Source organism: Pinus tabuliformis, chromosome 5_2, assembly GCF_031772625.1.
Source record: "Pinus tabuliformis cultivar Carrire ecotype Pingquan chromosome 5_2, CPIR1, whole genome shotgun sequence".
In the NCBI taxonomy this organism is placed as follows: domain Eukaryota; kingdom Viridiplantae; phylum Streptophyta; class Pinopsida; order Pinales; family Pinaceae; genus Pinus; species Pinus tabuliformis.
The window spans coordinates 982095634-982383991 of NC_142306.1; the positions used below are offsets into that span (position 1 = coordinate 982095634).

The 288358-nt window shown below is 40.5% G+C and overlaps 1 protein-coding gene across 1 annotated transcript; it reads right to left on the bottom strand.

Moving 5' to 3' along the window:
• Positions 1-246623: 246623 nt before the first annotated feature.
• Positions 246624-261618, bottom strand: ATERDJ3A (DNAJ heat shock N-terminal domain-containing protein). Its single transcript, XM_089437329.1, has 7 exons — positions 261218-261618; positions 249911-249966; positions 249626-249699; positions 248585-249147; positions 248106-248447; positions 247660-248016; positions 246624-247425 (listed from the first exon to the last, which is right to left on the bottom strand). Exons 1-7 carry the CDS (start codon positions 261302-261304, stop codon positions 247138-247140), a joined length of 1767 nt encoding a protein of 588 aa, XP_089293455.1. The 5' UTR covers positions 261305-261618; the 3' UTR covers positions 246624-247137.
• Positions 261619-288358: the final 26740 nt, after the last annotated feature.

Sequence of the window (288358 nt, forward strand, 5' to 3'; positions counted from 1 at the left end):
CGGCGACCAGCCGCTCTCCGGCCCTATGAGAGGAGACACCTAGTTGTAGCAGTATCGGCCCCACGGGACGAATCTACAAAGACCTTGACCAAATTGGAAAATCATCTAGAGCGTTTGACAGCAGATATTCCAGATACTAGCATAGATGATATTCCACTTAGGTTACAGCGCTATGTGATTGTGGTCCCAGGACCTTTTAGGAGGTTCCTTTGTAGGGTGGCCCGAGCAGTGGTTTCTTATCGTGATCATCACCAGTGATAGGATGATCGCCTTTGTAGACTCATACGAAATTTTTGCTTTTTGTACCATCATTTTTGCCAATCATAAGGTGTTTTTCAACCTATGATCGAAGACGATGTATATTTGACAGACTTCTATGCTATGCTATATCACTATCACTGGCTATCTTGTATAACATTTTATGGAATGCTTTTAAATTTACTGTTTGATTATTGCAAATGTCTATTTAACATTCGAGAAGAAATTTCATCTGCTAATGTATTTAAATATATTGGAATATGCTGATATTCAATGTAGTCAAATTCAAGTTCCAAGAGACGAACTCTCAAAAATAATCTTAATAACATTGGATTTCTAATGGCATAAACTCTTTTAAGCTACAATACAATGAGTTCATAATCTAACCTAACAATCAAACTCCGAATCCCAAATGAAATGGATTCATATAATAACTCAATTACAACACTATACTCTACAATGTTGTTTGTTGTTTGATCGAGGCTTACCCCATGCATAGATACCAACTCATCAGAGGGTGAATAGATAACCCAAGCTGCGGAAGAAATGTTTCGTGTACTACGATAAGCACCATCAGTGAAACCAATGTATGTTTGAAGAGACGTCGACATCTGCAATATCAAAAGTAAAATCAAGATAAGCAAGAATAATGATAAAAACACTCTCTAAACTAGGCACACTTTTTTAATCTAAAACACACTAGCTAGAAAGAAACTAATCTAACAAAAATCTCCACACCCAGATTTAAGCATAATATCTCTTCAGATAAAGAACATTTCTGGGTTTACCCAAAGAGGCACCGTCAAAATCTACCAATTCATAGGCCCCTTTTGCCAGCTTTCGCTTAACAACATAAGGACCATGCCACATAGGTACAAATTTTCCAGCCCCTAGCTTATTGTTTTCTTGATCGTATAGTAAGGCTAGGTCTCCTTCCGAAAAATTACGAGGTGTACCATTTCGATCATACTGAGATTTTATTCATTTGGCATGAGTTTCGATTGCTAATGCAGCGTCACGTCGATTCTCATCTAGCTGAGCTAAGTACAACAAACGTTTCTCCTCTTTGTAAGTGGCTGGGAGTAATTCTATGGCTATTTGTAATGACAGAATTTCGCATTCAATGGGTAACACTACTTCCAAACCGTAAACCAGTTGAAAAGGAGTGAAACCAATTGATGTTTTTACTGAGGTTCGATACACCCAAAGTGCTGAAAGTAACATGTTATGCCAATTCGACCTATGAATACCAATGATTCGTCGGATCATAGTGACTAGAACTTTATTGATGGCTTCAACCAGACCATTAGCCTGTGGGTAATATGGAGTAGAACTATCGTGACGCAGGCCAAGTTGATTTGTTAGTTCAGTCATCATGATGTTTCGAAAATGACTCCCATGATCAGTAATAATCACTTGAGGAACACCGAATCTAGCAATTATATGATTGAAAACGAAAATTGCAGCAGTTTTTTCGTCTGCCGAAAATGTAGGCATCGCCTCGGCCCACTTAGTAAAATAATCTACCGCAAGGATGATATACGCATGCCCCCTGGCCGAGTGAGGGTTACATGTAATAAAGTCGATACCCCACTTTGCAAAAGGACCGACGACAATTATAGGGTGGAGAGGAGCAGGTGGAGCACGCATCTTACGATCAAAAATTTGACAATTGTGGCATTTTCAGACCGCATAGATACAATCTTTAAATAAAGATGGCTAGAAATAACCAGCGCGCAATATCTTTTGGGTTGTGGCATACCCAGACATATGACTACCACATGCTCCAGAGTGACAATCATTTAGAACCTTTTCAGCTTCTTCATGAGTTAAACAATGTCGGAAAATAGAATCTGCCCCACGATGATAGAGTGTATCTCCAATAATATTGTATTGTTGGGATTGGAAACGTATTTTCCGTCGCTGAGATCGTGAAATTCAGGCTGAAAAGATTGGTTTTGGATATAAACAATGATATCTCCATACCATGGATCAAGAGTACTAATAAGAAACAAGGATTTGCCCGCAATGGGCTCTTCCACCACAGTTTCGATATCAGCACGTGAGAAATCACACATCAGTTCTGCAAATACCAAAGATTTCTTTGCCTTGGATTTTTCAAATTCCAAGTCAAATTCCTGCAGGATAACTATCCATTTGGAATACTTGCCCCTAGAAATTGTTTGGTCAAAATATAGATCATAGGGTTACAGTCAGAAATTACTGTAGTTTTGCGTAGTAAGATGTAATGACGAAATATTTGGACAGCTTGAACATCTGCTAAGGCCAATTTCTCCACATGCGAATATTTAAGCTCAGTCAGATTCAGAGTTCGACTAAGATAGTAAATCACATGTTCACTGTTGAATTCATCTTTTTGAACTAAAACTATCTCAATGGTGGAATGAGAAGCGGCGACGTACAAGAAGTAATCCTGGTTGTAGTTGGGAGGATGCAATAACAGTGCATGGGTCAACACGTGTTTAAGTGCATCAAAAGATTTGTTAGCTATCTCATCCCAAAACAATGGAGTATTTTGTTTCAACAACCTGGTAAAACCCTTTGTTATCTCGGTGTAGTTAGGAATGAAATTCCATAAGAAGTTTGCTTTCCCTTGCAAACTTTGGAGTTGGCGAAGAGTCAAAGAAGGAGGCAATTTGACAATAGCTTCAACCTTCGAGGGATCGACACGAATGTCGGCTTTTGAAACAACAAATCCCAGTAAGCAACCCGTTTCTATACAAAAAACACATTTGTGTGGATTCAGCCTAATTCGATAATGCCTACATCTCATAAAGATTGCTCGTAAATGAGTGAGATGATCAGCTCTACGTAATGAATGGGTAGGTAAATCATCGAGATATGGCTGCACAATGTGCCTGATGTCATGAAATGCGTAAGACATAGCCCTTTGAAAAATTGCTTCAACGTTCTTCAATCCAAAAGGCAATTTGCAGTAAGCAAACGTCCCCCATGGACAAATGAAAGCCGTTTTTGGTTGATCAATAGGGAGTATGTTGATTTGATTATAACCGGAAAAACCATCCATAAAGGAGAATATTTCAATGCCGGCACAATCATCAATGATTTGATCGATATAGGGGGTTGGATAATTGTCTTTAGGACAAGCTCGATTAATATCCCTATAATCGATACATATTCTTATCGTTCCTTGATTTTTGTTAACAGGAACAATATTTGATACCCAATCTGTTAAAGGAATTGTATAAATGAAACCTGCTCGAAGTAATTTCTCAACTTCAGCTTTAATCGTAGTAGCTTTTCATAGATGTATCTAACGCAAACGTTGTCGGACAATTTTAACATTCGGGTAAGTTTTAATTTCATGGACAACAATTGATGGATCGATTCCTAGCATTTCTTCATATGACCAGGCAAACATGTCGCAGAATTCTTGAAATAGGGCTTTATAAGTTTGGAGTTCATCGTCCGTACAGGAAGCACCTATATGAATGTTTTCAATAATTCTTGGTTTAACTGAAATGTCAATAGGAACTGTTCGAGAGATATTTCCTAAATTTAACTCAGAATCAGGGTGTTGCAATGGACTCTGTGGTTCTTTGACATAATCAGTAGTAAAAATAGATGAAAAATCATTTTCAAAATGATCAAGCTTAGGTAAAAATGAAGATCGATGATGAAGATCTTCCCATGGTAAATCATCAACAGACAAAAGTTCACGAATCTGCTCATCAGTATGAACAGGCTCAGAAAATGTTGTTGAATCTGAGGTTGATATTGAAAGTGATTCTCCATGGACCACATTCATTGGATCAATTTCAGTTGAACAAGGGTTAGAAAACGATTGTATAGCCTGATATGAAATTTCATAGGGACTCAAAGGCATCACATCACCAAATGAATCCACCTCAGACTCAGAGGGTACGATTCAAGGATCATCAAAAGCAATAGTTTTCGATGAAACCATATGAATAGTTGCAGTAGGAGGCGATACGTTAGGAGGAGTAAAGGAAAAAGTTCCTAGTAAACCAGAATCTTTAATCAATCCTACCCCAACATCCTTGTAAGGGATAGTTGTTTTACCGACATGTTGGATACTTTCAGAAGAGGCTGGGTTGGATGAAAAATAACCCAGCTGGTTTATTGTAACGATCTTTCCATTATGAGGAAACTTGATAAGCCGAAAGACCGATGAAACAACAGCAGTCAGAGCATAAGACCAACTGCGACCCAAGAGAAGGTTGTAATCTAAAGGGGCATCAACCACTTCCACATCTAGATTAACAGTTTTGCCTTCAACCTCTATAGGTAAATCTTGTAGAATGCCAAAAGGATGGAACCCATAGCCATCAAAAAGCCTTTAGAATCGTGGGGATTGATTGAGTGTAGGAGAACCAAGCGATCTCCAACACTGGATCGACATAATACACGTAGAAGCTCCCTCATCAATTATAGTCCTAAAGCAAGGTCTGTTTTTTACTAACACTGGAATCTAGAAAGCCATTTGATGAGGTAGGCGAGGTGTACTATTCTCTAAATCGAAGATTATAAGGTTCGAATCCTGAATATCAACAGCTCCTATAGCCGAAAAAAGTAATTTACGTTATGCTGGACATGATTGCAGCACCTCCAAAGGTGACATTGCTGAAGGGGAAATAACTAAGTCTTCAACAATGTTATAATTTTGAGCAGCTCTCGCATGTGGATTGAAAGCTGACTTCCGAAGTATACCTTTAGCAAGCAGTTTGATTACTAAGTCTGGGTTAGGTTTCTCGATCTGTAGCAGATCAAAACCAGAAGGAGTTGACGTTGATGGGTTTGAATTAGAAGATTTTGCTTCCTTACCAACAACAGGACTTTTACTACCATAATCTTGCAATTGCGTCACAATCCTGACATGAGACATCATCATTATGGGTTCTTCTAAGGCATTTTAGGAAGAACCAATCATCTTACTATCTTGACTAGGAAAAGGATCCTTCAAAACAGCATGCGTTTGAGAACCTTTGACGATTTTCGCAACCTCAGCTCGATGTGGGCAGTCTCTTGTAAAATTCTCCTTGTCACAAATGAGCTAAGGATAGCGGGGTATACGTTTCTCGTCAGTAGATTCAGTTTTATCTGATTTCTTCTTCCCCTTCTTCTTACCACCGGATTTTGATTTGGCCGTAGATGATTCTACGACATGAATATCGGCAAGAACTTTAGCGGAAGAGTCTCCTGTCAGGGAATCTGGTAAAGTTATAATAGGAGAAGAATTCTTTGAAGATTTCTTCTTACTTTTGGTACTAACTAAACCAATCATACCATCAACGGCATGAGACCCTGAAGGAGCTGCAGTTATTTGATTTTGTTTCGGAAGGTCGGGGATTTTTTCGTGTAAAGTACCCGACTGCGTATAAACGAGGTCAAGGTATTGAGCCTGAGCAATTACTTTCTCTTCAGTAACAACTCCTGCCTTAGCTACATCCTCAGTGATTTTAGGTAATAATGATTTAACGAACCATTCTGCTAAAATTTGATCCAGAATAAAAACTTTCACTAAATGTCATCTATGTCACCATTCATGAATATGATCTGAAATATATGTGGACATTGACTGTTTTAATGAAGTTAATAATTCCATGCCATTATCATATCTGTCAGGCAACTGAAAATGGGTTAAGAAAGAAGTGGCTAACTCACTAAAATTATAAAAAGATGCTCGCGGTGACTCAATGTACCACTTGGCTGCAAGACCAATCAGAGTGCGTTGAAAAAGACGTAAGCGAATTGAATCATCGATAATGGAATTAGACGCACACTAGAGGTGATAAGTCATCACATGGTTTTACGGATCCTCTCTTGATTTACCTTCAAACTTTGGGATATCACTAGGAAACTTATTCGACATTGATGGCCAAAACAGAAGATAATTAATCAGATCATTCGTAAGGCGCGACAAATCAGGCAAGTCCAAAGTTGTAATAAGCAGTAACTGATGGTTAGGGTCGCGAAAACCTTAGGTCATAAGACCAGCCCCAGGAGGAGGATATCCAGGATAACTTGGAATTGGTATTGCATTTGGAATATTATATCCTCCCGGAAAAATAGGATTAACTGGACCAAACTGGGGTTGTTGAGGTTGCTGATAAGTATATCCAGGTACGGTTGATACTGGTAAACTGGGCTTTGCACAGCATGACTGAATTGGTACTATACTTGGTACGATTGATAAGTGAATTGCGGTTGACTTGTGACAATCGTACTTGGACCAGGTTGTCCTACAGTCATCTGGACCGAAGTCTGAATTGTATGTCCGGACTGAGGTAAAGAGGCTTGAGGAGTTGATACAGGAACAATAGAAACTGGAGCCACTGATACTCCAGAAGTAGGTGGGGTAGATTGAACAGAAGTAGTCACAGCAGTCGTTTGAGGTGGAGTTCGAGGCGAACTAGGCCCAGACTGATGAGCTACACCAGGTGTAGAAGTTTGAATAATAGGTTGGACGGGTTGCTGGGTTGAACCAGAAACCAAAGGTTGTCCAGATTGAGATGACAACTGCACATTAGGTTGCAAGATCTATTGAGATTGAGATGGATCCCACACCATATTCCTTCCGGGGTATGGACCCATAAAAGGTTAAGCATATTAAGGACCATAACCGGGTTGAGCATAGGACTGATAATTAAATGGTACATTTCCAGCTCCTTGTACAAATGATTGACCAGAAGGTGGTTGGAAACCTTGAGTTGGGTACTGACCTTGAGGTTGATAACCTTGAGGCATGTACTGAAACTGGGGTTGACCTTGAGGTATATATTGATACTAGGGTCGACCTTGAGGCATGTATTGTGTCTGGGGTTGACCTTGAGGTATGTACTGTCCTTGAGGTTGCCCCCCAGGCGGTAATTGAGTACCTTGAGGTTTCTCCCTAGGCGGTAACTGACTACCTTGAGGTTGCCCTCCAGGTGGTAATTGAGTACCTTGAGGTTGCCCCCCAGGCAGTAATTGACTACCTTGAGGTTGCGGATTTGGAATAGTACCAAACATCATAATAATTTCTTCTACGCTCAACGGTTGAGTTTTGTTATTACCAGTTGATATCCCATGTTCAATGGGTTGACGAGATGCTCCTGAAAATGTACCAATAAGTGACTGATACCCCGAAGGAATAGAAGGACCGCCATATAAAAATGTTTCCGGTGATTGGGAAAACATGGATGACTGTCTCGACATATTCAATGGAGGATAATAACCTCTAGGTGTTGGATGAAAAGGAATTCGAGGTGGTGAAAAACTAAGACCCGAATTTTCTAAAAAGTTGGTCAATGAGACGTACCAAGCGTCACTTCTAAATGGACTGTAGAAAATTGATTCACGCTCCCTAAGTTCTAAAGTTGGTTGATTTTCAGGGAGAGTTATATCTTCTTCCAGACTAACAAGTTCTTCAATAGAAATGAGTCCAGAAGGAATATTTTGGGTAATGATCCTTCCTACCCTGGGTGAACCAGGACCACTAGAAGTTGGAGAAGCAAATCCTGAAGATGGAGTAGCAGCAGGTTCAGTTTCAGGCTCAGAAATTTCAGGTTCTTCAGCTAATTCACTAGTAGAAGAAAAACTACCAGTAACTTCGAAAAATGAAATTGGTTCAGAAATATACTCTGTTGCTTGAACTTGATAATCAAGATGAACAATTAAAGAAGACTCTCCGGCTTCCGGTGACCCAACTCTACTGTCACTAGGTGATACAAGAGCTCGTAGCCCTTCAAGCTGGCTTGGTGTATACTCAGGAGGTTGCCCCCGAAGTCTACGGGATTGTCTCGGTAATTCAGCCACGATTAAATATTTTAATTACTTCACACGCAAACAAAGAAAATCTCAATAAAACCACCTAAAGTCTCTAAAGAACCAAACAATTGAATCACACGCCTAAAAAATCTAAGAGTTCAAACCACACACAAACAGTAACTTTCCGTACCAAAAACACTAGTTGGTGATGAAATCCAACGTCGCAGAATTCAATACAGAAAGGGCAATTGGAACAGTTACCCCGACAACCTGCTTAATGAAACAGACTGGCACAAGTTTCTTCACAAAACCATCTCGAGTGAAGAGAACCCCCCAGAGAGTCCAAGTGAGTCTAGTCGACATCTGCTCCAGGTACAGTGAGACCCGTCCTTCACCGTCACCTTAGGAAAGAATCTTAAGATTATGGTCACTAAGGATTCCAACAGTAACAAATACAACAGGGGGAACAGTCTATGATCCGATCTACGCGCAAGGGCAAAGTAACAAAGCTCAATCCCCTTGAAGTCTAATCAACATGATCAATCCAAGGTTTACCAACAAGTGACCCCAAGCTCCTCGACAATGGTTAATCCGAGGTTTACCGTTTTAATACGCGCAAATCTTCTATCTTTCCCAATGACAGACTTGATTGTCTCAAAGGTTCGGACATGATCTCGTGATTGACTCCTTTAAGAGCAGCTTCCCAGATTATATCGATTACAATTGGATTTATTTCCTACTGCAAGATATAGCTACTTGTTTGTTTTAACTATCTTGGAGAGTTAATTACTCCCTACTCCAAGATACTAACCTAAACTATATTGGTGATAAGAGCCCTAGAAATAAAAAGATTGCTAGATCAATTTTAATTAAGCGTTATTTTTATGGGTTGTTCCTTAAGTCAATAGGTATGGAGATGAAACTTTGATGGTGTGAAGACTCGACTCCAAAAACACTAAAAAACGCACCTAAGATGATAAACAATTCTTTTTCTTCAATGAATTTCTAGCTAAAAGAAAGAGTTGAGAATGCAATTCTTTGAAAAATAGATCTTTCTTTCAACATGTAAATGAAAAGAAAATATTTTTTTCTTTTTCAATAAGCTCAAAACGAGACTACTAATTATGCTCACGAAAAATCCCTTTCATTTTCAACACTCAAAAACTATAGAAAACAATTTCTTTCAAAAGAGATTCTACAATTTCTAGAAAACACTCAAAACTATAAAAATTAATCTTGAGATCTAAAAACTTCTAAAAACCTAATTGAAATAAAAGCTTTAAATCATTTTGAGGACGTTTTACTTAGTTATTCAGTAAACTAAGGATTAATTCGTTTAGAATAACAAATCAATCAAAAAACACCTAGCTATGTTTTCTTTTATAAAAATGAAATTCAAAACTTACAAGCAAGTTCATTCAAAGCTTTGCAAAGAGAAAACGAAATCTATTTCTCACCAAGGGAAGATTTCACAAATCAGTCAGACTCATCAAGAAGACCAAAATGAGCAGGGTAATCTAAGGTTTCTTAGGCTTCTAATCGCTGAATCACTACAAAGACCAAGTGAAAATCAATCTAGGAACACAAAACTTCTAGAAAATCACCTAAAACAAAAATGCCAATGGAACTCACTCACAAGAGATTCTTGACAGAACACATACAAATCTGGTAGACACTAAAAGTCGTAAATAAAAACTAAACTTAACTAGAAGAAAAACAATTTAGGTTTTTCAAAATTTTAACAGGGTCCGTAGGCTTCCAGTAGAACCAGATGCGGTACCGCTCTGTGTACTAAACGAAAGATGTGGAGAGGTCTGCACTGTCTGTAAAAAGAAAGTGCGGTTCCCTGTAAACTTCAGAAAAAACAAAAAGAATCCAGATCCTAAAAACTACCCAATCCCACACACATTAAAAAAAACCAAAAACAGGGATAAGTTTCTCAAGTCAAAGAAAAAGGAAAAGCAAAAAACCAAATTCAAGTCCCTAATGGAGTCGCCAATTTGTTGGCCAGATAAATCGTTCTTGCAGACAAGACCGATCTCCCTAGTATCAACAGATATCTAGCAACAAGCAGGACAAGCAAATCTACCTTTTTCTAAATATAGTGCGATTCATTAATAAAAACTAAGAGGTGTTTTAGACCCTACCTTAAGTCCAACGCTAGTTTGTGGCAGCCATACTTCGATCGTCCAAAAGAGTTTCCTTTTAAGAACCTGCAATCACAAACAAGCACACATCAAATAACACTTGCATAGCTAATATAATAATCATATTCATCATGGTGATCAAGGAATCCATGAAATAAACCATAAAACACAGCTTATTGAGAAAAATGAACTTGATTGTATTAACTTTGAAAAAAGAAGAACGTTACAATCTTTGGTGCCTTGATGTTGTACAAGCTCCTCTCAGGGTTCGAAACAGGAATCTCCTCTACTTTGACAAGCCTCACACTCTTCCAAATGCGATCAACAAGGTATGTAATCTTTCCTCACAAAAGCTCAATTAGGAAGACTAAGTTCCAATAGCATTTCACCTCAAAAATCTTCAGCTTTCAACCTCCCTAGTAACCAGCCCAATGCTTCATTTTATAGTGCAAAGGAAGGAGGTTACAAGTCCACCTATGAAGGGATAGAGTCCTCCTTCAAAGGGATAAGCTCCTCACATCAAGGGGTTAGCTCCTTAAGTTATGGGATGCATGAACCTTAAAGGAGCGAACTTTCCACCTCAATATTCCTTCTAGAAGCTTCCAGAAATGACTCAAAGTGAGTTTTTAAGAATGTACTTGTGCCTTTTTGACTTTTACAGGGGTTCGCACCCATTACATAGAGACAGAGAGGTCAGGTACGCAGGGGACATGACAAGTAGGTGCGGGACCGCAGGTAATGCTAAGAGAAAGTGCGGAACCAGAGTTTTAGAGACTTTTAAGGGCTTTCTCTTATTTTCAAGGCTTGACATGAAGAACTGAGGTTTAACACTTGCAACGGAGGAAATTATGAGTGATGATAGACTCACACCGATTGCAGAATGTCATGGTGACAATATTTTGTGCAACAATCCTCTTCCTAGCATTCGCATGTATAGGATGTCAGTGATGGAAAGTGCAGAAATTAAAAACAAAATTCAAGAGTTGTTGGATAAAGGGATCATCAGGTGAAGTTCTTCGCCATGTGGTTCACCTATTGTTTTGGTGCCAAAGAAGGATGGAACATGGTGCATGTGTGTGGACTTTTGTACATTGAACAAGATTATGGTAAAGAAACTTTTCCCACTACCTAGAATAGATTATTTACTTGATCAATTGAAACATACAAAGTATTTTACTAAGTTGGACTTAAGGAGTGGCTACCATCAAATTAGAATTTATGAGGGAGATATTTGGAAGACAACATTCATAACAAAACAAGGTTTGTTTGAATGGCTAGTTATGCCTTTTGGTTTATGTAATGCTCCTGCTACCTTCATGTGAGTGATGAATGATGCGTTGAGGAAATTTCTTGACGATTTTGTTATAGTTTTCTTAGATGACATCTTAATTTTTAGTAAATATCGTGATGAACATGTCATGCATGTGAGAAAAGTACTTGATGTATTAAAGAAAGAACAGTTGTATTTAAAGATGTCAAAGTGTGAGTTTGGAAAAACTTATTTAGTTTACTTGGGTCATATTGTTGGAGGAGGTGAGTTGAAAATAGATCCCTCCAAGGTTGATGTCATTTTGAATTGGCCAAGGCCCAAGACAATTACTGAGGTAAGAAGTTTTTTGGGAGCAGCCTAATATTGGAGGAAATTCATTGTTGACTTTTCTTCTATAGCATCTCCTTTGCATGCATAGGTTTTTCAGCGGGGAGGCAAACAACAAAATGCCTTTGATGCATTGAAGGAAAATATTAGTTGAGCTCTAGTACTTGCACTTCAAGACTTGAGATAGTCATTTGAGATCTAGACTAATGCTAGTGACTATGCCATGGGTGCAGTCCTCATGCAACATGGTAAGCCTATCTATTTTCATTTGGAAACTTTTGATGGTGCAATGATTGATTATCCTACATATGACAAGGAATTGTATGCATTGGTGCAAAGTATGAAAAAGTGGAAACACTACTTGATGAGTAAGGAAGCAATCATTTGCATTGATCATTAGCCATGGAAATACTTGTAATCTCAATCTAAGTTGCAGCAATCAAGGCAATTCCAATGAATGGGTTTTCTTCAATAATTCCACTTGGTAATAAGGTACAAGAAAGGTATCTACAATAAAGTTGTTGATATGCTTTCTAGGCCTATTATTAGTGCAGCTACTTTACTTAATCATAATTCAGTTTGCATGAAAGTTATATTGAGCAATATGCATTAGACAATGACTTTCAGGATGTTTATGCAAGATTGAGTCAAGGTAACCAACTAGAGGAATTGGATTATCATTTTCATGATAACTTGTTGTACCATCTTGGAAAGATTTGTATTTGATAGGGAGAAAGAGTCAACATCATCAGAGAGCCACATACTTCTCTTATTTCTGGTCATTTCCATATAAGTAAGATGGTGGCACGTCTATATTGGTATTTTTATTGGCCTCGTATGCTTGAATGTGTGTCACATTTTATTAAAGGATGTTCATTATGTGCAGTCAGTAAGCCTAACAATAGGAAGTTAGGATTGTACACACCACTTATGGTTCCTTCATGACTGTGGGAGAGTGTTTCTATGGATTTTGTAGGAGGTGTTCCATTGTCAAAAAGAGGTCATGATTATTTGTATGTAGTTGTGGATAGGTTCAACAAAATGTGTATTTTGATGCCATGTAAAAAGAAAATTACAACTAAAAAAACTGCTCAGTTATTCTTTCAGAATGTATGGGTGCATTTTGGATTGCCCACATCCATTGTTAGTGATCAAGATTCTCGCTTTGTTGGGAATTTTTGGTCAATCTTGTGGGGATTCATGGACACCAAATTGAAAAAGAGTACAACATCATATCCGCAAACAGATGGTCAAACAGAGGTGGTGAACAAGTGAGTGATATATCTTCTTTGTGGGTATTGCAACAAGCATCCTAAGTTGTGGGATGAACATTTTCACTACATTCAACATGCTTACAACCAGCCAAGCACTCTTCAACTCAAACATTACCATTTGAAGCATGTTTGGGATACTTGCCTAAGTCTCCTTTGGATTTCATTTTTGGAAAGGATGTTGCTATTGATGGTCATAGTGACATAGACAAAGCAATAAGGTTCATTGAAAAAATCCAATTGGTACACCAAAGAGTTCAAGAGCAGTTGGAAAAGAGCCAAGGAAAGTACAAAGCAAGGCACGACAAGCATCATGTAGATCACAAGTTTCAAGTCGGTGATGAAGTTTGGCTTCACATTAGTAAAGAGAGGCTCCAAGGAGAAAGTAAAAAACTGAAACCAATTAGATATGGTCCATTCATAATTTTGGAAAAGATTGGTAACAATGCCTTCAAGTTGGATTTGCCTTCATATATGCAAATTTATGTTGTTGTTAATGTTGAGAACTTAAGGTTTTATGAGCCTCCTTTGATAGAAGATCAAGGAGAAAATGTCCAAATTCCTTCCATTGAGGATTTTTCTCCTGAATACCTTGATGAACTACGACAAGACACCATTCTTGACAGAAGAACAAGGTTTCCAATTGGTCAATATTTTCCATGAATAGTGAAGTTTGGAGCCTCTTTCCTGGACCACAGAAGCTATCAGAGCTTGATCAGACCCTCTCCATTGTGTAGTTCTCGAAAAGGGATTTCCAACGGTATATGGAAGTCCAAAAATGGACTCCTGGGGCAGAAGTTAAAGAAAATTGAATATTGCCTTGGAGAAGCCCAGCTGATTGAGGGAAATGGCTAAGTATGGAGAAAAAATTACAATCGGGACCTAGAAAGGCTTATCACAATTGCAAATTAGGCTTTTTGGAGGGCAAGGAGCATTAACAAGTGCAAAAAAATAGTGATCCACTGATTGCTGATGTTGGCTTGTGGGGGCTTGACCCAGGTTCAACGTTAGTTGGCCAAACAAATCCCTACACTACTGGCCCTTTCGGCATCAACCCACGGAGCGCGGACTGAAGTCTCACCCGAAGCAGTATGGGGGGATGCTGGAACCAAGTTTCTGCACCCTTGAGATGGATGTGATGTCGATTTATTCCAACTATATCTGCCTTCACGCAGGTTGCTTATCCCTCTGCTCTATCCTTCAGTGCCTTCGCGAAATGTTACAATCAGCTTCTGCACAGCCCTAACCAGGGGTTGATATGCTTTCGTGCTGCTAGGGCAGTGAACTGTGATATTTCCCAAACTACGCTAAGTATCTTACTTGACTTATTAACAGATCTTAGTTAGCTTCGCATAAATGGATGTTCTTACTTGTGTTCACTTAACCAATACATTTACATACATTCGCGCATCATGTAAGCATTATAAGTGAAATTTATACCCAATATAACAAATGCATAAATAGGAAATAAAAACGCAGAAATTATAGAATACTTCTCTTTATTGATAATTCTAGATGATTACAGACTCGACTCGCCCTGCGCACTTAGCTGCAGGGGTTTGCGCACTCATCTATGGACTTCTAAGCCTCTGCGCACTCAGCTACAAAGCCTCTACCTATGTTATGACCCAAAATTTAGACTTCTACTCAAATCTCTCTCTCATACATCATTCCATTATTGATTTCTTTTTCCATATTGATTGCCTTAACTACTTAGAGCTTAGCTCTATTTATACAATCCCATGACCATGGGTAGATCTTTTACAACCGAATATGGAATTACAGCGGATCTCCTGTAATTTGTATCACTTCAGTTTGTTGGATAATATAAAAGGAAGGACTGGTTGTTTCTTCGTGGACGTAGCCCAAACTAGGTGAACCATGTATATCTCTGTCTCTCTTGTTTTATGTGTTTTATGTGTTTATGTTTCTGCAATATTTTATGTGTTCCATTGCTCTGAATATATAATTTTCTAACAACTAGTATCAGAGCTGAAGGTCTATTTGGCTGATAAACTCGCAGAAGAAAAGGGTTCTTGGTTTGAATGGGAGCAATGGCAGAAGATGGTAGGTTTAGGGTCGAAAAATTTAATTGCCAAAACTACAAGCTGTGGAAGATGCAGATGGAATATTATCTGTATCAGAGAGATATGTACCAACCCTTGAGTGGAAAGGCAAAGAAGCTGATGAGTATGACAGACACAGAATGGGATATTCTCGACAGAAAGGCACTTAGAACAATACGGTTGTGCCTAGCGGTGTCGATAGCATTCAATATTTCAAAGGAAATGACAATAGAGGGTGTTATGTCGACATTGGCCAAACTATATGAAAAACCCTCTGCCTCAAATAAGGTATTTCTTAGGAAGCATTTATTTAATATGAAAATGTTAGAAGGTGGATCTGTTGCTGATCATTTAAATGAATTTAATATAGTTACCAGCCAGTTAATTTCTGTAGGGGTAACTTTTGATGATGAAGTTAGGGCTCTGTTATTTCTGTGCTCATTTCCAGAAAGTTGGAATGGTTTAGCTATGGCCATTAGTAACTCTGTCTCTGGATCTAGTACTTTAAAGTTTGATTATGTTGTCGGTGCAATCCTTAGTGAGGAAATGCGAAGGAAAAGCTCCGGTGAGACATCAGGTAATGCTTTGACTACAGAGACTAGGGGAAGAAAAATGGAAAGAGAAAAGAGCCCTGGATATCGCAATACGTGAAGAAAAGGCAAATCCAAGTCTAGATCGGGGATAGTGTGCTGGAAATGCGGGAAGAAATGACACCTGAAGAAAGACTACAATTCTCAGAAGGGAAAAGAAGGAGACGCGCAGCAAGAAAATAATCATGAAGCAAATGTAACAGGTGATGTGTTGCAAGATGCTTTGATTCTTTCTTTAGAAAATATTATTGATGTCTGGGTGGTAGATTCAGAGGCCTCATTCCATGCCACACCTGGTAGGAAACATTTTCATGATTATGTTCAAGGAGATTTTTGACAGGTTCATTTGGGTGATGATAAACCCTATATAATCATTGGAATGGGTACAGTTTTCATAAAATAACAGAATGGAAATCAATGGCTATTGAAGGAGGTAAGACATTTTCTAGATTTGAAGAAAAATATGATTTCAACAGGGAAGTTGGGAGGTGAAGGCTATGTGACTACTTTTACAGATAAAACCTGGAAGGTCACTAAAGGATCCCTAGTAATAGCAAAAGGAAAAAAGGTTGGTACATTATATTTATGCAATGGTATTTCTAATTTTGTTAATGCTTTAACCTCTACATGAGAAGATATGGCATTGTGGCATCATAGGCTCGGGCACATGAGTGAGAAGGGGATGCATATTCTTCACTCAAGAAATTTGTTTCCAAGTTTGAAGCATGTTGATTTAAAATTATGTGAGAATTGTGTTTATGGAAAACATAAGAGAGTCAGATTCCTCAGACTTGGGAAAGAAAAGAAGAGCAAAAAATTAGAGCTTGTGCATACAGATGTATGCGGACCTGCTCAGGTATCATATCTTGGTGGCTCTCATTATTATGTTACTTTTATTGATGATGCAACCAGAAAAACCTGGATTTATTGTATTTGAACTAAATCTGATGTATTTGATACTTTCAAGAAATGGAAAGCTCTGGTTGAAAATGAGACAGGAAAAAGGTTGAAGTGTCTTAGATCACATAATGGAGGTGAATATTGCAGCAAAGAGTTTGATAGGTATTGTTCAGAGAATGGAATTTGCAGAGAGAAGACAGTTCCAAGAACACCCCAAGAAAATGGTGCCTCAGAAAGGATGAATAGGGCAATCATGGAGCGTGCAAGGTGCATGAGATTGCATGCAGGATTGCTTTTACAATTTTGGGTAGATGTTGTAGATACTGTTGTTTATCTAATAATCAGAGGGCCTTCAAGTTCCTTGGATAGTGGTATTTGAGAGGAGGCATGGACAGGTAAAAAGGTAAACTACTCTTTTTTAAAGACTTTTGGTTGTGAAGCCTTTGTCCACATTAATAAAGAAAACAGAACAAAGCTTGAGGCAAAATCAAAGAAATGTACCTTTATTGGATATGGTGTTAATGATTTTAGTTATCACCTTTATGATTATAAAAAACACAAAATCATTAGGAGAAGAGAAGTCATATTCAAAGAAAAGGTTTTATATAAGGATTAGTTGCAGGAAAAGAAACAGGAAAAAAAACAGAGAATACACAATGCTTGACGAGATCACAGAAAAAGTGATGGTGTCTGAAAATCATAATGATCAATATCTAGAACAACAACCACAACAACAACAAGCACCTCAAACACCTAAAATTGGTGGTACAAGATCTACCTGGATAAGTAGACCCCCTGAATGATACTCTCCTTCATTATATTATGTATTGTTGACTGATTCTAGTGAACCAGAATGTTATGAAGAAGCGGTACAGGTAGAAACCAGGAAGAAGTGGGAGCGATCCATGAAAGAAGAGATGGACTCCTTAGCACATAACCAAACTTGGAACTTATCAGGCTGCCTGCAAGTAAAAGAACATTGCATAATAAATGGGTTTACAAGTTGAAGGAAGAATATGGAGGTAGAAAAAGGTATAAAGCTAGACTTGTGGTGAAAGGGTTTGCACAGAAAAAGGGTATAGACTTTGATGAGATATTTTCTCCTGTTTTGAAAATGACTTCAATTGGAACCATTTTAAGTCTAGTAGCAGTTGAAGATTTGCATTTTGAGTGGTTAGATGTAAAGACAGCCTTTCTCCATGGGAATTTGGAGGAAGAGATATATATGCATTAGCCACAAGGATATGAGGTAAAGGGGAAGGAGAAACTAGTGTGCAGGTTGAAGAAGAGCTTGTATGGTTTAAAATAGGCTCCAAGGCAGTGGTATCTAAAATTTGACAGGTTTATGTCTAAACAAGGTTATACTAGATGTCACTCTGATCATTATGTTTATCTCAAAAGGAAAAATGATGGCAACTATATTATATTTTTATTGTATGTAAATGACATGCTTGTTGTAGGTTCTAACATGCAAAAAATAAATGTGCTCAAAAGAAAATTGGCGAACTCATTTGCAATGAAGGATTTGGGTAATGTATAATAAATCCTTGGTATGAGAAGAACTAGAGACAGGAAGAATCGCAAATTAATGTTGTCTCAAAGTGAGTACATAGAAAAGGTGTTGAAAAGGTTTAATATGCAGAATGCAAAACTAGTTAGTATACCTTTGGCTAGCCATTTCAAATTAAGTAAGGAGGAGTGCCCCAAGACTTAGGAAGAAATGGTTCATATGTCTAAAGTTCCATATGCATTAGCAATTGGAAGCTTAATGTATGCAATGGTCTACACAAGGCCTAATATTGCACATGCAGTGGGAGTTGTAAGCAGGTACATGAACAATCCAGGAAAAGAACATTGGATGGCAGTGAAGTGGATTCTTAGGTATTTGAGAGGTACCACAAATAAATCATTATGCTTTGGTGGTTCAAACATTTCTCTACAAGGATATGTTGATGTAAATATGTTGGGTGATAGAGATAACAAGAGGAGCACAACAGGGTATGTGTTTACTGTAGGTGGAACAACTGTCAATTGGGTCTCAAAACTGCAAAGTGTTGTTGCACTCTCAACAACAGAAGCAGAGTATGTTGCTGCTACATAGGCTAGTAAAGAAATGATTTGGTTACAAAGGTTTTTGGATGAATTGGGTAAGAAGCTGGAGTTGGGCAGGGTATACAGTGACAGCCAGAGTGCCATACATCTTGCAAAGAACTCTACATTTCATTCCAAGACTAAACATATACAACTCAAGTACCATTTCATACAGTGAGCGTTGGAAGATGGATAGTTGAAGCTGGAAAAGATACACACTAGCCAGAATCCTGCAGATATGTTAACAAAAGTTGTAACCAGGGAGAAACTGGGAATCTGCTTAGTTTCAATTGGCCTTCAAGTATGATGAAGAATATTATAAATTGATGAATTTAGACTTCTGTGATCCATAATATTGTAAGATAATCTTCGGCAAAATCACATAACCAATCTTTTGTCGACGCGTTTTGAACCAACCAGTGTCGTCAGGACAAGTTGAAGAACCAATCCAGCTTAGCGTGATTAAATAGAGCGTGCAGAGACTCCAACAGTTAAAATGCTAACGGCTAATTTGACCTAATGACCTTGGTCAAACTACTAAAAAAGTCCATTAATATTTCTCGAAAAAGCTAAAATTAGGTAATTAAAGGAATCCATTTGGTAAATTAAAATGATTAGGTGTATTATTCTTATTATCCCAAATATTAAGAGACGTACATATTTTAATTAAGATGGTCATTATATCCCATAATATATATTAATTAATCCATATTTAATTATTATTCCAATGTAAAGGTAATCAAACCCTATTATTCTAAGAATTTAGTTATACTAGATAGTTGTGTGATAATTATTTAATGGTCTTTGGTAAGTTAGATCTATATCATATTTATTATTTTAAATAGATTGGTCCATTAAATTAATAAGTTATATAAATTAATAAAAGTATAATAAATAATCTAAATCTTCTTGATAATTAATAGATCTAAACAAATTGTTAAACTATTATTATTCCTAGAGTTTAGTTATATTAGGTAAATATTATGACTAATCTTATGGTAAATCATAATTACCTTTAAACCTAACGGTCAATAATCCATATTATTTATTCCAAGGTAAATCTATTATTACTTATAATTTAAGGTTGATATGTTTATTACTAAAACTAATATTATTGGTATCTCATAATTTATCCTTTAAACCTAAAGGTTAAATCAATATTTATTAAAAAGATTTTTATTCCAAATTTATTAAGGTTAACAATGTCATTATTATTTATTATTATTATTTATAAGTTAGATCTATATCATATTTATTATTTAAATAGATTGGTCCATTAAATTAATAAGCTATATAAATTAATAAAAGTTTATTATTGCCGAAGATTATCTTACAATATTATAAATTGTCAGGTCCAAAGTGGAGTCATTGTCCAGCAAATGAAGCAATGGTGGAGTTGCTATAATGAGTCTCCAAGTGGGATATTGTTGGGTGTGGAGCCTGATTATCTCCTGTATTCAAAGGTATCACCGCATTGGACCGCAGTTTGTAATGGGGCAGCAACGTCGTCCGTAAAAGATTCACTATAGGGGGGATCCGGGGGGTGGGCGAATGCGACCTTTGGGAACCCCCCCAGCAGGGTGATCGGGGGCAGCGCCCCTGAAGCTAAAAATAGATGTAAAATTTCCTTGTTAAATGTTGTAATTTCGAGTCAATCTGGGTCGTTCATTAGGTGGAGATCTGACGATAGAAGTTATGTTTAATTTAGGGTTTTTTGCCCTAGAAGGCAACCCCTCGCTATATATGAGGGAATTGTATTGCGTCTATGTATTCTGAGTGAGGAAGAGAGAGGAGATTGAGAGCGAAGAGGGAATTACAACATATCTATTGTTGGTTGTATCTCTTCAGTTTGTTGGATAATATAAAAGGATGGACTAGGTGTTTCTCCATGGACGTAGCCCAAACTTGGTGAACCACGTATATTTGTGTCTCTCTTGTTTTATGTGTTTATATTTCTGCAATATTTTATGTGTTCCATTGCTCTATAATATATAATTTTCTAACAACTGGTATCAAAGCCGAAGTTCTATTTGGCTAATAAACTTGTAGGAGAGAAGGTTTCCTGGTTCGAGTGGGAGCAATGGTCGAAGATGGTAGGTTTAGGGTCGAAAAATTTAATGACCAAAACTACCAGCTGTGGAAGATGCAGATGGAATAGTATCTGTATCAGAGAGATCTGTACCAACCAATGAGAGGAAAGGAAAATAAGACGAAGAGTATGACAAATGCAGAATGGGATATTCTCGAAAGGAAGGCACTTGGAACAATATAATTGTGCTTAGCGGTGTTGATAGCATTTAATATTTCAAAGGAAACGACAATAGAGGGTTTAATTTCGGCATTGGCCAAACTATATGAAAAACCCTTGGCCTCAAATAAGGTATTTCTTATGAAGCGTTTATTTAATATGAAAATGTTATAAGGTGGATTTGTTGCTGATCATTTAAATGAATTTAATACAGTTACCAGCCAGTTAAGTTCTATAGGGGTAACTTTTTATGGCGAAGTTAGGGCTCTGTTATTTCTGTGCTCATTGCCAGAAAGTTGGAATGGTTTAGTTAGGGCCATTAGTAACTCTGTCTCTGGATATAGTACTTTAAAGTTTGATGATATTGTCAGTGAAATCCTTAGCGAGGAAATGCGACGAAAAAGCTCCGCTGAGACATCAGGTAATGCTTTCATTGCAGAGACTAGGGGAATAAAAATGGAAAGAGGAAAGAGCCCTGGATATCGTAGTAATTCAAGAAAAGGCAGATCGAAGCCTAGATCGGGGATAGTGTGCTGGAAATGCGGGAAGAAAGGACACCTGAAGAAAGACTACAAGTCTCGAAAGGGAAAAGAAGGAGACGCGCAACAAGAAAATGATCATGAAGAAAATGTAATAGGTGATGTGTTGCAAGATGCTTTGATTCTTTCTTTAGAAAATATTATTGATGCCTAGGTGGTAGATTCAAGGGCCTCATTCCATGCCACACATTATAGGAATCATTTTCATGATTATGTTCAAGGATATTTTTGATAGGTTCGATTGGGTGATGATAAACCCTATAAAATCATTGGAATGGATACAATTTTCATAAAACAACAGAATGAAAATCAATGTCTATTGAAGGAGGTAAGGCATGTTCCAGATATGAAGAAAAATATTATTTCAACAGGGCAGTTGGGAGGTGAAGGTTGTGTGACTACTTTTACAGATAAAACCTGGAAGGTCACTAAAGGATCCCTAGTAAGAGAAAAAGGAGAAAAGGTTGTTACATTGTATTTATGCAATGACATTTCTAATTCTGTTAATTCTTTAACCTCTATAGGAGAAGATATGGAATTGTGGCACCATAGGCTCGGGCACATGAGTGAGAAGGGGATGCAGATTCTTAACTCAAGAAATATTTTGCCAAGTTTGAAGCATGTTGATTTAAAGTTCTGTGAGAATTGTGTTTATGGAAAACAGAAGAGAGTGAGATTACTTAGAGTTGGGAAAGAAAAGAAGAGCGAAAAAAATATATCTTGTGCATACAGATGTATGGGGACCTGCTCAGGTAAGAACTCTTGGTGGCTCTCATTATTATGTTACTTTTATTGATGATGCAACCAGAAAAATTTGGATTTATTGTATTTGAAATAAATCTGATGTATTTGATACTTTCGAGAAATGGAAAGCTTTGGTTGAGAATGAGACAGGAAAAAGGTTGAAGTGTCTCAGATTAGACAATGGAGGTGAATATTACAACAAAGAGTTTGATAGGTACTATTCAGAGAATGGAATTCACAGAGAGAAGATAGTTCCAGGAACACCACAAGAAAATGGTGTGTCAAAAAGGATGGACAGGACAATCATGGAGCGTGCAAGGTGCATGATATTGCATGCAGGACTGCCTTTACATTTTTGGGCAGATGTTGTAGACACTGTTGTTTATCTAATACACAGAGGGCCTTCAAGTTCCTTGGATAGTGGTGTTCCAGAGGAGGCATGGACAGGTAAAAAGGTAAACTACTCATTTTTAAAAACTTTTGGTTGCAAAGCCTTTGTCCACATTAATAAAGAAAATAGAACAAAGCTTGAGGCAAAATCAAATAAATGTACCTTTATTGGATATGGTGTTAATGATTCTGGTTATCGCTTTTATGATTATGAAAAACACAAAATGATTAGGAGCAAAGATGTCATATTCAATGAAAAGGTTTTGTATAAGGATCAAATGTAGGAAAAGAAACAAGAAAAAGAAAACAGAGAATACACAGTGTTTGATGAGATAATAGAAAAAGTGATGGTGCCTGAAAATCATAATGATCAATGGCCAAAAAAACAACCAAAACAACAACAAGCACCTCAAACACCTGAAAATGGTGTTAGAATATCTACCCAGATAAGTAGACCCCCTAAACGATACTCTCCTTCATTATATTATGTATTGTTGACTAATTCTGGTGAACCATAATGTTATGAAGAAGTAGTGCAGGTAGAAACCAGGAAGAAGTGGGAGCAAGCCATGAAAAAAGAGATGGACTCCTTAGCACGTAACCAGACATGGGACTTAGTTAGGTTGCCTGCAGGTGTTATAGACATTTTTGTGCCTTACAGCTCTAAGCATGAAATGTCCATAAACCAAGGGATCCTAAGTCCCTAAAAGTGTTGTTCCTACCCTAGAGGAACAAGGTCAACCAATTACAGCTTCTCCCAGAAGTTCTCCACCAGAAACTGCTCAGAATCAGTCAAATCAGGATCATTTCAGCTGCTCCACTAGCTAGCTGCGTTGCATAGCACCCCAGTACACTAGCTAGGTGCGTTGAAACGCACCTAAATGCACTACCAGGGTGCGCTGAGTGGGAAATGACAAATGGCAGTGTCATTCCGCGAGGTGGACAGACAATGGAAGCTTCCAGAATCTTCTCCAGTGACACTTGCCTCACTGAGTTCGACCAAGGATGAGTAAGAGGCTCTCAGTCTCCAAGTGGAAGCAAGAACTGACAGAGAGAGGCCACTAGTCAAATCATAAGCTGACTCATCCTCTTTGCATACATCTATATATGGATCCCTCATCCCAGAGATCCAGAGGCTGGAATTTTGTACATTGCAGAGAATTGCTGTTGGTTTTGAGATAGAGATCAGTGTATTGGGTGATTTATGCTTTGTTGGAGGTGAAGAGGGGATTCCTTTGCTGGGGGGTTGATGCTGGATCAGGAATCATCGGTTGTAACTCCTCTTGGACCTTCTTGTTATATCAATAAAACTATTTGAGTTTCTCCTACATGCTTGTGTATCAATGATGTTTTGTTATATTTGCATGTTTAGCTTATATTTGATCCTAAGCTATTTATGAATGTAAATCCATGTCTTTGTGTAGTTTTCCTCTTCTGTGATCTTGCAGGAACTTGGTGAAGCTGGGCAAGTAAGGGAGTAGGTAGCTGGAAGCTGTCAAAGAGGAGAGAGATTGGATCAAAGGACTAGCGCAAGACATAGGTTGGTTCATCCTATTCCTCTTCGTTTATAGTTCATAAAGAAGAATACGAAAATAGTTTTCCTTGTTTGTTTCTAAGGTACTGTCACACCTTAGTGGGATAGGGGCGTTCTGAGTAGACACTTTTCCCGTTAACAAAATGGCGACTCCGCTGGGGAACGTGTCTAGTTAGTTTGTTTGTGTTTCTCTTGTTGTTTGTTTCATAAAAATAGAAGGAGCAATCGAACTGCATTTGCCATTATCAAATGCAAAGTAGACACCTGCTACTTCAATCCATTCACTGGATTTGTTTATGATTTGAACAGCTGATTCACAAATGATCTGATTACCCTTTGTGATAGCTCTTAGACCTCCTTTAAATCCACCCTCTGATTGTGCATTACTGATTGCTTTTACTCGGCCAAAATCCATAGATTAAACTGCAAACCGTGACCCAGAACCCGGATAGAAGTCTCGTTTCTGCCCCAGCGCAGGCTCTGTGAAGAGATTCTGCATTTCAACGCAGTTCCCGAGAGGGCTACCTACGCTGCAATTCAGTTTCTCTGTGTAACAGGTGCGCTGATCAGCCTAGCCCTGTGCAGCTGAGGTTCTTTGCTTCATTTTTTCAGTTTTGTCTCTGATTTTGCAGCCTGTGATCAATGTGTGTCTGTTTTAAAACTCCTTTTCTTTGCCTTAATTCTGCCTCCTTTGTACAAAAAGACTGTAGATGTTCTTTGTGTGTTTGTTACATCATTTACAGTTTTCCATTGAAAGAGTAGAATAGTCATACTGTCGTCCTTGGATTTAGATCTGTCGTAAGTGTCGATTTTGATCTTAGGAGAAAGTTTATTTGCTGTTGACAGTCGATTATGCTTTTACTTTTGCCTTTGGTTTGAATTTGTCACTTTCTAGTGTCGAAACGAGTGTTTATTTCAAAATCATAAAGTGTCGTAATCTTCTCTACCTTTTGATTTCGAAAAGAAGCTTGTTTGTGTTTTTCACTTGAAAGCAAATTCAGATTTGTACATCAACTTTCTTTTTAGGCATCAATATTAAGAAAGTGAAAACAAATACATGCATATGTGCATTTGCATATTGATAGTCTGTTTGGCTTGATTTAGGAAAAGTGCATTTACAGTGTGCTCTTTGCTCTTTGAGAAAATATTGTGTCTTTCTTTTCCCCTTGTAGCTAGGATTTTCATTGCTGAAAAGAGATAAAAGCTTGCTTATCATATTTAGATTGCATTTTAGGAATTACATTTACATCTCGTGGTGATCCCAAAAGGCAAACTTCTAAGAAAGATCAACTTAAAATAAATTGAATGAATCTAACAACGCTTTGGAACTTAACGCAAAACATTTAGAGGTCTAGGCTAGAGACATATTCCGGCGTCGTAAAGCCTGGTAACTGTTGTCCTCACTGATGGTTGGGTGATTCCTTCACTTTGAGACGATAAGTGCCAGTATGGACTTGTGCTCCCACGTACTGTCGAGTATATATTGGGAGACCCCTATATGCTTAAAACCTTTTATCCATAGGAAGCCGTGTCGGCCGCCCTACTGATCGCAGTGCACCGAACACAACATTCGGTAAGATTGACTGCCATACCGTAAAAAGTATTCTGCAGTTTTGTGATTGGTTTGGTACTCCCTCTACCTAGATCTCCAGAGCAGTCCCTTTCGTTCCTTTTCAGACTCCTTAACAGAAAAGGTCCATCTGAGCACTTGTCACTTCAGGCTCATTAAAAATCGAAGGAGACTAGAGTCATCTTTTGTTTTTTCTCGACTCTTTAAAACTGAAAAAACAAGTTGTGTCAAAAGCGTCTAAAATTCATTTAATTCAGAAACATAATTCCCCCTTTTATTTTAGTTGATCGAGTAATCTGCAATCGTGGAAGAAAGTCAATTGAAACCCCATCGTTCGCGGAGGCTTACGAGTCAACCGTCTTTGTCTCCGGAATCGAAACCAGTACGAACAAAGTGAACTCGTTTAACCGGTTCGAAATCTCCTATTAAAGTTAGAACAAGTGTTCCAACAACATCCGAGATTCCAGTTACTCCAAACATTTCTGGAAACCCTACCTCTACAAAAGAAGTTCAACAGCCACAGAGGGACAGTGATACTGATCCTAGTCTGAGAGTAAACACTTGTGTTACCGAACCAGTTCCATCTACAACCGGTTCGGAGAGTCTTGCTCTTCAAACATCTGTCGCTGTCGATTCCACCCCTTCTTCGGCACCAGAAATATTTTACGGACTTGACGGTCTTCCCCTTCCACCTAGTTTGATTGTCATTGAAGAAATTGTAGAAGATCCTCAAACAAGTACTCCAACGCACTTTGGAGTCGGGGTCACTCTATATCCTTCTTCATCAGAAGTTAGTCTACCGCCAGTGGAAGTTCCTGTAGAATCGCTAGGTAATCTTTTGGATAGAATCCAAATGTCTGAACAACCGTCAACATCTAGGACTGTGTTGTCTGACACAGCGACAGCAGAACTCCCTGCAGTCGCTCCGACAATGTTCGTCGGCATACCATCTGTCCCAACTAGCTCTCAACTGCTAGAAGGAGCCCACTCAGGGGCCATTTCGACAGTCTGGTCCATTCCTGTTTGTTCATCCAGAAACTCTTGTGTTGATTCTCAACAAATTGATCCATTTGGAGGCCAATTTGGGCAGTCTGGTCCCCAAGGGCAAACAATACCCTTGAGTTCTGGATTACCACCGTATGGGGGGCAGTATGCCCTTTCATTATCCCCTCTGGGAGGATATCCATACGGGAGTTCACAACAATATTCAGGTTATACTGGAATTAACTCATGTGGTTGGGTACCTATACTACCTCAACAACCAAGGGTTGTGTATTCGATGCAACAATGTGTACCTATGTCGAATATCCCGACTACACCAGCTATTTTGACGGTGTCACAAGTTCAAACGCTGCCTGTTGTATGTCAACCTCAGATTTCTCAGGTTGTAATGCAACAGCCCCTTGACCCTGTGACTCAACCACAATCACCAACTAGTGGGGCGACACAGGTCCAGACGGGTACAATTACCCCACACCTTGGTCCAATGGTTAGTATAGCGCAACAGCACATGGCTTCTCAACCATGGCTGGTGCAATACCAACAACCACAATTCCAACAAGTATACCAAGGTTCTGAGTAGCAAATCTTTGCGAACAGTGGATAGCCGTACATTCAAAACGGTCAAAATCAACCATGTTACAATGGTCATGTCCACCAACCGTATCAGTCATACCAGCATCAAATGCATTATGCTGGCATGCAAAGACCAACTGCTCAGGCAATCCCATCTTACCCTGGGTATGCTTCACCTAATTTGAATCAGCAGTTACCATTCGTGGCAACTTTAGAGTTAGCTGATTTAAACCGGTTAACAAACGATCCAATTACTTACGCCCCTTGGTGGTCAGCAATTCCACATAAACTTCCATCAGATATTCCTAAATTTAATGGAAATCCGGGTGAAGATCCATCGAATCACGTGATGACATTTCATCTATGGTGTTCATCAAACACCCTAAATGATGATTCGATAAGACTTCGCCTCTTTCAGAGGACGTTAACGAGTCCAGCGGCCAAATGGTACATTGAATTGCCTAGAGCTTCGTTCGACAACTTCAGTACCTTAGCCACAACCTTTTTAACCCATTTTCAATTACCGATAAGGTATGAAACGAGAACAGAACTCCTTACCAACTTCAAACAGACAACAGCCACTCACATATCTGATCATATACATGAGTGGCGACGTCGTCGTAGGATGGTAAAAACGTACGTTCCTGATCAGCTCTTAGCTGAATGGTTTATCAAGTCATTACTACCTTCCATTACAGAATATGTGGCAAAGGGGGGAGTCGTAACGGAAGAGCAAGTTATCGCTCGTGCGCAATATCTGGACTTGATCTATACTCAGTCTGGCACGCTCTACGACAAATTACCTGACGCCCCTAGACCAGAATTCTCAATTCCTCCTCCTCCTAAATCAAACAATGACTCTCACGCCAGCGATGGCGTGATTGGCACAACAGACACGAAATCGACAAAGGCTACATCTAAGAAGGCCCGTAAGATTTCAGATCAAAATGCAAAAGACGAACTTCTTGCTTCGGAAGTAAATGTCGTGTCGACAGATAAGGGCAAAGAAACCAAACAACCAGGAAGCAAGAAGAAAGGCAAAGGGAAGAAAAAGAAACAGGATGAATCATCACCTAAAAAATCTTCTTCAAACCCTCCTGGAAATAGGAACCCAAAAAATCCATGCTATATATGTGATGGGGATCATTGGACCACAAATTGTCCAGACAGAGCTGAGCTTAAGAAATTCTTTAAAAGTTCGAAAACCTCAGCTGTGTTAACTGATCCGTTCCCAAATCCAGGAGAAAATCTGGTTGAAAGTGGAAATGCTTCCCCGTCTCAAGTGCTAATGTTGTCGATTTCGAAACAACAGAATGATGCTTTGATTTTGATAAGGAACAAAGATTACGGGAATCCGCAGCTGTCGAATGACAAGGATAAAGATCAACCAAGTAGTTCGACAGCAACTTCGACAGAAGTTGTACCACCCATCATTCCTGAATTAACAATAAAACCGCCAAAGGGAGTAGTACACAAGTCGACATTTAATCCCCGCGCTAGAGCGGCACAACATTATAACATAGTGGAAGATTTGGCCCAATCGCCATCCACTATGTCGACTCTTGAAGTACTAAAAAATTGCCCATCCCAAAGGCAAGCCTTGTTATCAGCCATTGGTGGGATCGATCCTAAGGATTCCAATATTGTATCCTTCGACCACAAAGGATATGATCCTCAGTTACCAGCTCAACTAGCTTTCCTTGTTCAAGTGAAATCCCTCAACAAAACTGTTCATCGAACAATTATTGGTGAGGGGGCATCTACATGCATTATGTCGATGAGTTGCTGGAAAACTTTAGGATCCCCAACCTTGTCGCGATCTGCGACGACGTTAAAAGCATTCGACGGAAGGACATATACCCCATATGGTATCCTAAATAACTTGAAAGTTGAACTAGGGGGAAAAACGGTAGAAATAGATGTTGAAGTCATCGATGGGAATCTTGATTACAACATCCTACTAGGAAGACCATGGATATATGCCATGGCAGCTGTTGTGTCGACCTATTTTAGAAAGATTGCATTTCCCTTTCAAGGAGGGATTACAATCGTCGATCAACAAAACTTCCTCCCCAATGGTTCTCAAGTTACAGGAAGCATTCCCATGTTCCATGGAAGCCCCCATTCGCTTTGGAATATCGGAGTAGGCCTACTAAAAGATCCTATACTAATGGGAACTTTCGCTCTTCCACCTCCAATCAATCTGGCGGAAGTAGCGTCGATAGGAACCTGCAATATGATATCTTCCACAAAGATCTCAGAAAACGATATCAACATGGATCATGCAATGGTTTTGCCCCCAAGCCCAATAGAAATATTATAGCAATCAATGTTTCTAACATGGGAGGCAAACCCAAATCAACGCTCATCAAGCGTTTGGATAGATAGGTCTAGAGAATATGGTACTCTTTCAGATCCTTGGTCGCAAGTGCATGTCACCGACGAAGGAATTCTCCAAGCTATGGTAGGTTAAGGAGCACCATGGAATGATTCCCACCATCGTTCCCTTCTTCCGGATTGTGAAGAAGAGACTCAACATGACCTTTATCATCCATCAATATTTGATTTCCTTTCAAATACTGTAAATATGGTGGATTCCGAGCGAAACTTATCCAACATTGAAGAGACTATAGCCATAAATATCTCGACTAAAACAGATGTTGTAGAGAATATTTATGTTGGCAAATATTGTTCTCCTTCAGAACTGGAAATATATAACACTCTTTTTCGCGAATTCAGAGATGTCTTTGCTTGGTAATACAGTGAAATGCCAGGCATCGACTCGAGTATCGTTGAACATGAAATTAAGATGTATCCAGATGTCAAACCGGTACGACAACGACTAAGGCAGGTGCACCCCAAGAAAGCCGCTGCCATTAAGGCAGAAGTTGAAAAACTTCTCCATGCTGGTTTCATCTACCCGGTTCCTCTAACCGATTAGGTATCGAATATTGTCCCTGTTATGAAGAAACAAGGGACAGTTAGAGTGTGTGTCGATTATAGGGATGTAAATCAAGCTTGTCCAAAAGACAACTACCCTACACCCTTCATCGACCAGATAATTGATGAATGCGCCAGATGCGAAATCTTTTCATTCATGGATGGATTTTCCGGGTATAATCAAATAAATATCCGCCCGTAGGACCAGTCAAAGACTGCATTCATTTGTCCGTGGGGCACATTCGCGTATCGAAAATTACCCTTTGGTTTAAAGAACACAGGGGCGACGTTTCAGAGGGCAATGAATTATGCCTTCCATGACATCAAAAACATCGTTCAACCTTACCTCGACGACCTTCCGGCTCATTCGCGAAAGCGGACTGATCATCCGCAGCATTTAAGAGCGATATTTCTACGTTGCCGACACTACAAGATACGACTCAATCCACACAAATGTGTATTTTGCGTCAGTTCTGGTCATTTACTTGGCTTTGTAGTCTCCAAGGATGGGATTCGTCTCGACCCGTGCAAGGTCCAGGCAATCATAAATTTGCCTCCACCTTCAAATTTGCTTCAGATTCAGAAACTCCAAGGGAAAGCAAACTTTCTGAGGAGGTTCATTCCAAATTACGCCGAACTTGCTAAAGGTTATACACGTCTTTTGAAAAAGGAGGTACCCTTTGTCTGGGATCAGGTCGCGCAAGCTTCCTTTGATGCTTTAAAAGATTCCCTAATGAAAGCATCTTTAATGTACGCCCCCGATTATCAAAGAGATTTTAACTTGTATCTGGCTGCAGCGGATACAACCATCGCAATGGTTTTAGTTCAAGAAGTCGATGGAATTGAACATCCTATTTATTATTTAAGTAAGAACTTAAATGATACAGAAAGCAAATATTCTTATGTTGAAAAACTAGCGCTTGCAGCTGTTCAAGCGATACAAAGATTTCGACACTATGTCCTCTTTCAGAAAACTACCATTGTGTCTGATTGCAACCCCATGACTTATATATTGTCGCGACAGTTGCTGGGGGGAAAATATTCAAAATGAATAGCGATCCTTCAAGAGTTTGATCTGGAATTCGTAAAATCCAAATCAAAGAAAGCTCTAGTTTTTGCAGAACTATTATGCGATCTCCCATTGTCGTCCAAGGATGAAACATCCGAAGAATCAATCGTGGATGAAAATTTGTTTCTGATATCAACAAGCAATGAGTGGTATGGAGATATAATAATTTATCTCCAAACCCAAAAGTTTAGGCCTAACACCTCACACTCTGAACAAAAACGTATTCGATACCAAGCAAAAGGCTACATGATCGTCGGTGATACACTTTACCGTCGTGGTATCGATACAGTTCTGAGAAGGTGCCTCACCCATGAGGAGGCTGAAAAATCCCTGAATGAGTTTCATTCAGGGGCTTGTGGGGGGCATCAATCTGGATATGCTACAGCACAAAAAATCTTACGAGCAGGATACTTCTGGCCAACAATGTTCAAAGATTGCATAACCGCAGTCAGAAGTTGCCATGCTTGTCAAATTTTTGATAGCAAAACCAGAAGACCACCCGCGCCTCTATAGCCAATAGTTGTTGTTGGGCCATTCGCCAAATGGGGCATCGATTTCATGACATGTAACCCCACCTCGACCGGGGGGCATGGGTATATCATAGTCGCAGTTGACTATTTTACCAAATGGGCCGAGGCGATGCCTACATTAGATAATACTGGTGAAACAGCTGCCCTTTTCTTTTTCAATCATGTAGTCGCCAGATTCGGCGTACCGCAGGCTATAGTCACAGATCATGGATCGCATTTTCGCAATCACATGATGCTCGAATTAGCTGCCAAACTAGGATTGTCTCACGACAGCTCTACTCCATATTATCCGCAAGCCAACGGACAAGTTGAAGCGATCAACAAGGTCCTGAAGCGTATGTTGCAAAGGATGATCGGAGTTCACAAAAGAAGGTGACACCTAATCATGTACTCAGCCTTGTGGGCTTACCGAACATCGGTAAGGAATGCAACCGGGTTCACACCCTTCCAACTGCTATATGGCCTGGAAGCAGTCTTACCAGTCCAGTGCGAAATCTCGTCTCTTAAACTCGCAATAGATCTCCTCCCCGAAACTTCAGAAGAAGAGGCTCTTTTCTTGGAATTAATCCAATTGGATGAAACCCGTCGTGATGCCGCTTTGGCTAACGAAGCCCATAAGAAACGAGTCAAGGCGGAGTTCGACAAAAATGTCAAACCCCGTGTCTTCTCAGAAGGTGACTTGGTCTTGCTTTACGACCAAGAATCCGATAAATTGGGAGCAGGTAAATTTAAGTCTTTATGGATGGGCCCCTATATTGTTAAACGAGTGTTGGCAAAAGGAGCCTACGAGTTAATGGATTATGACGGAGTTCCACTGGCGCAACCTCGTAATGGGTTGTACCTCAAGCGTTACTATGCTTAAATAGTAACCAATATGCTTTTGTTATATTTTGTTTTCGCTAAAGTGTTTGTTTTGGTCGAGTAATCCACCTTTTTACATTTATTGCAGATGTCAAACCTTTTGGAGACATGTGTTGGATATGCCGACGGGGCGAGTCATAGTTCGCGGAACCTGTCCTCCGCAGCCTGGGCCATTTTTGATCCAAGCAGCGAGTTAGTAAGTTTCAGAGGTGCATGTATTGGTCAATCAACGAATAACATCGCTGAATATAGCGCGTTGATAGAACTTCTCTCTGATGCCATCACCCATGGTATACGCCGACTAATTGTCAGGCTAGACTCACAACTCGTAATACTACAACTCATTGGTATATATTCCGTCCAAAACCCAACTATTTATCGCATGTTCCTAAGGGTTAAGATTTTGGAAAGACAATTTGATCTTATTCAATACCAACATATTTCCAGAAACTTAAACACATTAACCGATTCATTAGCAAACTATGTGTTAGATAGACATTTGCAACATTTATAAAAAGAAACACATCATCAGTGTTTTACATATGGATCATATAGCTCAACCAAAATAAAACCCCGAAAATCAAAATATATATAGCTGTTTATGGTTTACATATAATGTTCTGTAACCAAGACAAAATCAGTCACATGACCCAAAAACTCAAAATGCTAGGGGGCACCCTAGTCTAATGATGCTCGTGATAGCAAGTCACAGCCTGTGCGATCATGCGTAAGAGACGAGTCCATCATCTGGGCACACCAGTAGTATGCTGCTGTAACTGCAAAGGTAGCTCGTCGATCCTCACATCTAGAATACCGAGAGTAAGGCTCTCAACCTGCTCCTGCACAACTGTGAGAGTCTCGGCCACATCGAGGTCACGAAGAATAACCCTCCCGGCGGCCTCTCCTGCTGGGGCAACGGCTGGCACTCTCAGGCGAACTACTGGACGAACAGGACCAACATCTGCATGTACACATGAGTTTGATTAAAGTATTGATAGAATAAAGCACAAGGACATTATAAATAAAAACATTAAACAACGATATGGTCAAAGATTTTACCAATAGCACCCCACTGCTCGCCATCTGGTAGTACTAAATCTGGACCACCCGGAAGTCCATACTAGTATATGGATACTCGGCATAAACCATCTCCTGACGATCAAACCACCTAAAGAAGGTATCAGAAAACGAAATCTGAGACTGGCTAGCATGCCTAGACATATGGTCAACCCATCTCTACATACATGGTTCAGTAAGAGAAGGTAAGTCGAGTGCAATATACTGCGGCTGCATCAGTGGTATCTTCTCCAAGGCAAAGGCGGTCAAAATAGAACCGAACCCAAAGTTCTTCAACCTCCCGTCCTTTATCTTGGTCAACTGATCTTTCATCACAAGAAGTACTGCGTCGCACCAGTTGAATATTTTCGGTTGGAGGCATTCCAAGGCATGCTGCATATAGGATCTGTTGGCTACATGAAGAGACGCACTACCGGCCATCCTACCAAAAGTAAACAGGATAGACCTAAGGGACCTGTCAGTGACATCACGGATGATGATCTTACCGTCTTTACTCGGTTGAGATCCTTCCCTGTAATACTGGCGGACATAATCTCTCACAGAGTCACCTCATCGGGCCGAATCTGACAAAGAGATGGGGGCACCCCACCTCGACAAGCTAGTCAAGAAGTAAATGTCTACTGCAGTCAAGGGGATAGATTTGCCCCTAATCTGGAAAACTTGATTGATAGGATCCCAAGCATCAAGCAAATACTGCAGTAGATTGATCTGCTGTGTCATGCTAGAGATGCGGAAGAACTTCAGCAAGCCACAGTTCCGCAGCGCGTTCACTGTAACTGGATCATGTAGGGCAATCATGTCCTCTTCTTCATGTTCTCGTTCTCGCCATGTAAGGGTCATCTTACTCCGATATCTCTAAAAAACAAACAATAGAGGAGTTAGATCCTGATTTTGATGAGAAACAGGCAAAAATTTTCATCAAAAACTGTGCAACAAATTCCCCTTCTGCGCCCAACGCACCTGCAGCAGTGTTCCACCTGCGTTGAATGTCAAACTGCCTTCATACTGGCCAACATTCAGCGCAGGTTTCGATGTACTCAGGGTGCGTTGATGGCAGAACGAACCCATCAAACCCCAGGGGCTCAGAAAAGTAGGGAATGAAGCACAGAATGCAAAAAGGAAACCATGAAATGAAAGAGCTCGGGTTTAGCTCCTACCTGGTCCAGACGGCGCCGAGAATCGTCCACAGAATCTCCCGAAATCAGCTGATGAAAATCAAGGGGGAAAAGGCACCTCCAAAGCTCCAACAAACCAAGTTCAAATGAAATGGTAAAATGAGAGGTAAAAAACACTTTTTGATTTCTTTTACGTAGTTCAAAGTAAAATATTAGCGTTTTAATCTCATTTTCAAGCAAATATTGTTCATTTCTAACTAGTTTGATGAAGCAGTTGAAGATACAGCACTATCTTTGGAAAGACAAAGCTATTTTCGAAACAAGACCATCTAATCGAGCAGTTTTAGCACATAGTTCAAGCTCGTTAAAAAATAAACATAAGACATGAGCAAGTGTTTCCACCCGCGTTTAAGCTCATTAAAAAATGAACTATTCCCCGGTAAATAACCACCGTGAATGAAGATTTCAGCCATTAAAGCCTTGGTCGTGTTTGCATCGTCACCTCCACTTTTCCATTGGCCGATCATTCACCTCCACTTGATTGTTTACACATTTTGAGGAACAGCTGCGAAGAGTGATTTCACTAGCCATCCCTGTGACACTACCGTGATTGGAAAATTCCAACCTTACCTGGAATCAGCTGCTACCCATTTTATCACTCGTTCCTCAAAAGACGAGTCTTCTTTAAGCTCTTTTCAACTGACTCGTAAAATATGAAAAGATTGCCAAGTTTTGGCCTTCCAGCTCGTTAAAGCGACCGGAAGTGCTATCCCTCCTCTAGATTTTAATCTTTTTGGACCTGAGGGATTATTGCACAAAAAGATCGAGCGCTTGTTTTGTTCGGCTCGTTAAAACTATCGAAAATTCATCCCTTCTGTATTGTTTTATACTTTTTCGGACTTAAGGGATTAGATGACGAAAAAGGAATTTCGGAGTTACCTTTACGTACCTTTTTAGACTCTCTAAAAATGAAAAGGACCGAGTTATCTTTGTCGTTAAACTCGTTAAAAAGATTAATAGCGACAAACTTGTCTTTAGACAAGAACGAGTTTCACTATCGCTAGGCTCGTTAAAACATAGCGATGGGTTTGCCCGAAGGGAAAATTATAGAACAAGCATATGTTATCCTCCTCAAGCTTGAAAAAAATAAAGAGGTACTGGTCAGCAATGACTGGGGAAAAATTGGGAAGAAACTCAAAGAATCTTTATTGGTAGCAAGTCGCTCTTGAACATGACACTTCCACTCCGTGCCTGAGTCGGGTTGGGTTGTTTCATTAACCGGTCACATCACCATGGTCACGCCATACCATCCACATTTGGGGTAAATTCTACCAATCCATCACATAAGTGTCGCCGACATGTTCAAGAGAAGTCATCCAGAGAAGTCACCCGTGTCCCATCCACTACCATACATTATAATTCATTCCTTCATGACCGCCATCCTGAACCATATACCATCAGATCATTTTCACCTCCATCAAAATCATTTGCTCTGTTCCGTGTCATTGATGTGGGATACATCAAGTCCCTCCTTTGAAGGATCGCTTCTTGTCGACATCAGCTCATTATCCAAGAAGTTGATCTAGGAACACCCCATTCAGTACTTTGAAGCTTGCATGCCTCAATGGCAAGTTTCTCACTTCCGGCGACAGGTATACATCAATGACCTTCGACCGAAAGATTTTGCGTGGTGTTCGACGCCAAGTCCTTTATTCACACCACGTGAATTGTACTGCAGTACCTTGAGGGTCATCATCATTATCGGTGATTCCTCTCGCGCTTGTTAACAATTTACATCATTGACTGGTAATCAAGCGATGTCTTTCCATGTTCGACTTCAAAACATTTCTCACATGGATCGACTTGTACTTCGAGTGAAGATCGGACGAGATTGAAGACCCTGGATCTAGTTTCATCCATCCGGGCTGCAATATATATTCAGGAAAAATAAAAACATTGACATGTACAGCATTGCAGCACAGATAACCATCCTACCAAAAGGATGATGACTCCATCAGAATCATCAGTCTACCATCAGACGATTGTCTGTCGTATGTACATAAAAATGAATTTATAAAGCTGAGCATGGGGATGCCCGCCTCAGCTGGATCATGAAAACAGTATGAAGATAATGTATTGTATTGTATCTTATTACAGGTCTCCTCCCAGCATTGAAAGAACTTCGGATGCTCCTAATAAAACATTTCACCCGATAAACGACCTCATACTTTAGGGGGCAACTGTTATAGACATTTTTGTGCCTTACAGCTCTAAGCATGAAATTTCCATAAACCAAGGGATCCTAAGTCCCTAAAAGTGTTGTTCCTACCCCTAGAGGAACAAGGTCAACCAATTACAGCTTCTCCCAGAAGTTCTCCACCAGAAACTGCTCAGAATCAGTCAAATCAGGATCATTTCAGCTGCTCCACTAGCTAGCTGTGTTGCATAGCACCCCAGTACACTAGCTAGGTGCGTTGCAATGCACCTAAATGCACTACCAGGGTGCCCTGAGCGGGAAATGACAAATGGCAGTGTCATTCCGCGAGGTGGATAGACAATGGAAGCTTCCAGAATCTTCCCTAGTGACACTTGCCTCACTGAGTTCGACCAAGGATGAGTAAGAGGCTCTCAGTCTCCAAGTGGAAGCAAGAACTGACAGAGAGAGGCCACTAGTCAAATCATAAGCTGACTCATCCTCTTTGCATACATCTATATATGGATCCCTCATCCCAGAGATCCAGAGGCTGGAATTTTGTACATTGCAGAGAATTGCTGTTGGTTTTGAGATAGAGATCAGTGTATTGGGTGATTTATGCTTTGTTGGAGGTGAAGAGGGGATTCCTTTGCTAGGGGGTTGATGCTAGATCAGGAATCATCGGTTGTAACTCCTCCTGGACCTTCTTGTTATATCAATAAAACTATTTGAGTTTCTCAAACATGCTTGTGTATCAATGATGTTTTGTTATATTTGCATGTTTAGCTTATATCTGATCCTAAGCTATTTATGAATGTAAATCCATGTCTTTTTGTAGTTTTCCTCTTCTGTGATCTTGCAGGAACTTGGTGAAGCTGGGCAAGTAAGGGAGTAGGTAGCTGGAAGCTGTCAAAGAGGAGAGAGATTGGATCAAAGGACTAGCGCAAGACACAGGTTGGTTCATCCTATTCCTCTTCGTTTATAGTTCATAAAGAAGAATACGAAAATAGTTTTCCTTGTTTGTTTCTAAGGTACTGTCACACCTTAGTGGGATAGGGGCGTTCTGAGTAGACACTTTTCCCATTAACAGCAGGTAAAACAGAATTGCAGAATAAATGGGTTTACAAGTTGAAGGAAGAAGGTGGAGGTAGAAAAAGTTATAAAGCTAGACTTGTGGTGAAAGGGTTTGCACAGAAAAATGGTATATACTTTGATGAGATATTTTCTCTTGTTGCTAAAATGACTTCAATTAGAACTATTTTAATTCTAGTAGTAGCTGAAGATTTTCATCTTGAGCAGTTAGATGTAAAGATAGCCTTTCTCCATGGGGATTTGGAGGAAGAGATATATATGCAGCAGCCACAAGGATATGAGCTACAAGGGAACGAGAAACTAATGTGTAGGTTGAAGAAGAGCTTGCATGGATTTAAACAGGCTCCAAGATAGAGGTATCTAAAATTTGATAGGTTTATGTCTGAACAAGGTGATACTAGATGTCACTCTAATCATTTTGCTTATCTCAGAAGGAAAAATTATGGCAGCTATATTATATTGTTATTGTATGTAGATGACATGCTTGTTGCAGGTTCTAACATGCAAGAAATAAATGTTCTCAAAAGAAAATTGGCGAACTCATTTGCAATGAAGGATTTGGGTGCTGCGAAACAAATCCTTGGTATGAGAATAACTAGAGATAGGAAGAATCACAAATTAACATTGTCTCAAAGTGAGTACATAGAAAAGGTATTGAAAAGGTTTAATATGCAAAATGAAAAACCAGTTAGTATATCTTTGGCTAGCCATTTCAAATTAAGTAAGGAGGAGTGTCCAAAGACTCAGGAAGAAATGGATGATATCTCTAAAGTTCCATATGCATTAGCAGTTGGAAGCTTAATGTATGCAATGGTCTGCAAAAGGCCTGATATTGCACATGTAGTGGGAGTTATAAGCATGTACATGAAAAATACAGGAAAATAACATTGGATGGTGGTGAAGTGGATTCTCAGGTATTTGAGAGGTACCACAAATCAAAAATTATGCTTTGGTGGTTCAAACATTGCTCTATAGGGATATATTTATGTAGATATGGCGGGTGATAGAGATAACAAGAGGAGCACAACAGGGTATGTGTTTACTGTAGGTGGAACGGCTGTCAGTTGGGTCTCAAAACTGCAAAGTGTTGTTGCACTCTCAACAATAGAAGAAGAGTATGTTGCTGCTATAGAGGCTAGTAAAGAAATGATTTGGTTACAAAGGTTTCTGGATGAATTGGGTAAGAAGCAGGAGTTGGGCAAGTTATACAGTGATAGCCAGAGTGCCATACATCTTGCAAAGAACTTTGCATTTCATTCCAAGACTAAACATATATAGCTCAAGTACCATTTCATACGGTCAACATTGGAAGATGGACAGTTGAAGTTGGAAAAGATACACACTAGCTAAAATCCTGCAGATATGTTAACAAAAGTTGTAACCAGGGAGAAACTGAGAATCTTCTCAGTTTCAATTGGTCTTCAAGTATGATGAAGAATATGAGAAACAACCAAGTCCAAAGTGGAGTCATTGTCCAGCAAATGAAGCAGCGGTGGAGTTACTATAATTAGTCTCCAAGTGGGAGATTGTTGGGTGTGGAGCCTGATTATCTTCTGTATTCAAATATATCGCCATATTGGACCCCAGTTCGTAATGGGGCGGAAACGCCACTCGTAACATATTCGCTGCAGGGGGGTCTAGGGGGGTGGTTGCGACCTTTGGGAGCCCGCCCTTGGAGGGGGGATCGGGGGAAGCACCCTCGAAGATAAAAATAGATGTAAAATTGCCTTGTAAAATGTTCTAATTTCGTAGTCAATCTGGGTTGTTCATTAGGCAGAGATCTGACGGTAGAAGTTATGTTTAATTTAGGGTTTTTTGCCCTAGAAGGAAACCCCTCACTATATATGAGGGAATTGTATTGTGTATATGTAGATCTGTATTATGAGTGAGGAAGAGATAGGAGATTGAGAGCGAAGAGGGAATTACAGCAGATGTGTTGTAGGTTATATCTCTTTAGTTTACTGGATAATATAAAAGGAAGGATTGGTTGTTTCTCCATGGACGTAGCCCAAATTGGGTGAACCATGTATATCAGTGTCTCTCTTGTTTTATGCGTTTTCTATGTTTATATTTCTGCAATATTTTATGTGGTCCATTTCTCTATAATATATAACTTTCTAACACCTAGTGCACTTAGCTGCGGACTATACTCTAGGCCTCTATGCATACAACTACAGAGCTTCTCTTCTACACTAAGACTTCTTCACTTTTCTGCCTACTGACTCATTACATTCATCTTCATCATCACTTTCTTATGCCTTAGACTCTCTAAAATTGTCCTACTTATACAATCCCATGGTCCGTGGACCATGGGTAGATCTATAAAAGTCGACACAACTTACCTAAAAGAAGGGTAAAACCATTTATGACACTTTACTATCTACATACTCTATGACCACAACTTGTAGAGACTTTACATTTTATACAACAAAACTTGGGCTTTTGTCCCAAAATTGATCCTAGGGGGCCCTATCGCAACAAGCTCCAAACACAAATATTGTTACTTGCCCTCGAGTCACTCTGTTGGTGTGGAGATCTTACTGAGAAGTCCTCCCAACTCCACTTGTGCCACTGCTACCTTAGCCATGCTCTGCATGGTTCCCTGTTTGATCTGCTCCACCAACTGCTTTGTTGCTGGTCCTTCACTGATCCGAACTGGATCCTAAAAATTCTCAAATTTTTCATCACTGTTTCAAATTATGCTAAAAGATTCAAGTCCTAGAAAAGATCGAAGATATCAGAAGGAATCCTCATAACAATTGCAGTTGTGGCCAGAGCGGAGCAACGAGGACCCTCGGTCAAGCGCACAGACCGTTGGCCCATGGTAAAGCGCAATGCCACAAAACTGGCAAAACCGAAGGCCAGATCAAGAAACAGAGGTGGATTCTGATACGTGATTAGGGCCAACGTTTGCACGCTCGACCGAGGGTCCTTGCTTCTCTGCTCTGGCCACAACTGCAATTGTTATGATGATTCCTTCTGATAGCTCGATCTTTTCTAGGACTTGAATCTTTTAGCATAATTTGAAACAGTCATGAAAACTTAGAGAGTTTTTAGGATCCACTTTGGATCACGGCCTTCCCACTGAAAAAGCTTTTGGACCACCAAAATTTGGTTTTCTTTCAAGCATCAATCAAGTGAGGGTATTGCTTCCTTTCTTGCTCAATTTATATCCATTTCGCACTGCTTGGCTTTGAACCTTTGAGTCTGATCCTAAGGTATTCAACATCCCCTCTACGTGTAGTTCTTACCTTCCTGTCCAGAACTATATCTTCCTGCAACTCATTAAGATATTCAGGTAATAGATCATCAATAGAAGGCAATTGACTCTGGTTTTCGGGTCTTCAATTAATGAAGGTTCAAATAGTCTCAAGCTGTCTGCGTTAACAACTGAGTAGATGTGCATGTAAGCTAGTAGATCAAGGCGAAAAGAATTCTCACCAATTTTCTCAAGTATCTTGAAAGGTCCATACCTTATTGGCTTCAGCTTCTTACCTTCACCTTGCATTCTGTCTTTGCTGATATACAGCCAAACTTGGTCACCAACTTGGAAACTATGCTCCATCTGATGCTTGTCATGCCTTGCCTTATACTTGGCTTGGCTCTTTTCCAGTTGTTCCTGTACTTCTTGGTGAATCTCTTGGATTTGTTCAATGAACTTGGTTGCCTTGTCCACATCACTGTTTCCATCAACTGTGATGTCTTTACCAAAGACAAAATCTAAGGGAGACCTTGGTGTGAAACCAAAACAGGTCTCGAAAGGAGATCTCTGTGTAGAAGAATGTTTAGCTTACTTGTAAGCATGCTGCACATAACATAAATGTTCATCCCAAAGTTTGGAATGCTTGCTGCAATAGCCTCTGAGCAACTGGATCATTGTCCTGTTGACCACTTCTATTTGGCCATCTGTTTGAGGATGAAAAATTGTGCTTTTATTTAGCCTGGTGTCCATCAATTCCCATAAACTTGACCAAAATTTCCCAACAAATCAGATATCTCGATCAGATATTATGGAAGTGGGTAATCCAAAATGAACCCATACATGCTGAGAGAACAACTTTTCCATATGTTCAACTATAATCTGTTTGTTACAAGGTATTAAAATACACATTTTTCTGAACCTATCCACAACAACATATAAATAGTCATGACCTTTCCTAGATTTAGGCAGTCCTCTAACAAATTCCATGGAAAGACTTTCCCAAGGATGAGAAGGAACTGGTAGTGGAGTGTACAAGCCTAGTTTTCTATTGTTGGGTTTGCTTTTAGCACACATGGTACACCCTCTTACATATCTAGAAACTGTCTCATTCATTTTTGGCCAATAACAAAATCTTTGCAACTGTGCAACCGTTTTACTTACACCAAAGTGACCTGATATTAGAGAAGTGTGTGCTTCTCGAATTATCTTTACTCTTTTAGTTTGTGGAATGCATATCTTCCCACAATGATACAAGAGTTGGTCCTTAATATGATAATCCAATTCTTCTACTCGTGTGCCTTTACTTAAAGTTGCATATACATCTTTAAAATCTATATCTTGAGCATATTGTTTAATGTAGCTCTCATGCAATACTGAATTATGCTTAAGTATAGTAGATGCATTTATAATTGATCTAGATAACATATCTGCAACTTTATTGTGTATGCCCTTTTTATATCTGATGACTAAACGAAACTGTTGTAGAAAACCCATCCATTTATAGTGTCTTGATTGCTACAACTTAGTCTGGGAGTGTAGATATTGAAGTGGTTGATGATCAGTATGTATAACTGTCTCTTTGCCCATTAAGTAATGTTTCCACTTTTTCACACTTTGTACTAATGCATACAATTCTTTATCATATGTGGGATAGTTAACTACTGCAAAATTAAATGACTCAGAATGATAACATATGGGTTTACCGTGCTGCATCAACACTGCTCCCATGGCATAGTCACTGGCATCTGTTTCAATTTCAAATAGTCTTTGAAGATCAGGTAGTGCTAGTACTGGTGCTGTACTAATATTTTCTTTCAAGGTGTCGAAGGCTTTCTGCTATTTGCCTCCCCACTGAAACACCTTGTTCAATCCTGTTAAAGCATGTAAGGGAGCTACAATTAAGGAAAAGTCAGAAATAAACTTTCTCTAATATTTTGCTTCTCCTACGAAGCTTCTGACTTCTGTAGTAGATTTGGGTTTAAGCCAGTTTACAATGACTGCAACCTTAGAGGGATCTATATTCAATTCACCACCCCCTACTATATGTCCCAAATAATTCAAAGATGTTTTTCCAAATTCACATTTTGAGAGTTTAACATAAAGTTTTTCTCTTTTCAAAACACCTAGTGTCTGCTTAACATGCTTTAAATGTTCTTCCCATGTTTTGCTAAATATAAGAATGTCATCCAGATATACAATAACAAAATCATCAAGAAAAGGTTTGAGTACATCATTCATTACTCTCATGAAAGTAGCAGGAGCATTAGTTAAGCCAAAAGGCATAACCAGCTACTCATACAATCCTTGCTTTGTTTTGAAAGTAGTCTTCCATGAATCTTTCTCTGTGACTCTGACCTAATGATAGCCACTATGCAAGTCTAACTTGGAAAAATAAACAGCTTCTTTCAACTGATCTAATAGATCATCTATGCGAGGAAGGGGATAACGATTTTTTATCGTTATCTTATTCAATGTTCAGTAATCAATGCACATTCTCCACCAGCCATCTTTCTTTTTCACCAAAACAATGGGAGACCCACATGGTGATGTGCTAGGTCTGATGAACCGCTTCTCGAGCAACTCCTATACCTACTTCTTGATTTCTACATTCTCTAAAGCGGGCAACCTGTACATTCCGATGTTAGGCAATGGAGCATCTTGCTACAAATTAATATCATGCACTATTTCCTTTTTAGGTGACAGACCTTTAGGTTCTTGAAACAATACATCATATTCTGAAACAAATTTTTCTAAATCAGCTTGTTGTTTAGCATCACAACCCTCAAATACATTGGTTTTATCAGGTTTCTTTTCCTTTACAACCATCAGTAAAAATTGTTTGCATGAATTTACAATTTGTTTCATCTGCCCTGAGTTTATGAGAGTATAATTATTCTTGAGCTTATGAGCTCTTACAATATATTTGATTCCATCTTTAATGAGTAGATACTTGTTCTCAGCTCTATAGAAAATAGCTTTTCTATCATACAAGTAAGGACTTCCTAAAACAATTCCACATATATCCAAAGGAACTATATCTAACTCAACCTCATCTACAAATGCTAACCCAAAAGAAAACTTAATTTTACATTGTCTAGTCACTTGTAGCTTTGCTTTATCACATAGCCAACCTAATGGATATGGTTTCTTGTGAGGTGTGGTTAGTAATCCCAACTTCTTTACAATTGCTTCAGAAATTAAATTTACTTCTGAGCCACTATTAAACAAAGTATCAATCTTTTGATGATTGGAGATAACTCGAATATGAAAAAGCTCACGTCTTTTTCTCTCATTTGCTTCATTATCAGTAGATTGTGTAGAATTACTACTAGAAGATGCTTTAGAATTTTTACCTTTTATACATGTGGCTCCGATTGTTTCTTCATCTCCTGAGTCTGACCCCAAATCCTTTTGAATAGCTGCAAAAAACTTCTTCTTCTTTCCCTCGAACTTCTTAGGTTTCAGCTCCGGATGCAGAATCTAGCAGTGTTCATCATCATGCCCATCCTTCTTACAATGAGTGCATGAGGACTTGCTCTTCTATACAGTGTTTGTCTTCCTCTGATGCAGGGATAGCATGAAAACCCCAGAATCTTAGTCTACCATGCATTTAAATATGCATTTCAACTTTTCTTAAATTAAAACCCCAATATACGGCAAATTTCTACCATTTGTAATCTCAATTAATATGCGAAAGCTTACCTTTCATTTCCTGGAAAATTCACACAATCATTTCCAAATACAAACCATACTCTCATAACCCAAAGACTTGGATTTTATCCTCACTTCAATGCACTCAATTCAGTACTTGGAAAGTATAAAACCCAATTTTGATGTGCTCATAAATTCCAATATTATGCGCCCTTGCCCTTTCAAAACCACATCATATTCAATGTATGCACATTTGCCCTCTTAAAAATTCAACTTACCAATTACTGATGTAGATTGATTTCATGCATTTTGATATGAAATCTCATACTGCTACCATCATTTCAGGTAACATTGAAACTCACCTTACATATTCAACAACCAGCATACTATTCAACGCATTCTACCCATCACTTCACATATGGGTTTTAATACCGGGTTTAAAATAAACTTTCCATAAAACAAATGCGCCCATGTATTAAACCTCAATCTGGCAATTACAAAACTCCATTTCATTGCGTTTAACTTCGTTCACCCATTTCTTCAAACAGATTTCTGCTATGGCAACTATAAACTCAGATTTAAGCCACAACATACCTTTCCAGAATTCAGCAGTGCTCTTCAACTCCTTACTATGCACTTTTCATCACTGTAGATTGATTCGGCATTTACTGTATGTTACGTACGCCATTTCCAAACTCTGTCTACCCACTACTATTCAGCTCTCTGTAATAACCTGCGTCCTTTATTAAAACATTCAATCAATTTCATTGCAGTGCTATCCAATCGATTCCCCCCTGCAACTATGAAACATTCAAACATATATAAATGCAGTCTTGGATTTAATAATGCTGGCTATTCTACAAAATAATTCTTAAGTGACAACCATCCTTCCGGAAACTAGATGAATTCTGCGTTAATTAACATTCCAGCAACAAGATTAGTTCAGGGTTAACGCATTCATTAATTTCTAGTTCCATTCACTCAACAAAAATAAGTTCTCACATGGATTTAACAATTTTCATATTAACATCAATCCTTCCAGCTATTGAGTATAAATCGATCTTACAAATTCAGTTGATCTCTCTAATGATTAATACCTCAATTTATACACATACAACTTTCACAATCAACCAGTGTATATATATATAATTTGAAACAAAACAAATTACTTACAAACTTTTGTTGGCCAGATATTCAGAATTGATGGCCCTTTACAAACTGCCCGAAGGCGTCCAAGCATAAAACCTCTCACTCTCTACTCACAATCACTCACAATCTCCCTTCCCATGCCTTGGAGGCTTGATGAATTTATACAATTTTAAAAATGATCTAATTTAATCTCAATCCCCTTAATGTCTCAATATCACTAAAATATCTCAACAAACCCTATTATCTAGAATCTTATCCCTTTATCTCCTTAACTAACCAAATTCTCTTATATCCTTTTATTTAATAAAAGGATATTTACAAAATCCTCACTTCCTCCTATTTTATTTAAAATAACAAATTAATTAATAAAATATTAAAAATTGTCACACCCTCTTTTCTAACATATTTACAAATAAAAATGCCCTTGATGCTCCTGCATCATCCTCTCTTTCCATTTCTGTTTTCTTTTCTCCTTATTTTTGCTTGCAGTCGGTTGGGATGATCCCCCAACTTCTGGGTTCCCATTCTTACCTCTAGCTTCTAGATGCGTAGCCTGAATGGATAGCTCATCTATGCTAGTAGGATTGAACATGAGGATAGTGTGCCTCATGTGAAGGAAATCCCCAAAGCACCCGGACCCGAAAACGCTATAAAATTTGGAAAAGTAACTGTTTCGGTTCCGTAGCGCAGGATTCCCCAAAACCGGCACGATATTGGAAAGCTTCGAGGTGGTAATCAGTTTTGACTGAATCTCACCCGATGCCGCACATCGAGTGACACACGTCTGGCGGAAGAGAGAGAAAACCATCCGCATTGGATGGGTAAACACTGTGCGACTTGTCCGCCCGATATGAAGGACGACCGTAGGATCTGGGAGGCCTAGATCAACGGCGGAGATGCGTCCCGATGACTGACCAGATTTGACAGGTCAAAAAGCAAGTGTAGGTTTTAACCCCATACAGAAATTACCTGAATACGAATTCTATAACACGGAAAATAAATAATTCGAGAGCAGAACACATAAAACACATATACACAGAGATTTTCCCCTGGATCCCAAAACCGTGACTACCAGCTTGATTTTTCATTATGTACCTGTTGAAGACCCAAAAATCGGGTCTACAACAAGGGGGATACCCGCCCAGTCCGGACCTTGGTTGGCAGCTCCTTTTCCGATTGGTATAGCGGGTCTGGCTCGGGATATGGGACCAGTTTCCCAATATGTGTGTGTGTGTGAAAGATGGATATTTCTGTTTCTAACAGTTTCTAAATGGAATACTTCTACTCTAATTCTAATCTAATAATAAGGAAATTATATTCTAATAAACAGAAATATGTAAATCTACACTAACTCGGGGTGTAATCTTTCCTTTATGCGATCTAAAATGATTTCAAACAAAAACTGGTAATAAAGATCATTCAGCTGTTATAAGAAAGGAATTCAATAAAGATGAACCACTTCGTATAAAAAGTTAGACAAAACAGTTGTGAAACACATATCGCATAATGAGCTATTCATACACTAAGCATAAATAAATAGCTATCACCATACAAAAGTGCCAAATGATAACTCAGGCATTCATACATCAATATATAAATAACTGAACTGAACATCACTCTAACACAAGGCAGAAATAGTTAAGAGATAGAAATACCATTTATAACTAGTCCTACTCATGAGCTTCAAGTGATAACGATTTATCTCTTCTTGATCAAATATCCACTAAGAGTACAAAAGTGCAACATCAGTAGCAGATATCAAATGCAAACATCAATAAATCTTGTTCCATTCATTCATCAAAACCTCCTCAGAGGGTATAGAAGTGCATGTTCTGGGGATAAGTTTTTGATAAATTTCAGGACCCTTCTATAAATTCATGAGAAGGGTTTAAATACTACTAACTAAATCTAAAAATAAATTATTACAAAAATATAGGATACGGTTTAAATGACCATCCTCTTTTCAGGAAAATAAAACAAAATTAAACTAAAATTAAATCTAAAATTAACTACTTCTGTATTTGGTCCTTAAAATCACACGCATGCAGCATCTATTTGAGAAGAGTCGGCTGGCTGACTTCCGCTTTTAGCTGAGCTGATAAAATAGAATCAACAAGAGCCGGCGCCATATTTTCGGCCGAATTGATGATACACTTAACGATCATCCATTGGCTATGTGGCTTTACTAAGTAAGCCCAGTAATAATCCCAGTTCAACCTGGTTAACCCTTGGATTCCTTGTGCCTTTCCTTGGGCCTTATGTTTCCAATCTGCCTGTAGTTGATGTGCGTTAGGTAAATATCGTGGAGTGGTCTCTACGATTAAATTTTCCCTGTGCAAATTTTCATTTACACAATCAATAATACAGCTTTCTGTCGTGGCTGCTCCTTCCGCTGCTTGCTCTACCTCCCTGATTTGCTCGTCCCATTTGTTGAAGAGCATTTCTTTGTGATTTTCATTAATCCTTGGTGCACCTGCTCTTTTTCCTTTGCCTGCTTCTTGCCAAGCCAAATATTCAGTGACTCGTTTATCAATTAGATCATAGTCACTTCGTAAATCTACCACTTGATTAGTGGTTTTATCACTTATTTCACAATAACATCCCCACTGCGATATCTTTTGGCCCAACGTTTCTTGCTGTTGTAGTAATTGTTCATTCAAGGAAATGGACTCTGTGATAAATTCTGTGAGTTTAGGATTGTCCTTGTACATCTCCTGTAGATCCTGTAACTGCTTTCCTTTTTCATCCAAACTTTTCTGATATCCTATCTGCATCTGCTGGAAGTCCTGTTGTAACCTCTCAAGCTATTTCTGTGCTTCATTGTTGGCATTAGCTTGTTGCAACTGTTGTTGCAATACTTGTATCTGGTCTTCCCTTTCTTTTAGCAATTGTTGTACCTCAGATGCTTTATCAATAGTCGCAGAAGCATATGCTCCTGCGATCTGAGATAGTTTGGTGAGATTCTCAGTAGGATTGCTAGTGGGATCTTGCCATAGGACATCTAATTGTTTTGCGTCTTGACGGAGCACGTTTTCCAATTTCCTTTTCTTCCTCTATCTTCTTACAACTGCTTTGTGCTGTGGGCTATAAAATACATCAAGGGGAGGAATTTCTTCTATTTTTAGCATAAGCTCAGAGGATGGGGCAATAGGGATATGCTCCATATCTGAGACATCACTAACTGCTCTTGTGACTACTTCTTTTGTTACCTGTTCATTTCTCACAGGTGTTTTTATGGTTTGCCCTTCAATATTGATCAGGTCATTGAAGGTTTCACATTCTTTATCTAGTTCAGTTATGACTGGCGGTGTTTGAATGACGAGAGGGGGAGGATCTCTTTGCGGGGAGGCAAAAACCTGTTGTTGTAGAAGTTCCGTTGACTGGGCAGTATCCTTTACTGACCCTTCGCTTTTATCCTGTTCATTTCCGGATCTTTTAGAATGTTTAGATGTTTCTTTTCCAGACTTGGATTTAGATCCGTTTGTGCTTGAACTCCCACTAAGACTAACACTTGGAGTTGGTTCCCTTGCGGGTTTTAGGCGTAGTTTCTCTAAAGGAATACTGGCTAACCTTCTTTCCCTGTATATTTTGAACTTTTGAAATTCTTCTGGAGAGAATTGTAATTGGGTTGCATGCAGAATTTCTTCAAGTGTGTTTTTCTGTTGGAATATATCATCGAATAAATCCTTTTCTCTAGAGAACACCTTTATCTTGACTGCAGTGGTGAAATTTTGGGCAACCTCGTTAGGGTCAAATGGTCTTTTTGAAAATTTGAATAACTGTAAACACGTCATATTATTTACTTTTGTGAATGCGTGGCCTACATCAAATAGCGAAAAGGCCCCACAGGCTACAGGAAACTGTGGCCATATAGCCTTCTTTTTGTCCTTCAAATCTTTAGTTAGACCGCCTTCCCCACAGGTTTGATAGGCAATCTCTCGAGCTAACAGTTTATCAGGGATATACAAAGGTAGGACATGAGGAGAAGCAGAACTTTCAAATACCCTCACATAAGTAAACAATTCGTCCCCAAACCATCTTACGATAGGGAGGATGTCTACCTTTGCTTCAGGAGAGCATCTCGAAGCATCTTTATCGTACAATATTCTCTACAAGGGCAGCATAATTCCATGACAAATCTGGTAAAAGTATGGAGTGAACTTAGAGTCCCATAATTCTTTATGATAGACATGAATAGGTAAGGGGTCTTGAGTTTTCCACTTCCAACCCATTACAGGAAACTTAGAAACATAACATATCGCATCCATTACATATGCTGATAGGTAAAAAGGAGGATAGATTCTCTGAGAGACAGTTCTTTTAGATCGGTAACTTACAATGTTCGTGATTAGATTTTCAGATAAGATTTTGGCCCAATCTACAATAGTGGAATTTGTGGAAACATCCAATAACGGTAGCCATTCAGATGAAAATTTATTGATATTTGGCATTCCAAACAATCTACAAAGCATGGCAGCAGTAAAGCAATATGGGGAGGTGAGAGAGCCAGTACTGTACATACCATGTTTATCTTTCTTCAGCGGTTCATCTCTCCTAGACCAATCTTTGGTGGTTTCTGCCAGGTCCTTATTTTCTTTTGCAAATTTCTCCATAAACTGCTTGTTATAAGTTGCCTGTGGCTCCAATAAATGATACATGAGCCTTAAATCCTGTGTAGCGAATGAGCCGATAAGTCCCTGACCTTGGGTTTTAAACTGTCTGTTCCTGATATCTGCGCTGTCTAGTATCCATTTCACCATGTCCGTATATGGGAGAATTTTGGGCCTTACTACTATCCGATGCAAGAATGAGCAAGCTAGCTCTGTAAGGGATGCTTCAGAAGAATCATTTGAGCCCGCAGTAGCAACAACTTCCATTACTCTAGGATTCTCCTCTTCGAGCAGATTATACATGCCTTCCCATGTAGCAATTCTCACGTCTCTCTTACATGCCATGTCTGTATACAAGGGCGCCATTTCCTTTTCTTCTGAGCTTGGGGCTTTGCTTTTCTTTCCCATTTTAACCTGCGTATTGCTTTGTATTGTCTTCTATTCTCCGTTCCTGCAATTCACAAGTGAAGTGAAAATGAATGACAAGGAAGGGTGATGGGAAAGTTTTAAATGCCGCAGACATACCAAGTATACCACCTTACTTGAAATGATTCTTTCGATAAGCACGAACCCATATTCCATTAATAACTGAAAACTACCTTATTTATTAGCATTAAAGCACATAACCAGGTGTCAGCTTAAGGAAAATACTTTTCTTGAATAACGTGCCCGAAAGATCTACGATGAAGCGATTTTGCGATTTGCTTCGCAATATCGCAGATCGCAACATCGCAAAATCGCAAAATCATAACATCGCAAAATTGATTGCTCGTGACATTGCATTATCGCAATATCGCTATATCACTATATCGCAAATTGTAGAAACGTTACATATGACAATCTTTGTTAACTCATTTTCTGCGAAATGCGATTTTGAGATCGGCATCATCGCATATCGGCAAATTAAAGTTTGTTGATGTAAATTGCACTATATGCGATGCGATATTATCGCGTATCGCGATCTCGCAAATGTTGGAGTTCGGCTTGTAAGGTGTATCCCGTTATCTGCTTGCGATGCGATATTCCTAAGGAAATATTTGTGTCTTACCTTATCATAAAACTTAGATTTTTTGGAATTTTTAAGGGGGGCTTCCTAAGCTTATGATGGTAAGTTTATTAGAAAAGGAAATTTAAACACCACTTTGATTTTTTTTTTTTTTTGCTAAGGGTCCCCACTTATTTAGTATTAGGAATAACACTAAATAAAAAGGTGGGGGGGTTGTTGCTGGCCACAACAATTGGTGATTCACTTGGAAGAACCAGTTATCTCTGCTGCTTTTTGAATTTTCAAAACTTCCAAAACAGAAATTTTTTTAGAAAGTTAAACTTTATTATAGAAAGATAAAGTACATTATATTCTAACCTGTCAATGACATTTTGTTTCAACTCTTTTCAACTTTGATTATTTGCTGCCTCAAGCTAGTCCTTGTATTTACATTAGTCATTACTTGGCTTGTAAAGATAAAAACAAAGTCTTCTCTGTAAACCAGTTTTAAATATGCTCATTTGTCGTAGGTAGAGCCTCTGCTGCCAGCAGGCGTTTATAGCCTCGACAGGGTTACCTGTTACCCAGCAATGATCCTATATCCTACTTAAAGAAACCCACAATTCCCAAAGAAGAATCCACATCCACACTTTCTGCTTTCATTTTCTTTTTATTCTTAAAGAGCAATGTCTTGGTTTGGTAGCCAATTCATGACACAGTCATTCACTGATTCATAACTTTGTTGAACAAGCTGGCTCGTGATGAGACCCCTTGCCTTTTGATTGTAACAATCTCGAGTCATTGCCCTGTTGTGGTATGCAGTATTGGCAAAGTCAGCAAGTTATAATATCTGTGATTATGATAAGCCGGCTCGTGATGAGACCTCTTACTCTTTTAAGATAAAGCGTATCCTTGGATTGTTCCTCTGAAAGTTGTGATTTCCTTAGTAGGGAGGAAGTCATTGTCTCCTTAAGATAGCTCTGGACGACAATAATAGAGTTTTTGGAAATAGTTGTTCTACAGAGAATCTTTATTTTGTTATTGATACCTTTCATTGTACTGATATAAAACAATTTCTGGCTAAAAGTTGTTTTCATCAAATTATATGAAGTTGAAACTAGTATCATATCTAGGCTAGAGTTTTTTAACTGTATCTTCAATAATAAAGATCAATTTTCGAAAAGATTTGCTATTTATACAAGAGAAAGATCAAAATTTGAAAGAGAATTGGTGTCTTTTTCATAAATGCCTATTGTAACCATTCACAACTGGTTTTATTATGAAAAGAAAAACAACTACTCTACAAAAATAGAAGAATGTTCTTCTATGGAAAATATTTTTTAAGAATCTGACCATTAACAGGTAGAGAATCTCTTTTCCCTGTTAGATCTTGTAACATGAAGGTAGATGGACCTATGACTTCTATGATCTGGAAAGGACCAAGCCACATCCTTTGAAATTTTGTATGTTTTCCCTTTTCCTCATGAGCCTTGTCCCATTTTAAAACTAGATCTCCCATCTGAAAATCTTTTTTGGATATCATATTAGAATCAAAAGAGGATTTCACTAATGCTTGATGATGAGCGTGAGTAATCTTAGCCCGTTCTCATTGTTCTTCTAATTTAATTAATTCCAGCTGCCTAAGTTGTAAAGAGGAAGTTGGTACCTCATCAATATATTGAACCAAGGCTAAAGAGGGAATTGCTAGATGTGTTGGAAGAACCATTTCTTTCGCATAAACTAAATTAAAGGGAGAAGTACCGATAGAGGCTTTCTGCATTATTCGATCTGCCCATAAAGCATATATTAAAGACTTATGCCAATTTTTATGATTTTGGTCAATGGTTCGCTTAATGATTCTAATTAAATTCTTATTTGTAGATTCAGCTAACCCATTCCCTTGTGGATAATAATTGGCCGAGTATTTAAGCTTGAAACCCCTTTTGAGTGTGAATTCAGTCATTGCATTACTAGAAAATTATGATGCATTATCAAACATTAAAGCGGAAGGCAATCCAAACCTGGTGATTATAAACTGATCTATGAATTCAATGATATTTTCAGCATTAGCCGTCTTGAGTGGAACTGCCTCTACCCATTTAGTAAAGTAATCTGTCGCTGTGAGGATGTATCTATGCTGTTTAGAAGAGTGAGGAACGATCTCACCTATTATGTCCAATCCCCACTGATCGAAAGGTTGTTTGATGGTAACTGGTTGCAGTGGCAAGGATGGTTTCTTTTGTCTTCCAGCAGCGGTTTGACAGATTTGGCATTTCCTTACGTAGTTGTGTGCGTCTTTGAATAATGTGGGCCAGTAATAGCCTGCACGTAAGATCTTATGAGCAGTGGTGTCTCCAGTGTAATGTCCACCTACTAGCCCATCGTGGAGTTCCTGCAAGACTTTTTCAGCGTTATATTTCTCAAGACATATAAGAAGAACAGAATCATAATTTATTCTAAAAAGAATGTCATTCACAGGTTGATATTGTTTGGCTTTTAATCTTAGGGCTCTTTTCTTGGTATGATCGAGGTTTGAAGGGGCATATCCATTCTTCAGATAATAGATAATATCAATATATAATGACTTAACATCATTTAGGCTTACCTCGTACACTTGTACCTCTTCAGATGAATTTTTGGGCATTAGCAATGCTCCTGCCAGCAGTTTGCAAAAGCCTTGACCTTTTACAATATTTGCTGGTCTGATTTCTACGTCGTATTGTTGAAAGGAAATAACCCAATTTTCCCTTTTCTCACCCACATCCTTCTGTACTAGAAGATTTCTTACTACTGGAAATGGTACTATGATCTTGGTATGTGTCTTGAGTAAGAAAGGTCTGAAATATTTAATTGCTTTAAAAACAGCATAAGCTTGTTTTTCCACATCTGAATAATTCAGTTCAGCACCTTGTAAATTAGAACTGAAAAAAGCAATTGGGGCTTCCGCCTTCTCTTGATTTGCTTGAGTGAGTATCGCAGCATATGATTTATCTGAGGCAAATGTGTACAAAATAAAAGGATCGGAAAAATTTGGAGTTGCTAACGATGGAGCATTAATAATAGCTTGTTTGATCAGATTGAATGCCTCATGTTCATCTTGGCCCCATTTAAAATTTGTGTTCTTTTTAATCATGGCTTGTAAAGGAGACACGATTCTAGAAAAATCTAGAACGAATCTCTTTACAAAGTTAATCTGGCCAAGGAAAGATTGCATGGCTTTCTTGTTGTGAGGTAGGGGAACTGCGGAAATTTCCTTGATTCTATCAGGATCTATGTGAATTCCAGATTTTGACACTATGAATCCTAGAAGATTTCCTTCACTTAATGCGAAAAAAGATTTTTTCGAGTTAAGCAAAATTCCATACCTTAAAGAACGTTGGAAGATTTGTTTTAAATCCCTGAGATGGTTTTTTCGTTTCTTGGAATAAACAGTAATATCATCCAAATAGATTACCACTGACTTATTAACTAACCCTTTGAATGCGATGTCCATGGCTCTTTGAAAAGTGGCACCCGCATTAATCAAACCAAATGGCATCTTTTGATATGCGTATGTGCCCCACTTAGTTTTGAATGTCGTTTTTAACTGATCGTCGGGATGTACCAGAACTTGGCTATATCCTGAGAATCCATCCAAGAATGACATTATTTCTGAGCCCACAACTGCCTGCAGTATTTGTTCCATAGGAGGTAAAGGAAAATTATCCTTTTGGCAGGCCTTGTTAAGGTTTCGAAAGTCAATGCAGATTCTAATATCTCTGTTTTTCTTTCTAACAGGTACCATATTGGAAACCCATTTAGAATGTCTAATGGGAAATATTATTTTGGCTTTCAATAACTTGTTGAGTTCATTTTTGATCTGATTTTCTAAATTTGGATGGATTTTTCTCAACTTTTGTTGGATAGGTTTTTCATTATCAATCATTGGGATAGTATTTTGGATGATAGAGGTGTCGTATGTTTTGAGTTCATCGCAATTCTAGGCAAAGACACTTCTGTATTGTTTCAAGAGACGGATATATGCTAATTTCTCTTTAGGGGCTAGGCCAAGGCCTAGATTGATATTCTGCGGTTTGGCATCAGTTCCTAGATTTACTAATTCATAATTCAAAGTTGAACTTTGGAGTTTTGAATTGGTAGATCTTTTAAATCTGTCTTTCAAATCATAAAGGTCTTCTAATTTGACTACTGATTTAGGTATAGCATTGTTAGTACTATCCTGTTGCAATTGTTGGTCATGTTGGTCTTCGTCAATTATTTGATTGGTGTAGGACCCTTCAGATGTGAGAAAACTCACGATATCAGGATTGTCATTGAAAATCCTCCAATTGGTAATGTTATCAGGGATAGATGGTCTAAAAATTAACTCAATTTAAAATCGGTCAGGGCTAAAATCTTCTGAAGGAATGAGCTTGGAAGCTACGTTGGCTAAGAGGTATGCGATAGCATTCTGGAGTCTGGGAATTGATGAAATATTGAATGCTATAAAATGTTCAGTCAGATCTTGAACTAAAGATTGATAATGCTTTAAATGACTTGATAAATAGTGTATAGTATTATGTACATGTCTTATTATAATTTCAGAATCTCTGAAAACTTGCAGGTATTTGACGTCTAATCTGATTGCCTTGTACAAGCCTTAAACTAGATCTTCGTATTCTGCGGTATTGTTGGTGCACTCAAATTCGAGTTTGCAAGTTAGCATGATTTTATCTCCCTCTGGGCTTACTAACACACATCCTGCTCCTGCTCCTTCGTTAGATTTAGAACCATCAAAAAATAGTTTCCAAAACAAAGATTTATTTACATGACTATCTATAAAATTAATGCATTTAGAACTATCTGTTTGACAAAAAATTTCTACTTGAGATAAAACAGAATGTTCGAAGTAAGGAGAAGTATGAGCATTAAAATTTACTAAGAAAGAATCTACTGAATAGTTGCCTATGATGTTAGAATTGTATGCTACTGGTTCATTTTCTCCCTCAAGTTCCGTTACGATGTATTTCTGATGTCGCTCGCGTTCAACTTTTATTTGGTTTGGTTTACCATTATAAGGCAGCCACATATGTGACCAATCAGTTGCAAAGTATCCATGAAGTTTTTCTGACCAGTCTCTGCTAAGAATCAAGCCATAAAATTCAGGAATATCAGCAACTAAAATGTCGATAACTTGACATACCTTTGGGTTGGATGACAGCCTTATGGTAACCTGATTTAACTCGCCAATCACTTCGACTTGCGATTGATCTAATTGGACTATGTGTACAGTAGATTTCTGTGGTTGAACATTCAATTTTTCGCAAATTGATCTTGGAAAAATATTTGATGAAGCTCCAGAATCAACCAAGCAATTATGCACATTTTTATTGAAAATTTCGTAAGTAAGGAGAAATGGGGGAGTATGCGATCTCGATCTTCCTCCAATTAATGCGATATCATTTGGATCAACTTCATTCATCATATTAATTGGAGGTCTTCCCATACCGTGGGAAGCTTGAGAGATTACAGCAGCTGGTAAAGGTGTAACTGGCACAGCATGTAATTCTTTCAAAAGTACTTTCTGTTGGTGTTTTAACTTGCTCAATTCAAAAAGGGTAATATTGGCCCTAGTCTTTTTCATGTCTTCTACGATGTTATAATCCATTTCATATGAAATAATTAGTGTTTTAGATGGAGTAGATGTGTCTGTTTGGACTGGGCTAGTTTGAGTCGCTTTAGATGATGTTTTCTTGGCTGCGACTTTATCCTTTGTCACCGAGCTTGCGCTCTTTGGCTTAGGTGTAGGCTGAGGAGGATCAAGTTGAATTATGCTAGGAGTAATAACCGGGAATACCTCTTGATCTTCTTAATTTGGGAGGATGAAATCCCACATACCTTGTAACTCTACAACTTCTTCTTCATCGGTATGTTCTTCGATAATGTTTTCCTCTTCTTCTTCTTTTGATTCAGCATTTGATATAGCAATAGGGGGTTTGGAATCAGCTGAAGGATTTCTTTTAAAAGGCCTGTATGTCTTTTAGAAGAATTTTCTGCCACTTGCTTCTTGATGTCGACCATTTCGTTAGACATGGTCTTTAAAAAATTTTGTAATCCTTCTAAATCGAATGGATCTTTGCGTTGTTTTTTCTTGGGATCTTCTTTGAAAGAGACCTTCTTAGATTTTCGTTCTTCCATCGCATTTTTCTTTTCTAGGGCCATAATACGTTTCTCTACTGCTATCGCTTCTTTCATGTTTTCAACTAAGGTTGTTTTATTAGCCCTATCAACAAAGATTGCTAAGTTTGATGGTAAAGCGGTAATGTACCATTCGCTTCGCACTTCTTCACTAGGCTGAGAAGCAGTAGGAATTTTGTTTAAAATTTTATTGAAACATAGATTGAAATTTTTGATAGGTTCTCTTGACTCAGCCCTAAGATTAGACAAGTCATTAATCAGTGTCGCTGTAGACCTGTCATCACCAAACTTGGTCAGGAATTGTTCTTGGAAGATGTCCCAACTAGTAATAGATCTAGATGGTAACGAGAAATACCATGATCCGGCTGTTCCTTGCAAAGTATAAGGAAAAAGTTGAACAACAGCATCCTCATTAACAACTCCATTGAGATTTATGGATAACATAAAGTTATTTATATGTTCTTCTGCTAGCATGCCTGCCTCAGGATTAAACTTAGGCAGCCATTTTTCAGGATGGGCTGGTATCTGACTCAAGGGTGCAGGCATTAAGACTGCCCCTGGGTTATTCCATGGAGATTGGGCCATTGTTGAACTACTAACAGAGGAAAGTGCAGAAGATGATCCTTGTGGTTGAGAAGATGAGGATATTATGACTCCAGATGGTTGAGAAGGAGTTGAGGAAGTTGCAATAGGCTGATGGATGATGATCTGAAGTGGAGGAGTGGATGGTTGACTTCGCGGTGAAGAGATTGAAATGGACGATGAGGATGAAAGAGTCTCGCTATCGGATCCTTTAGGAGACTTCCTTGCTCTCTTCCTAGAAGGTAGAGGTAATTCGGTTGGCTGAACACCAAACTTTTCGCTCTTTAACCTGGTAAGGGGATGAGCAGGGTTATATTGCGAAGTCACGCTGCCTTGAGATTTATCAGACTTTTGAGGAGATATTGAAAATCGCTGAAGTTTGTGGACCAAATATTCGACTTCAGGAGGTTCAATAGCAGATTGTTCTGAAATATCAGGGTTTGTAGCAGCGGCTATTCTTCCAGCGACCTCTAACTCTAGATTTAAGGTTTCTGAATGCAATGAAGAAGTCGAAGGAGAGGGTGAGGGCGATTTACTCTCAAAATGGTATTTAGATTTGGATTTGCTTGCCATTCACAGTTTGAGGCCATCCTTCTAGCGCCAAATATGTTGAAGCCCCAAAAATCGGGTCTACAACAAGGGGATACTTGCCCGGTCCAGACCTTGGTTGGTAGCTCCTTTTCCATTTGGTATAGCGGGTTCGACTGGGGATATGGGACCAGTTTCCCAATATGTGTGTGTGTGTGAGACAGATGGATATTTCTGTTTCTAACAGTTTCTAAATGGAATACTTCTACTCTAATTCTAATATAATAATAAGGAAATTATATTCTAATAAAAAGAAATATGTAAATCTACACTAACCCGGGGTGTAATCTTTCCTTTATGCGATCTAAAATGATTTCAAACAACAACTGGTAATAAAGATCATTCAGCTGTTATGAGAAAGGAATTCAATAAAGATGAACCACTTCATATAAAAAGTTAGACGAAACAGTTGTGAAAAACATATCACATAATGAGCTATTCATACACTAAGCATAAATAAATAGCTATCATCGTACAAAAGTGCCAAATGATAACTTAGGCATTCATACATCAATATATAAATAACTAAACTGAACATCACTCTAACACAAGGCAGAAATAGTTAGGAGATAGAAATACCATTTATAACTAGTCCTACTCATGAGCTTCAAGTGATAACGATTTATCTCTTCTTGATCAAATATCCACTAAGAGTACAAAAGTGCAACATCAGTAGTAGATATCAAATGCAAACATCAATAAATCTTGTTCCATTCATTCACCAAAACCTCCTCAGAGGGTACAGAAGTGCATGTTCTGGGGATAAGTTTTTGATAAATTTCAGGACCCTTCTCTAAATGCATGAGAAGGGTTTAAATACTACTAACTAAATCTAAAAATAAATTATTACAAAAATATAGGATACGATTTAAATGACCGTCCTCTTTTCAGGAAAATAAAACAAAATTAAACTAAAATTGAATCTAAAATTAACTACTTCTGTATTTGGTCCTTGAAATCGCACGCATGCAGCATCTGTTTGAGAAGAGTCTGCTGGCTGACTTCAACTTTTAGCTGAGCTGAGAAAACATAATCAACAAGAGCTGGCACCATCTTTTCAGCTGAATTGATGATACACTTAACAGTCATCCATTGGCTATGTGGCTTTACTAAGTAAACCCAGTTCAACCTAGTTAACCCTTGGATTGCTTGTGCCTTTTCTTGGGCCTTCTGTTTTCAATCTGCCTGTAGTTGTTGTGCGTTAGGTAAATATCCTGGAGTGGTCTCTGCGATTAAATTTTCCCTGTGCAAATTTTCATTTACACAATCAATAATACAGCTTGCTTCCGTGGCTGCTCCTTCCGCTGCTTGCTCTGCCTCCCTGATTTGCTCGTCCCATTTGTTGAAGAGCATTTCTTTGTGATTTTCATTGATCCTTGGTGCACCTGCTCTTTTTCCTTCGTCTGCTTCTTGCCAAGCCAAATATTTAGTCACCCATTTATCAATTAGATCATAGTCACTTCGTAAATCTACCACTTGATTAGTGGTTTTATCACTTATTTCACAATAATATCCCCACTGTGATATCTTTTGGCCCAACGTTTCTTGCTGCTGTAGTAATTGTTCATTCAAGGAAATGGACTCTGTGATAAATTCTGTGAGTTTAGGATTGTCCTAGTACATCTCCTGTAGATCCTGTAACTGCTTTCCTTTTTCATCCAAACTTTTCTGATATCCTATCTGCATCTGCTGGAAGTCCTGCTGTAACCTCTCAAGTTATTTCTGTGCTTCATTGTTGGCATTAGCTTGTTGCAATTGTTGTTGCAATACTTTTATCTGGTCTTCCCTTTCTTTTAGCAATTGTTGTACCTCAAATTCTTTATCAATAGTCGCAGAAGCATATGATCCTGCGATCTGAGATAGTTTGGTGAGATTCTCAGTAGGATTGCTAGTGGGATCTTGCCATAGGACATCTAATTGTTCTGCGTCTTGAGGGAGCACATTTTCCAATTTCCTTTTCTTCCTTTGTCTTCTTACTACTGATTTGTGTTGTGGGCTATAAAATACATCAAGGGGAGGAATTTCTTCTATTTTTAGAATAAGCTCAGAGGATGGGGCAATAGGGATATGCTCCATATCTGACACATCGCTAACTGCTCTTCTGACTACTTCTTTTGTTACCTGTTCATTGCTCACAGGTGTTTTTATGGTTTTCCCTTCAAGATTGATCAGGTCATTGAAGGTTTCCCATTCTTTATCTAGTTCAATTGTGACTGGCGGTGTTTGAATGACGAGAGGGGGAGGATCTCTTTGCGGGGAGGAAAAAACCTGTTGCTGTATAAGTTCCGTTGACTGGGCGGTATCCTTTACTGACCCTTCGCTTTTATCCTGTTCATTTCCAGATCTTTTAGAATGTTCAAATGTTTCTTTTCCAAACTTTGATTTAGATCCGTTTGTGCTTGAACTCCCACTAAGACTAACACTTGGAGTTGGTTCCCTTGTGGGTTTTAGGCGTAGTTTCTTTAAAGGAATACTGGCTAACCTTCTTTCCCTATATATTTTGAACTTTTGAAATTATTATGGAGAGAATTGCAATTGGGTTGCATGCAGAATTTCTTCAAGTGTGTTTTTCTGTTGGAATATATCGTCGAATAAATCCTTTTCTCCAGAGAACACCTTTATCTTGAATGCAGTGGCGAAATTATGGGAAACCTCGTTAGGGTCAAATGGTCTTTTTGAAAATATGAATAACTATAAACACGTCATATTATTTACTTTTGTGAATGCGTGGCCTACATCAAATAGCGAAAAGGCCCCACAGGCTACAGGAAACTGTGGCCATATAGCCTTCTTTTTGTCCTTCAAATCTTTAGTTAGACCGCCTTCCCCACAGGTTTGATAGGAAATCTCTCGAGCTAACAGTTTATCAAGGATATAAAAAGGTAGGACATGAGGAGAAGCAGAACTTACAAATACCCTGACATAAGTAAACAATTCCTCCCCGAACCATCTTGTGATAGGGAGGATGTCTACCTCTGCTTCAGGAGAGCATCTCGGAGCGTCTTTGTCATACAACATTCTGTACAAGGGCACCATAATTCCATGACAAATCTGGTAAAAGTATGGAGTGAACTTAGAGTCCCATAATTCTTTATGATAGACATGAATAGGTGAGGGGTCTTGAGTTGTCCACTTCCAACCCATTACAAGAAACTTAGAAACATAACATATTGCATCCATTACATATGCCGATAGGTAAAAAGGAGGATAGATTCTCTGAGAGAGTTCTTTTAGATCGGTAACTTACAATGGCCATGACTAGATTTTCGGATAAGATTTTGGCCCAATCTACAATAGTGGCATTTGTGGCAGCATCCAATAACGATAGCCATTCAGATGAAAATTTGTTGATATCTGGCATTCCAAACAATCTACAAAGCATGGCAGCAACAAAGCAATATGGGGAGGTGAGAGAACCAGTATTGTACATACCATGTTTATCTTTCTTCAGCGGTTCGTCTCTCCTAGACCAGTCTTTGGTGGTTTCTGCCAGGTCCTGATTTTCTTTTGCAAATTTCTCCATAAACTGCTTGTTATAAGTTGCATGTGGCTTCGATAAATGATACATGAGCCTTAAATCCTGTGTAGCGAATGAGCCGATAAGTCCCTGACCCTGGGTTTTAAACTGCCTGTTCCTGATATCTGCGCTGTCCAGTATCTATTTCACCATGTCCGTATATGGTAGAATTTTGGGCCTTGCTGTTATCCGATGCAAGAATGAGCAAGCTAGCTCTGTAATGGATGGTTCAGAAGAACCATTTGAGCCCACAGTAGCAACAACTTCCATTACTCTGGGATTCTCCTCTTCGAGCATATTATACATGCCTTCCCATGTAGCAATTCCCGCGTCTCTGTTACATGCCGTGTCTATATACAAGGGCGCCATTTCCTTTTCTTCTGAGCTCGGGGCTTGGCTTTTCTTTTCCATTTTAACCTGCGTATTGCTTTGTATCGTCTTCTGTTCTTCGTTGCTGCAATTCACAAGTGAAGTGAAAATGAATGACAAGGGTGATGGGAAAGTTTTTAAATGTCGCAGACATACCAAGTATACCACCTTACGTGAAATTATTCTTTCGATAAGCACGAACCCATATTCCATTAATAATTGACAACTACCTTATTTATTAGCATTAAAGCACATAACCAGGTGTCAGCTTAAGGAAAATACTTTTCTTGAATAACGTGCCTGAAAGATCTGCGATGAAGCGATTTTGCGATTTGCTTCGCAATATCGCAGATCGCAACATCGCAAAATCGCAAAATCATAACATCGCAAAATTGATTGCTCGTGACATCGCATTATCGCAATATCATTGTATCGCTATATCGCAATATCGCAAATCGCAGAAACGTTACATATGACAATCTTTGTTAACTCGTTTTCTGCGAAATGCGATTTTGCGATCGGCATCATCGCATATCGGCAAATTAAAGTTTTTCAATGTAAATTGTGTTGTATGCGATGCGATATTATAGTGTATCACATTCTCGCAAATGTTGGAGTTTGGCTTGTAAGGTGTATCCCGTTATCTGCTTGCGATGCGATATTCCTAAGGAAAGATTTGTGTCTTACCTTATCATAAAACTTAGATTTTTTGGATTTTTTAAGGGGGGCTTCCTAAGCTTATGATGGTAAGTTTATTAGAAAAGGAAATTTAAACACTACTTTGATTTTTATTTTTTATTTTTTGCTAAGGGTCCCCACTTATTTAGTATTAGGAATAACACTAAATAAAAAGGGGGGGGGGGGGGGGGGGGGGGGGGGGTTGTTGCTGGCCACAACAGTTCCTTTCAATGTTACAATACATATTTATCCATGCCGAAGCATCAAATACCATGGACCGAAAACCATTGCATCCAATACGATGGACCGAAAACCATTGCATCCAATACCATGGACCAAAAACCATCTCATCCAAAAAACATGTGCAGAAATCATGCACAAAACCATAGGTGGGTCCGCCCAACCTAACATAGGGTCCAAAAACAAAATTTTCTGGGGCGTTGCCCCGGACCCCATAAAGTGGGGTTACGGGTGCCCCTCAAACCCCCTGTTAACTACATGGAAAGAATATAACACAACCCAACATTCTCCCACTTGTTTTTTTCTTTCCACAGGGGACCACAAGAGAGCTTAGTCATTTTTCCAGCCCTAAAATGCCCATTGTCTCTCTACACCAAGAGAACTTCTCAGAGCTCACAGATTTTGTCAATGCATTTGTAGCATTCTTCAAAGTGTCCACCTTTACCAGCAACACCTTTTTTTCTTCTATCGTATCCCTCACAAAGTGATACTGAACATCAATGTGCTTTGTCTTTGAATGATATGCGGGGTTCTTTGCCAAGAAAATTGCACTTTTTTTGTCACAGTCTATCCTTATAGCTTCCTGTACTAACCCCATACTTGAACACAATCTCTGCAACCAAACTGCTTCCTTGCTTGCATGAGTTCCTGCCATGTATTCTCCCTCTGTAGTTGATAATGCCACTACATATTTTTTCTTACTCATCCAACTTATTGCACCTCCAAATAGGTTAAACACATACCCACTTGTTGATCTTCTCTGATCCAAATCTCCAGCCCAGTCTACATCAACAAAGCCATGGATATCCAAAACTCTGTCCAATCCTGGTCTTCCTTGGTAGCACAAACCATAATCACTAGTGCCGTGCAAATACCTAAAAACCCGCTTCACTACTGTCCAGTGCTCCTTCCCTGGTTTTGACATAAACCTGCTCAATACTCCCACTGCATGTGCAATGTCCGGTCTAGTACAGACCATTGCATACATCAGGCTACCGACTGCACTTGCATATAGAACACGGGACATGTCCTCTTCCTCTTCTTGTGTCTTGGGACACTGTTCAACACATAACCTCACACCTACAGGAATAGGAACCTTCACCGGTTTACTATCTTGCATATTAAACCTCTACAATATTGTCTCAAAATACTTCCTCTAGTTTAACTAGAGCTTCCTCTTTTCCCGCTCTCTTTTAATTTCCATGCCCAAAATATAGTTTGCAGCACCAAGATCTTTCATGTCGAATTTGGAGGACAACTGGGTCTTCAAATAATGGATAATTTCTTTGTCATTTCCAACCAGCAACATATCATCCACATACAAGACCAGATAAATAACACGGTCACCAATTAATTTAAAATACACACAGTGATCTACTTTTCTTCTGGTGAAGCAAAGTCCCCGTATAAATGTATCAAATTTCTGATACCACATCCTTGGTGATTGTGTTAACCCATACAGAGACTTCTTTAACTTGCATACCAGTTCTTTCTTACCCTTCTCCGCAAAGCCTTCAGGTTGCTTCATGTATATTTCCTCTTCCAGATCCCTGTGAAGTAATGTTGTCTTCACATCCATTTATTCTACCTCAAAATCAAAATCAGCAGCAACAGATAAAAGTAATCTAGAAGTTACCTTAGCAACAGGAGAAAAAATATTACCAAAATCAATTCCTGGCACCTGGGAATAACCTTTTGCTACCAACCGAGCTTTTTATTTCTCCACTTTTCCTTCTGCATTTGTATTCTTTTTGAACACCCATTTGCTGCCAATGGGTTTCCTTTCAGTTGGCAACTCCACCAAATCCCAAGCCTCATTTTTGTGCAAAGATGCCATTTCATCAACCATGGCCTCTTTCCAGAGTTTTCCATCCTCTGAATCCACTTCTTCCTTCACAGTTCTGGTATCATCATCAATAACAAACAAAGAAAAATTTGAGCAAAAAGCAGAAGGACTATACCTTTCTGGTTGCCTTCTTTCTCTAACTAATCGTCTCACAACCGGAGTTTGTGGCTCTTCATCTTCTGATTCCTCCTCTGCTGTAGAATTTGGTTCTTCCTCCTTTAGCTCAAACTCTATCTTCTGAGGTTCCTTTGGTTGGACTTCATGTTTAATAACATATTTCAACTCTTTGAACACCACATCTTGGTTGTACACAACCTTCCTTGTTACTGCGTTCCAAAGCTTATAGCCCTTTAAACCATCCTTGTACCCAATAAAGATGCATTTTTCAGATTTACTATCCAATTTGGTTCGTTTTTCCTTTGGAACATGTACATATGCATCACATCCAAATACCCTCAGATGTGAAAGAGAGGGTTTCTTACCAGTCCATACGTCTTATGGAGCCTTATCCTCCAATGCTGATGAAGGTGACCCGTTGACCAGGTAACATGTAGTATCCACCGCCTCTGACCAGAATTCCTGTCCTAACCCGGCACCACCAAGCATACTTCTTGCCCTTTCCATCAACGTCTTATTCATTCTTTCTGCAACTTCATTTTGCTGAGGTGTATATGGAGTAGTCTTTTGTCGTGCTATACCACACTTCTTACAGAATTCTTCAAATTCCTTGTTGCAAAAATCTCCACCATTATCTGTCCTCAGCACCTTTATCTTCTTCTCAGTTTGATTTTCCACGAGAGCGTTAAATTCTTTAAACCTGTCAAAGGCTTCAGATTTCTTCTTAAGGAAATATATCCATGTATTCCTTGAGAAGTCATCTATAAATGATACATAGTACACAGACTTACCCAGTGATGGAACCTTCACAGGTCCAAACACATCACTATGCACAAGTTCTAATATTTGTTTCGCCCTTTTACTACCAGAGGGGAAACTCACCCGATTCTGCTTGCCATATACACAATTTTCACAGAAATCAAAATCCAGAGAGCTATTACTCATACCTTCTACCATACCTTTACCATGAAGTATTCGAAGGCCCTTCTCTCCAATATGTCCAAGCCTTTGATGCCACAGCATGGTCTTCTCTCCAGAGACCACTAGATTTTCTACTCCACTTTCAGGAACCACAGAACTATTACACCCATCAATAATAGTGCTACCTTGCAGCTTGTACAGAGTTCCAATCTAAACTGCCCGCATCAATACTAGTGCTCCCCAAACCATCTTGCAGGTATCCTTCTCGAACACTGTTTTTACACCTGCATCATCCAGCTTGCTTACAGAAATCAGATTTCTGGCTAATGTAGGAATATGCAGAACACCCGGAAGTGTTCTAACCCTTCCACCTTGCAGCTTCAACTTTACTTTTCCACGACCAATGATTCTAGCCTTTTTGTCATCCCCCAAGAAGACATCACCACCATCATATTTCTCATACTCACAGAACCACTCTCTATGGGGAGTGAAGTGAAAGGATGCACCTGAGTCAATCAACCATGCCTCATGATCTACATATGTACTTGAAGAAGCCAAGTACACATCCCCACCTTCATATGAGGTGGTTTTCGCCTCTCCAGAAGGAGCCTCATCAGATCCATTTCCTTTGTCAGGAACTTTAGATTTACAGTCCCTTTTGAAGTGGCCTTCCTTTCCGCATTTCTAGCACACCACCTTTACAGGTTTTCCTGGAGATTTAGATCTCCCTCTAGATTTAGATCTCCCACTCGATGACTTATTTTTGTTTCTGTTTTGGGACCATCCTCGTACAAACAAGGCATCACCATTCTGGCTCTCCATACTTTTCCGTCTCGTCTCCTTCGTTAGGAAGGCTGAGACTATTTCATCAAACTGCAAGGCAGTTGCATTGCTACCTATTGCAATAATCAGGCTATCCCACGAATCTAGTAGAGAACACAACAAACTGATGCACTTATCTTCATCTAAAATTTTAATATCAACAAATGCTAACTGACTTACCACAGTATTAAATGCGTTCAGATGCTTTGTCACCGAGTCTCCATCTTTCATCCTCAGGTTATACAGCCTTTTTCACAAGAACAGTTTATTCACCAGAGACTTATATTGGTACAAAGTCCCTAATTTGTCCCACAAAGCCTTCGCCATAGCTTCCCCTGATACATTCAGAAATACTGAATTTGAGACACACAATCGTATTGTGCTTTTTGCCTTCCGATCCAACTTCTTCCATTCTTCATCGGACACTCTCGTTGGTTTAGTACCCGGATCTACCACAATCCACTGATATTTATCCACCAACAGATCCTCCATCTTGAGTTTCCACAACTCAAAAATCTAGCCATTAAATTTCTCGATCTCTATCTTTCCACTGCTCGCCATCTTCTTTCACCACCAGAATCGATCTCATAGATCTCCCACTGAACAGGGTCTACCACTGGCCTGAGCGAAACCCCTCAGCAACAAAGTCGTCCCCTTGAAGCCAAAATTGCTCTGATACCAAATGTATGTTTTAACCCCGTACAGAAATTACCTGCATAAGACTTCTAAAACATGAAAAATAAATAATGCGAGAGAAGAACACATATACACAAAGATTTTCCCCTGTATCCCAAAATCGGGACTACTAGCTTGATTTTTGATTATGTTCCTTTCAATGTTACAATACATATTTATACATGCCGAAGCATCCAATACCATGGACCGAAAACCATCGCGTCCAATACCATGGATTGAAAACCATCGCATCCAAAAAACATGTGCAAAAATCATGCACAAAACCATAGGTGGGTCCGCCCAACCTAACATAGGGTCCAAAACCAAAATTTTCCTCGGCGCTGCCCTGGACCCCATAAAGTGGGGTTACGAGTGCCCCTCAAACCCCCTATTAACTACATGGAAAGAATATAACACAACCCAACAGCAAGATGATAGGGGATTTGAAGTCCGACGTGGATGATGAGTTGGCAAACGATTCGTGTTCGTGGATGATCTTGAAGCAAATATGTTGTGGGGAAAAATGCCTATGCAGGACGATCCTATCCACCTAAGGTGTGACAGTGCCTTAGCAACAAACAGAGACAGCTATTCTAGTATTCTTCCTTTATGAATTAAGAATGAAGAGAAAGATGGATGGACTAACCGGTGTCTTTCGTTTATCCCTCGATCCGGCTTCTCTTCTCTTGGAGAGTTCCCAGCTACTTGCCTTCCCGCTCGCCCAGCTTCAAGAGTTTTCTGCAAGATCACAAGAAGAGAACACTACACAAGACATGGATTCATATTCATAACTAGTTCAGGATTAGAAACAAACTAAACATACTAATGCAATCATACATCAAGAATACATTAGTATATAGGAGAAACCAAGATAGCTTTATTGATGAATAACAAGGTTCAGGAAGAGATACAACCCAGAGGGCTCCAATCCAACATCTCCTTCCCAACAAATGGAATTCCTATCTTCACCCCCTTCAAAGTATTAAGCACCCAATGATTCCAATCTCAAACCAACAGCAATTCTTTGCAATAAAAAAATTCCAGCCTCCAGATCTCATGGAGGAGAGATCCATATATAGATGTTTGGAGAGAGGATGAGTCAGCTTGAGATCTGACTAGTGTCCTCTCCCTCTGTCAGTTCTTGATTCCACTTGGAGGTTCTTGCTTCCACTTGGAGATTTGGAACCTCTTACTCATCACCAGTCGAATTCCCTGAGGCAAGTGTCATTTTGGAAGCTTCCTGGGTTCTGACACCTTGAGAAATGAACTTGCCACATGTCCACTCTCGCTCAGCGCAGGTAGCCAGTGTTGCCTTTGACATTCAGCGCAGGTAGCCAGTGGTGGCTTTGACATTCAGTGCAAACAGCTAGTGGAGCCACTGAATTGATCCTGAATTGACTTGTTTTTGAGCAGTTTCTGGTGGAGAACTTCTGTGAATTGTTGTGGTTTGTTAGCCTTGTTCCTCTAGGGGTAGGAACAACATGTTTAGGGACTTTGGATCCCTTAGATTATGGACATTTCATGCTCAATGCTGTAAGGCACAAAAATGTCTATAACAGTTGCCCCCTAAAGTATGAGGCCGTTTATCGGGTGAAATGCTTTATCAGGGGGATCCGAAGTTCATCCAATGCTGGGAGGAGACCTGTAATAAGATACAATACAATACATTATTTTTCATACTGCTTTCATGATCTATCTGAGGCGGGCATTCCCATGCTCAGCTTTATAAATTCATTTTTCTGTACATAGAACAGACAATCGTCTGATGGTAGATTGATAATTTTGATGAAATTATCATCCTTTGAGTAGGATGATCATCTGCTGCAATGATGTACATGTCAATGTCTTTATCTTTCCTGAATATATATCGCAGCCCGGATGGATGAAACTAGATCCGGGGTCTTCAAACTCGTTCGATCTTCACTCTAAGTACAAGTTGATCCATGTGAGAAATGTTCTGAAGTCGAACATGGAAAGACATCGCTTGATTACCGGTCAATGGGGTAAACCGTTAACAAGCGCGAGAGGAATCATCGATAATGATAATGACCCTCAAGGTACTGCAGTACAATTCACGTGGTGTGAATAAAGGACTTGGCGTCGAACACCACGCAAAATCTTTCGGTCGAAGGTCATTGATGTATACCTGTCGCCAGAAGTGAGAAACTTGCCATTGAGGCATGCAAGCTTCAAAGTACTGAAGGGGTTGTTCCTAGATCAACTTCTTGGATAATGAGCTGATGTCGACAAGAAGCGATCCGTCAAAGGAGGGCCTTAATGAATCCCACATCAGTGACACGGAATGGAGCTAATGATTTTGATGGAGGTGAAAACGATCTGTGACATATGATTCAGGGTGGCAGTCATGAAAGGATGAAGGATAATGTATGGCAGTGGATGGGACACGGTTGACTTTTCTGAACGACTTCCCTTGAACATGTGGCGACACTGATGCGATGGATCGGTAGCATTACCTCAAATATGGATGGTATGGCGAGACCATGGATGTGACCGGTGAATGAAACAACCCAACCCGATTGTGGTACGGAGGAAAAGTGTCATGTTCAAGAGCGACTTGCTACCATCAAAGTTTTCTTTAGTTTCTCCCAATTTTTCCCCAGTCATTGCTGACCAGTACCTCTTTATTTTTGTCAAGCTTGAGGAGGATAACATATGCTTGTTCTATAACCTGCCCTTCGGGCAAGCCCATCGCTATGTTTTAACGAGCCTAGCGATAGTGAAACTCGTTCTCGTCTAAAGACAAGTTTGTCGCTATTTAATGATTTTAACGAGTCTAACGACAAAGATAACTCGGTCCTTTTCATTTTTAGAGAGTCTGAAAAGGTACATAAAGTTAACTCCAAAAGTCCTTTTTCGTCATCTAATCCCTTAAGTCCGAAAAAGTATAAAACAATACAGAAGGGATGAGTTTTCGATAGTTTTAACGAGCCGAATAAAACAAGCGCTCGATCTTTTTGTGCAATAATCCCTCAGGTCCAAAAAGATTAAAATCTAGAGGAGGGATAGCTCTTTCGGTCGCTTTAACAAGCTGGAAGGCCAAAACTCGGCAATCTTTTCATATTTTACGAGTCAGATGAAAAGAGCTTAAAGAAGACTCGTCTTTTGAGGAACGAGTGAAAAACGGGTTAGCAGCTGATTCCAGGTACAGGTTGGAATTTTCCAATCACTGCAGTGTCACAAGGATGGCTAGTGAAATCACTCTTTGCAGCTGTTCCTCAAAATGGGTAAACAATCATATGAAGGTGAATGATCGGCCAAATGAAAAGTGGAGGTGACGGTGCAAACACGACCAAGGCTTTAATGGCTGATAAGGTTACATTCACAGTGGTTATTTACCGGGTAGGTTCATTTTTTTAAAATGAGCTTAAACGCTGGTGGAAACACTTGCTCATTGCTTATGTTTATTTTTTAACGAGCATGAAGTCTGCGTTAAAACTGCTCGAATCTTGCGTTTATTTTTTAACGAGCATGAACTGTGTGCTAAAACTGCTCGATATTATATGGTCAAATTTTTTATTTTTACCATAACTAGCTTTTCCCTTTTCAAAGATAGTACTGTATCCTCAATTGTTGCATCAAACTAGTTAGAAATGAATAACATTTGCTTGAAAAGGAGATTAGAACCCTAATATTTCGCTTTGAACTACGTAAAAAGCAATTAAAAGGTGTCTTTACCTCTCATTTTACCATTTCATTTGAACTTGGTTTGTTGGAGCTTTGGAGGTGCCTCTTCCCCCTTGATTTTCATCAGCTGATTCCGGGAGATTCTGCGGATGATTTTCGGTGTCGTCTGGACCAGGTAGGAGCTAAACCCTAGCTCTTTCTTTTCATGGTTTCCTTTTTCCATTCTGTTCCTGTTTTCCTGTTCCCCTGAGCCCCTGGGCTTTTGTTAGGGCGCTCTGCCATCAGTGTAGGCAGTTCACTCGAAACCTGCGTTGAATGTTAAGCTGCATGAAGGCAGTTTGACCTTCAACGCAGGTGGAACACTAGCCAGTTGCGTTGGGCATAGAAAAACAGTTCTGTTGCACAGTTTTTGATGAAAATTTTGCCAGTTTCTCATCAAATCCAGGATCTTACTCTTTCTCTTGTTTGTTTTGCAGGGACTTTTGAGCAAAATGACCCTTACATGGCGAGAACGAGAACATGAAGAAGAGGACATGATTGCCCTCCATGACCCTGTCACGGTGAACGCGCTGCGGAACTGTGGCCTGCTGAAGTTCTTCCATATCTCTAGTATGAGAGCACAGATCTCCTTACTGCAGTATATGCTTGATGCTTGGGATCCTATCAACCAAGTATTTCAGATCAGGAGCAAATCCATCCCTTTGACCGTGGTAGACATTTACTTCTTGACTGGTTTGTCGAGGCGGGGTGCCCCCATTTCTTTGTCAGGTTCGGCCCGAGGGAATGACTCCGTGAGAGATTATGTCCGCCAGTATTGCAGGGAAGGATCCCAGCCGAGTAGAGACGGCAAGGTTTTTATCCGTGAGATTACTGACAGGTTTCTCAGGTCCATTCTGTATACTATTGGTAGGATGGCCAGTAGCGCATCTCTTCATGTTGCCAACAGATCCTATGTGCAGCACGCCTTGGAGTGCCTCCAACCGAAAATATTCAACTGGTGTGATGCAGTACTTCTTCAGATGAAAAGTCAGTTGAACAAGGTAAAGGACGGGAAGCTGAAGAACTTTGGATTTGGTTCTATTCTGACTGCCTTTGCCTTGGAGAAAATACCACTGATGCAGCCTCAGTATATCGCACTCGACTTGCCTTCTCCTACCGAGCCACGCATGCAGAGATGGGTTGATCACATGTCTAGGCATGCTGGTCAATCTCAGATTTATTTCACTGATACCTTCTTCAGGTGGTTCGAGCATCAGGAGATGGTCTATTCCGAGTATCCATATGTTGGTATGGATTTCCGAGGTGATCCGGACTTGGTACTGCCGAATGGCGAACAGTGGGGCGCTATTGGTAAAATCTTCGACCATATTACTGTTTACTGTTCTTATTTATAATGTCCTTGTGCTTTATTCTATCAAGACTTTAATCAAACTCATGTGTGCATGCAGATGTTGGTCCTGTTCGTCCAGCAGTTCGCCCGAGAGCGCCAGTCGCTGCCCCAGCAGGGGAGACTGCTGGGAGGGTTATTCTCCGCGACCTTGACCGTGCCGAGACCCTTACAGCTGTGCAGGAGCAGGTTGAGAGCCTTACTCTTGGCATTCGTGATGTGAGGATTGATGAGTTACCTTTACAGTTGCAGCGGCATACTACTGGTGTGCCTAGACGATGGACTCGTCTCTTGCGCATGATTGCACAGGCCGTGACGTGCTATCATGAGCATCACTAGGCTAGGGTGCCCCCTAGCATTTTTGAGTTTTTGGGTCATACGACCGATTTTTGTCTTGGTTACAGAACATTATGTATAAACGATAAACAGCTTATATATATATATATATATTTTGATTTTCGGGGTTTATTTTGGTTGAGTTATATGATCCATATGTACAACATTGATGATGTGTCTCTTTTTATAAATGTCGCAAATGTCTATCTAACACATAGTTTGCTAATGAGTCGGTTAATGTGTTTAAGTTTCTGGAAATATGCTGATATTGAATTAAATCAAATTGTCTTTCCAAAATCTTAACCCTTAGAAACATGCGATAAATAGCTGGGTTGCGGACGGAATATATACCATTGAGTTGTAGTATTACGAGTTGTGAGTCTAGCCTGACGATTAGTCGGCGTATACCATGGGTGATGGCATTAGAGAGTAGTTCTATCAACGTGCTATACTCAGCGATGTTATTTGTTGATTGCCCAATACACACACCTCTGAAACTTACTAAGTCGCCGCTTGGATCAAAAATGGCCCAGGCTGCGGAGGACAGGTTCCGCGAACTACGACTCGCTCCGTCGGCATTTCCAACACATGTCTCCAGAAGGTTTGACATCTGCAATAAATTTAAAAAGGTGGATTACTCGACCAAAACAAACACTTTAGTGAAAACAAAATACAACAAAAGCATACAGGTTACTGTTTAAGCATAGTAACGCTTGAGGTACAACCCATTACGGGGTTGCACCAGTGGAATTCTGTCATAATCCATTAACTCGTAGGCTCCTTTTGCTAACACTCGTTTAACAATATAGGGGCCCATCCATAAAAAATTAAATTTACCTGCTCCCAATTTATCGGATTCTTGGTCATAAAGCAAGACCAAGTCACCTTCTGAGAAGACACGGGGTTTGACATTTTTGTCGAACTACGCCTTGACTCGTTTCTTGTGGGCTTCATTAGCCAAAGCAGCATCACGATGGGTTTCATCCAGTTGGATTAATTCCAAGAAACGGGTCTCTTCTTCTGAAGTTCCGGGGAGGAGATCAATTGCGAGTTTAAGAGACGAAATTTCACACTGGATTGGCAAGACTACTTCCAGGCCATACACCAGTTGGAAAGGTGTGAACCCAGTCGCATTCCTTACCGATGTTTGGTAAGCCCACAAGGCTGAGTACAGGATTAGGTGCCACCTTCTTTTGTGAACTCCGATCATCCTTTGCAACATACACTTCAAGACCTTGTTGATTGCTTCAACTTGTCCGTTGGCTTGCGGATAATACGGGGTAGAGCAGTCGTGAGATAGCCCTAGCTTGGCAGCTAATTCAACCATCATGTGATTGCAAAAATGCGATCCATGATCTGTAACTATAGCCTGTGGTACGCCGAACCTGGCGACTACATGATTGAAAAAGAAAAGGGCAGTTGTTTCACCAGTGTTATCTAATGTAGGCATCGCCTCGTCCCATTTGGTAAAATAGTCAACGGCGACTATAATATACCCATGCCCCCCGGTCGAGGTGGGGTTACATGTCATGAAATTGATGCCCCATTTGGCGAAAGGCCCAACAGCAACTATTGGCTGTAAAGGTGCGGGTGGTCTTCTGGTTTTGCTATCAAAAATTTGACAAGCATGGCAACTTCTGACTGCGGTAATGCAATCTTTGAACATGGTTGGCCAGAAGTATCCTGCTCGTAAGATTTTCTGTGCTGTAGCATATCCAGATTGATGCCCCCCACACGCGCCTGAATGACACTCATTCAGGGCTTTTTCGGCCTCTTCATGGGTAAGGCACCTCCTCAGAACTGTATCGATACCACGACGGTAAAGCGTATCACCGACGATCATGTAGTCTTTCGCTTGGTATCGTATACGTTTCTGTTCTGAGTGAGAGGTGTCAAGCCTGAATTTTTGGGTTTGGAGATAAATGATTATATCTCCATACCACACATTGCTTGTAGATATCAGAAACAAACTTTCGTCCACGATTGATTCTTCGGATGTTTCATCGTTGGACGACGATGGGAGATCGCACAATAATTCTGCGAAAACTAGAGCTTTCTTTGATTTGGATTTTACAAATTCCAGATCAAACTCTTGAAGGATCGCTATCCATTTTGAATATTTTCCCCCCAGCAACTGTCGCGACAATAAATAAGTCATGGGGTTGCAATCTGATAAAATGGTAGTTTTCCGAAAGAGGACATAATGTCGAAATATTTGAATCGCTTGAACAGCTGCAAGCGCTAGTTTTTCAACATAAGAATATTTGCTTTCTGTATCATTCAAGTTTTTACTTAAATAATATATAGGATGTTCAATTCCATCGACTTCTTGAACTAAAACCATCGCAATGGTCGTATCTGCTGCAGCCAAATACAGGTTAAAATCTCTTTGATAGTCTGGGGCATACATTAATGATGCTTTTACTAGAGAATCTTTCAGAGCATCAAAGGAAGCTTGCGCCACTTGATCCCAGACAAAAGGTACATCCTTTTTCAAAAGACGAGTATAACCTTTAGCAAGTTCTGCGTAATTTGGAATGAACCTCCTCAAAAAGTTTGCTTTCCCTTGGAGTTTCTGAATCTGAAGCAAATTTGAAGGTGGAGGCAAATTGATGATTGCCTGAACCTTGCAAGGGTCGAGATGAATCCCATCCTTAGAGACTACAAAGCCAAGTAAACGACCAGAACCGACGCAAAACACACATTTGTGTGGATTGAGTCTTATCTTGTAGTGTCGGCAACGTAGAAATATCGCTCTTAAATGCTGTGGATGATCAGTCCGCTTTCGCGAATGAGCCAGAAGGTCGTCGAGATATGGTTGAACGATGTTCTTGATGTCATGGAAGGCATAATTCATTGCCCTCTGAAACGTTGCCCCTGCGTTCTTTAAACCAAAGGGTAATTTTCGATAAGCGAATGTGCCCCACGGACAAATGAATGCAGTCTTTGACTGGTCCTGTGGGCGGATATTTATTTGATTATACCCGGAAAATCCATCCATGAATGAAAAGATTTCACATCCGGTGCATTCATCAATTATCTGGTCGATGAAGGGTGTAGGGTAGTTGTCCTTCGGACAAGCTTGGTTTACATCCCTATAATCGACACACACTCTAATTGTCCCTTGTTTCTTCATAACAGGGGCAATATTCGATACCCAATCGGTTAGAGGAACTAGGTAGATGAAACCAGCATGGAGGAGCTTTTCAACTTCTGCTTTAATGGCAGCGGCTTTCTTGGGGTGCACCTGGCGAAGCCGTTGTCTTACTGGTTTGACATCAGGATACATCTTAATTTCATGTTCAACGATACTCGAGTACATGCCTGGCATTTCATCATATGACCAAGCAAAGACATCTCTGAATTCGCGAAAAAGAGCGCTATATATTTCCAGTTCCGAAGGAGAACATCCCTTGCCGACATAAATATTCTCTACAACATTTGTTTTAGTCGAGATATTTATGGCTATAGTCTCTTCAATATTGGATAAGTTTCGCTCGGAATCCACCGTATTTACAGTGTTTGATAGGAATTCAAAAACTGAAGGGTGATAAAGGTCATGTTGAGTATCTTCTTCATATTCTGGAAGAAGGGAACGATGGTGGCAATCACTCCATGGTGCCCCCTCAATCAACATTGATTGTAGGATTCCTTCGTCAGTCCCATGTACTTTCGACCAAGGATCTAATGGGGTACCATATTCTCTAGACCTATCTACCCAAACGCTTGAGGAGCGTTGATTTGGGTTCGCCTCCCATGCTTGAAACATTGATTGCTACAATATTTCTATTGGGCTTGGGGGCAAAACCATTGCATGATCCATGGTGATATCGTCTTCTGAGATCTTCGTGGAAGATATCATGTTGCAGGCTCCTACCAATGCTACTTCTCCTATATAGATTGGAGGTGGAAGTGCGAAAGTTCCCATTAATGTGGGGTCTTTCAGTAGGCCTACTCCGATGTCTTGAAGCGATTGGTTGCTTCCATGGATCATGGGAATGCTTCCTGTAACTTGTGAACCATTAGGGAGGAAGTCTTGTTGGTTGACAATCGTAATCCCTCCTTGAAAAGGGAATGCGATCTTCCTAAAATAAGTCGACACAACAGCTGCCATGGCATAGATCCACGGTCTTCCTAGTAGGATGTTGTAGTCAAGATTCCCATCGATGACTTCAACATCTATTTCTACTGTTTTTCCCCCCAGTTCAACCTTCAAGTTATTAAGGATACCGCACGGGGTATAGGTCCTTCTGTCGAATGCTTTCAATGTCGTCGAAGATCGCGACAAGGTCGGAGACCCTAAAGTTTTCCAGCAACTCATCGACATAATACATGTAGATGTCCCCTCATCAATAATTGTTCGGTGAACAGTTTTGTTGAGGGCTTTCACTTGAATAAGGAAAGCTAGTTGAGCTGGTAACTGAGGATCGTATCCTTTGTGGTCGAAGGATACAAGATTGGAATCCTTAGGATCAACCCCACCAATAGCCGATAACAAAGCCTGCCTTTGGGATGGGCAATTTTGTAGTACTTTAAGAGTCGACATAGCGGATGGCGATTGGGCCAAATATTCCACTATGTTATAATGCTGCGCCGCCCTGGCGCGAGGATTAAACGTCGACTTGTGTACTACTCCCTTTGGCGGTTTTATTGTTAATTCAGGAATGATGGGCGGTACAACTTCTGTCGAAGTTGTTGTCGAACTACTTGGTTGATCTTTACCTTTGTCGTTCGACAGCTGCGGATTCCCGTAATCTTTGTTCCTTGTCGAAATCAAAGCATCATTCTGTTGTTTTGAAACCGACAACATGAGCACTTGCGACGGGGAAGCATTTCCACTATCAACCAGATTTTGACCTGGATTGGGAAACGGATCAGTTAACACAGCTGAGGTTTGCGAACTTTTGAAGAACCTTTTAAGCTCAGCTTTGTATGGACACTCTCTCGTCCAATGATCCTCATCACATATCTGACACCCTGAGGGGGGTGGTTTCCTATTTCCAGGAGGATTCGAAGGAGTTTTTTCAGGGGATGACTCGCCCTGTTTCTTCTTCTTCCCTTTGTTTTGCTTCTTCTTGCTCCCTGGTTGATTGGTTTCTTTTCCTTTATCTGCTGATACGGCATTTACTTCCAAAGCAAGAATTTCTTCTTTTGCATTTTGATCCGAATTCTTACGGGCTTTCTTAGACGAAGTCTTTGTCGATTTCGCGTTTGTCGTGCCAATCACACCATCGCCAGCATGAGAGTCACTGTTTGATTTAGGAGGAGGAGGAATTGAGAATTCCGGTCTAGGGGCGTCAGGTATTTTGTCGTAGAGCGTGCCAGACTGAGTATAGACTAAGTCTAGATACTGCACACGAGCAATAACTTGCTCCTCCGTTACGACTCCCCCCTTGGCCACATCTTCCGTTATGGCAGGAAGTAACGACTTGATAAACCATTCAGCTAATAGCTGATCGGGAACGTACGTTTTCACCATCCTACGACGACGACGCCACTCATGTATATGATCAGATATGTGAGTGGCTATTGTCTGCTTGAAGTTGGTTAAGATTTCCGTTCCCGTTTCATACCTTATTGGTAATTGAAAATGGGTTAAGAAAGTCGTGGCTAGGGAGCTGAAATTGTCGAACGAGGCTCTAGGTAATTCAATATACCATTTTGCCGCTGGACCCGTTAACGTCCTCTGGAAAAGGCGAAGCCTTATCGAATCATTGTTTAGGGTGTTTGATGAACACCACAGATGAAAAGTCATCACGTGATTCGATGGGTCTTCACCTGGATTTCCATTAAATTTAGGAATGTCCGATGGAAGTTTGTGAGGAATCACTGGCCACCAAGGGGCGTAAGCAATCGGATCGCTGGTTAACCGGTGTAAATCGGGTAACTCTAAAGTTGCCACAAATGGTAACTGTTGATTCAGGTTAGGTGAAGCATACCCAGGGTACAATGGAATCGCTTGAGCAGTGGGCCTTTGCATACTAGCATAATGTAATTGATGTTGGTACGACTGATACGGTTGGTGGACTTGACCACTGTAAAGCGGTTGGTTTTGACCGTTTTGAATATACGGTTGTCCACTGTTCGCAAAGATCTGCTGCTCAGAACCTTGGTACACTTTCTGGAATTGCGGTTGTTGGTATTGCACCAACCACGGTTGTGAAGCCATGTTCTGTTGCGCTATACTAACTGTTGGACCAAGGTGTGGGGTAATTGTACCCGTTTGGACCTGTGTCGCCCCACCAGTTGGCGATTGTGGTTGTGTCACAGGGTCAAGGGGCTGTTGCATTACAACCTGAGAAATCTGAGGTTGACATACAACAGGCAACGTTTGAACTTGCGACACTGTCACAATAGCCGGTGTGGTCGGGATGTTCGACATAGGTACACACTGTTGCATAGAATATACAACCCTTGGTTGTTGAGGTAGCATAGGTACCCAACCACTTGATGTAATTCCAGTATAACCTGAATACTGTCGTGAACTCCCGTATGGATACCCTCCCGGAGGGGGTAGTGAAAGGGCATATTGCCCCCCATACGGTAGCAATCCGGAACTCAAGGGGATTGTTTGTCCTTGGGGACTGGATTGCCCAAATTGACCTCCAAATGGATCAATCTGGCAATTTTCAACATAAGAGTTGCCGGATATTATCCCGGATGAACAGACTGGAACAGACCACACTGTCGAAATAGTCCCTTAGTGGACTCCTTCTAGCGGTTGTGAGCTAGTTGGGAAAGATGGTACGCCGGCAAACATTGTCGGAGTGACGGCAGGTAGTTCTGCTGTCGCTGTGTCATTCAACACAGTCCTAGATGTTGACGGTTGTTCAGACATTTTGAGTCTATCCAATAGATTTCCTAGTGATTCTACAGGAACTTCCACTGGTGACAGACTAACTTCTGAAGTAGAAGGAAATAGAGTGACCCCTACTCCAAAATGAGTTGGAGTACTTGCTTGCGGATCCTCTACAATTTCCTCTATCGCAATCAAACCAGGTGGAAGAGGAAGACCGTCAGGTCCGTAAAATATTTCTGGTGCCGAAGAAGGGGTTGAATCGACAGCAACAGTTGTTTGAGGAGCAAGACTCTCTGAACCGGTTACAGATGGAACTGGTTTAGTAACGCAAGTATTTGTTCCCAGAATAGGATCAGTGTTACCGTCCCTCTGTTGCTGTTGAACTTCTTCTGTAGAGGCAGGGTTTCCAGAAATGTTTGGAGTAACCGGAATTTCAGATGTCGTTGGAACGCTTGTTCTAACTTTGATAGGAGATTTTGAACCGGTTAAACAAGTTCGCTTTGTCCGTACTGTTTTCGATTCCGGAGACAAAGACGGTTGACTCGTAAGCCTCCGCGAACGACGGGGTTTCAATTGACTTTCTTCCACGATTACGGATTACTCGATCAACCAAAATACAAAAGGGGAAAAAGTGTTTCCGAATTAAATGAATTTTTTAGACGCTTTTAGACACAACTTGCTTTTTCACTTTTAAAGAGTCGAGAAAAAGCTAAAGATGACTCTAGTCTCCTTCGATGTTTTAACGAGCCCGAAGTGACAAATGCTCGGATGGACTTTTTCCGTTATAGAGTCTGAAAAAGGCCAAAAGGAACTGCTCTGGAGTTCTAGGCAGAGGGTGTGCCAAACTTTTCGCAAAACCGCAGAATACTTTTTAGGGTACGGGCGGTCGATCTTCCTGAATGCTGTGTTCAGTGCATTGCGATCAGTAGGGCGGCCGACCGGCTTCCTAAGGATAAAGGTTTTATGCCTATAGGGGACTCCCAATATATACGCGACGGTACGTGGGAGCACAATCCGTACTGGCGCTATCGTCCCTCAGGAGGAATCACCCACCATCCACGAGATCGACAGTCACCAGGCTTTACGACGCCGGAACATGTCTCTAGCCTAGACCTCTATGTTGTGTGTTATGTTGCAAAGCGTTGTTAAGTTCATTCAATTTATTTTAGGTTGATCTTTTTAGAAGTTTGCCTTTCAAGGTTCACCACGAGATGTATGATACAATTCCTAAATGCAGTCTAAAGATGATAAGCAAGATTTATATCTTTTCAACTTTGAAAATCCTAGCTACTAAGGGAAAAGAAAGACACCATCTTTTCTCAAAGAGCAATCAGCACACTCTAATGCACTTTTCCTAAATCAAACATGCAAACTATCAAGATGCAAATGCACAATGCAAGTGTTTGTTTTCCACTTTCTTAGTATTGATGCCTACAAAGAAAGCTTTTTGTACAACTTTGAATTTGCTTTTAAATGACAAATACAAACAAGCTTACTTTTTCGAAATCAGAGAGGGTAGAAGAGATTACAACACTTAATGATTTTCGAAATGAATACTTGTTTCGACACTTAAAAGAGACAAACTCAAACCAATAAGCAAGAGTAAATGTATAATCAACTGCAAACAACCAATGAACTATCTCCTAAGATCACAATCAACAGATCTGAATCAAGGGCTACAGGATGATTATTTCACTCATGCAAAGGAAAACTGCAAATGATGCCACAAACACATAAAAACACTCACAGTCTTTTTGTACAAAAGGAGGCGGAATTTAAGCAGAGAAAAGGAGTTATTAGACTGGTACTTATGCTGGTTACAGGCTGCAAAAATCAGAGATCAAAACAAGGCAAAACAGAGCAGAGAACCCCAGCTGCACAAGGGCAAACTGGTTCAGCGCAACCTCAACACAGGGGTTTTGACATTCAGCGCAGGTAGCCTTCACGGGACCTGCGTTGAAATGCAGAATCCCTTCACTGGGTCTGCGCTGAAGGAGAAACTCTCGTTTCTCAATGGTTCTGGGTCACAAATTGCTATTTAATCTACTGTTTCAGGCCAAATAAAAGAAACAAGCAAGCTACAATCAAAGGGATGCTTTGAGGGAGTACTAAGATCTATCACAAAGGATCATCAAATCATTTGTGAGTCCATTGTTCAGATCATAGACAAGTCCAGTGATTGGATCAAAGCAGCAACTGTCTACTTTGCATCCGAGAAAAGCAAATGCAGTTCGATTGTTGTTTTCGAGTCTATGAAACAAACAATGTTAGAAACACAAATAAAATGACTAAACAGATCTCCCCAGTGGAGTCACCAATTTTTTGTGGGGAAAAATGCCTATGCAGGACGATCCTATCCACCTAAGGTGTGACAGTGCCTTAGCAACAAACAGAGACAGCTATCTAGTATTCTTCCTTTATGAATTAAGAATGAAGAGAAAGATGGATGGACTAACCGGTGTCTTCCATTTATCCCTCGATCCAACTTGTCTTCTCTTGGAGAATTCCTAGCTACTTGCCTTCCCGCTCGCCCAGCTTCAAGAGTTTTCTGCAAGATCACAAGAAGAGAACACTACACAAGACATGGATTCATATTCATAACTAGTTCAGGATTAGAAACAAACTAAACATACTAATGCAATCATACATCAAGAATACATCAGTATATAGGAGAAACCAAGATAGCTTTATTGATGAATAACAAGGTTCAGGAAGAGATACAACCCAGAAGGCTCCAATCCAGCATCTCCTTCCTAGCAAATGGAATTCCTATCTTCACCCCCTTCAAAGCATTAAGCACCCAATTCTTTGCAATAAAAAAATTCCAGCCTCCAGATCTCATGGAGGAGAGATCCATATATAGATGTTTGGAGAGAGGATGAGTCAGCTTGAGATCTGACTAGTGTCCTCTCCCTCTGTCAGTTCTTGATTCCACTTGGAGGTTCTTGCTTCCACTTGGAGATTTGGAACCTCTTACTCATCACCAGTCGAATTCCCTGAGGCAAGTGTCATTTTGGAAGCTTCCTGGGTTTTGACACCTTGAGAAATGAACTTGCCACATGTCCACTCTCGCTCAGCGCAGGTAGCCAGTGTTGCCTTTGACATTCAGCGCAGGTAGCCAGTGGTGGCTTTGACATTCAGCGCAAACAGCTAGTGGAGCCACTGAATTGATCCTGAATTGACTTGTTTTTGAGCAGTTTCTGGTGGAGAACTTCTGTGAATTGCTGTGGTTTGTTAGCCTTGTTCCTCTAGGGGTAGGAACAACATGTTTAGGGACTTTGAATCCCTTAGATTATGGACATTTCATGCTCAATGCTGTAAGGCACAAAAATGTATATAACAAAATAGATTTAACAGTCATTCGAGTATGATTCAGGGAATCTGACACCCAGTTCGTTAGCAAACAGGTGGCCACCTCCCTGCGAGGCATTATCCAGTGATGATGACGTAGAGCAGAGGAATTCGAATGGACAGAGGAAAGGAAACCGGAAGGAAATGGAAACGAGCAATCAAAGAACAAACTGGCTTTAAAGCCATGAACTAGCAGAAGTAGAACACAGAGGTAGACAGCGAAGAGACGCAGAAATCTAATAGCAGAGAACAGAGAGTAGAAGCCGAGCTGACCTGAAGGCAGCATCGAGCCAGATAGAGCCAGAGAGAGTCAGATAGTCTGTGTACTCCATTGAAGTCTTGAGAGGTTCAAGCAAACTCCTCGGCAGAGGCTTGTCATACTACTGTTACCCTCAAAGGTCGAGTTTCAGTAAGGAGAGTCTGTGCACTCCATTCCTACTGACTTCATTCTATTTAGTGAGTCTCGAATCGAGCTCATTGTTGTAAAAAATCTGCTTGAAAACATAATAGAGAGGCCACCACTGAAAGGTTGGACCAGGAGACATAGCCCAGGAGCATTGGGTGAACTCCTTATTAAACTTATTTTGTTTACATGTTTGACTGTTATGTTTTCTCTGATTGCCTCAATGTCTATGTATTCTAGCAATCTTATCGATCCGTTGCATAAGTAACATAGGCACATCCATGCACACGATTTTGTAATACCTTTCATTCTTTGTCCTGGATAAATTACAGGTCATTCACTGTCTTACTTGATCTTCTGTTGCATTCTCTGTAGGCTTGCCAACTTTTCCTAAATGGTGGCAGAGATAACATAGGCCTCATCCAGCCAAGACCCCAATTTGGCCTTGAGGACCACCTCTTTCCTTTGTGCTACTTCCACCTGTTCAAGAAATTGGTTTTCCTCATTTAGCTTGGTCAATCACTATGCTATAGCGACGATGCGCGCAGTCACTTTTGCTTCATGATGTCGCTATTGCAATTCACAAGCTTATTTGTTTAACCTATGCAGGTTAGGATCTTCCTACAGTGCCATGACTACCTCCATGGACTGCTCAAAGAGCATGTTGCAATCCACCACCTCGGCATCCTCTATTGTGACTCCATCCTTTACATTTTTGTCACGTTGTTCCCTGATCTTTGGTAGAGTTGAAGGCTGTGACTTCAACTCTAGCTTTGTAATTTTCATGTTTAGTTCAAACTAAACCTTGGCCACTTCCGTCTTCATGTTGCGTACACCTACAGCCAACTTCCTGATCTTCGCCTCCACCAGCGCTTCCTCCAAGATATGCAGTCCAGGGACTGTTCTACATGCCTCAGACACCACAGTTGCAAGTTGTTCATTTTGCCCCTGAACTTTCTTCCATGCTTCCAATGCTACTAGTTTCTCCACAAACATTTGTTCGTTGTTGACTTCGTACTCGTTGATCATGCTCAATGAGCACTATTCCTGGGCCTTAACTTCTACTATCACACCTGCTTGCAGTGTGTGAAGAAACTCGTTGCGGAGCATGGCCAGGTTGAGGCCAATATTATTCAAAGTTCCGACAAGAGCCTTGTTAGTGACCACCTCTGCGCTTAAAGCTCCATCAGGTAGCGTGACTACCCATAGATCCATTGACTGAACCATCTCTTCTGCTTGAGTGGTCCTCGGTGCCAAGCTTTTTGATGCAGCGTTTCTCTGTCCTGCACCTGCTTGTATTCGCATCATATGGATCTGTAGCTCATGCAGATCCTTCTAGATGATGTTCAGTGCCTGCTTCTATTGCTGCTCAAACTGCTGCAGCAGTTTTGTGGTAGTATCCCGCATCTTGTCACTGATTTTGTCTAAGTCCCCATACGTCAAGGTAATCAGATCTAGAAATGACTTGGTGGCTTTCGACTTCTTTCATTGTCCTTCCTTTTCCTACTCCCTGTACCGCTTCACTCAGAAGGGAGTGCTCTCCTATTGATCTTCGTCACCCTGCTCTGACCACTCTTCTTCCTTTGTTTGGGGCAAAGGATACTTCTGACTTATTTTGGAGGCACACTCTTCTTGCTCTACATATTCCTTTGCAGCACGCTTCACTTCTACTCAAACCTTTTCCTCGGCCTCTTTCTTACTCTTCTCAACCAATGATTGAACCTTCTGCTTGGCTACTTCCTTTTTCTTCTTCTCCACGGACTTTCTAGTCCATGCAAGGTATGGTAGGTCGAACCATTTCTGCTCGAGGTCCTTTCGCGCTCGGATATACACACGATGGAAGTTTGCATTAAACTCCGCATTGTTGGGTGTGGATCCTGATTATCTTATGTATTCAAAGGTATTGCCACATTGGACCCCAGTTTGAAATGAGGCGGCAATGCCGCTTGTAAAATATTCACTGTAGGGGGGATCCGGGGGGGGGGGCGACTGCGACCTTTGGGGAGCCCCCCCCCTGGCAGGGGGTTTCGGGGACAGCGCCCCTGAAGCTAAGAATAGATGTAAGTTTGCCTTGTAAAAGTATAGTAATTTCTAGTCAATCTGGGTCGTTCATTAGGCAGAGATCTGACGGTAGAAGTTATGTTCAATTTAGGGTTTTTTTTCCCTAGAAGGTGTAGAGCGATAACTAGGGTCTCTCACACCACCAATTATTCCACATTATTAAGTCAATCTGGGATCGTTTTGTTCTTTCAAGGAGTAACTCAATCCGAGGTTGTTCTGTCCAAGTAATGCTCGGTAGTATAGCGTTCTAATGACTTGAAAGGAAACAAACACTAAGCTGTAACTAAACCAATTCAGAAGATGAAATCACACAAGGCAGATGATCAGTCAAGGGTACGGAACCAATAACCCTTCCCTTTAGAAACTGATAAAGAAAGAAAACCAAAGCATGGACTTATAGGTCTGGGAGCTAGGCAGCGTCTTGCTGGGCTCACGACAGCCTTAGGCCTGCTATCACGCGAAAGCAATAAAGGCAGATTAGCGAAAGTAAAATGGAACAGCAATTCTAAAATGGAACAGCAGTAATCAAATGGAACAGCAGTAATGAAATGGAACAACAAACTATCATAAACAGGAAACGTCAATCATATAAATTGAAACAGCAACTCAAGTGGAACAGCAAACTCAAATGGAACAGCAAACTCAAATGGAACAGCAAACTCAAATGGAACAGCAAACCCAAACGGAACAGCAAACTCCGATGTATGTACGCGTTCTATACTACTGTAGCGATCCGAGAGTAATGTATGATGTGACTAAGTTTCTGAACAAAGTGATATTATCTTCAAGCCTCACAAATACTTATTTTATATGAATCCAATAACGATAACATTCATACCAATATATTGCTGTAGAAATGGATGCAATTCGAATAGATTCAGTTTGTGTAATACAGAGACGTGAATTAAATAACTTATTCAGATTCAGATATTAATGAAGAAGCATAGTCTATCATATAAAAGATATATCGGATTACTAAAACAAGAGAAATAAGCAAACCACACAAATCACCGTATGATACAACAGCAAGTGACCGTCGGAGCTGGGCCCTTGGCTACCAATGGTACACTGCTTAAAGTTACTTCAGATGCAGAAACGAAGTGAACACCAAGTCCTTTATATTGATTGCATTAACAAAAGTATACAAAATCAGATCTTACAAAACTTAATGATCAAAGTTGTTCTGAGTTTATAATTATAACAACAGTCGTCCCCCCACGCTCGATGGCGTGGTAGCTTTATATAACAGAAATGACGGAGATATCTAGATACAAAAGATAAGCTTAAAGCAGCGATCCCTCAGGATCGAAGATCCTGAGGGATTCGCTAATCATTCAGTTCTCCTCTTTCCTTCTTGCGTTCTCCGTCTCGGTATCCTGCGTTCTTTTCCTGGACTATTCGGCTCTAATTTTACTTGATCTTGTCCGCATCCGGTTCCCTGTCGACGGGACAGCAGTTACTTTCCCTTCGCTTCTTGTTTTTACTCGATAATTCCCTATTTCCGCGTCCTTCTGCATAGAAAACATCAATTATTAGTGATTGAGCTTCGTTTGTCCATTTTCACACAATTTATCAAAACCCTTATATTTTTTAGACTCATAATGCAGAAAAGGTTAGAAATAGTATTGAAAAACCACTAGATTGCTTGTCAAAAAGCATACCTTCCAGGTGCTCCACACACCCCCCTGCTTACCCTGTTTCATGTCCTCATGAAAACGTTGTAATTGACATGCAAGGCTGTGAGAGAGTAGGCCGGAGAAGGGATCTCACGAAGAGGTCGACAACCATGATTAGCAACTAGATGGTCAAAGAACTGATCTAACTGATCTGCAGGCATCTCATATAGGGCCTGATATCCAGGTGCAGGATGCCAAATAATTGGGCTGCGAAACCGATACCCCAACCAGAATGGTCCTGCTCGCAGAATTTGTTCCCCATAGAGACTCAATCGACTGGCAGCCAATTCAAAATTCTCAAAGTTAAAGGGTTCCCTGAGCTGGATGTTTGGGTTAGAGGTTCGGTAGCGAAACTTTGCAGCATGGAGGGCATGGTCTTTGATAGTCAGGAAATACTCCAGACCATTTTGGATCAAGTCTCCATGCATGGGACCTAATATCTTCATGACACCTGGGATCCTCATCACACTCCTATGCTCTCTCCATAATGCTGCTGGGTCCCTAGGTTCAGCTCGTACCCATAGGTCTAAACTATTTTCTTGCCTCTGGAAGATGTTATAGGCTTTAAGCCATTTTAACTGATTCACCCCAAATGAGATAAAGGCTTGGAATTGTATATCGCCAACGAAAGGGCCAGGATTCAAATCGGTTTCCTGGTCTAAGACAAGATTGTGCAGATAAAATTCACATAACAACCTTTGAACTTTAACTCCATAGTGCTTGCAGCAGTCTATAAAATCATTAACAGTGTTGATATGGATAGGTGCTCCCGCCCTAACAGCTTTTATTTTTAATCTCAAATATCGTTCAAGCAAAAACAAAGCATAATTTTTAGCAGGGGCTCTACAAGTCAAAACATCAGTATACAAGGAACACAGGGTGTCCATCTGCTTAACAACACTATCTAGTCGACGAGTTACCTTCACAACCTTTTCCTGCTCCTTCTGCCATCCTTCAAAGGCCTGGCTCTCAGACTGACTGATGTTTCGAAGTTGTTGTTGGAGCTCTTCGTATCTTTCCTTGGGGACCATCTGTTCTCGCAACTGCTCGGCCTCCTGTTGGGCCTCCTTCATCATTTTATGCAAGGTTCTGGTTTTTGGGTCTTTCTTCCACACAGCCGTAGAAGCTGGAATTTTAACCTGGACCTTCTTATTACGTTGTTTGGAATTTTGGACCTGAATTACACCCGAGGGGGGTGCTTCTGTTTGAACCTCTTTGCTATCTGTTTCCTTTTTAATGCGAACAAAGGGTTGTTGCGGTCTTCCTACCACCGGAGCCTCTTGCTGTTCCATTGGAATGTCCATTCGTTCCTCCGGGCCAGATGGAATAGCAGTTTCTATTGGAACAGCACCCTGTTCCTCATTATCATTTGGAACAGCAGACTGTTCCTCGACAGTAGGTCTCCTGATGGGGTTTCGTCCATCAAAACGAACTCTAACCCTCGGGGTTCTTGCTGCCGTGGTCCTCTTCTTTTTCCTTGCAGTTTTTTGTATTCTCATACTGGCTTTCAACATTCTAATTTGTTGCCGGAGTCTGGCTATCGTGCCCAGCATCCTCTGGTGCTTCTTCCTCAATTTTTCAATTTCCCTTGCCTCGGCAGAGGGTTTGGCCTTCAATCTTACTTCTTCTTCCTCTCCTGGAACATCCTCCGGCGTCCTGGGGACAGATTGTCCCGGGTTGATGTCTTCTGCTTCATTACCATAGCCAGGCAGGTTTTCTTCCCCTGCCTCTTCTGCATGCCTTTCCTCGGGTAATTCTTCTTCTGCGGGGCCATCAAGGACGCCTTCTGTACTGGAGGCTTGGCCGTATCCTCTCATATTGGCCAGAACTGCTGCCAATTCCTCTTCTCCTGGAGGGTCTTGCAACGGGCTACCCATAGATTGTGCGTTTCCTTCCTCTTGATTGTCTCGCTTGGTGGTCTCTTCTCCTTCAGATTGGTCGTGTCCTTCTTCAATTCCTCCTTCTGGCTGGTTAGTTCCAGCCTCTGATTGCTCAGCATTTCCTTCGGGTAATTCACCTTCCATTTCCGAAGGTTCGTCCTCGATTTCAATTGGTTGGGCCGCAGTTTTCTGAATCTTTTCCAACCTTCCCCGTATTCGAACCAATCGAGCTGACTTCCTGGGTCTTTCAGGCAGGTTGGGAGTGCCAACAGGTTCTCTAGGTTCCTCTGGTCGTTCCGGCGTATCGGAGAGTCGCTTCCGTTTCGAAACAGCATGCTTTTCTGCCGCCGACTTCTTACGTTTCTCTGATTGTTCCGGCGTGCTGGAGGACTGCTTTCGTTTTGAAACAGCATGCTTTTCTGCTGCTGGCTTCTTGTGTTTTTCTGAACGTTCCAGTGTGCTGGAGGTTCGTTCAGATTTTGGGGGTGGTAAAGCCAGTCCCTTTTTAACTCTTTCGACCAATTCCTCCCAGGTGCTTTGCTGTTGGGTAAGACTGTGGCTTACTATTAGCCGAATCAGTCCGTGGTGGCTCACAACTGTATCTGTGTGCTGAGCCTTCTTCAGGCTTCGGGCCGCATCATGTAATAACGAATTTAAAAGGGCAGGGAGATTTACAGAACATTTTCCCTTTAAAACAGCTAGAAGTTTTAAGTGACGAGCCCTTACCACATCTTTTCTCCCTTCGCAGGTGATATAGCTCTGCACTATCTTCGCCAACTCGGTCCAGGGTTCCCCCAGTGTTGTCGGCAGAACTCCTTTCCCTTTGACTGTCAGGCTTTGGCCTTTGCTTTGGAAAATTTCCATTACTTTCTGCAGTCTTTCCTTCTTCAGCTCCCATCTGGGTCCAACAGCTGGTAATCCTGAGGTTTCTGCGATAATGTCCTCCGTAACTTCTATCCGCTTTCCTCCGACTATAGAGTGGTTTTCCTGCAAATTTTGCAGGAATTCCAATGCTACAGCCTCATTCGATTCTTGCAGGCGGTTGAAGTAATTCAACCATCCTGCATTTTCCAGAATTTCGCGGGCAGCAGCGGACGCGGTCAGCTTGTGCGGTTCACTTCGGATTGTCCTCCCGCCCATGGCTTACTCCAGAAATAGACTCAGGGATGAAACAGCGACTATTTGCAGTATTTACCAAGCAGAGAGGATACTCGATGCTAATTTTAGGAAGGATCTTTGCAGAGCATGCAGCAAAGAGAAAGATCGTGGATGGCAGTCCGTAGAATGAGATCATCATACCGTTAAATCGTGTCATTATTTTGCCCGAATGGTGTGCAGCCACGTAGCCATTGGAGTAATGAGGTTACCTCCCCCCCCGCGATCTGATAGGCTGCCCCCAGCCGTCAAAGAGAGGAGCAGCAGCCAGTCGGGAGTCAAATCATAAAGTACAGCAGGTAGAAATTATGCCATGTTGTAAAAGGACAATGGAGTACCGAAACCGAGGCAGAAAAGTGGATCGCTTTTAAGATCAGCCAGTGTGATATAATGAGGAACCGAGGGGTTGGACGTCTGTCAACTGTACCAAGTCTCCAGTAGTCATTGTCAATTCCGTTGCCATGATTGGTGATAATGTTCATGCGATAATTATATCAGGGTGTGACATATGATACATGCAAAGGATATAAAAGACAAACAGACTTAATATCATACCTGTTGGTGTAAATATTACGACTCCAATGCCATTAACAGAGCTCTGCTGCCAACAGGTGTTGATAACCTTGGAAAAGTTGTTTATCTCACCCGCTGGAACCATTATCCTTTGTGTATCTACTGAAGAGTGCTTTGTCAAAATGCAGGCCATTATGCTGGCTTGGTGACCAGATAACCATAATGCCATTCACAATGTAGGCACGAAACGTGGTCAGGCCGGCTCGTCATGAGACCTCCTGTTCCAAGGTTTGCTTGTTATTTTACCTTTGGACCATATCCCTGGTGTGGTGGCCATAATGGGAATGCCACTTCGCTTCCATCCTTATGATCATGGTAGGCTGGCTCTGAATGAGACCCCCTATCCTGCATTTGACGATTTCATATCTTGTTTTTATTTTTTCTTTTATTCTTCTTTTGCAGCACACTTCTCTTTTTCTTCGTTCAATTACAAATAAGGGTGGTTCCGCACTCCTTAAGAGCGGGGAATGGTGGAAGAAGTCTTACAATCCCAACAGACAGATATAAATCGTTTGCTCATATTCCTCAGTAATGATCAAGAAATTTTTTAGGGAGATCGACATGATAAAAATTACCAAACCACGGTTCAGGAATAAGATAATGACAGTGAAGACGAAAGTTAATGTCCCTCCTCTTGTCTTCTTATATATGCTGACTATTAAAATAGTAGCGATTTATGATATGCAGGTTTCGGTATATCATGCTTTATGTTCATTGCATAATGTCATTGCTATATCTAAAGGATTTAGGAGAGCATAATCGCAAAACGTCCAAATAGGAGCAGAAAGGTTCTGATGGTGTCTTCTCTGAGCGAAGCATGTGAATGACTTATCTTGTGGAAAAGAAATAGCGGAATTAACCAAATTCTGCATCTTGGAAAAAGAAATATGCGAGTGTTGTTCCTTTTCGCAAAGGAACAGCAAAGCACAAAGAGTGCTGTTCCTTTTCGCAAAGGAACAGCAAAAATCCACACGTGCTGTTCCTTTTCGCAAAGGAACAGCAAAAATCCACACATGCTGTTCCTTTTCGCAAAGGAACAGCAAAAATCCACACATGCTGTTTCTTTTCGCAAAGGAACAGCAAAAATCCACACATGCTGTTCCTTTTCGCAAAGGAACAGCAAAACAAAAAGAGTGTTGTTCCTTTTCGCAAGGGAACAGCAAAGCCAAAAAGTGTTGTTCCTTTTCGCAAAGGAACAACAAAAAATTCCAAAACACAAAAGTGTTGTTCCTTTTCGCAAAGGAACGGCAAAAATCCATACGTGCTGTTCCTTTTCGCAAAGGAACAACAAAGCAAAAAGTGTTGTTCCTTTTCGTAAAGGAACAGCAAAACAAACAAAAAAAAATGTTGTTCCTTTTTGCAAAGGAACGGCAAAGCAAAAAGTGCTGTTCCTTTTTGCAAAGGAACAGCAAAACACCAAAAGTGTTGTTCCTTTTGAAAAGGAACAGCAGAATCACACGAGTGCTGTTCCTTTTGAAAAGGAACAGCAAAATCAAACCAGTGTTGTGCAAAATAAGGTAACCAAAATACTACAAACAAAGATGAAAAGAACATATGTACAGGATGTTATGTACAAATTATGAAAAACGAGTTGCTTAAGTTATAGGTGAGGAAGATTTCACTTCCTCTCCTAAGATCTCCAAATCAGTATCTTGCTGTAGCTGTTGACAAAAGGATTCCCGAGTAAGAGGTCTTCGATAGAGACGAACTCGGTGGCCATTTACTTTGAACGTATGTCCAGAACCGTCAATTGTGATCAGAGTGAGGGTCCCATTGTCGTGCACCTTCTGGATCTCATATGGTCCTAGCCAGCGAGTCTGGAGTTTCCCCGGGGAATCCTGGAACCGAGAATCGTATAAGAGAGCCCAGTCTCCTTCATGGAAGACTTTATTCTTTATAAGTGCATCATGCCACTTAGCTCGCTGCTGTTGGATTAATGCTGTGTTTTGCAATGCAGAGAGCCTAATCTCATCCAATTCGTTGATTTGTCGTAGTCGATTGATCTGTGCCTCATTCAGATCTAGGCCGACCTCTTGTGCAGTTCGTAGTGTTTGGATCTCAAATTCGATAGGAAAGATTGGTTGTTTCCCAAACACCAATTGATAAGGCGAATAGCCTGTCGTACTTCTCCATGTGGTTCTATAAGCCCACAGTGCTTCAGGTAGCCGAGTAGCCCAATCACGCCTGTGTGATGCGATAGTCTTTGTTAAGATTGACTCAATTATCTTGTTACTATTTTCTACTTGTCCATTTGCCTGCGGATGGTAGGGGGTAGTAATCTTATGTTGGATATGATAATTGTTAAATGTTGCAGCTAGTTTATTTCCAACAAATTGTGGTCCACCATCTGTAATTACTTCTCTCGGAAGACCATAACGTACAAACAAATGGAACAAAAATTGTATTACCGAATCTTCTGTAGCCCTAGCTAATGATTCAGCCTCAACCCATTTAGTAACATAGTCTGTTGCTACCAGGATGTATGTCCTCTGGTTTGATGGTGGATTAATGGGCCCGACGAAATCGAGAGCCCATCGTTCAAATGGCTCAATAACCACTTGTGGTCTCAGAGGCATTTCATCAGCTTGACCAGGTTTTCCTGCTCGCTGGCAGCTGTCACAGGCCTGCACAAACTTTTTCGCGTCCTTAAAGATTGTAGGCCAATAGTATCCTGCCTGTAGTATTTTATGTGTTGTTCTCTTGTCGGCAAAGTGCCCCTCGCATGGTCCATTATGACAAGCCTTTAAGATGTCTAAGATCTCATCCTCTCGAATACACCTCCTGATTTGCATGTCTGCCCCTGTATGGAATAAATGGTCTCCAATCCACGAAAATCGAGTGCTTTTTTGAACAATTTGCTTTCGTTCCTGAGGGGTTAGGTGTTTTGGTAACTTACCCACTGCAAGGTAATTGGCGACGTCAGCATACCAGGGTGTTCAAATGGCAATGGCAAACAGATGTTCATCATGGAATTGATCTTCCACGGCTGCTGTTTCGATTGATTTGGGTATTCTTGAGAGGCAGTCGGCTACAGGGTTCTCCTTGACGGGTCGATCCTTAATTGTGATGTCGAACTCCTGCAACAGGATCAACCATCGAGTTACTCTAGCATTCGTGACAGGTTTGTTTGCTAGATATTTGATAGCAGAATGATCTGTATATAACACAATAGGATAACCTGTAATATAATGCCTAAATTTATTAACAGCATGAATTACAGCCAGGAATTCCTTTTCAGTAACAGTATAATTGAGTTCGGCAGAGGATAATTTTTTGCTAATATAGTAAATAGCGTATGGCTTCTTATCCTCTTCTTGTCCTAGGACTGCACCGATTGCTGTATCCGAGGAATCCGATGAGATCTGGAATGGAAAATTCCAGTTTGGTCCTCGAAGGACTGGAGCTATTGACAGCAACTTTTTCAATTCTTTAAAAGCCTGGTCACATTTATCTGTCCACAAAAAATCAACATTACCAGTTAAGGCATATAGAGGTGTTGCAATTCGTGAATAATGTTCTATAAATCGTCTGTAATATCCAGAAAATCCAAGGAAACTACGTACCTCTGTTTGAGTAGTGGGGGTAGGGATGAGCAAAAGAATCTGAATTTTAGCAGGGTCTACCTGGATGCCAGCTGCTGAAATGTAGTGCCCTAGAATGAGCCCTTCTGTCATCATCATGTAGCACTTCTTGTGGCTCAGGCAGAGCCTGGTAGCAATGCAACGTTGTAGAACTTTTTCCAGGGTATCCAGAGCTGGATCAAATTCATCCCCATACGGTGTGAAGTCGTCCATATACACCTCAAGTCCATCGTTGATTAGATCTGCAAAAATACTGAGAATAGCCCTTTGAAATGTAGCAGGGGCGTTACATAGGCTGAAGGGTAATACTCGATAGGCAAACGTTCCCCAGGGGCACGTAAAGGTAGTTTTATCCTGGTCTTCAGGAGCAATTTGGATTTGGTTATATCCACTAAAGCCGTCCAAGAAGGAGAAAAATTTCTTCCCTGCCAACGTGTCCAATACTTGGTCTATAAATGGGAGGGGAAAGTGATCCTTCTGTGTAGCCTTGTTTAACTCCCTGTAATCGACGCAAATCCTCCATTTTCCATTTTTCTTGGGTACCACCACAAGGGGAGAGACCCATTTACTGTCAGAGATAGGGTAAATAAAGTTAACATCTAAGAGCTTCTGAAGTTCGTCTTTTACTATCTCTTTTAGGTGAGGGTTGAGTCTTCTTTGTGGCTGACGGACAGGTCTTGCATCTTTCTCTATATAGATGTGATGGGTGCATAATTGAGGATCAATCCCCTTCATGTCGGGGTAATCCCACGCAAATGCATCCTTGTATTTTTGTAACAGATTAACAAGCTTTATTTCTTGATCTGGTGTAAGATTGGCGTTAATATTCAGAGTTTTACCAGGTTCAATTTCCACTACTTTACTATTGGCAACAATGGTTACTGGTATTGTCTGGTCATGTGGATCTTTTAAGGGATCTTCTTCTAGCTCACTGTCAAATGCTGCTTCTATCATAAAACACTGCATATGTGTTCTAGCTTCAGTTTGACTAATAAAATTGTTAATGGCGTCGTCTTCTGTTTGATCTTTAAAGTCTAAAGCCTTCTGTATAGTTAATGGAGATCTGATATTGTTAGCAAGATATGACACAGGATAAGAGTTAGTTTTAATCATTGGCAGGCTTGGCTGTGCTGGAGGATATAAAATTAAATTTTTAACATCTGGTCCTTTAGCTATAGTCATGTTTCCCTGCCGGCAGCCAATGTAGGCATCGGCAGTAGCAAGCCAGGGTCTGCCTAGGATTAACGGATGTCCATCTAGTCGGGTTTTAGGATTAATTACCAGGAAATCTGTGGGATACTCCCAGGAATCTACGGAAACCATGACATCATTCAGAGTACCTTCTGGTCGAACTACAGATCGATCTGCCAATTCTAACAGAGTAGAGGTAGGTTCTACTGACGTGATGCCAAGCTTTTGGCAGGTGGAGGTTGTCAAAATGTTGATTGCAGCTCCCAGGTCAACTAGAGCGTTAGTCAGGGTTTGGCCATAGATTTGGACAGTTACAATTGGGTTCCCGGGATCTTCATATTTGATAGGTGCCTCTTTTCCTGATAATAGGTCGGATAAAGTACCAACTACTTGGACTCTAGGGTTAGTATTTGTATTCCTCCTTGATTTTTTGATGCATAATTCTTTTATGGTTTTTGCATATATAGGAATATCTTGTATGGCTTGGAGGAATGGAATCTTTATATACAAATTTTGTAATTCTCCCAAAATGTCGAAGTCTGGAGGTTGTATAGGTCGAGATATGACTAATCGTTCTGGGAAAGAAGGAGAGGATGTACTTGCTTGTTTATTGTTTTGCTCTTTGTTTTCATCCTTCTGTTGTGGGGGTTGTTCTATTGGTAACTGATCTTCAACACGAATTGTTTTGTCTCCCTCTGTTTCTATTATTCGTCTAGATCTTAACTGAAGATCGTTACACTCCCTTAGGTCAGACTCAATCTCTTATGTGTCTATGATTTGGATGGATTGGACTGGCCTATTGTTAGGATTGGGATTGGGTTGGGCTGGGAGTTGCGGTCTCATATTAGACTGGGGATTTTGTTGTAAAGCTGGCAGAGTTGGTTGAGGGAGTGGGATTGATCCTGCTGGCTGATATGTCGATCTTGGCCAGCTTGTCTACCAGGATGAGCTTTGCGAAGTGGAAGGGGTCCACTGTGGAGGATAGGAACTATTCTGCCAATATGGTGGAGGATAAGGGAAGTTTGGCCAACCAAATTGGGACATCCAAGGATTCGGAGTAGGAAACATTTGAGGTGACCAATTTGAAAACAGGGGTTGAGACTGGTTTTGCCACATGTTCTGTTGCTGAGTATTGAACTGCGGGGGTTGAAAAGAAGAGGAGGGGTCTGAAAACATACCTGATTGCCTAGGCTACCATTGACGACGCTGGTTAATAAAATATGCTGGTTCCGGCTCCTCTTCTGCTTCTTTGTATACTGCCTTCAAACCAGGAAGTGAAGGGCAGCTTTCGGTCAGGTGGTCCTTGGTGCAGATAGCACATATTTGGACTGTATCCAGCGGGCATTCCTTGTGGCTGTGTTTCTTCCTGCATCGTGGGCAAAAAACTGCTAGATTCTGCTCCGCCTCGGCTTGCTTCTGTTTAGCCTGCACAATGTCAAGTTGTGTAGTTAATGTTCCCAGGATATCAGTTTTAAAATTTTCTAGCAAATTTCCAAGTTCCACCCGTGTTACTCCCTCTGTTGATGTTTTGTTATCTCTGGGGAAGCGATCATATTCCGCTGGTTTTATCCTCGTGCTGCCTCTTGAGCTCCTGATACACAGATCAATGATATCAGCAAAATTTTCCTGATAAATGTCTCCTTTCCCCATAATGTTTAACGTTTCGATCCATTGCTCTTTCATACCTCTAATTAATGCAGTTTTCAACACGTTATCAGGCAGAGGTAGCGATGCATAAGGGGATCTTTGCAAGTTATGTTGGAAACGTTCCACATATTCTTCTAAGGTTTCGTTTGGTCTGGCTGACATTTGAAAGATTTCATCTTTTAGTTCTCTCGACCTACAGTAATCTTGATATTTCTTTAAAAAGGCTTCTTTCATTTGATCCCAATTGTTAATAACCCCACCACCTAGGCCCATAAACCATCTTAACGCAGCCCCTTTTAATGTAGAGGGGAACAATTTCAGTTTCTGGGGATCGGTGGTGTAATCGTATCCTCTACATAATACATCAAATTCGAACAAGAATGCGTCCGGATCTTCTGATGTGAGGCCATGAAATGTGGGAATATGCTGGAGAGGGATGGCTTTCATGGGCGCATTTGCTGCAGAATCTACTATCGGATATTGCAATGTGGAGGTCTGGGTGTTTGGCTGATTCTGCGCCATGGGATCGAATATATGCCAGTAATCTTCAGGAATTTCCAAGAGAGTGTTCCTTGGTTGAGGAGGGGTAGTCTTAACAGGGATTGTCTTGACACCACTCCCTTGATCAGGGATGATAATGGCCCCAACTGTCTACGGTGAATGAATTCCTTCAACAAGGATTTTTACAGCGCTTCCCTTGTCCGGGCTATTTAAAGGCTGGTTTAATTCAATAGGAGATCTAGGTTCCTCAATTTCCCCTGTTTCTCCTTCTCCTTCACAAAGGTTACTTTGGGTCCCTTCGTGCAATGGTCCAGGAGTCAAATTTTCAATTTCTTGAAAATCCTGCTCCTCTGTTCGACTGTGCACCTCAGCAAAGGCTTCAGATGGTGATCCCGAGGCCTGAAGGGAACTAGTAGGCTGTTTAGAATTGACTTTCTTATAACCTACTGATGGCTGAGGGTCGGATTTCTTATAGATTTCGTCTATGAAGGTCGTTCGTCCAAGGGTCACCGGCCCCTTAGCTTTGGATGGAGGCTTTTGATCTTTCTCTAACTTTTTCTGCTTAGTCATGCACTCCAATTAAACTGCTAAATCCTATTTAACCAGCAATTCTACTAAGAGAGCGGACGGTGGAGCAGGGCTTTTACATGCTCCGTACGCAGGTTCTTACCTTCCGTTTTTAAAATCCAACTCCCTCCTAGCAGATTTGCGCACTACTCTATAAAGGACAAATGGCTATTACCCCTTCCCCGGCAACGGTGCCAAAATGTAGAGCGATAACTAGGGTCTCTCACACCACCAATTATTCCACATTATTAAGTCAATCCGGGATCGTTTTGTTCTTTCAAGGAGTAACTCAATCCGAGGCTGTTCTGTCCAAGTAATGCTCGGTAGTATAGCGTTCTAATGACTTGAAAGGAAACAAACACTAAGCTGTAACTAAACCAATTCAGAAGATGAAATCACACAAGGCAGATGATCAGTCAAGGGTACGGAACCAATAACCCTTCCCTTTAGAAACTGATAAAGAAAGAAAACCAAAGCATGGACTTATAGGTCTGGGAGCTAGGCAGCGTATTGCTGGGCTCACGACAGCCTTAGGCCTGCTATCACGTGAAAGCAATAAAGGCAGATTAGCGAAAGTAAAATGGAACAGCAATTCTAAAATGGAACAGCAGTAATCAAATGGAACAGCAATAATGAAATGGAACAACAAACTATCATAAACAGGAAACGTCAATCATATAAATTGAAACAGCAACTCAAGTGGAACAGCAAACTCAAATGGAACAGCAAACTCAAATGGAACAGCAAACCCAAATGGAACAGCAAACCCAAACGGGACAGCAAACTCCGATGTATGTACGCGTTCTATACTACTGTAGCGATCCGAGAGTAATGTATGATGTGACTAAGTTTCTGAACAAAGTGATATTATCTTCAAGCCTCACAAATACTTATTTTATATGAATCCAATAACGATAACATTCATACCAATATATTGCTGTAGAAATGGATGCAATTCGAATAGATTCAGTTTGTGTAATACAGAGACGTGAATTAAAGAACTTATTCAGATTCAGATATTAATGAAGAAGCATAGTCTATCATATAAAAGATATATCGGATTACTAAAACAAGAGAAATAAGCAAACCACACAAATCACCGTATGATACAACAGCAAGTGACCGTCGAAGCTGGGCCCTTGGCTACCAATGGTACACTGCTTAAAGTTACTTCAGATGCAGAAACGAAGTGAACACCAAGTCCTTTATATTGATTGCATTAACAAAAGTATACAAAATCAGATCTTACAAAACTTAATGATCAAAGTTATTCTGAGTTTATAATTATAACAACAGTCGTCCCCCCACGCTCGATGGCGTGGTAGCTTTATATAACAGAAATGACGGAGATATCTAGATACAAAAGATAAGCTTAAAGCAACGATCCCTCAGGATCGAAGATCCTGAGGGATTCGCTAATCGTTCAGTTCTCCTCTTTCCTTCTTGCGTTCTCCGTCTCGGTATCCTGCGTTCTTTTCCTGGACTATTCGGCTCTAATTTTACTTGATCTTGTCCGCATCCGGTTCCCTGTCGACGGGTCAGCAGTTACTTTCCCTTTGCTTCTTGTTTTTACTCGATAATTCCCTATTTCCGCGTCCTTCTGCATAGAAAACATCAATTATTAGTGATTGAGCTTCGTTTGTCCATTTTCACACAATTTATCAAAACCCTTATATTTTTTAGACTCATAATGCAGAAAAGGTTAGAAATAGTATTGAAAAACCACTAGATTGCTTGTCAAAAAGCATACCTTCCAGGTGCTCCACAGAAGGCAACCCCTCACTATCTATGAGGGAATTGTATTGCATCTATGTAGATCTGTATTCTGAGTGAGAAAGAGAGAGGAGATTGAGAGTGAAGAGGGTGTTACAGTGGATCTGATGTAGGTTATGTCTCTTCTATTTGCTGGATAATATAAAAGGAAGGACTAGTTGTTTCTCCATGGACGTAGCCCAAACTGGGTGAACCACGTATATCTATGTCTCTCTTATTTTCTGCATTTTCTGTGTTTATATTTCTGCAATATCTTATGTGTTCCATTGCTCCGTAATATATAATTTTCTAACACGCGTACCCCTGAAAGTTGTTTAAACATGGTTGATGACAACTGCAGCTTCTGGTTGATGGCCATGCGAATACTTGCCTCCATCAGCACCCAAAATACTTTGCTCTCTGTGACCCGTGCATCATCTCTGGTGGCCCAAAGAGATGCAAACTTCTCCGCTTCCGTTAAATCCTTCTCCATTAGAGGAAACTGGCTGTCTTGCAGCAAATCCTAGGCGACGAGCACTATCAAAAGCAACAGACACGAATAGGGGAATGTCTTACTATCATTTTGGGCCTCTCTACAGTTCGTGAGGAACACGCTGCAGAAGTAGCATGCCCAGTTGAACTGTACACCCTCCACGCACTGAGCGGCCAACGAAACCACTAGTTTTGGCACCTCGTCCGCACGGCACTTTCGCATAACTTTGCTAGCCAGAATCTGCATGGAAATATTGACTGCGAGGTCAGTAATGGAAGTAATCAATTATCCATGTGGATTCTTCACAAGTTTAAACTTGTCCTTCATCTTCTCAGCGAGGTCGCGCTTTCTCCTCTTTCCACTAAATGCCTTGCCCAGATTCAATCCTGAATGGGGCAATAGCGTGATCTGATGGACTAGCATATTGGTGATGGGGATCAGCGTGTTTAACCATAAGAACCCGTCATGCACTAGGCATAGCAATTTCTTAGTATCAATCAGGTTTATATTTGATCGATGATAGTGCGACACCCACAACAGGTTCAGCAACCCTGACTTGTTGACTCCACGAATCCATTCCACAAGCTCCAACGTTGTGACACCATATTCTTTATAGAAACCCTTTGCATGAAGGTGTCGGTAGCAAGGTGGGGGAATCGCTCATGGTCCACCAAATCCCAGTCTTTGTGCTTTAATTGCAAGATCTGCGCCAAGTATGAACCTTCAAAGGTGATGTTCTCTGGCAACAGGGGTGTGTTAAGGAGGAACTGTCTGGCATCTGGGTCCTTCGGGACCTTCACCATGCCCTTGCATGGAGGGATATACTCTGGTAGCTTAGAGATAGGGTCCACCCCCTCAATGTCGATATCTTTTACACCCTCCTCAGCCTCTAGATCTACTACCTTCCCCTTCTCCTTCACGCTCAAATTTTCTTTCCTCTGAGCCTGGGTAGCTGCATGTGTTCCTCGGTGACTCGCGCACTAGCACCGACTTCTTTTGCTTGTCCTTCTTATGCTTGGGGACCTCTTTTACCAGTGTAGGCTTCAGCTTAGGAGACCTCAGTGCCGTAGGCATTGCTGCTAGAACCTTCATACTCAGAACTTTAGGAGGAGCTCCCTCAGAAGCAATAGTCCCTCTAGTGCTTGTCGTTTCTACGGGACTTGATCCTAACATGATATCACGAATAAGCTTTCTGTTTGACTCAGGATACTGATCAAACACACGAATTTTGTGTTGGGTTGTCTTATATTCTTTCCACAACTAGTGCCAAAGGGAGGTCACAAGGGGGGCGATATCCCCCACTGTCCAGGGGGTTTGAGGGGGGCAAGTAGCCCCCCTCTACGAGGTCCGGGACAGCGCCCCAGGAAAATCTTTTTGGACCCTATATTAGGTTGGGCGGACCTACCTATGGTTTTCGCACATGGTTTTGGATGCGATGGTTTTCGGTCCATGGTTTTGGATGGGATGGTTTTCAATCCATGGTATTAGATGCTTCGGCATGTTTAAATATGTATTGTAACATTGAAAGGAACATAATGAAAATCAAGCAAGTAGTCCCAGTTTTGGGATCCAGGGGAAAATCTCTATGTATATGTGTTTTATGTGTTATGCTCTTGCATTGTTTATTTTTTGTTCTTAGAATTTGTATGCAGGTAATTTTTGTACAGGGTTAAAACCTACATTACGAGCAAATCCTCAAAGAACTCACAGTTCATGTGCAACAGACAGCACAACACAGAAAATCTCAAAATGCAAAGTGTTTTTCATTGGATAGCCGTGCATAATTTATAGGTGAATTTGAATTCAACTTCAACCATTCCCCCCAGAATCTGTCCATAAATGCGAGACTGGTGAATATTTCCGAATATTTCACTCTTAAATTCAGCCTTAAATGCCTTAAATGTCGGCCCTCCACTCCTCTTAACAGTCTCATGTAAGTCAACTCATGAACAGTGATGGTAACAGTCACTTTCTAGCTGCATTGCACGGTCTCTCCTTCTATAGCGCAGCTCCCTTCGCACTTCTTCAGGTACTGTGACACCCTCTTGTTTCACAGAGACCCCTTGTCGCACAGCTCTACAACCCGGGCAGTGTAGTTTATAGTCCCGCGCCTCCTTGCAGTTGCCTGGAGCACTAAGATTGTGCTACTGTCATGTAGTCATCGGGTCGGATCCTCGGTGTATGGCTTCAATTGGCTTCCATTTACCTTTCCTAGAAATGGATCTCCATTCAATTTCACAAGCTGAACTGCTCCACCATTGGTAATCTCTTTGATAACATATGGCCCCATCCAATGCATCTGAAATTTTCCTGGAAACTTATCAAACTTGTTGCCATATAATAAAACTAAATCATTTACCTTGAAGGTGTGCAGTTTGTTGTGCCGATTGTGCCATGCATTTTCGCGTTCCTTCTCAACCTGCTGATGGAATCCAGCCAAAAAACTATCTTCCTCGAGCTCTGTTATCTGCACGAGCCACTCTTCTAAGGCTCTGCGGTTCGCAATTCCTATGAACGTAGCTATGCGTAGACTAGGCACAATGTACTCCATAGGTATTACAGCCTCTACACCATAGACCAGCCTAAAAGGCATCTAACCAGTAAGCTTCTTACAAGTAGTTCTATATGCCCATAATATTGTTGGTATGCGCACATCCCAATCACTCCTTTGTGCATTGAAAACCTTTGTCAGTGCATTCTCCAATATCTTATTAAAAACTTCAAGCGTCCCATTGGCCTGAGGATGATATGGCGTACTCTTCTGGTGATAAACCTGGAATTCTTCTATTAGAACATTGATCATTTCATTGAGGAAATGTGTACCGCGATCACTCATCAAAATCTTCGGGCAACTGAACCTGGTCAACACATATTCAAATAATAACTTCGCTGGTGTTGCCCCTATACAATCCTTCACATGTTGTGCCTCCTCCCATCTGGTCAAATACTCAGTCGCGGTGATGATATACCATGCACCCATCTTCTTTCACGGCGGTTGAATTGGTCCTACAGAGTCAATTGCCCACTTCTCAAATGGCTCAATGATACTTGTGGATTCAAAGGTAGCTTATCCCTCCGCGATGGTCTGTCGATTCTCTAACATGCATCGCACACCCTATAATATGCTTTGGAATCCCTATGCAACATTGGCCACCATAACCCAGCACATAAAATCTTCTGCGTTGTTGCTTTTCCTACATAATGGCCTCCCGCAGCCCCTCCATGAGCTTCAGATACGATATTGTTTTGTTCAAAATCAGGCACATAGTGTCACAATATCTCATCTTATCCAATTTTATACAAGTGGCCCGCAATAACAGAAAATTTTGTTGTGCACACCACCAATTCCTTCTTCTATTGACTAGTGTATCCTTTTGGAGCCGTTCTTGTAGTAAGGAAGTGGATAATGTCTGCAAAGTGATTGTCGGTTACACACACCATAAAGAACTATGCGTTAGACATCCCTTCTTCTAAATTGGTAGGCTCCTCTCCTGTTTCAATGTGAGATATATGATTTTTCCTTGGCTTCACAATTAATTCAAAATCATACTCCTGAAACAACATCATCCATCTACATATTTTCCCCCCTAACACAGGCTTATTGACTAGGTAATTTAATGCAGAATGGTTTGTACACATCTTAAAGTATCTGCCTAGTAGGTAATTTTTGAACTTCTGGAGTGCATACACCATAGCCAACCCTTCGCGCTCTGTCATCGAGTAATTCTTTTCAGCCTTAAACAGCGTCCTACTCACAAATGCTATAAGGTGATCCAATTCTGCTTCACCGACGTGTGTCAGTACTGCTCCTAGTGCAATACATGAAGCATCCACATGCACATGAAATTCCTTCTTCCCATCCGGGAAGACTAGGATCGGCACAATGACCATTTTCTCCTTCAATACATTTAGACTCCGCTGACATTCTTCATCCCAATAGAATGTAGCATCCTTCTTTAATAGCTTTTCCATCGACGTGGTAATTTGGGCATAACTCTTGATGAACTTTTGATAACATCTAGTATGACCTAGTGTTGCGCACAACTGTTTAACACTTCTTGGATCCTCCAAATTAATTATAACTGCGATCTTAGTAGGGTCCACCATTAATCCTTGTTTGCACACCACATGACCCAACAACATTCCGAAAGGGACACAAAATAAGAATTTCTTCAAGTTTAGCATGATTTGATACCTTCGGCATGTATCCAACATCTAGCGCAAACTAGCTACATGGCGCTTTACTAATCCAAACACTGTCCAATCATCAAAATATACCTCCAAAAATTTGTGAATGAAATATTTGAACGTCACGATGACTACGTGTGAGAATATCGTTGGCGCATTTTTAAGCCCAAAAGACATTACCGTATACTGAAAGCATCCCCATTCAATCGCAAAGGTTTCCTTACTCCTATATTCTAGCGCGATCTTTATCTAATGGTACCCAGAGAACCCATCAGTGAACGAATATGCTTCCTTGTTAAAATTGGAAACCAGGGAAAAACTTCATGTGGGTCATCTTATTCATGGCTAATAATATTTTTATTAGATTCCTCTCGTCGATAGGTGTAGGATTGATATAAATATCATCCAATTCCGATAAGTATTCATGGAGATATGAATTTATTTTGATTATGGAATTATTATCAAGCCGACCTACAACTCATGTAGGCTCAGAATCCCAACAGTCGCATCTATTCACCCACCAACGTTGTGTATAAATATAAGAGGACTTTTCCTCATTTGGACTCACTCATCTCATCACATCTCTCTCTCTCTACTACGTAGATATGAGTCTCTTCTCTACTGCGCTGAAATGGGTCTCTCTCTCTCACACATGTGAAGCCAGAAACTGCTGAAACTGAAGCTGTAACTGCAGAAGTAAAGATTTACTTGCGTGGCCTAGAATATCTCCTCATCTGAACTGCGTTGTAGGTTCATCTGAACCTCCTTTTAAAGCCGCAACTTTTGGTGGTGGAATGAAGTCAATCCGACGAACGGTTTGCAAGATATCGACTGCCCTAGTTTGAAGCTAGAAACTGCTGAAACTGAAGCTGCAACTGCAGAAGTAAAGATTGACTTGCATGGCCTAGAAGATATCCTCATTTGAACTGCGCTATAGGTTCATCTGAACCTCCTTTGAAAGCTGCAACTTTTGGTGGTGGAATGAAGTCAATCCGACGAACGGTTTGCAAGATATCGACTGCCCTAGTTTGAAGCCGGAAACTGCTGAAACTGAAGCTGCAACTGCAGAAGTAAAGATTGACTTGCGTGGCCTAGAAGATCTCCTCATCTGAACTGCGCTATAGGTTCATCTGAACCTCCTCTGGAAGCCGAAACTTTTGGTGGTGGAATGAGGTCAATCCGACGGTCGGTTTGTGAGATATGGTCTGCCCTAGTTTGATAATGAAGTCGCTAATGCTGATGCTACTGATCTAGGGTTTGCTACTGCTGATATGAATCAGATTTATTGTACTATTTCTCTCTGCTGAATTATTGAAGATAAAAGAAGATTTGATCAAAGGGTTTCCCCACACATTGTGGGGTTTTTCCCTGGCTAGCCGCCACATCTTGTGTCTCTTGTCTTGGCTTGTTTTATGTCGAACGTTTAATGTTCTATCTGCACTTTACTTTATGTACATGTGATTGCTAATCGGTGGAATATAATAAGAAAAAGAAGTAAATTGTTATAAGCATATAAAATACCATAACTTAACATGGTATCAGAGCTGAGGTGAAGACAAAGCCCGAGCAAGAGCAAGAGCAATCATCGAAGAGAAGAATGGCAAGGCTGTCCTAAAAGAACTATGGGGTCCTCAACACTCTTTCCTGCCGAAGACAAGCTCCGTGAGAACGCTGACTATCACGGATGGAAGATGTCTATCGATCTAACCCTTGAGAATCAAGGAGTGTTGGATCATGTGAGAGGCAATATTGTTGAGCCTCCATCAAATGCATCTGTTGTTGCGTGGAACAAATGGAAAAATGGAGAAGTCAAAACAATAGAAGATCATCTGGGACTCTATCGTCAAGCACTTGGTGGCCTACATCTCTGAACTGGACACCTCCAAGGAAATCTACGATAGACTGGTGAGTTTATTTAAAGTTAATGATGCAAATCAAGTTTTGTTTCTTAGAAATAAGCTGAGGAAAATCAAGAAGGGTAAAGATGAAAGTATGCAAGCATACTTCTTAAGAATCACCGAGATCAAGAACGATCTCCTATCTATTGGGGAAACCATTACTGACAGAGAAATGGCACTCACAACTCTCGGAGGATTACCATCTGAATGGTATGTGTTCAGGACTACTCTTCTGAACAATAATGTAATTCCTAGTTTCGAGGAATTAATGGCTAGATGCATTCAAGAACAAACAAGGGTAGAAGAGCAGGAAATGCCCTTGCCTAAAGGTCCTCCTGCTGCTTTTTCTTTTCATGCAAAGAAAAGAAATAATTCCGGGACTAAATCAAAAGGAAAGGTTGGACCTAAGGCTAGAAGAAAATGACGATGTTACATTTGCGATAAAGCAAGTCACTATGCAAGGGAGTGCCCTGATAGAAAGGAATCACTCTAGGACGATCATCAAAATCCCTCCGATGGCAATCAAAGGAATGACAAATTCAACAGCAAAGGTAAGAGGAGAGCTGGGAATCAAGGAAGAGGACAAGCATTCAAGAAGGCCAGAAATTCCAGGATGTATTAAATGCACCTGACCTCAATTAGAACCTAGTGTCCATCTCAGGAACGGAAGACAAAGGCTACAAGGTAACCTTCAGCAATGGCAAGGTATGTATATGGAAAAATAATGTTAAAGATGCCTTTACTCTTGGGTTTAGTGTTGATTCATTATATCAGGTCGATGGAAGTCTGCTAGGTGTCATGTCTTATGACACATCTCTTCAGTCTGAACTTTGGCATTAGAGGTTTCCCCCCTTCATTATAAATCTATACTCAGTGTAAGACAAATGGTGATAGGGATGCCTGAATTCTGAATAGAGAATGAAGGTGTATGTCCAGGATGTGCTGAAGGAAAGCTCAAAAGGGGACCATTCCCCTCAAGCCAAAGCAAGACCTCTGATATATTACAATTGGTTCACTCAAGCATATATGAGGTTGGCATTAAGAGGGAGACTACTACACCACATACTCCTGAGCAGAATGGTGTGGTGGGAAGGAAGAACCGCACGATGATGGAAGCTATCTGGGCCATGCTACATGATCAAAGATTTCTGATGTTTCTATGGGCTGAAACTACAATCACCGTCGTATATGTTCAAAATTGATGCCCTCATCAAGCATTGGGTTCCAAGACTCCTGAAGAAAAATTCACCGGTAAGAAACCTGATGTTTCTCATTTTAAAATTTTTGGAAGCCCTGTATACTTTCATGTGCCGAAAGAGAAAAGAAATAAATTGGGAGCATCTGGAAAGAAGGGAATTTTCGTGGGCTATGGTGAAAATACTAAAGGCTATAGAATCTATGTAGCCGATCAAAGGGAAGTCATAATTAGTCATGATGTCACCTTTGACGAAGATATGGCTCTCAGCAAGGTGATCAATCTTCCGACTTTGAGGAGCTCTCAAGAAGCCGACACCAGGGAACCGAAAGAAAAGGATGATGAATCAATGCCTGATGTAGAAGAACCCATGGATCCGATTGATCCTCCTCCATATGAGCCTTCCCCTTCTAGGAAGAGGCCTTCATGGCTTAAGGGGTTACTTGATGATGCTGAAGGACATGCTGCACCCCGAGGAACCTTTCGTGAAAGTAAGAAACCTCATAGGTATCAAGGATACCCGACCATCATGAGCATGATCATACAAAATGAGCCTTCGTCATTCTCAGATGCCGTCAAGCATCAAGTATGGAAGGATGCTATGACCGAAGAATATGAGTCTATCATAAAGAATGATGTTTGGGAAGTAGTTCCCATGTAGGAATTTACAGGGTAAGTTCCTCAGAAAGAACACCAAAAGGACACCGCTCACAACCAGATCACAGATCAATACACCAGTATTTTTGACGTGGTTAAAATCCTCAAAGAGGGAAACAGTCCACGGCCTGAGCCAACGCGGCCACTTCAGGCAATTTATTAATCAAAGAATGAAAATTTACATAAGCTTCTCTCATGCACGGATTACCCTACAAATGACCCTCCATGCGCTTTAAATAGAATTCATGGACCAATCAGGTATCAAGCCACGGATCAAGTGTCGGTAATACCGAGGAGAGAATGAACCGTCGGATCACTACATATCGTGACCGTCAGATTGTAAGTTACAAAATGTACAACGGTAAATAAACACACTTTACCTAACTCTATACCTAACTCTATACTAGACCAAGTTATACTTAACTATTTCCTATGTGTCGGAATATCCTAACATCCCCCCTTAAGAACAACTTGGGATAGGATTGAAGGATTTACAAATATGACATAATAGGAGAAGGAAGGAGGCACTAGAGCCTATCCCCCCTTAGTGACAACTTCCTGAACTCCAACCATAAATCGAAGTTTAGTGAACTTCGCCTCTGTGAGAGCCTTTGTGAAGATGTCTGCAACTTGATCATCTGTTGAACAATATTGCACTTCAAGAACATGGTCGTGAATGAGCTTTCTGATGAAGTGCATGTGCAGTTCAATGTGTTTGATGCGCTGATGTTGGAATGGATCTTTGCATAGCTGAATGGCACTTTGATTATCACACCAAAGTGTAGTCGGATGCTACTGTTGAAGGCCAAACTCTGACAAGATCTGACGAAGCCACAAGGCTTCCTTACTAGCTTCTACGGCACCACGATACTCTGCTTCTGCTGATGAAAGAGAAATGGCAGCTTGTTTCTTACAAGCCCATGTAATAGGTTCTGAACCAAGAGTGAACACATAACCGGCAGTAGACTTCCGATCATCAGGGTCACCAGCCCAATCAGAATCAGTGAAACCAACCAATAGAGGAGTTGATTCGGCACTGTAATGAATCCCAAACTGAACTGTACCTCGAACATAACGAAGTATTCTTTGAGCTGCTTTCCAATGACTTTCACGGGGGTTTTGCATGAACCGAGCAACAAGGCCAACAACAAAGGAAAGGTCAGGACGAGTATGGGTTAGATACAAAAGTTTTCCTACAAGTTGACGGTATAAGGTAGCATCAACTTCAGGAGAAGTACAAGTGACTGAGAGTTTGACTCCAGACTGAAAGGGAGAAGGGGCTGGCTTACAGTCTTCCATGTGAAAATGACGTAGAATATCACAAGCATATTTGGATTGGGAAAGGGAAATACCCTCCTTTGATTGCAAGACTTGAAGACCGAGAAAATAGTGTAAGTGTCCTAAGTCTGTCATTTCAAATTTCCTTTTGAGGCTAGACTTCACATGGTTTATAAGGTTTGGATCACTACCAGTAAGGATAAGATCATCAACATAAAGAACAAGGATGATAAGAGAGTTGCCCACTTTCTTGGTGTAGACAGTATTGTCAGAATGACACCTAGAAAAGCCAGATTCTAAAAGAAAGCTATCCATTTTGGCATACCAAGCCCGAGGAGCTTGCTTGAGACCATAAAGGGATTTCTTAAGTCGAAAAACAAGGCTGGAGTCTGTTTGTATGAAGCCAATGGGTTGTTCCATATAGATTTCTTCATGCAAGTCCCCATGCAAGAAGGCAGATTTAACATCCATCTGATGGACTTCCCATTTGAAAGAGGCAGCAAGGGAAAGAACAAGGCGGATAGAGTTCATTTTGGCAACAGGGGAGAAGGTTTCAGTGTAGTCAATGCCTTCAACCTGTGAAAAGCCCTTAGCAACAAGACGAGCTTTATGTTTATCAACTTTCCCATCTGGTCCATACTTGGTTCTGTAAACCCATTTGCATCTAACAAGTTTTCGTCCCTTTGGTAAAGGAACAAGATCCCATGTATCATTTGCCAATAATGAATGATATTCTTCATTCATAGCTGCTTCCCAATCTGGATGGCCTGAAGCTTCTGCAAAGGTGTCAGGATCATAATTTACTGGAGCTTGAGCCAGTAAAGAAGAGACTCTCTCGAACTGAGAACGTGTGCGTCGCTGATCTGTAGGATCACCGGCAAGATCACCTGCTGCATCTCGAGTAGCACGAACCCATTTTGGAAGCTCAGGAGCTGAAGGAGGATCCTGAGAAGGTGGGGGAGGATTGTCATCCTCACTTTCATCATCTGAAGAAGAAATGTTTTCAAAAGTAGAAGAGATACAGAGAGGTGGCACATCCGCCGAACTAGGCTCGCAGGCCGATATATTTTCTTCAAATTTTACATCTCTTCTAATGATAACATTTTTGGACTTAAATGGAATAAGTCTATAGCCTTTTACATCTTCAAAATATCCAACAAAAGTACATTTTTCACTCTTAGGTTCTAAAGCTTTATGCTTTTCATCTGGAATATGGGCCCACGCTTCACTTCCAAAAACACGAAAGTGACTTACATCTGGTTTGATTGAGCTCCATGCTTCTTCTGGAGTGATATTCTTTAAAGCCTTAGTAGGAGTGCGATTTATTATGTAATTTGCACAGTTAATTGCTTCTGCCCAAAAACTAAGACCAAGTCCTTTAGATTGTAGCATACAATTAGCCATTTCCTTTAAGGTGCGATTCTTCCTTTCAGCTACACCATTTTGTTGTGGAGTATATGGAACAGTATGTTGCATTTGAATTCCATTCTCAGTGCAATATTTGATGAATGTGTTTTTAACATATTCTCCGCCATTATCAGATCTTAACTTAAGAATTTGATGTTCAGATTGTTTTTCAACAAAGGCCTTGAAGGCCAAAAAAGTGTTAAATACTTCACTCTTGAGTTTTAAGAAGTATACCCAAGTGCGTCTGGAGAAATCATCAATGAAAGTTAAGAAATACTTGCAACCAGAGAATGACACAACTGGAAGTGGACCACATAAATCACTATGCACAAGCTGTAAAGGGGCTGAGGCGTGCCAAGAGGCACGTTTTTCAAAACTGTCCCGATGATGTTTTCTGAGTACACATCCGGAACAAACACCATCTCTGCAAGATATCATAGGAAGACCTGTTACCATATTTTCTTTACATAGATGCTGAAGGGAGCGATAGTTTAAGTGACCAAATCGCTCATGCCAAAGTTTGCTCACTTCATCGTTATGAGCAACAAATACTGAGGGAAGATTTGATGACCCAAAGTTGTGAAACTTATACAACCTTGTAGAGTCATCAGCAATGCCAGTAGCCAAAATCTATTTAGGATCTTTTAAGTCCTTGATTACAACATCATGAGGTGAAAATTCAACGATTTTACCTTCACCTGAATGAGTTATCTGATAGACAGATAGAAGGTTGCAGGATAAGGTTGGAACACATAATACATCATTAAACTGACCATTGTCTAGATGAACAGTTCCAGTCCCTACAACATTAAGAGATCTATCATCACCAACATAGATATTTTTGGTGTTACAATCATTTAAAGAAGAAAACATGGCTTTGTTTTTGGCCATGTGATAAGAAGCTCCAGAATCAATGAGCCACTCATGAGAATGAGAAGAAGAAGATACATTTAATGCATAACCAGACCGAGATGATTGACAACCACATGCAGAAAGTGTCATTCCTGAAGATGAAGTTGAAGTTGAAGATTGCCCCAAATGGATGTTATGCTTCTTCATTGCTGCTTCCAAGGCTTCCATCTTCTTAAAGCATTTTGATTCTAAGTGCCCATCTCGATTACAAAAATTGCAATGTCTGTCAGTCTTCTTCCATTTGTTTTTATTGGTCTTATCATTTTGCTGAAATGATCTTTCATTTTGAGGCTGAGTTTGCTTAGGACCCTTTTTTGGTTTAGGACCATTCCTTTTAGGATATGACTTTTTAGGATTCTTTGAATTTGGTTGCTGCTGGGCGACTAACGCTTTCTTGGAAGAGTTTCCAAGATTAAGAAGACCAAGGTGTAAGAGTTTTTCTTGTTCTCTTATTAAAGAATCACAAAAAGAGTCAAAGGAAGGGGGCTTGTAGTCTTTTCCTTGAGAAATGAAGGCTTCTCTTGTAGAATGGAAGGTGGAAACAAATACAGAGTAGGCTGGTCCCAACTTAGTAAGGATGGAATAAATAAGGTTACTATCTTCTTTCTTAACCTTAACACCTTCCAAAAGATATCTAAGGGCCTTGAACTTAGACAAGAAATCTTCAATGCAAGAAAAATTATTAGGGTCCAATGTAAGCAACTCATTTTCAAGTTGATGGGCTCTAATTTCATTTTTAATCCCAAAAACTTTATTGATTTGTTCCATTGCTTCATGAGGAGTTTCAAGTTCTGCAATATGGAATCTAAGATCTTGAGAAATAGACATCCCTATCAAACCACGTGCTTGATCTTGTCTATTTTCCCATTTAGCAGCCTTGTCTTCATCTTTTGGTTTCTTTTCTTGGCTTGTGGCTATTCGGTAGAGACCTTTACTTCTAAGTAAATCCTCCATGTAGGACAACCATTGGAAGTAGTTGGTGCTGTCAAGGGTAACTTGGTATTGAATTTCCATTTCAATAGAAACTAAAGCTGAATATGCTGAAAGTAAGTGTTCCAATGGATAGATCTCGAAAAATTAGGCTGGTTTAAAAAAAACGGCTCTGCAAAAGGCTTCCGGATGAAGAAGTTATGGCTTTTTGAAAAAACGTTGTTGAAGTTGCCGACGAAGTGTGGGAATGTGCGGAAATGAAAAAGTCCGCCCCCACAAAATGGAGACTTGAACCCAAGACCTCTACTCTCTTAAAATAGTTTTGAACCAATTGATCTATACAAAAAATTTGAGAGAGAGAGAGAGAGAGAGAGAGAGGGGGGGGGGGGGCCTTGGGTTGCGTGCTTGCTTTGAGAAAACTCTTTTTCCCTACAAAACAAAAAACACAAAACCCAACACGGACATGCAAAGAAAACGAACCTTATGGCTCGAAGTTAGCTTTACCCAAAAAACTAAATATTTTCAAAAATTGAACCTTGCGGCTCAAAGTTAGCTTTAGCCGAAAAACTAAATATTTTTCTCAATGTTTCTGATTTTCCGAGATCACACTAAGGTGCAGGGAAAAGAGCATACGCATGAGAAAAATCCTTCCTTTCTGTTTCTGATTTGCCCAGATCGCACAGAGTCGCAGGGAAAAGAGCATACGCAGAAATGAAAGGTATAGATCCGGTTAAAAAAAAGCTAAATAAACCGAAACCGAAATAAGCAGAGAGAAAATAACAGTAAACTGCAAATAAACACTGTATACCTCCAGATCTTAAAAATGACGCAGCTAGGGCTACTGGAAACCTTTTCGCGTGAAACGAAAGGGGTTCCTCACTGGAACAGATGCTCCGAACACAACAGAGCAGTCCTCTCGGCCCGAAAGCAGTCAGAAACAGCAGATCTAGGAAATGACGGTCGGATGCAGTTCTTCCGGCTTCAGATTTGGATCACCAATGGACGCGGCCCTCAAATAGCTCCGATACCATGTAGGAATTTACAGGATAAGTTCCTCAGAAAGAACACCAAAAGGACACCGCTCACAACCAGATCACAGATCAATACACCAGTATTTTTGACGTGGTTAAAACCCTCAAAGAGGGAAACAGTCCACGGCCTGAGCCAACGCGGACACTTCAGGCAATTTATTAATCAAAGAATGAAAATTTACATAAGCTTCTCTCATGCACGGATTACCCTACAAATGACCCTCCATGCGCTTTAAATAGAATTCATGGACAAATCGGGTGTCAAGCCATGGATCAAGTGTCGGTAATACCGAGGAGAGAATGAACCGTCGGATCACTACATATCGTGACCGTCGGATTGTAAGTTACAAAATGTACAACGGTAAAGAAACACACTTTACCTAACTCTATACTAGACCAAGTTATAATTATTTATTTCCTATGTGTCGGAATATCCTAACATCCCAAACCCCAGGACAAGACTATTGTTACTTCCAAATGGATTTACAAGATAAAGCATGCAGCAGATGGAAGCATGGAAAAGTATAAGGCTCATTTTGTTGCTCGAGGTTTCTCCCAAAAGGAAGGTATAGACTATGATGAGATATTTGCACCTGTTGCCAGATATATGACCATTCGCTCGATCATAGCCCTTGCCGCTTCACAAGGATGGAACTTACATCAGATGGATGTCAAGACTGCGTTCTTGCATGGCTCGATCAAAGAAGAGGTCTACGTGGAGCAACCCGAAGGATTTGAGATTTATGATCGAAAATCTCATGTATGTAGGTTAAAGAAAGCTCTCTATGGGCTGAAGCAAGCACCCCGAGCATGGTATGAGAGGATCGATAGCTACTTGATGAAGCTGGGATTCACTAGGAGTGAAGCCGATCCTAACCTTTACTTTAAGGTTGAAGATGACAAGCCTCTCATACTGGTGTTGTATGTGGATGACCTCTTTCTAACAGGTGCAGACCCTCTCATTCACAAATGTAAGAGGGAGTTGGCTTTTGAATTTGAAATGAAGGACCAAGGACTTGAAGTATGGTAGAAGCCAAGGGAAATTTTCCTATCTCAAGGGAAATATGTGGTAAAGATATTGGAAAGATTTGGTATGATGGACTGCAAGCCTGTGACTACCTCGAGGATCTTAACTTTTAGAAGTTATATGGTAGTGATGTCCGACCAGATTTGGGAAATGCCTCTGAGTTTCATAAACTCATTCGCATTGATGTTCTTGGTGAACCTCCGTCCGAACATATTTTTTGCAGTTAGCATTGTGAGCTGATATTTGATTGAGCCTCACTGGATTGATGCCAGGAATCTTCTGAGATGTCTTCAGGACACAATCTCTCATGGATTAAGATACACTGCCGGAGATGTGAGACTACTTGGATATACCGATGTTGATTGGGAAGGCAGTGTGGTGGACCGTAAGAGCACTTCCGGGTGCTGTTTCACCTTGGGATCTGCTTCGATATCCTGGATGAGCAGGAAGCAGAAGTCGGTGGCTTTGAGCACCACCGAAGCAGGATATATTGTTGCTAGCATAACCTCGTGTGAGGTAGTCTAGTTGCGAAAGCTCTTCAGTGAGCTATTTGGATTTACATTGGATACCACTGTGATTCTCTATAACAACCAGAGGTGGGATTCGATTATTGAGGAATCCCATATTCGTCGATTGCTCCAGCAGATAGACATCATCTGGGATATGGTAAGTTGATGAGCAAGGAGGCTCCATCGCATTAAGATGATGTACAGGTTGATACACCTTGTCAAAGCCCCGAGGAAAGATCTAATCTGTGATTTTCCCAAACGACTTGGAGTCGGTAAGAAACCCTTGTATAAGGGTCCTGCATGTTGCATACATTGAGCTCTGGGAGCTCTGAGGGCTTGCGGTTATTACTGGAGCAACATACGACCACAGGGTGACTCACCCTCCCCTGGTGGTGCACACTAGAACAAGATGATTCGCTCTCTTGTGGGACAAGATGATTCGCTCTCTTGTGGAACAGGATGACTCGCTCTCCTGTGTAGCAGGATGATTAGTTCTCCTGTGAGGCTTGGATTGATGTGTTCTCCATGGTGATTGTAGCAGGATTGATGTGTTCTCTTATGAGGCCTGGATTGATGTGTTCTCCATGGCAGCCTGGATTGATGTGTTCTCCATGGCAATTATAGTAGGATTGATGTGTTCTCCTGTGAGGCCTGGATTGATGTGTTCTCCATGGCAATTGTAGCAGGATTGATGTGTTCTCCTGTGAGGACAGGATTGATTAGTTCTCCTGTCGAGGCATCCTACCCATGCAGTCTGGGACTCATGGGAAGTACCTCTCATCTGATCAATGAGCAGGGAAATGAAGTTAGGGACCATAGTAGTACCGATGGACGCATCATTGTAACTGCCGTACTCCCTATGCTAGGATGACCTCCATTGATCTGGGATCAATGATACTGGTCTGAGACCAGTGGTAGGAGTTGTACCATACTATGACGCTGACTTCGGGTCGGTTGAGACTGGTCTGGAATCAGTGGTACATACTCTGAGACTGACTTTGAGTCAGTGGAGGATGATATTGGTCTGGGACCATTGGAGTTGTACTCACTATGACACTGACTTTGGGTTGGTTGAGACTGGTCTGGGACCAGTGGTACATACTCTGAGACTAACTTTGAGTTAGTATGATACATCCTCGATCATTTCTTCTTCTTCATAATTCGGACAAAAGCAAAGTAGAACAGAACAATGCAAGAGCAGAGCAGAACAGAACAAAACAGTACAGATCAGTACAGGGCAGAACAAGACAAAGCAGAACAGGCAAAATAGAGCAGAGCAGGGCAAGGGTCAGGCTGTACAAGGCAGTGCATTTGATGGATGAATAGTAACGACCGATAGACAAATTGTAGATGAAGTTTTCCATGGTTGAGAGGGAGTGTTAAAATTGGAAACTAGGGCAAAACTTCATGTGGGTCATCTTATTCATGGCTAATAATATTTTTATTAGATTCCTCTCGTCGAGAGGTGTAGGATTGATATAAAGATCATCCAATTCCGATAAGTATTCATGGAGATATGAATTTATTTTGATTATGGAATTATTATCAAGCCGACCTACAACTCATGTAGGCTCAGAAGCCCAACAGTCGCATCTATTCACCCACCAACGTTGTGTATAAATATAAGAGTACTTTTCCTCATTTGGACTCACTCATCTCATCACATCTCTCTCTCTCTACTGCGCAGATATGAGTCTCTTCTCTACTGCGCTGAAATGGGTCTCTCTCTCTCACACATGTGAAGCTGAAAACTGCTGAAACTGAAGCTGCAACTGCAGAAGTAAAGATTGACTTACGTGGCCTAAAAGATCTCCTCATCTGAACTGCGTTGTAGGTTCATCTGAACCTCCTTTGAAAGCCGCAACTTTTGGTGGTGGAATGAAGTCAATCCGACGAACGATTTGCAAGATATCGACTGCCCTAGTTTGAAGCCGGAAACTGCTGAAACTGAAGCTGCAACTGCAGAAGTAAAGATTAACTTGCGTGGCTTATAAGATCTCCTCATCTGAACTGCACTGTAGGTTCATCTGAACCTCCTTTGAAAGCCGTGACTTTTGGTGGTGGAATGAAGTCAATCCGACGAACGGTTTGCAAGATATCGACTACCCTAGTTTGAAGCCGGAAACTGCTGAAACTGAAGCTGCAACTGCAGAAGTAAAGATTGACTTGCGTGGCCTAGAAGATCTCCTCATTTGAATTGCGCTATAGGTTCATCTGAACCTCCTCTGGAAGCCGAAACTTTTGGTGGTGGAATGAAGTCAATCCGACGGTCGGTTTATGAGATATGGTCTGCCCTAGTTTGATAATGAAGCCGGTAATGTTGATGCTACTGATCTAGGGTTTGCTACTGCTGATATGAATCAGATTTATTGTACTATTTCTCTTTGCTGAATTATTGAAGATAAAAGAAGATTTGATCAAAGGGTTTCCCCACACATTTTGGGGTTTGTCCCTGGCTAGCCGCCACATCTTGTGTCTCTTGTCTTGGCTTGTTTTCTGTCGATCGTTTAATGTTCTATCTGCACTTTACTTTATGTACATGTGATTGCTAATCGGTGGAATATAATAAGAAAAAGAAGTAAACTGTTATAAGCATAGAACATACCATAACTTAACATTCCTGCCCGCCAATATTATCCAATACTTCATCTGTGAATGGAGTTGGAAAAGGATCGTGAACGCAGGCATCATTGAGCTTCCTGAGATCTACGCAAATCCTGATTTCATTATTTTTCTTCTTTTCTTGGACTCACCCAATCAAATTCCTCAACTGGTTCAATAATAACTTCTACCAGCATCTTGTCCAACTCCAGACGGACCTTTTCCTTGTACTTGGGATTAAGACGATATGGCCTCTGCTTAACAGGCTTCACATCTGGCTTCAAAGTAATCTTCATGACACCTAAGTCCCCAATTATTCCTTTCAAGTCTGAAAATTTTGTAGGGAAAAAATTCTGGTACTCGCGGAGCAACTCAGCGACCTTATCTACTATGGCATCATCCCAATAGTCCCCTATCTTTGCAAACTTCAGCTCTGCTTCTATGCCAATATTCACCTGTCTAGTCTTTAGTGGCATGGTGATATCTAGATTCTCTATTTATGGTCCCTCAACTTCGCAATGACCTTATCCCTCTGGGATGTTAATGTTCCTTGGATCCTCGTCTTCTTCTTCAACAGTCACATTGTAACACTCCAACACATGGCGCAGCTGGGTGGTCCAATCTGGTTGAATCAAATCCAAGGGGTCCTATGATATTCTAAAGATCATTTCCTTGACCTCTTGCAATGCCTCATCTATGCATTCGAACCCATATTCAAAGTTGAATGTCATCAAGAATCCTTGTCTCAAAACATCCTATAACTCAGTTCCATGGCGAAGCTCTGTTTCCAGGTACCAATTCATTGGTATTACATCCAAAGTGTGACAGAATAAATGTGCCCACTCAGGTTGTGGCTTTGCTCCATAAGTGTCAGTCCATTTTTCTAAGTGATCACGTGGATCATTCCTCCCATCATATTTCTCTGTTAGTCGCACTTTTGGGCAACCAAACCATAGCCTCATCATTCTTTTGTATTGATACCATCCATCAAAATTGTCTTTATGTGTACCCCACATTCTTGCGAGCGTAGCACATAGCACCACATTTAGTGCTTGGAAATGATGCTTCTCAGGAACTTCCCTTTCAAATGCATCCAAAAATTTATCTACGTCAGTTAGACCATCATAATAAGGCAAACTTCTTACCTCCGATGATACACAATGCAGCGATTTAGTCATCATGTTACAGCACAGCGTAGATACTTCATGCAACCGATTCTACCAGTGCTACAGCTCTTCATCTAAATCTGATGTACAAGAACTTTCGCGATCCCATGCAATGTGTCCATCAGCTATCAGATTAACCCAATCTTGATCTCACACTGTTATTTTATAGATCTGGTCTAGATCATCGTCGCTTTCCTCATAATCACGGACTGGTTCAGTATAGCGCGGTCCTTCTGCAGGGTCCAAAGGTACTACTACATGGAGTGATTTTCTTTCAAATGACATCGTCCTCTTCTTCAAATTGATTACCCCATTCATTTCAATAGCCCAATTGATCCCAAGGAGTGTGGGGTATGGGTTATTGTCATCCACAATCTCTATCACTTCAAAATCGGCCAACGCACTCGCACCTTCAATATCTATTGTCACTCCTTGCAATATTCCCATGGGGATAATCTTCTGTTGATTTTCCATCCTTAATTGAATCAGATATCACTATAGTGCAGGTATCCGCATTCTCTCCCATGTTTTTTTAGGCAAAACATTCACATCCGACCCAAGATCCTGAATAACTTGGAACATTTCATATTCTCTTATTTGCGCAGTGAGCCTCATCTCATGCCATGTTCTTGCCTTATGCTTACCAATTTTTCTGATTACATGAGGTCCTTGACGAGTGTTTTCTTTACCGACACATTTATTTATCAACTCTTGTAATCCTTTCATGACCTTGCTAACACGAAGCAACTTCATACATGTCTCCAAGAACGTGGTAAGCATGGAGGGGTCCATTTCATCAGGCATTTGATCCTAACTTCCTGAGGTAGAGGCCTTAGCGAATCTTTTCTTTCGCGCACTGCAAATCAAACCCCAACCTCTTTCTCTGGCACCTTGTGGACCCACTCACCTTCTTCAGGTTACTTCCCTTTATCCTCACCAGTCATCATTCCACTTCGTAGCATGATATTCACATTAGGATCTTCTTCGCGGGGTTCAGCCCTCATCATCTGTAGGTTCTAGGTAGGCTGTTGAGGCTACGCCCTTTTCTCCTGCATTTTAGCTATCAATACAAGGTAGTCTTCTATAACATGATCAAAGTGAGTACAGTATCGGCACAATAGGCATGTCGAACTTGTACACTCTCGTGCGTAGTGTCCTGGCACTCCACAATTGTAACAAATGACTTGTCCCTGACCTCTCGCAGGTCCTCCTCCTCCTCGACCACATCTGTGCCCCTGATATCCTCCACGTGCTACCCCAGCGCCTTGATCAGGAGGCTGAGTCTCTATCTGCATTCGATACGTGTGCATTCTTTCCATCATCAGCTCATAGCTATGGCAATTACGTTCGTCGTGGCCCATCGATTTACAAAAGTTGCAAAACAGTTGTTGCGGTGTTTGCACAAATTTCTGCAGCAAGTGACAATTGTCTATTATATGTTTTCCAACTACCTAACATATAGCATACCACAGTGTGGGCCTTCTACTTAGCCCTACTTGAGCTTCCGGCCTCAGAGGCATTGGCCCTCCTCCTACAACATACTTCGCGAAGACAGCGCAGTGATCTTTATCATGCCCTTGACCCTTACATTTCAGACACCAAACTTCTTCACGCACCTTTGGCCGGGCCGCTCTATCTTTCTTCAGACTTTGGAACTCTATGCAAATATTTTTCAACTCCACGTGAATCTTTTGAACTCCCAAAGTATCATCTTGAATCGGTGTTTCATGCAATCTCATCGCAATTTCCAGGGCTTTCGTGTGGGTCCCAATCTTTTGCTGTGATAAAGAAACCCTTAGGTGAGGCAAGAGCCAAGCTACAAACCATTCGCGATGTTGTCCATCTGTAAGGCTCATGTTAGCTTCATGGATCTAGAATTTCAATCTCTGATCCAGCTCCCAGGGTGTTTCGCCAGGCCTCATCTTGATTTTCTTGAATCCAATAGCTGATTGCGATTTGGATTTGGGCCTACTATATTCCTTATTCAGCGTGGTATGAGTATCCACCAATGAAGCCAGCGAGTTTTTAGTGCAGTACTTAATGTACCATGTCAATGCGTAATCTTGTAGAGTAGTAACCAACTGCGCTTTCTTCATATGCTCATTTGTAATATTTTGGGGTGTCCATACGACCTTCGCAACGAACCAAAACTAGTTCGGGTCCTCATTTCCGAAGCCCTTGAAAATTGGAAAATTCATAGTATTCAACATATTGAATGGTGGCGGAGGTGGTGGTAGTGTGGGCGAAGGTGTATGCTGTGGAGGTAAAGGTGGAGGTGGTGTGGATGGATGAGGTATTCGTGAAAACCCTTGCCTTATTAACTTGACAGTGCTCTAGGGTGAAACTTGTTCTTCTCCTTCGTCGTCACTCAGAGGAGGCTCAATCATCAGCCTATATTTAGGGTATGTTCTCCCTCTATCCCTAAATAAATTTCCACTTCACGTAGCTCCAAACATCAAGGTAATGGCATAACCCACTTTTCACACAAGAGAATTTTAATGCAAGTATTCAAATATCTTAAATATTACCTCGCGGTCCCTTGAAGAAGCATCACTCTTCTTTGTTGTAGTTGATCGAGGTATTGACCATGACTTCTATCACAATTCTCTGATGAAACGATCAAGCCAGCAATCGGCAACATGCACAATCTTATCTTTAGAGGCTTCCAATCTCCGCACTAACTCCGAGGTCCACACTGTTGGACCATTGAGCCTCCACATTCCCTGGCCATCTGCCAATTTAGTGATCCACTCGTATAGTTTGATCGAGAAGGAATAGAAGAAAATTTTGTGCATCTCTATATACATATATCCAACCACTATTCTTTTGTCAAGCGCAGATTTATGTTTTCTTGCACCGTGAATTCGTGGATATTTCTATCCAACCACTCCTCAATTTCCTTCTTAGTTGGATTCCAGTGATGCAACATCACACATCTATTTATGCAAATCCCAGTCCCAACAATGGAACCATTTGTTGGCTTACTGGGTCCTGACCCAAGTTCAGAGTTAGTTTTTCCAAAAAAATCCCTACACTACTGGCCCTTTTGGCATCAACCCACGATGCGCGGACTGAAGTCTCACTCGAAGCAATATGGGGGGATGTTGGAACCAAGTTTCCGCACCTAGAGATTAGTGTAATTTTATTTTATGTCCTAAACCTGCCTTCGTGTAGATCAATAAGCCTTTAGGGCTTATTGATATAACTTCCCTTAATCAGATTCTCTACCTCCATGAGCATTCACGACTATATTTTGTGGACCCTAAATAGGTGAATCAACCACTTATGCGCCTCTGTGATTACCCTTAATCCTGAATTTACCCAAATCGGTTTAATCATTCAATAACTTTAACATGCAACAAGATATTCTTCGCATAAACAGTTACTATTACTTGCATTCATATGACAATATAAATCATGTAAAATCGTGCATCAATATAGTATTAATTCATAAACCCATCATTCATCATAACATAATAGCGCATTCATTCATAACTGAAGGAAATAGATTAACACAGGAATTTATGGAATAACCTCTTTATTAATACTTCAGTTCTGCTTACAGACTCGAGACTTCCCTACGCACTCAGCTGTAAGGTTCCGCGCACTCAACTGCGGACTCTACTCTAGGCCTCTGTGCACACAACTATATAGCCTCTCTTCTACTCTAAGACTTCTTCACTTTTCTGCCTACTGACCCATTAAATTCATCTTCATCATCACTTTGTTATGTCTTAGACTCTCTAAGACTCTCGTACTTATACAATCCCAGGGTCCGTGAACCATGGGTAGATCTATAAAAGCTGACACAACTTACTTAAAAGAAGGGTAAAACCCTTTATGACACTTTATTATCTACGCACTCTGTGACCACAACTTGTGGAGACTTTATGTTTTATACAACAAAACTTGGGCTTTTTCTCCAAAATTGACCCTAGGGGACCCTTTCTTAATAGCCATATTGTCGATCAATGTAATGTAACATGGAAGTCTAAGAGACCCACTTCTCATATGAAGAGTCATGTAAAGTTTAAAAGTCATGGAAGTCAAACAATCATGAGGGAAGTCGAACAGTCACAAGGGTCATTTTCACCCTTGGCTATAAATACCCCCTCATTTATACATGCAAAGGACTTCTCACCTTGGCTCCTCCTACATAGCCTTGAGAGTTTGTAATCTTTTCTTTGAGGAGTATATAGTGTTTCCAACACCACACCCATGGGGTTAGTCACGTATGGTGTATTGATGTGTCTTGGAACTTTCTCTTAATTCAGAAGCCTTCTCACAGGCCAGCACGTTTTCACACATGTGTTGTAACTATTTGTAAGATTCATCTTGAACACTTGTAATGCATGTTGATTTAACCTGTGTTTAACACTTAGATTCATTCAACTGTCCTAATACATATATATTAATGAAAATGTGTTGTATAAGTTGTTAACATTGTCGTGCCCGTGTTTGTTACCTCTTGGACATCAGATAGAACATTTCACATAGACTTTCAATAATGATTGTCACACTCGTGTGGATTTCCCATATGAGTTTTGTATGTGCTATCTTCCCTTGTGTGTTTTGACTGCCACATCTGTGTGGATTCCTCCTCTAGAAGCTGCACATGTCCTATTGTGTTGTGTGTTCCTAACAGAGTTGGGTTTCCTCCCATCTGACTTGGGACTCACTCCCACCCTTTCTCTCTCTAGTGAAAGAACCTTGACACAAGTAACACTATTAATCACCAGGCACATGAACCTCACTACTCGAAGATAAAGTAGAACACTCTCCTGTGCTAATAAACAAGAGCTAAGGAAAAAATTTAAGATAATGGAAACTGGGCCATCATACTGCATGGGACTTCATACCGAGGTGATCCCCTGAATGTTGGCGGGTCCAACATCATCAACACGTTACGAAAATAGAGTTCTGATGTTCCTTGGCCCCTTTTGTCTAGCCCCTCAAAAATTGTATCCCATAAGACCGGGCGTCGTGACCTGTCGCTTACCCTTAAGGTGCTATGGAATTTAGACTCCTATCGGGGACCATTTTTCCTTTGTAAAGTGCTTTGTGCCCCTGGTCCTTTAAACTCTTCTCGACCATGCACTAGTGAAATATCAGAGTCCTTCTTCATTAGAGGTTTCCAATCGAGAAAATAACATGGGAGTCGTGATATTTCAATTCCCCGATCGTCGAGAACCCTTGGTGCTCAACCCTAGACTTTACTCCTTTGATCCTTTGAGTTATTCTTGTGACTGTTTTCCAGCCCTATATTGGAGCCCCCTTGTCGGCACTTTTTCAAGTGTCAAGTGTTAAAAACTACCGACAATCCTCAACCTCTTATATGCGACCTCCAAAATGACGTCATCACTTCCACGTGGCACCTCATGATTGGTCAAACGTGTCACCCTAATTCGTCCCCATAGGCTCCTAAAAATGCCAAAAATTTCTGCCACATGTCCTACTATACTGCCACGTCAGATGCCACTATAGATTTACTGAAACCAATCCAATGTCGCCATATGTCTGCTAGAGGAGAAAGAAAAGGGCCCACCCACCTTTGGTTTTGCAATGAAATCCTTTGTACACCTTTATCGGCGTCCCCCGGCGGCTTTAACACTATCGGTGCTTTACCTTGTCATAAATTTTAAAAGGTTGTTAGCTATGAAAGTTCTAATATTTTGATATTGTGATGCGTCGAACTCCTCCGAGCTCTGATACTTCCTGCTCTGGTGCATTGGATCCCTAATGATGCAACTGTCGATCTTCGATATGCGACTGTCAATACTTTGGGCCTCCGATACTACAATATATGATATCTCAAACCTTTGATATGTGATGCACCGATATGCCATGATGCTCTAATGTGCGATCGCCGATCTTCGATGTTGTTGGACCTCAAATATGCAATCTTTGATATCGGACCTTTGATATTCCTTCTTAAGGCTTCAACCCTTGAACTTCAGCATACCATATATTTTGATCCAGAAGTCCATTTTTTGACTTCCATATATCATTGGAAATCTTGTTTAGAGAACTTTCCCATGGAGAAGGTATGATTTAGGCCTTGAGTTCTTTTGAGTCTTTGAAGATGACTGCAAACTTCTCTACTCATTTACACTTTTGACAGTTGAAAACACATTTTGAAATAAGTGACAATATTGGCTCCAATTGGGGACAATGCCTTGTTGGCAAGGTGTTGAGAACCTGTAGAATAGTAGCCTTCACCATTGGGCATGGACTCAAAAATATAATGAACCTATAAAACTAGAAAATCTCCATGGAACTTTATTTGTTGGGAGTCCTTTCCTCATAAAACTGAAATGCAGAAATATAAACTCTAACAATAGGAAATTAAATGCTCATCTAGTGAGCTTACTTATATATCACTCATGGTTCTGCATAGGGCTCAATTCACCCAAGTGAGGTCAACCTTTCAATGGTACCAAGTTAGCATTTGGGTGTTGGACCTAATACCTCCATGCTGCTGAAATTTAAAAATCAAAACAAGAATGCACCATGAAAAATCTTCAAACAAAAAACTTGATGCATACCCCAGAAAAACATTTGTTGGATTCCAAAGAATGTTTCCATGTGGTCAGCTATTGGGTCATAGAACTAACAAGGGAAAATTACATCTGCCTTATTTTCTTGAAAATTATGTTTACCAATATCTTCTTGGTTAGGGAAACCACGGACTACTTGGCTCTTTTTCTTTTTCACATATAGGCCTAGAGGGGGGAGGTGACTTCCCTTCTTTGAGGACTTCAAGCTCAAAGTAGCTTGGATATGAGGACTCCTTATTTTTTTAATAATTGGATCTAAAGGCCCCTTCCCCTTGTTAGCTAGCTTAGGAAGATCTAGGGAGGAAGTGCCTTTGTTTTGATCTTGTCCGCCTGATCTATTTCTAGATGACGAAAGATAATATCTCTTGTGTAGTTGAGTCAATATGAAATCAGTGAACTGCTTGCAATAATCATAAATCTCACCATAGTTTAGTTTTGCATCAATATCATCCTCTTCTTCTTCATACGTTTTGACTTCTTGTTCTTCATCATAGAAAGAGGAATCTAGGTTCCCCTTAACTTCGTTGGCATCTTGTATTTGCTCCTCTGGATCATATTTTACATATAATAGAGTATGGATATGGTATTTTTGTTCTTTCCTCTCCCTTTTCAATATTTGTAGGGGATGCCTTCTATATTGTGGATTTAAACCTCGATTAGTATCCTAGAAGTTTTGTTATCGAAGTTTTCTATTTTCTTGCTCTAGTTTTATCAGTTTATTTAAGGAGTTATCTATTAACCTCTCCATCTCTTCTTCCATGAATTGACAGTGGAGTCATCAGGATGTTTACCATAAGATTGAAACAATGGAGTCACCAAGGTGAGATATACTCAACCCACACTTCCCTTGCCCATCCAATAGATGGAATGTAAAAATCGTCGTAGCTAGGGAAAAATATTCTAATTTGTTCCCTGGCAATGGCACTAGAAATATGTTGTCGCTTTTTCTATCACCTGTCAAACAAGTGCTTCAGGATAAATAAAAGCCTCTTAGAGGCCGCCTCTAGCTCGATAGGAGACCAGTTCCTAAGACATCTTAATTAGTGTTGTCAAATTTATCTTAAATACTTGTATCACTATAGTTTTGTCACAAGTAATTCAAAGAGGATCGATTCAGAACCATTCATAAAGATATAATGTATAAACCAGTGTACACGCAAGAATGCATAGTAAATAATCCTCAGTTAGTGGTGGCCAAAACAGATTGAGAGCTTGCAATTGAATTAGATGTTAAGGTAGATGTAACGGTAGAAGACAATAGAGGAGAAATCCATCATATAGAGATTAAGAATTCTATATATATGGATTTAGAGAGAAACGATAGAAAGGGAATGCTTATGAAATGCTAAGATAAATGGAGCGCTTTTTAAAGACTTTCTTTCTATATCAATACAAGAATTTTCCATTAATAACTTGATCTAAATGAATCTGCATCTAATGAGAAATATGTCTAGAATCTGTGTACATGAAATCTAAGAAGAGTATTTAACATATAGGAAAACACAGAGGGAGAAGAAAATACTGCAATCCATTAAGTTGGAATCACCAAAAATCCTGTATTATTTTCTGAGAAATGTGTATACATCAATATTCATAGCTCTACCTTCATGAAAATAGGTGTTAGCCTCCTACTGCAGCAGGTTAATCATCTTTCATGATCGAAATTTTTACATGCCAAATATGTCGTACTATGCATGCTGCAATGCTCCATATTTGCTACAGATGGCCAGAGAAGTATCCATGAGAGTGTGCTAGTCTAAATGCCACTGTTGTGTTCCATTTTTTATAAGTTGATCCATTTTCATGAGTTTTCAGCTAAGGGAGGTCCAAACAGCTTAATCTTGGTCTCCCTAGGTTTCAATTTCCTGTTTTAGAATATAGAGAATAAATATCTGTCCAAACTGTTTAATCTTGGCAGATCTGTAAATAGGTAGAGAAACAAGGGTGCTCAACAGCCTAATCTGAGCCCCTGGATGCAATAAGTGTAGATTTAGATAGGAGGACAGCAAGAAGAAAAGAATGAAAAGCTGGGTATGCTAGTTCAAGTGCACCCAAACCAAAAAGAAGAGAAAATGCTAGGTGAATAGGCCGGGTAGGTAGCTTTGTGGTTGCAGAATCATGACTTGTGATCCATTTCAGATTTTCAAGTGTCATATCTATTCATATCACAAGTTTGAGGCAGTTTTCCATTTGAAGGACTTCAAGCGAGGCATGTCTAACTTCCCCTTCCTCCTCTTTCCCCAAGTCACTCACTAACTTCCCCTAAAGAGGTCAAGATATGCTTGATACCTCTTAGGTTCATCATTCTCCATATCATTTGCCTTGGTGGAGATCTGCTTCACTCAAGGAATGTTCACACTTCTTCTATCATTCATTTTCCCCCACTGATAGCCTAAGACATCATTCTTAGCGCTTTTTCTCATCATTATCATATTAACTATTAACTTTACTACGTAGCTCCCTATCTATTTCCCTTCCCCTACTAAAACTATGTATATAACTCCCCTATATATTTATCCCTCCCCCTGGTTGAAAAATAACCATATATATCCTCGAGAATTGCTAAGTTTATTTGAAACTCAGCAAGAACCCTCATTGACCCCTCTAACCATCTTCCAAATGCATAAGGACTCATTCCTTTGCATAGTTTCCCTTCACATTTATAAAAATCATCTCTTTGGCCTTGGTTTGCCTTTATAAGGCATGAAACCCTCTTTGGTCACTAAACCCTCTCAAAACACATCACATTCCTCCTAAATGCCTTTCGACTCCTTCCAAGGCATGAAAGTTGCCAAAAACCATGCAAAAATCATTAAAAACCTTCTACAAATGAAAAAATCCTCCCTTTTTGGCCATCGGACCCCTTCCGATGCCTTAGAATCCATCCGAAACACCAAAGGCTACCCCTCCGAATTCATTTTTCCTTTGCATTTTAATAAAATGCATGCTCCGATGAGAAAAGGATCTATTTGGTCCCCCTCCGATGCGATATCGCTATCGCGAAGGGAAAGTGGCATGTAACAAACATATTTGGCATTTCTCCGAAGGCAAGTGCCATCCCTCCGACGCGATATCGCTGTCGGAGGTCGGGCGATAAAATGTGTTAACTCTATGGTGCATTGCCGAAAGCCTCGGGCCGGACCCGATTTCAAATAATAAAGGGCCTATATAGCTTTTTGGGTCCAATGGTGTTTCGGCGATTCTATGTGGATGCTCCCATATCCCCGCCGATAGCGAAATGCGACTTAGCGCCGACCGTCGGATCGCCCTCCCGGATCAACGGCCCATGTTTGATCGGTGGTCACCCCTTGTGTTTGGCTCCGACCAACGGAGCCGAAATATTATAAGGGCGACTTTATAAGGTTTTCAGGTCCGTAAGGGCCCCGTGCGCAGCGAAAAGGGTGGCTCCGATATTCCGGAGCCGATAATTTATAAAGGGCAGTTTTGAAAGGGATTTCGGGTCCGTTGGACCCGTTTCAAATGAAAATCCGCCGATATGATGGGTTCCGATGGTTCGGACCCGATCTCCATAAAAAATGGGCCTATAGCATTTCGGGTCCGCAGCTATTTCGGCGATCGCACATATGTTTCCCCCCGGTCCCTCCGACTGCGAACATGCGACTTAGCGCCAGCCGTCGGATCGGACCCCCAGATCAATGGCCCTGATTTAATCGCTGCACTCCCCATGTATCGCTCCGACTGGCGGAGCCGAAATAATGAAAAACGCGGCACAATAAGCATTTCGGGTCCGCAAACCAAATTTTTGTGAGTCCGCCGATATGACATCGCCGATGGGCCGGACCCGAAATCCCTCAAGAAGGAGCCTATAGCATTTCGGATCCGCAGCATTTCGGAGGCACTATGTTTTGGGACCAATGGTCTGCCCCGATGCGATATTGCGATGAGATCTGGGCCGTTGGATCGGCCCGCGCCGGATCCAACAGCCAGGATTTAATGATTGCTACAGTGTCCACTTAAGCGCCAAATTTTCACAATTTCGCAGTGTTTTGAGAGCATCTTCATATTATGATAAAATGGCCATTGTCTAAGGTTTGTGTGCAGTGCTCCCGCCCGCCACAACCAATAAGGGAAATCATACATCCTTAATCCATTTAGGATCGCTCCAAGCCCGGTTTTGCTCCAGGGGGCCAGTGTCGGCCTCGGCACAATTGGCAACACTTTTTCCTCCTGTTTGCACCATTTTTAAAAAAGTTTAAGGCTATTTTTGATTGGCCAGAGCGCCGATAGCATTCCAAAGGCCACGGGAACCTTTGCAACAGTTATTGTGCATTAAAGGCAGAAGGGGGCGATGGGACAGTTTAAAGAGTATCAGCGGTGAGAAAAGGCCCAGATTCAGTGCCAAAGGGTATCAGGAAAGCGACAGATAGTATCAGTATTGCGGATTCAAAGTAGATGAAGGCAAAAAGGCCCTAGTATTTATAGCAAAGAATCATTGAGCTGTAATGGCTCACCAACTCAGAGTTTTGGCCACTTAAGGTAGCAGAACCACTTGCAGGTGTAGATGAAAGAATTTAAAGCACACTTATGGCTAAAAGAGCCAGCACAGAGCCATAAGGACATATGTTGATCCATTTTTGAGGCAGCTGCCCCAGCGCAGCACTTAGATAAATGTTTTAAGCATTTACTTCAAGATAAAATCGATTAAAGCACTCATTTTCCTCAGATCTGCCTAAGATCTGCTATAATAGATATTTTGAGATGCCAGTTGCCCCAGCACAGCTGTTAGATAGATATTTCTACCATTTACTTCTGTACAAATTAGGTTAAAGGCATTTATTTGAGGAGATCTATCCCAGATCTGTTGTTTGTAGATATTTTTTCTATTTAAACCACCCTCTGTTATGAAAAAAGGGTTGGTTGGTCGATAACTTCCTCTAGACTTGCATTGTATTTTCTGAGAGTCTCTATAATCAAAGATCGCTGGAATGTTTGGGAGATGAACTGACTGTTGTGTTTTAATGACTGAAGAGTGACTATGGAATCCTAACGCTTCTACATAGCCCAATAAGTGTTTCTTATCTCTGTTTACAGTTTATATGTTTTATGCCATCATTGTTTCACTATCTAAATAGCAGAAAGAAAGAATAGTTCAGAGCTCACTTAGTTGTATTATGTTCTCAATTTCTGTGATTTATCTATGTTTTCCTCTGAATTAGTCCTGAATATGAATATTGATTTGCTCATATTTACGCTAGTTCCTTCATATATGAATGTTGTTTAGGAATCCTTGACTGCTCCTATATAAATGTTCATTCACCTTCCCTCTGTTAGCATAATGAGAGCTACTTAGTTGCCTTTCATTCACTGACCTTCGTTCCATCTTTATTCCAGCTCGATATTGTTTTATGTGTAGCTATCCTGCTCTGTATTCCTCTTGTGACCAAGAAAACGCAACAGCAAGCCTAATCCACGACTCCATGCCCAATGGTTTGAACTTCTCACACTATGCATCCCAACTCTGTTTGAAAGAATCCTCCATCCCACCAAAATCAAAACAAAACCCAAGAAAATCATAACTAGCCTAAAATCAACCCAAAACAAAGCTAAATTATATAGAGAGAGCCCTCTCTGATTGCAGGTAGGCTAGGACCTGCAGTCCAAAGATTGGTTTGTGGTTACCTCGGCCGTATCCTTTAAGGAGCTTTAAGGACAACCTGAGTGATAACATAATGGCGACTCCGCTGGGGAAAAATCTCGTTTTCTGGAGAAAGTGCTCCTTTTCTTCAGAACTTTTTCATGTTTAGTTCTGATCTTTGATGGTGGACAGAGATCAGGCACTTCAAAGTTAAGTCATCCACCTGGCGACTCCACATCATTTTCAATCAAGACTCCACTGGAGGAACGAACCTGAAAGAGAAAATCTTTAAGTTTCCTCTGAAACAGTTCAGCAAAGCTATATTCCAACTCCTTCTATTATTTCCTCTTCCATCCCCGCTGTTCCAGCTGTTCTGTTTCTTCCTGTTGTTCCATTTTTCCCAGAAAATATGGTGAATCGTTATACACCTTTACAATTACCTACTAATCCTGGAGCTATGCCTCAGGATTACCAAACTAAAATCACTTATTTTGAGGGAACTGGTTCTTACACAGCCCTGCAACATACCAAAAAAATGCAAGACTATTTTGAGATTTATGAAATAGATGATGATGCTATAAGAATGAAGATTTTTGTCCAAAGTCTCAGAGGTGATGTTAGGCCCTGGTTTAGAGCTCTTCCTGCAAATTCCATAGCTGATCCAGAGGCTCTTTACCAAACATTCCTTAACAGATGGGAGAAAAAGAAGGATCCCCTGCACATATTATCAGAATATGATACTATCAAAAGAGGCCCTCAAGAGGCTGTCTTCGACTATTGTGCAAGGTTTAATAATGTTTATAATGCAATCCCATAGAACCTCAGACCTCCACCTGATCTTGCTATGTATAAATTCCCAGATGGTTTTGATACCGACATGGCATATCAACTGAGGGAAAGAGCCCCTCAAAGCTTAGCAGACATGCAGAATATAGCTGCTAGTGTGGAGGAAAATCTGATTGCCAAGCGAAACAGAGCAAGAGCTGAGAGAAAAACTACTTGCAAAGATGAAACTTCAGTTTCTGAGCAATATATGGATGAATCTCCCAATCTATTGTATGAGGATAATTGCTCTCCTTCTTTCAGTTGTCTGCCCAAATATCACCAATATGATGAAGATTATGCACCCAATATCCAAATCAGCCTTGCAGAGGAGTCAGAGCCTATTTTGGCAAAATGCACAGTTCAGGATCAGCAGCCTAAACCCAGTGGTCAGCTTGCCTGTTTCAGCTATGAAGAGGAGGTGGAAAAAGCAAGAATTTTGATTTCAGCGAAGGAAATTTACCTTTTTGTTTTGAATCTTTTCAGTTTATCAAGGATAATTATCGTGCAGTTTGTAAACAAGTATCATCAAGTGTTGATATTGGCCATCTAGAGGAGAGTCAAATCCTTGCTCCTGATGCATTACCTCTAGATTTGCAACCCCAGAGTGCCATTGAATGTCAAATTGAAGAAGAAGACTCGGAAGCAGCAGCATGTGATCAAGAAGTCCCAGATGATTCTCTGCCGCTTTGTTTTGAATCATCTGAATTATTTAAAGAAAAGGAGGAGCAGCAAGTGCAAATCTGTCAAGTGCCATCTGAGCCTGTTTGTAATGAGTTGCAAGTATCGCTCCAAGTTTTGTGCAATCCATTAGATGGCAGGCTTAGTGATGAAATAAGTCAGTGCTCTTCTCCATTAGCAGGCTGCAAGGCTCAGTATCAAAATGTTGATGATTTCCACATTCCAAGGCATGATAACGATCCTAAACCTTTGTACAGTTGTTTATTTCAGCTCAGCACTATTGTATATATGTTGCAGGACCCTTTTGTACAGTCTTTAGGTTCAGCGAAGGAGATCAGTAGCTTCCTGATCTTCTCAAAGATTAACAAAGCCACATCAGATTGCAAGATCTCAGTTGGTCTCACCAGCAAGCACAAGCAGCAAAGCCCACTCATGTTTTTATTGCTTAAGTGGCTGCATTGGCTATTTCACTTCACCTAACAGCAAAGTAAGTGCTGGTTAGGGTAGGTAGGTTGGTAGGATCAATAAGGCAGCCAGCCAAGGGAATTTTGCAGAGCACAGCAACAATTGAATACAAGGCAGTCTGACCTGCTGTTCTTGGCTTGTCACAAGGAAAAGCCATCCCCAAGTGGAGCCACTGTTAGCCTCCTGCTGCAGCAGGTTAATCATCTTTCATGATCGACATTTTTACATGCCAAATATGTCGTACTATGCATGCTGCAATGCTCCATATTTGCTACAGATGGCCAAAGAAGTATCCATGAGAGTGTGCTAGTCTAAATGCCACTGCTGTGTTCCATTTTTGATAAGTTGATCCATTTTCATGAGTTTTCAGCTAAGGGAGGTCCAAACAGCTTAATCTTGGTCTCCCTAGGTTTCAATTTCCTGTTTTAGAATATAGAGAATAAATATATGTCCGAACTATTTAATCTTGGCAGATCTGTAAATAGGTAGAGAAACAAGGGTGCTCAACAGCATAATCTGAGCCCCTGGATGCAATAAGTGTAGATTTAGTTAGGAGGACAACAAGAAGAAAAGAATGAAAAGCTGGGTCTGCTAGTTCAAGTGCACCCAAACCAAAAAGAAGAGAAAATGCTAGGTGAATAGGCCGGGTAGGTAGCTTTGTGGTTGCAGAATCATGACTTGTGATCCATTTCAGATTTTCAAGTGTCATATCTATTCATATCACAAGTTTGAGGCAGTTTTCCATTTGAAGGACTTCAAGCGAGGCATGTCTAACTTCCCCTTCCTCCTCTGTCCCCAAGTCACTCACTAACTTCCCCTAAAGAGGTCAAGATCTACTTGATACCTCTTAGATTCATCATTCTCCATATCATTTGCCTTGGTGGAGATCTGCTTCACTCAAGGAATGTTCACACTTCTTCTATCAGTCATTTTCCCCCATTGATAGCCTAAGACATCATTCTTAGCGCTTTTTCTCATCATTATCATATTAACTATTAACTTTACTACGTATCTCCCTATCTATTTCCCTTCCCCTACTAAAACTGTGTATATAACTCCCCTATATATTTATCCCTCCCCCTGGTTGAAAAATAACCATATATATCCTCGGGAATTACTAAGTTTATCTGAAACTTAGCAAGAACCCTCATTGACCCATCTAACCATCTTCCAAATGCATAAGGACTCATTCCTTTGCATAGTTTCGCTTCACATGTATAAAAATCATCTCTTTGGCCTTGGTTTGCCTTTATAAGGCATGAAACCCTCTTTGGTCACTAAACCCTCTCAAAACACATCACATTCCTCCTAAATGCCTTTCGACTCCTCCCTTTTTGGCCATCGGACCCTTTCCGATGCCTTAGAATCCATCCAAAACACCAAAGGCTACCCCTCCGAATTCATTTTTCCTTTGCATTTTAATAAAATGCATGCTCCGATGAGAAAAGGATCTATTTGGTCCCCCTCCGATGCGATATCGCTATTGCGAGGGGAAAGTGGCATGTAACAAAAATATTTGGCATTTCTCCGAAGGCAGGTGCCCTCCCTCTGACGTGATATCACTGTCGGAGGTCGGGCGATAAAATGTGTTAACTCTATGGTGCATTGCCGAAAGCCCCGGGCCGGACCCGATTTCAAATAATAAAGGGCCTATATAGCTTTTCGGGTCCGATGGTGTTTCAGCGATTCTATGTGGACGCTCCCATATCCCCGCCGATAGCGAAATGCGACTTAGCGCCAACCGTCGGATCGCCCTCCCGGATCAACGACCCATGTTTGATCGGCGGTCACCCCTTGTGTTTGGCTCCGACTAGCGGAGCCGAAATATTGTAAGGGCGACTTTATAAGGTTTTCGGGTCCGTAAGGGCCCCGTGCGCAGCGAAAAGGGTGGCTCCGATATTACGGAGCCGATAATTTATAAAGGGCAATTTTGAAAGGGATTTCGGGTCCGTTGGACCCGTTTCAAATGCAAATCCGCCGATATGATGGGTTCCAATGGTTCGGACCCGATCTCCATAAAAAATGGGCCTATAGCATTTCGGGTCCGCAGCTATTTCGGTGATCGCACATATGTTTCCCCCCAGTCCCTCCGACTACGAACATGCGACTTAGCGCCAGCCGTCGGATCGGACCCCCAGATCAATGGCCCTGATTTAATCGCTGCACTCCCCATGTATCGCTCCGACTGGCGGAGCCGAAATAATGAAAAACGCGGCACAATAAGCATTTCGGGTCCGCAAACCAAATTTTTGTGAGTCCGTCGATATGACATCGCCGATGGGCCGGACCCGAAATCCCTCAAGAAGGAGCCTATAGCATTTCGGGTCCGCAGCATTTCGGAGGCACTATGTTTTGGGACCAATGGTCCACCCCGATGCGATATTGCGATGAGATCTGGGCCGTTGGATCAGCCCGCACCGGATCCAACGGCCGGGATTTAATGATTGCTACAGTGTCCACTTAAGCGCCAAATTTTCACAATTTCGCAGTGTTTTGAGAGCATCTTCATATTATGATAAAATGGCCATTGTCTAAGGTTTGTGTGCAGTGCTCCCACCCGCCACAACCAATAAGGGAAATCATACATCCTTAAGCCATTTAGGATCGCTCCAAGCCCGGTTTTGCTCCAGGGGGCCAGTCTCGGCCTCGGCACAGTTGGCAACACTTTTTCCTCCTGTTTGCACCATTTTTCAAAAAGTTTAAGGCTAGTTTTGATCGGCCAGAGCGCCGATAGCATTCCAAAGGCCACGGGAACCTTTGCAGCAGTTATTGTGCATTAAAAGGCAGAAGGGGGCGATGGGACAGTTTAAAGAGTATCAGCGGTGAGAAAAGGCCCAGATTCAGTGCCAAAGGGTATCGGGAAAGCGACAGACAGTATCAGTATTGCGGATTCAAAGTAGATGAAGGCAGAAAGGCCCCAGTAGTTATAGCAAAGCATCATTGAGCTGTAATGGCTCACCAACTCAGAGTTTTGGCCACTTAAGGTAGAAGAACCATTTGCAGGTGCAGATGAATCAATTTAAAGCACACTTATGGCTAAAAGAGCCAGCACAGAGCCATAAGGACAGATGTTGATCCATTTTTGAGGCAGCTGCCCCAGCGCAGCACTTAGATAAATGTTTTAAGCATTTACTTCAAGATAAAATAGATTAAAGCACTCATTTTCCTCAGATCTACCTAAGATCTGCTGTAATAGATATTTTGAGATGCCAGTTGCCCCAGCACAGCTGTTAGATAGATATTTCTGCCATTTACTTCTGTACAAATTAGGTTAAAGGCATTTATTTGAGGAGATCTATCCCAGATCTGTTGTTTGTAGATATTTTTTCTATTTAAACAACCCTCTGTTAAGAAAAAAGGGTTGGTTGGTCGATAACTTCCTCTAGACTTGCATTGTATTTTCTGAGAGTCTCTATAATCAAAGATCACTGGAATGTTTGGGAGATGAAATGACTGTTGTGTTTTAATGACTGAAGAGTGACTATGGAATCCTAATGCTTCTACATAGCCCAATAAGTGTTTCTTATCTCTGTTTACAGTTTATGCCATCATTGTTTCACTATCTAAATAGCAGAAAGAAAGAATAGTTCAGAGCTCACTTAGTTGTATTCTGTTCTCAATTTCTGTGATTTATCTATGTTTTCCTCTGAATTAGTCCTGAATATGAATATTGATTTGCTCATATTTATGCTAGTTCCTTCATATATGAATGTTGTTTAGGAATCCTTGACTGCTCCTATATAAATGTTCATTCACCTTCCCTCTGTTAGCATAATGAGAGCTACTTAGTTGCCTTTCATTCACTGACCTTCGTTCCATCTTTATTCCAGCTCGATATTGTTTTATGTGTAGCTATCCTGCTCTGTATTCCTCTTGTGACCAAGAAAACACAACAGCAAGCCTAATCCACGACTCCATGCCCAATGGTTTGAACTTCTCACACTATGCATCCCAACTCTGTTTGAAAGAATCCTCCATCCCACAAAAATTAAAACAAAACCCAAGAAAATCATAACTGGCCTAAAATCAACCCAAAACAAAGCTAAATTATATAGAGAGAGCCCTCTCTGATTGTAGGTAGGCTAGGACCTGCAGTCCAAATATTGGTTTGTGGTTACCTCGGCCGTATCCTTTAAGGAGCTTTAAGGACAACCTGAGTGATAACAATAGGAAAAGGCCCTTTCCAAGAGTTTCTTTCCAAAAATTCTAAACCTTCTTTAAGTGTTTCTTCCCTCTATTTATAAGGAGAGGTGAGCTTTGAACAACAGCTACAAAATGTCTCATCCAAGCTCCAGTTGTTTGATCGACTAGTTGTCTCGACGTGCGATGGCTCTGCTGCCTGAAATGATTACAACATATTTGATTGTTTCTTTAAAATGCAACAAAGTACAAAATAAAAAAACATGGAAAAACTAAATGATGACTATAGAAAAATATCTCCATGCCCATTCCTATGATCGCCTTTGATCAGGCCACACATTTGTCATGATGTTCCTCCTTTGTTACTCAGTTGGTTCTCGTCACTTTTGCCTTAACTGCTTGAATTTCCCACTCTCTAGAGTTGGGAGCGATCAACTATCGATTTCTTGCCACAATGTAGAAACAGATACAAACCTAGTAGTACTTTGTTGCACGACTGCGTGGAGCTCCATCCTGAGCCATTAAGTCTTCCTAAGTCCCATATCTCCATTTACTCACTAAAGACATGCATGCAAAGCACTTGAATTCATTTATGCTTCCCATGTAGTCCTTGGTTTCTCAGTACAGACTCTTCCACAAGATGAGCTCTTTTCAATTTCCAACTGCTCTGAGCCTTCATTCAATACCTCAGCTGCATACCCATATTCCTTTAAAGTTGTGTATTACACTATCGAATATTTTCCTCATCGAGACTTTTATTCTTAAAAAACTCTACAAAACATAGTTTCAATGTTCCTTGGCCCCTTTTTTTAGCCCCTTGAAAACTGTATCCCATAAGACCAGGCATCATGAACTATCACTTATTCTTAAGGTGCTAGGCAACTTAGATTCCTATCGGGGGTCATTTTTCCTTTGTAAAGTGTTTTGCACCGCTGGTCCTTTAAACTCTTCTTGACCACGCGCTAGTGAAATATCATAGCCCCTCTTCATCGAAGGTTTCCAGTCAGGGAAATAACATGGGAGTCATGATATTTAAATTCCTCGATTGTCGATAGCCCTTGGTGATCAGCCCCAGCCTTTACACCTTTGGTATTTTGAGTTTTTCTTGCGACTTTGTTCTAGCCCTATATTGGAGCCCCCTTGCCAACACTTTTTCAAGTGTCAAGTGTTACAAAGTGTCAACAATCCTCAACCTCAGATACGTGACCTCCGATATGACATCATCACTTCCACATGGCACCTCATGAGTGGTGACATGTTTCACACTGATTTGTCCCCATAGACTCCCCAAAATGTAAAAACTACCTACCACATGTCCTGTCATACCGCCACATCAAATGTCACTATAGATTTATCAGAACCAATCCTATATCGCCACATGTCTAGCTAGAGGAGAGAGAAAAGGGCCCTCCCACCTTTGGTTTGTCAATGAAATCCTTTGTAAACCTTTATCGATTTCCCCTGACGGATTTAACATTATCGCCACTTTAACCTTGTTGCAACTTTTAAAATGTTATCACCTATAAAAGTTTCGTTATTGCGTTATTGTGATGTTTCGATCTCCTTTGAGCTTTGATATTTATTTCTTTGATGCATTGGATCCCTGATGTTGTGACCGTTGATCTCCAATATGTGATTTCTGATACTCTGGACCACCAATACTACTATCTTCGATATATCAGGTCTTTGATATGTGATGCACCAATATTCCATGATGCTCTGATGTGTGATCGCTGATATCTAATGTCACTAGACCTCTGATATGTGATCTTCGATATCGGACTTCTGATATTCCTTCTTAAGGCTTCAACCCTTGAACTTCAGCAGACCATATCTACATACATTGGAAATCTTGTTCAGAGCACTTTCCCATGAAGAGGGTTTGATTTGGGCCTTGAGTCCTTTTGAGGCTTAGATGATAACTGCAAATGTCTATGCTTATTTACTCTTTTGACAGGTGAAAATACATTTTGCAATAAGTGACAACATGACCAATGTGTAAGTTGAGAAGTCTTCTAGGGAATTAGTCACAACATTAGAAATTGACAGCCACAGGACATGGAATTTTGCAGTGATCTGCTCTAGCAACCCCTGGAGTTGTTGCTTATCTTGGTGGAGTTGATCACATTTGGTTGTGAGTGCAGCAATTTGTTATTGTTGCTGCTCATGGTCCACAGTTAGATCGTTGTGCAGTGTTGTGGCCTTTGTGTGGCTTGTTGAATAAAAGTAAATAATTGGGCTGAGGACCAGCCCTGAATATCATCCTAGTGCATAGATGATGGATCTAGGAACTGACTCTACAAGGGCTAACCACTGGAGAAGGAATTTCTGTGTCTATGGGGAGAGGTAGCTTACTTTGAAAATTCAGCCAATAGAGGAGTGGTTTTAATGGATATGGGGAGTGGTGTAACTAGAGGAAATAGATTAAGTGGTAGTGATACTTGGTTGATAGTGGTGGTGAGTGACTGGGAAATGATAGGTCTCGTGCTCATTAGTGGACCCGACTCTAGCAATAAAGACATCATGGAATCGGTGACGACTTCTCCATTGGATATTGTCATGATGGACTAGATAACGAAATCAACCTCCATGTCCATATTTGTGCCCATTAGTGTCCCAGAGGTTATAGTATCTAAGAGGGTGACGGATGTGAATGTAGTATGTGGTGATGGGTTGCACGAGCTAGGTGACACAACTAAAGTGGAGGGTGGAATTTCTTCAATGATGGGTGAGGCAGTATTGGATTGGGGCTCTTCAATGGTGAGGTCGACAATGTGACTAGAAGGGGTCGATAACTGCTTTTTGGCCTTGATTGGAGGTTTGGTAGCTTTCGATTTACGGGGTTTTCGGATGGTAGGTTTGGACTTTGAATGAGGTCCTACTACTTGCATTGTTGCGACTAAAGGAGAAGTAATCAAAGGACCCTGTTGTATTAAACCTTGAAACTCAGTAAAGTCGGAAATTGAACCTACTGAGATCCCCATGTTGGCGATGGTTTCCTTCAAGGAGATCCTTTTCTTCTTCAACTATTTGATGACTGGTTGCAGCTCCTCGTCGTCTAGGAATTTTCTGGAATCCATAATTTTTTCTCTTGATATTGGTTTAGGTAGCATCCCATCAAATAAATATATGTGTTTACCTTCCCGAATCTCCCCTACAATTCCTAGCCACAAACCAACCTCTGTGTGGAAAGCTTCGGCTGACAACATAAAATTTTAGGGCTACATCTAGAAATTATTGGGGTGAACACAATGCAACCTCACCCAGGTGCTCAAAAGACTAACACCAAACCAAATATTTAACGAATATGCATCAAGTAGGGACCCAGGAACCCATTCTGCAACCTTGATTACTGCCAACAATTTTATGTACAATTCATTGAAAAAATCCTCGTTTATCTCCTTATTGCTTGGGTCCCTCGAAGTTCTCCAAGGTGTACACCTAACAGCCAAAGGTTGGTCCTCTATGATGGGAACTACTTGTGGGCACCGATTCCACATTGTCATAGCAACAACAAGATATCCATAAATCAAATGGGTGGACCGCTTATAGACATCTTCACATGATTTGAGCATTTCCTAGAGGAGGAAATCACACCAATTTAGTTGGGCGCCTTCTGCGCCATGCTCCGCGACCGAAATTGTATCCAGCATGCACTCTTCTTGGAAAAGTGACGCATTAGCTTCCTCGCAATAATGTAGTAGACAAACTTGATTTTTGGGGAGTTGATCAAATCTATGTGCACTCTCTTTCCTCCTCTCTTGGTATCATACTTGGTGTAATAGCCATCATCCCCTGTCTTCTTTGCTCTCTCGGAAGTTGTCTGGAATGCAGTTGAAACTACGTCTCATCCCACTAATAAACCTATGAGCCTTTGAATGTCTACTGCATAAATTGGGTATTATTTGTCCAGCCAGAGTGATCCACCATGCATTTTTCTAACCAATAACTTTGTGCATTGCATCACTGGCAAATTCGTCACAAACACAGGAAAACTTCTTAAATTTAGTAAGGTGGACCACTGGATTCTTCTGAAGTTAGTCTTGACTTTGATTATTCCACTCCCATCTTCCTTTGTGGCTGAATCTATGTAGACATCATGTTTCATGGCCAAAAACTGGAAGGATTCTAAGAGATCATTGTCGACTAACACAGCCTTGTCATATTTGTCGTAAACTGGCTCCCTTACTCCAATTATTTCATTCAACCCAAACTCTGGAACAGATAAAATTATCATCGTCATCTTGAAGCGGCATTGATAAACACAAATTACAGGGTGCTAGTATCTAATTTTAGAATGACGGAACTTAGAACTATATTGCAAACGAATTGACTCTACCACCTTGGCTTTAGACTCTGAGAAATTCAACATTCCCATGAAAATTAAGTATACCAGCTCGACACGGCGTTTCTGAAAGACCTCCTAACTAATTACTACAACAAATTTCCCTATGCATACTCAATCATGTTAATCTCATCGTCGACTGAGCTAGACCTGACTCGGATGACGCAATTCTGAAAAAGGAAAGGTGGAGTTGATGGGTAATTATGTTATCATGATGGAAGATGTTTAGGAATTAATTATTTCTATAATGGGAAATATTTAATGGGAATCTGGGTTGACACCAGAATTATTGTCTAATTATTACATAAAGGACTCTTAACACGTGTGACTCCCCCCCGACCACAATTAGTTGCGGTGTGGTAGAATAACACCCTCAACTGACACTGACTTGGCGGAATTTTTATTTGGAAATGTAAAGGACTGACTTACTAGAGAAAATAAATCACTGACGTGACTAGTGATGACATAACTAAATGACTCCTACCGACTCTTACCTACTCCTACCTATGGTCTCCTTTTGGAGATCCAATTAATTATGAGTAACATTGTTTTATTTGTGAAAGGGTTTCAGGCATGAACCATTCACCCAATCTCGTAGCAATACCTTGCTTAGTTGCACAAACTTAACTGCTCCTGAATCCCTTATTTCTGCAACAATAAATGGTCCTAACCAATTCATTTGTAGCTATCCGGCTACTTTAAGAACTTGTTGTCATATAGCAGAACATGTCTGTTGACTGTGAATGATTTCCTCTTAATATGTCGGTCATGCCATGCCTTTTGCCTTTGCTTCTCGACCATTTGGTGGAAATTTTCCATAAACCTTGCCTCATCAAGCTTCGAGAGTTCAACTAACCACTCATAAATTGATTCCTTTGTCATATGAGTGACTTGGGAAATGAAAAGGTTTGGGATAGAAAATTCATTCTTTATATGTGTTTAATTGTTTTCCACCATCAACAATCAAATTTGAAACTTGATAGTCTTTCCTAGGGAAGATGAAACCTTTCATCCCTAGTATGGTCGCTAGAATTTTATCACTCCTTAATTTCCCTAGGTTGAGGAGAGAAACCCAAAGGTAACCACAAAACCAATTTGAAAGATGGGATCTAGCCCTTCCAACTTTAGAGAGGGACCTCTCTATATTATTTGGATTTCTATTTTTAAGATCTTAGGCTAGCTATTAATATTTCAGGTGGGTTTTTCAAAAGTTTCATTGAAAGATGTTGGAAAACTCCATCGGGAATGGAGTCATAAACCTTTGGGTAATCAATTACAAAAAGATAGAATAGTTGTAACAGGGCAGGGTAAGCAAACTCTTGGATCTTATAGTGTCTGTGGTGTGAATAGGATGAATATGATTTAAGTTCAATTAAATATAAATCATACTGAGATGAATTATATACTTAATATCATAAAGAAAACATTGATATTGTTAACAAGCCATAGTAAAGTACACTTAAGAAAATTTGGCCCTTAATCTTCTTGAAAGAATAAAGAGAGAAAAAACATACAGAAACTGAGAAAAGAAACTATTTTACTTGATAAAACACATCACCAATTGCTTGGCATGGGAATCTTAGAACAAAACTCTCTATATTTTTATAAATTGATCACTTTCAGTACAATCCACGGTTTACATCAATGTACTACTCTTTTCTTAATACATAATCCAACATAATTCAACATTTTCTAAGTCTTAGTACAAAATATTTATAGACTTCCTATTGAACTAAATTTGGATTCCAAAAAGGAATTGATTACAAAACAATTATATAACAATTTCTAGAAAAAATCTGAACAATGAACTAAAGATAAAAGCAACCACTGGAAAACTACAGGAAATCTGGAACTGTTGGAAAATCTTCAGCCTTCAAATCTGGAAATTGGTTCATTAATGTTGATCCTCTGCCTTGGAATCTGGAATGGTTGAAGTTGTTTTCACAAAACCTACTAGCTTCCCTTTCAAACCTGATTAATTATGCCACCTGTATCAACTATTTGTCCCTTTGACTGCTATTTCTGAGCCAAAAATATGAAAATAATTGCATGCCTATTTGTGTTTTCCACCTAGTTGATCAACGAATTATTTCTATTTTGGAGTTAAACCAAATTTATGTGTTGACCTTTTTTCCCATAGTTTTTTCCTTCATTATCTTTTGAATCCTTCATCATTGTCCCAAAATATTTGGGAAAAAAATATTTTGCTTAAACCTGTAAATGAATTTCATAAATAAAATATCAAAATATTTCTTTAAATGATTTTATAAACCATCATCTTGTTTTGAAATCCATGTCTTGCTTTTTAAATCCATGTCTTGTTTTTAAATCCATGTCTTGTTTTTTAAATCCATGCCTTCCTTGAATTTATATATTGATGAATAAATGGGATTCATAAACATATTTAATAAAATCCATCCACTGATTTCCTTCCCATGGATTTTAAAAACCATGTCTTGTTTTTCCATGGTTGGTAGAGTATCTTTTACTTTCCCCATTTACTCTTGTAAAATATTTGGATAAGCATTTATCCAAGTTTCATGTTTCGTGCATTCCTCCTATTTATACCATAGCAAAAACAATATTTCTCTTATCTGTAAAATTCAATTTTACCTCATTGATGACCATTGATTTTTTCATTCACACATCTTGAGGTATTTATATTAGGAAAGTTTAATGCATGAAGTACAGGGTGGGGTCATAGATTTTTATTTGACTTTTTGATTTTGACTTATGAATTTTACCTCATGGATGACCATTGATTTTTTCATTCACACATCTCGAGGTATTCATATTAGGAAAGTTTAATGCATGAAGTATGAGGTGGGGTCATATATTTTGATTTGACTTTTTGATTTTGACTTATGAATTAATTATTGATTGACATAGTTAGAATGAAATTAAATGTGGTTCCAATAGTTTAGAGATTGGTTTGATTTGTTATTAAGTTTAATATTTTAAATAAATAATTTTATAAAAAATATAATGATATATATTTTATAAAATTAAATCTCATTTAAAATAAAAACTATTAAACATAACTTAAAGACATTTCATCCTTTAACAATGGAAAGAGTTGTTGACAATTGGCTTATGACATCCCACTAATGACCCCTTAGGGACCTTTGTACAAAGACAATTTAGACTATAAGAACTGGTGAATTTATAGGCTAAACTTTACCAGTAGATTCCCAAAATAAATAACTAGACAGACAGACTTTGATTACCTATATTATAGGACCCTAACACAGTAGTTTCAGGATTTATTTCATGACATTACTGAGTTTCCACTGCATAGGGAGGTATACTTTTCTACTGAGTTGATTCTAGGGGTAGCTCCAGCATCAAAAGAACCTTATAGGATGAGCACACCTGAGTTGGTAGAGTTGAAGCTACAATTGAAGGAAATGTTGGACAAGGGATACATTAGGCCAAGTGTATCACCTTGGGGCACACCAGTCTTGTTTTTTATGAAGAAAGACGGTACTCTCAGATTATTCATTGACTACAGGCAGTTGAACAAAGTGACCATCAAAAACAAGTATCCATTTTTGAGGATTGATGACTTGTTCAATCAATTGAAGAGAGAAGCAATGTTCTCGAAGATTAATCTAAGATCTAGATATCATCAGGTATGCATCGAAGAGGAGGACATTTATAAGACAACTTTCCAAACTAGGTATGAGCATTATGAGTTTGTTGTAGTTCCATTCAGTTTGACTAATGCTCCAGTTACATTTATGTTCTTGATTAATAGTGTGTTGTGTCCATATTTAGATAATTTTGTTACTGTGTTCATTGATTACATATTGGTATATTCTAAAAATGAGGAAGATCATGTCGAGAATTTAGTAGCAATGTTGAGGTTGTTGAGGGAGCATCAATTGTATGCTAAGCTCAGCAAGTGCAGTTTCTTTCATATTGAGGTACACTACTTGGGACATGTTTTCTCCAAGGAGGAAATTGCAGTAGATCCAGAAAAGATAAGGGCCATCATGGGGTTGGCAAGCTATTACAAGAGGTTCATCAGGAACTTGTCACAGATTAATTATCCTATCACATCATTATAGAAAAAAGGTAAGAAGTTTGAATGGAAAGAGGAGTGTGAGGTCAGTTTTTAGAATCATAAGTTGTTGTTGACACATTCACCAGTGTTGAATATTGCAGATCCGAACAAAGAGTTTGTAGTATGCACATATGCTTGCAATAAAGGACTTGGTGGAATCCTTATGCAGGATGGACAGGTGGTATGCTATGAGTCGTAAAAATTGAATGAGAATGAGTAGAAAAACCCTGGACATGATTTTGATTTGGAAATTATCATACATGCATTGAAGATGTGGAGGCACTACCTTCTAGGCAGGAGATTTGTGTTGATGAGTGATCACAATGGTTTGTAGTATCTATTTGACCAACCAAAGCTAAATGGTAGGTAGGCTTGGTGCTTAGTGTTGGGAATGGGTCCCCTGGGGTCAATTTTGGGGTTAAAAGCCAAATTTTTTGGGCTAAAGGCCCAAGTTTTGTGTAAAGAATGTAAAGTCTCCACATTTTGTGGCTGCGGAGCGCGAAGATGTAAGCAGTAAAAAAGGGTTTCTGCCCTTAGTTTAGATAGTTTGTGTCAGCTTGATGAGATCCACCCTTGGTCCGCGGACCATGGGATTGTATAAAAAGGGAGTCTTAGAAGAGTCTAAGGAAGTTCATAAGAGTTTTGGTAGAGTTTTGAGTAAGTTTATGGGTCTATGAGAGCTAAGAGCAAAGATTCTTAGCGTAGGTAGAGGCTCTGCACCTGAGTGCACGGACCCCTGCAACTGTGTGCGCAGGGTAGTCAGAGTTTGTACTAGAAATCTGGATTATCAATAAAGAGAAGTATTCTGGAATTATCTGTGTATGCATTATTTTACTTTTGTTATGAATGTTGCAATTATGTTATGTTGAATACTGGGGTTATGAATTAATGCTATATTGATGCGTGAATCTATGTATTTTACTTTTTCATATGAATGCAAGTAAGAATATATGTTTACGTGGAGATAATCGTAATGCATGTTAAAGTTAACCAATACTTAAGCGACTCTAAGTAAATACAAAAGTAAGAGTAATTATAGAGGCACGTAAGTGCCTAATCTATCTATTTAGGGTCCACGAAGGACGATTGGAGACTTTCGAGGAGGCTTCAAGGATTAATAAGAGAAATAATTTGATAAGTCTTATCGGTCTGCGTGAAGGAAGGATTAGGGCATATGACTGACATCACAACCATCTCAGGGTGCAGAAACTTTGTTCCTACATCCCCCCATACTGCTTCAAGTGAGACTTCAGTCCACGCTCCGCGGATTGATGCCAAAAGGACCAGTAGTGTAGGGATTTTCTTGGTTACTTAACATTGGACCTAGGTCAGGGCCTATCAAGCCAAAAAATGTTTCCTTTGTTGGGACCGAGATCTACATAATGAGATGTGTGATGTTGCATCATTGGAATCCAACTAAGAATGAGACTGAAGACTGGTTGGATAGAAATATCCATGAATTCGCAAAGCAAGAAAACAGGAATCCGTGATTGACGAAAGAACAATGGTTGGATAGATATTTGTACATAGAGATACATGAAATCTTCTTATGTTCCTTCCCAGTTGAATTAGATGAGTGGCTCGCGAAGTTGGCAGATGGCTAAGGGAGGTGGAGGCTTAATGGTATGATTTTATGGACCCTAGAGTTAGTACGGAGATTGGAAGCCTCTTAAGATAAGATCGCGTACAATGTCGATCATTAGATCAATCGTATCATAGGAGGATTTGTGACAAAGTTTGCAGTCGATACTTCGGTCAATTATAGAAAAGCAGAGCGCCACTTCCTCAAAGGGCTGTGAGGTAAGTATTTGAAATCATTAAATACTTAGATTAAGATGCTCCAGCCCCAAGGGATAGCTCAAATGGTCGAGTTCCCGTTGCTAAGCACTTTCTAGCTGGGAGGTCACGGGGTCAAATCTCCTCGACACCCTCGGGGTTAGGCCTGTTATGGCCGACGGGTAGATCCCTTCGGGTGGAACTGCCCCGATTATTTACCGTGGATGTAGCCGCAACTCAATGACCGTGAACCACAGCTTAAAAAAAAAAAAAAAAAGATTAAGATGCTCTTGTCTGAAAAGAGGGTTATGTAGTTACCTTGATGTTTTGGGCTACATGAAGTGGAAGAAATTTTAGGGATGGAGGAAGAAAAGGAGATGAATATAGCCCCCTTATTGAACCTCCTTTGAGTGATGAAGAGGTAGCAGCACAAGCTTCTCCGCAGATCGTTATTCAGTTGATAAAGAAAGGGTTCTCACTAATACCTCATCCATCCACACCACCTCCATATTCACCCCCACCACTTACACCCTCACACACACCACCGCCACCTCTACCACCATTCAACATGGCGAACTCCATAAAGCTACCTATGTTCAAGGGCATGGGAAATGAAGATGTGGAACAGTTTTGGTTCATCACGAAGGTTGTATGGGACGCTGAGGGTATCACGAATGATCAAATGAATAAGGTGACATTGGTTAATGCTTTGCAGGACCGTGCACTAACGTGGTACATTACATACTACACGGATAATCTGATGTCCGTGTTGGCAGATATCGAGACCGTGCTAAATAAGGAATTTAGTAGACCTAAGTCTAAGGCACAATCAATTGTGGGATTCAAAGAGATCATGATGAATCATAGTGAGACGCCTTGGGATTTGGATTAGATATTGAAGTGTACGACCCGTGAGGCTAACATGAATCTGACTGATGGGCAGCACTGCGAATGGTTTGTGGCCTCGCTCCTGCCTCATCTAAGGTTTGCACTATCACAACAGAAGATTGGGACCCAAGCGGAAGCTCTGGAAATTGTGATGAGATTGCACGAGACACCAATGTGAGATGCTAATTTAGGGGTTCAACAGATTCATGCGTAGTTGTAGAACCTTTTCCTCAAAATGCAAAGTCTGAAAGAAGGCAGAACAGCTCAGTAAGAGGCGCCCGAAGAAGTGTGGTGCCTAAAGTGCAAAAGCCAAGGGCATGACAAAGATCACTATCCAATTTTCTCAAATTATGTTGTAGCAGGGGTATCAATGCCTCTGAGGTCGATAGCTACAATAAGGCCAAATATAGGGCCCGTGCTATGGTGTGATATCTGTTAGGTCAATGGGAAACATGCAACGGACAATTTCCATTTGCTACACAAATTCATACGGACACCACAACATCTCTTCTTCAACTTCTGTCAATTTGTGGGTCATGATGAGCACAATTTTTAGAGTTACGAATTAATGATGGACAAGACACCTGCATACAGGGTGCAGGAAGAAACACGGCCTCCGAACCAAGGTGTTGGAGGAGCGTGATGCGAGTATCAAGGGCAGGAATGAGGCCAAGATGGAAGAGGATCTGGTAGAGCTCGAGGGTAGATTATTTGTTACAATTGTGGAGGACCAAGACACTACATGCGAGACTGCCCGAATCCGACCCAGATGTCATGCCACTATTGTACTCAGTTTGACCATGCGACAGGGGATTGCCCTATATTGTAATCTAACATACGTGAGAAGGGGGTGAAACCTCCGCAACCGACTCAGAACCTGCAGATGATGAGGGCTGAGCCTCGCGAGGAAGACCCTAAGGTAAATATTATGCTGTGGAGTGGAGCGACGACTAGTGAGGATAAGGGGAAGCAACCTGAAGAAGGTGAGTGGGTTCGTAAAGCACCAGAAAAGGAGACTGGGTTTGATCTGGAATGCACAAAAGAAATATTTATGGAAGCGAAGAAAAGTTTTGTTGAGGCCTCTACCTCAGGGAGTCAAGAGAAGTCGATTGAAGAAATGGACCCATCCATGATTACCACATTCTTGGAGACCTACATGAAACTGCTACGTGATAGCAAGGCTGTGAAGGGATTGCAGGAGCTAATCAATAGGTGCGCTGGCAAGGAAAATGCTACTAACGAACCGCGCGTAGTTAGAAATATTGGTAAGCATAAGGCAAGAACTGGACGTGAGATGAGACTCACTGCGCAGATAGGAGAATATGAGATGGATCAGGTTATTTTAGATTTGGGGTCAGACGCGAATGTTTTTCCGAAACATACATGGGAGAGAATGGGGAGACCTATGTTATAGTGGTCTCTGATTCAGCTGAAGATGGAGAATCAGCAGAAAATCATCCCAATGTGGAGGTTATAATTCGTAACAGTTGATATCGAAGGCCCAAGCACACTAGCTGATTTTGAAGTGATAGAGATTGTGGATGACAACAATCCCTACCTCGTGCTCCTTGGGATCGATTGGGCCACTGACATGAATGGGGTAATAAATCTGAAGAAGCGGAAGATGATATTTGAGAAGAAATCTCTCTGCGTAGTGGTGCCACTAGACCCTGCAGAAGGACCACGCTATACTGAACGGGTCCGTGATTATGAAAGTGATGACAATTTGGACCAGATTTACAAGATAGCAGTGCGAGATCAAGATTGGGTGAATCTAACAGTAGATGGATGTATTTCATGGGACCGTGAAAGCTCCTGCACATCATATTCAAATGAAGAACTAGAGCACTGGCAGAATCAACTGCATGAAGTATCTACATGGCATTGTAATATGATGACCAAGTCATTGCGTTGTGTATCATTAAAGGTAAGAAATTGGCCTTACTATGATGGTTTCACTGATGTTGATCAATTTTTGGATGCATTTGAGAGAGAAGTGCCAGAGAATCATCGCTTCTAGGCCCTGTACTGGGCACTGCGTCCTACACCTGTGAGATGTTGGGGCACTCACAAGGATAGTTTATGATTGGCACTTATACAGAAAAATGATGAGAGTGTGGTTTGGTCCCCCACAAGTAAGGCTAATAGAAAAATATGATGGGAGAAATGATCTGCGCGACCATTTGGCCAAATGGACTAAAGTGTATGGAGCGAAGCGTCAGATGGAGTGGGTACATCTGGTTTTTCATACCTTGGATGTTATACCAATGAATTAGTACTTGGAGACAGAACTCCACCATGGCACTGAAGAATGGGATGTTTTATGCCAAGGATTTTCTTATGATGTTCAACTTTGAGGATGGGTTTGAAAGTATCAATGAAGCAGTGCAAGAGTTTAAGAGAGAAATTTTCAAGATACCACAAGATCCTCTAGATTTGATTCAGCTTGAGTGGACTACCCAGCCGAGCCACGCATTGGAGTGCTAAAATGTAACAATGGAAGAAGAAGACGAAGACCTGAGGAATATTAATATTCCAGAGACTAAAGGTCACCGCGAACCGCAGCTAGAGAACCCCGACATAATCGAGCCACTCAAAACTAGACAGGTGAACATTGGCACGATGGCAGAGCTGAAGTTTACAAATATTAGGGACTACTGGGATGACGTGACAGTAGATAAGGTCATTGAATTACTCTACGAATATCAGGATCTATTCCCCACAAATTTTTCAAATCTGAAAGGGATAATACGAGACTTGGGTGTCATGAATATCACCTTAAAACTGAACACAAAACTTGTGAAGCAAAGACCTTACCACCTCAATCCGAAGTATAAATAAAGGGTCCACTTAGAGTTTATTAAGATGCTCATAGCAGGTATCATTAAACCGGTGGAAGAATTTGATTAGGTGAGCCCAATAGTAGTTCAAGAAAAGAAGCAGAAGGAAGAAATAAGGATATGCGTAGATCTCAAGAAGCTGAATGATGTTTGCGTGCATGATCCCTTCCAAACTCCGTTCACCAATGAGGTCCTAGATAATGTTGATGGCCTAGAAGCATATTCGTTCACTGATGGGTTCTCTACATACCATCAGATCAAGATTGCACTGGAGGATAGAAGTAAGATGACCTTCGTGATTGAATGGGGATGCTTCTAGTATACGGTGATGCCTTTGGGTTGAAGAACGCGTCGGTGATATTTTCACGCGTAGTTATCGCAGCATTCAAGTATTTCATTCACAAATTTCTAGAGGTATACTTTGACGATTGGACATTATTTAGATTGGTAAAGCTCCATGTGGCAAGTCTGCACTTGATGCTAGATACATGTCGGAGGTACCAGATCACGCTCAATCTGAAGAAATTCTTATTTTGTGTCCCTTTTTGGAACTTGCTGGGTCATGTGGTATGTAGACAAGGCTTGATGGTAGACCCTACGAAGATCGCGGTCATAATCAATTTGGAAGCACCAAGGAGTGTGAAATATCTACGTGCAATGTTGGGGAATACATGATAATATAGGAAATTCATCAAGAGCTATGCCTAGATCACTGCGCCGATGGAAAAATTGTTAAAGAAGGATGTTACATTCTGTTGGAATGAAGAATTCTAGAAGAGCTTGGATGTGCTAAAGGAGAAAATGGTCACTGCGTCGATCCTAGTCTTCTCGGATTGGAAGAAGGAATTTCATGTGCATGTGGACGCATCATGTATTGCATTGGGAGAAGTACTAACACAGGCCTGTGAAGGGGACTTGGATCACCCAATAGGTTTTACAAGTAGGAAGCTATCCAAATCTGAGAAAAATTATTCCACGACAGAGTGCGAAGGCTTAACTATGGTGTACACACTCCATAATTTTAGACATTATCTATTGGGTGGATATTTTAAGATGTATACAGACCATTTTGCATTGAAATACCTTGTCAACAAGCCTATGTTGTGGGGCGGGGAGATATGCAGGTGGTTGTTGTTGTTCCAGAAATATGATTTTGAAGTCATTGTGAAACCAAGACGATTGAATGCAAGATCAGATCATCTGTCACGCATTGAAACTGTAGAAGAGCCTACTAATTTGGAGGAAGGATTGCCTGATGCGCAGCTCTTTGCAGTGCACATCACAGATAGCCACTTTGAAGATATTATACACTTCTTGATGATAAGAACAGCTCCGGAAGGATATACAAGTCAACAAAAGAAGGAACTGGTGGTGCGCGCAACAGAATTTTATGTCATTATAGGGCACTTGTACAAAATGGGATCTGATGAAATATTGTGATGTTATGTGTCAGAGTTTGAACAAAATAGCATCCTCACTGAGGCTCATGTTGGAGCCATAGCAGGTCATTATGTAAGAAAAGCAATAGCGCAAAAAATTCTACGCGTTGGGTTGTGGTGGCCGGCCTTGCATAAGGATTCAAAAGTGTATTGTAGGGCATGCAACGCATGCCAAAGGACTGGCATACCCTCACACAGGGATGAGCTATCACTGAATCTGTAGATATCATTACAGCCCTTCAAGAAGTGGGTGATTGACTTTATGGGACCAATTCATCCTCCAGGGAAGAAGACGGGTGCACGGTACACCATCACCACAACTGAGTACTTAACAATATGGGTAGAGGCGCGTCCTGTGAAGGACTATACAAGCGCGACAGCAGAAAAATTCATCTTTGAGTACGTGCTGACAAGGTTTGGCTATCCAAAAAATTTAATGAGTCATCGCGGTACGCATTTTCTTAATGAGACGATTAGCATGATGACGGAGGAATTTTAGGTTTACCATTAGAATAACATGCAATATCATCCACAGGATAATGGGACGGTGGAAGCATTTAATAAAATATTGGAGAGCATGCTAACAAAGGTTTGCAATGCTCAAAGAAATGATTGGGATGTGTGCGTGCCCACGTTGTTATGGGCTTATAGAACGACTTGCAAGAAGTTGACTAGACAAATGCCGTTTAGACTGGTTTATGGCGTAGAAGCTGTGATGCCAATGGAATACATTGTACCTAGTCTATGCATAGCGGCATTCACAGGAATGGCGGATTGCGGAGCCCTAGAGGAGAGGCTCGTGTAGCTAACAGAGCTTGAAGAGGATAGATTTCTAGCTGGATTCCATCAACAAGTTCAAAAGGAGCGTGAAAAGGCATGGCACGATCGGCACATCAAATTGTGCACCTTCAAGGTAAATGATTTAGTTCTATTATATGATAGCAAGTTTGATAAATTTCTAGGAAAATTTCAGATGCATTGGCTGGGGCCCTATGTCATCAAGGAGATTACCGATGGTGGAGCAGTTCAGTTGGTAAAGTTGAATGGAGAGCCATTCCCAAGGAGGGTGAATGGCAGCCGATTGAAGCCATACACCGGCGATCCGGCTAGATGACTACATGATGGAAGCACAGTCTTAGTGCTCCAGGCAGCTGAAAGGAGGTGCAGGACTATAAACTACACTTCCTAGGTTGTGGAGCTGCACAATTGGGAAACTGCATGGAACGAAGGAATGTCACAGTGTCAGCAGAAACGTGCGGGGAGCTACGCTATCAAAGAAGGGACCGCACAGGGAAGCCAAAAAGTGACTGTTATGGTCACTCTTCATGACTTGACAGTGGGAAAATGACTAAATGGAGTGGAGGGGCAGCATTTAGGTCAGAATTTAAGGGCAAGATCTTTGAAAATATGCTGCCAATCTAGCATTTATTAATGAATATTGGGGGGAAAGGTCGGATTTGAATTCGAAAATGCTTATAAATTACAGGTGGCTACCCAGTGAAAAACACTTGCCATTTTGAGAATTAAGGTGTTGAGCTCTCAGGTGCATATGAACCGTGAGTACCTTAAAGCTTTAATAGCGAGTTCAATGTTTGAGAAGTTGTCAAAGGAAATGCAGGAGTTGTTATCTAGTATCATGTCAATGCCCACAGAAATCGTGAGTGTTGGAGAAGCAATGGTAGCTGAGGAAGTTTCCCTGGAGATAGAAAGTGTTGAAGTACCTGCAGAGGTACCCAAATCGTTGAGGTCACCCAGGATGAGGCCTACGCTAACCAAAGAGGGTCCAAAAAAGAAGAAAGATAAGTAGAAAGAAACACCACACGTGCGAGCGTCACCCAGAAACACCAGCATAAGGAAAAGCCCACCGCGCAGGAGAAGGGTAAGGTAGTTGACCGAAAACCTGAAGAAGATAGTGAAGAAATCAATATGGGTGGGGACGACATTGACATGGGGACCGAGGATGTTGACGTTGAAGGGTCTGACCCTATCTCTAAACTACCTGAATACATTGATGAGAGTAAGGTCACGCTGCATACACCATTGCTGCCGGACAAGATCGCATTTCATAGACCGCGCCTGGCATGCGTCCCCCTTTTAAAACTGGAGGATTGGGATTGGGCTAATACAGAGCGCTTCCCCACTTAGCAATTGATCATTTCATGCGTCGTGTCTTTTATAAGGACACTGGTGTGACCACGCTGGAGCCAAGGAAATGGATAAAAGGGGTGGACAAGGTAGGACTACTAAACATGCTATGGGTGTCGCATTACAACTGCACGCCCATAACCATGATAGTGATCAAACAGTTACTATGCTTGGTGCATGATGGGTGCTTGTGGTTGGAAGAACCAATACCGATCACTGACATGCTGATCCATATGATCACTCGATTGCCGCATTCACGACTAAATCCGCCCATGGAATTTGGTGGAAAGACAGTTGAGTATGACCTTGCCGAGCAAATGAAGGACAAATTTAAGCTCATCAAGAAGCCGCGTGGCTACTCCATTTCTAGTATAACTAACGCAGTGGTCAGAGTAGCCACCCAGATCTTGGCAGGGAAAATTATGAGAAAGTGTCACGCAGATGAAGTGTTGGCAGCAGTTGTATCATTAGCAGCCCAGTGCGTGGAGGGTGTACAATTCAACTAGGTGCTCTACCTCTAAAGTGAGTTCCTCGCGAACTGCATAGAGGCACAGGACCACAACAAAACATTTCACTATGCATGGCTACTACAATATTAGTCGCATGGGAGTTACCGAAGGATAGTCAGTTTCCTCCGGTCGCACAAGATTTACTAGAAGCAGCGAAGTTCACTTCGCTCTATGCCACCTATTAGCGCTTGAAATTTCGCCTCAGGCTGAGAAAGGTAAACCTGAAGGCTACATCAAACCATTTAGCCTCGTAGCTAGCCCTACGGGGCAGGAGAAGGCTCTCTCCGGTCAATCTCAGCAGATCTTCAATGGGGTGAGATGACCAACAAGGTAACACTGATATTAGGCTAGTAAATTGATTTAAAAGGTTGATTTCGGGTTTTTTTTGGGTTTTTGGTGGCAATTTGAGGAATTGCAATTTTGGGTGCGGGGATTTGACACAGTTTCTGCAGGGGGTTCCTTGGGGCGAGGTAGGAAACAGTATTGATGCCTTAAATTGAGATGGATGATCAGGAATGAAAGATGGGGAGCTAAAGAGAGCAAACAATGACTTTGAATTCCCTTTAGACATTAGAAAACATTGAAATTAAACAAATTTAAAAGCAGAGCATGGCAAGCATGAATTCTTACTTTAACACTTCATTTGTTTAATATGCAGAAGGAAAGAAAGGAGATGAATCACATAAACACACTTACAAGAAAATTAAGAAACACACCATCAACACATGAGTCCACAAGAATCCCAAAGATGACAGCAAAACCCTGGTCTTCCTTAGCCAAAAATTGCAGAGATACAGTGAAATAATACAATGATAGCTTCTCCCTCAAGAGTCCAACCATGAAAATGAGCAAGAAAGTACATAATATAGATGATCTAACCTCTTTCCCTGCCTCCAGGGGTCGAGCTCACTATCCTGGGAGCTGTTTCAACCACTTCTAAACTAAGCACTACAAACTAGGCAGTCAAAACAACTTGCCTCTTTAAACTTGGAAACCAATTCATACATTACATATTTACCCATTACATGAATGAATCTTCTAGAAGTGTTAAACAAGAGTAAAAGTGTCTTAGAGTTACAAAAATTACATCAAAGATAATCATCTTCAACCCCAAAAATTCAAACTGAGTCAAATCTGCATTTTCTGGGCTGTATAGTGCAATCTGGCAAAAACCTGCCTGACAGGTCGCGCCCCCCTGCTTGACGGGTCCCCTTTGGAGCTCTATTTGTGGTACTTTCAGGTGGCCAAATTGAGCAACAGTGGGCTTGTTGGAAAGGTATGTGAGTCTACTTTCCAACCCAACTGGAATTTTTGAATTTGGAGTTCATTTTCCCTGTCAAACACCAATTCTCCCAAGACAGCTTTCTGCAGTTCAAAAAAGTGGCAGAAAGTCAAATTTTGCATGTATTTTGACCTTCTGGAGGCCCAAAACTCCATAAAAACTCAAGTCCATCCATGGGCATATGTAACTTTGCATAAAAAATCAGGAAATGCTGAGTTTTTGTGAAAAGGAGTTGCCATGACAAAGGGTCTCACGGGGGGTGAGACCCGTTAAAGAGCCAAAACCTGTAAATTACCAAAAAATGCCAAAATTACCCAAAATTCTCAAAAAAAATTGGGATTTGAGCTGTGGCTAGGCTATTGAGTGCCATGATCTTTGAGTGAAGCCTCAGCCAAGATACGGAGTGGATTGGTCTTCTTCTTCCCTTTTAGGGCCTCGGACAACCGCCTTTGAAACATCTTCATTTTGGCCTTGCACACATGCATTCTTGCCCAGTAATGGTTTTTCATGTTCCTCAGCAACTTTTTATCTTGGTTGGCCTTAGCCAACAGCCTCTCCAAGTGTGCGTTCTCCTGGATAAGCATAGACTCTCGGTCAGCAGGCAATGGGTCACCGGGTCTTCTACGGTTTAAGGTTCGGTCACTACGAATCCTCCATAGCTCATCAAGTGCTTTCTCCTCCTCCAACTATTTGTTGCGCTGCTCCAGGTAAGTGATGGTCCATTGGGCACCCTCAAATCTCCTCTGCAAAGCATCATTTTCAGCTCTAAAATGCTGAATGATCTCCTTTGCCTCCTGGCTAGGAGAACTGGTCTCAAGATCAACAAACTCAACATCGGGAACTCCTGATGGACCCTCATCAAGCATGGGCTCTTTGCCCCTCTCTAGTACCTGGGCTGGTGAAGAAAGTGAGGCCCCTTCCACCTGATGTGGAGATAACACTCGTTGAGCTGAAGATGAAGGCGAGACCCCTTCCACCTGCTGTGGAGATAGTACTCGCCGAGCTGCTGCAAACAAGGCCCTCTGGCCTCTCTGATAAGTGAGCTGAGATGAGGAACTAACATGTCTAGTGACAGGGATGTGATGCCGGTGTGATGGTCCTCCCTCCTCATGAACAACCTCAGGATGTGGCTATGATGGCGCTGTGAAAAACTCACGAGAGATGAACTCCTCCCATGAGATGCCCTGCTGAGTCAACTGATGCAATACTACTAGCTGAATCAAACCATAATGATGAAGGCTCCTGTACTGCTGTGCCGGGGTCTTCCTCTGCAACATGGGCACCATCCTCTGAATGTTCCGAAAGAAGAAAACAAGGATGTTCATCATCCTCACTCGGGTGAAGTGCATCAAAAGGCGAATGTGATATGAGTACACCTGTGAAAATCTGCCCTCACAGGTAAAATAGTGCATAATAAGCCTCATGATGGGAGCATACTCGCTCCAGAGAAACCTGAATGGAAAAACACCCGCCAAATGTCTTATGAATGGTGGCCGGACATAAGGCTCAAAGTGAACAATATCTAGCATCTTGCGCTTATTCCACACCTCACCAACATTAGGTATCCCTGTAGCATATGAGATCACCTCGGGTGTCAATGTAAAGTTCACCCCTGCAAGATTGACATGTCCATCATGGAGGTGTAAAACAAAAAGGCGGGCCAACTCTCTGTGGTGCTGAATCCGAGAAATCCTCTCACAGAACTCATAAGAAGACATGTACTGAAAACAAGTGACTGCCTTAGGACAGGCCTGTAACTCTGCTAAAGAAGTGGGCTCCTCTCGCTTATGATGTCCACCCTTACCACCCTTACGAGGCCTCCTCTATACCTCAACCTCTGCAGATGATGAATGGTCATCACTTTGCCCGTAAGTTTCGGTTTTTGACATAGTTTAGGAGCAAAGTGGACAAACTGTACTGCTGTCTCTGCCTGTAAAAAGTGCTGAATTCTATGCTGTTTCAAGGGGAAAAAGACATGAGGGAAATGTTAGGGGAGGGACCTTTTTACAAGGAATTGGGAATATATAAATATGACAGGGAATTTTTAAGGAAAATGTTGCAAACCATTATGCATATAGGAGTACATATTTAAAATCAGGGATATTAGGAAATCATTTGCAAAAATCACTGCATATGGGAAAAATATGTATGAAAGTGAACATATGGGGATATGAAAACATGCAGCATTAATAGGGGAAGATAGGGAAACATATGCACAAAACTGCTGACATATTCACGAACATTTTCCATTGTTTACACATGCATATGGTAGAGGGAGATTAGGGTTTTGAATGCTTTGGGAGAGGGGTAGGGTTTACACTTTTAGTTATTAGGGAGAAGGGAGGGTTTGCATTTAATTTATAAATAGCATGGGAGAAAAATAGGCATACATACAAGTGTGAGTGGAAAGGGGAAGGAGGGAAACAATTACAAAGGGAAAACACCTTGAAACAACACAAACCCTAGCACATTTTACCCATTAACATTGCAGTCATATGAAGAGGTTTCACTTGTACAATTTCAATCATTAAAACATGTTTTATGATATCCACCAATCATAACCACACCCATTTCAAGTTTAGAACACCTACCTCAAACAAATTTGTGGCTTGGAGAGCGTTTGAGCAAATTTAAAATCGTTTTGCAGGGAGACAGCTCGACGGGTCGCGCACCACGCCCAACGGGTCACGCACCTCTGACGGGTCGCGCCCGTTGTATTTTCACACTGTGGAAGACCCTCTGACGGGTCGCGCGCACCTGACGGGTCGCGCACCTGGCCTGACGGGTCGCGCACCAGTCCAATGCCCGAACTCGCTCTCTATTCGCTCCTTTCTCTCAATCACTCTCTCAAACCTCTCTTGCAAGCGTCTAGGATGCACAATGAGAGTGATAGGAGGGAATTTGGGGTTTTATAAGTTTCATTTGAAAAAATTTCATTCACAAACCCACTTTCTAATGTTTTCTCTTTGACACTTTATAACACTGACTTTTTGGTTTCTTTTGTCCTGAATTTGACTCATTGAGTGCTTTGACTTGATTCTTTTTGCAGGTAGATCATCTGAGGGATCTTGGCAAGGGGACCAGGGTTGCATTTTGTTCACTGAAGACTTTTGAAATTTCATCACTTATTTACAAACTTGGAAAATGACCTTGGCTTTAAAAACAGAGTTTTTAAATCCAAGGTGAAGATTAACTGTACCAGATAAGAAATCTTGAAGAAACACTTTTACAATCATCCCTCTGGCTTGCTGAATACTCATTGACTTTTCAGACACATGACCCTGTAAACATATTTGACCAAAACCCTAGACCTAGGAAATTGACCTCAAGACAAGATAAGACAAGCTTGAAAGAGCTTAATGACTGAAATGACCTGAACCAGCAATGCCAAGAGGGGTACAACACACCAGCTCCTCCATCAGGGTTATGGCATGCCTAACGGGATGCAAAAATTGACACTGATGAGACACCTACATATGCAAATGCAAAGAGTTTTGATCGCTGATGGAGGGCTTAAGACCGACTCTAACATTGGCTCCAATGGGGATGGTAGCTCCTTGGAGGTACCAAGAACCTTAGACCTCTGGGAGAGCAGACCAGTGCTTTATTCATTGGGCAATGGAGTCAACTTATACACATGTGACCAAATTTGAAACAACTTTAATTGACTTGGACAAGTGACTGAAGTCCTAGACTAAATTTGACACTAACTAACTCACTCTATGCAGAAAATAAACTGACTGAAATAACTCTAAAAACTCATACCAACTAATCACCATTTTCAGAATTATAGCCTTCACCGCGGGCCCCAAACTGAAGATGGGAGATCAGTTTCACACTTGCTGCAGAATGAAAATGAAATGGTAATTACAATGAGAATGATTAGAGCAGAAAATGCTCAAGCATGATACCTTTTGAGCAGCCGGCCATTCACCGACCCACCAAGACATTCATCACCGTTCATTTCTTTGAGAAGAAAAGCATTTGGACCACGGTATGCTGCAATTTTGTAGGGACCTTTCCACAAGTTGTCAAATTTTCCATGCTTCCCTTTGTCTTCATTGCGGGCATCCCATCTCAACACAACATCATCAATCTGAAAATCATCTGCTTTGGCCTTTTTGTCATAGATTTTCTTTATGCGCTCCTGCAACTTAAGGGAATTCTGGTGAACCTCTTCTCGTGTCTGCTGTAAATGAATCATTTGACTGATCCGTCGTTGCATAGGATCCTCCTCACCACCAGCTTCTTGAAACAATTTAGCTACTGGAACACTAAGTGAAGTCGGAAACACTGCATCTACTCCATAAACCAGTTCAAAAGGTGACATACCAATTGACTTCTTTTGACTTACCCGATCAGCCCATAATGCATTTATTAGCTTCTTGTGCCAGCTCTTCTTATTTATTTCCAGCAATTTCTTTATAATGTTCACTAGAGATTTGTTCGAAGATTCAGCCAGCCCATTACCTTGCGGATGATAGGCGGTCGAATGCCCCAAGCTGATGTTATATTTATAGCAAAAATCTACCAACTTCTTCGATTTGAATGTTGCTGCATTATCTGTAATCAACTTATGTGGACAGCCGAAACGTGACAAGATATTACTTTCAAGAAAAGAAATAATTACCGAATCCGTGGCTTGCCGGGTGGGAATGGCTTCAATCCATTTCGTGAAGTAATCTGTGGCGGTCAAGATCCATCGATGCTGCCCGGAAGATGCTGGGTGGATTTCACCAATAAAATCCAAGCCCCATTGCTGAAATGGTGCACTGATTTCAACCGGCTTGAGAGGCAATGGCTGTAACTTCTGCTTTCCTTGAAAAATTTGACATTCATGACAACTCTTTACCGCTTTATACACATCAGAAAATAAAGAAGGCCAATAGAAACCAGCTCTCAAAATCTTATTAGCCGTGGTCTTCCAAAATAAGTGACCCCCACAGTCACCTTTATGGAAATCATCTACTGTTGTCTTAGCTTCCTCTTCGACCAAACAGTTCAGCAAGATGCCACCGGGATCTTTCCAATAAAGTGCAGATTTGATAATGCAAAATTTGGCAGCCTTTAGTTTCAATGTTCTAGCTTTGTTTCTAGGCATTCCAGGGGGTGAAGACAAATTTTGAAGCACATAAACTATATCAGCATACCAAGGAGAAGACACAAAGATATCGGATACCTGTAGAACTGAATTTTCTTCATCTTCATCGGACAAGGCAGCAATCAAATTGATATCAAGGACGTGAAGGTTTGTTTCAGCCATCAACTTAGCAAGACCTTGACCTTTAATCAACTTGGTAGGCTTAATTTCTACATCATATTCTAATAGTGCAGCGATCCACTTACCCCTTCTTCCTTCCGGTTCCGTTTGTACTAAAACATCCTTCACAGCTGCATTAGGGACATACGCCAAAATATGAGAATTCAATATGTATACCCGGAAATCTTTCAAAGCCTTGATCAGCGCCAGTGCTTGCTTCTCAATGATATTATAATTCAGCGCTCCGTCTCTTATGATACGGCTGAAAAAAGCTATGGGCCTCTCAACTCCATCCCTTTGTTGCATCAACACGGCTGCCAACGTATGCTCGGAAGCAAATGAAAACAAAATAAAATCCTGCGTATAATCTGGGCTGATCAAAGTTGGGGCTGAAGATAAGATTACCTTTATCAAATTAAAAGACTTCACCGCTTCTTCGGTCCATTTGAGCTCGCTGTCCTTCTTGAGCATATTGGTTATCTCTCTAAGATGTTCAGCAAGATTGGGGATGAAACGATGCAGAAAATTCAATTTACCATTGAAGGACTGAATTTCTTTCTTGCTACGGGGCTGCTCCAACTGCTGAATTGCTTCCACTCGTGCGGGATCTATACGAATGCCATCTTTAGAAATAATATGACCCAGCAGCTTGCCTTCGCTCATAGCAAAAAGACTCTTCTTCGGATTCAATGAGATGCCATATTTTCTGCACTTTTGAAACACCTTAGTCAAATGAAACAAATGCTCTTCATCTGATTTAGAAAACACGGTCAGATCATCAAGATAAACAACTAAAAAGACATCTTTCTCATTTGCAAAAGCCATGTCCATTGCCCGCTGAAATGTGGCACCCGCGTTCTTCAATCCAAATGGCATCTTGGCATAATGAAATGTACCCCATGGAGTAGTAAATGCTGTCTTGTCACGGTCATCTTCGTGCACCAAAATCTGATTATACCCGGAGTAACCATCAAGCAATGACATCCTTGATGCCCCCACTACCCGCTGCAATATGTGGTCCATCTTGGGCAGCGGATAATTATCCTTTAATGACACCTTGTTCAGATTTCTAAAATCTATGCATAAGCGAATTTCACCGGTCTTCTTTCTCACGGGCACTAAGTTGGAAATCCAATCAGAAAACCGGATTGGCACTATGATTCCAGACTTATACAACCTGTTGACTTCCTTCTCAATCAATGGCAGCAATTTAGGATTAATTCTTCTCAACTTTTGTCGGAAAGGCTTTTGATGTGGCTTTATGGGAATGGTATGCTGAATGATACTTGTGTCATAAGTTTTCAAATCTGAATAGTCCCATGCAAAAACATTAGAATACATAGACAATAACCTGATATACTCTTTCTTTACCTTAGGCGGCAATGCTTTTGAGAGCTTCACCATCTTTGGATTTTCAGCTGCCCCAAGATTCACATCTTCAACTCCTTCATCCGTTGGCCTCAAAGTTGGCTTGCGGGCCACATCATCTTGATCGAACAATTCTTCCAAAGGAATCAATCCTTTAGGAATGTAATTGTCCTTGAGCTGCAATACATCCATCTGATTTACTCCTTCAGCTTCCGTGTCTATTGAAATGTCTTCGAATTTACCCTCAACTTGCAGAAAATCTTTGATTTCTTCGTCATCTTGGAAAACTTGCCAACACCTTTGATTATCTGGAACTGTAGGACGATGCTTCACATATATCTCAAACTTATTGCTGGAATTCATAGGTATTTTCAGATTACTTGCTGCCTTAGCCAATGCATCCGCAACACCATTTTGAATCCGGGGTACACATGTCAAAGTATGTTCAGAAAACCTCTTTAAGATATCCAGGACAGCATTCCGATATGCTCGCATACGAGGATGTTTGGCCTGAAATTCACCTTTCACTTGCTTGATAACCAACTCGGAGTCGCCATATACCGCTATTTTCTTTGCCTTCAACTTCCGAAGGATTTTCAGACCAGCAATAAGAGCTTCATATTCTGCCTCATTATTTGAACAATCAAATGCCAATTTATAAGAACATACCCGTACCTTGCTTGGGACTTGATTTTGGGCTGAAAATGGGCTTCGAATCCACACACCTATACCAGCACCATCGCTGCCCACTGCGCCATCAAAATCCATGGTCCAAAGACCATTCTCATCATCTTCTAAGTGCTGAAAATCTGATTTTGATGCATGCTCTGTTTGCTGCCCATTTGTTTCAGCAATTGGCCTTATGACAGCAGACCTTTCTTCACTTTTCTTTCTCAAAACTTCTCTGCAATTTTCTGAAATGTCTGGTATATCTTCTACTTGAACTAACTGACTATCTACCTCATTGAAATTTTCCGCAAACAAAACAAAAGATTCTAAATCTGTTTGTACATAATTTACAGGATGATTGACGGGCTTTTCCTTACTAGTGATCATGTATTTCATCTTTTGTTCCCGATATAACTTCCTCATTTGACCGAAAACTGGAATTGTGGCATATGAAAAATCAAGCTGAAGTGTACCTTTGAGCTTGGCTCCCCATGATCTCGACAACAACATGCCAAACCGCGGAGGAATGTCCGCCACCACCACATCCATCAAAACATTCTTCGCTGGAATTTGATCGAGACTCACCACCAAGTCTTTGATCAAGCCAATACATCTTACCCGGCTGGAATCAAACGAATACAGATCATGATACTTCCTTGTGATGTCAAGTCCCAGCTTCTCCATGATTGTTTTCGGCATCAAATTGTGCGAGGCTCCCGAGTCAAACATGGCATTGTGCAACACAAACTCATGCAAACGCAAACTGATATAAAATGGAGGAACATCACTTTCGGGAGACTCACCATTTAAAGCTGGCCCAAAAATCAACTCCGGCTGATCATCTTGTACATTCACCATGTCTAGCATTGGATCAAAATTCAGCAGCTTGGAAATTTGACCTCGGTAAGTGTTGTTCTTCATGACTTCCGTCAAGGGAATAGATACTTTTAACTTTGCAATCTCATTCTCCAAACTGAAAACTGAAACCTTCTCACTTTCTTTAGCCGGATTATCTCTTTTTTCAGCTTTATCCTTTGGTGCATTTGATGGCTGATCTATCCTAACTGCTGGTGATGATTGAGTTGTTGAAGGACCGACTATGTCTTTACCTTTTGAAGAAACCGAATCATTCTTTGCTGGAATGTCTTTCTTTTTCTGCACGGGAATTATAGGAATAGCTCGGTTTCTCAATTGCCTTTGCTGTCCTTGCTGCGCTGATAAAGCATTCAAGTACCCTCTTTGATACTCTTCGGATTCTTCTTCAAGTATCGCATCGTTTGACAAAATATAATGCTCATCTTGGGGAAAGACGGAATTACTCACCAACTCATCTTCCTCTGTAATATATGTGGGCATATCATCAGGAGTGAAGAAGTGATTTTCTTCTCCAACATTATCACCTTCATCTTCAGATTCTTGGCTAACAAAATTCTGCTGAAAAGGTGGTTTCATTTGCTGCTGAACTGCTGCCTCTTGTGCCTTTGCTTCACGCTGCTTGATCCTATATTGTTGCTGCTGTTGACCTCTGAAATTGGGATTACGAATCTGAGGATCCGGCTTGTCAATAGTCACCTTTTCAAATGTCCTTCTAAGCTGCTCAAGTTCACGGAGAACAACCTGATTTGATGTGGATGGTTCCTCCTTGATTGTGACTCGCTTTTCTGCCTTCATCCTTGCTCTTTTGTCATTCAAATTTGCCTCAACGCTGACAGCAATTTTCTGCATCTCCTCCAAGGTAGGTGGATCTCTATCTCTCAATGAGTAGGCCATCTCCGGATCAAAACCATCCGGGAACTTAAGAAGTGCTGATTTTCTAGATGGCCTCAAATCATCGGGAATAGCATTATAAACTGTATTGAACCTGATTATATAATCTTGAACAGACTCACCCGGATTACGCTTGAGGTTGTTGTATTCAGCATTAATTTGAAGCGGATCTTTTCTGATTTCCCATCGATCTAAAAACTGATTCTGAAGTGCTTCCAAATTGGCAATGCTGTTAGCTGTCAACCCTCTGAACCATTTTCTAACCTCTCCTGCAAATGTTTGCACGAATAACCGCATGGTAACATCTTCTTCATCTAACTCATATAGATCAAAGAATGTGGTCATCTTGTCGATATGCTGTTGAGCGGTAATACTTTGTGGAGTGCCATCAAACATGGGGATTTTACTTTGGTAATCAGCTGGCATATCATGAAGATTTGCAGGTAAAACCAATGGGGCAAACCGGGCAGCCATTGCTCTAGGAGGGGGAGTAGGATGAGTATGAGGAGGAGGAGCTGTGATAGCAGGAATTATAACAAGAGGAGGTGTAGTTTGTGGAGTTGGGGGAGTCGGAGGAGTAGGAGAAGAAGGAGGAGAACCGACTGTTGATTCGGGATAGGTGATTATAGGTGAAACTGAAACATAAGGAGGATAAGCTTCTTCGTGAGCCGTGATAGTAGATCCAATGTGATCAGAAATATTCTCAACAAAATCAGCAAGGGTAGTAGCTTGAACACGTGTCTGAAGATGTCTTAAGATGAAATTTTCAACCAATTTATTATGTCTCTCAAACTCAATAGCAGCTGCAAAATCAGGGTCAAGGACTAAAGAATCGAGTGCACTTTCAGACTTAGCTTTAAACAGAGACAACTCAAAGCTTTCGTCAAAATCTAAATCTTCAAGATAATCAAAAATAGCTGGGCATGAATGAGATTTAAAAATGAGTTTGGGATCTGTAGCCAGCTTGTTTTCTCAAAAAGACTAGGAAAGAAAAAGCATTCAGCCTGTGAAAACTCTCAACCTATCATCCACGGCTCAGAGTTAACAATTATACTGGGATAAAGTGTCAATGAAGCGCTACGTTCACAAGCTCACGGAGATGGACTGAAGCAGCGTTTATCTACTTGCGCTGATGTAAAACAAAAGCGTTTTCGAAGGCTACCTGGCGTAACTTCAGGCTCCGTCTAAGACTTATGAAATAACACGTCAATGAGCAAAGAATTAGTTGTTCTTCCCCAGTATGGTCGCCAGTATGTTAGCGCTTGAAATTTCGCCTCAGGCTGAGAAAGGTAAACCTCAAGGCTACATCAAACCATTTAGCCTCGTAGCTAGCCCTACGGGGCAGGAGAAGGCTCTCTCCGGTCAATCTCAGCAGATCTTCAATGGGATGAGATGACCAACAAGGTAACACTGATATTAGGCTAGTAAACTGATTTAAAAGGTTGATTTGGGGTTTTTTTTGGGTTTTTGGTGGCAATTTGAGGAATTGCAATTTTGGGTGCGGGGATTTGACACAGTTTCTGTAGGGGGTTCCTTGGGGCGAGGTAGGAAACAGTATTGATGCCTTAAATTGAGATGGATGATCAGGAATGAAAGATGAGGAGCTAAAGAGAGCAAACAATGACTTTGAATTCCCTTTAGACAGTAGAAAACATTGAAATTAAACAAATTTAAAAGCAGAGCATGGCAAGCATGAATTCTTACTTTAACACTTCATTTGTTTAATATGCAGAAGGAAAGAAAGGAGATGAATCACATAAACACACTTACAAGAAAATTAAGAAACACACCATCAACACATGAGTCCACAAGAATCCCAAAGAGGATTGCAAAACCCTGGTCTTCCTTAGCCAAAAATTGCAGAGATACAGTGAAATAATACAATGATAGCTTCTCCCTCAAGAGTCCAACCATGAAAATGAGCAAGAAAGTACATAATATAGATGATCTAACCTCTTTCCCTGCCTCCAGGGGTCGAGCTCACTATCCTAGGAGCTGTTTCAACCACTTCTAAACTAAGCACTACAAACTAGGCAGTCAAAACAACTTGCCTCTATAAACTTGGAAACCAATTCATACATTACATATTTACCCATTACATGAACGAATCTTCTAGAAGTGTTAAACAAGAGTAAAAGTGTCTTATATTTACAAAATTACATCAAAGATAATCATCTTCAACCCCAAAAAGTCAAACTGAGTCAAATCTGCATTTTCTGGGCTGTATATTGCAATCTGGCAAAAAACTGCCTGACAGGTCGCGCCCCCCTGCCTGACGGGTCGCGCCCCTTTGGAGCTCTGTTTGGGGTACTTTCAGGTGGCCAAATTGAGCAAAAGTGGGCTTGTTGGAAATGTCTGTGAGTCTACTTTCCAACCCAACTAGAATTTTTGAATTTGGAGTTCATTTGCCCTGTCAAAAACCAATTCTCCCAAGACAGCTTTCTGCAGTTCAAAAAAGTGGCAGAAAGTCAAATTTTGCATGTATTTTGACCTTCTGGAGGCCCAAAACTCCATAAAAACTCAAGTCCATCCATGGGCATATGTAACTTTGCATAAAAAATCAGGAAATGCTGAGTTTTTGTGAAAAGGAGTTGCCATGACAAAGGGTCTCACGGGGGGTGAGACCCGTTAAAGAGCCAAAACCTGTAAATTACCAAAAAAATGCCAAAATTACCCAAAATTCTCAAAAAAATTTGGGATTTGAGCTATGGCTAGGCTATTGAGTGCCATTATCTTTGAGTGAAGCCTCAGCCAAGATACGGAGTGGATTGGTCTTCTTCTTCCCTTTTAGGGCCTCGGACAACCGCCTTTGAAACATCTTCATTTTGGCCTTGCACACATGCATTCTTGCCCAGTAATGGTTTTTCATGTTCCTCAGCAACTTTTTATCTTGGTTGGCCTTAGCCAACAGCCTCTCCAAGTGTGCGTTCTCCTGGATAAGCATAGACTCTTGGTCAGCAGGCAATGGGTCACCGGGTCTTCTACGGTTTAAGGTTCGGTCACTACGAATCCTCCATAGCTCATCAAGTGCTTTCTCCTCCTCCAACTATTTGTTGCGCTGCTCCAGGTAAGTGATGGTCCATTGGGCACCCTCAAATCTCCTCTGCAAAGCATCATTTTCAGCTCTGAGATGCTGAATGATCTCCTTTGCCTCCTGGCTAGGAGAACTGGTCTCAAGATCAACAAACTCAACATCGGGAACTCCTGATGGACCCTCATCAAGCATGGGCTCTTTGCCCCTCTCTGGTACCTGTGCTGGTGAAGAAAGCGAGGCCCCTTCCACCTGATGTGGAGATAACACTCGCTGAGCTGAAGATGAAGGTGAGACCCCTTCCACCTGCTGTGGAGATAGTACTCGCCGAGCTGCTGCAAACAAGGCCCTCTGGCCTCTCTGATAAGTGAGCTGAGATGAGGAACTAACATGTCTAGTGATAGGGATGTGATGTCGGTGTGATGGTCCTCCCTCCTCATGAACAACCTCAGGATGTGGCTGTGATGGCGCTGTGAAAAACTCATGAGAGATGAACTCCTCCCATGAGATGCCCTGCTGAGTCAACTGATGCAATACTACTAGCTGAATCAAACCATAATGATGAAGGCTCCTGTACTGCTGTGCCGGGGTCTTCCTCTGCAACATGGGCACCATCCTCTGAATGTTCCGAAAGAAGAAAACAGGGATGTTCATCATCCTCACTCGGGTGAAGTGCATCAAAAGGCGAATGTGATATGAGTACACCTGTGAAAATCTGCCCTCACAGGTAAAATAGTGCATAATAAGCCTCATGATGGGAGCATACTCGCTCCGGAGAAACCTGAATGGAAAAAAACCCGCCAAATGTCTTATGAATGGTGACCGGACATAAGGCTCAAAGTGAACAATATCTAGCATCTTGCGCTTATTCCACACCTCACCAACATTAGGTATCCCCGTAGCATATGAGATCACCTCAGGTGTCAATGTAAAGTTCACCCCTGCAAGATTGACATGTCCATCGTGGAGGTGTAAAACAAAAAGGCGGGCCAACTCTCTGTGGTGTTGAATCCGAGAAATCCTCTCACAGAACTCATAACAAGACATGTACTGAAAACAAGTGACTGCCATAGGACAGGCCTGTAACTCTGCTAAAGAAGTGGGCTCCTCTCGCTTATGATGTCCACCCTTACCACCCTTACGAGGCCTCCTCTGTACCTCAACCTCTGCAGATGATGAATGGTCATCACTTTTCCCGTAAGTTTCGGTTTCTGACATAGTTTAGGAGCAAAGTGGACAAACTGTACTGCTGTCTCTGCCTGTAAAAAGTGCTGAATTCTATGTTGTTTCAAGGGGAAAAAGACATGAGGGAAATGTTAGGGGCGGGACCTTTTCACAAGGAATTGGAAATATATAAATATGACAGGGAATTTTTAAGGAAAATGTTGCAAACCATTATGCATATAGGAGTACATATTTAAAATCAGGGATATTAGGAAATCATTTGCAAAAATCACTGCATATGGGAAAAATATGTATGAAAGTGAACATATGGGGATATGAAAACATGCAGCATTAATAGGGGAAGATAGGGAAACATATGCACAAAACTGTTGACATATTCACCAACATTTTCCATTGTTTACACATGCATATGGTAGAGGGAGATTAGGGTTTTGAATGGTTTGGGAGAGGGGTAGGGTTTACACTTTTAGTTATTAGGGAGAAGGGAGGGTTTGCATTTAATTTATAAATAGCATGGGAGAAAAATAGGCATACATACAAGTGTGAGTGGAAAGGGGAAGGAGGGAAACAATTACAAAGGGAAAACACCTTGAAACAACACAAACCCTAGCACATTTTACCCATTAACATTGCAGTCATATGAAGAGGTTTCACTTGTACAATTTCAATCATTAAAACATGTTTTATGATATCCACCAATCATAACCACACCCATTTCAAGTTTAGAACACCTACCTCAAACAAATTTGTGGCTTGGAGAGCGTTTGAGCAAATTTAAAATCGTTTTGCAGGGAGACAGCTCGACGGGTCGCGCACCACGCCCAACGGGTCGCGCACCTCTGACGGGTCGTGCCCGTTGTATTTTCACACTGTGGAAGACCCTCTGACGGGTCGCGCGCACCTGACGGGTCGCGCGCACCTGACGGGTCGCGCGCACCTGACGAGTCGCGCACCTGGCCTGACGGGTCGCGCACCAGTCCAATGCCCGAACTCGCTCTCTATTCGCTCCTTTCTCTCAATCACTCTCTCAAACCTCTCTTGCAAGCGTCTAGGATGCACAATGAGAGTGATAGGAGGGAATTTGGGGTTTTATAAGTTTCATTTGAAAAAATTTCATTCACAAACCCACTTTCTAATGTTTTCTCTTTGACACTTTATAACGCTGACTTTTTGGTTTCTTTTGTCCTGAATTTGACTCATTGAGTCCTTTGACTTGATTCTTTTTGCAGGTAGATCATCTGAGGGATCTTGGCAAGGGGACCAGGGTTGCATTTTGTTCGCTGAAGACTTTTGAAATTTCATCACTTATTTACAAACTTGGAAAATGACCTTGGCTTTAAAAACAGAGTTTTTAAATCCAAGGTGAAGATTAACTGTACCAGATAAGAAATCTTGAAGAAACACTTTTACAATCATCCCTCTGGCTTGCTGAATACTCATTGACTTTTCAGACACATGACCATGTAAACATATTTGACCAAAACCCTAGACCTAGGAAATTGACCTCAAGACAAGATAAGACAAGCTTGAAAGAGCTTAATGACTGAAATGACCTGAACCAGCAATGTCAAGAGGGGTACAACACACCAGCTCCTCCATCAGCGTTATGGCATGCCTAACGGGATGCAAAAATTGACACTGATGAGACACCTACATATGCAAATGCAAAGAGTTTTGATCGCTGATGGAGGGCTTAAGACCGACTCTAACACCACCAAGGACCCCAAAAGGGTCAGGGATAGCAATATCTTTTGGATATTGATGGAGATGAGTATCAACATGGCCATCAACCACAAACCGTGGTTGTCACTGACTATCTTTGACCAGTTGGCAGAGTATGTGGAGTTCAAGGTGGACTTCCACTATGTCTCCATGTGCGCACGGAAGGACCCTGAGAAAAAGTGGTATGACCTTCCATACCTCGCCACAGATGACATGATCATGGCGATCCTTGACCACTGGCTAGCAGAGTGGCGCACGACCTCAGACTTGATAGTTGGGTCTAGCAAGTCTGTAGTGAAGTGTAAGAAGGAAGAGGCTAGACTAAATATGGAACAATTAGCCGAGAAGAGGAAGAAAGAGGTTAAGGATAAAGCCAAAGTGGAGTGCACTGCTAAAAAGCAGATAGAAGGGCAAGAAGAAAAGGAGCGCTACTCCAACAAGAGTTATGTTGGGTGTGGAGCCTGATTATCTTCTATAGTACAGGCATATTGGACCCCAGTTCAAAATGGGGCGGCAACGCCGCCCGTAAAATAATCACTGCCGTGGGGGGTCCAGGGGGGGGCGGCAGCGACTTTTGGGAGCCCCCCCTTGGCGGGGGGTTTCGGGGGCAGCGCCCCTGAAGCTAAAAACGGCTGTAAAATTGCCTTGTAAAAGTATAGTAATTTCTAGTCAATCTGGGCCGTTCATTAGGCGGATGATCTGACGGTAGAACTTATGTTTAGTTTAGGGTTTTTTGCCCTAGAAGGAAACCCCTCTCTTTATATGAGGGCATTGTATTTGAGGCTGTGATATAGGTGTGTATTCGGTGAGCGAGAAACATAGAGGTGAGACTGTGAGAGAAAACAGAGGATATTACAACGGTTTTGCTGTAGGTTGTATCTCTTCATTTTGCTGGATAATAGAAAGGAAGGACTGGCTGTTGGGGGTGGACGTAGCCCAAACTGGGTGAACCACGTATATCTGTGTCTCTCTTGTTTTGTGTGTTTTCTGTGTTTATATTTCTGCAATATTTTTATGTGTTCCATTGCTCCGTAATATATAATTTTCTAACAACTGGTATCAGAGCCGAAGGTCTATTTGGCTGATAAACTCGCAGGAAAGAAGGGTTCCTGGTTCGAGTGGGAGCAATGGCGGAAGATGGTAAGTTTAGGGTCGAGAAATTTAACGGCCAAAACTTCTCGCTGTGGAAGATGCAGATGGAAGATTATCTGTATCAGAAAGATTTATACCTACCATTGGGCGGAAAAACAAAGATGTCGACGGGTATGAAAGACGAAGAATGGAACCTTCTCGATAGAAAGGCACTCAGAACAATACGGTTGTGCCTTGCTGCGTCAGTCGCCTTCAACATTTCGAAGGAAACCACGACAGAGGGTTTGATGCAGACGTTGTCGAAACTATATGAAAAACCCTCGGCCTCAAACAAGGTATTTCTTATGAAACGGTTATTTAATATGAATATGTCGGAAGGTGGATCTGTTGCAAACCATTTAAATGATTTTAATACAGTTACAAGTCAGTTAAGTTCTGTAGGGGTAAACTTTGATGATGAAGTTAGAGCTCTGTTATTCTTGTGCTCATTACTAGAAAGTTGGAATGGTTTGGTAATGGCCATTAGTAACTCCGTTTCTGGATCTAGTACTTTAAAGTTTGATGATGTTGTCGGTGCTATCCTTAGCGAGGAAATGCGACGGAAAAGCTCCGGTGAGACATCGGGAAATGCTTTGAGTGCAGAGTCTAGAGGAAGAAAAATGGAAAGAGGAAAGAGCTCAGGATATCGCAGTAAATCAAGGAAAGGCAGATCCAAGTCCAGATCGGGGATAGTGTGCTGGAAATGTGGAAAGAAAGGACACCTAAAGAAAGACTGTAGATCTCGGAAGGGAAAAGAAGGAGATGCACAACAAGAAAACAATCATGAAGCAAATGTGACAGGTGAGGTGTTACAAGATGCTTTGATTCTTTCTTTCGAAAATATTACTGATTCCTGGGTGGTAGATTTAGGGGCTTCATTCCATGCCACACCTGATAAGAAATACTTTCATGACTATGTTCAAGGAGATTTTGGACAAGTTCGTCTAGGTGATGATAAACCCTGTAAAATCATTGGAATGGGTAAGGTTCTTGTAAAACAGCAGAATGGAAACCAATGGCTATTAAAGGAGGTAAGGCATGTTCCAGATCTAAAGAAAAAACTGATTTCAACAGGGCAGTTAGGCGGTGAAGGTTGTGTGACAACTTTCACAGATAAAGCTTGGAAGGTCACTAAAGGAGCCCTGGTAATAGCAAAAGGCGAAAAGGTTGGTACATTGTATTTATGCAATGGTATTTCTAACTCTATTAATGCTTTAACTTCCATAGGAGCAGATGCAGCATTATGGCATCATAGGCTCGGACACATGAGTGAAAAGGGGATGAAGATTCTTCACTCAAGGAATTTGTTGCTGGGTTTGAAGAATGTTGATTTGAACTTCTGTGAGAACTGTATTTATGGAAAACAAAAGAGAGTCAGATTTCTCAGAGTTGGGAAAGAAAAGAAGAACGAAAAATTAGAGCTTGTGCATACAGACGTATGGGGACCTGCTCAGGTATCATCTCTCGGTGGCTCTTGTTATTATGTTACTTTTATTGATGATGCAACTAGAAAAACTTGGATTTATTGTATTAAGAATAAATCTGATGTATTTGATACTTTCAAGAAATGGAAAGCTTTGGTTGAGATTGAGACAGGAAAGAAATTGAAGTGTCTTAGATCAGACAATGGAGGTGAATATTGCAGCAAAGAGTTTGATAGGTACTGTTCAGAGCATGGAATTCGAAGAGAGAAGACAGTTCCAAGAACACCACAAGAAAATGGTGTGTCAGAAAGGATGAACAGAACAATCATGGAGCGTGCAAGGTGCATGAGATTGCATGCAGGATTGCCTTTACAGTTTTGGGCAGATGCTGTAGATACTGCTGTTTATCTAATAAACAGAGGGCCTTCAAGTTCCTTGGATGGTGGTGTTCCAGAGGAAGCATGGACAGGGAAAAAGGTAAACTACTCAATTTTAAAACCTTTTGGTTGTGAGGCCTTTGTCCATATTGATAAAGAAAATAGAACAAAGCTTGAGGCAAAGTCAAAGAAATGTACCTTTATTGGATATGGTGTTAATGATTTTGGTTATCGCTTATATGATTATGAAAATCACAAAATCATTAGGAGCAGAGATGTAATATTCAATGAAAAGGTCTTGTATAAGAATCAGTTGCAGGAAAAGAAACAGGAAAAGGAAAACAAGGAATACGCAGTTTTTTATGAAATCACTGAAAAAGTAAAGGTGCCTGAAAATAATAATAATCAACAACCACAACAACAACAACCACCACAACAACAATAGGCACCAGAAACACCTGAAAGTGGTGTTAGAAGATCTACCAGGATAAGTAGACCCCCTGAACGATACTCTCCTTCATTATATTATTTATTGCTGACTGATTCCGGTGAACCCGAATGTTATGAAGAAGCAATGCAGGTTGAAAGCAGAAAGAAGTGGGAGGTAGCCATGGAAGAAGAGATGGACTCCTTAATGCATAACCAGACTTGGGATTTAGTCAGGTTGCCTGCAGGAAAAACTACATTGAAGAATAAATGGGTTTACAGGTTGAAGGAAGAAGATGGAGGAAAGCAAAGGTACAAAGCTAGACTTGTGGTGAAGGGGTTTGCACAGAAGAAAGGTATTGATTTTGATGAAATATTTTCTCCTGTTGTTAAAATGACTTCAATCAGAACTATTTTAAGTCTTGTAGCAGCTGAAGATTTGCATCTTGAGCAGTTAGATGTAAAGACAGCGTTTCTCCATGGGGATTTGGAGGAAGAGATATATATGCAGCAGCCACAAGGATATGAGGTGAAAGGGAAGGAGAAACTTGTGTGCAGGTTGAAGAAGAGCTTGTATGGTTTAAAACAAGCTCCAAGGCAGTGGTATCTAAAATTCGACAAGTTTATGTCTGAACAAGGTTATACTAGATGTCACTCTGATCATTGTGTTTATCTGAAAAAGCAAAATGATGGCAGCTATATTATATTGTTATTGTATGTAGATGACATGCTTGTTGCAGGATCTAACATGCAGGAAATAAATGTGCTCAAAAGAAAATTGGCAAATTCATTTGCAATGAAGGATTTGGGTGCTGCAAAACAAATCCTTGGTATGAGAATAACTAGAGACAGGAAAAATAGAAAATTAACATTGTCTCAGAATGAGTACATACAAAAGGTGTTGAAAAGATTTAACATGCAAAATGCAAAACCAGTTAGTACACCTTTTGCTAGCCATTTCAAACTTAGCAAAGAAATGTGCCCAAAGACCCAAGAAGACATGGATTATATGTCTAAAGTTCCATATGCATCAGCAGTTGGAAGTTTAATGTATGCAATGGTCTGCACAAGGCCTGATATTGCACATGCAGTGGGAGTTGTAAGCAGGTACATGAACAATCCAGGAAAGGAACATTGGATGGCAGTGAAATGGATTCTCAGATATTTGAGAGGTACCACAAATCAGGCATTATGCTTTGGTGGTTCAAACATATCCCTACAAGGATATGTTGATGCAGATATGGCAGGTGATAGAGATAATAGGAGGAGCACTACAGGATATGTATTTACTGTCGGAGGAACAGCTGTCAGTTGGGTTTCAAAAATCCAAAGTGTTGTTGCACTTTCAACAACAGAAGCAGAGTATGTTGCTGCTAGAGAGGCTAGTAAAGAAATGATTTGGTTACAAAGGTTTATGGGTGAATTGGGTAAGGAGCATGATATGGGCACGTTATACAGTGATAGTCAAAGTGCCATTCATCTTGCAAAGAACTCAGCATTTCATTCCAGGACAAAACACATACAGCTCAAGTACCATTTCATACGATCAGTGTTGGAAGATGGCGAGTTGAAGCTGGAAAAGATACACACTAGCCAGAACCCTGCAGATATGCTAACAAAAGTTGTAACCAGGGAGAAACTGAGAATATGCTCAGTTTCAGTTGGTCTTCAAGGATGACGATGAAGATGAGAAACAGCCAGGTCCAAAGAGGAGTCATTGTCCAGCAAATGGAGCAGCGGTGGAGTTTCTACAATCAGTCTCCAAGTGGCAGATTGTTGGGTGTGGAGCCTGATTATCTTCTATAGTAATGGCATATTGGACCCCAGTTCAAAATGGGGCGGCAACGCCGCCCGTAAAATAATCGCTGCACTTTTGGGAACCCCCCCCCTGGCGGGGGGTTTCGGGGGCAGCGCCCCTCAAGCTAAAAACAGCTGTAAAATTGCCTTGTAAAAGTATAGTAATTTCTAGTCAATCTGGGTCGTTCATTAGGCGGATGATCTGACGGTAGAACTTATGTTTAGTTTAGGGTTTTTTGCCCTAGAAGGAAACCCCTCTCTTTATATGAGGGCATTGTATTTGAGGCTGTGATATAGGTGTGTATTCGGTGAGCGAGAAACATAGAGGTGAGACTGTGAGAGAAAGCAGAGGATATTACAATGGTTTTGTTGTAGGTTGTATCTCTTCATTTTGCTGGATAATAGAAAGGAAGGACTGGCTGTTGGGGGTGGACGTAGCCCAAACTGGGTGAACCACGTATATCTGTGTCTCTCTTGTTTTGTGTGTTTTCTGTGTTTATATTTCTGCAATATTTTTATGTGTTCCATTGCTCCGTAATATATAATTTTCTAACAAGTTAGAAATCTCCCTCCTCGGAGACAAAAGAGGAAGAGCAGCGATCTGACCAGGGAGGAGCAGACATGGATATTACTTCGTTTCGGGTCAATCGTTATAGGGAGTAGGACAAATTAGGGCCACGAAAGAAGTCCAAGGCCAGCAAAAAGTCCCTTGACCCAATCACATTGATAGAGGGTGATTTGAACAACATTTACGATGCGGTGAGGGATGCGATCGTAGAACTGCTGCAACAGTTCGAGCAACAAAAACAACAGGCCTTGGGTGTCATTCAAATGGGTCTATGCGAGCTGCAGATCTAGGTGTCACGGGTACAGACCAGTGTGGGGCGAAGCAACGCGACGTTCACTAGTTTGGCACCTGGAACGTTGGAGGCAGCAAACATGGTGCACACGCTGGATCCCCAGGCCATAGTGTTGCCGGATGGAGCACTGGTTGTAGAAGCAGAAGCTGATAGGGCCATTGTTAGTGCCCTCGAGAGGGTTGGGTTAAATTTGGTTGCACTTCCAAGTGAAGCCCTTCACACCTTGTAATATGGTCTGATCGCGAAATTTCTGGCTCGCGAACAATGCACCCTAAATGTTATCAGTGAGCAGAAGGTGAACAACACTCAATTGCCTTCCTAGAAGAATTCTTCCATTGATTTTCTTAAATCCGCCACGGAAAAGAATGAGCACATGACCAAGGTGGTGGCTAAGCCATGCAGGACTGTGCCAGAGCTAGATATTCCTGAAGATGCGCCAGTGGATGTGAGAATCTGGAAGTTTGTTGCCGGAGTGCCCGAAGCGAGAACAGAGCTGGCCAAGGTTTAGTTTGAACTAAACCTTAAAAATATAGAGCTCGAGTTGAGGGCCCAGCCTTCGACTCCACTAGAGGTTAAAGAATAGTGCACGACCATTGTCAAAGATGTAGTAGCAACTATAGATGTCGTTGTGAAGGAGTGTACTGCGCTCTTCGAGCAGTCACTCGAAGTATTCACCAACCTACAGGAGGATCCCACTATGTAGAGGCTAGAGACAAAGGTGCGGGAGCTACAACAAATATATGATGGGGTTAAAGTGATGGCGCGCACTGTCGCCATTACACAAAGGTTAGCAAAGCTGCAGTAAGCAAAGGCTCTGAAAGAACATGTGGATGTAGCTCAACACAAGGAGACAGTACTCAAGGCCAAATTGGGGCCTTGGCTAGAGGAGGCATATGTACTCACTGCCTCCATTGAAGGGAAATTGGCTAGTCTGTAGGCGACACAGTAGAAAATATAGGCAGGCAGCGTAGAGCCAGCGACGGAGTAGCTGGTTGAGCGGGTGAAGCAATTGGCAACACAGTGCACCGCTAAAGTCGTAGTGGTACAAGTGGAGTTGGGAGGTCTTTGCGACAATATCTCCACGCCAATAGAGTGACTCGGGGACGAGTCACTAGATTTGTGTTGGGGGCCTGTTGGGAATGGGTCCCATAGGGTCAATTTTGGGGTTAAAAGCCCAATTTTTGGGGCTAAAGACCCAAGTTTTGTGTAAAGAATGTAAAGCCTCCACATTTGTGGCCGCGGAGTGTGAAAATGTAAGCAGTCAAAAGGGGTTTCCGCCCTTAGTTTAGATAGTTTGTGTCGTCTTGATGAGATCCTCCCTTGGTCTGCGGACCATGGGATTGTATAAAAAGGGAGTCTTAGAAGAGTCTAAGTCAGTTCATAAGAGTTTTGGTAGAGTTTTGAGTAATTTTATGGGTCTGTGAGAGCTAAGAGCGAAGAGTCTTAGCATTGGTAAAGGCTCTGCAGCTGAGTGCGCAGAGGCCTAGGGTAGAAGTATGCAGTTGAGTGCACGGACACCCACAGCTGTGTGCATAGGGTAATCAGAATCTGTACTGGAAATCTAGATTATCAATAAAGAGAAGTATTCTGGAATTATCTATGTATGTGTTATTTTAGTTCTGTTATGAACATTGAAATTATGTTATTTTGAATACTGGGGTTATGAATTAATGTTATATTGATGCGTGAATCTATGTATTTTACTTTTTCATATGAATTCAAGTAAGAATATATGTTTACACAAAGATAACCGTAATGCATGTTAAAGTTAACCAATACTTAAGTGACTTTGAGTAAATATAGAAGTAAGAGTAATTACAGAGGCACGTAAGTGCCTGATCTATCTAAAGGGCTTATCGGTCTGCGCAAAGTATTAGGGCATATAACCAACATCACAACCATCTTAGGATGCAGAAACTTGGTTCTTGCATCCCACCATACTTCTTCGGGTGAGACTTCAGTCCGTGCTGCATGGATTGATGCCGAAAGGACCAGTAGTGTAGGTATTTTCTTTGTTGCTTAACGTTGAACCTTGGTCAGGGCACATCAAGCCAACAGTTGGCCACGATCAATGAGTTCGATTTTGAGATCAGATATATCAAAGGTAAAGAGAACAGGGTGGAAGATTCTTTTAGTAGGTGGATACAAGTAAATCACTTAGTAGCGATGAGTTCCTATGGGACAGACTTATAGGATAAGATCTTGCAAGCAGGTCTACAGGATGTTAGTTATATGGAGAGTATGCATAGGTTGCAGCGGATTACATGTACAGGTATATGTGGTGGTACAGGTATAGGTATAGGTACAGGTGCACAGGATGTGGAATATTGCCTTGCAGTAGATGGATTAGTTAGGTTCAGAGACAAGATACATGTGCCATATAGAAATGATCTCAAGAAGGCGATATTGAGGGATTTTCATGAGAAGCCTTATTCAGGTCACCAAATTTATCATAAGACATTGACTGTAGTGAAGAAATTGTATTATTGGTTGAATCTGAAGAAAGATGTAGCAGAGTATGTGGCTATGTGTTTTGATTTTTAGCGTGTGAAGGCAAAATGTAAGCATCTAGGTGGACTGTTACAACCAATTGCATTTCCAGAGTGGAAATGGGAAGTCATTTCCATGAAATTCACCACAGGTTTTCCAAGGACAGTGAGATAGCATGATTCCATCATGGTTATTGTGGACAGTTTGACAATGGTTGCGCACTTCATTCCAGTGAAGTCTACATTCTCAAATAGTGATGTAGCATAGGTATTGAGTAGATATTTTCTTAGACTACATGTTATTACGAAGAATATCATGTCAAACAGGGATGCAAAGTTCACTTCCAAGTTTTGGAAGGATTTGTTTGCAGCTTTGGGCACAAAGTTGGCCTTCAGTACAGCTTATCGTCCATAGACAGATCGACAGACAGAGATGGTCAACAAGATATTGGAGCACATTTTGAGGATGTATGTGATGCATCAGCAGTGAAATTAGGAAGAGCAGCTTCCACTGGTAGAGTTCGCTTACAAAAATGGGTATCAAGAATATTTGAAGATAAGTCTGTTTGAGGCATTATATGGGCGAAGTTGCAATACTCCTACTAGTTGGAATGATCCAGTTAACAGGGTGTTGATTGGAACGGACATGTTGGAAGACATGGAATAGGAGATGTTGGTTATAAAGAAGAATCTAAAGGTAGCATAGGATAGGTAGAAGAGCTATGCTGATCGGAACAGGTTGTTCAAGGAGTTCGAGGCATTAGGGGAATTTTGAGGTCTAAAACGGGCCTCCTAAGAAAAATGTACAAAAAAATAAACTTCATAAGAACCAATAGGATTCAAGATGATGATGTCAACCATGGAGGATGATTCACCATTTTTGGAGTAAAAAAGTAAAAAGATTAAAAAATAATAAAACTACTTTTTCAACTCGTATTTTCAACTTATCTCCCTAAGGTTTTACTCAAATTTCGAGCGACAGTACTCATTGGATGAAAAATTTAATTCCTCATCCAAGGAGTACCCATGTTGCATACTTTCTATGGACCCTACTACATGAAAAATGAGAAATACATGAAAAAACGTGATTGCAATCACTTTTTTTCATGTATTTCTCAATTTTTGTGTAGCAGGGCCCATCAAAAGTATGCAACGTGGGTACTCCTTGGATGAGGAATAAAATTATGCATCCAAAAAGTGTTTCCACTCGAAATTTAAGTAAACCCATAGGGAGATAAGTTGAAAATACAAGTTGAGAAAATAGCTTTTTCTTTTTTCCCTCTAAAATTTGATGATGTAATCTAATCTTATTTTATTATATCAATATTATTTTATAATTTCCTTAGGAGGCCCATTTCAGACCTCAAAAATGTGCTAATGTTGGGTAACAGGTGTACTTGCGCATCAAACTGAAGAAGAGCTCCTTGTAATTCGATCATGTGCCAAGCTGGCACCACAGTTTTGTGGACCCTTCAGTATTGTTGAGAGGATTGGGCGAGTGGGCTATTGACTTGCACTTCCTCCGATAGTGAAAGTCAAAGATGTTTTCCATGTTTTATTGCTTAAGAATTATGTTAAAGATGTTGATCATGTGATTGACTGGTTTGTATTACAGGTGGAACCAAATGGATAATTCCAACAGAGCCTCAGTGTATATTGCAGAAAAAGGTGCTCATGCTACATAACCGAGCAATCAAGCAGGTTAAGGTGCAATGGAAGCACTTTGGGACCACTGAAGCTACATGGGATTAGGTGGATCATATGTGGGCTATGTATCCTTCCTTTTTTGTCGGTTGAGGCAAATAATTTTTGGTATGGTGTTTTGGTATATGTCTTGGTATATGTTTTGGTACATGTTTTGGTGATTTTGGTATATGTATATATGTATATGGATCTAAATATCGTCATGAGTTATGTTATAAAGCTCCAAAAAGTGGTATGGGTTTCATGTCATTATGATTTCATGTTGTTTTTCTTCTCAACAGGATGACTATTGTAAATATTGCAACGAGCTAAGTTATAAAGCTCCATCGGCAGTGTATTTTGCTTACAGTAGTTTGTGTTTATAGGTGTTGTTGAACACTGAGGATGGTGTTCCCCAAAGGGGGAGGGTTTTGTAACAACCCTAGTGAAAATTCCATGTAATAAAAGTTAATAAAGGAAAAATAATAACCACGGTTGATGGGACACTTATTCCAAGCTAAATATTGGGCAAAAGCATAGTGATAAGGATTACTTGTGGTTGATTAATGGCTAAGAAAATTGACAAAGGCAATGGCTAAGGCTTTAGAAAGGAAAATGGCATTTTTGGCACATTTATTTATGAAAATAATGAAAATTAGGAGAAAATGGAGGTGAAAGTTCATAGGTCGCATGTGAAGAGGAAAATAATGGAAAATGAAAAAAAATAGAGGCCTCATTCATAAAAAGGCTTCTAAGGATCAGTTGGTAACTTTTTGTCAATTCAATTTTGGATCTCTCTCATTATTCTCTCTCTCTCATACTCTTGGATACTTAGATTTTTCTTGGAGCACTCTTGGAGGGTGTGGCATACTTTGATTTTTGGAGCAAGAAGGCAAAGGAAGAGTAGGAAAGTGCAAGAAGACATCGGGATCAGTAACTACAACAAGTTTTGCTTGTAGATATCGAGTTGCATGTATGTGTTCCTCACTAGTTTTGGCATGCATGGCATATGCATGTGGTTTGTTGGTTATGATTTGTCATTGGCATGGAGGATGGGCGAGATTGACAGTGGATTTTCTAGCCTTGCCATTTCTTGGATAGCCATGGAGATTGTGGGTTTATTTCATTGCTTTGCTTTGGTTGGTTCTCATGTTTCCTTAGCATGGGTTGAGTTACTAGTTCCTAGATCCTTGGTTGGAAAAACGCTTTGGAGCCCTGTAGCAGCTTGGGTTGAGTCATTAGTCCTGGGGCCTTGGTTGGACAAACGGTATGGATCCCTTGGTGGGTTGAGTTACTAGTCCTGGAGCCTTGGTTGGAAAAACGCTCTAGATCTCGATAAAATTTGTGGATTGAGTTACTAGTCCTGGAGCCTTGGTTGGAAAAAATGCTCTGGAGCCTTGAAAGGCTTGGATAGAGACCAATCTGATGATGGTTTTGTGATGCCCAACTGTGAGGTGGAATCACTGTTTGATGGGTTTTGGTGATTGACCTCTGTAGGCCCAGGATGGTTTTGATTGATATGTTTTATGAGATCCCACATTCATGCTTGGAATATGGCACAGGGATGAATAGCTAAAGAGAGATTTGGCTCAACCATTCTATGGTTGGGTAGAATGTGGAAGTCCCATCCCGGTTTTGGATTTTGCATCATCAATATGAGGTTATTTCTCTTTGTATTTCTATGAGTATTATATTGGTTTATATGTTGATCATATGGTTGTGATTTCATTGGTATTTATGTTGCTATTATGCTAGTTATGTATGTGTTTTATGAAATTAGCTATGTATGGCTCTCAGCACGTTTTCACTTGTAAATGAATGAACAATGTATCTATGACCCAATGGATGAAATTGTAGTGAATGTGTTGAGGCATCAATGCCTCTTAGCGATTCTCATCTATGAGAACCCTATACTTAGATCTGTTATTTACAAAATTCATATCATGGCTAGTAAGGGTCTAGTTAAGGTCTTATTCAATTAATTTCATTTGTACTATAATTTCCCTATTATCTTACTATTTTGAAGGTGTCATTCAATTTTGGGTAGTGACCTAGGCTCTAGGCCTAAAAAAGTGGCTCAAATGCCGAGGATGTTGGCATGCCTATAGCATGGGAGCATCTAGAGCCTCCTGGATGCTGGCAAGCCTATATCATGGGAGTGTCCGAGGGTCAAATGGTCCAAAATCTCAATGGGACCCAGGGGTTGGTTGGAAAAAGGGTTGGGATGGTTCGTGACGGTCCTAATGTTGATGTTCAAGGTATGTATGTTGTGTTTCCATCGGTTCCACTTCCTTAATGATCCAAGTGGATATTGGTGACCACTTGCCTATTCCACTTGGACCCTCACCATTGTTTCTTTCAGTTTTTCAGTTTCCTTATTTGTAGCACAATTTACTATTTTTGGCAGTTTTTTGGGTCCTGAACTTCTGGAGCCGTTTTGAGGCCCTAAACGATGTTTTTCTGGGACAAATGGGACCAAAAAGGTTTTTGGACCATGTTGTTCACTCAAAATTTGTATTCCCTAGATATATCTCTCTAACGAGGTATTGTTCACGTCAAACGGAGATTGTATGCCAAAGTTACGACCCCAGGAAATTGATGTACCAATTTACCCAAACGGGGCCCATAGTTTGGCGCTTCATCTCCTAGGGTTAGGTTTCTAGATGTTTGGGGTTTTCCATTGTTTCTCAACAATAAATAGGCCTTTGAGCCTCATTGTAACACAGTTCAGAGGCATGTAGTCGCCAGATCTCTTCTCAAAGATAAGCTACCATCGCCCGAGCTAGTCTTATTTCCATTCTATTTGTATGCATATTTCAGTATTTGATATTAATGAAATGAAGTGTTATTTCTACTGCATCTTTGTATTCATGGTTATATGTGTAATTTTTTACATTCCGGTTTAAATCTGGATTACTTAACATGACTTAGGAGGTCGAATCATATCATAGTGGCCTCTCGTCGCATGTTTACCCTGGTTGGTCAGTTGCTTGGGTAGATGTAGGAGTAGGGTGTTGCACCTCTAAACTCTAAATGCTCCACTAGTTGATATACCCTTCAGTCGTTGGGTTAATGTAGTCCTCATTTCTTCATGTTTTTAGTCTATATAGCTGGTCTAACATCCCTGGCTCTTCTTTCTCATCTGTTGGTCATGTGAATCTCAGTCCCTCATGTGGGTCTAATAGTTGAATCACCCTAACCCCTTCTACCTCAAAAGTCATTAGTTCTTTCTTCAAGTTGATTATATCATAGTTTTCAAATGCTCAGTCTATCCCGAGCAGCATTGGGTAGGGGTCCTTGTCTCCCATGATTTCTATTACTTCAAAATATGCATGGGTCTTCACCCCTGCTACATCCACTTCTAAATCATCCAGTCTCCCAATCAGAAGGATACAATACTGGTTCTCCATCTGCAATTGGATTGGTGAAAATTTCAATTTAGGTTTTCCCAGTGCTTCCCATGTTTTCCTTGGCAAAATGTTGACATCTTAGCCTAGATCCAACATAGTTTCCGTAATCTAGAACCCCACATTCTGAGCATAAATCCTGAACTATCTTCATGTTCTCTTCTTGTTCCTTCGTACCCTCCTATAGTGTATTTCGGGTAAGTTAGTAGAAATGACTCCTTCCTCAACCTCCTCTTCTGGGATGGCTACTTTCAGACTCTTCCTCAATTTCCCCAACATCTGGTCGTTGTTCACGATATGCAGAAATAATCTGAGCTAGTCTTCGATGGGTCATACTACTATGGACTATGATAGGTCCAGGATCTTAACTTTACAATATTCTGGCTACTCCTTCTATGACCCTGCACCTCCAGTCAGATGGTCAAAAAAAAAATTTGCTTCGTTGGAATATTGTTTTTGGTGCTCAAGGTCGTATGAGCGCTTTAGGGAGGCCAGTCTGATAATCATGGGTTGGTACGTGGCTCCTTGATTAGCCCCAATATTTTTTCATCCTCGTGTAACTATATTAATATTCAATACGAGGGATAAGATTGAAGGATGTACAAATATGACACAATAGGAGAAGGAAGGAGGCATTAGAGCCTATCCCACCTTAGTGACAACTTCCTGAACTCCAACCATAAATCAAATTTTAGTAAACTTCACCTCTGTGAGATCCTTTATAAAGATGTCTACAACTTGATCATTGAATGAACAATATTGCACTTCAAGAACATGATCATGAATGAGCTTTCTAATGAAGTGCATGTGTAGTTCAATGTGTTTGATGCGCTGATGTTGGACTGGATCTTTGCATAGTTGAATGGCACTTTGATTATCACACCAAAGTGTAGTCGGATGCTGCTACTGAAATTCAAACTCTGACAAGATCTTATGAAGCCACAGGGCTTCCTTACTAGCTTCTACGGCCCCACGATACTCTGCTTCTGTTGAAGAAAGAGAAATGACACTTTAGTTTTTTACAAGACCATTTAATAGGTATAAGGTACCATCAACTTCAGGGGGAGTACAAGTGACTAAAATTTTGGCTCCAGACTGAAAGGGAGAAGGGGTTGGCTTACAGTCTTCCATGTGAAAGTGGCGTAGAAGATCACAGGAATACTTGGACTAGGAAAGAGAAATACCTTCCTTGGATTGCAAGACTTGAATACCAAGAAAATAATGCAAGTGTCCTAAGTATTTCATTTAAAACTGCTTTTTAAGGCTAGAATTCACATGGTTTATAAGGTTGGGATCACTACCAATAAGGATAAGATCATCAACATAAAGAACAAGAATGATAGGAGACTTACCCACTTTCTTGGTATAGACAGTATTGTCAGAATGACACCTAGAAAAGCCAGTATCTAAAAGAAAGCTATCCATTTTGGCATACCAAGCCCTAGGGGCTTGCTTGAAACCATAAAGGGATTTCTTATGCCAACATACAAGGCTGGAGTTTGTTTGTATAAAGCCATGAGGTTGTTCCATATAGATTTCTTCATGCACTTCCCCATGTAAAAAGGCAGATTTAACATTCATCTGATGAACTTCCCATTTGAAAGAGGCGACAAGGTAAAGAAAGAGGCAAATAGAGTTCATTTTGGAAACAGGGGAGAAGGTTTCAGTATAGTCAATGCCTTCAACTTGTGAAAAAATCTTAGCAACAAGATGAGCTTCATGTTTATCAACTTTTCCATTTGGTCCATACTTGGTTTTGTAAACCCATTTGCATCTAACAAGTTTTCGTCCCTTTGGAAGAGGAACGAGATCCCATGTATCATTTTCCAATAATGAACGATATTGTGCATTCATAGTTGCATCCCAATCTACATGGCCTGAAGCTTCTACAAAGGTGTCAAGATCATAATTCATTTAAGCTTAAGCTAGTAAAGAAGAGGTTCTATCAAACTAATAATGTGTACGTCATTGATATATCGGGTAACTTATTTTACCATTTTCATCCTTAAATATTTTCATCAACTCCCATGTAGTCTCTTCATCCTGCTGCTTTATCTCCCACAGCTCCAAAAGCCCTTTCTGATTGGTTTGTGGAAGTTTAAATTCTTGTACAAATTCTCTTTTAACATCATCCACAGTTGGGTTTTGATGTAATTCGAGACTACTTTATGAACCACCTCAAGGTCCTTTCCTTGAGAGTGATCTGAAACTCGGTTGACTTCAGATCATCTACCATTTGGTGGGCCCTCCAAATGTCCTCACATAGATACCAGTGTTGTTCTACATTGTCATTCCCCTTGTCGGAGAACTTGGGATACCTTTTGAATGATCCTGTCATTTTTTACTGAGTATGTACTAAGAGTAAAAATCCTTGCAATCTAGGTTGTAGTGATCCTTGTAAACTCATACCACTAATACTAGTTCCACTGCTACTAGTACTAGTTTTGTAATTAACATGCACACTATGAAATCTTATAGTTTTGATTAACTTAGATAGGAACTTGTCAAGATTATGATAGAGTACCAGGGGAAGGTTGGGGGAGACACTACTTGAGATTCGAGGAGGAAGATCGTTGATTCCATTGGATGCATCATCTTCAGCAAACAATCTTCATATAGAAAAATTAATGTCATCTTCTAGGATTTCCTCCAAACCCATGTGGCCATTTCCATCCAACATCTCCATCTTCACTGGTAGGGGTGGGTCCCTATCACCTTCCCGACCCACTATGGTTTTGTTTCTTTGCCCCCCCCCACTGAGCTTCCTTCCATACTTTCTCCTTCTTATGGATCTCTCAACACCGCTCCTGCTTGGTGCAATCCCATTATTTCCTTTTAATCGACTGTATGGACCTTTCCTGCCATTTCTCCGCTATTCGCATTCTCCTTTGTGTTCTTAGAACTCTGGCCTTTCAGGAGTCATCTGCATCCATCCTCATGGCAGTCTCTTAGTTCCCCGCTTGGTAGCATCCCTCCATTTAGGCCCTTCCCCTAGTGTTGGCTTGTATGGACCTGACCCAGGTTCAGAGGTGATTTAGCCAAGAAAATCCCGGTACTACTGGCCCTTTCGGCAACAATCAGTGGAGCGGACTGAGGTCTCACCCAAAGTAGTATGGGAGGGTGCTAGAACCAGGTTTCTGCACCCTAGGGATGTCTGATGAGCTTCTAGAGGTCCGCGGTCTGACCCGTCGCTACGTGCACTTGCTATCCTTTCACAACCTGCGGTGCTGCTTCCGCGTAGCCCTATTCGGGGCGCAACCCGTATAATACCCAAGTTCCTTGCTATTTAATTTGTTATTATCCAATTACTTAACTTGTTTATGCAAGACTAATGATTATTATAGCATATTCAGCAATCATATCAGTGCGCACGATAAATAAAATAGTATAAACGTAAAGAAAGCAATGCACAACAAATACACAGAAATAGGAATCAACTTCTCTTTATTAATCTTCAATCCAGATTACAGACTCGACACCACCCTACGCACTCAGCTACAGGGGTCCGCGCACTCAGCTGCGGACTCTACTAGGCCTCTGCGCACTCAGCTGCAGAGCCTCCTCCTACTACTATGACCCAAGACACTTAGGCTCCTACTCTAAGCTCGAACCATTTGTATTATTTCCTCTTTCTCCTTCTTCGGTCTTTACAACTTAGAGCCTTGCTCTATTATACAATCCCATGGTCTACAGACCATGGGTAGGCCGACATGACTTTACATTACATTACATTACTTTAGGGTAGATAGCCCTATGACTTAACCTATACTTCGCGCTCTACGCCCACAAATCGCAGAGTCTTACAAAACCCTTTGACTACAACTTAGGCTTTGAGCCCCAAAACATGTTGTGGGGGGGATTCCATGCCCAACAAGCCCCCAACACAATCATCATGACTCGTCCAGAGTCACTCTGTTGGTGCAACGACCTTGGCGCAGAGCCCCTCGAATTGGTCCCATACTGCTCGAAGGTCCGCAGCGCATTGTTCTGCGGTTTTTTGGACCTACTGCATGCACTCCTCCGATGCTTCTTTGCGAGGATCTGCTACCTGCGTTAGTGCATATAGTTCTTGCATCTATGCAAGATTTCCCTCAATGTCTGTCGTAATGGTGAAGGCCTCATCAATCCAAGGGTGGACGCGTGCCTTGAGAAGTGCCTCTTTCTGTCTGGCAGCATCCACCTGCTCTTTCAGCGCCCTTGCTTGTTGCATCTTTGCCAGTCGTTGGGTGAGGATGACTGTTTTCACAATTCCCCTGACATTATCATACTGTACCTGCAGTTCACGCGCCTCTGTTTCCAGGCGCTGTATGTTGGGGTCCTCCTACAAGGATGTGAGGACGTCAAAAGCTTGGTCCAACATACCGATACAGTCCTGCACTGCCCATCCAATTTCTTCCAGTCCTGTTTGAATCGTGCTAACGCACTGCTCTCTAGATTTCGTAGGAGTGGAAGGTTGTGCCTTCATCTGCAACTCAGTAATTTGGAGGTTCAGCTCCAGCTGCACTCGTGTTGTTTCCTCGTGCGCGTTGTGGACTCCACTTGCCAGACAATGGATACGCATCTCTATTGGTAGGTCTGCGGTGATGGAAAACTCTGGGACTCGCCAGCATGTTTCATCCACTGTCTTCACAATCTGTTGGTTCTATGACACCGATTCATCCCGCTATAGGCTAAGTTGTTCGATGTTGATCTTCTGCTCACTCATCACCTGAATCACTTGGCCTTCCCTGGCGCAGAGCTCTATTGTTATGCCATCCTGTAGTTCGTACAGTGTGTCTCACAAAAGGGCAGCCAAATTTAGGCCAAGTCCCTTGATCCTTCCCACCGCGGCTCTGTCATCCTCTTTCTCTGTTGTCAATGCTCCTTCCAGTGGTACTATGGTATAGACCATCTTTGTGCGTAGAATCTGTTCTGTTGCTGATGTACCTGCTACGTCGTACGTGGCTACGGTTCCTTCCTGTGGGGATCACACCTGTAGTTCCTATAGTTGCGCCCTTAGGGCCCCAAACACAATCTGCCACTCCAACATGGGTTCCTAGAGCGCTTCCTTGGTGACCTCGCAAACCATGTCGCCAATGTCGTAGAGGTCGCCTTCTGTTAGTGTGATCAGTTTGATGGCCAATTTGGATGCCTTGACCTTTTTTCGTGGACCCGATCTCTCCATGATGCGTGGCCTTTTCATCTGAGTGGATGTTGCGCCCGGGTCTGCACCTTCTTCTGTGTCTTTTGCTCCCTATCCTGTAGACAAGTTTTGGCCCTCCACGTCTTGTGTTGTGGTGGCCCCTGTTTCCTGCGTTGCTGCTGCTTCTTTGGCAAACTTTTCCTGCTCTACGACTACCCTTGCTGCCTCACAGACATCCCTTACCTCCGCTGTCGCTTTTTCATTGCAGCTTTGCTGGGCCAACTTCGTGACACACAACTTGGTTGCATCCTTCTGCTTCTATCTTGCTATTCTATCCATCTTTGCCAGATCTGGGGCATGCCACTCGGGGGGCCATGATTCTAGCACTGAAAATATCACATCATCGATAGCGATGAAGGGGAGCTTGGTCCATTGCTGCACCAGGTCTTTACACGCCTTGATGTACACGTTATGCATGTCCACCTTGAAGTCTGCAAAGCTCCGCAGACTATTGTACACTGTGGGGGATAGGCACGGTCATCTGTTGATCCACATCTGGATGCTCGCCTCCATAAGCACCCAGAAGATCTTGGTTTCACGAATCCGCTTGGTGTCCTTGGTGGCCCAGAGCGACGCATACTTTGCGGCCTCTGGTAAGTCCTATTCAATACTAGGGAACTGATTGTCCTCGGGTAGCTCCCTTGTTATCAGTAAAATAGACAAGAGAAACCACAAATAGTGGAAGGTCTTGCCCTACTCCTGGGCTTCCTTACAGTTAGTCAGGAACTCCTCACAAAGGAACTTGGCCCAGTTGAATTGGACCCCCTCCACACATTGTTCTGCCAGCACAACTATCGGCGCTGGTACCTCATCTCCACGGCATTTTCTCATTACCTTCCCAGCCAGGAGCTGGGTGGCTATGCGCACCCCTTTATCATTAATGTTGTTGATCGTGTAACCCTTTTTCTTTTCTAGTTTGTATTTTTTCTTCATGGCCTCTGCGAACGCAAAATCTTCGCTTTTTCCTACTATCTCTGCAAGGTCCTTTCCCTTACAGGGGAGCCAGGAAATCCTATGGATGAGATCCTTAGTGATGGGAATAGGCTCTTCCAGCCATAAGTACCCATCATGCACCAGGAAAATCAGTTTCCTGATGATGAAAATAATGATAGGCGGGTGGTGAAAGTGTGGAATCCATAACAGATGAAGTATTCCAACCTTCTCCACACCGTGCAGCCATTTTTGTGGCTCTAGTGTTGTGACTGACCCTTCTGTATTTTGCTTCATGAGGTTCTCCATCTCCAAGTGTGGGAACTTCTCACTGTCCATGAGGTCCCAATCTTCAAACTTCATTGTGGGTACGCAACCCAGGTGCGATCCCTCAAACACAATTCCATCGGGGAGGAGCAGGGTCTAGAGTGCGCTTTTAGTGGCATCCAAGTCCTTAGGTATCTTGGCTTTCCCTTTTCACAGAGGAATGTACTTGGGAAATTTTGATGCAGCGCGCACCAGCTAGATTTCCTCTTCCATGTCTTTTGCTGCCTCTATCTCATCGACGAGAGCCTGTAGGTCCTTCTCCTCGTCATTTGTCTCAATGGTGAAATCATTGCCCTTTTCTTCCATTGAAAGTTTGCCGAACTGCGGATTTCTTGGGGACATGCAAACTGGTTCCGCCGCCTGCTTATCTTTCTTGGGCCTCAGCGTCCAAGGCGATTTCAGAATTTCCGGCACAACCCCAGTGTCTCCGGGAACATCATGTGTTAAGAAACCAGCTCACAAAAAGATAAAAAGATAGATCAACGCCTTAGAATTCAGCCTCTTCGAGGGGGAAACCTCCTTTACATTACACAAATGAATAGTTCTTGGATGATTCAAATGACTAAACCTCCCTTCTATATATAGGAGTCTAAAGGGTCATAATATAATCAAGTCGACATAATATTAATAACATAAGGGCACAAAAATAACAACAGTGGGTTTCTATGGGGCATACTAATAACAATATGGGGACATTAGGGGCACAATAATAACAATAAGGGATACAATTGTAGAAATTTTGAATAATAAACACTTATTCAGATATTATCCTGATTATACACTATTGCGGAATACATGCATAATACATAACCTCCTCTACGTTGATCATCAATTTAGCAGCATTAAAATCAATGAAACATTAATCGCATGCACACATTAACACAGTATGTAACCCGGGGAAAGCATCTAGCTGAAAACCCCACACTATCTATATATTATAATGATTGAGAACATGTAACAATACATAGTACAATACTCCTCACAAGTACTCAGTACTATCTCCACCTGTTACACACAAAACTAGCTCAGATCCGAACAAGTCACAGGTTCAAATCTTCTTCGCTGCTTTGCCTGCCTCCACTGCACAATCCAAGGTGAAAATCACATGCGCACAGACTACAATTGCCTTGATATTGGCCCACACTACACAATCCTCATTGGCATTACTCAATCCATGCATGTGCAAATCTCATGCACAACTGATAGTCACAACTCACCCTTTCACTTACCTCTAACACCTGTCTCTGTTGAACTGTCCATGCACTAAGTTAACTGATGTATTCTTTAGTTTCTTTATGAGTTAATAATTAGTGAATTAATTAATATTTAATTCACACAACTCACCACTAGTGTATTCTTTAGTTAGACTAAAATACAACTAGTTCAACTAAGTGAAACTGAACACAACTCCATCAACTCCACAGAACTCACATGCATGAGTTCTAACTGAAGTCCTCCATGTAATAGCTCAACTGACCCACAAGAAAAGTGTATTTCCTTCTGACAACTGCATGTGCCACATCTGTAGCTCAAACTGAAGTTCTCCAAGAGGATAAGATAATGTTTATAGTCTAAATATTATTATGAGACAATAATATTTGACTTTTCTATTTTTAGCCTGGCAGTCTAAAAATAGACTCTGATCACTCCGCTGTGAACCAGAATTAGAAGTCCATCTATTTTTCCCAACATGACCAATCATCCATAAACAACATCCTGCAACTCATAGACCATGATCCATATGTCTAAAAATAGACTTTGCGCCAAAAATAGCCTGCAGGCCCACTTAGTGAAGGCGACTCCTTTCCACTAAGCTCCATCATCCTGTTGCATTTTCAACACTCCCTCTCAACAAGATATGGATTATCTGCAACCTTTATCCTGCCTCTGGAATGTTCTGCATGCAACACATTTGCCCGGGCCACTTGCTCCAACAACACTTGGAACAAAAACACTCCCAACTGACCACTCTGTTGGGCTAGGAACATACTCTGATGCTGAAGCTCTACCTGCTGCTGACAAGTGCTCACTCTTTGACATCTACACTACTCCAACATCTCCATGCATCTCGCACCATTACACACTTCTCTGTGCCACCTAGCACTGTGCAAAACACTTGTGCCTCTCGCATTGCTGCAGCCTGCTATCTATGCATTGTCCTGGGATTCCCTACACTGTCCCTTTCTCTGTTGCTTCATCTGCATCTGTCTCTATCCAATCAGTTAGTTCCTGCTACTCCACATCAGGGCTCCTGTAGCAAGGTCTCATCCAAGAGGTTGGGTACCTCAAGGATCTTACCCCTCCTCCTTGGACGATCAATCCACATCACCCCACCTCCTACCTAGAGGTATGGCTGCATGTGATCCCTTAGCCCACCTGGCTTGAAGTTTCCCCCTACTGGAGGTCTCTATATGAGTAGATGTCTCTACTTGATCTCCTCTCAGTTCCCCCTGTTGTGGCTGCTCCACAACCTCCTGAAGCTGCTGCACCAATCGTGGCTCCTCCATAATTGTATGAGACTTCTTCTGGCTCTGCATGTTGAGAGGTAATATACCCTCCCTCTCAACCACCAAGTCTCCATCAATTGCCTCGCTGCTCAAGGCTTTGCATGCATCTTGAACCTCAAGAGCATAAAGTTTCTTGACCCGTGAACCAATCTGCTTCACCTATATAGTGATGATGTGTCTAAGGAAATCCTTTCCCTTACTGAAGACTACATCATAGCCTCCGTCTTCCAGCATTGCGATCGACACCAAGTTTCTCTCCAGTCCTAGTACATACTTAACATCGGTCAAGGTAAGGCGAACTCCATGCTCCCTCTGAAAAATAACCGTGCCTACACTTGATACATTATACTTCTCATCATTACACATCGCTATGAGTATCTGGAGATCTTTCTCCTCCAAAGTACTGAACAAACTCTTGTCACCGGTCATGTGGAAAGAAGCTCCACTGTGAAGAAACCAACCACTTCCCACCATGGATGAAACCATGCATGCGAAGAGTGTGAAATCCAACTCAAACTGTGAAGCAAGTGCCTCACCTTCAGATCCTTCCTCGGATCCCTTCTTGGATTTCCTCCGTGGACAATTTATAGCATAATGGCCCACCTCATGACAACGAAAGCATCTCACTTTCGATTTGTCAACCTTCTTCCCATCATTGGAAGAACTGGATTCGTAAAGAGAACCCTTCTCCTTTCCCTTCTTCACCTTACTCGCTAAGGCACAGTTCTCCTCATCATGCATGGATGAAGAACTGTCTCTGGTGCTCCGTCTAACCTCCTCTTGCACAAGATCCGACCAAAGTCTCTCCCATCCTGGAAATTTCTCCCGACCATTGACAGAGTCCTTATAGGAATTCCAACTCTTCGGAAGACCAAGGAGAGCCAAGCTCACCAAGTCCTCATCATCAACAGTCACCCCCACACTTCCCAGCTCATCCCGGCATTGGGTGAGCTTCGTGAGATACCTGGGCATACTGTCTCCATTCTCATACTTAATGTTTCTGAGTTTATCCTTGAGCGCCATTCCACCAGCTCAAAACTCAACCGCTTTTGATCTAAAATTCGTGAGAACAAAGTATTTCTTGTACAGAGATCGACTGTATGGGCTTTTACTGGATATCTCACCTTTCAAAAGAAGGATGAATCCAAATCCTACCTAGCCCGATTATAGACTCTGCCTGAAGAAATAAAATGTAAACACTTTCTAAATAATAGATCTGATGATCAATCCTCGCTTTGATATCCTATAGAAATTTTTCTACAAATCAACCAGCTCTGATACCGTGTAGAAATTTTGAATAATAAACACTTATTCACAGAGATTATCCCGATTATACACTATTGTGGAATACATGCATAATACATAACCTCCTCTATGTTGATCATCAATTTAGCAGCATTAAAATCAATGAAACATCAATTGCATACACACATTAACACAGTATGTAACCTGGGGAAAGCATCTAGCTGAAAACCCCACACTATCTGTATATTATAATGATTTAGAACATGTAACAATACATAATACAATACTCCTCACAAGTACTCAGTACTATCTCCACCTGTTACACACAAAACTAGCTCAGATCAGAACAAGTCACAGGTTCAAATCTTCTCCGCTGCTTTGCCTGCCTCCATTGCACAATCCAACGTGAAAATCACGTGAGCATAGGCTACAATTGCCTTGATATTGGCCCACACTGCGCAATCCTCATTGGCATTACTCAACCCATGCATGTGCAAATCTCATGCACAACTGATAGTCACAACTCACCCTTTCACTTACCTCTAACACCTGTCTCTGTTGAACTGTCCATGCACTAAGTTAACTAATGTATTCTTTAGTTTCTTTATGAGTTAATAATTAGTGAATTAATTAATATTTAATTCACACAACTCATCACTAGTGTATTCTTTAGTTAGACTAAAATACAACTAGTTCAACTAAGTGAAATTGAACACAACTCCATCAACTCCACATCCAACTCCACAGAACTCACATGCATGAGTTCTAACTGAAGTCCTCCATGCAATAGCTCAACTGACCCACAAGAAAAGCATATTTCCTTCTTACAGCTACATGTGCCACATCTGTAGCTCAAACTGAAGTTCTCCAAGATGATAAGATAATGTTTATAGTCTAAATATTATTATGAGACAATAATATTTGACTTTTCTATTTTTAGCCTGGCAGTCTAAAAATAGACTCTGATCACTCCACTATGAACCAGAATTAGAATTCCATCTATTTTTCCCAACATGACCAATCATCCATAAACAGCATCCTGCAACTCATATACCATGATCCATATGTCTAAAAATAGACTTTGCGCCAAAAATAGCCTGCGGGCCCACTTAGTGAAGGCGACTCCTTTCCACTAAGCTCCATCATCTTGTTGCATTTTCAACAACAATGATAATAGTAATGGGGGAATCACTAGTATTATAGGGGCCTAACATGCCCCTATCCTTCTGAAAAGCATTGTCCTCAACGCTTGAGTAGTTCTGGATGCTTCTGCATAAAATTCTCATCCTCCCATGTGGAATATTCAGCAGATAAGTTCTTCCACTTCATGAGATACTCCGAAATTGATCGATTTCATAGTTGTTGAGTTCTTGTTTCTGTGACTACTTCCGGTTCCAATTGGATTTTTCCTTCCTCATCAAGTTCTGGAAATATTGTTTGAACTGGGAGCTTGTCACTTATAGCCTTCTTTAAACATGAAACATGGAAAACTGGGTGCACTCAGGAAGCTGCAGGAAGCTCCAATTTGTATGTCATAGTACCAATCTTTTGTAACACCTTGTACGGACCATAATACTTTGGTGATAATTTATTATCCTTCTTAGCTTGCTTGAGGGACATTTGTTTATATGGTTGTAGTCGTAGGAATACCCAATCACCTACATCAAAACTTCTTTCGCTGCGATGTTCATCTGCTTATTGTTTCATTCTATTCCGCACCAACATGAGGTTATTCTTTAAGAGTTGGAGAACTTTTTGTTGATGCTCGATGTGATTTTCCACTGCTTGAACCTTAGAATTTTCTATTAAATATGATGTGATGGATGGTGGATGATATCCATAAAGTGCCATAAATGGGATCATTTTTGCTGCAATATGGAAGGAAGTGTTATACCACCATTCAGCCAAAGGCAACCATTTGACCCATTGTGTCTGTTTATCATATACAAAGCAACGAAGATATCCTTCCAAACATTTTTTACTATCTCAGTTTGTCCATCAGATTGAGGATGATAAGATGAGCTATGAGCTAACTAAGTACCAAGACAAGAAAATAATTATGTCCAAAAATTTCCAGTGAAAATGGGATCTCTGTCGCTTACAATAATCTTTGGGTTTCCATGTAGCTTTTGAATTTTTTCCATAAATGCAGTAGAAATTGTACTGGCTTTAAATGGATGTGATAATGCACAAAAGTTTGCATGCTTGGTAATTCTGTCAACTACCACCATGATGACACTCTTTCCCTCATACTTGGGTAAACCTGTGATAAAATCCATTGAAACCTCGTCCCAACGTTGGCTTGGAATGGATAAAGGTTGTAATAAACCTAGGGTCTTAACTGTTTCAACTTTATTTTGTTGGAAAACCAAACATTCCACCACGAACTTTTGAATATCTGATTTAAGGCCATCCCAAAAAAGTTCCTTCTTAACCCTGTGGTAAGTTTTTAAAAAACCTGAGTGCCCTCCTAAGGGAGAAGTGTGCAATTCCATAAGAATTTTTTGTTTGAGTTGGGAATTCTTACATAGGTATAAGTGATCTTTGTACCATAACAAATCATTTTTCCAGCTAAATGTATCAGATGTATTGGGATCTTGTTGTATCTTTCGAATGAGTGCCCACACTTCTTCATCATTCTTCCATTCCTCCCTTGCTTTGTTTTTCCAATTTGGTTGGATAATAGAAGTGGCACACAACAATGCTTCCACATCCTCATCCTTTCTTGAGAGTGCATCAGCCACAACATTTTGCTTCCCTTTTTAATAGATGATTTCAAAGTCATAACCCAACATCTTTGTGACCCAATTTTGTTGCTCTTCAAAGGATAATCTTTGTTCTAAAAAGTATTTAAGGCTATCATGATCTGGTTTTACCTTGAAGTGTCTTCCCATTAGGTAGGGTCGACATTTCTTAAGTGCATGTAGTATTGCCAACATTTCCTTCACATAAATAGCTTTGTGTAAATACTTTCCCTTGATTGGATGACTTTCGAAAGCAATGGGTCTTTCATCTTGCATTAAAACCGCACCAATTCCATTTCCTGAAGCATCAGATTCCACAATAAAGGTTTTTGTGAAGTTCGGCGTAGCTAAGATGGGTGCTTGGCACATTGCCTCTTTAAGATGTTTGAAGGCCTTTGTTGCTTCTGGAGTCCATGAAAATGCATCTTTCTTCAATAATGTTGTTAGAGGTGCTTCTATTCTCCCATGATTATTAACAAACTTGCGATAATACCCTGTCAACCCGAGAAATCCTAGCAGATGCTTTATGGATGTGGGGATTTTCCATTCCTTAATGGCTTTAATTTTTCTAGGGTCTACCATAACACCTTCATGAGATACAATATGACCCAGATACCACCTCTTGTACTTGAAAGAAACATTTGGAGCTTTTTGCATATAATTGTTTTTCCTCCAATATTTGAGTACCCTGTCAACATGTTCAACATGATCCTTCCAAGACTTGTTGTAGATTAGTATATCATCAAAAAATACTAACACTAATTTTCTAAGGAAGGGTTTGAAAATAGAATTCATCAAACCTTGAAATGTAGAAGGTGCATTAGTAAGGCCAAAAGGCATGACAAAAAATTCATAATGACCCACATGAGTTCTAAATGTTGTTTTCAGAATGTCTTTAGTCTTCATTCTGATTTGATGATATCCTGGAAGAAGATCCAACTTGGTGAAGTAAATTGATCCATGCAATTCATCCAATAATTCATTAATGACAGGAATGGGAAATTTATCTTTAATAGTGAGCTTGTTGAGCTCCGTTTAATCCAGAAACATGTGCCATGATCCGTCTTTCTTGTGCACCAATACTACTGGAGCTGAGAAAGAACTTTGACTAGGTTGAATTATACCACCCTCTAGCATTTCTGCAACCATACATTCAATTTCACTCTTTTGGGCATAGGGATATCTGTACGGCCTAAAGTTTGGAGGAACACTTCCTGGAATCAAATGAATAGCATGATCATGATCACGAATAGGTGGGATACCTTTAGGAGTCGCAAATACCTTGGAATTATTGTCGAAGACTTTTTAGAGATCTGGAGAAATAGATGATTTTGTTGTGGGGACCTCTAGCGAACATAATTGTGCAATTACACCTCATTGTTCCTTCTTTAGAAGCTTTGTCATACCGTTAGAGCTAATTATCTATCTTGGTTTCCCTATAATACCCCTTAATTCAACTTCCTTTCCTTCCGCACAAAATTTCATGAAAAGTTCTTGAAAATTAAAATCTATTGTACCCAAGGATTGTAGCCATTGGACTCCTAGTACAACATTAGCACCACCCATTAGAATGGAAAGCATTGGGCTATTCAATACATATTCTCCCATGGATAGCTTGAGAGTATGGCACTTTCCAGAGCAATTTAGGGTTCCTCCACTTGCAACCATCAGTTGACACTTTGGTTCTGGATATAGGAGGCAATTTAATTACTTTGCTATCTTACAATGGATAAAATTATGGGTACTTCCAGCATCAATCAACATTATTATCTTTTTCTTCTTGATATGTCCTTCTATCTTGATAGTTTGAGGAGTGGTAATTCCAGCCAATGCATTACAAGATATAGTTGGATTCATTTCTTCTTTATCTAGGGTTTGTTCCTGCAGTATATCCTCTTCTTTTGACATTTCTTGTTCCTTTTTTCCTCCTCTTCACAATCTATGTGTAAGCAGGTACATGAACAATCCAGGAAAATAACATTGGATGGCAGTGAAATGGATTCTCAGATATTTGAAAAGTACCACAAATCAAACATTCTGCTTTGGTGGTTCAAACATTTCTCTACAGGGATATGTTGATGCAGATATGGCAGGTGACAGAGATAACAGGAGGAGCACTATAGGATATGTATTTACTGTAGGTGGAACAGCTGTCAATTGGGTTTCAAAAATCCAAAGTGTTGTTGCACTTTCAACAACAGAAGCAAAGTATGTTGCTACTACAGAGGTTAGTAAAGAAATGATTTGGCTACAAAGGTTTATGGGTGGATTGGGTAAGAAGCATGATATGGGCACGTTATACAGTGATATCCAAAGTGCCATTCATCTTGCAAAGAACTCAGCATTTCATTCCAAGACTAAACACATACAACTCAAGTACCATTCCATACAATCAGTGTTGGAAGATGGAGAGTTGAAGCTGGAAAAGATACACACTAGCCAGAATCTTGCAGATATGTTAACAAAAGTTGTAACCAGGGAGAAACTGAGAATATGCTCAGTTTGAATTGGTCTTCAAGGATGACGATGAAGATGAGAAACAGCCAGGTCCAAAGAGGAGTCATTTTCAAGCAAATGAAGCAGCGGTGGAGTTGCTACAATCATTCTCCAAGTGGGATATTGTTGGGCATAGAGCATGATTATTTAGAGGTCTTTGTTTCAGCCGGATGTATACCCCAGGAAGATTGTACACCCCTCCATGCGGGGTGGTGCAGGGGGACTTTTCCCCCTCATGGGGGTTCGGGGGGGCCGACCCCCCCCCCCCAGATGGGGGGTCCGGGGACCTGTAGTCCCCTGGCGGGGGTTTCGAGGGTAGTGCCCCCGAAGCTAAAAAAATATGTAAAATTGCCTTGTAAAAGTATAGTAATTTCTAGTCAATTTGGGTTGTTCATTAGGCGGATGATCTGACGGTAGAACTTATGTTTAGTTTAGGGTTTTTTCCCCAGAAAGCAACCCTTCTCTTTGTATGAGGGTATTCTATTGAGGCTATGTAATAGATGTGTATTCTCAGAGTGAGAAACAGAGAGGCGAGACTGTGAGAGAAAACATAGGATATTACAGCGGATCTGTTGTAGGTTATGTCTCTTCATTTTGCTGGATAATAGAAAGGAAGGACCGGCTATTTGGGGTGGATGTAGCCCAAACTGGGTGAACCACGTATATCTGTGTCTCTCTAGTTTTATGTGTTTGTGTTTTTCCGCATATTATATGTCTTGCATTTCTCTGTCATATATAATATTTTTCTAATACTATGTAGAATAATTTCTTCTCATCACACTTATGACCTTTAGTGTACTTGCTATCACAACTGCAACAAAGCCCCTTTGCTCTTTTTTCTTCCAATTGTTGTGGTTTCAACCTTGTATGTTGTGGAAGGCTAGGGGCAACAACACTTCCATATTTATAGTTGTGAGTGGTAGGCTTCTTGGTTTCGATAATCTTGCCTTCCATTTTTCTTGCTAACCTGAATGCCTTCTCCAATGAATCAGGTTCCCAAAGGCGAACCTCATGTTGGATATTATCCTTTAAAGTCCCTATGAACACATCAATCCTATGCTCCTCTGGAATATCTTTTATCCTTATGTTCAATTTTTGGAAGTCCTCAATGTACTCCATCATTGAACCCTTTTGTTTGAGATTTATCAATTGGCTAAAAAAGATGTTGCTTTTTGTATCCTCATAATGTGTTATCATTTCTTCCGTAAAAATTGCCCAAGTGACAATTTGTTTATGAGAGCAAAGCCATCGATACCATACAAACTGATTTGGTTCCAAATATAAAGGTGCAATATGTACCTTTTGTGTGTTTTGCACATTATGGAGATCGAAAAATTGCTCCATTTGTCGTATCCATGTTCCGGGATCCTTGCCATCAAACTTCCTCATATCAATTTTTGGAACATGGTGGGTCTTCAATCCAACATTAGAGTCTATGAAATCATGATTAACATCTTTTGTTCTCATCATGAGTTTCCTTTACTACCCTTTCACCATTAGTGACCATTTCTTGTACCAACTTATTCAAATTTATCTTCAATTCTTCCATCTTATTGTCCATTCCATTCATCTTAGCGTCCATGCCATTCATCTTAAATCCCATGCCATCCATCTCAACTTCCATCTTAATGTGCATGTCATTCATATTAGTTTCCATGCCATTCATCTTGGCTTCATTTACTTTTAGTGACAATGAAATTTGTTGTACTTGGTCTTGTAATTTTGATATATCATGTTGCATTTCTTCCTCTTCTTCACGAGTCATGCTAGAGATTTCAGGTTGCTTACTAGGTGTTTCCATTTTCTTTCTTCGGGGCATTAATTAATGCTAATAACTCTTCATTATTCCCTTCGAATTCCTTCAAACTTATTTTTCAAACCAATCTTATGCAAAATTTAAAAAAAAAAACTGGACACCTTTTTTTCACTTTGTAAGAGCTCGATATTGAATCTATTATATCTTTGTAACTATGGATCTCGAATATTTGAAATATCATCCTACGATATCCCTCTAAGTCCTCTTTCTAACCCCGTAATAATGAGCAAGATTGGTTTCTCCAAGGAAGCGTTATGCCAAATCTCCCACGGTGACCTGATTATAAACTAGTTTAGTAGAGCGAACTTGTACGACGTTCCACATGTCACTCTTTTGACCTTAGTACCTAAAACTGATACACAGAAAAATACAGGCTATCCTCTTTCTGAAACTTCTTATGAAATTTCAATCTAATGCTCAAAACCAAAGTTATGGCGATTTTCCCTAGGTGACTTGTTTGGAATGTAATTCAGGGGTCTACAAAAACCCTAACTTCCTCAGACTATATCTCCGAAAATATAGCGAGATAGGATCTAAAATTTGGAGTCAAGATTCAGACCAATTTCTTCTCAAATGTTTTTTTTTAGCTTCTGAAACTTCGTAGCGAAATAGTGATAGTGAAAATCCCACGATGAACTATTTTAGCTTAAATTCTGGAGCTTGCAAAAACCCTAACTTCCTCAGATCATATCTCCGAAAATGTAGCCAGACAAGCTCTGAAATTCAGACCCGAGGTTCAGTGCGATTTCATCTCAAATGGGTTTTTCTTTTCGCTTCTGAAATGTCACAGAAAAAATGTTATAGCGACAATTCCATGATGACCTATTTGGAGCAGCAAAACCCTAGAATCCAAAGCTCTGATACCAAATGTTAGGAAACTAGCTCACAAAAAGATAAAAAGATAGATCAACACCTTATAATTCAGCCTCTTCAAGGGGGAACCTCCTGTACATTACACAAATGAATAGTTCTTGGATGATTCAAATGACTAAACCTCCCTTCTATATATAGGAGTCTAAGGGGTCATAATATAATCAAGCTGACATAATAGTAATAACATAAGGGCAAAAAAATAACAATAGTGGGTTTCTATGGGGCATACTAATAACAATATTGTTATAGACATTTTTGTGCCTTACAGCATGAAGCATGAAATGTCCATAATCTAAGGGATCCAAAGTCCCTAAACATGTTGTTCCTACCCCTAGAGGAACAAGGCCAGCAAACCACAGCACTTAATAAAAGTTCTCCACCTGAAAACACTCAAAAACAAGGCAATTCTGGATCATGTCAACTCCTCCACTGAGCATCTGCGCTGAATGTCAACTGCTCCATTGTCTACCTGCGTTGAATGTCAACTGCAAAGAAGGCTACCTGCGCTGGGCGAGTTTGGACATGTGGCACAGTCATTCCTCAAGGTGTCAATGCCCAGGAAGCTTCCAAAATGACACTTGGATCAGGGAATTCGACTGGTGATGAGTAAGAGGTTCTAGATCTCCAAGTGGAAGCAAGAACCTCCAAGTGGACTCAAGAACTGAAGAAGAACTGGAGTGGGAGAGGACACTAGTCACATCTCAGGCTGACTCATCCTCTCTCCAAACTCCTATATATGGATCTCTCCCCCATGAGATCCAGAGGCTGGAATCTTGTGAATGTAAAGAATTGTTGTTGGTTTGAGTTTAGAACTATTGGGTGATTTGCTTTGAAGGAGGTGAAGAGGAGATTTCTTTCTGCTGGGAAGGTGATGCTGGATTGGGCCTCTTATGGTTGTATCACTTCCTGAACCTTACTTCTTCCATTAATAAAGCATTTGAGGTTCTTCTATATGCATGTGTCTCAATGATGTATTGTTATACTTGTGTATTTGATTTATTCTAATCCTTGAATCAATTATGAATGTATGCTTCTTGTAGTTTCCCTCTCTTGCCATTTTGCAGGATCTTGGTGTAGCTGGACCAGTAAAAGAGAAAGGAGTTTGGGGCAAGCAGCAAGGAGAGAAGATTGGATCAACCATTAGCGAAAGACATCGGTTAGTGGATCTCTTTCTCCCCTCTTTTACATCTCATAAAGAAGTAATCTTAGATAGCTTTTCTTTGATTGTTGCTAAGGAACTATCACCCTTAGAGTGGGATAGGGTCATTCCGTATTGGATACTTTTCCCAACAACAAATTGGCGACTCCCCTGGGGATCGTATCTTGTTGGTTGTTTGTGTTTTTGCTATTCATTTCCTAAACACAGGGAGTACCGAATCGAACTGCATTTGGATCTTTCAAATGCAAAGTAGAGGGCAGCTACTCTAGCTCAGTTTTTGGGCATGTTTATGATTTGAAGAGATGATCCACAAGGACGCTGAACAGCTCTTAGTGATAGCTTTTCATCCTCCTTTGAATCATCCTCTAGTGTGTACTTGATTGGTAGCTTTGATTTAGCCAAAAACTGTTGATTTTTGAGCAATCTGTGACCCAGAACCCAAGAGAAACGAGAGTTTCTCTCTTCATTGCAGGCACTGTGAAGGCAGTCTGCATTTCAACGCAGGTCCCGAAGGGGCTACCTGCGCTGAATGTCAAACTGACAGTGTTCTACCTGTGCTGAACCAGTGTGGCCTTGTGCAACTGGGGTTCTCTGCTTTCTGTTGCCCTATTTTCATCCCTGTTTTTGCAGCCTGTTATCAGTCGATGTACCTATCTGAAACCACCTTTCTTTGCCACTATTCCGCCTCGGTTGTATAGAGAAACTATATTTGTTCTTTGTGTATTTCTTACATCATTTGCAGTTTCCCATAACGAAAGTGAACTAGTCTTGCTGTGGCCTCTTAGATCTAGACCTGTGATAAGTGTCGTTCTGATCTTAAGAGTTAGTTTGTTTGTTGTTCATAGCTGATTGAGCTTTTGTTTTCGTCATATGGTTTGAATTTATGTATTTCTAGTGTTGAAACAAGTAAATCTTAAGGTGTCTTTTGATTTTGGACAAAAGCTTGTTTGCTTTCACTTGAAATTGAATTCAAAGTTATACAACAGCTTTCTTTTTGTAGTACATCAACATTAAGAAAGAGAAAAGAAATACCTACATTGTGCATGAGCATTTTGATAGCTTGCATGTTGATTTAGGAAAAAGTGCATTAGTGTGTGCTCTATGATCTGTGTGAAAAGATGATGTCTTTCTTTTCCCTTAGTAGTTAAGATTTTCATAAGTTGAAAAGATTGAAAAAGCTTGCTTCTCATCTTTAGACTGCATTTAGGAGTTGTACCATACATCTCGTGGTGATCCATAAAGGCAAACTGCTAAACAAGATCAACCTAAAATAAATTGAATTTACATAACAACGCTTTGAAACATAACGCAAACACATAGAGGTCTAAGCTAGAGACGTGTTCCGGCGTCGTTAAACGTGATATCTTAGCGTTGAGTGGTTGGGTGATTCCTCCACGGTGAAGCGATAAGTATCAATACGGACTTGTGCTCCCACGTACCGTCGCGTATATATTGGGAGACCCCTATAGGAACAAAGCCTTTATCCATAGGAAGCCGTGTCGGTCTCCCTACTGATCGCAATGCAGTGAACACAGCATTCACGAAGATCGACCACCCGTACCGTAAAACGTATTCTGTGGTTTTGCGAAAAGTTTGGCACACCCTCTGCCTAGAACTCCAGAGTAGTTTCTTTTGGCCTTTTTCAAACTCTATAACTGAAAAAGTCCATCCGAGCATTTTTCACTTCGGGCTCGTTAAAACATCGAAGGAGACTAGAGTCATCTTTAGCTTTTTCTCGACTCTTAAAAAGTGAAAAAGCAAGTTGTGTCTAAAGCGTCGTTATAAAATTTATTTTAAAACGGAACATAATCACCTCCTATTCCTGCGTTGATCTGTAGGTTGAGAACATGGAACGCACCAACCAAGGAATTCCCCATGATGGAAATCCTAGTCCTTTCTCCTCTTGGGGAGAAGTTGGTGCGCCCCACATGGCCACATTGTCGCTTCCAGGACTGACAATTGGCCTGTCAATCTGGCTATTCTCAACCAATGTAGTTCAGAACACCATGATTCCTGAACAGTCGAGTCAACAGTTAGATCAGTCTAGAGCTGCCCACCAGCCTTCTACTTCCTATAACTCTTCCTCCAATCCTTCATCTTCGCAAGGTAGAGCCGGCAAAAGCCAAGCTCCCATGGAGAAGAAGGAGAAGAAGAAGAGAGAGAAGAAGAAGAAGGAGCCTAAGGCGACTGGGGGCAAGCAAAAGACATCTGACAAAAATCCACACACAGCACAGACCGGGCCTAAATCGCCATGTGTCATATGTAGAGGAGACCACTTCCATAGAGATTGTCCCTGTATTCCCCGGATACTAAGGGACTGGTCCCCTCGTTTGCACAGTTCGGGAGCATCAACCTCTGATAGCCATGTTAAATGCTTACCGTCGACCAGCGAAAGTGAAGGTTCAAGACAAAGAGGGGGAGCAAGATCCCCCTGCAGACTGTGTGAAGGCGATCACGCCATCCACCGTTGTCCCTTCTTAGACGAAGCGAAGAGAGTTTTGGAAGATCGTCCGGTTTCACCGTTGAGACTTCCTCCTGGATACAAAAAACTTGTGCCAAGTCCTTCGTTGGTTGGGAATACAGCTGGCCCGCTCAAGTGGTCAGCTGAAGCGTCAGTCATTGAAAATGAACCTACTGAATCCAGACCGGACGAAAGTCCAAAGGTCGAAACGGCAGTTGACCTGGTTCTCCCTTCAGAAGTTTCATCTTCAAATGACACCGTCACTGAAGATTCATCTTCAAATGACACCCTCACTGAAGAGAATAAGGATGACACCATCCAGATTCTTTTCATCAACACAGACTCTGACGAGCGTCAGGGCAATGCGCCCATTCCTTTATCGCAGGAAGGAACATCGTCAGGGTCATATCCGGCCGTGTATTCAGTCCCACCACCAAGCAACCTGGTTGTGTCCTTTGATTGGAACCAACTAGGCAGACCCCGGTTGCCAGCCAGTATACCATTCAGAATCATAGTCCAAATATACAGAATGGTAATGGCTGGCACTATCATTGATGAAGGGGCGTCTGTGAGTATCCTTTCCTCTGTTGCTTGGAAAGCACTGGGTTCCCCGGCGCTTTTGCCTGAGATAAGAAATCTCTCAGGTTTTGATAAAGGAACCAGTCGACCTTTAGGGATCCTCCCCAATGTGCCTATAACATTGAAAGGGAAGACCGTTCAAATGAACGTGATGGTCATTCAAGGACCCTTGGATTATAACCTACTCCTTGGACGAGACTATATATATTGCATGGGAGCTATAGTCTCCTCACTCTTTAGAGTAATGTGTTTTCCACACGAAGGAAGAATGGTCAAGCTCGTAGACCAACTTTCATTTCCGGGATCACGCATCGCAAATAGTCACATACCAACCCTGAATGGTCTATTCAATCAAGAAATGTCCCTGCCCCCGGTCCTTCTTCCCGATGAGTGCGAGTGATTCGGAAGATAGGACTGGAACCCAGGGGGCATGCATCCTGGCCTGCTTCGGCAGGGGAACTTTGGGTATAAGGTAGAATTTCCGCGAGAGAATATGACTAGTCCGTACCCCGTCCGTGGATGGAAGAGGGGTTGTTCTAGAATAGGATTCTTTTGTAAAAGTTACGTGTTTGACAACAGTCACTCACCTTTGTCTATTTCGGTAGGCATCGCCGAGGAAGTGTTTTGTCTAACGAAACAATCTTTAGGTAACCTGAAAAAGGTAGGCCAAGGAAGTGTTTTATTTAACGAAACAATCTTTGGGTAACCAAAAAGAGGTAAGCCTCCCTCAGTAACACAAATGTTTTGTCTTTGAGTAGTGTTCTTCTCTTGTCGCAAGTAGCTGCTCTCTTGTCGCAAGTAGATGTTCTCTTGCGATCTTGCGAAAAATCTGTTGAAAGTTGGGCTGACGAGAAGACAAGTATCGTATAGACCCGTTAAAATTAACGAGAAGACAAGTATCGTTAAAATTGGACTAGCAAGATGACAAGTAGCTGTGAACACCCAAAGAAAAGCATAGGTGAGAAGGAGGAGGGGCAACCTCGAAATTGTATTTTATACCTGGGGGCATGCAACCCTTTTGGAGTGCAAGCAAAGAGCGGTTATTTATCTTTTTTTTTGGATTAGCCGTTTCCGAAATTACATAAAGAAAGGAGCAGAGCAAAGCTTAGTGAGATGAAGCTCCATAAAAAATAGAATCTTGAGGGGACATTTCTTATCTTATGACTGGTAATACGAGCAGTTTTAACAAAGTTCATGCTCGTTAAAAAATAAACGCACAACCGAGCAGTTTTAACGCGGTCTTCATGCTCGTTAAAAAATAAATATAAGCAGTGAGCAATGTTTCCTCCAGAGTTTAAGCTCATTTTTATCTAAAAAATGAACCTATCCCAGTAAATAACCACTGTGATCGTAAATTTATCAGCCATAAAAGCCTTGGTCGTGTTTGCACCTGCCACCTCCACTTTCATTTGGCCGATCGTTCACCTCCATATGATTGTTTACCCATTTTTAGGAACAGCTGCGAAGAGTGATTTCACCTAGCCATCCTTGTGACACTGCCGTGATTGGAAAATTCCAACCTGTACCTGGAATCAGTTTCTATCCCTGTTTATCACTCGTTCCTCAAAAGACGAGTCTTCTTTAAACTCTTTTCATCTAACTCGTGAAATATGAAAAGATTGCCGAGTTTTGGCCTTCCAGCTCGTTAAAGGGACCGGAAGAGCTATCCCTCCTCTAGATTTTAATCTTTTTGGACCTGAGGGATTATTGCACAAAAAGGTCGAGCGCTTGTTTTATTCGGCTCGTTAAAGTTATCGAAAACTCATCCCTTCTGTATTGTTTTATACTTTTTCGGACTTAAGGGATTAGATGACGAAAAAGGAATTTTGGAGTTGACTTTATGTACCTTTTCAGACTCTCTAAAAATGAAAAGGACCGAGTTTTCCTTGTCGTTAGACTCGTTAAAATGATTAAATAGCGACAAACTTGTCTTTGGACGAGAACGAGTTTCCCTATCGCTAGGCTCGTTAAAACATAGCGATGGGCTTGCCCGAAGGGCAGGTTATAGAACAAGCATATGTTATCCTCCTCAAGCTTGACAAAAATAAAGAGGTACTGGTCAGAAATGACTGGGGAAAAATTGGGAGAACCTAAAAGCTTTAATGGTAGCAAGTCGCTCTTGAACATGACACTTTTCCTCTGTACCGCATCGGGTTGGGTTGTTTCATTCACCGGTCTCATCACCATGGTCTCGCCAAACCATCCACATTTGGGGTAATGCTACCGATCCATCGCATCAGTGTCGTTATATGTTCAAGAGATGTTGTTCAGAAAGAGTCAACCGTGTCCCATCCACTACCATACATCATCTTTCATCCTTTCATGACCGCCACCCTGAATCATATTTCACAGATCGTTTTCACCTTCATCACAATCATTAGCTCCGTTCCGTGTCACTGATGTGGGATTCATTAATGCCCTCCTTTGACGGATCGCTTCTTGTCGACTTCAGCTAATTATCCAAGAAGTTGATCTAGGAACAACCCCCTCGGTACTTTGAAGCTTGCATGCCTCAATGGCAAGTTTCTCACTTCCGACGACAGGTATACATCAATGACCTTCGACCAAAAGATTTTGCGTGGTGTTCGACGCCAAGTCCTTTATTCACACCACGTGGATTGTACTGCCGTACCTTGAGGGTCATCATCATTATCGGTGATTCCTCTCGCGCTTGTTAACAGTTTACATCATTGACTGGTAATCAAGCGATGTCTTTCCATGTTCGACTCCAAGAAATTCTCACATGGATCGACTTGTACTTAGAGTGAAGATCGGACGAGTTTGAAGACCCCGGATCTAGTTTCATCCATCTGGGCTGCGATATATATTCATGAAATAAAGACATTGACATGTGCAGCAGATGATCATCCTACTCAAAGGATGATAATTTCAACAGAGAATTATCAGTCTATCATCAGACGATTGTCTGTTCTATGTACAGAAAAATGTATTTATAAAGCTGAGCATGGGAATGCCCGCCTCAGCTAGATCATGAAAGCAGTATGAAAAATAATGTATTGTATTGTATCTTATTACAGGTCACCTCTCAGCGATTGAAGGAACTTCAGATCCTCCTGATAAAGCATTTCACCCAATAAACGATCTCATACTTTAGGGGGCAACTATTATAGACATTTTTGTGCCTTACAGCATGAAGCATGAAATGTCCATAATCTAAGGGATCCAAAGTCCCTAAACATGTTGTTCCTACCCCTAGAGGAACAAGGCCAGCAAACCACAGCACTTAATAAAAGTTCTCCACCTGAAAGCACTCAAAAACAAGGCAATTCTGGATCATGTCAACTGCTCCACTGAGCATCTACGCTGAATGTCAACTGCTCCACTGTCTACCTGCGTTGAATTTCAACTGCAAAGAAGGCTACCTGCGCTGGGCGAGTTTGGACATGTGGCACAGTCATTCCTCAAGGTGTCAATGCCCAGGAAGCTTCCAAAATGACACTTGGATCAGGGAATTCGACTGGTGATGAGTAAGAGGTTCTAGATCTCCAAGTGGAAGCAAGAACCTCCAAGTGGACTCAAGAACTGAAGAAGAACTGGAGTGGGAGAGGACACTAGTCACATCTCAGGCTGACTCATCCTCTCTCCAAACTCCTATATATGGATCTCTCCCCCATGAGATCCAGAGGCTGGAATCTTGTGAATGTAAAGAATTGCTGTTGGTTTGAGTTTAGAACTATTGGGTAATTTGCTTTGAAGGAGGTGAAGAGGAGATTTCTTTCTGCTGGGAAGGTGATGCTGGATTGGGCCTCTTATGGTTGTATCACTTCCTGAACCTTACTTCTTCCATTAATAAATCATTTGAGGTTCTTCTATATGCATGTGTCTTAATGATGTATTGTTATACTTGTGTATTTGATTTATTCTAATCCTTGAATCAATTATGAATGTATGCTTCTTGTAGTTTCCCTCTCTTGCCATTTTGCAAGATCTTGGTGTAGCTGGACCAGTAAAAGAGCAAGGAGTTGGGGGCAAGCAGCAAGGAGAGAAGATTGGATCAACCATTAGCGAAATGTTGGAAATAATACTGAGAGGGGGGGTGAATCAGTATTATCAAATTCTTTTAATAAATCTTCCTTATTTGTTCTTTGAATTATTTTTGCATGTAAGTACCATAAAATAATGAACATGAACAAGGAAAACAGATAGTCACACCAAAGAACACAAGATGTAAGGTGGAAACCCAATGTGGGTGAAAACCACCTGCTGCAATATGTCTCTATCTTCTTTCAAATTAGAAACTCCTTTTACAATGGTTTTGTACTGGTGCAGTCCTTTACCAGTACACAGGCTGCAACCTGCAGAGAGCTACAACTCTCTCTCTCCTTTTCCAGTCTCTCCTGGAAGGGAGCTACAACCCCCTACTTCTTTTCATAAAGCATCAAGTACATAAAAGTTACAGTCCACTACATTTATCAGATCAGCAATAACAGAACTAACCCAGAACACCTTATCAACAGAAAAATTCAATCAACAGAACATTTTAAGACAGAGACGCAGTTTTCCCTTCTGTGGCCTGCGTCGCTACGCAGTTCACCTTCTGCTTCCCTGCGTATACCCGTAGAGATCCTTCTGCCGTGTTGCGTGCCCACGTACTGTTCCTTCAACCGCACTACGTACTGTTACTGTAGGTACGCACCCAGAGACATTATCGCGTCGCGTACTGTTACTGCAGGTACGCACCCAAAAATACTATCACGCCGCGTACTTTTACTATGCGTACTTACCTGAACCTTAGTCGCTCTGCGTACCCACGCAGCTCTCCTTCTTCTGCTCTGCGTACCCACGCAGGTCTCCTGTTTCTGCTCTGTGTACCGACGCAGATCTCCTGTTTCTGCTCTGCGTACCGACGCAGATCTCCTGTTTCTGCACTGCGTACCCACGCAACTCTTCTGTTAGACACCTGCGTCCTTCTGATTAGGGCCGAATAGGCAGTCCACCAGAGTGGCACAGTTGCTCAGATCTGATCATGCGCTCGAGAGATCACCCTTCACAGACTCATCTTCAACTTCCCTTTCATATAGATCAAGCTTTTAAGACCATAACCCAATATTTCAGATCTAAAGATATTCAATTGCAAAAGATGCTTAGCCAAGTGATCTCCTTTGCTTTATATAGGCAAGCTCCTCCTAAAATCATGGAACAATACCACGAGCCGACACCATAATAACCCAATACCGTCGGCTAAATACCAAGAGTAAAACATAAGAAAACCCCACATGTGAATTTCTTTGCCTTGAAATGTGTGCATTGGGGGTACACACCTCCTGAACGGTTGGCCTGCGTATCTGGACGCGGTCCCTGAATGGTGTACCTGCGGGTACGCACCTTCTGAACTGATTTCCTGCGTACTTCTGAATTTTCAACAAATTGAGAGCCTTGCCACGGGAGTTGCCATCAAGTACAACATCTGTAACATATAGCCATACCAGAAACATAATGCCAACAATCTCCCCCTTTGGACTTGATGGCAACCTCACAATCTTCAGCTTCATTCTCCCCCTTTGACATCAAGGGCAAAGGGGTATGCTCCCCCTAAGAACATGCTCCCCCTGAATATGAACCAGATCTGTAACAAAGAACCATAATCCTCCATGAAAGAGATAGAGACATATTGCAGCTATTTCCAAGATCTCCTTCTGACCATCCTCCATAATGCCAACAATGCATTATATGCTCCCCCTGAACCTGTACCATCAATCAGAAAAGGTTCAAAAATAAGATGATGCATCAACAACCCCCAGCTTTTGCCTGAGGTATTCAAAAGTGTCCCTGGGCAATGGTTTAGTGAGAATATCAGCAACTTGTTCCTTAGAAGGAACATACTCCAACTTGACCTTCTGTTCAAGTACTTGTTCCCGGAGAAAATGGTACTTGATTGGTATGTGCTTGGTTTTCGAATGCATAACAGGATTCTTTGAGATGCAAATTGCACTTGTGTTATCACATAAGATGGGGATTGGTGGTGTACAAGTGATTTGAAAATCCTGCAAAGTCTGCATCATCCAAAGGAGTTGGGTGCAAAGCAGCAACATATTCCGCTTCAGCTGTAGACAAGGCAATTGAACTATGTTTCTTGCTGAACCAAGATACCAGTCTGGAACCCATAAAGAACGCACCACCACTTGTGCTTTTCCTGTCATCCACGCTTCCGGCCCAATTTGCATCTGTATAAGCATGAAGTGTAAGATTTGTATCTCTAGGATACCATAAGCCATAATTTTGAGTCCCTTGAAGATATTTGAAAATTCTCTTTACTGCCTGAAGATGAGTCTCCTTCGGATTTGCCTGAAATCTTCCAACTATTCCAATTGCATGCATGATGTCCGGTCGGGTACCTATCAAATAAAGTAAACTTCCAATCATAGATCTGTAGGTTGGTTGATGTACTGCTGCAGATTCATCATTTGCACTAAGGCTACATCCTGTGACCATGGGTGTACATACTGGTTTTGCATCTTCCATACCATATTTCTTCAAAATCTGTTTGAGATACTTGGTTTGAGATAAAAAGATTCCTCCTTCTTTTTGTTGGATTTGCAAACCAAGGAAATATGTCAGCTCTCCTAGCAAGGACATTTCAAATTCTTTCTGCATGACCAAGGCAAAACTTTGACTCATAGCTTCTTCATTGCTCCCAAAAATAATGTCATCTACATACACAACAAGTATTAGCAATTTGTCATTTTCAACTTTTATATAAAGATTGCTATCTGCTGATCCTTTTGAAAAGCCTTGTTGATGAAGATATTTGTCCAAATGGTAGTACCAAGCCCTTGGAGCTTGTTTGAGACCATAGAGAGCCTTCTTCAATCTGCATACAAGATTTGGATCATTACCAAGAATGAACCCATCTGGCTGTTCAATGTACACTTCTTTTTCCAAGTCTCCATTCAGAAAGGCTGATTTCACGTCCATTTGAAATACTTTGAAGTTTTGAAAACTTGAGAGAGCAAGGAACATTCGGATGGCCTCAAGTCTTGCAACAGGAGCAAAGGTTTCTTCAAAGTCTATTCCTTCTTGCTGCGCATACCCTTTACAAACAAGTCTGGCTTTGTTTCTAATTACTTCTCCATTTTCATTCAATTTATTTTTGAAGACCCATTTTGTTCCGATAACATTCTTATCTTTTGGTCTAGGAACCAGCTCCCAAGTGTTGTTCTTTTCGATCTGCTCAAGTTCTTCATCCATTGCTTTCACCCAATATTCATCTCCGCATGCCTCTTTCACATTTTGTGGTTCAGTAGAAGAGAGTAATGCCAAATAGCTTGAAGCTTCTGCAACTGTTCTTCTTGTTTGTACACCTGCTTCTTTCTGCCCCATAATCTGAGATTCTGGATGATTCTTCTGAACATATCTGGATGGAGTCTTTTCTTCTATTCTTGTTTGCTCCTCTGGTTCTTCTTGAGGTTCTTCTTCTTCATCATTCTGTCGTTGGGGGTAGCCTTCATCTTCTTCGATGTCTTCATGATGTACTTGCCTAGGAATGTATCCCTTCTCATCAACCACTACATCAATGCTGTCAACAATTCTGCCAAGTCTTTTATTGTAGCATTTGTATGCTTTGCTATGTGGAGAGTAACCAAGAAGAATGCCTTCATCTGCTCTAGGTTCAAGTTTGCCAAGCTGCTCATCAGTATTCTTGATATAGCATTTGCTCCCAAAGATTTTGAAGTGCTTTACTGAAGGAGTCCTACCACTCCAGAGCTCATGAGGAGTTTGAGTGCTGTTCACCCGGACATTTTTTTTGTTGAGAATAACAACTGCAGCATGTGCAGCTTCACCCCAGAAAGTTGCGGGAGTTCCTGACTCATCAAGCATAGCACGAGCCTTTTGTTGGACTGTTCTGTTCATTCTTTCCACAACTCCATTTTGCTGAGGAGTTCTTGCTGTAGAGAATTCTCTTCTTATCCCATGTTCTTCACAGAAATCGAAAAATTCATTTGAAGTAAATTCCCCACCTCTGTCGGATCTTAGGCACTTAATTTTGTGACCTGATTCATTTTCAACCAAGGCTTTGAAGGATTTGAATTTTTCGAATGCTTCATCTTTGTGCTTCATAAGTCCTAACCAGACAAACCTGGAGAAATCGTCAATGAATAATATCAAGTATTCTTCTCCTCGAGGTGTTCTTTTCCTGAAAGGACCGCATGTATCTGTATGTACTAGCTCAAGAGGCATGCTAGCTGATCCTTCTTTCTCTGGAAAGTTAGTTCTGGTTTGTTTTCCAAACTGACATGATTTGCATATGGTGTTGTCAGGAATTTTGATATCTGGAAGATCGCGAACTACCTGATATTTGCATGCTTTCCTTATTTGTGAAAAGCTTAGATGTCCCAACCTCCGATGCCATAACCAGTGCTCATCATCCTTGCTCAGATAGCATTGTTGTTGTCCTTCTTCAAATATTTACAGATTATTTGGAGTTCTTTTGCCTTTGATCACTGTTTTACCTGTATCAAGATCACGAACAAGACATCCATTTGATCTGAATATAACCTCGGTTCTTTGATCACACATCTGGCTGACACTTAGAAGATTATGCTTCAATCCATCAACATACAAAACATTTCCAGCCTTGACCTTTTCTTTTAACTGAGCAATGCCTTTTCCTTTTATAGTTGCAGGAGTATCATTTCCAAAAGAGACTTTCTTTCCTTTTTCTAGAGCAGAATATGACTCAAGTTTTTCTTTATCACCTGTCATATGCTTCAAACATCCACTGTCAATGTACCATAGATTTTCGTGTCCCTCTGCATAAAATGCTATCCCACATCTTTCTGTTTGTGGTTCCTTTATTCTCCATGTTTTGGTGCTTGAGGCTTGTTCCTTTTTCTGCTGAAACCTGCTCCTGCATTCAGAGTCTTCATGACCAAAGTTATTGCAAATAGAACATTCAACTTCATTTTCAAGAACCGAAAAGTTGTTATAGGTCCTTTTTGTAATCCCGGTCATACTTCTTTGTTTTTGAGCTTCCCTAGTCATGATCGTTTTATATGCAACACATTGAGCTGCTTTGTGACCAAATTTATGGCAAGAAAAGCATTGTCCATTGAAGAAACTTCTGCGGTTATCGAATCTACCAGCCAATTGATTGTAATTTCTATTGTCATCTATTCTTGAACCAAATTGAGAAGATTTTACCTGTGGCTGGTTGTAGCTTTTGTTCACCCTTAAGATGGATTGCCCCTGATAGTTTCTGTTTGTAATTCGTCCCTGCTTTACCTTATGATCTTCATTGTGCTTTCGCTCATTTCTTCTTGCTGCATCAAGATAACTTTTTGAGGTGGATGCTTGAGAAGTTTCTCCATTATAGCCCAGACCTGTCTTGTTTAGTGGAGACCGCTGCACATTAATAATCTCATCTAAAGTTTCAGATCCCTTGACAAACTTGAGATTAATAGCTTTTGTTTTCTCAATCTCTTTTCTAAGACCAACAATTTCACCTTCTAATTTTTCAAGATGTTTTTCCTTTTCATCAATTTGAAATTGTAGAGTATCAATGATCATGTTCTTTTCTTCTATACATCTTTTGAGTCTAGTAATTTCATCATAAAGGTTATCCACATCTATAGCATCCATATAATCATCATCTTCAAATGCCATTAACAACTTATATTCATTACCTTGTCCATCTTCATCACTGTTTGATAGACCATCACTATATTCATGACTGTAGTAGCTTTTCTTATTTGCGTTCTGTTTCTTGTTCCACCTAGCAGGTTCCTTTCCTTTATCCTTATAAGGACATTTTGCAGCATAATGACCTACTCTTCCACAAGCAAAACATTTAAAGGGTGACTTACCTCTGAACCTTCCAGAACCTCTTTGAAGATTTCTGACAAAATTTGATTCTTCTTCCTCTTCTTCTGGGACGTGGCTTGCTTCATAATAATCTCCTTTGCCTGATGCCTTGAAAGCAGCTTCTCTTATGTCTGATGGACCTCCCTTTCTCATTTCATAAGCAGTTAGAATTCCATGTAGCTGAGACATAGTAAGAATTCGTAGATTTTCCTTTTCTTCTATTGCAGATACTTTAGATTTAAACTTGGGAGACAATGATCTTAGGACTTTTTCAACTACAATAGCCTCTTTTATTTCTTCACCCAAATTTTTCATACAATTAACAACCTCATCTACCCGAAGAAAATAGTTAGCCACACTTTCATCATTATACATTTTGAGAGTCTCATACTGAATTCTGAGAGTTTGAAGTTTAGCACGCTTTACATGTTCATCTCCTTCATAGCTTGTGACAATTTTGTCCCATATCTCCTTTGCGGATTTATAGTGCATTACCTTCATGAATTCTGATTGAGATATACATCCTAATAGAGTACTGACTGCTTTCGCATTTGTTTCATACTTCTTTTTCTCGGCTGCATCTGTAGGAGTAGCTGAAGGAAAAGCGTAGCCTGTCTCTACGATGTCCCAAACTTCTGTACCAAGAGATTGAAGATAGGCAGTAACTCTTACCTTCCAATAATTGAAGTTTGTCCCATCAAAAATTGGTGGCCTGATTGATGCTTCTCTCTCGTAGTTGCTCATGATGAACGATCTACCTTCAAGCGATCAAGCTTCTCTGAAGGACCTGCTCTGATACCAATTGTTGGAAATAATACTGAGAGGGGGGGTGAATCAGTATTATCAAATTCTTTTAATAAATCTTCCTTATTTGTTCCTTGAATTATTTTTGCATGTCAGTACCATAAAATAATGAACATGAACAAGGAAAACAGATAGTCACACCAAAGAACACAAGATGTAAGGTGGAAACCCAATGTGGGTGAAAACCACCTGCTGCAATATGTCTCTATCTTCTTTCAAATTAGAAACTCCTTTTACAATGGTTTTGTACTGGTGCAGTCCTTTACCAGTACACAGGCTGCAACCTGCAGAGAGCTACAACTCTCTCTCTCGTTTTCCAGTCTCTCCTGGAAGGGAGCTACAACCCCCTACTTCTTTTCATAAAGCATCAAGTACATAAAAGTTACAGTCCACTACATTTATCAGATCAGCAATAACAGAACTAACCCAGAACACCTTATCAACAGAAAAATTCAATCAACAGAACATTTTAAGACAGAGACGCAGTTTTCCCTTCTGTGGCCTGCGTCGCTACGCAGTTCACCTTCTGCTTCCCTGCGTATACCCGCAGAGATCCTTCTGCCGCGCTGCGTGCCCACGCACTGTTCCTTCAACCGCACTGCGTACTGTTACTGCAGGTACGCACCCAGAGACATTATCGCGCCGCGTACTGTTACTGCAGGTACGCACCCAAAAATACTATCGCGCCGCGTACTTTTACTATGCGTACGCACCTGAACCTTAGTCGCTCTGCGTACCCACGCAGCTCTCCTTCTTCTGCTCTGCGTACCCACGCAGGTCTCCTGTTTCTGCTCTGCGTACCGACGCAGATCTCCTGTTTCTGCTCTGCGTACCGACGCAGATCTCCTGTTTCTGCACTGCGTACCCACGCAGCTCTTCTGTTAGACACCTGCGTCCTTCTGATTAGGGCCGAATAGGCAGTCCACCAGAGTGGCACAGTTGCTCAGATCTGATCATGCGCTCGAGAGATCACCCTTCACAGATTCGTCTTCAACTTCCCTTTCATATAGATCAAGCTTTTAAGACCATAACCCAATATTTCAGATCTAAAGATATTCAATTGCAAAAGATGCTTAGCCAAGTGATCTCCTTTGCTTTATATAGGCAAGCTCCTCCTAAAATCATGGAACAATACCACGAGCCGACACCATAATAACCCAATACCGTCGGCTAAATACCAAGAGTAAAACATAAGAAAACCCCACATGTGAATTTCTTTGCCTTGAAATGTGTGCACTGGGGGTACGCACCTCCTGAACGGTTGGCTTGCGTATCTGGACGCGGTCCCTGAATGGTGTACCTGCGGGTACGCACCTTCTGAACTAATTTCCTGCGTACTTCTGAATTTTCAACAAATTGAGAGCCTTGCCACGAGAGTTGCCATCAAGTACAACATCTGTAACATATAGCCATACCAGAAACATAATGCCAACACGAAAGACATCGCTTAGTGGATCTCTTTCTCCCCTCTTTTACATCTCATAAAGAAGTAATCTTAGATAGCTTTGCTTTGATTGTTGCTAAGGAACTATCACCCTTAGAGTGGGATAGGGTCATTCCGTATTGGATACTTTTCCCAACAACAAATATGGGGACAATAGGGGCACAATAATAACAATAAGGGATACAATGACAATAGTATTTGGGGAATCACTAGTATTATAGGGGCCTAACATCATGCACCGTGGGGTTCTGTGTGGCCTCGTCAATGGTTCCTTCTGCAGAGCCCAAACCTCTCCTAGTAGTTGCCTGTGGTTGTTCGCAAACCTTGTGTCCTGTTGATTCTGCGTGCACCTCCCTCATCGCGCAACCCCTAAACAAACTCTTTTAGAGTCTTGCGCTCTCTTTCAATTGTTTGGAGCACTACAACTATGCTCCCTACGGCTAGTCAGGTGGTCATACCACTTGTGTGAGACTTCAATTCACCTTCCAACATAGTCCGCGGAAACTCCTCAGTTTTTTGCACAACCACCGGTGCCGTGCGTTCTACTGTACACAGTGTGCTTCCCTAGTTACTGTGTTTAGTGAGGTGCGGTCGTAACCATGGCAACAGAGTCATAAACTCTTGGTGACAATATTCTAATGCAATGGTATGGTTATTCGTATCTTGCTTTGTCATCCTTGGTTTATCGACGAGACATGCTTGCGTGATCTCATTTTCCAGCCTTTTGATTTCAACATCCATCCAAATGCTTTTCTTCCTCAATCGTACCTGGTCTTGTTCGAGTTCACGAAGTCTAAGGTTCCCTCGCCAGATGGCTTCCTGAATCCTTAGATGTTCATCCTCATGTAGATGTGTGATTTCTTCCTCCTGGCCATCGCACACTGTCACAACTACGGGAGCCATTACGTGTGGACTCCTTTTTGTATTCTCTTCAGAAATTATGGTTTTTACTCTGTTCTGCATCTTTGGAATCGTCTCCGCATTCAGGGTTTTGCACATGGTCCTATAGGCCCATTGAACCGCAGGTACTTGCAAGTCCCAATTAGTTCGTCTCGCCTAGTGAACCTTGTTCAGTACTCCGCACACCCTATCGAATGCCTCGTCATGGAGAATTGGTAGCATGCGTCACCTTTCCTGCTGTTGTGGTTTGTTCCGATTCTCTAGTCTGGGGGTGGTGTGCGCTTGTGCGGACTATACAGCATATGTCTGTACCCATTGAGAAAGGTGGGCGCACAAGTTGTTCTGCCCCTGCTGATTGGATTTCATTCAAAGCTAGGGTTTTCCAAAACATAGGTGCATCATCCTTCTGCATCTATGCCAGTCCTCAAAAGTTCCTTAATGCATACCCCACCATCATGCGGGTGTTGCACGCAGTGCCCACTTCAGCGCATCGAATCGTTGTTGTTTTGGTACTGCGCTTTCAAATTTGCTCAGAAATTCAACCACCATTGTTAATCCATCATATGTCAGCAGCTCCCTTGCCTCTATTGTCACACAACGCAATGATCTAATCATCATGTTGCAATTAAGCTTTGTTACTTCGTGCAACCGATTCTGCCATCGCTCTATCTCTTCGTCTAAATCCGAAGTGTAGGAGATTTCGCACTCCCATGAAATCCTTCCATCTATAGTCAGATTCACCCAATATTCTTCTCGCCCAGTTATCTTGTAAATACAATCGAGATTGTCATCATTATCGTCATCGTGCACCGTTCAGTGTATCGCGTTCCTTCGGTTGGATCTAGCGGTACTACCATGCATAGTGACTTTTTCTCAAAGATCATTTTGTGCTTCTTCATATTTATGACTCCGTTCATATCGGTGGCCCAATCTATTCCTAGTAATGTGGGATAGGAATTGTTGTCATCGAAAATCTCTATCACTTCAAAATCTGCCTGCGTGCTCACACCTTCAATATCCACTGTTACCCCTTGCAATCTTCCCATGGGAAAAATCTTCTGTTGGTTCGTCATTCGTAACTGAATAGGGGGCCATTGTAACGCAGGTCTGCCAATGCATTCCCATGTTTGCTTTGGTACTACATTCGCGTTCGAACCCAGATCCAGGACTACCTGATCCATTTCGTATTCACCTATTTGCGCAGCCAACCTCATTTCCCTTCCTGTGCGCAATGCATGCTTTCCAAGTTTCCAGACCACGCGCGGTTCTCCTAACCCTATGCCCCAGTGATAAGTTTTTGTATTCCTTTGACTGTCTTGTTGTCGCGCAGCAGTTTCATGCATGTCTCCAGAAAAGTAGTGAGCATTGAAGGATCCATTCCTGGTTCTAGTTGATCCTTACTACCTGAAGTGAAGGCCTCCATGAAGCTCTTCTTAGCTTCCATGAATCTCTCCTTCGCGCGTTCTAAATCAAATTTGGGTTCCTTTATAGGAGCCTTGCGAACCCACCCGCTTTCATCTGGCTGCTTCCCTTTATCATCTCCCATGTTCATACCACTCCTGAGCATCATGTTTACATTTGCGTCTTCTTCGCGTGGCTCAGACCTCATCATTTGTAAATTCTGGGTCGGAAGGGGCTGGAGTACCCCTTTTTCGTGCATCCTCGCGATCAGCGAAGGGCAGTCTTCTACCTCATGATCAAACTGAGTACAATACCAACATGATATTATATTCGGGTTTGTACAATCGCGAGCATAATGCCCTGGCCCTCCGCAATTGTAACAAATTAGTTGTTCGCGACCACTTCCTGGTCCCATTCTGCCTCGACCCAGTTCGCGCCCCAGAAATCTAGCACTTGCCATCCCTACATTTGGGTCAAGTGCTCATGTTCTGGTCTGCGCCCTATAGGCAGGAGTCAAATCCATCATTAGTTCATAGCTTCGGCAGGTGCGTTCATCATGGCCTACCAACCTGTAGAAATTACAGAACAATTGTTGGGACGTCTGCGTATACTTCTACAACAGATGACAATTGTCTGTAGTGCATTTTCCTCCTATCTGGTAGATCGCGCACCATAGGGCAGATGTTGCACTTGGCCCTGCCTGTGCCTCTGATCTTAATGGCATCGGCCCTCCTCCTGCCAAGTAGTTCGCGAACACTGGACAGTGGTCCTTTTTGTGCCCTTGGCCTTTGCATTTTATGCACCATACTTCCTCATGCACCTCCATCCGAGGTGTCCTATCCTGTTTCAAACTTTTCATTTCCAAACACAGATTCTGTAGTTGCGCATGGATTTTTGGACTCCCAACCCAGGGTCTTGTATAAGGGTCTCATGTAATCTCATTTCCATTTCCAACGCTTTGGCTTGGGTGGAAATTTTTTGCTGTGACAGTGACGTACTTAAGTGTGGCATGAGTGAGGCCACAAACCATGCGCAATGTTGTGCATCTGTTAATGTCATATTGGCTTTGTGGATTGTACTCTTCAGCCTTTGGTCCAGATCTCTTGGGAGCATCGCGATCTCCTTAAACCCAATTATTGATTTTGTTTCTGACTTTGTCCTGCTAAATTCCCTGTTCAGCGCAGCCTGGATCTCTGCAATTCCTGTGTTCGGGTGGTCATTAGAATGCTTGATATACCATGTTAATGTGTGATCCTGCAGTGCTCTCACCAGCATATCCTTTTTAATATTATCAGCTACGACGCCTTGTGCTTCCCATACTGCTCTTACCATGAACCAAAATTGGTCTGGATCTTCATTTCCCACTCCTCTAAATATCGATAGTTTGATCGCACTCACCATACTGAACTGTGGTGGTGGTGAAGGTGGGGTGGGTGGAGAAGGTGGTGAGGAAAGTGAGATGGGTGGCGGTGTGGGTGGAGGTGGTAAATGCAGAATACACTACCTTATCAGCTGATCGCGCTTCTCGGAGAAACTTTCACGAGTTGTTCCTCGCTTTCCCGCGAGGGTGAAATTAAGGGACTGTTTTCTAACTCTTCACTACTTCTACTTCTGTATATCTTCCCACTTCACGTAGTCCCAACATTAATTTATTCACATAACCCGCTTTTCACACAATATCATCTTATTCCAAGTGTTCAAAATTTTAATATACTTACCTCGCGGTCCCTTGAGAAAACGTCGTTACGCCTCACTACAGCTAACGGTCGTGTCAACTGCGAATTCAATGATAAATCCTCTTATTATTCGTTTGATCCAATGGTCCACATCTCGCGCTATCTTATCTCCTGATGCTTCTAATCTGCGCACTAATTCTGGAGTCCACACTATTGGTTTGTCGTGTCTATACCTTCCCTGGTTGTTTGCTAACTTCGTTATCCACTCATACAGCTCAGAAAGAAAGGATGCAAAGAAAATTTCGTGGATTTCCATATACATGTAGCGCTCCAACAACTGTTCTTTAGATACTCACGGATTTTTGTTTTCCTGCGCCGTGAACTCATGAATATTGTTGTCCAACCACTCTTCAATTTCTTTCTTCATTGGATTCCAGTGGCACGACATCAGACATCCTTTATGCAAATCTCGGTCCTGGCAACGGAACCATTTGTTGGCTTGTATGGGCCTGACCCAGGTTCATAGGTGATTTAGCCAAGCAAATCCCGGTACTACTGGCCCTTTAGGAAATAGTCCACGGAGCACGAACTGAGGTCTCACCCGAAGTAGTATGGGAGGGTGTTAGAACCAAGTTTCCACATCCTAGGGATGTCTGATGAGCTTCTAAAGGTTTGCGGTCTCACTCGTCTCTACGCACACTTCCTATCCTTCACAGCCCACGGTGCTGCTTCCACGCAACCCGTATAATACCCAAGCTCCTTGCTAGTTAATTTGTTATTATCCGATTACTTAACTTGTTTATGCAAGACTAATGATTATTATATCATATTCAGTAATCATATCAGTGCGCGCGATAAATAAAACAGTATAAACGTAAAGAAAGCAATGCACAGCAGATACACGCCACCTTGCGCACTTAGCTGCAAGGGTCTGTGCACTCAGTTGCAGACTCTACTAGGCCTCTGCGCACTCGGCTGTAGAGCCTCCTCCTACTACTACGACCCAAGACACTTAGGCTCCTACTCTAAGCTCGAACCATTCGTATTATTTCCTCTTTCTCCTTGTTCCCTCTTTACAACTTAGAGCCTCGCTCTATTTATACAATCCCATTATCCGTGGACCATGGGTGGGCCGACATGACTTTACATTACATTACATTACTTTAGGACAGACAGCCTTATGACTTAACCTATACTTCACGCTTTGCGCCCGCAAATCGCATAGTCTTATAAAACCCTTTGACCACAACTTGGGCTTTGAGCCCAAAAACATGTTGTGGGGGGATTCCATGCCCAACACCTAGTACTAGGTGTCTATGTTGCCATGCTCATGTTTTGGAACACTAGCAAACCCTCTTCCACCATTAAAACCTTGATCCAAAGGGAATCCTCTTTTAGCATCTTCCCTCACAACCCTGATCAGAATAAAGCTTCAACTTTGAAAAATATTGATGGATTTTTGTTGCAAATTCAATAATATACCCTTCCAGTGTGGTTTGTACCCATAAATCTATTACTCTCATCATATATGTATCAAGACGATGTAGCACAGTGAGATCTGCTTGAGTCCAGGTGTGATGAGATAGGTTTTGCTCACTAGGCTTCCCTTTCACCTACAATCCCCACAACCAGTTGTAAAGTTCTTCTGGGATCTTGCACCAGAGGTCTTGTACTAATCACTAGTCGACTTTGAATACAGGATTTCCTCTTTCAGCTTCCTAATAGTTCATTGGCAGAGTTGAGCTTGCTGAGAAACAAAATGGTCCACTTGCTCATCCCACAAGTTCTCAATTCTTTCTTAAATATCCTTAATACCATATTCCAAACCCCCTTTTTGAATTTTAGGTCCCGGCAGCGAAACCGTTTGTTGGCATAGAAATAAAAACAAGGTCAATGCCCCAAGTTCGGGTACAGGGGCCAACAAGGCTCTATTGTAGTCTAGCACAACGTCAGAATATTCACCTTACCCAGAAAGGGTAAGTAGTCTCACCCGAGATGTGTTGCAACCTTAGTTAGATGATGGTTGAAATCCAATATTAGGGAAAACCATATCAAATAATAAAGAGAAGAGAACATTGAATCATTCTACAAAGAAGTTAGATTGCAACAGGTCATACATGTTGTAACAGAAAGACTACTTAAACATGTGCATACATAAAAAATTTAAAGAACCAGAATAAAACAATGAACACACTATGATCCCAATAGCAGTCTTCCTCACTAATATGAAAGGTGAATACATTACATTAGGCTCAAGGCCTATTCCTCAACATCCAAAACTCTAACAAGGCAGAATCCAATCTTATGGAAGGACAAACACAAAGTTTCCCTCATAGCTCTACCACACAGGAAGAACAGTATCAAAAATAACAACTACGACACAATGACCAATAATTCTTGGTTCTCCTTTCTTCCTTTTATCTTCTTCTTCCTTCTCTCTATGTGCCAACCTGAATTTCTAGTTTCTCCTCCCTTGCTCAGTTGTCTCCATTCCTCAACTATCCTTTCTCTTTTCCTACTTGATTATATCTGCTTCTTCCCGCCACCCCTCCACAACTTCCAGTCTTTTGAAAGTTCCTTCCCTTTTTCCTGACTGTTATTTCCGTAGCTTCCTAATGGCCATTTCGCCACTTGTCACCAACCTTTTAACTTCTCTCCAAAACATCTTAATTCCTCCAAAAACGAAGGCCCCAACAACCATCTCTAGTGTTTCTTCTAATATCCTCCTGCATCAAATCATACCAAAGTCTCTCCCAATCTAGTAGCTTGTCTCTTACATTAACTAAATCCTAATAGCTATGCCAGGAGTTTTGAAGGCCAAGCAGTGCTAAGCTCACAAGTTCAAATGATGACACATTTTCTCCTACTCCTCCAATTTCATCTCGAAGCTGAGTGAATCTGGACAGGTATTGAATAACAGTTTCATTTTTAACCATTCGAATGTTGCAGAGCATGTCTCTCAATACCAATTTCTTGGCATCACTGCTGCTCTAGAATAGATCTGTGACATTTTTCCATATTGCAAAAGCAGTGTCTTTGCCAAGAAAATTTGAAACCACATGATCTCTAACACACTCCAGAATAATCCTTCAGGATTTTGTTGTGTCTTTCTTTCACTGAGAAAGTTCTTGTGCATATGATGTTGTTGGTTTTGGAATATCAATTTTTGTGTATTCCAATACTCCACTGTCATCCAGGACAGATTCCATCTTGTCTTTCCAAGCACAAAAATGTGAGGTTCCCTCCAATCCATACTCAAGCCTCAATCCATTGAAAGACATTGTTCCTGCACTGAAGAAGCACCAAAAAATATGGAAATCAAAATTTCTGAGAGAAGATATGGAACCTGGTTTCTATGTAGTCTTCAATAGCTCTGATACCATGTAGAAATAGCTCAAAATTTGTAGCTTCTAATGAATTCAGACTGAAAATAATAGACACAAATTTCTTCTACTCAATCTGCGGAAAGGAAAACATACAATAGAAACACATGCAATAACATGCAACCATTCAATCACAATGAACACGGTATTTTTACTAGGGAACCTAATTGGGAAAAACCCATCCTCTGTTTTGCATTAAATTAGATGAGAATATGGATCTATTACAATTATAGCTTCAATCCTTGAAGCACCACCTGCACTACAATATTGATCTCCACCTTCTCTACCTACTCTACCCAACACTTAGCCAAAATAGGCCTCAGCCTTCCTCCTATTTCCTTGCATAATCCTTGAGGAAATTAGCTCCTAAAAAATAGGAGAATCCCTATTTCCTTACTCAAATCTTGAAGGAATTGATCACCTACTCCAATGAAAAACCTGTACACTCAACTAGTATATAATTAACATTTACAATGTGCCTTTTCCTCCACCTCAAATAGGAAATTCAAATTCCATGCATGACTAGGGATATTTTTAGTAAATTAATCAGTTAACTGAGAGATCAATGAGTTAACAATAGTTACTACTACTCAATTGAACTCCTATTGACTCTATTCTAGACTAGAGCTTAGATAACTAAGTTTAACTAACAATAACTCCACTAGATTGCTATTTTTAGAAATCAACTCATGCACAACTCTACTTCTAGCCTAAAAACTTGAATTGACTAATTTAACTAAGTGATTTGGGCATGTCACTCCTGCTAACTGCAACTCAAGTCATCCTATTAATGTGAAAAAACAATTTTTTCCATTTTACAAAGGCACAAGTCAAATGAAGCCTTTTCTTGCTACAATTTAACAAAGAAGCAAGAGCAAGCCCTCCAACACTTTGAGGACATGTTCAAATTTCTAGGGATCAGTGGCTTGCAAGCTTATCAGAGGAGATGGCACTCATTGCTACATAGCTTGCAAATCAGAGAGTGCCACTCCCCATAGAGATTGAGGAATTCCTTTGAGAAGACACCTTTCTACAAGAGGATAGTTTCACTATAATGTGTTTATTAGGAAGAATAAAGGATGCTTACCATATCTCATGGCCTAATATGATTAATGTGCAGGAAAAGAGTGCATTTACTATGCAGAAATTGTTGAAAATAGCAACAAGAAATGATAAAAATAGAATCCAGAATATTCCAATTTTAATTTGTCCTTGAATCAAAATTGTGAATTAAAATCGAATTTAGTTTCACCAGTTGCTTGGAAATAATTAATATTCATTATGGATTAATTAGTTGGAGAAATTAAAGTCAAAATCCTTTCTGAAGTCATGCAAGAGTTATCCCTTAAATTAAGGAGATAAGATTGAGTTATATTTGAGTTGTAATTAGTTAGCTTAGTTTACATAGTTAAGTCCGGTTAAATTAGTTCCAAATTGTTTGAGGAACTAATTGTGAGTTATCAGTCAGTTGATGCATGCATGCACTCAACCAGTGTAGTCCAGATAACTAAAGATTCCCTCATCAGAAACTCATGCATGTCTATTCTGAGAAAGACCCAGTTGAGCTAAATGTTAAGGAAAATGTACTATCAGTTGCATGTCTTTTCCTATAAAGAAAACTCATGCATGCAGTCAAGGTAAGGTTCCTTGAGGATTGTGCAGCTCTGACAGTGTGTTAGAGCAGTGTTCCACTGGGTGAAGGAGATCATCCCAGAGGAACTGCGCATGGAAATAGGAGCTTGGAGGGCAAAGGAGAAGGCTTGTGAGAAGCTTTGATTGCCTGTGAGCATCCAGGAGGATTGTACTGAGAGTTGGCTAGCTGTGAGAGCTAAGTCTTTATATAATTGTGATGTAATATTTCCACCTTGTATGATAATACAAATAGTGGGTTTTTTAGTTGAGGCTTTCCCCATAGTATTTTCATGTGTATTGTGCATTGATTCTTCTTCTTATGGTTATATGTGTTCAACTCGATCTTGCTCTATCTTTAAGCTTCCGCAAATTGATAGTAAAAGTAGATTATAGTATTTTGATTTGGTTATATTGCATTATCGGGTTAATCTATAGTCAGATTTTCTACATGGTCTTAGAGCAAGATTTGTAGAGAATTTGCAAAATTTATACATGTATCAAAGCTAGCTGATCTATAGAGAAATTTCTACATGGTATCCGAGCCAAGTTTATCGGAGCTGTGAATAGTATATAGAGAAGAGAATTTGAAGTATGAAGTTCGGGGTTGCAGGTGAAAATCGAATTCTTATCATACTTCAAGGTTGGCCAATGGCGTTCTATGGCTTGAGACTCGAGTATGCCTTGGAAGGCAGCTTGAATTACATAGCATGGAAAGATTGCATGGAGGCTGCATTAGATGACAATGGCTTGAAGGATTTCATTGATCAAAAATTCCAGCATCAACTAATGCACAACAGTTGGATGAGTGGAAGAAGTGTGTAGCGAAGGCGAGACGGATCATCCTTGAGGGAGTTCGAGACCTTATTTTCTCGAGTCTCCATGGGAAGGATACTCCATAATCAATGTGGAAGACATTGAAGGACCTCTACTAGAATAGTAGTGACTAGAGGAAATTGACGCTCAAGGATAAGCTTTGAAGAATCAAGATGGAGAATGGCGATACTATTTCCACGTATAAGAACAAGCTCACCACTTGCAGAGATGAGCTTCACAGTGTGGGAATAACTATTGCCGATGATGATATGGTGAGCCTCGCTCTCCTTGGCCTTCCAAAGAGCTAGAATAGCTACTAGGACTCTGTGAATGGAAGGGAGAAATTGCAGGATTAGGAACGACTGTGGTTGGATCTCATGCAGGAGGAGATCAGGAGGAGCAGTCGAGATGGTTCTTCATCCAAGGATGATGATGAAGAAAATATGGCCTTAGCAAGTAAGGAAAGGAAAGGGAAGGGGAAGGCTTCCCATTCCAAATCAAATTCTTCTCATGGAGGGAAGAAGGGTGACAAGTCTAAAGTGAGATCCTTTAATTGTCACGAGATGGGACATTATGCCACTAATTGCCCATCGAAGAAGTCCAAGAAGGGATCCTCGGAAGGAAAAGGTCAGGCATTAGTCTCTTAGTTCGAAATGGAATTTACCCTCATCACATGCATGGTGTCATCGATGATGGGTTGTGTCTGGTATCTTGACAGTGGAGTCTCATTCCACATGATCGGCGATAAAATTTTATTTAGTACCTTGGAGGAGAAAGACGTCAAGATGCGCATCGAGATGGGTGATGACGAAAGGTATAGTGTTTCAGGGGTGGGCACGGTTGCTTTTCAGAGGGAGCATAGAGCTCCTATCACCTTGATAGATGTGAAGTATGTGCCTGCACTGAAGAAGAACTTGGTATCAGTCGCAATGTTGGAGGAAAAAGGCTACAATGTTGTCTTTAGTAAAGGAAAGGCATTCCTTAGACACATCACCACGAGACATGTGAAACAGATTGGTTCTCAAGTTAAGAGCCTGTATGCTCTTGAGGTTCAAGATGCATGCAAAGCCTTGAGGAGCAAGGCAAATGTTAGAGACTTGGTGGTTGAGAGGGAGGGTAAATTACCTCTCAACATGCAGTCCCAGAAGAAGTCTCAGACAATTGTGGAGGAGCCACAATTGGAGAAGTGGGCAGAGGGATCACACGCAGCCATACCTCCCGATGTGAGGTGGGGCGATGTTAAGTGATAGTCCCAAGAAGGCTGAAATTGGGCAGGGTCCATTGAGAGGTTTTATCTCATGGATCGTACCTAGCTACGGGAGCCCAAAGTACATAGTAGCTGGAGGAATCAGTGGGATTGATGCAGTCAGAGATCAAAGTGATAGAGGCTAGAGCAGTCAAATATTGAAGAGCGTAGAGAAGGATTGACTATAATGCAGAAAGGCAGAGTCAGCCGAAGCACAAAGTTTTCAGTTGACAGAGGCAATAGCAATGAGAGACTTTGATGACAGATGCATCATACTGATTCAGGTTGGATGTTTTTTTGTTTTTGTAGTTGTTGGAGCAACAACACTAGAGAGAAGTGTTGTGTGCATAACATTCCAAAGGTTCACGATCGGGATTGAGTTGAATTCCTTTATTGTTGAGAGAGAGTGTTGAAAATAGCAACAAGAAATGATAGAAATAGAATCCAGAATATTCCAATTTTAATTTGTTCTTGAATTAAAATCGAATTTAGTCTCACCGGCGGTTTGGAAATAATTAATTAATTCATTCTGGATTAATTAGTTGGATAAATTCAAGTTAGAAGTCTTTCTGAAGTCATGCAAGAGTTATTCATTAAATTAAGGAGATTATCCCTTAATTAAGGAGATAATATTGAGTTATATTTGAGTTGTAATTAGTTAGATCAGTGTACTGAGTTAAGTCTAGTTAAATTAGTTCCAAACTGTTTGAGGAACTAATTGTGAGTTATCAATCAGTTGATGCATGCATGCACTCAACCAGTGTACTCCAGATAACTGAAGATTCTCTCATCAAAAACTCATGCATGTTTATTCTGAGAAAAACCCAGTTGAGCTAAATGTCAAGGACAGTGTACTATTAGTTGCATGTGTTTTCCTATAAAGGAAACTCATGCATGCAGTCAAGGTAAGGTTCCTTGAGGATTGTGCAGCTCTGACAGTATGTTAGAGCAGTGTTCCACTGGGTGAAGGAGATCATCCCAGAGGAATTGTGCAAGGAAATAGGAGCTTAGAGGGCAGAGGAGAAGGCTTGTGAGAAGCTTTCATTGCCTGTACGCATCCAGGAGTATTGTATTGAGAGCTGGCTAGCTGTGAGAGCTAAGGCTTTGTATAATCCTGATGTATTTCCACCGTGTATGATAATATAGATAATGGGGTTTTTAGCTGAGGCTTTCCCCAAAGTATTTTCATGTGTATTGTGCATTGATTCTTCTTCTTCTGGTTATATGTGTTCATCTCGATCTTTCTCTATCTTTAAGCTTCCACAAATTGATAGTAGAAGTAGATTATGGTATTTTGCTTTGGTTGTATTGCATTATCGGGTTAATCTACAATCATATTTTCTACATGGTCTTAGAGCAAGATTTGTAGAGAATTTGTAGAATTTCTACAGAGATATGTTGGAGGCAGATAGAGAATATGTAGGAAGCTTGTCCCCTACATTTACACAGCTACAACTCAACTTGCTCCCTATATTTACTCACCCATAGTTTGAGGATCAACTAATAGCTTATTAACTCAAGGATTGAGAGGATCTCAAGGAGCTAGATCCACATTTTTATGGATTTTTGAGGGAAGTATTCCTTTTTCCAAGGAGGTCGCCCCTCAGCCATTTTTATATAAATAAGGAAGCCCAAGGGCTCAATAGGATTCAAACTTTTGGAGAATTTAGAGACTACTAAGAGCTAGGCACTTGTACTTGTCATTTTTCATTCATTTTATCATGTACTTGAGCATTGTTTTACATTAATGAGAAGTCTTATGTTATCTTCATATGAGTTTGCTTTAGAGGGTTGATTCCCCTTGGGTTAGGGCCCAACCTAGAGGATTTAGTCTCTCTCTTGTGTATTTTATTCATGCATTTCATTTCCTGGCAGTGTTTCCTTTCCTTTCTAGCAGAACTTGTTTATGAGAAAATTGCTTATATAGTTCTGTCAATCACTCTCTTGTGGGAAGTGTGGTTGGGGATATTTTTTTGGAAAGCCAAAAAGATATAGTTAATTTCTTTCTACAATAGTTACATCTTTGATTTGCCTTCTTTCTTCATCTCTATTTTCTGCAAATTGGTAATTGGTTTAGTAGTTTTCTTTAAGAATAGGAAGTATAACCTCTTGTGGTTGTAGTTATTGTGCATACCACAAGATAGATTACCTTTTAATACAGTGGTTAGATTTTGAATAAAATTTAACTCATCCCTTCTTTGTTATTTCAATTTTCTACAAATTGCACTGTTAACATGCTTTAGATGTTTCACGAGATTGAGTAACTCTTGTGGCATGCAGGGACTACTGTTGGATTGCAAGGTTAGCATTGTAATTTACACTCTTTTCTTTCTACCTCAACAATTCCTTCAAAACACGGTTCACCGAGAGTTGATTTATGGTTTGTTGAAGGCCATTGTGTGCATTTATCCTTGTGCAAGATGGGCCCCTGAAGGGTACTAAGCTTGGAAAGGGCCTCATACAACCTTCTTCTACCTTACATTACCCTTTCCCACCTTCATATCACCTTTTTGGCCCTCAGAATGCTCACAGATTCAATCCTGTAGCAAAACAAGGAAATCTTGTAGCATCCTATAGCAATCTTGTATCACCGTGTATAAGCCCTCCAAACTTGACCATAATTGTCCTTAAAGCTTGATTTTTTCCTCCTAAACCTTATTAATGTCTCTTAGGCTCTGAAACCATGATTGAGGAAGACCAATGACCACTTAGGACTTGCCTTTCCACCACTACAATTCATTTTTGTAATTAGGGTTAGTAAACAAGTTCATGCATTGAATGGCATAATGATGATTTACACGATTATTTTATGAAGCACTTCATGAACTCTGTTGCTAGGATATAATCTCTCTTGAATGCAATGATTGAATGTTGATTTCATGCTCTTTAGCTTATGCAAGTTAGATTAGGTTTTCTTTCTCTTAAGCTAGGGTTTCCTTTTGATGCAACATTTACATTCTGAAAGTAGATTAATGTTTTTATTCATACAAGTAGCCTTTACATTCTTGCAATTAAGTTAGCATTTGCATTTATGCGAATAGGTTAGCATTTACATTCCTGCAAATTAGAGTAACATTTCCATTTATGCAAATAGATTAACATTTCCATTCTTGCAAGTAGGTTAGAACTCTCCTTTTATGCAATCTCTTTTTCTTGCAAATCTAGATTTAGTTGATAGATTGGTCTATGTATACCTTGGTTTGGTCCATTGCCTCAAATTAACTTGAGTAGAACTTAGCCTATTGTGCATATAGCACTTCCACCTCTTGAATTTGTATGAACCCCGAGTTAATAATTAAAGTTGGTAGACTTGAGAGTTGCAGCACCCTTGTTGCAATATTTGAGCTCATCAAGAAGGTATCTCCAAATCTCTTCATATGCTTCAAATAATATTCTACAAAGCTACATCACTAAGTACTTCAACAATGTTGCTTCAACGATTATCTTCAAGACTGGTCCAAACTTCAACAACTAATCTTCAATTGCTTCAAGATTCCATTCAATGATGCTCTGATAAGACTGCTCCAAGCTTCAATAATGCTCCACTAGATCTACTCAAAAGGCATCTTCAATGGTGCTTCAAAGATCAACATTGTTGCACAGATATGAATACCATAAATTCAAGGTTGAAATCTTTGTTAAGGATTATGCCACAATTTTTTTCTCCTTTGTCACAGATAAGTGCTTCAATCCTCTTGCCACGGTCCAATAATATGCACAGGTCCAAGAATTGATGTCGCACAAATATGCAATAGTCTAAGAGTCTATGCTTCATGGGTTTGTGCTTCAATCCTCTTTCCACAGTCCAATAATATGCACAGACCCAAGAATTGAGGTCTATGAGATATGCAATAGTCCAATAGTCTATGCACAAATTCCAAGTATTAATGCCACTGAGATATGTCACATCCTGAAATATATAGTCACAAGTTCAAAAAAAAATTGCACAGATAGATATCTTGCCCAAGTTTGAGGTTTTATATCATATATCTGAGTTTCCTCTATCACAGTTCCAAGCTCCCATAGTTCAAGCACAGGTTCGAAAGTGTGAGGCTATTGATACACAGTTCACAACCTTATGCCACAGGTCTAAAAATGCACAGGTCTGAGGTTGCTTCATAGGTTCCAAAATATACAGGTTTGAGCTTAACACAGGTCCGATCTGCTACAGGGTATATGAAACGGGTCTGAAATGCTTTCCATGGGTCTACACAAGTTTGAGGTAACATACCACAGTTCTGAGCTTTTGTTCAATGTCACAGATCCAAAGGAATGAGCCTCAGGTTCGCGACAGAGCCACAAGTCTGAGTTGTTAAGCCTCAGATCTGGATTTACCACATAGAATTCAAGGTATATTCTTCAACGAATCCCAAAATCCCACAGAGAAATAACAAGAGAAAAAATTCCCATGAAAAATCTTGTTTAGCTCTTTCTTCTTACTTCTTCAGATATAAATTTATATTCTCATTGTGCTTGATCGAATTGGATGGTGAAATGGAGGAGTCTTAGAACCCATTTATACTTTATCAACCATGATGAATAAACATGTTCGTAGAGTGAAGGGGCCGACATGAGTTTTGAGGCCGACCTAAAACTTTCGTTGGTTTTTTTTTTTACTTTTGCAATGGAAAAAAAATTCCTTTGAAAATATTCTAGACCATGATTCTTATTGACAACATAAACATCTCATGAACTTCATAAAATCTGAAGCATATTATCACATTCATTCTCCCACTTGAAGTGGCTACTTTCCATAACATTTCTTAGAGTTCATTCATATATCTATGCATCTTAAATATGCATAGTTACAAGTCACTACCCAAAGGCATATTGCAGATACATTCTCTTCTTTGTATATACGTCAACATTACCATCTCAAGAAAAAAAATAGTGTTCTAAATTACAATGAGAATCCATGAGTTACAAATATATCTGCTAGATGTATGTGTCATTTCCTGATCTGATATGCTTTTGAGAAGCTCTTTCCAAGCTTAGATAAGGCACATTTGATTTGCTTCTTAGCTGACTCTTAGGTTACGATTCTTCCTTTCATACACACTGCATTGTATAAAGTGGCCTATAAGGGTGTTGGAACTCTATTACAAAATGATTTTGGCACAAACTTTGTCCAACTGTTGTGCCTCCATTACTAATGGTGACCCAAACTATACCCAATAGGAAGATAAATTTTAAGGACAATTTTGTATATGATTTGAGCTCTTACTGGTGCTCAGACAAAGAGATTAATAGTCACTTTCATCGATGAAAAAGAACCTATTATTTCTTCCTTCAAATATGGTCATTCTTTCCTTAAGAGCATGTTTAGGTTTTTTCCATTATGATCATATTTGCATTGTCAAATGTCAATTTAGACTTCTTTCTTCTTTTCCATCAATGACAACATCTCAACAGTCAAGCAGTAATTCTTGCATTACCCAATTTGTTGGAGTCTTTCGAAGTGGAGATGGATATAAGTGGATATGTTATGGGAGTAGTTTTGATGTAGTGAGGTAGGCAAGTATTCTATCATGAACTACCCTACATATGACATGTACTCTATGATCTAGTTAAAGCTACTGAGAAATTGAATAGTTGATGGCATAGGAGACCAGCATCCACATGATCACTAGCCACTATAGTATTTTCAGGCTTGTAGTAAGCTCCAACAAAATTAATGCATGTAACAAGTGGACGAGTTTTTTCCCACAATTTAATATAATCATCAAATATAAGAAAGAGAATACTAACAAGTTGGAAAAATTCTTTCAAGGCCACCCACATCTAAGATCATACTTTTGGAAATTCTTATGCACATGGAGCCTTTCACCCATGATGCATACAAAGGGGCATAAACAAAAGATGAGGACTTTAAATGTGTGCTTCAATATCTACATGGCCAAGTTCATGTAGAAGAATGTGACAGTAAGGTTGATTTTCATCTCCAAAATGATACTCTCTACAATATAGACAATCTTTGTGTTCCTAAAAGTGAAAGTTGCAAGGAATTTTAGCGTTGGGAAGACAGTTTCTAATTTACAAAGGTGTGTGTTTTATCCTAGAATGAAAGAAGATGTAGAATAGTTTGTAAGAGGATGCATACTTTCTTATACCAAAAATCCTAGTAATATAAAGCAAGGTTTATACCATAATCTACTTATGCCTATTAAACCTTGGGAGAGCATCTCCATGAATTGCTAGGGTAGTTTTCCAAGAACAAGGAACTTTCCATATATGTTTGTGGTAGTTGATAGCTTTAGCAAGATTTACATTCTGATGCCTTGTAAAAATACCTTCAAGGCACAAGATGTAGTGAACATGTTCTTTGAAAAGGTCTAGGTGCACTTTGGGATAGCAAGGAGAATAATCTAAGATAGATATACTATATTTATCAATTCCTTTTGGACTACACTTTAAGTGTCGGACACCAAGTTTAATAGATTCACAACTTCCTAGCCACAGAAATGGGTAGACATGAAATTAGTTTAGCTCTTGAGGGCCTTACAATTAAAAGCATCCATTGACAAGGGGAAAATTTTTGATCTATTATTTGCACTCTTAAAATAGGGTAGCCCATACTTCTACCAAATAATTCCCATTTTGAAACTTTCTTTGGGTATTTTCCACCTTCCCCTTAGATGTTGTATATGGATGATAATGAGGAGTGAGGGAAGATACCATTGGAAAAGCATTAGATGTTGGAAAATTCAATGTTGAGATTAGATAGATCCATTTACAAGTATAGGAGATATTGAAAAAGTCATAGGAAAAACATAGGGCCTAACATTATCAATGCACAATTGAGAAACATGCAAGGTGAGAAATAGGGCTTGGTTGTCTCTTAATAAAGGAAGACTATCATGGGTCCTAGAAAGAAAAGTAAGGCTCTATGGTACAACCCATTGTAGTGTTGGAGAAGGTGAGTGATCATGCCTTCAAACTCAATCTTCCCCCACTATATATACACATTTACTCAGTAGTGAATCTAGAATTTTTGAAACTCTATGATCCATTCATGTTGGACCAAGAAATTGATGAGTAAGTCTTACTACCATATAAGATTTAACACCAAAGCTAAGGAAAAGTTATCAAAAGATATGGATTTGCATAAAAAGTCTTAAACAGCCAAATGGAAGCGGTATGAATTTCCATAAGTTGGGTTGAAATTACAACTTCCGAGAAATGTCAAATGGTACTCTAAGGAGAAGGTAGTTGGAAACAATTATTTACCTCTTGTAGTAAAACATTTTGAGTAAAAGCCTCCCTAAATGTGGAGTTATTATCTAGAATGGGTCATTGCCTTATTTGGAATCTATTTGGGTTTTTGCTAGGGGAAAGATGGAGCTATTATCATGTAGGGCCCATCTTAGTGGCATGTCTCACTTTGGTGATTTTGGGCCAAGAACATTATAGAGCTCGTTTGAGGTATTAAATGACCATTTTTGGGGTCAAATCTTTGTGACCTTAGCTCATTGTGTCTTGAGATCATTCTACACTTTGAGAGTTTTCCCAAAAATGCATAGATCACCTCAAAAAAAGTTCATATGCAAAAGTCATACCTCGTACAAGTTGACTTACCCTATTCACTAATATGGTACTGAGGGGATCCCATGTCAACTTCCATTACTCACACATTTGGACCTAGTCATATGTGGACTTCCAAGAAGATACTATGGTGTATGACAACATAATATTAATTTGGAGTTGAGGGATGCAAAAACCTTAACCCTAGACGATTATTAAGCTATGTTAAATATTAAGCACTTTGGTGATTTTGGGCCAAGAACATTATAGAGCTTGTTTGAGGTATTAAATGACCATTTTTGGGTCAAATCTTTGTGATCTTATCTCATTGTGTCTTGAGATCATTCTACATTTAGAGTTTTCCCAACAATGTATAGATCACCTCAAAAAAAGTTCATATGCAAAAGTTATACTTCGTACAAGTTGACCTACCCTATTGACTAATATGGTACTGAGTGGATCCCATGTCAACTTCCATTAATCACACATGTGGACCTAGTCACATATGGACTTCCAAGAAGATAATATGGTGTATGAAAACATAATATTACTTTGGAGTTGAGGCATGCAAAAACCTTAACCCTAGACGATTATTAAGCTATGTTAAATATTAAGCACTTTGGTGATTTTGGGCCAAGAACATTATAGAGCTTGCTTGAGGTATTAAATGACCATTTTTGGGGTCAAATATTTGTGATCTTATCTCACTATGTCTTGAGATCATTCTACACTTTGAGAGTTTTTCCAACAATGCATAGATCACCTTAAAAAAATTCCATATGCAAAAGTTATACCTCGTACAAGTTGACCTACCCTATTGACAAATATGGTACTGAGTGGATCCCATGTCAACTTCCATTGCTCACATATGTGGACCTAGTCACATGTGGACTTCCAAGAAGATACTATGGTGTATGAAAACATAATATTACTTTGGAGTTGAGGCATGCAAAAACATTAACCTAGATGATTATCAAGCTATGTTAAATATTAAGCTATTAGGAAAGGAAAGGGTTTCATTCTTATTGAATTGTTTATTATTCCATGGTTGAGAAAAGTGGCATATAGGAGTGAGATATTGAAGCATGACTAAGAAAGTAAAAAATATTGTAGCAACCATTCAAACCACATGTCTATGACAACTCCATGGTATTTACATTTTTCTTTGTACCTGTGTTTCATAACTAAGAAGGAAAAAAGCAAAGCATGGGCCTTACCTTATAATTGGGTTTTTCTCTTACTATTACCTTATAATTGGGTTTTTCTCTTACTATATTTTCACATGGTACATCTTATGTTCCTTGTGTGAATGGTGTGTTATTTTCTTAACTTTTTCATTTTAGTTTTTGTTTATTTCAATAATTAGTATCAAACAAACAATATTAAATATACACTTTAAAGCAAAACATTGCATAGATGGTTATAAAATACTATAAAAATTGTTGTACTATAATGTTTTAGAAGAATATCCAAAGGATCAATATCAAACATTTGTAAGACAAGTGAACATTATAAATAACTTCATGGAAATATAAGAACCTAAAACAATAAATATTTCAATCAATTATAATAATTTCCATACATCAAAAATAAGGACTATAATTTAAAAAGTGGTTAACTTAATGCAATGTAAGAGAGATATACAACTTATAGTAAATTATTGCATAGAAGGTAATAGAATATTATAAGAACTATTGTGGTAGAATGTTTTAGTGGAATAACCATGACAATTTATAAATCAATCTAAAATATTTTTATATTAACACTATAAATAACTCCATCCATGGAAAAATGAAAGCCTAAAATAATATATATTTTAATCAATCACGATAATTTCTATCAATATAAAAAGTAATGCAAAAATTCAAATCCATGTTTAACCACTAAATAATGAGAGTTATAATATAAAAAAGTGATTGCCTTAATGGAATGGAAGAGATATTTAGTGACTAGTGTCTTACTTGAAAAGAGTAATGGGAAACAACATTTTTCAATAAAATAATTTCAGCATTTCAATCCCACCCAAGGATTATCTTTAGGAGTTTGTTAAGCTCATAGAGATATTGATTTCTCTCATCTTATTAAAAACCAAATGTAATTATAGATTTTTTATGCGTTTCCATAGTGAGTTAGCTAATATTATGATAAGCCCATAATTATGGAGAATCATTTCATTACCACTCCTTATTAATAGGAGGAACCTAATTAAACTTTTCATTCATGGGACTTCTGTTGGCAAAAAGCCTAAATAATTTGCAGCATTAGTTTCCCTATTTCACTTATCTTTCTAAATTCATCTCTATTTAAATTTTCATGGGTAAATTCAATCCATACCCTTTCCCTCACTTTCCTTTTGGTATAATTCCCAATCTTGGTAATGATTCTAACATCCTCTAAATAGATGTAGTGACTAGTGTGATGTGAATGCGCTACCAAGACCAATTTCAGAGTATCATTATGATCCTATTAATGTTGTGCTCTTTAAGTCTCGCATCAATGGATCTTCCAATTTCTTTCATAAGTTTTCCCACAAGAACAAGGTATTTAGTATACTCCTTTACATGATACATACCTAATAGGATCCTTCAAATGATAATGATGTTTTCCTTTTTAAGAATTTGGGCCAACTTATGTGGTATGCCCTTAATGTATGGTTACACAATCTTTGTTATGTTTTCACCCTCACTTGCCCTTGTCTCAAGTGTTGTCTTTTTCCCCTTGTGGCAGCCTTGTTGAATTGTTTTTCATCATAATCACTCCATTTAAAAATTGTTTTTTTCAATGATCTAACTCTATTTCCACTGTTAATTTTATACCCCAATTATGACGTTCACAAGCTCAAAAAATCTTTCTAAGTTCTCGTCCATGAGGCCACACTCTATTTTGTATCAACAACATATAATTTACACTTTCTATGTTTGAGTGCAAATTAGATGATGGCATGCTTTTCAGAATGCTCCATTATATAGAATAGCAACAATGAGTGGTAGAGATGATACCATTGCGACATTGTCAATCTACTTATAGAAAGCCCGTCAAAACATGAATTAAGTGGATTTTAGGCAAACCTTTAACCAAATTAAACCTTTTCATTAGTTATATCTTAGTTATATCCTTGATAACACTAATGACCTCTTCTATGAGAATTTTGAAACTACATCAAAACTAACCAAAATTATCATTTTCTTCTTTTCTTGTTAACCCAAAACATCAACTCTTTAATGAAGGGCTCTATAATCTACAAAAGTCATTTGAGTTTTCTAACAAAGAATTTAGCCAAAGGATGGGACATTGATCCAATATTATTAACAATAGGTTAAAGAAGAGTATCTTTGGTAATCTATAAATTTATGGAATCACAAATTTGTTGGATACAAATTGTCATAATGTCATCTTCTAATGTTGATTCTTGTATTGCATGAACCACCTCCTTAATCATTCTTTTACTAGGAGCATTGTTCGACCTCCATTGTTACTAGGACCATTACCTTTTTTGCCTTCTATATTCTACCTTAGATTAGTCAAAATCATAGCTTCATCTTTCTTTATGCTCCTTTTTTATGGCTTTTCATTTCTAATTAAAACAATGCACTCTTCTCTAATTTATTCAACCATATTTATGGCTAAGTATCTATTTGTTGCTTCAACCTCATTAAGTAATCTCCACTAGAACTCTATAGGGTTTACTATAAAATGCAAGCCAAATTCTAGTTGAATCAAGAGGCTCATTCAACAACCCAGTATGAGGGCAATGTATAATTCCGCCCATGCTCAACTTGGAGTTGACACATGTCCCTTGAAAAACATTGTCAACTATAATAAAAACATAAATGGTTATACATATTTGGATTTCACTTTCACTTTTTGAGTAATTAATAATTTTAATGTATATATTAAACAATATATTTTATATAGTTTTACATAAAGTAAAAATAAAAATAAATAAATAAAAACTTCTCGATTATAAACATTTCAATATAGAACTTAAATAAACTATTTGAATATTCATATTAACTAATATATATATATATATATATATATATATATATATATATATATATTGTTAATATTTACCTGGTATAAAATAATTTAATTACTTCTTAAGAAAATGTATAACTCGTTCAATTTTAACATAAAATGTTAATAATAATAAATTGTTCAATATACAATTTAAACATTGAAAAATTACACATGTTCTATACAAAGAGAGACAAATAACCCCTATACATCTTGTTGGAAACTAGATCACTACTAAGATGGGGGAGTGAATCACTAGTGAGAGCACATATAAACTTTTTCTCCAAATTATTAATCTTTTACGATGCATGAACTAAAACACACAACCATAGACGAGAGCACCAAAATAGACATATAACCATAAAAACAATCAACACAATGACACAAGTATATTTGGTAAAAAAACCCTTCCCCAAGCAAGAAACCACTCTGTGGTTGTTGCGCTGCTCAAATTCTATTATGTCAAACAATTGTTTACATACAATTAAAAATATCGCCCGATTACTCCTAAACTATTAATTGACTCTATACACTCTGATCTGTTGGACACCACCATAACCAACAAGTCTCACCCAATTTCTATCGAACTATCCAACTACTCAGTTATATTCATTTTACTTGAGTCACCAAACTCTTCTCCTCTATGTGGTTCTCATTTCATACATTTTCATACTGGAACCGAGAACTGCTCAACATGAGCATTGCAACAACATAGCATCAAAGCAACAAACAAATGATAAATTTGCAGCACAAGCTATAATCAAAACTCCACACCAATGAAAAACATCTCAAAATACTACTCCAATCCACACATAAACACCTCACTCAATGCATAAATATATCGCTGAAACAAACTTCAACTCACTGTTGCTGCAACTGCAAACTGATTTGGAAAATCTGCATACTATGGCTCACACAGTTTGCAAGCTCTTCTCCACACACTCACCCAATCAATACACAAAACACTCAACCACACTAGCATTGAGCTTCCTCCAATATCTAGATGATCTCAAGTACTCAATTCAATAATTACACAAGACCATTGAGCATCACAACTTTGTTTATATGCTTGATTTGATCCGGATTCGGCTCATTGACTCTATCCACCACCAACTCCACTAAACTTTTTTATATTTTCAACTCTCATCAATCTCTAGAGGTCCCACGAACTTTTCCGACCATAAATTTTAAAGTTTCGATTAAGGATGTCACCAAAACACAAAAATTAGTTGATCAACGCAAGGAATGCAAAGAAATTCTCGTGAAAAACCTTGGTTGCTCTGACAACATTGTATTTATGCGTCTAGAAGTCACAATCACTCTCACGAGTCTATCTCCCTGCGACTAGAGCTTTTTAGCCGCTCTGATGAGCCTGACTCCATGCGACTAAGGCTAGAGCTAAAGTGAAACATCAATCCTTCAGCCTTGAACCTCTGTCAACTGATGGAACATCTTCCTCGGCTCCTCAACACACCAAACCATTGTGACAAGTCTGCAATTAATGAATTAGGCTAAGAACAAGTCAATAACATACTAAAACCCATTTTTCCAACCTTAGTATCAAAACCAACAGCTCCAGCTCCTCAAGCAGCAACCACAACATCTCTAAACACATCCAACACCAGTAGCATCATCTCCATCTCCTATAACAGCATCTCTCAACTCTTGCAGTAGCAGCAACAGGGTGTCATACAACTGTGTCCAACACTGATAGAGGCACCTCCAGCACATACAACCTCATCTCAACACATGAAGCAGTTATCCAATGTCTCCAAGACATAGAGACATATGCAACAACTAGAGCAGCTCTACAACCACCTCTAGCTGCAGCATCTCCAACCAACACAACATGTCAACCTCAAACCAATATCACGTGGAATCGAATTTTAAAAACCTCCACTAGGTCTAGTCATAAGTATGTTACAATCAATGCCAACTAACAAGACCAACACCAAACACTCATCACACATGAATATGACCAGCGGCACCAAGAGCTTGTTCACATCAATGCCAACACATTTATCTTAATCACAAATTTATCAAACACTATAAGTAATTAAATTTCTTGATGTGTAAATCTACTTTCAAGTTTTACATTCTAAAAAAAATTGCATATAATGAGAGTTGGTAACTAAATGCAAATATAGTGTCAATGCTTTTAAACAAGGCTACATGCATATGCTTTGGATTAACATACATGTGTGTATCAGATTGACAAGACAAATGTGCAACCTATAAGAATTTTTGGAGAGTCAACTTCTTTTCCACTCTACCTCATGCCATTATCAATTTCTTTTCTAGTCTACATTGCGCCCATCTAATAATAAATAAAAACATATCATTATTTCCTCACATCCATTTAATAATAAATAAAAGCATATCATTATTTCCTCTACCATTTAGGCAATATTTAATAACAGTGAAATGTAAAATTAGCTTTTGAGTCTTTACATCTTTGGGAAAAAATACAACTTGCGAACTTTTGAGTCTTTACAGCTTTAAAATAAAATTCTAACTTATGAACTAATTTAATGTGCATCCTTTCCAGCAAAGAAACCTCATTCAAAATTTCCATTCAATACAACAAAATCTCTATAATTTACATTTTTATTTTAATTTCTATCATCACCCTAAATTTACAAGTCAATACATTTTTTTTTAATCAATATGCATCCTTTTCAGCAAAGGAGCCTCATCTAAATTTACAAGTCATAATACATTTTTTTTAAATCAATATGCATCCTTTTCAACAAAGGAGCCTCATTCAAAATTTCCCTCCAGGCTCCAATACAACAAAATCTCTATAATTTAGATTTTTATTTTAATTTCTATCACCCTAAATTTACACTTCATAATACAAATTTTTATTAATCATTTAATAAAACAGATAATAATAAAATTACCCTTCATAATAAACTTTTTATTTTTATTATATTTTCTAATAAACTTTTTATTGATTTCTAAATTACCCTTCATAATAAACTTTTTATTTTTATTATATTTTCTAATAAACTTTTTATTCATTTCTAATCTAATAGAATTTTTTTAGATATTTACTTTGTTTTATTTTAAAAATATACATTTTCAATTAAATATTTTAAAAGTATATACTTTCTAATTTAATATTTTTAAACTCTGTATAAAAATGGCACTTCAAAGTGAAGTGACTTCCCTTTCTTAATTCTAATTATCCTTGTTAAAATTGCTTTTCACTTGCATCCAACCTCGATCTTTTCAATCTCGTGTCATTTTAATAGATCAGAACACTAACTTAAAAGAATTCAATTGACCAATAATACCCATCCACAATGTATTGAAAAAAGTTGTTGAAAATAAAAGCCATTCTTAATCTATAAAATTTTCAAATCACAGTTTTAGTATGCGCAACTTCCGTCATTATCTAATCATCCAAGCTTCTAAAATTGTCAAGAGGCACATTTAATAAATAATCCATGCTGGTCAAATTCATTATGTGGTCAATACCCAAGCCATATTTAGATTAAATCATAAAAGGTAATTAATCGCCGTGCCTGGGATCTCTTGGTGCTCTGTTATTTGATCATTAAATATCACCTTTGATAAATAGCTTGAGATATTGCGCTGAGGAAACTTGAATGCTTCGTTCTGCTATTAGGCCTAAGCGAAACGCTGATGGCACGCTTCTCGATAATTCCTTTAACTATTAGCGCTGATCCACACTCCAGCGAAATGCTCACAGCACTCTTGATTTATAAAGGCTCGTGTTAATTGGGACTTCACTAGATGATTTGAGCCCCCCTTCCAAGTGGGAATTCAATTGAACCTTCTTTAATATTAATTTTGACAAAAAAGTGAATTAATTTGACAGAGAAATGAACTATAATACAAAAACCAGAATAAGTTGATCTATCAAACAAATATGGCTCGAGGGGATCTTGAATCTATCAACTCCTCCCTCTAGGACAATTCTGGTTTCCGAAGAACTTTTGTGAACTGAACATCTCCATTCAAAACCCCACTAATAAACCTTTCTGCATCCTCTATTGTAAGAGGGCCCTTGTAAATGGTAGATCTTCCTTTGCGTGGCTTGTAAGCAACCAAAAAGGCATCCATGCCTTTGAAGCCAGCTTTGTCAAAAGCAAGTAAAAATGCCTTTTGTTTTGCAGCATCCACAATGGAGTATGATATTGGGTCCTTTACCTCGTCAAACTGTTTTCCTCCTCTTGTCAAGGTTTTTTGGGAGACCTGTCCAACAATTTGATACAAACGCAGATTGTTACGTTTAAAGCTTATGATAATAAGTTAATGCAAATAATTAAAGATGCAAATTAATATCCACAGTTTCATAGTGACTAGAATTATATCTCTGACAACAAAGGGCAAGCATCAGTTTAAAAATTGATTTGCCGCGCAAATCACTGCAATATGGACAGCCTATGTATGGAATGAACCCAACCGGGTACAAGTGACTAGACTTACTGCCTTCAGGACCGTTTCAACTTTCTCCTTTCCTCTGGATGACGTAAACACACCAAACATACAGAGAGGTGTATCTTCTCCACATAACATGTCTTCATTTTCCTTGGTAAGCGTAGAAATATATCCCTTTGCACCTTGGTTTGATTGACTGTTTGTTTTGGAATCACTAACCTCCGAATTCCTCTTTTCTAAATTTTCAATAAGCTTTCCAAGTTCTTCTACCTTTTGTGACCCTAGTTTTTCAAAGCCACTCCCACTTGCCAGCACAAGTACTTCACCATTAGACATAATTCCTATCATAGCTGGAAGTGCCTTGACTCCAAACTTCCTAGCAATTGGATGTGATGCATCAGCAACCTGAAAGAAAATTCAATATTTCAGCAAAAACCTCATATAGCTCGCAATCATCCCCTACCCAAAATCTTCTTAGAATGTTTTGAACATACCTCTACGTCATAGAATAGTACTCTACTATAATATAACCCACTAAGAACTCGCCAAATTGCCGGGGTCTGCTTTTTTGTGGTGAGTAATAACACCCGAGGTAGCTTCTGTGATGCCTTCAACAAATCATTAATATCATTGCTATCAATTCTTTTCGAAAACCTTGGCAATAGATCTAAGCAATAGTTCTTGACATCCTTCACGTTCCACTCCCCAGTGTATTCGATCATAGAGCCTTTCCCATTGCTTCTGATGGAGTAAACATATAATTTAGGTGTTTTCTGAGGCCAAGCATTTTGGTCTTTGCATAATTTTTGTTGAATTTGGCAATTGATAGCACCAACCTATCAAGCAACAAACCAACTCTTTGAATATAAATAAAATTTTGGTTGCTTCTTGAATAGAAGGGACGGTAGCTTTCTTCACAAACAAGGATTGTCTTAAAATTCACAAAAAGAATCACAAAGTCGTGATTGCATACCTTCACAACTCCTTGAAATGAGTTAGCAATCTGATCCAGGATTCCCTCCAATTCTTGGTAGCCTTTTGATGACGGAGAGTAAAACATCAACAACCATGTTAAACCCTGATCTGTAACTTTCTTTTTAAAGTTCTTAGCGTCCAGCACTTGAATTTGATGAGAGTACTGGGATGCTTGGTTATTCCAAAAACCACTTTTGGCTCCTCCCTGTGAGCCGCTAAAACTTGCAAATGGATTCCCATTTCCCTGGCCACTCTTTCCAGATCCAAAAAAATTTGACATAATGTCTCCCATAAAGTTAGAGCCACCAAAGTCAAATGTAAAAGAATTGCTTCCCCCACTATAGTCTTGAGAAGGGAATGTGAAATGCTGAAAGCTCTCTCCTCCACTCCTTCCTTGAGATCTGCCCTGCCTGAAAGTGGAGTGCTCACTATTTTGGCCGCCAAAATTGAAGTGGCTTGACCCATATCCAGGCCCACCACCTTCAAACCTCGAATTTCCCTGCTCGTTGCCATATGTGTCATAGTTTTTCCTTTTCTCCTCATCGGACAGGATCTCGTATGCTGCACATAGACATAACAAAAACAGGTCTATCAAAATCCGCTGGACAGTTCAGAAAAGCAACTATTTAAACATAAATTTTACGCAATTGTCTTTAAGTAAAAGCTACTACTTTAACCTGGCCCATTAAACACAGGTTGCACACTAGGAGACAAGAAAAACAGAAATACAATATAAAAAGAATTTCATGTATAAAACAAGTTGGGTGTTGCTCTAAATTGAGAATAGTATTGAACAGATTTGCTATACTGGTGGAAACGAGGAAAAAGCAGAAATGCAATATATAGAAGCTATTTTTCTTGCATAAGCCCAGTGAGTTGGGTGTTGTTTTAAATCAATAAAAGTCTTTACCAAATTTGCTATACTGGGTACTGAAAATTTAATCAATTATCTAGACCCTTATCGATAAAATAGCAACCCACAGAAGTTCTAATTGGCTTCCTTAAACTGAAGTAAACCAAAAAGTACAAAACAGCATACCATTATTTATTTCAGAAAACTTTGCCTGGGCATTCTTACTCTTATTTTTATCAGGATGATATTTCAAGGAAAGCCTGCAAAGAAACCAAAAGAGCATGAATTCAAAGCTTAAAAAAACACAAAAATATAAACACCTGAGATGAAAACTTTATTATAGTTCACATAAGAATTAACTAGTTGACTACCCAAACGACCCCAGCAATGCACGAATATTCGACTGCATTAAAAGTTACATCATTAAAACCATATCCTCTAAAGCTAAAAAAAAGCACTCGCAGAACATACTTGTGAAATGCTTTCTGAATATCACGCTGACTAGCGTTCTTTTCCACCCCAAGTATCTGCAGAGAAGCAAACAGTAAAACACGTGTAAATGTTGTGCACATCAGAAACACATTAATAAATCCATATGAACCTGTTATGGAATGTCAACAACACAAATGTGTGTACATATCCGTTTCTTCATTTATTTACAGTAGATTTAATACCTTGATCAGGCAGTTAAACATCTGATGTGTCTTTGCCACTTCTAAAGCACCGGCTATATAGCTCAACATTGTATCAATCTAAGTTCTAAATCCAAATATTTGATGCAAAACAAAGCACTTTTCAATTTAGTAGTCTTTTATTCTATGCATACCTGAAATTGGTTTCTGGTGGGTCTGGAGCGCATTTCTGGACCCCAGAAACCACTCTGGAAACGTTTCTGGAATGTTGTGCATCTTTTACATTTATTTTTAAAATGTCCCAAAAAGTTCCCACTAACCCTAACATATCAAAACTGTTAGACACCTAATCTTTGGGATTAGGAAAAATCCATGTAAATATTGTAAATAGCAAAATAAAGGAAATCGGAAGATAAAGAGGCATTGGGAGATGAATCCCAACAGTCTCCCTCTCCTTGTATATATTCATGTTTCTCTTAATGCAAAAACACAATTAGTTCGTTGCATTACTTTCCTGGCCTGACATGGTATCAGACCCAGCCCCATTTTAGCTTCCCTCTCCTCCTATAACCCCTATTTACCTGTCATTATTCCCTACCATCGAGAGAGCATTCTCTGCTTTTTGCATTGAGGAGATGAATCCCAACAGTGTCCCTCTCCTTGCATATATCCATGTTTCTCTTAATGCAAAAACACAATTAGTTCGTGGAGTTACTTTCCTAGCCTGACATGGTATCAGAGCTAGCCCCATTTTAGCTTCCCTCTCCTCCTATAACTCCTATTTACCTGCCATTATTCCCTGCCATCGAGAGAGCATTCTCTGCTTTCTGCATTGAACAGTTTGGTGTGTGTGTACACTGCTCTAGGCACTGAAATGAATTGAAGGCTGGCCTGTGTGATTGTGTGTTGAGTTAAATTTGTTGCTGCGCTGAGGTTGATAAGGCCATGGTCTTCTGTGCATTCATTTCTAACTGTATGACCATGAAACCATGGCTCCTGGTGCTGCTGTTAAACAAAATCTCTGCATTCAAAGACCAGTGTGGCATATGTGTGTAACAATTCATTGGTTGGCATGACAGTTTATATGTGAATATGGTTCATTGGTGCGTTGAATTGAATACTGTGCAAACTGACTTGGTGAAGAATTAACTTGGTATGGGCGTTGTTTACCTGATACTATGTGTTGAATAGTATTTATGGATGGCCGATGTATGTTGGACTGAGTCTGGTATGACGCATTTATCAATTGTGATATCTATGATGTGCGTTAGTGAATTCATATGCACCTCGTATGGAATCCTTTTAATAATATATGCGTTTATATATATCATGTGTTTTAAATATTATACTTTTGAAAGTGCGTATGTATGGCATATGAAGGCATATACGGTGCATATGGTTGGTATGTGATAATGGATTATGAAAGTGGGTTGAAAATACGTTGTGTTGTTTTTTGAAAGCCATATGGTATGTGATGGTATGTGATGGTATGTATGGTATGAAAGTGTGATGGTATGTAATATATTATGGTATGCCACATGGTATTAAAGTATTAAATTATGACATAATATAGTGAAGAGTAAAGTGTATGTATGGAGGCATATTGATGATCTTTTGAAGACACATTTTCGGCACAGATCAGATCATATGATGCATTCACTAATCTCCATTGTGGGAGTAGTTCTCTTTGGCAAAGATAACTATCATGAGTGGTCTGGGAAGATAAAACACACCCTCATTTTCAATGAACTTTGGAAACGAATTTGTGAAGGAGAAAGAGACAATGCACCTAAAAAGCCCACTTCTCAGAACGAACTTGCCATTTGGGAAAACAAGAACAGCAAGGCTTACACCTTAATTGCAACATCAATAAATTAAGGAGGTGAATCGTCATATTTCATCATTTTCAAATGCTTTTGAAACTTTCAAGAAGTTGAAAGAATTATATGACTCACGCTCTAAGTTTGAAGATTTTCAATTGATGATCAAGTTGTTCAATCTTGAGTTGAAAAATGATGACCCTCTAGCCTTAGCATCAAAAATAAGATCCATTGTGCATGACACAAAAGCCATTGGTGTTGAAATAGATGTTCCTCTAACAACCTATGTCAAGGCACTATATCCCACTTATTCACATCATCTTGAGTCATTGCAAGCAAGTGGAAAACTTGAGGAGATTTCCTTTGACTCCCTTGAGAAGAAGTTTGCTGAAAGAGAGAAGGCTTTTGGGAAGAAGACAGCTCCTTAGTGTTTTGAAGAAGTTGTGTGCCCTGCATAGAAAGAGAAGAATCAGGGACAGGATTCTTCTAGAGGAAGAGGTGGACAAAGAGGAAGAGGAAGAAAGAATTTTAGGCTAGGGGGCAGACATTTCAAAGGAGAAAGGTTTGATCTTCATTGCATAGTGTAACAAAAATGGACATGATGCTTCCACATGTAAGCTACGTTGGGATAGAATCGAGCAGGAAAGATATGAAGAAAAAGGAAAAACACCTGGTAAAGGGAAAGGAAAAGCACCTAACTCTGCTCCTTATGTTGTGGCACATTGCAACATTGGAGTAACCGAAGACTTAAATAATGCTTTACTTGCTTCAAGGAAAGATGTTTGGTTGCTTGATTCAGAAGCAACTCGCCACATGAATTTTAGAAGAGATTTCTTTGAAGAATTCACTGACAATGTTGATGGAGCAGTCTACTTTGCAAACAAGTCAAAACTCAAGGCTTGGCACCATCAAGCTATCTTCTACATGATGTTCTATACCTCACGGAGTTGAGGAGAAACTTGTTTTTGGTCCACATCCACCAATAAGGACACTCCATTCATATATTTGATGGCAAGGTTGAGGTAAGAAAAGCATCAGATCACTCACTTGTCATGGCTGGGATAGAAGAAGAAAGACTTCTGAAGTTGCAAGGAACCTTTGCTCATGCACAAACTTTTTATACCGTTCTCATTATGATGAAGGTACACTTCCATCAAACCTTTTCTCACAATGACAATTTTTCTCACCATGAAGGTTCTCACTATGACAACCTTCGTTTGTTGAAGAAAAATGGTGTTATTGGTCTATGAACTATTCCTAGGAAAGTTAAGCAATGTGATGCTTATATCTTAGGAAATCAAAACAAACAGTCATTTCATGATTCTCATTCCTGAGCACATAGAAAACTTGAACTCATACATTTTGATTTGTGTGGGCCCAATGCCCGTTCCCTTTGCAAATGGTAATAAATATATGATGACATTTATTGATGACTACACTAGAATGTGTTGGGTTTATTTATTGAAGAACAAATTTGAAGCTTTTGAAACATTCAAGAACTTTCATGCATGGATTGAAAATGATGCATAATCTCATATTGGCTCTATTCATACTAATAATGGAAAAGAATATACTTCAAATTAATTTGAAAACTATCTTCGCTATCATGGGATCAAATATCAAACAACTATGCTGTATAATCCCCAACAAAACAAAGTAGCTGAAAGAATGAACAAGACAATCTTAAATATGGTACACTCAGTGATGATTTTCAAGAAAGTTAGGCTGATGTTTTGGGCTGATGCAATTCTATGTGTTGGGTATATAAAGAATAAGTGTCCATCTCATGCAATCAAAAACAACATTCCCTATGAAATGTGGTATGGCCACATTCCTTCGATAAGGCATCTCAAGGTTTTTGGTTCCACCTATTATGCCTTGATAAGTAAGGAACAAAGAAGAAAATTCAATACAAGGAGTCAAAAATGCATCTTCGTCGGGTACTCAGATACCTCCAAAGTTTATCATCTCTATGATGAACTTAATAAGAAGTTTATAATATCTAGATATGTGATCTTTCTTGAATCTTCCAAGACTAACAATGTTGTTGATGCAGGAGCATCTGGCACTCTTAATCAAACGAGGAATCCAAAGCGTAGCAAGGAGGACGTGGACCATCGATGCAAAACAAAGGACAAATTCTGGTTTATTATAGCTAGTTTGATGGACTTAATTAAATGTAATTTGCCATGTATGCGTGTAGTTGAGTGATTTGTGAGAGGAAATCAGGGAGAGGATTTGATCAGATCCTTCTAGTGATCCAATCCAATATTTCTTATATATTATGAACCTGCGTGTTCTATAGAGAGACAGAGAGATAGAGTAATATAGAGAGACAGATATAGAGTATTCACAATGTAGTTGAGAGGAGAACTGTGACTAAGGCTGAAATGCCTTAGGATGTAATCATACTGTGTATAATGAATAGATGCGTGTTGTGTGGATTTCCATGTGTGTTTATGTAATAATGCCTTTTTGAGTTATCTGTGTATATATGTGATGATGGCTTGAATCCAGTGTTAGTAGATTGTTGATCAACCATCGATCACTTAAAGGATCGATGGCGATCCAATAATAAACCAAAGATATCGAGTTGATTGTGATATGGGCGTCGTAACAAAGTATGGCAGGAACCCTGGATGAGGTGTAAATCCATCAAAATAAGCGAAATCAAGTCAAGGAGGAAACAGATGGAGAGTGCATAGGATCCGTTGGATCTCATAGATCAACAGTCATCGCATGGTGGAAGAGCACGAAAGATAATCAGCGAAGAGGTGGTTTCTCGAGACAAAGTGGTATTTCGGGCAAGGTAGAAGTGGTAAGCGGTAATTCGGGGTGAGCACCCAATTCCACTAACCAAGCGACACATAGCACTTGGGAGGAGAGACGAAACCGCTTTTCAGGCAGGTAATCCCCGTGCTATTTGTCCACTCGAAATCTCTGATAGTCATCGGATCAAGTGTGTTAGATCCACGATGGAGGATTGTCGTGCAAGTTGGTTTATCAGCAATCAGATATCGGAAGGTTAAGTGATAGTGGACTGTGGAACACCGATAGTCAATGGGCGGATAAGCGATATCGCCGATATCCAATAAAGCCGATCGAAGATCGGAGAATGCAGAGGTCGGAGAGCGCTATGGAAAGGCTAGAATGAGCGGACCCAACGATAATTATGAATCGGGTTAATAAATTTTGAGATCCGGCTTATGGGTTCCAAGCGGGTTTTTTCCGTGTATTTCCTGTGCATCCATGTATTTCGATATGTCGTATGGTCTCGGATTTAAAGGCTTAAGGCCTCAATAACACTTCCGATAGGTTTGTGGGCCATAACCCACAGGCCTCAGGATCAAAAAATTGATATGAAAGGGATTTTACCTTACCCCAAAATCTCCTTTCATCAATTGTTGAGTAGCAGCTTAATCTCTTGGATAGATTCAGACATGCAAATTCCTTTCAAGAGTTTGATAATGAGATTCCACATCTTGAAGGGGGATCCCTATACTAGATCAATATGTAGAATCTCCTTCTGAAGCACTCTCCTCCTCGAATGAAATTCCAGCTATTGATCAAGAAGACACTTTGAGTGATGTGATTGAGAGAATTGGGAGGCTAAATCTTGATTCAAACCCATCTCAGTCAATTGAGCAGCCTGGGTCATCTCAAAAAGGTCCTCCAAAATGGCCCACAAAGACCCCTGAAAGTGTTCATCCTGATGAGGTTGGCAAGACAAGAACAAGAAGCTCAACCAGACATAATGGAGGTGATGTAGATGATCCTGATTCACCTGTTGATATGGATGTTTCTTATGATTGTGAATTAAATTTGTTTACAAATTCTGAACCAATTTCCTTTAAAGAATTCGCTTCTCATGATGAATGGAAAGAAGCAACACAGAAAGAATATTATGCTTTGACCAAGAATGGCACCTACAAGCTAGTTGATCCTCCATTGAGAACTAAACCAATTGGTTGCAAGTGATGATAAAGAATGGCACTTAGAAGCTGGTTGATCCTCCATTGGGAACCAAACCAATTGGCTGCAAGTGGGTCATCAAGAACAAGTATAAAGCAGATGGCTCACTTGACAAGCATAAAGCCAAGCTTGTGGCAAAAGGTTTTGCACAAAAGGAAGGGGTCAATTATGAGGAGAATTTTTCCCCCATAGCAAAATGGGCTACCATCCAAAAAATCTTTGCCTTGGTAGCACAAAACAGTTGGAAAGTCCATCAAATGGATGTAAAAACTGCTTTCTTGAATGTAGATCTAAAAGAGAATGTTTTTATGTCCCAACCAAACGGATTTGTTGTAAACGGTCAAGAACATAAAGTATGCAAGCTTGTCAAATCCTTGTATGGTCCCAAACAAGCACTGCAAGCCCAGTAATATAAATTGACTAAGCATCTTCTGAAACTCAATTTCAAACATTACGATCTTGATGATGCAACTTTGTTTGTCAAGAAAGTTGGAAAAACAATTGTATATCTTGTGGTTTATGTAGATAATATTTTGATGATAGGGAAACATGAAAACTACATTGCAACCATAATAAAAGAAATAAAGAAAAGTTTTGAAATGACAAATTTGGGCTATGTTCACTACTATCTTGGTATTGAAGTAACCCAACATCCGAAGTTTATATTCCTCTCTCAGAAGAAATACATTGGAGATATGTAGAATAGGTTTGCCATGGCTAAGTGCAATCCTTTGACCACTCCAATGGAATAGAATTTAAATCTTACATCCACTGAAGGAAAAGAATTTGACGTTTCAACAAAGTATAGACAGCTCGTAGGAAGTCTCAACTACCTGACTACTACACCAAATATTTCATTTTCTATTGAAATCCTCTCTAGGTTTATGCAAAAGCCTTGTGAGGGAACTCAAGACTTTAGACTCAAAGTATACACAGATGGGTGACTTCAACTTGATTGGATACTGTGATTCAGATTTCAATGGAGATAAAGGCACTGGAGTATCTACTTCAGGTTATGTCATGAGTCTTGGATCAAGAGTTGTCTCCTAGAGGTCACGCAAACAATCAGTTCCAGCAAACTCCACAACTAAGGTTAAATATGTGGCAATAGCTGAAGCAACAAAGGAAATTATGTGGCTCAAGAAAATTCTAGAAGATTTGCAAGAGAAACAAGTGCATTCAACTCCTCTTTTGATTGACAACACTTCTTCAATAAAGTTGGCCAAGAACACAAAGTTTCATGATCGAACCAAGCACATCAATACAAAGTTCCACAAATGAGCAGACTGCAAACATCTTCACCAAAGTGCTTGGAAGAGAAAAGTTTGAAAGATTCAAAATGATGCTTGGACTCAACCACATCCCTTCAAATTAAGGGGGGGAATGTTGATCCCTAATCTTTGGGATTAAGAAAAATCCATGTAAATATTGTAAATAGAAAAATAAAGGAAATTGGAAGATGAAGAGACATTGGGAGATGAATCCCATGAGTCTCCCTCTCCTTGTATATATCCAGGTTTTCTCTTAATGCAAAAACACAATTACTTCGTCGAGTTACTTTCCTGGCCTGACAAAACAAAAGCCTTGATGGTGAAAAAACTATCACAAAAGATAGGACAGACTTGTGATCTTACAAACTAGATAAGTAAACCAACCAAATAAAGCACTTCAACATGGTTTATTGGGCAGCTTTTCCACAACGGGAGGAACAATGTCATATTCCCACAATTCGGGCTATTCCTAATAATTCTCTTCCTACCCTCCAGTAATGTGAGTGAGTGGGAAACATATCGTATCCCTGCTTCAATAATATAGAGTAGCCTTAACACCAAGTCAGCTAGCCTATACCATCTCTTAATGTTTTGACCATTACATGACATTGAAGATGCCATCAGGTCCCTTGCCACTCTAATGTTGAAGATGCAGAACCTGTGCAGCAGCTTAGGGCATTAAAAAAGGACCAAAATAAGTGTATTCAGCCCCCTCGGTGTCAATGCCTTAAGTTTCACCTGCCACCCAGGTCACTGGCTTTTCTTCCAAACCAGTGTACACTGCACAAGCCTCAAAACATTTCAACTACCACTAGCTGCCACCAAGGTCACTGGTTTTTCTTCCAGTGAAGACGCAGAACCTATGCAGTAGCTTAGACCTTTAGAAAAGGACCAAGATCAGTGAATTCATCCCCCTCAGTGTCAATACCCTAAGTTTCACCTGCCACCAGCTGCCACCAAGGTCACTGATTTTGCTTCTGAACCAGTGTGGCCCACACTGGACAAGCCTCAGAAAATTTCACCTACCACCAGCTGCCACCAAGGTCACTAGTTTTGCTTCCAAACCAGTGTGACCCACACTGGACAAACCTCAAAACCAGCATGGCAGCGTGTAGAGTGCCAAAGCATAAAACCACACACAGACCCGCCTTCCTTCCAAGCTTTTTGGCAGGAGGCACCTCAGAAGGTTGCATGGAGGATGGAAGGGAATCCCAAGCCCCAACCTCAATAAAATCTACACTCAGGGAATCCATTAAACACCTTTTGGAGAGAGCAGCATTTTGTTACTGGGCTGCAGAAAGAACCTTTAACTGCAAGGTTGTGCACCGAAATTGCTGTGAGAAATGAAGTGATTGACCCTCTTTGAAGTCCAAGGACTTGTAGAAATCCAAGAGAAGACCAAAAACTGAAGAAAGAAGATTTAGGAAGCCACCTCTCCATAATAGGTAAAATCCGATTTGTACCTTTATCAATAGAATCTCTGCTTTCCTCCCCGTAAATCTGATTTGGTCTTTTTTCCATTGGTAATTTTATCATTTCATTTGCATACTAACAAGAGGAATAAGGAATATGCATGTGCCTGCCAACTATGGACAGTCTTCCACAGCAGTAGATCTGAGCACATCAATCTCGAGTTATACAATGAGAGGGAGCATGCATGCATGCACCTGCCAGCTAGCCTCAGATAAGGGTAGCCACTATTAGCTTATCTTAGAAGCATGTGCCACCAATTAATATAGACTAGTAACCAAAATAAAAATAAAAGTAATATTCAGTTTAGTTTTATGTTTTAGTATATTCTATTTCTCAATTTAGTTTGAGCCACATGCAAACATATTTTGTAAACCCTTGTACCCTTGCTCAGATATATAAGAAAGAGGGCACAGGTACAGATTCATTTTTTGTGTCCCAAGTCTAGCAATGAGCAAATTAGGAGTATTTTCCTGTAGCAAATTTTCCATGTTCAGAATTAATAAAAGCAGTAACAAATTTTAACAATTGTATATTAAATTCTGTGCATTGTTTTCAAATTTCTACAGAATGTGTTTATACATTCTAGAATTTATGAAGACAGCTGTTTTGGCGGGTTATTAGCTCTGTTGTTTTTAGTTTTCTATAGGAATATTTCAGTACAGTGCAAAATTTGTTTACCATGAGTTAAAAAAAGTTTTCCATAGTATCAAAGTAGTTTGCTGGAACCTTCTAGAAATCCTTGAATCAATAGTAGAGCTGCTACCTGTCAGAGGGATTCGTTGGGAGTTTTCAGGGGTGAGCTGCCTGTGATTCATGCTTGAGAAAAGCACAGTGGACCTGTTCAGTACAACTACTTTCAAGACAGATTGAACAGTCCTTCTAATTTCATCCCATGAAAAAGTCAGGTGAAAATGTTGTTGGAGGAGCAGGATCTATGGGACAAGTGAGCCATCCTTGACTCTGAAGATCATTTGATCCCTCACAACACCAGGGAGACCATGGGAATGAACATGTTTGATGCTCGTCACTCTATCAAAGTGAGAACATCAATCAGAAAATGTTGTTGAGGAATAAGCTCAGAGCCATGCAGCTAAGTAAAACAAATATCACGGTTTCCTGCTTGATGAAGATTACTGCATTCTGTAATCACCTCACAGTAGTTGGAGAGGGGATCAAGGGTGAAGAGCTTGTACCCATCACATTAAATGGGTTTTCCTCTTCTTCACAGCCTTTTGACCATGGGGTCTGTGCACAGAAAGAGCCTCTCATGTTAAAGAAGCTATGGGATGACTTCATCAAGAGAAGACAAGACCGGAGACTTGCAAGCATGGAGGAGAAGGAGCAGAATGTTTCACTCATCAGCAAGATGAAGAAGGGAAACAAGAAAGGAGGAAACAGGTAGGGTCAGAAAGGGAAGAAAGAGGATTCAGGTTCCTTTAACCTAGGAAAGAAGGATTTGAACCATATCAAGGGATTCAAGTGTCAAAACTTTGGGCACTTTGTTTCTCAATGTCATGAGAAGGAAGGGAAGGGCAGACAGCAGCCACAAAAGCAGTCTGCAGGGAGTGTAAAAACATCAGTTGGAGCCAATGTTTTAAAACTCTGACTCAAGTTCGGAACCGGCAGAGGGCCCACTCCGACTCCGACTCCGACTCGATATCGACTCAGCCGGTTTGATTTCAATGACTCAGTCATTGTAAAAACACATTAAATATTTATTTTTTAATGAAAAAACATAATCTTAAATATTTTCATGCATGTTTCCAAACACAAAGCATTAGAAGATAGAGAGAAGACAACATATGATCAAAGTAGGCTTATGAATATATCCAATACTTGAAACCCTTGTTGTACCCATTTCTAGAAATCGGTTTTCCTGTTTGCAGTTTCCAGTTTATTATACCTGACAGAGCTTCGTTTTCTTTTTTCTTTTTTTCAAATACATAGTTGTGTGACTAAGACCATCTTAGTTTTGGAACTAAAACCAACTTGTGGGGTTCTCAAGCTCATTCATTTTCCTATTCGATATTTTTTCTGGCTTTATTTTTCTCAGAATAGTTCCCTAATTGATTGTTCAAAACTCAGAAGTCACCATATTACAGATTCAATGATTCGCCCAACCATTCATGTATCCTCATTGGTATACAATTATTTTAGTGACTGAAATTCTTCCTGTTCTCTCATAGTGAGAAAGTTTGAACACCATACCCCTTATACCCACCGCTTTTTTTAGAATTACTGGGGCCCGAATACCCTATTCCAAGAGGTATAATAATCACGTACTGATTCTAGCAAACTAATCCCTCCCTAAACTTATCAATGTTATCATCAACCAGGGTAAGCATCTACAAACCACCAAATCAAGCATGCTAAGTACCTCACTTTGGAAAAACCTTAAACATTTGAGGTCAAATCAATGGTTTTCCTATATTGTAATTGTAGGGTAATAATATCAGGATCAATCCCATTCTTTTATTTTTCTTAATTGCGTAATTGACTGAGTGCAGATTACCATAATTAAACACCAAGCTAAACAGAAAACTGAAAGAGGGCAAGACAGAAAAGCGGAAGAAGAATTATTTAACAAAAACGGGGGATCACATTCCATACCTTATAAAGATCTTCTTTTGCTTCAGACAATGGCGCAGTGATCAACAAAAAAATCAAAAGCCCTGGTACTGCAAAAGACCACTTCATTCTGCCCTATAACCACCGACCCAATTCACAAAACCCTCGAACTAGATAGCTGATGGCCAATATAGATGCAATTATAATCCCTCAGCACCGGATAACATACATCAGTTTTCCAAACGCTGAAAGCAACCGCTTCAAACCTATGAAGGGCGCAACATAAATGATCCACAGCCTGAAGTTCAAAAAGGGTATTCGAATAAATACCACAGGACGCCCAAGAAGAACAACTGAAAGGTAAATATGCATGCAACAGAGCTGTTAGAATGGGAAATCAGAATTCCTCGCGTATTAGAGTTCAGAAAACAGTTAAAGTACTCAAAAAATATTATAAGTACAAATCGATATTTAGAAGATCCTCGATGAATCGAGATGTTACGATCGCATTTGGACACGTGGCATGTTTATAAATATCCAGCACACGTCGGCCAATGAAATTTTAGAGAATGGATGTATCGCTTAGCTGGCATAAGAGGAGCTCTGTCCGTTCACATTACATGCAAAAAGGTGAAATAGTTTAAAACTTAAATAATATTGCTTATTTTAGCGCATCATTCGTTATGGTCATCGTCTCCGAAATATTAAAATTAATTACGGAAAAAAATATTAATTGAGATTTATTGAAAATAAAATATTAATTGAAACTATTTATAAAAATGATGCTTAAAATTTATATTTCATGATTGCTCGTTGTCAATATTTACACATTCATTTGATTTATTAAATTTTAAAAAATTATAATTTTAAATTTAATAATTAGTTGGTAAAAATTGAAATTGAATGGGATGTTTCAAATTAGGTTTCAAAATTGAACACGTAATAACCTTTTAAGAGTAGTTTAGCCCATCGTAGAAGTGTGAGCGAAAATTAAATTAAGCATAAAAAAATTGTTATTTTTTGTTTTTATTAGTTTTCTAAAAAATTAATAATATAACAAAATACTGCATGAAAGATTATCCAATAAATTAGAAATTAACGTGTAGATTTAATATTATTCATAAAATTTGTTAAATCACAAAATTTGAAGTTACTCTATTGATATGTGGAAGTTAATTCACCATTTAAAACAAGAATCATAGACATGCAAAAAGGAAACATTACACATGCTTAGATATTTATTTAGGATGAATTCAATTGCTCAAAACTTCTTACTATTTGTATTGCATTAATCACATAATAGAGAATAAATACAATGTTTGGCGAAAATTAAGCATAAAAAAATGTTATTTTTGGTTTTTATTAGTTTTGAAAAAAATTTAATAATATAACAAAATGTTGTATGAAAGGTTATCGAATAAATTCGGTAGAAATTAATGTGTAGATTCAATATTGTTCATGAAATTTGTTAAATCATAAGACTTGAAGCTACTCTATTGATATGTGGAAGTTAATTCACCATTTAAAACAAGAATCATAGACATGCAAAAGAAAACATCATACATGCTTAGATATTTATCTAGGGGAAAACAATTGCTCAAAACCTCCTACTATTTGTATTGCATTAATCAGATAATAGAGAATAAATACAATGTTTTCTCAAGTCTAAGCACACCCTCCAAGTGTATAGTCAATCCCTTTGCCTGACTAACTAAACTTGGCCCCACACTTAGTCAATTTCAAGCCTTCTCAAGCTCCTATTTCTTGCGTTGTTCTCTTGGGAAATTGCCCTTATTTTTTAGGAATTTCACACTAAGGAATTGTGCAATAGCCTTAGGTCAATCTCTAACTGCATGCACCACCTGTACACATGGGAATATGCTACAACTGATAGTACACTGCCTTGGAATCTCCATCTCAACTGGGTAACTCGAATTCTCTACATGCAACAATTATTTTAGGTTGATTGATCAGTTAATTGGTTGATCACTGAGTGTGGTTGAAGTTACACATCCACAACTTGACCTCCACTAGTTCTTCTGGCAATTAGAACTAGTTAAACTGACAATAACTCAAATTAATTGAAATAAATTGCTACAAATTAGCAATCAATCATGTAGAACTGAACTCAAATGTCTCCAACTCGAATTTACTAAGTTAACTGAGTGACAAGAGCCATGTCACCTCAGTTAACTACCTCCAAGTATTTTGCTGAAATAGAAATTCCAATTTTAATGTAGTTCGACCAAGGCAATTATTTGAATTTAAACGGGAACATAACAAATTACAGATATAACCATAAATACAAAGATGCGCCAAAAATAACACTTCATTTCATTAATATCAAATATTGAAATATGCTTACAAACAGAATGGAAATAAGACTAGCTCGGGCGATGGTAAGCTTATCTCTGAGAAGAGATGTGGCATCTACATGCCTCTGAACTATGTTACAATGAGCCTCAAAGGCCTATTTATTATTGAAAAACAATGGAAAACCCTAAACATCCAAAAACCTAACCCTAGGAGATGAAGCGCCAAACTATGGGCCTGTTTGGGTAAATTGGTACATCAACTCCCTGGATCATAACTTTGGCGTAGAATATTCATTTGACGTGCACAATACCTCGTTAGAAATATCTATTTGAGGACTACAACTTTTGAGTGGCCAACATGGGTTAGAATTACATGTTGGCTCCGATTTTCCAAAAAATGTCATTTAAGGCCTCAAAGCGGCTCTAGAAGTTCAAGACTCGAAAAACTGTCAAAAATAGTAAAATGTGCTACAAATAAGGAAACTAAAAAACTAAAAGAGACAGTGGTGGGGGTCCAAGTGGAATAGGTAGGTGACCACCAACATCCACCTGGATCAATCCTCCACCCTTAGGAAGCAATGGTCCCCATTGCATTGAGCGCCTCCATGGGACGAGGAAACTTCTGCTGAACTTGTTCCTTAGTGAGCCACTTGCCTTGGTGTAGGAGTTGACCAACTTTGACAACCCGATATAGTTGGATCTTTTGTTGGCGAGTGTTCTTGACCTTTATGTCCATAATCCAATCAATTGTGGCTTGTTCCATGCAGTCTGGGTTTAACTCTGTTAGTGTGAGTTGTTGTGCAATGTCTGATGTGTCCAGTAATGGTGGGAAGTATGGTTGAAGGCAATCCTCATTGAACACTAGATGTAGGCCAAGGGATCGGGGAATGCTGAGCTCAAAAAAATTGTCTCCCACGGCCTTGGTAATGGTTTAAGGACCATATCAGATTGGTCTGAGCTTCCGATGGGGTCCGATAAGGCATTCTTTATACAAATGCAACCAAACTTTGTCGCCTACCTGAAAATTATGTGGTACCCGATGTTGATCATGTCACTGCTTATACTTGGCATTTGACTTCTCCAGGACGTCATGAACCTGCTGGCAGATGTGTTGGATCCGTTCAATAAATCTAGTCGCTTTATCAGCCTCGGACAATACATGTGTGGATTATGTCTGAGTAGTTGCGTGCGGCATGGCAACATCAATCGGACACAATGGTTGAAATCCTAGACCCACTTGAAAGAGATTGTGACTAGTCAAGCTATGGAGAGCTCTATTATAACTATGTTGCACATATGGAAGACTCTCATCCTAGGTTCGAGGATGCTTGGAGTTGTACATGCGGAGTATGTGCACTATCATCCTATTGATGACCTCCGTCTGGCCATTAGTTTGGGGATGGAAGGCAGTCGACTTGGTGAGCTTGGTGTCCAATAGTGTCCAGAGGCTTGACTAGAATGTGCTCAGGAACCTGCTATCCCAATCTGATATAATGGTCTGCGAGATCCAAAAATGTACCCATACTCGTTCAAAGAATAGATTGGCAATGTCCTATGCGATGATGCTCTTCTTGCATGCCGCCAATATAGTCATCTTAGAAAATTTGACCACGACCTCAAATACACAGTCATTACCGGGTTTGTTAGAAGGGAGGCCAAACATATAGTCCATGGAGATGGATTCCCACAGCCGGTTGGGAGTAGGCAGAGGAGTGTACAGGCCTTGCTTATCAATGGATGGCTTGGTGATGGTGTATGCAGTGCAGGATATGATATATTTCCCAATATCCAGTCAAAATTTGGGCCAATAGAAGTACTTTTGTAGTATAGCCACGGTTTTCTGCACCCTAAAATGTCCTGCGATCCAACTGTAGTGTACCTCCCAAATCAATTTGGCATGCTCGCTTGAAGGAACACAAATGTGGCCCAAGTAGCATAATAATGTGTCCTAGAGGTGGAAATCAAGAACTTGCTTCCCATCTACTAGCATCTGGTATGTGGAGGTGGCCATCCAGAGGTATCATGACCACAAGAGTTGCAAATGGGGGTCAGTTGAGGCAATCTGCAACATGATTGGTGTTGCCCTTTTTGTATTTAATGTTCAAGTGGAATTGTTGCAGATATGTAGACCACTTCTGATGGTGATCATTCTGCAACTTCCCCCATGTCTGTATAAACTGAAGTGGTCGGTGATCGATGTTGATCACTATCTCCTTCCCTAAAATGTAGTGCTTCCACTGTCGGAAAGCCTGTATGATGGAATACTTTTCTTTATCATAGGTGGGGTACTTCCAAATTGTATTGGAAAGTGTCTCACTATGATAGGCCACTGGATGCCTATGTTTGGTGAGGATTGCACTAATAGCATAGTCTAAGGCATCTTTCTCGATTTCAAATGGTTGTTGTAGGTTCGGCAATGTGATTATTGGTGCAGAGAAGAGGCAGCGCTTCAACTTAACGAAGGCCTTCTGTTGGAACTCAGACTGGGAAAACTTTGCTTTCACCCTGCCCTTAGTAATCTGACTCAAAGGCCAAGTGATATGGGAGAATTCCAAGACGAACCTCCGATAATAGTTTGCAAGGCCCAAAAAGCTACGAAGTTCCGTTAGAGTGGTCGGGGTTGGCCAATATCGAATGAATTGGATCTTGTTCAGGTCCACATGCATGCCAAGCTCATCTATGGTGTACCCCAAGTATTGGACTTGGCTCATGCCAAAGGTGCATCTCTCCAAGTTGGCACACAATTTGTGTTGTTGAAGGTTTTGAAGGACCTGCCAAATGTGTTGCAAGTGTTCTTCCCAACTCTTGTTGAAGATGAGGATTTCGTCTAGATAAAACACCACGAACGAGTTGGTGAAGGGCCGTAAGATGTCATCCATTAGCCTCATAAAAGTAGCGAGGGAATTTGTCAATCCGAAGGGCATAACCAACCATTCAAAAAGGCCTTCCTTGGATTTAAAGACAGTCTTCCATACATCTGCGGGCTCTATTGGAACTTGGTGATAACTAGACTTTAGATCGGTCTTACTGAAATACTTGCCCCCTTGAGTTGGTCCAGCAGGTCATCAATTTGTGGGATTGGATACATGTTCCTGACAATGATTTTTTTTATGCCCAATAATCAATTTAGAGTCTCTAGGGTCCGTCCTTCTTTTGTACCAATACAATCGAGCTCCCACAAGGTGAGGAACTTGGTCAGATGTGCCCTTTTTGCAACAACCCCTAGATATTTCACTTGATCTCTTCATTCTCCATAATGGAGCAATGATATATCCAGCCATTGGGCAGAGGTGCTCCAAGAGTCAGATCGATTGAATGCTTGACCTAACAATGCAAGGTTACCCCTGTGGGTGAGGAGAAGATGTCCTTATATTCTTCCACGACCACATCCACCTTCTTCTACTGCTTGGAGGAACCCTTATCGGGGGCCATGGATGTGGCAATGACCTTCCCCTTACTTTGAGAGTGAATAAGAAATAAAACAAATTTCCCAGTCTAGGAGATGACCTTACTGCATTGCTTAGTAGAGATCAAAGAGATGGCGGTAGGTGGGGCCACCTCCGGTATCCTGTATAACTTAGCGCCCAAAGAAATAATAACAAAGCGAGGTCTAGACTGATATACAACAAGTCGCTTCCATAAGTATTGTTTTCCTAATAATACATAAAAAAATTCAAGAGGAGCAACATCACACAATACCTCATCTGTGAAGGGTTTTACGTTGTAGGGAAGGCGCACTGCTGGATAACACAGAGATCTTGTCCTTGATGAAACCACCCAATGGTGTACAACTACAGATGTGTTGTAGTCGGTAGGCCCAACCGCTTCACGACCTATATTGAAATAAGGTTCTTTTGTCTCCCGCTGTCGACAATGAACTACAGTGGAGAACCCTTCACCCACATCTAGAGTGGAATAAGCTCTCCCCCTCTTATGGATCTTCTCGCTCAATCTTCTAGAACTTGGTGGTGGCCGCTGTGGCACTAGGCTCCGCGTTAATGATCTGCTTCACTTTTTCATTCCCCTTATCGGTTTTTGACTCAGAGTCGGAACATGTGTCAGACTAAGAAGCCTTCACCTTGGCCACCAGTGACTGCTTGGCCCAACACTCACTTGTGTTGTGAGTGGAGCTCTTATGGAACTCACACTACTTTCCTGTGTACTTCTTTGTCTTCGTGTTGTTGTTCTTTGCTTGCGGCTTTGGCGGGTTATCCTAGGTCGCCCCGCCTCGGCTTTTCCCTTTGTTATGTAGTTTGGGGCACCTTTCCCTTGCTTCAAATTCGTAGATCCAAAGTCTCACTTTTTTTGTCTGAGCTTTTTCTTAATCTTGACAACTTATTGGTATGTCGTTCCAAGTGACGAGATGTCCAGGAACTCCATCTCATCCCAGATGTATCTGTGTAGTCAGTTGCGGAACTTGAGTACCAAATGTTTCTCAGAATCCTTGATACCCAACTTCGTGTAAAGGGTATGAAAAACATTAGTAAACTCTGACATGTATTGGTCCCTTCCCTGTCGTAATGTGGTCCACTTTATGTATTTATCCTCATAGCTCCCTGTTACATAAAATATTGTCACCATGACTATTTTCAGTCAGTGTGAGTCTATCACCACTCATACTATCCTCCTTTGCAAGTCTCAAACCTCAGCTCTTCATGTCAAGCTTTAAAAATGAGAGAAAAGTCCTTGAAAATCAATAAAGCTCTGATTCTGCACTTTCTCTTACCATTACCTGTGGTCCCGCACCCCTTGGTCATGTTACCTGCGGACCTGCCCGCTCTGTCTCTAAAGGAGTGGGTGCGGACCCCTATGAAAGTAAAAAAGGTGCAAGTTTATTCTTAAAAACTCACTTGTGGTTAATTCTAGATGCTTCTAGAAGGAATCTTGACGTGGATGGTTCGCTCCTAGGTGGTTCATGCATCCCATAGCTAAAGGAGCTAATCCCTTGATGAGAGGAGCTTATCCCTTTGAAGGAGGGCTTTATCCCTTTGAAGGTGGACCTAGTAACTTCCCTCCATTGCACTATAAATTAAGGCATTGGGCTGGTTGCTAGGGAGGTTGAAAGCTGAACATTTTTGAGGGTAAATGCTATTGGAATTAATACTTCCTAGTTAAGCTTGAGAAGAGAGATTACATACCTTTTGGCTTCATTGGGAAGAGAGTGAAACTTGTCAAAGTAGAGGAGATTCTTGCTGGACCCTGGGAGGAGCTTGTACAACATCAAGGAACCAAGGTTGTAAATTTCTTCTTTGATTAAAGTTAATACAATCAGATTCATTTTTCTTAATAAATTGTCTTATATGATTTATTTCATGAATTCCTTGATCATCATGATAAATATGTTTTATTATATTGGCTTTTCAGATGCTATTTGATGTGTGTGCCTATTTGTGTTTGCAGATTCTTTAGAAGGGAGCTCATTTGGATCAACGGAGCGTGACTTCCACAAACTAGCACTGGACCCGAGGTAGGCCTAAAACATCTACTAGCCTTTATTTATAAATTGCATATTTAGAGAAAGATAGAATGGCGACTTATAAGGCCCTATTTCAAGAATTCTGCGACGTGTTTGCCTGGTCATATGAGGAAATGCCAGGAATTGACCCAGCAATTGTTGTTCGTGAAATCAAAACTTACCCGGATGCTAAACCCGTCCGGCAATGTTTGCGTCAGATCCACCCGCGAAAAGCTGCTGCTATTAAAGCAGAAGTTGAACATTTACTTAAAGGAGGTTTCATTTATCCAATTCCCTTAACGGATTGGGTATCGAATATTGTTCTCGTTAACAAAAAGCAAGGAACGATAAGAATATGTATCGATTATAGGGATATTAATCGAGCCTGTCCAAAAGACAATTACCCAACTCCCTATATTGATCAAATCATTGATGATTGTGCCGACAGTGAAATATTCTCCTTCATGGATGGTTTTTCCGGATACAATCAAATAAATATTCTACCTGCTGATCAACCAAAAACGGCTTTCATTTGTCCATGGGGGACATTTTCTTATTGCAAATTACCTTTTGGGCTCAAGAACGCCGGGGCAACTTTTCAAAGAGCCATGTCTTACGCGTTTCATGACATCAAGCACATTGTGCAACCCTATCTCGATGATTTACCTGCTCATTCATTACATCGAGCCAATCATCTCATCCATTTACGAGCAATCTTTATGAGGTGTAGTCATTATCGAATTAGGTTGAATCCACACAAGTGTGTTTTTTGTATAGAAACGGGTCAGTTACTGGGGTTTGTTGTTTCGAAAGCCGGTATTCGCGTCAATCCTTCGAAGGTTGAAGCTATTGTCAAATTGCCTCCTCCTTCGAGTCTCCGCCAACTCCAAAGTTTGCAAGGGAAAGCAAACTTTTTACGTCGATTCATTCCTAACTATGCCGAGATCACAAAGGGTTTTACCCTGTTGTTGAAACAGAATACTCCATTCTCTTGGGATGAGATAGCTGACAAATCTTTTGATGCACTAAAACACGCGTTGACCCATGCACCGTTATTGCATCCTCCCAACTAAAACTAGGACTACTTCTTATATCTCGCCGCATCTCATTCCACCATCAGAATGGTGCTAGTTCAGGAAGATGAATTCGGTAGTGAACATGTGATATATTACCTTAGTCGAACTTTAAATCCAACTGAGCTAAAATATTCACATGTGGAGAAATTGGCTCTGGCAGTTGTTCAAGTTGTCCAACGTTTTCGTCATTACATTTTACTACGCAAAATTACAGTAATTTCCGATTGCAGCCCTATGATCTATATTTTGACCAAACAATTGCTTGGGGGCAAGTACTCCAAATGGATTGTGATCCTGCAGGAGTTTGACTTGGAATTTGAAAACTCTAAGTCAAAGAAATCTTTATTTTTTGTGGAGTTAATGTGTGACTTCCCACGTGCTGACACTGAAACTGTGGCAGAAGAGCCCATTGCGGATGAATCCTTGTTTCTAATCAGCACTTTAGATCCATGGTATGGGGATATCATAGTTTATCTCCAAACCCAATCCTTTCAGGTAGAAATTTCAAGATCAGAGTGTCGAAGAATACGATTCCAGTCCCAACAATTCAAAATTTTTGGAGACACACTTTATCTTCGTGGGGCGGACTCTATTTTTCGACATTGTTTAATTCATGAGGAAGCTGAAAGGGTTCTAAATGACTGTCACTCTGGAGCATGTGGCGGTCATATGTTTGGGTTTGCCACAGCCCAAAAGATATTGCCCGCTGGCTATTTATGGCCGTCTTTTTTTAAAGATTGTATTAATGTGGTCTGAAAATGCCACAACTGCCAAATTTTTGATCGAAAGATGCGCGCTCTACTTGCTCCTCTCCACCCTATAATTGTCGTCGGTCCTTTTGCGAAATGGGGAATCGATTTTATTACATGTAACCCTCACTCGGCCGGGGGGCATGCGTATATCATCCTTGCGGTAGATTATTTTACCAAGTGGGCCGAAGCGATGCCTACATTTGAGGCAGACGGCAAAACTGCTGCGATTTTCGTGTTCAATCATATAATTGCTAGGTTTGGTGTTCCACAAGCGATTATCACTGATCATGGGCGTCATTTTTGAAACATTATGATGACTGAACTAATAGACCAACTTGGCCTGCGTCACGATAGTTCAACTCCATATTATCCACAGGCTAATGGTCTGGTTGAAGCCATCAACAAAGTTCTAGTCATCATGATCCGACGAATCATTGGGATTCATAGGTCGAATTGGCATAACATGCTATTTTCAGCGCTTTGGGCGTATCGAACCTCAGTAAAAACATCAACCGGTTTCACTCCTTTCCAACTAGTTTATGGTTTGGAAGCTGTGTTACCCATTGAATGCGAAATCCCATCATTGCAAATGGCCATAGAATTACTTCCAGCCACTTCCGAAGAGGAAAAACGTTTGTTGTACTTGGCTCAGCTAGATGAGAATCGACGTGATGCTGCACTAGCAATCGAAGCTCATGCCAAACGTATTAAAGCTCAGTATGATCGAAATGTTACACCTCGTAATTTTTCAGAAGGAGACCTAGTCTTACTGTACGATCAAGCAAATGATAAATTAGTAGCTGGAAAATTCGTACCCATGTGGCATGGTCCTTATGTTGTTAAGCGAAAGCTGGCAAAAGGGGCCTATGAATTGGTAGACTTTGATGGATTCTTTTTAGGTAAGCCCAGAAATGGTCTTTACCTGAAGAGATATTATGCTTAAATTTGGGTGTGGAGATTTTTTAGTTAGGTTAGTTTTCTTTCTAGCTGGTGTGTTTTAGATTAAAAAGTGTGCTTAGCTTAGAGAGCGTTTTCGTCATTATTCCTGCTTATCTTGATTTTACCCTTGATATTGCAGATGTCGATGTCTCTCCAAACATACATTGTTTTTGTTGATGGTGCTTGTCGTAATACACGGAACATTTCTTCCGCAGCTTGGGTTATCTATTCGCCCTCTGATGAGTTGGTATCTATGCATGGGGTAAGCCTCGGTCAAACAACGAAAAACATTGCAGAGTATAGTGCATTGATTGAGTTATGATCTGAATCCATCTCATTTGGGATTCAGAGTTTGATTGTGAGGTTAGATTCTGAACTTGTTGTGTTACAGCTTAATAGAGTGTATGCCATTAGAAATCCAGTGTTATTGAGATTATTTTTGAGAGTTCGTCTCTTGGAACGTGAATTTGATTATATTGAATATCAGCATATTCCAAGATATTTAAACACATTAGCAGATGCAATTGCTTCTCGGATGTTAAGTAGACATTTGCAGTAATCAAGCAAGTAAATTTAAAAACATTCCATAATATGTTTTACAAGATAAGCCGGTAATAGTGATATATCATAGCATAGAAGTGTGTCAAATATATATCGTCTTCGATCATTGGTTGAAAAACACCTTATGATCGACAAAAATGATGGTACAAAAAGCAAAAATGTCATATGAGTCTACAACAGGCAATCATCCTATCACTAGTGATGATCACGATAAGAAACCACTGTATGGGCCACCCTACAAAGGAACCTCCTGAAAGGTCCTGGGACCCCAATCACATAGCGTTGTAGCCTAAGAGGAATGTCATCTATGCTGGTCTCTGGAATGTCTGCTGTCAAACGCTCTAGATGGTTTTCCAATTCGGCCAGGGTCTCTATAGATTCGTCCTGTGGGGCTGGTGCTACTGCAGCTGGCTATTTCCTCTCATAGGGCCGGAGAGTGGCTAGTCGTCGTGGACCTACATCTGCATTTGAAAATTTTTACTATCAATTTTGGGACGATTTAAAAACAAAAAAAAATTAAATTAGAAAATGTTGAAAATGATTTTACCTGAGTCATCCCATTGCTCTCCTGGTGGAAGAGCCATGTCTGGGTTGTTAGGATATTCCGACACATAGGATATAGTTAAGTTCAACTTGGTCTAGTATAGAGTTAGGTTAGAGTTAGGTAAAGTGTGTTTCTTTACCGTTGTACATTTTGTAACTTACAATCCGATGGTCACGATATGTAGTGATCCGACGGTTCACTCTCACCTCGGTATTACCGACACTTGATCCGTGGCTTGACACCCGATTGGTCCATGAGTTCTATTTAAAGCGCATGGAGGGTCATTGTTCGGGTAATCCGTGCATGAGAGAAGCTTATGTAAATTTTCATTCTTTGATTAATAAATTGCCTGTAGTACCCACGTTGGGACAGGCCGTGGACTGTTTCCCTCCTTGCACTTTGAGGGTTTTAACCACGTCAAAAATACTGGTGTATTGATTTGAGATCTGGTTGTGAGCGGTGTCCTTTTGGTGTTCTTCTGAGGAACTTACCCTGTAAATTCCTACATGGTATCGGAGCTATTTGAGGGCCGCGTCCGTTGGTGATCCAAATCTGAAGCCGGTAGAACTGCATGCGGCTGTCGTTTCCTAGATCTGTTGTTTCTGACTGCTTTCAGGCCGAGAGGACTGCTCTGTTGCGTTCGGAGCATCTGTTCCAGTGAGGAACCCCTTTCGTTTCACGCGAAAAGGTTTCCGGTAGCCCTAGCTGCGTCATTTTTCAAATCGGGAGGTATACAGTGTTTTTTTTGCAGTTTACTGTTATTTTCTCTCTGCTTATTTCGGTCTCAGTTTATTTAGCCCTTTTTTTTTAACCGGATCTATACCTTTCATTTCTGCGTATGCTCTTTGCCCTGCGACTCTGTGCGATCTGGGCAAATCAGAAACAGAAAGGAAGGATTTTTCTCATGCGTATGCTCTTTTCCCTGCACCTTAGTGTGATCTCGGAAAATCAGAAACATTGAGAAAAATATTTAGTTTTTCGGCTAAAGCTAACTTTGAGATTTTTTTTTTTAAATTTCTAGTTTTTTGGCTAAAGCTAACTTCGAGCCGCAAGGTTCGTTTTTCTTTGCATATTCGTGTTGGGTTTTGTGTTTTGTGTTTTGTAGGGAAAAAGAGCTTTCTCAAGGCAAGCACGCAAACCAAGGCCCCCCCCCTCTCTCTCTCTCTCTCTCTCTCTCTCAAATTTTTTGTATAGATCAATTGGTTCAAAGCTATTTTAAGAGAGTAGAGGTCTTGGGTTCAAGTCTCCATTTTGTGGGGGCGGATTTTTTCATTCCCGCACATTCGCGCACTTTGCCGGCAACGTCAACATTTTTTTTTCAAAAAGCCATAACTTCTTCATCCGGAAGCCTTTTTCAGAGCCGTTTTTTTTAAAACCGCCTATTTTTTCGAGATCTATCCATTGGAACACTTACCTTTGGAACAACAGCTACTGCTTCATAGCTTTCAGCATCTTCAGCTTCAGTTTTTTTTAAAATGGAAAGTCCATGCCAAGTCATTCTTGACAGCACTAACTACTTCCAATGGGTAGCCTACATGGAAGATTTACTTAGAAGTAAAGGTCTCTTCAGAATAGCCACAGACCAAGAGAAGAAACCAAAAGATGAAGACAAGGCTGCAAAATGGGAAAATAGACAAGATCAAGCACGTGGTTTGATAGGGATGTCTATTTCTCCTGATCTTAGATTCCACATTGCAGAACTTGAGACTCCTCATGAAGCATTAGAAAAACTCGCTAAAGTTTTTGGGATTAAAAATGAAATTAGAGCCCATCAACTTGAAAATGAGCTGCTTACTTTGGATCCTAATAATTTTTCTTGCATTGAAGATTTCTTGTCCAAATTCAAGACCCTTAGATATCTCTTGGAAGGTGTTAAAGTTAAGAAAGAAGATGGTAACCTTATTTATTCCATCCTTACTAAGTTGGGACCAGCCTACTCTGTATTTGTTTCCACTTTCCATTCTACAAGGGAAGCTTTCATTTGTCAAGGAAAAGACTACAAGGCCCCTTCCTTTGACTCCTTTTGTGATTCCTTAATAAGAGAACAAGAAAAACTCTTACACCTTGGTCTTCTTAATCTTGGAAACTCTTCCACGAAAGCGTTAGCCGCCCAGCAGCAACCAAATTCAAAGAATCCTAAGAAGTCATATCCTCAAAAGAATGGTCCTAAACCATCTCAGCCTCAAAATGAAAGATCATTTCAGCAAAATGATAAGACCAATAAAAACAAATGGAAGAAGACTGATAGACATTGTAACTTTTGTAATCGAGATGGCCACTTAGAATCTAAATGCTTTAAGAAGATGGAAGCCTTGGAAGCCGCAATGAAGAAACATAACATCCATGTGGAGCCTACTTCAACTTCAACTTCCGGAATGGCACTTTCTGCATGTCATTGTCAATCATCTCAGTCTGGTTATGCATTAAATGTATCTTCTTCTTCTTCTCATTCTCATGAGTGGCTCATTGATTCTGGAGCCTCTTGTCACATGGCCAAAAACCAAGCCATGTTTTCTTCTTTAAATGATTGTAACACCAAAAATATATATGTTGGTGATGATAGATCTCTTAATGTTGTAGGGACTGGAACTGTTCATCTAGACAATGGTCAGTTTAATGATGTATTATGTGTTCCAACCTTATCCTGCAACCTTCTATCTGTCTATCAGATAACTCATTCAGGTGAAGGTAAAATTGTTGAATTTTCACCTCATGATGTTGTAATCAAGGATCTAAAAGATCCTAAACAGATTCTAGCTACTGGTCTTGCTGATGATTCCAAAAGGTTGTATAAGTTTCACAACTTTGGGTCATCAAATCTTCCCTCAGTATTTGTTGCTCATAATGATGAAGTGAGCAAACTTTGGCATGAGCGATTTGGTCACTTAAACTATCGCTCCCTTCAGCATCTATGTAAAGAAAATATGGTGACAGGTCTTCCTATGGTATCTTGCAGAGATGGTGTTTGTTCCGGATGTGTACTCGGAAAACATCATCGGGACAGTTTTGACAAACGTGCCTCTTGGCACGCCTCAGCCCCTTTACAGCTTGTGCACAGTGATTTATGTGGTCCTCTTCCTGTTGCTTCATTCTCTGGCTGCAAGTACTTCTTAACTTTCATTGATGATTTCTCCAGACGCACTTGGGTATACTTCTTAAAACTCAAGAGCGAAGTATTTAACACCTTTTTGGCCTTCAAAGCCTTTGTTGAAAAACAATCTGGACATCAAATTCTTAAGCTAAGAACTGATAATGGTGGAGAATATGTTAAAAACACATTCATCAACTTTTGCACCGAAAATGGAATTCAAATGCAACATACTGTTCCATACACTCCACAACAAAATGGTGTAGCTGAAAGGAAAAATCGCACCTTAAAGGAAATGGCTAATTGTATGCTGCAATCTAAAGGACTCAGTCTTAGTTTTTGGGCCGAAGCAATTAATTGTGCAAATTATATAATCAATCGCACTCCTACTAAGGTTCTAGAGAATATCACTCCAGAAGAAGCTTGGAGTTCCATTAAACCAGATGTAAGTCACTTTCGTGTGTTTGGAAGTGAAGCATGGGCCCATATTCCAGATGAAAAGCATAAAGCTTTAGAACCTAAGAGTGAGAAATGTACTTTTGTTGGATATTCTGAAGATGTAAAAGGTTATAGACTTATTCCATTTAAGTCCAAAAATGTTATCATTAGAAGAGATGTAAAATTTGATGAAAATAAATCGGCCTGCGAGCCTAGTCCGGCGGATGTGCCACCTCTTCCTATCTCTTCTACTTTTGAAAACATTTCTTCTTCAGATGATGAAAGCGAGGATGATAATCCTCCCCCACCTTCTCAGGATCCTCAACTTCCAAGATGGGTCCGTGCTACTCGGGATGCAGCAGGTGATCTTGCCGGTGATCCTACAGATCAGCGACGTACACGTTCTCAGTTTGAAAGAGCCTCTTCTTTACTGGCTCAAGCTCCAGTAAATCATGATCCTGACACTTTTGCAGAAGCTTCAGGCCATCCACATTGGGAAGCAGCTATGAATGAAGAATATCATTCATTGATGACAAATGATACATGGGATCTTGTTCCTCTACCAAAGGGACGCAAACTTGTTAGATGTAAATGGGTTTACAGAACCAAGTATGGACCAGATGGGAAAGTTGATAAACATAAAGCTCGTCTCGTTGCTAAGGGCTTTTCACAGGTTGAAGGCATTGACTACACTGAAACCTTCTCCCCTGTTGCCAAAATGAACTCTATCCGCCTTGTTCTTTCCCTTGCTGCCTCTTTAAAATGGGAAGTCCATCAGATGGATGTTAAATCTGCCTTCTTGCATGGGGACTTGCAGGAAGAAATCTATATGGAACAACCCATTGGCTTCATACAAACAGACTCCAGCCTTGTTTGTCGACTTAAGAAATCCCTTTATGGCCTCAAGCAAGCTCCTCGGGCTTGGTATGCCAAAATGGATAGCTTTCTTTTAGAATCTGGCTTTTCTAGGTGTCATTCTGACAATACTGTCTACACCAAGAAAGTGGGCAACTCTCTTATCATCCTTGTTCTTTATGTTGATGATCTTATTCTTACTGGTAGTGATCCCAACCTTATAAACCATGTGAAGTCCAGCCTTAAAAAGAAATTTGAAATGACAGACTTAGGACACTTACACTATTTTCTCGGTCTTCAAGTCTTGCAATCCCAGGAGGGTATTTTCCTTTCCCAGTCCAAGTATGCTTGTGATATTCTTCGTCATTTTCACATGGAAGACTGTAAGCCAGCCCCTTCTCCCTTTCAGTCTGGAGTCAAACTTTCAGTCTCTTGTACTTCTCCTGAAGTTGATGCTACCTTATACCGTCAACTTGTCGGAAAACTCTTGTATTTAACCCATACTCGTCCTGATCTTTCCTTTGCTGTTGGCCTTGTTGCTCGTTTTATGCAAAACCCCCGTGAAAGTCATTGGAAAGCAGCTAAAAGAATACTTCGTTATGTTCGAGGTACAGTACAGTTTGGGATTCATTACAGTGCCAAAGCAGCTCCTCTGTTAGTTGGTTTCACTGATTCTGATTGGGCTGGTGACCCTGATGATCGGAAGTCTACTGCCGGTTATGTCTTCACTCTTGGTTCAGGACCTATTACATGGGCTTGTAAGAAACAGGCTGCCATTTCTCTTTCGTCAGCAGAAGCAGAGTATCGTGGTGCCGTGGAAGCTAGTAAGGAAGCCTTGTGGCTTCGTCAGATCCTATCAGAGTTTGGCTTTGAGCAGCAGCATCCAACCACACTTTGGTGTGATAATCAAAGTGCCATTCAGCTATGCAAAGATCCAGTCCAGCATCAGCGCAGCAAACACATTGAACTACACATGCACTTCATCAGAAAGCTCATTCATGACCATGTTCTTGAAGTGCAATATTGTCCAACAGATGATCAGGTTGCAGACATCTTCACAAAGGCTCTCACAGAGGCGAAGTTCACTAAACTTCGATATATGCTTGGAGTTCAGGAAGTTGTCACTAAGGGGGGATAGGCTCTAGTGCCTCCTTCCTTCTCCTATTGTGTCATATTTGTAAATCCTTCAATCCTATCCCAAGTTGTTCTTAAGGGGGGATGTTAGGATATTCCGACACATAGGATATAGTTAAGTTCAACTTGGTCTAGTATAGAGTTAGGTTAGAGTTAGGTAAAGTGTGTTTCTTTACCGTTGTACATTTTGTAACTTACAATCCGACGGTCACGATATGTAGTGATCCGACGGTTCACTCTCACCTCGGTATTACCGACACTTGATCCGTGGCTTGACACCCGATTGGTCCATGAGTTCTATTTAAAGCGCATGGAGGGTCATTGTTCGGGTAATCCGTGCATGAGAGAAGCTTATGTAAATTTTCATTCTTTGATTAATAAATTGCCTGTAGTACCCACATTGGGACAGGCCATGGACTGTTTCCCTCCTTGCACTTTGAGGGTTTTAACCACGTCAAAAATACTGGTGTATTGATTTGAGATCTGGTTGTGAGCGGTGTCCTTTTGGTGTTCTTTCTGAGGAACTTACCCTGTAAATTCCTACATGGGTCACCACGATAATCCATCCTAGCATAAGGAAAATCCTTAATAGCAAAAACTTGGTTCTCCAACTAATGAAAATACTTAGGAGGAAATCGAACAACTTCTAAACCCTCCTCAGGATGACGGGCCATAACTGCAACCCAACGCATCAGTTTGGGCTCTCGGGGAAGTCCAACTCCAACGGAAAGATGCTGTGGGACCAGCATTGGGACCCTCTCTAGACCAAAGCTCACAACTAAAGCACTGTATCCAAAGTTCTTCAGTTGTCCATTCTTTGCTATAATCAGTTGGCCTTTTACATTAGCCAACACAGCCTCGCACCAGTTGAAGACGGTGCCTCGAAAGCAGTCTACTGCCATCCACATTTGGGATCCAGTGGCCACATGTAGTGCTGCGCTTCCGCAGAGCCTGGTAACAGTAAATGCAATCACTTTGAGTTCAAGACGGGAGATGGTTTTGATATCAATCCCTTTGTCTCTAGTTTGGTCGTTACAAAACTCTAGTCGGAGGCTATCGACAAACTGGCCACCTGGCCTAGTCCCGAATAGAGTCAAATGTTCACCTCTCTTAGGCAAACCAGTCAAAAAGTAAATGTCTTCCGGCTCCATTTCGAGCTGGTGGCCACCAATAAAGAAACACTGGTCCTGTATATTCCACCTGTCTACCAGCCACTGCAAAAAGTCCACCTGGGCCCTCATGCCAGGTATGGCCCAGAATTTGAATAAACCGCATGCCTTCAATGCATCAATCGAAGGTTGATGATTAATCACGGTGAGATCCACATCCTCGTGCTCCCATTCCCGCTAGTCAAGCATGATTTATACCCTACATTCAATAAAAAGGCGGTTTAGAATATTTAAAATCAAAATTTTTGGGCAAAATTTGAAAAATTTAAGTTTGAAAACCTATTCTGCGGGGACCGCACCCTCTATGTTAGAGACAGTGTGTAGGTCCGCACTCTGCCTTAACGGCAGGTGCGGGCCCCTGACTTTTTTCCTTTTACGAAAAAGTCGGGGTCTGCAGGTTTCCTATGTTGTGCTTGCGGACCCCCGCGCACGGTTTTTAACCTAAAAATTTCCTAAAAATGAAAATAAAACCCTAAAAACAAATTTCAAACGGATGAAATGCAAGAGTAAGATGATGTGGATTACCTGGAGGTGACGGTGTTCGATTCCAACGGATGGATTTTCCGCAATCTTCATGGGAAGTTTCTTACCAAAAGCTCTCTTTTCTCACTTTGAAGTCAAACGGTAAAAATGAATTTACAAAATCCCTTTTTATTAGCTTTTTTGAATAAATGAATTTTTAATTTGTTTATTTTTCACTGTAAAGAGGTAAATTTTGAAGCATTTTTATCTATTTTAAATAGGTATGAGTAATGTTTGAGTTTTTGTGCAGGATAACGGATTTTTCAGGTAAAATTGGTCATTTTTGACAAAAAACATTAGAGTCACCTTTAAGCTCTTTTCTGACTCCTAAAATATAAAAATATTACCGAGTTTTTATTTTTAAACTCGTTAAAACAGAATTAAAAAGACGGTCCACTTACAGCCCTTTTCTGACCGTAAAAAACATGAAAAGATTACCAGATTTTTGTTGTTTCAAATTCGATATTGGTTATAAAACGACGTGTCATTGGTCGCTTTTTTACTTTTTTTCAGATCAGAGGCACTAATTATGAAAAGTACTCCTTCGTCGTAATGATCAAGAGGTTCTCTTAGGTATTATTTTATACTTTTTCGGGCTTGGGAGACAAAAATTTACGAAAAAGGACAACCATGGAGTTTCCTTAAGTTTTTTCAGACTCCCTAAAAAAAAACGCCTACTTTCTCCTATACTAGACTCGTTAAAATTTAACAGTAAAGGACCTGTTCAATTACAAACAGGAACGGACCACTCCTTCTTAGGGTTCGAATTTAAACTAAGTTAGACTCATCCGAAGGATGAGCTTATAATCAAGCAAATGTTATCCTCCTCAAGCTTGTCAAAAATAAAGAGGTACTTGCTAGAAATGGTGGGGGAAAGAGAGAAAAATGAACCTGTTTGTCATACTTTGTGTCCCAGAAAAACATTTAACCACTCTTGAACACGAAACTTTTTATTCACCTGGGTTGAGAAATTCTTTGCCTAACAGTTGATCAAACCATATTGAAAGTCTTCAGCCGGTTTCTGGGTATTAACTTTGGGTCAATTGTCATCAAACCATCTGTTGTGTCGTTATGTGTTCAAGAGGTTAGTGCAAATAAACCATTCATCTGCAAAATATCTGTCATCCATCTTGACCATCCCTGAGTCAGTCCTTGTGACAATATTTCTTCAAACTTGATCTATGATTTCGTGTTATGGGCTTGCCTACAACAGATGGCTTTCTATCAACTTCAGCTCATTATCTAGAAAGATGATCTAGAGATCGTCAGTACCTTGGGATCTACATGCCTCAATGGCAGGTTTTTCACCTTCGATGATGGGTTGCATCATTGACCTTCGATAAAAGGATTCTGCGACATGTTCGACATCAACACATCTATTCACATTTCATGGATTGCACTGAGTACTTTGAGAGCCATTGACATTAATGGTGGTTTCTCTCACACTTGTTAACAGTTTACATCATTGACTGGTAATCAAGTGGTTTCTACCATGTTTGACTTCGACACATTCATTCACATGGATAGAATCGTACTATTTCGGGAAGTAGAAATCAAGACCCTTGATCTAGTTTCCACCATCCAGGCTGGGAGGAATTTTGTATTCATTATACAGTAGACTATTCATAAACAGATGGTTGCGTCCATACTGTGTCTACATGTGTCTATACTTGTGATGTATTACAAGATCATTCCTATATCAGAGCAGTTTAGTTAGTTTTCTAGTCAGTTTTGATCTGAGTATGGGAATGCCTACCTCAGCGATGATATGATCTCATATATATATTTTGTATTGAATGTTTTTACAGGTTCCAACCAGGCTCTCCACAAGATGATCCTCGAAATGATAAAGTACTTCACTCTTCTTAGATGATAAATGAAATCCTCATCTACTACAGACTTCTCACTTTAGGGGGAAATCTGTTACACAAAATATTGTCACCATGACTATTTGCAGTCAGTGTGAGTCTATCACCACTCATACTGTCCTCCTTTGCAAGTCTCAAACCTCAGCTCTTCATGTCAAGCTTTAAAAATGAGAGAAAGTCCTTGAAAATCAATAAAGCTCTGGTTCCGCACTTTCTCTTACCATTACCTGCGGTCCCGCACCCCTTGGTCATGTTACCTGCGGACCTGCCCGCTCTGTCTCTAAAGGAGTGGGTGTAGACCCCTGTGAAAGTAAAAAAGGCGCAAGTTTATTCTTAAAAACTCACTTGTGGTTAATTCTGGATGCTTCTAGAAGGAATCTTGATGTGAATGGTTCGCTCCTAGGTGGTTCATGCATCCCATAACTAAAGGAGCTAATCCCTTGATGAGAGGTGCTTATCCCTTTGAAGGAGGGCTTTATCCCTTTGAAGGTGGACCTAGTAACTTCCCTCCATTGCACTATAAATTAAGGCATTGTCTAGTTGCTAGGGAGGTTGAAAGCTAAACATTTTTTAGGGTAAATGCTGTTGGAATTAAGACTTCCCAGTTAAGCTTGAGAAGAGAGATTACATACCTTTTGGCTTCATTGGGAAGAGAGTGAAACTTGTCAAAGTAGAGGAGTTTCTTGCTGGACCCTGGGAGGAGCTTGTACAACATCAAGGCACCAAGGTTGTAAAGTTCTTCTTTGATTAAAGTTAATACAATTAGATTCATTTTTCTCAATAAATTGTCTTATATGATTTATTTCATAAATTCCTTGATCATCATGATAAATATGTTTTATTATATTGGCTTTTCAGATGCTATTTGATGTGTGTGCTTGTTTGTGTTAGCAGATTCTTTAGAAGGGAGCTCATTTGGATCAACGGAGCGTGGCTTCCACAAACTAGCACTGGACCCGAGGTAGGCCTAAAACATGTACTAGCCTTTATTTATAAATTGCATATTTAGAGAAAGATAGAATTTGTTTGGTTTGCTTGTCGCTAGATATCCATAGATACTAGGGAGGTCGGTCTTGTCCGCAAGAACGACTTATCCGACCGACACTCCCGACAGGGTAGTATTACTCCTTGATGGCATCCCAGAACGAATCCCAAGTGGGTGTAGCCGAAAATAGTGAGGGTTTACTTTCATCCTTCTTCTCGCAATAGGTTTCCCACCAATCCTTGACATGGGGGGTGGCTTTGAGAAGAGAAAAAGTAATCATTTCCCAGCTGGAAAAGTCATGAACAAAAAAATATCCTTCTATTAGATTTAACCATTTGTCTACAACGTTCGCATCTATCTGACCCTCAAATATGGGAATATCAAAGTTAACTTGTACCTTAAAGGATGTGGTGCTTCCATAGTAGTTGTTGGAAGTAGATGCGTCACCCTGGGTAGCCGCTGAAGGATCTGGGCAAAGTTGTCCAACATCACGTTCCTTTGTCGCTCGAGGGCTTCTTTGAGCAAGATTTTGATAAGATATCATGCCCCCTCGTCTTTCTTTTCTTTCGCCATGATCGACCGTCAAGATTTGCGAGGTTGGTCTTGCAAAGGTTCGACCAGTTCAAGCCCTAACTCCTTATATCCTCACCTCGTTGCGGACATGAAAAGAAAAATAGAGAAAGAGAAGATCACTCTGATACCACTGATCCGAATTTAAACAGGAATGAAACAAATTACAGATATAACCACAAATACAAATATGCAGCATAAATAACACTTCATTTCATTAATATCAAATACTGAAATATGCTTACAAACATAATGGAAATAAGACTAGCTCGGGCGATGGTATCTTATATCTAAGAAGAGATGTGGTGACTACATGCCTCTGAACTATGTTACAATTAGGCTCAAAGGCCTATTTATTATTGAGAAACAACGGAAAACCCTAAACATCCAAAAACCTAACCCTAGGAGATAAAGCGCCAAACTATGGGCCCTGTTTGGGTAAATTGGTACATCAACTTCCCAGGGTTGTAACTTTGGCATACAATCTCTATTTGATGTGCATAATACCTCATTAGAAAAATCTATCTGAGGACTACAACTTTCGAGTGGCCAACATGGACCCTTGTTTTCCAAAAAAAAAAAACATTGTTTAGGGCCTCAAATGGCTCCGGAAGTTCAGGACCCAAAAAACTACCAAAAATAGTAAATTGTGCTACAAATAAGGAAACTGAAAAAATGAAAGCGACAGTGGTGGGGGTTCAATTGGAATAGGCAGGTGGAAACCAACATCCACCTGGATCAGGGAAAGTCAAAACAATATTTTCTTGATGCATTTTCAACACTCCCTCTCAACCAGAAAGGGATTATCAGATACCCCAATCCTGCTTCTATGGAACTCGAAGTTGCCTCTTGACAAATCCTTTGTTAAAAAATCTGCATCTTGTTCCTCTATCGAAATGTACTGCTACAATATAATCCGCCTTTTCACACAATCTCGTAGATGGTGATACCAGATGTCTGTTGACACCTAATCATCAGGATTGGGTGAATATAGTGTAAATAAATAATAGTAATATGAACAGTCATCGAGAGATGAAGTGAATAGTGTCTCCCTCATGTATATAATAAAGACCAACCTGAAGGAATAATACACAAATCAATTTGTTTTGAGGAGTTATTGCCTGGACTGACATGGTATCAGAGCCAGCTCCCTAAATTAGTTGTAACTCCCTTATGCCATTGTCTTGCAGACTGTCCCCCTGTGGAGTTTGTGATCCAGGTGGATGTTGGTGGCCACCCACCTATCCCATTTGAACCCCCACAACTGTCTCTTTCAGCTTTTTCAGTTTCCTAAATTGTAGCACAGTTTACTATTTTTAGCAGTTTTTCGGGTCCTGAACTTCCGGAGCCGTTTTGAGGCCCTAAACGACGTTTTTTTGGGAATCTGGGGCAACATGGGTCCATGGATTGATGTTGCCTCCCAAAGTGGTAGTACTCGGATAGATCTTTCTAACGAGCTATCGTACGCGTCAAACAGAGATCATATGCCAAAGTTACGACCCCGGGAAATTGATGTACCAATTTACCCAAACGGGGCCCACAATTTGGCGTTTCATCTTCTAGGGTTAGGTTTTGGGATGTGAAGGGTTTTCCATTGTTTCTCAACAATAAATAGGCCTTCGAGCCTCATTGTAACACAGTTCGGAACAATTCAGAGGCATGTAGCCGCCACATCTCTTCTCAGAGATAAGCTACCATCGCCCTAGCTGGTTTATTTCCATTTCTGGTTGTAAGCATATTTCAGTATTTTCCATTAATGAAATGAAGTATTATTTCCGCTGCATCTCAGTATTTATGGTTATCTCATCTCTGTATTTATGGTTATCTCTGTAATTTGTTGCGTTCCTGTTTAAATCCGGATCAGTGGTATCAGAGCGGTCTGCTTTTTCTCTGTTTTTCTTTGCATGTCCCCAACAAGGTCGGGATATAAGGAGTTAGGGCTTGAACTGGTCGAACCTTTGCAAGACCAACCTCGGAAATCCCGACGGCCTCCCATGGTGGATGAGAAGAAAGACGAGGGGGTAGGAGATCCTATCAAAATCTTGCTCGAAGAAGCGCTCGAGCGGCAAAGGAACGCGATGATGGATAGCTTTGTGCAGATCCTTCAGCGGCTACCCAGAGGCGACGCATCGGCTTCTAACAGCGACTCTGGAAACGCCACACCGTTTAAGGTACAAGTTAATTTTAAAATCCCCATATTCGAGGGTCAAATAGACGTAGGTGCCGTAGATAAATGGTTAAATCTACTAGATGGGTATTTTTCTGTTCATGAATTTTCAAGTCGGGAAAAGATTGTTTTCGCTCTTCTCAAAGCAGCCCCCCACGTCAAGGACTGGTGGGAAACCTACTGCGAGTAGAAGGATGAAAGTACAGGTTCACTATTTTCAGCCGCACCCACTTGGAATGACTTCCGGGATGCCATCAAGGAGCAGTACTACCCTGTCGGAAGCTATGAGGACAAATACATCAAATGGACCACACTGCGGCAGAGACGAGACCAAGATGTGCCAGAGTTCACAAACATTTTTCATACCCTTCGCACACAGTTGGGTATCAAAGATTCTGAGCTGCATCTAGTACTCAAATACCGCGGCTGCCTACATAGATACATCCAGGAAGAGATGGGGTTCTTGAACATCTCCTCACTCGGCACAGCATACCGATACGCTGTCAAAATCGAGCAAAAGTTCAAACAGAAGAAGCGAGACTTTGGATCTGCAAATCTGAAGCCCAAAGGACAAAGCCAAGGCGGGGTGACCCAAGACAACCCGTCGAAGCCGTAAGAAAAGAACAACACCATGAAGCCGAAGAAGGACACAGGGAAGTGGTGTGAGTTCCACAAGAGTCCCACTCATAACACAAGTGAGTGTCGGACCAAGCAGTCGCTGGTGGCTGAGTTGAAGGCTTTCGAATCAGATGCATGTTCCGACCCTGAGCCAGAACTCAACAAGGGGAATGGCAAAGGGAAGCAGATCATTGATGCGGATCCCAGCGCCACTGTTGCCACCGCCAAGATCCAGAAAGATGAGCCCGAAAATCCAGAGGAAGGGGAGCGTCTTTTCCACTCACAGATGTGGGTGAAGGGTTCGCCGCTACAATTCATTGTCGACAGTGGCAGCCAAAAGAACCTTGTTTCAGCAGAGGTCGTGAAGCGGTTGGGCCTACCGACTACACCACACCCACAGCCGTACAGTATCGGGTGGCTTCATGAAGGACAAGATCTCAAAGTTCGCCAGCAGTGCCGCCTTCCCTACAGCATCAAGCCCTTCACATACGAGGTATTATGTGATGTTACACCTCTGGATGTTTGTGATGTATTATTAGGCCAGCCATACTTGTGGAGGCGACATGTTGTGTATGAGTCCAGGCCTCGTGCTGTCATTATTTCTTTGAATAATTCATTATACAGGATATCGAAGGTAGCCCCACCTACTGCCACATCTTTGATCACTACCAAAAAAAGCAGCAAGCTCATATCACAGACCAGGAAATTCATCTGTCTGGTTCACTCCCAAAGTAAGGGGAAGATCGTTGCTACATCCATGACCCCTGCAAAGGGTTCCTCCACGCAGCAGCAACAACAACTTTAGAATATAGCCACAAACTTGAGGCTGTCAAGCACTTTGGAAGGAAGCCCTGTTGCGTGGCCCTAAGAGTCATCGTGAAGGTATCAAAGCACCATAGTTCGTTCCTGCATGGAAGGGCACCAGGTGTTCTACACAACCACACTAAACCATATGTTCGATCTTTGACTAGGAAATTTGAGATGGCTCATGGTAGGAGAAATAGTCGTGGCTTCAAGGTCTAGAGAATCAAAGGGATTTATGGTAATTTTTTAGTCTTTTCAGTGAAGCTTTGCGGATTTAATTAGTTCTACTATTATGTTGCTGCAAATTGTAAGCAACAACTTTAGAATATAGATGTTTAATGTTTTGTTTAAAACATTCTAAGACTACATGGCAAACCATTGGGATGAAATGTTTGCCATCAGAACTTCTCTTCAGAGATTACTATGAAATGAGTACTGAGTTTTTCGACTTTGGACGTTGCCTCTTGTTTAATGTTGTCCCATATTTATTTAACACTACCATCAAATTTAAATATTTAACGCCAACCATATTACATTGAATGTTGGGTTATCTTTAAGTGCTGCTGATTAGGTGCTCATGTCCTAAGTGTCCTAAAAATGCTCAAAAATGAAAGTGCTCAGAATTAGTTCAAAGTTGAACGAATGGAAAGTGCTCGTCCTCCTGATTTCGGTGCCACGAACGGTTCGAAAAACGGTCGCCGTATGAGAAAGTTATGCCAAAAAGAAGAATTTCTCAATAACATTGTAATTTTGAATTTTTCAAAAAAAAAATAAAAAAAGAATATTCCACAGAATATTCCTTGGAATATTCTAGGGAATATTCCTTTTGGGCAGCCAATCACAAGTTGCCACGTGGCAAGCCCGGAGGCTGCCACATGGCCCAAGGTGACGTCAGCAAGGGTATGTGCGTTTTTAAAATTTTTTTGGTCGGATTGTGAATCGAACCTACGACCACTCCAACAACATTACAACGCTTTACCATTGCACCAATGCAATTGGACTTGTTATGTGGGCAGCATAAATTTTTTTTAAAGTTTAAATTTGGTTTGGGCGGGGCCCTAAGGGGGCTAGCCCCTAACGGCCAGCCCCCATTCCATGTGACCTCCACCCTTGAACCGTGGGCTTTATCCCTAAACTGTCGGTGCGCAATCCAAGGAAAACTGCCAACGATTATAACCGTTCACATGCACCATTAAAATAGTCAGTTAACCGGCGGTCAGTTAGCGGCGGAATTGGCGATGGCACCAAATTTTGCGGCCCCTCCATATTTAGCAGGGTTATCTGACAGTCAGCCAGTTTTAACTGGAGTTTTTTTAGGCCAAG

Bases quoted from the DNA above. Each gene is read 5' to 3' on its own strand.
- ATERDJ3A (XM_089437329.1), bottom strand. From the start codon at position 261,304: ATGAAGTGGTCTTTTGCAGTACCAGGGCTTTTGATTTTTTTGTTGATC. The intron at 249,967-261,217 runs GTATGGAATGTG...GCTTCTCTGCAG, and splicing joins CAAAAGAAGATCTTTATAAG to ATACTTGGGGTGGAAAAGAA. The intron at 247,426-247,659 runs GTAAGTCTAGTC...ATTGTTGGACAG, and splicing joins TTGAAACGGTCCTGAAGGCA to GTCTCCCAAAAAACCTTGAC.